A 267,544-nucleotide genomic window follows, 5' to 3' on the forward strand; every position below is an offset into this window, starting at 1 on the left:
TCATCCGCAATTACCTCAACCTGTAATGAATGTATATAATTATCCTTCATTTATATGCCTATTTCTGGTAACAAAATGAAATAAAGGAAAAAATCCAACCACCAAAATTTTGTGCCAAAAAAAAAAATTTACCTCTATTCCATCCATGACACCAAGATGTTTTAGTCTACTGATCCTTCTTTGCAGTCTATCATTGCCCCAGAATTGTATCCGAGGTTTTGCACGGATATGCAAAGGGATATATGCATCGCCATGAATGGAGAAGTGCTCCATGTAGAATAGCTGCATTTATGTAACAAGTTAGACATAAACCAAAGCTAATTTTACAATTGCAATTTAAGTGACTCCTTACCATCAAAAAGACAACACAGCCATTCACTTGCTCATCTTTCATCATTTGGGCATTTCTTATTCCAATTACCAATTCATCAAGAACGAACTTAGCCCAATTCATATGCTCTATTAGCTCTACCTCATGCAAAAAAGGAATGAAGGTCCTTTTCACCAGAATATCACTTCTAGGAGCCAGAATTTTGCCTATTACAAGAAGTGCGAACTTCACTTTGAACTCTACCCCTGAAGTTTGCATAAACAAGAGACTTTTTTTCAAGTCAGCCAAGACAACTTCTCCGTCTTTAACTGTTATATGAAGTTCTTGTTCCAATAGATCATTTGTATACCAATCTTTCTCTAAGGCTGCAATGTTGACACCATTTGCTGACAAACCCAACACATGCTCTACATCCTCTGTCATAACTTTGATGCAACACCCATGGATATCGAGAGTACGGCATTCACAATTAAAATTATTAACCAGCCAAAATAAGAACTGCCCATCTTCATGCAAAGCTTGCAAGTTTAGCAAAGAACCAAATCCCAATTTGGTCACTGCTATCCTCTGTTCACTATTCAGATTATCAATCACTTTCCTAACTGTTTCTGTTGACGTACTACTCCTCCAACTTGCCTGTGAGATTCAAGTTACATTTATTGCCATCGTTAATTAATGTCTTAAATACTTCCAGTCATATCACATTACAAGTATACTTCATACCTTTGCTGCACATGCTTGATATTTTGGCAAGCCATCTTCCGAAGCCATTGTTGTGTTTTTCTCTTCATTGCGATTGGGTCCTGGAGAGCTTGTGTGGTGAAATTTTTTTATCCCACATTCTGTTTCCTCCGCCTCTGATGATAACAAATTTACAAAGGACAAGCTTGGCCTTTCAGAACTCATTTCCCTTTGTTCAAATCAATCTAGAAGCAACATTCTGTTTTGCACCAGAATTCATTGAGACGGCGCCGCACACTCTGCTTGGTTATTGACTAAAACCCTAAATCTCTTGGTATTTATAGGGTCTTTTCCTATTATTGTTATTCCAGCATAGCATCTATAGTTTCACTAATTTATTTAACTACCCAACCCAATTTACATTAGTATTTGCTCTTAACTCCTTCAGATGATAATAGCTTTGCCGGTTACCTTCTCTCATCTGGGCCCCAAAAACATGGATAGAGATGCTTGTGCTGAGGTGTCCTTCTAGCGCTCGTTCTACCTACGGTGGGCAGGCCATCCTACTTTCCACCATAGAAGCAACCAAGATATCATCATTGTAATTACAGCAATAGACAAGAAAACTAGACCTCTGACCAAAATCCTGGGAAGTGATTTCAGAAAATCGTCTTCTGTATATCGTGATGTTTGAATCGAAAGGAACATAAGCAGAGAAGCAGCAGAGGATATCATGGACAATGCATTTGATATGGAAAACACCGTGAAAAGTTTTTTCCTCGCCAGAACTGGCATGCCCGTCTCACTATCAGGGAGAATTCTTAGTTTATGATAAAAAAATAAAGACATTCTACAATTGGGGCGGTTTGTGGGGTTGGTTCTACAAATGAGGTCTTCGCATTTCGCGAATACGAGCTCAGTGCGATCTCGAGCGCCAAAACCCCATTTCGAAAAAAAAAAAAAGAGTGAGTCAAAGAAGCAGAACGGCTGTCGAACAGCAAAACAAAGAAAACAGAGCTGGGTTCTGCACATCGAAGCATCCAAAGACCGGAGCTGGCCACCATTTGTCCTATTTTGTGCTGCCCAAACGCCGGATGGCAGAAATAGGAGGAGCGGCGCCACACGGCTGAGCGGCGCCACCATCTCTGTTGTTCTGCTCCACCGGAAGCCACGCCTCATTCTCTTTCAACCTCGCTGAAGCAAGCCCTCCAGATTGCAGCCGGTTTTCAGAGCTTCTTCAACCACCAGATTGCCGACCCATTTGCACCTTTGACCTCCCACTGCCGCCCCATTGCCGACCCAACATTTGCCAGCATTGCCGTCCCATTGCGACTCTCAAACAGCATAAATGTGAGCCTTTTCCATTTGCAATGCCTCACTTATAGCATTTTAAGTTTAATTAATACTTGAATACTTGAATCCAACGGCAAGTTCAGATTTGTTGTGAAATTTGGGTTGAAATTTGATGTGGGTTGTGCTTATTTTTGCAATTTTTGTGGTGGATTTGAGGATATACGTTACATTTTTCGAACTCTTGCAATTTTTCTGTTTCCAATTTGTTGCTGCACTATTTGCAGTTTCTGCAATTAGTTCAGAAAAAGCATGATCCGAGCCCGGATCCGACTCAACCCAGACGGATCCGACCTCAGATCCTTTGAGGATACGACCTCGGATCCATAGTTGTTCACTCAGATCCGAGGGCTCGTCTGATCATCTGTTGAGACGGATCGAAACCCTGTTGGATCCGAGGGATGCCAGAAATTATCCGGGCTCGGATCTGTTCGCGGACATAGCAGATCCTATGCTCTGTTTCTTTTCACTAACCTCGCATCTCAGTGACCTCGCATTTAAGAGATGCGAGGTAACTGACCACGCATTTCATAAATGCGAGGTCTGGTTTTGTTTTTGTTTTTTGTTTTTGGATTTCGTTGGTCGAAAATTCAAGGAGACTTCGCATTGAGCAAATACGAACTCACGGAGCTCGCATTTGCTGAATGCGAAGACCCTTTGGACGGAATCCCATACTCAAAATGCCCTATTTGTAGAATTTTTTTAAAATGCATCATAATTTTTTTAAAAAAGTCTATTTTTTTTGTGTTGAAAAAGATAAAACATAAAAAAAAGAAAAAATGGGCAAGTTCCATTTAAAATAGAAAATGGGTTCTAATTAAGGGAATTAAACATGAGATGCAAATGAGAAACGAATTTCTCTAGGGTAGCTATGGGTAAATCGTACATTAGAGTTGTGTTCGTAGAGAAGATTTTAGAAAAATAAGGGCCTTGAACTAAAATGGAAAAATAAATTTTGCTAAAATCACAATATATGTTAGCGTGACCCAAAATTTGATGCCGAGCATTGAAGTTGTTTTGGATGCATTTCCGTTGCTTTAACAGTCTTAGCATGCCATTTAATTATTTTTTATATACATTTAGACACTATTGTCGTACTTTAACAAGTGTATATAAATATATTTGACAAATACTTATTTTTCACTAATGTAGTTATCAAATCCATTTACAATAATTAGTACTTTAATACGCCCTATATAATTTGAAATGATAATAATTACAATAATTAGTACTTTAATATGTCTTGTGTAATTTAAAATGATAATAATTAATCATCTCTGACTAGTTTAATGTACAAAATAATTGTCTAAAATGCTAAGCACATAGTAGACAAAGTCTCTAATACTCAATGTGGGGGCAAGGGTTATGTACCAAATTTGGGTGGCAAGTGCCCACTTTTTAGTTTTTGTTTTTAAAATCTATTTCGCAGCTGTTATTTTTGGTCGAAACACTATCTACATTGGACATTGTATGTTTTGCAATTGGAGTTTAGAAATTTTATTGACATTATGTAGTTTATAGATTGCAGTTTTTGAATTTCATGGATATTTGGATTGTTTGACAGGGAGTTTTAGCCCATTTATAGGGGGGACTCTGTCGAATTTTTTGTAGAGTTTTTTTTGTGAGGGCAACTGACTACTACAAATACATGTCGCAACTTCTATTTTTTTTAAATGATTTTTTGTTGTAAATTATTTCTTCATATAGGTACATACAAGGTTGGTGACACAAGTTTGGGAGGTTTAGAGGCTGAGGTTGGTACCTCTAAGATCCTGACCACAGAAGTTGGCTAGATTCGAATTTGATACAAGTCATTCGGTAATATATTTTATATTACAACTTTTGGATTTTTGACTTCGAATTGAAATAGTATGTTTTGTTAAACTTCTGGATGTAGAAGAGGGCGTTAGAACACGTTAACGGATTTATTTTAAGTCAAATCGATGGATTTAAAGTTAAATCTAATCTTGTAGTCTATATTTACAATATATGCATGTTGAGGTTAGGAAAATAACAGATAATGCTGTCAAGTGGCCTTTGGATATAGCCAAAAAAATCTTATTGTGTTGTTGATGAAAATAGCATACGTATATGAATATAGATCTTGTATAGCTATATGGATGTGGAGCCCAAAAATTGATTAAATATTCTTCCAAATCGCATGTCAATCGCTCTCTTTTGCAATTCGTAGGCGGCTCATAGTTGTTAGGGTTCTAAATTATAGGGGACATATATATTATACAGTGTGGTGTTGACCGATTACAACTTAATATAGACTCTGTTTGAATCATTGGTACCATGAGTTTTAGCATACTTATAGGGGAGACCTTGTCAATTTTTTTTTTAAATATCTTTGTCAGTTTTTGAATATTTATAACAATTTTCGTAGAGGAGACCTTGCCGACATTTTTAAAAAGTTTTTGTAATCCTCGTTAACTAACTATTACTAATTGGGATGCAAATAACTTATATGAAATGGTTTTCATATTGAGCAGTTGTTGCTTCATATAGGTGCATACAAGGTTGGTGACACAAGCTTAGGAGGCGTAGAGACCTGGGTTGGGAAGTCCGTCGTCCAAACCACAGAAGTCCACCTTTCGAATTCGATACAAGTCATTCGGTATTAATTTTTAGTTTACAACTACATATTATGGACGTCGAAACAATGAAATAGTATAGTTTGTTAAACCTCTTCCAAACCACGAAGGCGTTAATGAAATTAAATGGATTTATTTGAAGGCGAATTGATGGATTTAAAGTACTTTAACACGTCTTGTGCAATTTGAAATGACAATAATTTGGATTGTTTGACAGGGAGTTTTAGCCCATTTATAAGGGAGACTGTCGAAATTTTTGCACCGAATTGTTTGTTTGTGAGGGCAACTGACTATTAGGTAATTTATTTTATATTACAACTACCATTTCTTTGTGATTGCTACATTCGGATTTGATAGAAGTCATTAGGTAATTTATTTTATATTACAACTATTGGATCTTTGCCGTCAAATTGAAATAGTATAGTTTGTTAAATTTTCTTTCAATAGAAAAGGGCGGTAGAATATGAAATACGAATTTATTTTAAGGCGAATTGATGAATTTAAAGTCAATGACCAACCTTGTAGTATTTTTTGTAATTGGAAAAATCTATAATGCTTAAAAAGTGGCAAAATCTGCTACAGGGAAAAACATTAATTTTGTAAGGTTCATTGCTAGAATATCACATCATTGTGAATGTGGATCTTGTTATGCGGTGTGAATGTGGAGCCCAAATATATATAACTTTTCGCACTTTTGTTATACTTGTACTTTGAAAATTATAGGGTCTGTTGGCAATATGTAGTGTGGCAAATGTCATTACAACTTCATATAAACCCTGTTTGGATTGGTTGGCAGGGAGTTTTAGTCAATTTTTAGGGGAGACTCTGTCCAAATTTTCTAAAAATTTCCTTGGGAGTTTTAGGCTATTCATATCGTCATTTATAGCATATTTCATACCTGTTTTCAATTTTTTCATAAACATCTGGATCGAAATTAGTCTATTTAATAGTGCCAATTTCGACCTAGAGTCCACTCTCTTTCATTTGTTTGGACTCTTGGACTACTAATTCTAATTTATTGTCCCCAAAATAGGGATTCATTTCGCAAACATGTCTGTAGAAAGACCTCTGCAGGTAAACCTATACTGGAGAGGAGAAATACATTACGAGGGTGACTTTGTTTGTTATTTGCCTCGTACTTCCGACCGGACATTCACTTTGAGGCATAGAATTGGATAGGGGAGTTGGTTGACAGGATTTACCACTATATTGGGGTCGATAAAGGGATGTTCAAGCTGAAATTGTTTCTTCGTCAACCGTTGGAGAGTTCCAAATATACTGTTTCCGCAGTGGTGGATGATGAAACTCTTGATGTAATGTACGATCTTTGGATCGAAAGAGTTTCATATATGGCGGAAATTTATATCGAGAAGGAAGAAATCGTCCAAATTCCTGTAGTTAATAGCGTATTCACTGGACCAATAGGAATGTTTGTCCAATGATGTCGCTGTACATGCATTCATGGATCCAACAAAGTTTAATTTCGGTTCTAGTTCAGTCGTTTCAGAGACTTCATCGGCAACTCACTATATGCATGATGATCGATCTATGGATTCATTAGAACCAAGACTCACATCAGGGTCCATGGGTGCCCATGAATATTTTCATGGCCTGGATTCGATTCCAAGTTTTGGAGATTCAGGGCCATCATGCCATATTTCTCCACATGGCATCGAGTCTAACCCTGGTCAAGGTTGTCGCAGTTCAGCTGAAGATGATGTATATGCTAGTGGGCATGATAGGCTCCTTGCCTCTGAAGAAGATGACCTGGAAGTTGATGCGGAAGAGGTTGTAGAGTCGGAGTCGCAAGATGTGTCCAGTAGTGACTCGGATGATAAGCATGAAGGTGGAGGTTTAAGAGTAAATCTCGATACCCAACAACCCTTTGTTGGGTATCGGGTTGCCAACACAGAATGCGAAAATATCAGACATAATAGCACAGTTGGCAGCTCTGCATATGTTTCAAGAGAAATGACATTTTTCTCCAATCTCGGGAGCATAGATGATGATGATATAGAAGAGGAGGATGGATTGGAGCGTATTGTCACATTCAGTGAAGAGAATAATAATATATTTCTCCATATGAGATTTGAGAGTAAGCAGCAGTTCAGCCGGGTTGTTAGGATGTGGTCCATCAATCACAATAGGGAGTTCAGAGTTATTGAGAGTAAGAGTAACACGTGGTTTGCTAAATGCAAATCATCAATTGAAAGAACTCCTTCCACTTCATCGTATCCACCATGCGATTGGTGTGTTAGAGCCGTAAAGAAAAAGACTCATGGAATGTGACAAATTACAAAATGGGTCAATGATCATAACTGCTTGGGCGACATGATTAGAATAACAATACAAGCCTGACGGCTTCCGTTATTTCAAGGCACATACTCCGTAGCATTGAAGATGATTCTGGATTAAAGGTCAAGAACATACTAAATTTCGTTAAAAAAAATTTGAAGGTTGATGTGTCTTACAAAAAAGCCTGGTATGCCAGACGTAAAGCAATTGAGTTTGTGTTTGGATCTTGGGAGGCGAATTTTGCCGAACTACCATAGTATCTCGATGCCCGGGTGCAATCCAATTCAGGCACCGTAGTAGAGTGGTCACATCATTCGGATAGTTTGGATCGAGTTAAGATTTTTAAGTATGTATTCTGGGTCTTTGGACCAGCTATTGAAGCATTCCACATGTGCAGGCCAGTTATATGTGTTGATGGAACTCATTTACGTGGCGAATATAAGGGCAAACTCCTTGTTGCAGTCACTCAAGATGCGAACATCAAGATTCTGCCAATTGCTTATGCCATAGTTGATGAGGAGACGATTTCCAGTTGGTCGTGGTTCATGGAACAATTAAAATAGGGTAAAAAACAAAAAAGCTCCCTGTGATAAACCTAATACACAGAAAAGCCCCCCATGATTTCAAAATATACAACACGACCCCTCATGCTTTGAACTAAATTGTAAAGGTGACGGAATCCGTTAAACTTAACGGAAATGGTCAAAATGACCAAAATACCCTGATATAATTCAACAAAAAAACAGCTCAAAAAATCATTTATTTTATTTTCTAAGTAGAGAGAATTGAGAGTTAAGGGGTAGAATAGGTATATTTGATAAAAATTAGGTATAAATTTTTTTTTTAGGTTCCAATATGTCATTTCCGTTAAGTTTAACGGATTCCGTCACCTTTACAATTTAGTTCAAAGCATGAGGGGTCGTGTTGTATATTTTGAAACCATGGGGGGCTTTTCTGTGTATTAGGTTTATCACAGGGGGCTTTTTTATTTTTAACCCATTAAAATATAATGTGGCACTTGATCAACATCCTATCTGTGTCATTTTCGATCGCCACAATGTTATCATCTATATCATGACACACTTTGACTATTGGGAGGAACCTTTGGCCTACCATAGGTTTTGCCTGCGACATGTTAGGAGCAATTTGAAGACACACTTCAAAGGTTTACACCTTAAAAGGTTGTGTTGGGCAATGAGAAGGGCAAGACAATTGCGCAAGTGGCGGATGTTCAGAAGAGAATTACGAATCATGTTTCCAGATGCTTGGAATTATTTATCTGTCATTAGTCCAGAAAAGTGGTGCCTAACACATGACGATGGCAATCGTTGGGGTATTCTAACTACCAACATATCCGAAAGTTATAATAATGTCTTGCGCGGGGCACGCCATTTGCCAATTCGTGCATGTATTGACATGACATTCCATCGGACAGTTGCGTTATTTAAGACGAGAAGGGAAGATGCTTCACATTGTCGCAATCCTTTTCCCCCAAAGATATGGCGGCGTTTTAAGAATGCTGAGTAGAAGGCAGGCGCCCACAGAGTCATTGAGTTCGATGGCCCATCAGGCGTATATAAGGTTATCACAGGTCGGCGTGTCGATGGTAAAGGAGGCAATACGCAAACCGTCAGATTTTTTGATAGGGCATGCTCATGTGGAAAGTGGCAAAATTACAGGTTTCCTTGTTCACACGCTTTGGCGGTCTCCAGGAATAGAGGTGATAATCCGGGATTGCTTATGGATCAGCAGTTTATCAAAACGAGATGGGCTATGCAGTATTCAGGAAAGTTTAACCCACTACCGCATCAAGATACTTGGCTCCATCCTAGATGGGAGCTGCAGGCAGACAGAGCAAGTTTGTTACACGTCGGGTAGGATGGGTTCGAGCTAGCAGAATTCGGAATGAGATGGATGAAAGGGATCCAGACGAACCAAAAAGATGTCAAAATTGTCATCAGACGGGTCACAATAGGATAAATTGTCCTTATTATAGGTCTTGATTTGATCGAGTCCCTAGAAATTTTGAATTCATGTCAGTGCACTCCAGTTTGCCTTAGGGTTCATCCTAGTTCATTTGTGTTTATTTCAGGATTTATTTCAAACAATTACATTAGTGACTTTCATTGTTCATTTGTCAAATGCATGCTGCGTTCTTGACTATGATAAGTATTGAATTAACCAGTTTAAACGTGATACACAAACAGTTTTATTCATTTATCGCTACATCCCCTATCCATTGATCTGTTGACATATTTGTTAAAGGAATGTTCGGATGGTGTGTTATATGTGTTAATGCTCTTGCATATGTAGGATATGGTATTTTGATGTTTGATTGACAGGGAATTATTGCCGCTTTATAGGGGAGACTCTGTCAAATTTTTTTTAAAACTTTTAAAATATGACTACAAATAGATTGCTGCAGTATATGAGTACATAGAGGGATAACAAATGTTTCAAAAAAAAAAAAAATAACTGATAGGCATGGAGTTTTAGTCGATTTATAAGGGATATATGATCAAAATTTTCTCAAAAAAAAAGTCTTGAACGCCATGTATAGGTCAAAATTGTATACACAAATTTTTGAGAAGTACTTATGCATAACTAGTGAATTTAATCGATGCAGATATTTGCTTGGGATTATGGCCTACCGACATATCCCTCCTGACCTACATCTAGGACCATAAGTGCACGACATTATATCGGCGGGAACTGCACACCGGGCACATTCCATTTTTCAAGGACATATTGAGGGCAATCAGTTAGATGTCAGACGGTGTGACAGAGGATTTTGGGAGCATACGCCTATTCCTGATCGGGTTTGTCGTTATATTGCCTTGACTGGATTTGAGGGGGTGCTTGAGAGTGGATATCAGATGGTTGATCATTCTTTGATCATAAGTTTAGTTGAGAGATGGCGGCCCGAGACGCATACATTTCATTTACAGGTTGGAGAGGCTACCGTGACATTACAGGATGTAGAGGTGTTGTGGGGGTTGCATATCGATGGTCCACCGGTTATAGGGATAGACACATACCGCAACATTCAGGAGTAGGGAGCCATTTGTGAGGAGCTCATTGGATTTTCTCCTGCAGTTGGATACTTTGATGGACAGAGGCTAAAGTTGGGATGTTTAGCAAGAGTCTTGGATACAAAATTGCTACCCGATGCTTCAGATGTCGAATGTAGGCAGCGTGCGCGCATCTAACTCTTACTGATATTAGGTGGACATTTATTGTCCGATAAGTCAGGCAACAAAGTCTCTTTGTTGTATCTTCCATTACTGCGGAACTTGAAAACTGTTGGGCAATATAGTTGGGATAGTGCGTGTTTGGCGACTCTCTATCAGTCACTTTGTGATGCCACGAATCCCGCCAAATTGGCTATTGCCGATCCATTAGTTTTGCTACAGGTATATTGCACCGAATAATGATATGTTTTGAGTTTTTTGCATTTTATCATTTTGCAATTTTAACATTGATTCTAATTTCCTAACAGCTCTGGATTTGGGAACATATACCAACCATGCGTCCGGACCGAATCGCGCCGTTGGAGCATTACCCTGGTCCATATGGAGTTAGGTGCGCGTTTCATCCTTATTTCAATCCTGTCAATGACATTTGTTATCGAAACAACTTTAATTTGTTCTAAACAGGTTCCTACTTTATTAATTTGTACATATGTCCGGACAATAGAAATATTTAAAAAGTTGTGCCAGTAGTCTTGGCATAATATTTCTTCACAACTGAAAGCATAAGTTTGTCAGATTGCATTTTGTGACCTGGAAATTGAGTTTGTTGGCAGGGAGTTAACCTCCAGTTATAGGGGAGACTCTGCCGAATTTTTTTTTAGAAATTCAAAAATTTTTTAATTGACCGGGGACTAGCACTTTTTTCATCCATTTTTCTGTGTTGAATATTGGGAAGTTTTATTATTTCTTAATAGAAAAAATGAAACAACTCTGATTTTATATTTTTTCAGTTCATATGGCAGCCATATTCGGAGGACGTTCTCGCTTCTCTTCCTGCGTATTGTACTGTAGGTCGGTACATTTGGAGGTCCGTAACGTATCTTATTTGCTGGGATGTAGTTGAGCCGCACCTCCCTCATCGGGTTATGCGGCAGTTTGGGTTTTATCAGTCCCTGCCTGATATGAGGTTGACAGATAATCAGGCAGCTCTACATTCTCTAGATCGTCATGGTAGGGCGAATCAAGACTGGAGCACCACGCATAGACAATATATTGATATTTGGACTGATCGACGTGTGCATGTACAAGATGGCACTGTAATTGAAAATACTACATATCCATCGGATGAGTATGTTCAGTGGTATCGGGAGCGGACGGTGATTTATATTTCAAATCCAAGTCGATTTCCCGCTTTTTCAGAGGGCTTTCAGGGTGATAGCTTTAGGGCACAATATCTTGTAAGTTTATTTCCAACCCACTTTTAATAATCACTTGGAGTTTGCTCGCCTTTTTTAACTATTTTTTTACCACAGTATCTGCTTCTTATTCTTATATTTGTTTCTCCCGAGCGATGCTATGTCTCGCATGTATTTCATGGCACAGGACTCTCTTGCAGTTAGTGATGAACAACACAACAGATATTTTCAAGAGTTGAGGGATTTTGCATCCACATCTTTGTATTATGTAGGAGAGTCACGCCGACTTGCATTTCGCCCTCCACACGTGCCACAAGAGATTCCACTATATGCTGATCCGTGTCGTGTTCAGCGAGCTTCTAGAAATACCCACGGAAGTCAGCATGGCGGTGGACGACGTCGTAGACTCCGATCACCAGAACCCGCCATACAAACTGGATTCCATGGAGGTTCCCAGGCTACTTAGGACCAAGCTGGCGCATCTACTTTTGTCACACCTCAGACCGAAGTCATGCATAAGAGAGGCGTATCGATTGGGCATTCTAGGTCCCCTGTGACTTTTCAGAATTTACGCCCGATAGGGACTCACATCAGCATACTTCTAAGCAATGTGAAGGAGGTGAAGGCACAAGCAGTCAAATTCAAGATGCTACACTGTTGACACATATTACTCAAGTCCATACAGTAGTGCCAAACCAACCACGTCGAAACCAAAGAATATCCAAACCAACAACATGTGGTACTCATGGAAAACTTGGGCAGCATTGATGGCACGCTACTTATATCGTTATTGTATAAATAACCTAACTTATGGATTACATACTTTTTTTTGTGACATTTTGTATATATTCTAAAATTTCACGAATATGAGTGGAACAATGCCATCACGCGTATCTTATTTCTCACTTTATATGAGTACTTTTTTAAACAAATTCAAAAAAAAAGGCTACATATGTAAACCAAAAAAGCAGTGCAACTATACTAACCTCTCCTCTAGTTCATACACGGTAAGTTAATTACATGTCGGAACTTCACAAAAAAAAAATTAAACATACTATTTATAATATATTTATAAATTGTTATTTTTTACCTTTTGTTATTCATAGTTTTCCCATTAAATATAGGGAACAAACTTTAATATTCTCATATGGGTAAGTTACAAATAAGATTCCAATTTTGTTGATGAAAATTAGGCCCTAACTTATTAACAGTTTAATTTTATTTTATATTGACCTTGAAAATAAAGAAGCAAGATGCGTAGTTATTTCGTTAGTGTAGTTGTATTATAATAAAATTATTGACTCACCACATGGTGGATTGACTCAGAAGTTTCGATCCATATTACCAATCGCTCCCAGCAGTTTACTAAAATGATTCAATGTTTTTGAGTCGAGCCAACGACTATAGACAAAAGCGCTTGTTGGGTGGCAACCCAATAATAATATTGTAGTTGTGTTTTTATGTATTACTTTGCATTTTGGTGTGATTTAATTGACTAATTAGACATATTTCACTTGTTTGCAGGCGGTACCGGAGTTTCATCATTATTTTGGAGGTACAATTGAGGAACAAGTGTAAAAAGGAAGGTTTTCTTATCAAATTGTGCTTTAAGTGTTTAGAATTCCCAAGCATACGTACAAAGTTGCATTTTCAGTATATTCAAGTGAGTTTTGGTGATAACATGTTTATACATGCTCATGGACTCATTTGATGTGCATGTAATGCCCAAAAAGTGCCATTTTTGTGTAAAAATGCAAAAATGATCACAGAACCTCACCCCTCGATTTGCAATGTAAATGTGTTTGATGTGTTTTAAGAGATTGGATATTGTACTTTTGGTATATTACATGCGCGTGGGAGGTTAGAATTGATAAAACATTTTTCCAAAGCGTGTTTTGGAATTGGCCGAAAAAAGGAGAAAAAGTTTGAAAAAATTGCAGTTTCTGCAATTAGTGCAGAGAAATGCAGATCCGAGCTCGGATCATAAGTGCCCAGACGGATCCGACCACGGATCCAAAAATTTTCATAAATATCCGAGGTCTCGTCTGTGCTTCTGGCGGTGCGGATCCGAACCATGTCGGATACGAGGGCTTTCAGTAAGGAACCGAGCTCGGATCGGTTCGCGGATATAGCAGAACCACAGCCTCGTTTCTGCACTTTTCAAAATTTTCTTCTCTCTTTTCACCAAAGCCTAACCCTCTCTCTCTAATCTTCCATTTCATCCGTTCATTCCCTAATCTTTCACCTCAAAATCATTTTTCAACATCTTGTGATCATAAACTCTCAAAGATTTCATTTGAAAAACATCAATTTGGGGGATTTCAAGTGTTAAAACCTAAAGGAGGGCCGAACTGAAATCTTCAAATTTGGACCGAATTTGGACTGTTTTCTTCCTCATTTTTGCAACAATATCCTCTTCTATCATCACTCTACACATTTGAGGTAACAATTTGTAACTTCCTTTGAGATTTTATATTTCCTATTTTTGCATTTTTCTAGTTTTTTGGCATATTGTGATAAATGCATATTTGTTGAAATTTCTTGTTATAAATGTGCTACATTGTACTAGAATATGTTGTTACTACTATTTTTATGCTTAGTATGAAAAAAGTTGTGGATTTGGTGATATTTTTGGTATATTTTTTTTAATTTATTAGGCTTGAGCAATTTGGTTCTTTAGGCTTGTGAATGTTGGTTTCCATTGAATATATAATCTTGTTTTAAGGAGTATAAGTCACTGTTGTACCAATTAAAAATGATATGCGATTAATAGAACCAATTCCTTTAAGTAAAAGAGTGTGTTTATGATTAAGTTTAGCACATTCAATTTTTTTTTTTTCTTGAAATCTCTTATCTCTTTGAGTTCAATTGTAATTATTTTGGTAAATTTGGAGCTCATTCGTATGCACTTTATTAAGAATGGGTATAGCCAATTGTGGTGTGATTCGTGGATAAAGTTATGAATATATAGGCATGTTCATTCTTGAAATAATGGTTGAGGTTCAAATGATCGAACTCTTTGATGAGATTCTACCTGAAAATATGCATTTGAGTTTGAAATGAGTTAAGTAGGATCTTTGGTTATTTTTTTGGTACATGTTGGCAGGGAGTTTAGCCCTTTTATAAGGGGAAACTCTGCTGAAATTTTCTTAAATTCTATGTGAGTAAGTTTATATTGTTCTAATGAACGTTCATCTTGTTTTTATATAGGAACTATGGCTCGCATAAGGAGGGCTCGTATTCGTACTCCTACACCATCTTCAAGCGAGGAACGCACTCCCTCACATGAAGAGTCGCCCGAGGAAGAATCTCCTTCGCCTGAGCCACCACCTCGGTCTCGCCGGAAGACCGCATCCACTAGCCGCGACGAGACGCTTCCAGATTATGACACCACTACATTTATGTCACTTGAGAATCAACAGTGGTACGAAGCAGGCTTAGATAAGGAAATTATCATTGAAAAGCACCTGGCACCGGAGGTGGATGCGCACTCCACATCTCTACGGCATTCAAGAGACTCGGATGGGAGAACATCCTTCAATTGCCCAAGCACTACTACCCCAACCTGGTCCGGGAGTTCTACGCCAATGTAGAAAACAAACAGAGTCACAGTGGCAACCTCATCGTCTCCTGGGTTCGAGGAAAGAGAGTGGCTCTTAACCGGGATACAGTCACCAAAATCGCCAAACTCAAAGACGAAGGAGTGGATGTTACATTGACTAAAGAATTCAAGGCACGCGACCCTTGGTAGGTGGGAGAAGCGGTAGTACGTCTAAAGGGTCAATATAGGGAGCGAGGAAGTTCAAAGAAGTTCACCGTGTATGCCGACTCCTTCGAGCATAGGTACCACTTGATCTTCTATCTCTTCGCCTTCAATGTGGTACCCAAGAGGAGTGGAAGACGGGAGCTCCGCAATAGTGACATCTACTTCTTGGATAAGATGATGCATGGTGTGGGTAGGTAGTTCACTGGTATTCCTTTGCCCAGCATCATCATCAGTTACATGCGGACCACAGCTCGCATGAGGGCTGGCGAGACTTGCTTTGGATTCCCTCGACTGCTATCCCTCATTTTTTAGAAGCTCAAGGTTCCTCTTGGAAGCTGACAGGTGCCGAACCTGCACAATAATAAATACCTACTCAAGAAAATTACAAATTTTGTATATAGCGGTGAGTAGGATCGAATCCACAGGGAGCAGGTAGGAAATTATTTCTTTCCAAATCAGTAGAACAGAATTGGGGGATTTTCAATGGGAAGCACACAAATAAAATAAAACAAACAAAATTCAAAACTAACTCACAAAGCACAATTTACTGAAAATAGCAATTAACAAAAGTTCTACCCAAAGGATCAATTGCTCAGGCACGGTCCAATTAAATGCTCATCGATGCAAAGATATTTCACCCATTTATCACTAGGTTGGTTATAGCCATCAATAAGCTCTGACAACCAGCTCTTCCTTACTTTTTCGACAGTCAAGGTACGACCATTGACTGCTTCTCTAACCAGATAACAACCCTAGGTACGACCGTAGGAATTTAATTACCCAATTGCATTAAAGCTAGAAGAACCCAACCCTAACCAATAAACACGCTAAGAGGGTTTATTTAAATTAGATCTTGCGTTTCCCCATCATAAAGCCAATTATGGTGGTTACCACGGGGCGCTAACTAAATGAACAATTACGGATTCTATTTAATTAACGTGGTAGTAGGCTATTAAATTAAACCAAATACCCGGCCGTTGATATTCAATTAATAAAATACCCATAAACAATTAATTCAGGAAACACACGAATAGCAATTAATTGGAGGAAATAATGAAGATTCGGTTAGATCTCACAGATATTATGGACCGCGCCTTCGCGTCAACCTTTGGATAGAGGAGGAAATTAGCCGCTCCTCATCGTGTCAATCCCGGGTGATTTAGTTGAGTACATTCAATTGATTTCCGAAGAATTGGAAAAACACAAGAGGAATCTCACGGAATTTAGAAGAGTCAAAAGCAAACAGTGAAAAAGGGTTTCCGTTGTACAGAGCCCAGATGCAATCCGCAGAAATATTCAATGTCTGGCCGCTAGCCGCTAGCCGCAGGCGAAACGAAAGTAAAAGAAGGAAAACAGGAAAAAGCGTCCGACAAAAAAGTAGAAAAAAGAGAATTAAAAGCTCCGATCTTGATTCTTTCTGAATCCTGCTTTATAGCCGCCGCCCACAAATAAGAGTCAAAGCAGGAAACGTCTGGTGCAAAGCCTAGTGTTGTCTCCAGAGTTCTGATCCCACGTTCCGGGTTCATGTGGACCACGGTCCGTCTTTCGGTTTCGTCCGCCTTCCAAGGCGTGGCCACGCCTTGGAACGGTAAGTCTTCTGGAAATTCATCCCGCAAGATCATTTTTCATGCCTACCACCTACAATTCACACAAATATCGAATATAAGTGAAATTTCAATTCTTAGTACCGTGAATAGCCAAAATTAGGACAAGATAGTAGTACAAAATACGCCAAATAACCGTTCTATCAAATCCCCCCACACCTAGACAATGCTTGCCCTCAAGCATTTCGGAGCTCAGAAGTACAACCAAGAGAGCAGAGGTCATGTAGCAGTCTATACTAACACAAACATCTAGGGTCCCTGACAATATCACCAAAGGTAGAACACACGGGACATGTTATAATTCAAAGGATATATATGAATACTAGGATCACTCAATTCAACATCACGGAATGCCATTACCATAGGCTTGCACATTTATCACATCTCCACCACTTAAAAGTGAACTAAACACATAAATCAAAGGGACTTTAATAGGGTTGTAATGAGGCTCAGGTGAAAGGCGGGTTTAGAAAGTATAGATAGTGGGTAAAGTGTCAAGAGTATGTCCGAAACTCACCAATAACCACAGTGCTTTACCGGAGGGGTTTTGTAAACAAGGCAATTTCCACTTGCTGTACACCCTGTACAAGTGCCCCATTATTTTTGGTCGGCTCGCAAGGCGTGGGCACGCCTTGTAGCCCATAGTCCTCTGGTCACAAGGTCTCTTCATGAATTTTTTTCACTTTTTTTTTTTTTTTTCAAGAGACAGTCCTGTAAGGCGTGGGCACGCCTTGTAAGCCAAAGTCCTCTGGTCAGTGGCCTTTTTTCCCAATTTCCCCTCCTTTACACAAAGATAGCATCATATAGCTCCTAATCTATCAGCACTTTCAACCCCAAATTCGTTTGCTTTGCACAAATGATGGATTTCAGACATCCCTTGACAACACATGAATAAACGAGAAAGTTTAAAGGGGTCTTGGGTTAACAAACACGGATATCAACCAGAAACGAAGGACAGAAGCTCAAGTTGGTTCACTATTGGGATATAAAATGAGGGTTTGATTTTTTAGATAGCGGAAGAGGGTTAAATCCTAAATGCCCTTATCATTTCAAATGCACTCAGTTCATCAAAATGCGGTCTTGACATGTACAAAATAGCAAGTTCTAGAATGTTCATACTATGTGCGATACCCACTTAATCAAACAAAATAGAGCGAACAAGAATAAAATGCTCAAGTAAGGCTCAAAAGCTCCCCAAGAGTTACAAAAATGGGTAAATTCCAGCATACTCAACATTCAATGACATTGCCAAGGGAAACAAAATGCACAGCCAGCATATACGATGACATACCCACTCACTTTGATTATGTCATTCATCACAGCAACATGCCCCAACACAAACAAGCATAAAAATAACCAAAAAGGCGACTAACTACAATGTTTTTTTCATTTTTTTCCATTTCTTCTGTCTTCTTTTTTTTCTTTTTTTTTTTAAGTAACAAAGCAAAAAGAAAGAACTAATGAAAAAGAAAGTAATGGAAACCACTCCCCCCACACCTAAAACCTACATTGTCCTCAATGTAACCTAGAAAAATAAATTGCAAGGGCAGAGGGAGCGAAAACTTCCCTGACTACTGAAAAGGTGCGCCCGGAGCCTAAGGAGGCGGCGGATGCGGCGGCTGGAAGCCAATATGAGCATAGTAAGCTGCTTGATTCTCTGCCTGAATGCGGGCGAAAACCTGGAGCGCCATAAGCCGGCCATCTATCCTTGCCAGTTGGGTGTTGAGTTCATGAAGACCCACTTGGAGGTCCGGGTAACGGGGGTCTCCAGCAGGCGAAGGATGAGAGGAGGACGGACCCGCCTGGTCCGGATGGGGTGGCGAGTCAGTGGAGGGTGCAGTGGTAGGCACCCGAGGCCGCGGCCCGCCCTCACCAGGAGGCGTAAACTGATAAACATCGCCCACTTTGAAAATAACCCCCATTCGCTCCAAGCTACGCAAATCCAGGGGTTCATTTTCTCGAGCTAGAGTGTAGTTGTGCTCCTTGTCCAGATCAAGCACTCCCACTCGAATGGCCAAGTGAGTAATGAGTGATCCCAGTATCACCGGCTTATTACGCTTTTGCATGACCGTTTCCATCTGGGTGGCCACCCAACATCCAAAGTTAACCTTAACCTTGTTGCGCATGCACCAAAGAAAATAGAATTCCACCTTGGTAAGTGTGCCGGAGGTATCCTTTCGCCCCGAGAAATTGTGAGCTAAAAACCTGTGGACAACCTTCAAGACTGGATCCTTCAGATGGGAGGCCTTCGACTGACTCGGATTGTAAAGTTGACGATCCGTGGACCACTCCCTCCAAATGTCAATGTAGTCAGTAGAGAACGGTCGGGTGTAGTCACACGCACTGATTTATATGCCCCAGAAGCAATGGTGTCCTCACTAGCAAACCCCAAAGTCAGGTTAAACTCATTAATTGACATACCAAACTGAGTACCTCCCAATCTGAAATTAATGACCTCCGGCTCATCCAAAGTGATGAATTCATTTCTGTTGAACTCGAATGTGGAGAAGAGTTCACAACACAGCTCCTGAAACGTAGGATAGTTAATGGTTAGATATTGTTGCCAACCTATGGCTGAGAATAACTGTTCAACCTCCCGTGCAATTCGCAAATGGTCCAAGGTCGGGGCATGAAAGCACCTACAAGGAGTAAAAGGACGGTTTGCCAAGTTATTAAACCGCTCCACTTGTGCCTGTGTAAGATTAGTGACCGTTTCCCCCCCTCCTCCGGGAGACATAGTGCTCTTATTCAGGCCCAAACGAGACCGAATGGTGGGTTGAACCGGGGCTCGCCTCTTGCGAGGTTGGGACCCAGACGGCCCAGCAGTTGTCGCCTTCTTTGCAGGCATTCGGATGCCCAGAAATGAAATGTAAAGCAGCCCGGAGATAGCCAATCAATTACCCAAAAGAAGACACGGGACCACAGGTAACCAATAATATTCAACAATCAACAGTCCAATAGCAAAGAGGGAACACAATGTCCCCACCAAACAGCAACCGGTCAACAAACACCAACCAATGCCCCACTGCTGTTAAATAGCCGACAACAATAAAGAAGACCACTCCAACTCCCCTCAAAACAAGATATCAGTCAATAACAGGCAACTATCAACGAGCAACTGACCACTTGTTCCAAATAATAAATTCACTAGAGCCCACAGATTTCCCAAAATAGATAATGAATGCAAGGCAGATATGAGGACTCTCCCAGCCAGACAACAACCAAATGTTCCCCCGACAATACCAACAATTATAGCGACCCAAAAAGGGGCAAACATTCAGCAATTAAAATTCCCACTCGAAGTCACCAGTTTAACAAGAAAGGCAAATAGGGGTACCACTTTTTTTCTTTGTCCACGCTGAAGAAGAAATTGGCGGAGAATGAGAGCTGAGGCTGGGCGCGCGCAGAGGACTGGTCGAAAGAATAGGTCACGGGCGTTGGTGTGCGACTGGCGAGGTTGCGGGCTGAGGCGGTGCGCGGCAGGAGAAAATGCAAGGGGGCTGGCGCGCTGGAGAGTGCTCGCGCGGCTGCTGTCTGCGCGCGCGGCACCTTGGAACCCCTACTCTTCTGTCCAACACCACAAAAAACATCAAAACATTAAAATAACACTGAAAAATCATAAAGTAAGGAAAAATGATCACAACTAATATTGTACTTCTTGGGTTGCCTCCCAAGCAGCGCCTTTCTTTAACGTCTTTGGCTAGACATAGTTTTCAACGGTCTAGACTTCACCACTTGGATCATCAAGGAATAGAACCTCCACGTGCTCGCTATTAAACCCTTCATAATAAGGCTTTAAACGATGACCGTTGACTACGAACTTTTTCTCCGTCTTGAGACTTTGGATTTCCACTGCGCCATAATGAGAAATATTAGTAACAACAAATGGACCAATCCAACGGGAACGCAACTTACCAGGAAACAGCTTAAGCCTCGAGTGATAAAGTAGGACTTTTTGCCCAACGACAAACGACTTCCTTGAGACTTGTTGGTCATGAAAGACTTTGTTTTTCTCCTTATAAATTGCTGCATTCTCATAGGCTTCATTCATTAGCTCCTCCAACTCTTGTAATTGGAGCTTTCTATTTCCTCCGGCCTCCATAAGGTCCATATTACACCGCTTGAGGGCCCAAAACGCCTTATGTTCAAATTCTACCGGTAAGTGGCTCGGCTTCCCAAAAACTAACCTGTAAGGGGACATTCCAATTGGCGTTTTATACGCAGTGCGGTAAGCCCAGAGAGCATCCTCCAGTTTCACACTCCAATCCTTTCTATCAGGTCTCACCATCTTTTCCAGAATCGACTTAACCTCTCTATTCGATACTTCGGCCTGACCATTCGTTTGGGGATGGTAGGGAGTGGACACTTTGTGGAGCACACCATACTTACGAAACAAAGCAGTGATCGTCTTATTACAGAAATGGGTGCCCCTGTCACTCACTATGGCTCTCGGCATTCCAAAACGGACGAAGATGTTAGATCTTATAAAATCTGCAACCACTCGAGAATCATTAGTCCGGGTGGCTTTTGCCTCCACCCACTTGGAAACATAGTCAACAGCAAGTAAAATGTACAGGAAACCAAAAGATGAGGGGAAGGGACCCATGAAATCTATACCCCAGACATCAAAAATCTCAACAAATAATATGGGGGTTTGACTCATTTGGTCTCTACGAGAGATATTCCCCACCCTTTGACACTTATCACAAGATTTGCAGAACAAGTATGCATCCTTGAAGAGAGTAGGCCAATAAAAATCACTTTCCAACACCTTACGAGTTGTCCGCTTAGGACCAAAATGCCCTCCACATGCAAACGAATGACAAAAAGTCAAAATAGAGTGAAACTCACCTGCACTTACACACCTTCTTATTACTTGGTTTGAGCATTGCCTCCACAGGTAGGGGTCATCCCAAAGGTAATGTTTGACATCACTCTTTAGCTTATCTCTTTTAGCTTTTGACCACCCTGCAGGTAATTGATTCGTTACCAAAAAATTTACAATGTCAGCATACCAAGGTATTGACGACTCAATGGCTAATAATTGTTCCTCAGGAAATGATTCTCTTAACGGTAGATCCTCTTGATTTGTGAGCAACCGGCTCAAATGATCAGCCACCAGATTCTCGGCTCCGCTCTTATCCCTGATTTCTAGGTCGAACTCCTGCAGGAGCAAAATCCACCTGATCAACCTTGGTTTAGCATCCTTCTTCGCCAGCAAGTACCTCAAAGCTGCATGATCAGAGAAAACTATTACTTTTGCACCCAATAAATATGACCTAAATTTTTCTAGTGCAAAAATAACAGCTAATAATTCTTTCTCCGTCGTGGAGTAATTAAGTTGGGCTCCACTTAAGGCTCTCGACGCGTAATAGATCGCGTGTGGTGCTCTTCCAATTCTTTGTCCCAACACGGCCCCCACGGCATAGTCACTCGCGTCGCACATGATTTCAAACGGAAGGTTCCAATCTGGGGGTTGAATGACAGGCGGCGATGTCAATGATTCCTTCAGTTTATCAAAAGCCACCTCACATTCATTTGTGAAATCAAATAGCACGTCCTTCTGCAGTAACTTGAACAGGGGTGCTCCTATCTTTGAAAAGTCTTTGATAAACCTCCTGTAAAAACCTGCATGGCCCAAAAACGAACGCACTTCCCGTACACATACGGGGTAAGGTAGAGCAGAAATAAGGTCTATTTTAGCTTTATCTACCTCAATTCCCTTAGCTGACACGACGTGCCCTAAGACAATGCCATGATCTACCATAAAGTGACATTTTTCCCAATTAAGTACCAAATTCGTCTCTATACATCTTTTCAGAATTAATGCCAAATTCTCAAGGCACTCATCAAAACTGTCCCCGTATACACTAAAATCATCCATGAACACCTCGATTATTTTTTTCACATACTCAGAGAAAATACTCACCATACACCGTTGAAAGGTCGCTGGAGCATTGCAGAGGCCGAAAGGCATCCGGCGGTAGGCAAACGTGCCAAATGGGCATGTGAAGGTGGTCTTTTCCTGGTCTTCTGGTGCGATCGCGATCTGAAAGTAACCTGAAAAGCCGTCCAAGAAACAATAGTAAACACGACCTGCCAATCGTTCTACCATTTGATCAAAAAAAGGGAGGGGGAAGTGGTCCTTTTTAGTCACGGAATTCAGCCTCCGGTAGTCGATGCACTGACGCCAGCCAGTAGCTTTTCTGACCGGGACCATATCACCCTCCTGGTTCTCCTCCACGGTCACCCCCGCCTTCTTCGGGACCACTTGGACAGGACTCACCCACGGACTATCCGAAATAGCGAAAATGATCCCTACCTCCAGAAGCTTGAGTATCTCCTTTTTCACAACTTCCATCATCAGAGGGTTCAATCTTCGCTGTGCTTGCCTCACTGGCTTTGCATCATCCTCGAGTCTTATCCGGTGCATGCACAAGGACGGGCTGATCCCTTTTATATAGGCTATACTCCATCCAATTGCTTCCTTATGCTCCCTAAGGATTCGCACTAGTTTGTCCTCTTGACTTGGAGATAGGTGTGCAGAGATGATCACCGGGAGTGTATCCCGATCTCCTAGGAATGCGTACTTTAGATGCTTCGGGAGAGGCTTTAATTCCAACTCCGGTGCCTGCACAACTGAAGGGAGCAGCTTTGTCTGAGCCTCTGGCACAAAAAGAGAGGCAAGTTCATACCTTGGGGATACGGGTGGAATTGAGTGTAAGGCTTCAACAGCATGGAGCAAATCTCCCCTTAGGTCCACATCAGGAGTTACACCCAACTCCAGATGCTTGATTAGAGCCACTTCCAATGCGTCTTTGCCATCTAATTCAAAAGTTTCCTGCACAAAAGGCTCAATAGCGCTCACAGCAAAAACCGAGTTAGATTCCTCTGGATATTTCATCGCATCAAAAATATTAAAATTCACAGTTTCACCATCAAATTCCATTGACAAAGTACCCTCATTCACATCTATCTTAGTTCTAGCAGTGCTAAGAAATGGTCTACCTAACAAGATAGGTGAAGGATTCAGTGATTTTTCATCTCCCATGTTCAAGATATAAAAATCTGCAGGAAAGACCAATTCATTTACCTGAACCAAGACATCCTCAACTAGCCCCTCTGGATATGCATTTGTGCGATCAGCTAGTTGGATTATGATGGCTGTTTCTTTAAGTGACCCAAGATTTAGAGAAGCAAAAATGGTCTTTGGCATCACATTGATTGACGCCCCTAAATCTAACATTGCTTTCCTGATCGGTGTATTCCCTATCTTACAGGGGATCGTGAACATACCTGGATCTCCACACTTTGGTGGAAGCTTTCTTTGGAGCATTGCTGACACATTCTCTCCCACCGCTATTCTTTCGTCCCCTCTCAGTTTCCTCTTATGGGTTCACAGATCCTTGAGAAATTTAGCATATTTCGGTATCTGCTTGATTGCATCCAGTAAAAGGGATGTTAATCTCCACTTTTCGGAACACATCTAAAAGCTCTTTTTCCTTCTCTATCTTTTTTGTCTTCTCCAGCCTGCAAGGAAAAGGAGGTAAGTTAGATTTAATAGTGGGCGGAGGAGTGAAGGTTACCTTAGGATCCTTGCGAATACGCCCTTCCTCTTCAATTTCCTTCTCTATCTCCTCTTCACTTTTGCTTTTTGAATTTTCCACTTTAGGCCCTTCCAATTCCTTGCCACTCCTCAGCGTCATGGCACTTACATTCCTGGGATTTACCTCGGGTTGCGATGGCAACTTTCCATAAGAGTGGGACTCCAAGCGATTGATGGCAGTTGCCATTTGGCTTATTCGAGCCTCCATATCCTTCATGCCTGCTTTTGTGTCCTGCTGGAACTGAGTGGTGCTCATGGTTAAGGCTCTAGTTTCTTGCTGGAGTTGAGCCATATTTGTGGTCAATGACCTGGTCTCTTGCTGGAGCTGGGCGGTTGTCGTAGCCAGGTTGGTAGTAGTCGTGGCCAGGTTTTTCACTAGGTCCTCCAGAGAACTTCATGAGTTGGAGGACGAGGGTTGCGATTTTGGTTGCCATGGCTGGTGGAATCCTGGTGGACGATTTGGGAATGCATTTTGTTGCCTGTTCCCATAACTGAGATTGGGATGGTCCCTCCAGCCCGGATTGTACGTATTGGAGTATGGGTCGTACTGCCTGCGGGGCGCGGGCACGCCTCCGGCCATGTTTACCTGTTCCGCTCCGTCCTCTTGCAAAATGGGGCACGAGTCTGTGCAATGGTCCATGCTAGTGCATATTCCACACACCTTCGCTCGCGGCGCGTCTCTCATGGCTAATTGCCTAACAACTGACGTCAGTTCTGACATTTGCTGCTGTAAGGATGAAATCTCTACCTCGTTGACTCTACGGGGAGGGTTGCTCTCACGGGAGCCAAATTGTTGGGAGTTCTCTGCCATGGCTTCGATGAGCTCCCACGCTTCTCTTGGTGTCTTGTTTGCCAGTGCTCCCCCCACTTGCAGCGTCGATGATACTCCTATCGGTTGATTGGAGCCCTTCGTAGAAGTATTGGATTAACAGTTGCTCACTAATTTGATGCTGCGGGCATCTAGTGCACAACTTGTTAAACCTTTCCCAGTATTCGTACAAGGACTCACCGGGGTATTGTTTTATGCCGCAGATCTCCTTCCTCAAACTCGCAGCCCGGGATGCAGGGAAGAATTTTTCCAAGAATTTCTTTTTCAGCTGCGCCCACGTGGTAATACTACCTACTGGTAGGTAGTACAGCCAATCTTTAGCTGCATCTTTGAGAGAGAACGGGAAGGCTCTCAGTCTAATTTGCTCTTCAGTGACCCCAGGAGGTTTCATACTAGAGCAGACCACCTCGAACTCCTTTACGTGCTTGTGGGGTTCTTCGCCAGAGAGACCATGGAAAGAGGGTAAGAGTTGAATTAATCCCGACTTTAGTTCGAAAGCGGTATTCTCAGCCAAAGCGGGGAATGTGATGCATAAGGGCTGGTGAGTCAGTTCCGGGGCAGCCAGCTCCCTCAATGTTTGGTTGTTGGCCATGCTTAATTCGTCTTCCGCTGACTCGTTTTCAGCAAATAAGTGCCCTTCTTTTTGCCTCTTGGTCTCTTGCCTCCGCCTACGCGCTGCCTTCTCAACCTCAGGATCGTATACTAATTCACCTGTGCGAGAAGAACGGGGCATAAACTAGCAAAAATACCAAGAAGAATAAAATAAAGTAAAAACTGAATTTAAAAAGAAACAAATAATCCAAACGCCAGCTCCCCGGCAACGGCGCCAAAAATTGACAGGTGCCGAACCTGCACAATAATAAATACCTACTCAAGAAAATTACAAATTTTGTATATAGCGGTGAGTAGGATCGAATCCACAGGGAGCAGGTAGGAAATTATTTCTTTCCAAATCAGTAGAACAGAATTGGGGGATTTTCAATGGGAGGCACACAAATAAAATAAAACAAACAAAATTCAAAACTAACTCACAAAGCACAATTTACTGAAAATAGCAATTAATAAAAGTTCTACCCAAAGGATCAATTGCTCAGGCACGGTCCAATTAAATGCTCATCGATGCAAAGATATTTCACCCATTTATCACTAGGTTGGTTATAGCCATCAATAAGTTCTGACAACCAGCTCTTTCTTACTTTTTCGACAGTCAAGGTACGACCATTGACTGCTTCTCTAACCAGATAACAACCCTAGGTACGACCGTAGGAATTTAATTACCCAATTGCATTAAAGCTAGAAGAACCCAACCCTAACCAATAAACACGCTAAGAGGGTTTATTTAAATTAGATCTTGCGTTTCCCCATCATAAAGCCAATTATGGTGGTTACCACGGGGCGCTAACTAAATGAACAATTACGGATTCTATTTAATTAACGTGGCAGTAGGCTATTAAATTAAACCAAATACCCGGCCGTTGATATTCAATTAATCAAATACCCATAAACAATTAATTCAGGAAACGCACGAATAGCAATTAATTGGAGGAAATAATGAAGATTCAGTTAGATCTCACAGATATTATGGACCGCGCCTTCGCGTCAACCTTTGGGTAGAGGAGGAAATTAGCCGCTCCTCATCGTGTCAATCCCGCGTGATTTAGTTGAGTACATTCAATTGATTTCCGAAGAATTGGAAAAACACAAGAGGAATCTCACGGAATTTAGAAGAGTCAAAAGCAAGCAGTGAAAAAGGGTTTCCGTTGTACAGAGCCCAGATGCAATCCGCAGAAATATTCAATGTCTGGCCGCTAGCCGCTAGTCGCAGGCGAAACGAAAGTAAAAGAAGGAAAACAGGAAAAAGCGTCCGACAAAAAAGTAGAAAAAAGAGAATTAAAAGCTCCGGTCTTGATTCTTTCTGAATCCTGCTTTATAGCCGCCGCCCACAAATAAGAGTCAAAGCAGGAAACGTCTGGTGCAAAGCCTAGTGTTGTCTCCAGAGTTCTGATCCCACGTTCCGGGTTCACGTGGACCACGGTCCGTCTTTCGGTTTCGTCCGCCTTCCAAGGCGTGGCCACGCCTTGGAACGGTAAGTCTTCTGGAAATTCATCCCGCAAGATCATTTTTCATGCCTACCACCTACAATTCACACAAATATCGAATATGAGTGAAATTTCAATTCTTAGTACCGTGAATAGCCAAAATTAGGACAAGATAGTAGTGCAAAATACGCCAAATAACCGTTCTATCAGAAGCGAGCGAACCATTGTCACTAGGTCCGCCGACGAGGTCAGTGCCTCGATACTCAAATCCTTGAATATCTCTACAGATTTTGGAGCTTCTCTGGTTCGAGACACTGGAGAAGCTTCGACTTCTGCTCAGCCCCCACCTCACACTCAGTAGGAACCAGAAGCTCAAGAGACAGGGGCACAACAAACTCTTTCTCCACCCGTTTCACGCCCACCACCTCCGCTGCGATCCAAGTGGCAAGAGCTCCTCAATGCCATCTGCTGTATGGAGACACGAGTCGTCGAGCGCATTGACCAGACCGAGAGGATGATGACAGAGCGACTCGACAGACATGATCGCCGTTTTCGTGCGATCGAGGATCATTTCCATATCCGCCGGTCACCTACTCCGACGCCTCAGCAGGAGAAGGGGCATATTGGTACATCACATGGAAATGAGGAGGCAGTAGACCCCCGTTCTGATGGAAATAAGGAGGCAGTAGACCCTCGTTCTGAGCAGTCATGAAGATCTTTAGCTCATTACATCTTTTGTTGCTATATTTTTCGTGTATTGTGTTCGGTTTAAACTTTGTAGTTTTCATATTGGATTCACTTGTGCTACTCAAGGTTTTTTGTACTCTTTTGTTTCATTACCAACAGAATTTGGATGATCGTGAGGATTAATGGCTTCAAATTGAATCACCACTTATTTTGAGGGAAGTTTCAGTTTCTATTACCTTCTTCACAATGAGGACATTGTTAAATTTAAGTGTAGGGGAGGGATTACTTTATCTTATGGGGATTGTGTCTTGAAATGCATGATTTGAGTTGTCTATGGCTTAAAAATGTTGGAATTTTATTTGGAAATGTTGTATTGTGGTTAATTTTCTTGAAATTGAGGTTGTTGACAGGGAGTTTTGTCCATTTTAATGGGGAAACTCTGTAAAAAATTTTTAAAATATTTTCCAATATTTCAAGTTAATGACCAAAATGTTCAATTCTGTGAAATTGTGAGTGGATTAATGAGTGGATTAAATGAGTGGATTAATGCATTAATTTTGTGAAATTGTGAAGGATATCGATATATGAAATTCATGCACGAGCTGAAAGAAGTGTAAGGATTGTCCAGAGGATAAAGTACACAAGAAATTAGGAGCAAAAATGAAGGAAAAAGGAAAGAAGCGAAAAAACTGAAAATTTAATGGCACGGATCCGAGCTCGGATCCGTGAGAGCAAAGAGAGATCCGATCCCTCGTCTGTACTTCTGGAGGAGTGTATCCGAGGTCAGAAGATCCGACCCCGGATCCATCATGGGAAGTTTTCGGATCCTAAAGATCCGAGCTCGGATCTATATTCAATCCTCGGATCCGAGACTCGGATCTGTCTCTCTCTTCGGCAAGTGACACAGCCGTTTTCCTTTACCTTTCTCGCAACTTTTCCAGCTATTTTGAGGAACAGAAATCGGTGGCACATGCTTCTGCAACAAAAGAGAAGACTAAATGAGTTGTAGACAAAAGAAAACATCATATCTTTGGTTCAGCTACTGACTACATTAGAGATAGCACTCAGGGTTTGAGGCTTTTAGGATTCAGGGTTTTAGGGTTTTAGAGATCAAGATTTAGTGTTTTAGGAGAATAGCACTTTCGGGTTTAGGGTTGTAGGATTTTAGTTTGACAATAGTGTGCCTTGATTAGGACTTTAGATTTTTGATTAAAATAGTAATCCTATCGTGCCGCAAAAATATTTTTTAATGGATTTTAATAAACCCAACAACCTTGATTTAATGTTTTAGGGTTTACAAGGATTTGGTTTCTAAGATTTACGATTTAGTGTTTTACGGCTTTAACACTTAGGGTTTTAGGATTTTTGCATGACAATAAATTTGCCTTGATTATCGCTTTATTTTTTAATCAAAATAGTAATCCTACCAATAATTGTAAAAGGTAAAACACGCAAGATTTAATCGCTAGATATTTGATTTAATTTTTTTTCTTTTCCTTTTCAACTACCAAACAAATAACATGCACTTCATAAAAATAACTTATATAATTTTTTTAAATAACATCGCGTTATGAAATTTCTAAAATTACAGTTGAAATTGTAACAGATATTATTGACTATTAACTATTAGATTCTTATAACTAATATTCATCGGTGTCAACAAATAAATACGATTCATTAATAACAAAGGAAAATTAGAATTTGATAGAAAAAATTTATTTGATAAAAAAGGAAAAAAAGTTAGTATTTTATTTATAAAATATAGTCAACACCTTACATGTTAACAATTTCATTCTATTTTTATATTGATATATGAAATAGAAAGAACTATGCATGTGTACTTTTTCCACCATTTAAAAATAAAATAACGTATTTCCAACCGTACAATTACTAATTTTGTTTAATATAAAAGAAATATGATTTTTTTTGAGCACATATTTGATGACTTTAGGCATGTGCAAGTTTTAAAATAAAAAAAATTTATTCCTCTGGTAATTACAGATTTTTAAATAACATTTCTCTAACATTTCTCCGAAATATAAAATTTTAGTAGAGCTTTTAAAATAAGATTTTACTACCGACAGCATTTTAGTAAAGGCAAATTCTACAAAACAAACAACATTTACAGTTAATTTTACATTTTGGTGGGAGCTCGTAAATTTCATTTTAAATTTTTTTTCTAGCAAGTTTGAATTTAATTTTCTGAAAGTCATACTTATAAATGCGAAATCTAACAAAAAAATTAAATACAATTTTTGGAGGTCCAATTTATCAAATGCAAGCTATTTGAAAAATTTTATTTAGGAGCTCGCATTTAGCTCTTACTATTTTCTGGAAAAAATTCTCTAGCTCCCAAAAAAAAGCAAAAAAATTTAAATTATACTTAGTGTGGAGCTCTATTGAGCTCGCATTCCGCGAATGCGAGTTCTATTGCCCCCTGAAAAAAAAATTTTAAGGAATGCGAACGCCAATGCGAGATCTTTAAACATTTTGTTTTAATACAAAAAGATCTCTGCCTCCGAAAAAAAAAGCACAAAAATTTTACTGGCCTCTGCTGAGTTCGCATTCCTCGAATGCGAAGACCCCCCTACGGAATATCTCACCAAAATCACCCCTTTTGTAGAATTTTTTTAAAATTCACCACAAATTTGGAAATTTCTCCTCACTATCATTGCCACCGGGTGCGGTGATCATAGCAGCAAATGCAACTGTTGCGACCAGAGTAGCTACCACCATGCACGAGTTTGATAAATCCTTCGTCAATCCCTTTGCATTCTTTAGCAACTTTTCATGGGTATCAGAGAATAATTCTCGAGGAGTTTTTCCTTTGTCATTCTTTTTTATCCTTAACTCGTAATAGACTATTGCTTCCACGGCCTGCATGCAGTTAATTAGAGGATTAGCCTAGGTTTCTATATGCACTCTAATTGCTAATACTAGGTTTCTATGTGCACTGGGCAAATAATTTATAGCGAAATAACCATCATAACACAAAATGAGAAAACCAAGGACGCTACGTAACAGAAGGCTTTAGTTTTGGGTACACTATTACACTTTCTGGCATTTGTTTTTGTTACACCATATATTTTAAGGCGACACTTGCCTTTTTAGTTTATATCCAGAAGCCATTAGGGTCATGCAGGCAACTATCATACTAAAATATGGTGTAATGTAGATGTGATATGAAAAAGTACGATTAAAAGATCCAAAACGTACTATTTAGAAGTATGATATATGCCACGGCTTGGTTAAGCAAGAAACTTGCATGCAAAGGAGACTAATCCAAGGTTTTGTAAAGACGGTTTAAAATAGAATTACTACAACAAGGCATTACGTACCTTGAACCATTGGAATTCTAGCTGCATCTGAAATGCAGGACCTGGCACAGAAGCGACTTGAGATGTAGAAGCCAATTTTGCCGCCAAATGAAGGATATTATTTCCCTTATCAGCTTGTAATTCGGCAAAGGCCTTTGTATTATTTCCGATCAACTCTATTATGTGATTAAATATTTTCACTTGGCGATGCTCGACGGCCACGTGCAATAACAACCGTTTGGTGTTTCTTCCTGCATACCAAATTAGATCAGAAAAATGATTTAAACACTTCTACAAGTTCAAAAGCTCCTTGCTCTATGGCTAAGTGCAAGATTGGGGTATGATTATCAGGGATGAAGTATTCCTGAACAGAATTGATATCTTCTTCCTTTTTTAACTGCTCGCAGACAAACTCTACAATCCCAAGTGCTTGCAGGTGCCTTTCCTTTATTTTGGACACCTCCCTTATTTCTGCAACAAATAGAAAGACCAGACATGTAAGCGTCGACAAGACTTACGTTTAAATTGAAATTTAGTATATTTGGAAACCTTATTTAAGAATAACGGTGTCGTATTTTAGTGATGTACTATAGAGAGATAATATGTTGGAAAAGTAAAATTTTGGTTGGACAACAGTGTTTAAGAAATAATATAAAAGTTTTCTAAAAAATGGCCAACCCATTCACATAAATTTGTAGGAGTTTAGCTACAGTAATCTACGTACTAATAACTGAGAAAGAAATGAAAAATCGTGAATATTCCAAAAAAAATCCAGGTTTGAGTAGTCAATACCTGAAGTTGGAAATTGAAAAAAAAAATGAAGACCATGAGAATTCAAAGAATCCAAGCTTAAGAAATGCCGGAGCATTAACCACTGTACAGGACCAAACATTATTTGCAACCCAAATTAGTGGTAAAAGAACTAATATCATTAACTGATTCACTATATTCCTCAAAAACGAATTTGAGTGATAGGCTAAAATTTATCTATTTATTTTATTATTATTTTCCCCTGTTACCTGACTTGATGTGGATTAATTGCTGGATTCTACTCATTTTCCTTAATTTACATATATTTCAGGGAGTAGAACGAAAATATGATAACAGGTACCAAATTGACAGGAAAAGAATTCAGATGATAAAGCTTGTCCCAGGGGCACTTTTGGAACAGGAGATGTCACGCCCATTTTGGTAATTTTCGCAAAGGAATGACTGACGGAGGGCTTCTCTTCCTGCTGTGAGCTGCCGCAATAAAGGGAAGAAAAGGAGGATCAGATGGGGGCTGGCTTAATTCTTAGCTTTTCGTCTTTAGCTTAGCAAAGAAAATTGTTGACTTTTCCCTTGTACTTTACTTTTTGGCTTAAGACATGTACGAATGTGAGGAGGAAGCTTTTTGTCAGCTTTCTTTGACTTTTCCTTCTTGCACCTTGTGAATGATTTTGCTCTGCGGATGCTAGGAACAAGAAAGGGCTTCAATTCTTACCTGTGCCTTACATTTGCTTTCTAAGTGTTTGACGAATTGCGGCTCTTGAAATGCATACAATGGCCGTGACTTCTGCTGAAATTTCCCGCGGGCTTAGTTCATCCAATATGAGCTAATCCCCTCGTTCTAGTCAAGAAACGACGGATGCTTTGGGTCACCTGAAAACTGTGAGATCGATTTAATTTAATCTTTCCCTTTTATTTATTGGTATTCGTGTATTCTCTGATTAGTATGCTTATGGTTATTTAATTAGTTGATTGTCTTGGATCCAGATAATTAATTGATTTGGTAATCTATTGTCAATTGGGGTATTGAATCCGTAATTGTTTAATTACCTCAAAATAGTGGCAACTGACACGATTAGATTCGTGTCAGGGGGGATACGCGGGCTAATCTAAAATAACCCTGGTAGTGTGTTGTTTGGTTAGAATAGGGCTCCTCTAATACGTAAGGCAATTGGGGAATTAAATTCTACGGGCGTACCTAGGATTATTTCTCAATTAGAGCAGTGATTAACGGGCGTACCTTGATCACCGGCACAGTAAGGAGGGGTTGAGTGCCATCGCTTGTTTGGTAGTTATAACCTATTTATTGGTAAATAATTGGAATTGGCTCTGCATCGATGATCAATTAGGTGAACCATTGCTGAAGTTATTTCTTGGCTAGATCCTTAATTATTACTCATTTGATTTTAATATTTTGTTATTTAATTTTTAGTAGTTTCTTAGATTTTATTTGGACTTCTTTGAGTGTCACCTTCTACACAAAAACACCCCCCTTTTTGTCACTGTGAATTTGAAAAGAAACAATTACTCCCAGTCTCTGTGGATTCGACCCTGCTTACCGCTATCTACAGAAATTACTTTTAGTTCGAGCAGGTTTTATTATTGCACAGGCTTCGACAACCTGTCAATTTTTGGCGCCGTTGCCGGGGACTGGCGTTATTATTTGTTTCTTTTTAAATTCATTTTTTGTCCTAATCTTCTGGTTTTCTTCTAGTGTATGCCTCGATCTTCTCGTACAGGTGATTTGATTTTTGACCCTGAGGTAGAGAAGACCGCGCGTAGAACGAGAAAGGAAACCAGACAGCTCAGAGAGGAGCACTCTAGTGCTACATCTCAGAGACCTGAGTCAGGAGTCGAACCAACAGATTCATTTGGTGGCACTTCGAGTGACTTGGAGCAAGAAGAAATTCCCATGGCTAATGCACGAACATTAAGGGAGTTGGCTGCCCCTAATTTAAATCAGCAGCCTTTGTGCATTACTTTCCCGAGTTTGAGTGAAAACACTTCATTTGAGTTAAAATCTGGTCTGATTTCTCTTTTACCCTCTTTTCATGGTTTACCAGGTGAGGAGCCGTATAAGCATTTGCAGGAGTTTGATGTCGTGTGCAACAGTATGAAGCCCCCGGGCATTACAGAAGAGCAGATAAAAATGAGGGCATTTCCCTTTTCCTTGAAGGATTCTGCAAAGGACTGGCTGTACTACCTGTCACCAGGTAGCATCACCACGTGGGACCAATTGAAGAAAAAATTTTTGGATAAATATTTTCCTGCGTCCAGGGCTGCAAGTCTAAGAAAAGAAATTTGTGGGATCAAGCAGCATCCAGGGGAGTCGCTCTATGAGTATTGGGAACGGTTCAACTTCTTGTTGCACAAGTGTCCCCAGCACCAGATAAGTGAGCAGTTGCTCATTCAGTATTTTTATGAGGGGCTCCTTTTCGGGGACAGGAGCATAATTGATGCTGCAAGTGGAGGGGCACTGGTGAACAAAACCCCTCAAGAAGCACGGGAGTTGATAGAGAGGATGGCAGAGAATTCACAACAATTCGGTACGAGAGAGGATTGTCCAATACGCAGGGTGAATGAGGTAGAGACACCCTCCATGCAGCAGCAGCTAACTGAGTTGACTGCGTTTGTTAGGCAACAGGCTGTGAGAAATGCATCACAAGCCAGGGTATGCGGGATTTGCACTGGTATAGGTCACTCTGCAGATATGTGCCCAATGATTCAGGAAGAAACTGCAGAACAGGTGAACATGGCTGACCACGCGCCCGCGCCAAGGAAGCAGTACGACCCTTACTCAAGCACCTACAACCCCTGGTGGAGAGATCATCCCAACCTCAGTTATGGAGGGAATAGGCAACCCAACTTTACACCGAACAGGCAGTCTAACTTTGTGCCAAATAAGCCACCAGGGTACCAGCAGCAATACCAATCCCGACCACCTCCGCCCCCAAGTTCTGGTCCATCTTTGGAGGAGATGATGAAACAAGTGATGACAACCATGGCGCAAAATCAACAAATGATGACAACCATGGTGCAAAATCAGCAAAGGACGGACTCCGAAATGCAGGATATAAGGAATCAGATAAGTCAAATGGCCACAACAATCAACCGTTTGGATTCCCAGAACCAAGGGAAGCTGCCATCTCAACCTGAGTTGAACCCGAAGAATGTGAGCGCCATGACCCTGAGGAGCGGGAAGGAAATTCAGGGGCCTGAACCTGTGATCCCTAAGGATAAGGATGAGGAAAAGATCGAAAATGAGCTTGAAAGGGAGGACAGCAATGGTGCAGACCCAAAGGTACTTCCTGACCCAGTAATTACAGCTAAAACTAACCCGCCTCCTTTTCCTAGCAGGTTGGAAAAATCGAAGAAGCAGGATAAGGAAAAGGAGATTTTGGAGGTTTTTCGCAAGGTTGAGATAAATATCCCCCTGTTAGACGCGATCAAACAAGTACCAAAATATGCCAAATTCCTAAGGGACTTGTGTGTTAACCGAAGGAGGTTGAGGGGAGATGAGAGGGTCATTGTTGGGGAGAATGTGTCAGCGATCCTGCAGAGAAAGTTTCCACCCAAGTGCGGGGACCCAGGTATGTTTACTATCCCCTGTAGGATAGGGAACACTGTGATTAGAAGGGCCATGTTGGACTTGGGAGCATCAATTAATGTCATGCCTAAATCTATATATGCTTCTTTAAAGCTAGGTCCATTAAAAGAAACTGGAATAATCATTCAATTAGCTGACCGCACTAATGCATATCCTGATGGGTTGGTTGAAGATGTGTTGGTAAAAGTAAATGATTTGGTGTTTCCAGCTGATTTTTATGTACTTGATATGGATGATGACCACTCCACCGATCCCTCACCTTTGTTGTTAGGTAGACCCTTTATGAGCACAACACAAACAAAAATTGATGTTAATAAGGGTACCTTATCCATGGAATTTGATGGGGAAACTGTGCACTTTAATATCTTTGATACTATGAAATATCTCTCAAACTCCAACTTTAGCTCAGTTTTCTCTGTGAGTGCTATTGACCCTGCGGTGCAGGAAGTATTTGAAACTGTTGGCAGGGATGAGTTGGAGGTAGCTTTGACCAAGCACCTCGAGTTGGAGACAACTCCTGAGGTGGAGTGGAGTGAAGATCTAAAATGCACAATAGGTGCATTACACTCATTGCAGACCACCACGAAAAGGTATGAAGTCTTACCTATTTTTACTCCCGAACCTCACCAGAGGGTATTGCCATCTGTGGTGCAGGCACCTGTACTGGAGTTGAAACCTCTACCAGAGCACCTGAAATATGCATATCTGGGTGATAATGAGACACTCCCGGTGATTATCTCATCGGCACTGTCAAAAACCCAGGAGGAGAAACTGATCCGGGTCCTTAGAGAGCATAAAGAAACGATAGGTTGGACAATTGCGGACATTAAGGGGATCAGCCCGGCCATCTGTATGCACCGGATTAGACTAGATGAGGATGCCAAACCTGTACGACAGGCTCAAAGGAGGCTTAACCCCCTCATGATGGAGGTGGTGAAGAAGGAAATTTTGAAATTGTTAGATGTGGGGATTATTTTTGCAATATCAGATAGCCCTTGGGTGAGCCCGGTCCAGGTAGTCCCAAAGAAGGCAGGAGTGACGGTAGAGGCCAACCAAACGGGTGAACTCGTGCCAGTGCGGAAACCCACTGGATGGAGGCAGTGTATTGACTACCGCAGGCTGAACGCCGTCACCAAAAAGGACCATTTCCCTCTTCCTTTCATTGACCAAATGATTGAACGTTTAGCTTGTAGAGCTTACTATTGCTTTTTGGATGGATTTTCAGGATATTTTCAGATAGCAATTGCACCAGAGGATCAAGAGAAGACAACCTTCACGTGCCCGTTCGGGACCTTTGCCTATAGACGAATGCCATTCGGGTTGTGCAATGCACCTGCAACATTCCAGAGGTGTATGGTAAGTATTTTTTCTGAATATGTGGAGAAAATAATTGAAGTTTTCATGGATGATTTCAGTGTGTATGGTGATAGTTTTGATACATGTTTAGATAACCTGAAATTGATCCTGATAAGGTGTATAGAGACTAATCTTGTGCTTAATTGGGAAAAATGTCATTTTATGGTTGAGCACGGGATAGTCCTGGGTCATATTGTATCGTCTAAGGGCATCGAGGTTGACAGGGCTAAAATAGATATTATATCTGCTTTGCCTTACCCCGCTAGTGTGCGGGAGGTACGCTCTTTTCTTGGACATGCAGGTTTTTACCGGAGGTTCATCAAGGATTTTTCAAAAATTGGAGCCCCGTTGTTCCAACTCCTACAAAAGGAGGTGACCTTCGAATTCGATGCCAAATGTGAGAAAGCCTTCGACAAGTTGAAAGAGTTGTTGACCTCACCCCCAATCATCCAGCCCCCTGACTGGAGTCTACCATTTGAGATCATGTGCGATGCCAGTGATCATGCTGTAGGGGCTGTGTTGGGGCAAAGAATGGGAAAGGCAGCTCACGTTATCTATTATGCATCCCGCGCCCTGAATGGGGCCCAGTTGAATTACTCCACTACTGAGAAGGAGCTGCTTGCAGTTATTTTTGCTCTAGAAAAATTCAGGTCATATCTGTTAGGTGCTAAAGTGATTGTATTTTCTGATCATGCAGCATTAAGGTACCTGATGACCAAGAAAGATGCAAAGCCAAGGCTCATCAGGTGGATATTGCTACTACAGGAATTTGACCTGGAAATAAGGGATAAAAGGGGCTCAGAGAATTTAGTAGCTGACCATCTGAGTCGTATACCCGTTGGAGAGGATAAGGAACCATTGAGGGATGCATTCCCTGAAGAGCATTTATTTTCTTTAAATTCTCAATTGCCTTGGTATGCTGATCTGGTCAATTATTTGGTAACTGGTAATTTTCCTGCAGGTTGGCCAAAGTCGAAGAGGGATAAATTGAAGAGCGACGCCAAGTACTTCATCTGGGATGACCCGTACCTATGGAAGAGGTGTGCAGACCAAGTGATGCGGAGATGTGTAAGTGAAATGGAATTTCAATCAATTTTAGCTTTTTGTCATACTTTTGCCTGTGGAGGTCATTTTGGACCCAAGAGAACTGCTCATAAGGTTTTAGAAAGTGGATTTTATTGGCCTTCATTGTTTAAGGATGCCTATGTGTTTTGTAAGTCATGTGATCGCTGTCAAAGGGTAGGTAATATAGCCCGTAGAGATCAAATGCCCCAAGTCCCGTTGATTTTTGTTGAAATTTTTGATGTTTGGGGTATAGATTTCATGGGGCCTTTTCCTACTTCTTTTGGTTTTATATATATTTTGCTGGCAGTTGATTATGTGTCTAAATGGGTGGAGGCTAAGGCCACTCGAACTAATGACTCGAAAGTAGTTGCAGATTTTATCAGGTCTAATATTTTTGTGCGATTTGGAATGCCAAGAGCTATTGTCAGTGATAGGGGAACGCACTTCTGCAACAGAACCATAGCTGCGTTGTTTCGCAAGTATGGTGTACTCCACAGGGTCTCAACGTCATACCACCCTCAGACCAATGGTCAAGCAGAGGTGTCGAATCGGGAGATTAAGTCCATTTTAGATAAAATGGTGCGCCCTGATAGGAAAGACTGGAGCCAAAGGTTGGAGGACGCACTCTGGGCCTATCGGATGGCGTACAAGACTCCTATAGGGATGTCACCGTACAGGTTGGTATTTGGGAAGCCGTGTCACCTTCCAGTAGAGTTTGAGCACAAGGCTTTTTGGGCGATAAAGCAATGCAACATGAATCTAGAGGAGGCCGGTGCCCAACGGAAGTTGGATTTGCAAGAATTGGAGGAGATTCGGAACGAAGCCTACGAAAATGCATTAATTTATAAGGAGAGAAGCCGAACATTTCATGACCAACAAATTTCAAGGAAAACATTTGAAGTTGGTCAGAAGGTCCTCCTATACCAATCAAGGCTCAAGCTATTTCCAGGTAAGCTACGTTCCCGTTGGATTGGACCTTTTATTGTTACTCACGTTTTTCCATATGGTGCAGTTGAGATCCGAAGTGCTAAGACAGACAACAAATTTGTGGTGAATGGACACCGTCTCAAATATTATTACGAAGGATTTTCAGGTAGAGAGGTGGAGACAATGCGGCTAGACGCACCACCGTGTCCTAATCAGTGACACTTTACCATGTCTAGCCAAAGACATTAAAGAAAGGCGCTCCTTGGGAGGCAACCCAATTGTTCCTTTTAATTGTTTGTTCAATTTCGTGTGGTAGTTTAGATGTGTTCTACTTGAATTCGATTGATTTTGGGTTTCAGTTTTCGTTTTTGCTGATTTATAGGTGTCCTTCAGTCATGACGTGCCCGCGTGATGATGTGCAACTATACTCGAATCAAAAGTACATGATAAGTACTTTTGCTGATTTCGTTTTTGTACATGCTCGAATCAAAAGTACTTCAACTCATGTGACATTGTTGGGAATGATCTCTTGAGTGTTGCAGGGTTAAGTTTTGGAATTAGATTTTGCTGATAAAAAGAGTATTCCAAAAACAAAAAGAGCTTTTAATTTTGTCTGGTCACCACATAATCATGGCAGGGGATGTTCTGTTTTTTCCTTCTTTTAGTATTTTGATGTTTATGGATGAAAGGATTAGTCAGCATCTGAGATGATGAATTATTCCAACATGATGAAAGCTTTTCTTATTAGCTTAATTATCTTTTTTAATTATCTTTTGCCTACTCATTGATTTAGTACTAGATAATGAAGTAATTCCATATACACTAGGAACTTAAGAATGGGTAGGATAGATTGATTAAGGTGTAGATCTATAAAGAATTTTATTTGAATATTTTATGCGACATAGAGTTACAAAAAAAAAAAGATAATTTGGGTGTACGAAGATTAAGTTATATTGTCTCTAAACAAAATGAGGATAGTCTTCAGTATTAAAGTAATTTACTAAGCGTGGATTGAAATTTAAGAGACACAGGATAGGGCAAAAGCATAGTACTAGCTTTAGGAATTGTCTAGGAATCTGGTACGTTCATTTTTTCCAGTTCTCACCCTTTTCTTCTGAACTGGGGCCTCTGGGCAGGTCGGAAGTTTTGGTGGATTATCAATCAAGACGCCGTGACATGAGCCGCATAATATAAGAAAATTAATCTAATACTGCCAGGGGCCAAAGAGAAGGCTGGTTCACAATCGTAAGAGAAAAATTATTTTGGTTCAGAAGTTTAAATTTTTAGTTAATTTTAAGTGATGATTGTCTCTAATTTACTTAAGGAATGTCTCCTGTATTGGCGTCATTAGATAAGCCTGGAATAAAGTTTAGAAACATAGGACAAAAAAGTACATTAATTTGCTCTTTTCTGGGATTGACTGGTTTCTGCAATGCAACTTTATCACCAGCATACTACACTAGCTTTAAGAGAATCTATTGAGTGATTGCTGCATTCATTTCTCGGTTCTCACCCTTTATCTTTTGTCTGGCCATGCAAAAAACTTGGCAGATTATCAAGCAAGCCACCGGGAGCTGCAGTGATTAGTTTAAGAATACGCTGTAAGGATGAATATTCTTCCCTTGTGAACATATGGATTCCAGGCTAGCCTTGTGATAGAATACAGGCAGATAGAGTAATCAAAAACTCTCTTCAGAAATTGAGCGATGAGAGATGGTCTGCCGTTTTAGACGGGTTTTAGTAAAACCGTTTTGCCATGTTAAGTGCTGTTTTACGCTAGCAGTTAACAGGTCACTTCATGTTCAGAATATGTAACAAGTTCCATCATCAATTTGGTCAGAGTATTTGTGACTTTGGACAGAAGGTAGCTTTGGAATATATTTCCTTTGTGTTCTTGATCCTCATTCCCGGTTTACTTACAAATCGGCATTTCTTGAGGATTCTATTCCAGAATCTATGACCTCTTCCATATCAATTACTATTTTAATTCCAGTTTGTGTAAAGTCATTTTCATCATTATATAATAATTAATTTACAATGTCTTTATGCTTTTTTTTTTCATTTCTTATTTCTCCTTCACATAATTGCCATCTTTGCACGTCTAATCAACACTGCTGCTACTCAATGTCAAACCGTTGCAATTCTCGCTGCATATGAAATGCAAGACCAGGGACAGAATGGAGTCGAGGCATAGAAGCCAATTTTGCTCCCAAATGAAGGCAATTATTTGCCCCTTCAACGTTTAAATGGGCATGGGCCTTTGTGTTTTTTCCGATCAAAGCAACCATGAGATTGAATATCTCCACTCGACGACGATGCTCAATAGCTGCATGCAATAACAACCGTTCGGTATGTTTGTCTGCATACCAAATTAGATCAAGAAAACGATTTAAACACTCTTGTACAAGTTGAAAAACTCCATGCTCTATGGCTAAGTGTAAGTTAGGGGTATTGTCATTGGGGAAGAAGTATTCCTGAACAAAATTGATATCTTTCTCTTCTATCTCCTCGCAGACAAAATCTACAAGTCTAAGTTCTTTATTTCCGACAGCTCCCTTATTCGTGCGTCAAGTAGAAAGACAAGACAAGTAAGTATGCAAAAGATTTACGTTTGCATTGAAATGAAGTATAGTTGGAAACCTTACTTACAGAATAATGGTGTAGTATTTTTTTCTTGATGTACTTTAAGTGAGATAACATGTTGGAAAAGTAAAAAGTTGTTTGGAAAACCAACTTAGTGGCAAAAGAACTAATATCATTTACTGTTTCATTATTTTCCCCCAAAACAAATTAAAGTTATAAAAAAAGATAAAGCAGACACAAAACTTTAATACCTTTACTGAACTTGCTCAGAAATACGAAGAATGAAACTGCTGTGCTTTTAGCAACATCTGCAGGTGAATGGAAGTTTTTGTGTTTTGTTTCCTCCGCATCAACTTGCACCACTAAAAGCAATGGAAAATTAGAATAACATCACACAAATTGGGAACTGATAAAATAAATCAAGATCGTACTCCATAGCAGTGGAGTTTAGAACTTGAGGGGAGCTTTCTGTAATTGTCAAAAACCTCAGAGGAGGTATGTTAAATTAACCCTAAAGAAAATAAAAGAAAAAGTGGGCATTCCTTTTGTACATGCTCGAGTACTTCAACTCATGTGACATTGTTAGGCGCTCTTGAGTGTTGCAGGGTTAAGTTTTGGAATTAGATTTTGCTTCTTTTTTGCTTCTTCTTATCTCTCTCACAAGAAACACTCTCTCCGCGACAAACTATCCTCTGCAAATTATCTCGAACGCCAAAACACTTGGAGTTTTTTTTTGCCAAATCTCCCTGCAAACAAACTTTCCTTATTTTCCCATTGAAGGTATGTAATTGCATGGTAATTTTTTTTTATTTTGTGAGCAATTAGATAATGCTTTTGCTAAATGTCACCGTAAAGAAGTTTTCCATTCTTCAAGTTGTTCCCTTTTTTTCTTGAGATTTTATTGGACATTATTAGCTATTCTTGAAACTGTGTATTGTATTGTGTTGAATTGTGAGGGTTAAGTTTTAAAGTTTGCCCTAAATTGATTACATTTAGAATTAGTCCCATATGTTTGAGATTGAAATAGATGTAGTAATAGTTTATGATTTGAGTGCATTTGTTGTTCAGCTTTATTCCTCTCGGTTGTCTACTTGATTCGTGCGACTATTTTGTTACGGATTTGTTGCCCATAACCTGTTCGATAAAATGTCAAGTAGATAACCGAGAAACTGGTGAATCTTAGAAAAGTGATTACAGATAAATCTCATGTCACCAGATACTTCATGTGAAAGAGTCTTACAAGGATACATGTTGATAGGCCAGTGAAAGAGAGAACCTAGTTTATTCAATTTGAATTAATTCACTTGATTTAATAGAAGCATCATTGAGTCTCTTGCATCCGCATGACCCGATTAGAGTTTATGACCAAGCATACACCCTTCCACAGCTAGGTAGAGAGGCAGTCAGGATGGACAAACTAGGTTTTCCTTCTCTTAGACTTATTAAAGGACTGTCTGCGTGACCGGCCTATGCTCAATTTGTAGGTTTGTGTTACGGGCAATAAAATAAAAGGGGTCTTTACCTCAAAAAAAAAAACTGAAGCATCTTTGCTAACTGCTACTCGAATTGAGCACTGTTGTCTTTACAGATTTCTTCTAATTCCTGCTTAAGAGGAAAAAAAAAGTAACAACCAGTTCTTAATTGTGATATATGGTAGTGTTTGAAAGAAGTGACAGTAATGTCTTGCGGCTTTTGCCCAAAAAAAAAAAAAGATTTGCAGATATTTGATCCCTCATTTGCCGACAGACTCTTATCTTTATTTCAGTTTTATTTCATTATTCGCATGTAGATATCTAGCTGTGTCCCATCTAACTACATGGCACGGCAATTTGACATCAATGAGAGGATGAGGGGGCATTCTTATTGATTGGCTGATAGAGGTAAAGAAATAATTTCACATTACTTTGGCATTCCTACAAATTCTGAACTGTCAGAAGTAAGAAAAAGGTTGCGGCTAACACTGTAGTTCTGAATGTACAGGTGCATTACAAGTTTGAACTGATGGATGAGACCTTGTATTTAACTTTCAATCTAATAGATAGGTTCTTAAAAACAGTCTCTGTGGTACGCAAGAAACTTCAACTTGTTGGAGTGACAGCAATGCTTCTGGCTTGTAAGTATGAAGAAGTTTCTGTTCCTGTCGTTGAAGACCTCATATTGATTTCTGACAGGGCTTACTCCAGAAATGACATGCTTGAGATAGTAGGTTTGTTATGACGTCTATTGTCTATGAGTTGATCTTTGATATATGAAGGTTTCCTTTGTCATATAACTAAAATTGAACTGTGACTTGCTGCAGGAGAGCTTAATGATCAATACCTTGCAGTTTAATCTTTCAGTGCCTACTCCTTATGTCTTCATGAGGCGCTTTCTTAAAGCTGCTCAATCTAATAAAAAGGTATTGTTTCGTATTTAGTGTATGTGAATTTTTTGCACTATCTTGATCTGCCTAATAACTGACAATAATCTTCTGATGACTAGTTGGAGCTTCTGTCCTTCTTTATCGTTAAGCTGTGCCTCTTCGAGTATGAAATGCTTAGGTTCCCCCCGTCTCTCTTAGCAGCAGCAGCAATCTTTACTGCACAATGCTCTGTCAATGGGTTCAAGAAGTGGACTAAGATATGCGAGAGACATACAAACTACACTGAAGATTAGCTTTTGTAAGTGGTTCCTTATGCTTTTCACACATTAATGAATTTTTTCATAAAAGGTAATGGTGGCTTTTGTATTATGTATACTTTATAAAAAATTTATTGTGAATTTATGTTAATTTTCTTTTTCCTAATTATGTTTCAGAAAAGGTTTGTTTTGCCTATGGGACTGGAAGCTTGGACCTTAAGATCTATTGGCAAAAAATGGAGAAGTTGGAAGGCAGATTTAAAGGCTACATATTTTGATCCTACTGTGCCAAATGCTGAAGCTCGGTTTCAAAAGGATGTAAGGGTTCAGGAAGAGCAATGGATAAAACTTTGGACTTATTGGAAAAGTGAAGAAGCGAAGGTACAAATCAGCTACAACATTCTTAATAAAATTGTGTTTATTCAATGCTGTAATCTTGGTTATGATTTTGAAATTTAGAAACTAAGTGAGAGGAACAAGAAAGCTAGAGGGGAAAAGAAGATGAACCACACAACCGGAAAAAAGTCATTTGCTCATCTTCGGAACCACATTGGATGAGGTCGGGGGACAAGCTCTTGGACCAAACTAGTATGAAATACAGATACAAGTTGCAATGAGTCCAAGTGACCAATTGATTAGACCGTATGATTTGCAACAAACAATTCAAGATGCACTTGGTGCACCAATTGCTTTGGTAATATATGCACTTACTTACATTGTGGCTTTTATGGAATTTTATTGCTAGCTAGGATGATCTAATGATCCCAACAAACTTTGTGCACAGGTGAACCAGCTGAAGATTGATGGGGTATTCGTGGTTATGACTGAAGGTTCTCATTTCATTGGAAAGTTTGGAAGCTACTGCAAGTTCTTTCTACTTGTTAGGGAAGAGAATCTTTTAGTTTGTGCACAAGAGAATCTTTCAAGTTTGTCCTTGTTAGGGATTTGCTATGTTAGTACTTGTTCCTGACTTTTAGTTCAACAAAGTATATTTGAGCATTGACTTTTGCTTTTAGATTCCTATATGCATGCTGTTCTTTGGGATAATTTTACTAGTCTATTGGGTTTCTGATTGACGGAATGTATGGTAGGGAGCACTACCTGCAGGTTGTTTCTCTATCAAAGAAAAAAAATATTCCTGGCAATTAAAAGTGTCAGCATAGAATTCGATATCCTAATGTTGTACTATAGCTATCCTGACACTTTCGATTATCAAGAAAAGAAATTTTTGTTGGCAAATGGGATGCTATAACAGCATAGCTTTCCTGACACATTTAGATGTTACGAGCCTATCCCCACATTGGAAGGGACGACACTCGTCCGAGGTGTGAGGAAAGGTAAAGTGTCAGGTTAGATTATTTATACGAACACTTTTAAATGCCGTTAAAAGTTATTTTGTTGTAGTGATGTCACATTAGTAAACTCGTCCTAAAAGTCCCAATCTAAGCCAATACCAGTTTGGACACTCAAATTAACAAAAAAAAAGGCCTTCATTATGATGATGATGCTCAATTGAACATTTCCATTGGATCAAAATCCAATAGTTAAGTTCATCATATCCACGTTTCATAGCCAAGTGTTGCAGTCAAATAATTCAATCTGGATAACTCAAACATGTGAAACTCAATTGAACATTTCTAGTAGTGGTCGAGGCATTTGCAGCTTTGTAGCAGTTAAAATTTTCCAGAAGAAGCTAGAGCCACCATCAAAGCTTTCAAACAAAACCTAAAGTCACATGCAACAAATGATATGGTACGTACAAGACTGTCGCAATACCTTAGCAACACTATGGACCAACATAAAAGCAAATTCTCGTGAAAGAATTGACATCAGACATTGTCATTTTGGATCAACTTACAAACCAAAATCTATGGTGAGCAAATAGCATCATCATCATAATGAAGGCTTTTTCTTTTCTTTTTTTTTTAAAAAAAAACATTTGAGCGTCCAAACTGGTATTGGCTTAGACTGGGACTTTGTAAGTAGGTTAAATCATGATAAAGTGGTCTTTGTCAAAACAAGTTTTCTAGAGAAAAGTAGAAATACGAAAACGTATGCTTGATGAGAAGAGCAGCAGCTTGCTTGACTGCCTTAGACGTTGCTCTAAAATAAATGGAAAAAAAAAATCTAATGATCCCCAAAATAACCATTATGACTACATTATTGCAAAGTTAAGGAAGCCAAAAAGGGAATCCTATTTTGATCATTATGGTTTTGTCATAAAAGTAGCAATCTTTGGTTTTGGTGTATGATTCCTCTATATCATTTTGTGTACCTATTGTACGAACCAAAATTTTAGGATTCTAATAAGAATAATCAATGCGTGTAGAGTTATAAAATTGAAGGGATAAAACAATCGCTTGAAATATATGTGAAAAAAAGAAAACAATCAACTTAGAATATTATTGAAATCTCAAACACTTAAAAAAATTACACCACAATAGAAAACTTGACAAACTCTTCCAAAATCTTTCTACAAAGCATCCAAAATAATGTTTTATTTATACTCTACCAAACTTGTTGGAAAAGAAATCACTTACATAAGAAATTAAACACAAATTCCTAAATCACACAACTACTAAAAATCTAACTCCAATAAAACTAATAAATAAATACTTCTATGCTTGGTTTTGTTTGCCAACATATATGTCATTCTTGTTTCAGGCCTTTCAACGGAGGGTCCCAGAAGGGTAAGGTCCCCAATCTGGTGGCGTTATCATAGTCCTGAGGACCATGATCTGGTAATCCAGGAATGACCAATCCTATCAACCTAGAAATGATCACAGACGACCCTTCTCTATACTCCATTCCTCTCGTGAAAGGGATAATGAAGCTCCTAATCAGCTCGTAAACGGCATTCAAATGCTTGGGTATAAACGACAGCAGTGAAAAGTAGTTCTTGTTTGGTTCTTCGTCTAGAATCTGTTTCGGTTTTAGTTCCAAAATAAGAGAAAAAGAATTATAAGATCACTCCCATAAAATAATACAAGGAAAAAAAATACTGGGGAATAGATAAAGAAAGGAATAAAGTTTTTTTTTTACCTGCCCTCGGTAGCGGCTGTTGAAGTATAAACAAAGGCCAAAGTGCTTGAACATGAGGGTTTTGTCATCAAACGGTACTCTTGGAACTATATCATTGTTGTAGACATATCTGCAATAGTTTACACCATAAAATCTAAGCTTGTCCTTCATAAACTCCCCAAATTGCTCATCTCCAACTCTAGGCTGCCCGAAAGTGTACACTCCTTCCATTCTTTCCAATAGCTCATTTTCTTCATGTAAAATCAGTATGGCAGGAAACAAAATTGCCAACGCCCCTCCTAAGCTGTGTCCAGTTACCACGAATTTTGCATTCTGATTTTCCCTCAATCTATTTCTCAAAATTTCCCTTATTGTGTAATAGGCATAGTCTTTTCCACCTGAGCCTTGCTCAATTTTCTTTGGCCAACCCTTTCGTTTTTGTAAGCCTAAGGCTTTCATAAATCCAGCATGAATCTTACCCACTCCTTGGATATCATACCACGAAATATCCAAATCCGTACGCCAATCATCAGCTTCAAACGGTTGTGTCCCTCGAAATGCCACCTCAATCAGGTTAGAATCAGCACTAGTTATCTTGTCTTCGAAAATGATGGCTTGTGTTGTGTATGATTCCTCATAATCTGAATGGAATGGGTAGACAAGTTGTAAATTGTAAATCAAACTTCAGAATTGCATTACTTTGCTAAAAGAGTTATTCGTTTACTTTCAATAATTTCTCAACTCTTGACTAACAATATTGTCCTGAATATTTTGGCTTTCCATGAAAACGTAAATGCATGCATCAGCTTAAAACCAGGAAAAACCTTGGAACTTTCACTAAAAAATTCCAAGTTCAGGGAACAAAAGACTGAGTAGAGAATTTGAAGTCCAACTTGTCTAAATTCATTAGTTTCCTTCATATATAGTCAGCTTTTGCATTTTTCTTATATCAAACAAAATATATAGGTTGTATTTTCCGATAACCAGGAAACTTGTTAATGTGCATTTTGACATGTTAAAGTATGGCCATCATTCATGTTAATTTGCAACTTAATTATACGCATTATCACCACTACACTAAGAGACCAAAATGGTCAGCAACAATGAGTGGCAAGAAATGGTTGTCTTTTGACAAGAAAAAGAAATGAGTAAAATTTCACATAAAGAGGAGAACGGAGCCACTGACCATTCCAAAAGTTGAAGGAGCCCAAGAATTCCATCTGCAAGAGTAGAATTGGAAAAAAGAAAAAAAAAAGACTTGAAACTTGTTCCAGGCAATATAACATGAAACTTGCATTGCACGTCCTGAAATTACATATAAATTACCTGCCAGTGATCTGTGACCACAGTTCTGGCGAAGGCTTCATTTTCATAGGCTAATTTAGCGGCCATTATAGACAAGGCCGCACCATACCTCTCGTCATTAGCTTTGATCCTTCCGTCTAAATCCACTCGCGTGTCCACATTCGCAACTAGCGACCTAAAATTTGCAGCCGACCTGTCTGGCTTTACTACATTTCCTGCAATTAAAGCATACACAAGGCCATACAGTTACCGTATTATTTGGCTCGTTGCATGAAATAAACAACGATCTCCATGAAACATATACAAGATTTCAATGGCCGCTATGATCATTCTTTTCTCTAGCTAATCAAAAGTTGCCTTCCACATTTTATTGATCTATGTCAAATAGACTACGATTTGACACCAAAAATTGGTGCCTAATCCAGTTTCCCTGTGTTGCATAATAATATGCTTTTGCATGCATGCATGCAGCAATGAATTTACGCCTATGATTTTTCCGGCGAGGTAATGTATATGAATTAATGGAACATCCAACATAAATAAAACAGAAATTCAAACAAACCCGTAAGAAAATGCAGTAAAAGTCCGCCAAAGCCACCATTGCTGGATGGATAATTCAGCAACAGCTCCAGAGTAGATCCTAGGCCAGCCAAAGGTTTTTTCAACTGAAGGAGGAGCATCTGAGCCACGACAGACACAAAAACTACCCATCGGCGGCGGAGGCCTCTTAGGCTGTCTGCCTCCGGGGCATCAAAGAAGTCTCTTTTATATAATTCGCGTGAATAGAAGATGCGAAGGAGGTCGCTAAAACCAGCTTCTTTTGGATTGAGCAGCAAATAATCTTTACAGAAATCTTCTTCGGAGGCCATATCTAGCTTAGAAGCAATGGTACTCATTGGGTAGATAGATATGTTGTTGCGTCAAAGTCTCAAGGGTCAACTGATTTATAGTTCAAACTATAGCTATGTGATAAAATTTCTATTGCTGGGTAGATGGTTAAACGATGTGGTGTTTTCTTGAATGAGAACCATTGCCCTGCATATATATGTATTTATAGCCGAGTAAGATCATTAGCAGTCGTCGCAGTTTGAATTTGTCAAAAAGATGGGATTCCACAGATGGGTTAAAAATGATGTAGATGAAAAGGGGAGAAGGGCAATGTAACTGAAGAAAAATAGTGCTTAGATTGGGGTATAGGGAAGACGACATCTTCAGAGAGGAGACAAATCGTCACAATCACGGTCAACTGATTGTTCAAAGTGTAAAGAAGAAAAATAAACCTTAACCCTAAGCCCAAAACAATATGAACAAGTCAGAATTTGCGATCGCCTAAACGATGTTTCTTCGTAATCACTTATTTGGTCATGCGCATAACCCAGGTTGAACAATCTGATAACGACTAGTCAGCAGGCTTTTGCTATAATCCTTTTGCTGCTTAGCCAACCGTTTTTTTTTTTTTTTTTTTAAGGAATTGACTGAAATAGTACTTATTAGGAAAGGACCAACTTTGACTTGTTTATCTCACACGTAGAAAAATATCGAAAACTTGAATAAACTTTTTCTTTTAAATTCAAAATTGCGAAAATCTACAGTCATGAGAAAAAAAAATTCAAACTTGAATGAAAAAAAATTTTCACAAAATTTGTACTTTTATTAATCATGAGAAAATCAACTTTACAAAGGGAATCTTCCCCTGTTAAATCAACAGTCATCTCTAATGATCTAAAGAATCATTTTACACATCCTAAGATGCACAGCAATACAAAAAGAATTTCTGTAAAGTAACTCAACCACACAGCCAATCCGGATGTAATCCCCATTCCAACATCAGCTGCCAATTTTCTTGAGTTCATGGAACCTTTGGCCAAGATATGACAGATAGCTGAATAGCCTTGACCATGTGTACTTGTTGAACACCCAATTCTTTGGGCTAAGTAGAAAAAAAAAAATCTTCGGGCTGGGTGAAATTGCTTGCTAAGCTTTAGATACAGGGGGAAATGAAATGTATGGTTTCACGAACTTTCTTGGGCAAAATTTTTGGGCAAAAAATTTCTCAAGCAACTTTTTGTACATTAACTCAACATCAGCTGCCAATTTTCCTGAGTTCGTGATAAATACATCTATTTTTCCTATAGCATTAAAAAAACTGCACTTACCCCCATGACGAGTAATGATTTTCATAAAGTAATCTACTTTTATATGCTAAAATACAAGTCTTCTCATATCTAGTTGATGTCTAAGTTTTTTAGCATCCCTTTTTCTTGAATTCTCGTATTTCATCTGCTAATGGACGTAATTAGCAGATTTGTGCTCAATTGAGAAAAGTAATCATTTGCGTAGTTTAATTATTTTGGACCCATATTTCCTTCATTTGTTAGTTGCTAGTGGGCCTAATATGTTGTAGCCCTTCTAAATCCAGACAAATTTTGTTTATGTTACTTTCTTTTTTTAAAAATCAAAAGCAGAATAAAGGAAAAAACAAACATTTTAGCTACCATTCTTGTGAAAGAAGTTTTTTTTCCTTTTCTTTTTCTGTAAAGTCTTAAGACGGGAGATTGATTAGTTTTTCTTTTCCCTTTTCTGCAGTAATCTTATGACGGAAGCTTGATTAATCAAAAGCGTAAGGACTAGACTATCACAGATTTCTTTGAGTAAAACAATAGAGATAAATATATACATATATATATATATATATATATATATATTCTAAACTCGGTATCCCCGAAATAGACCTCTGTTTGATTTTGCATTGTGTTGCAGTTGATATCAATCAACCAATGACCTCCTATTGTGTCTTGCAGCAAAGCTAAGGGAGACTATTGACTGAAATCTAACGATATAACAAAAAACGAAATTTTTTGGGGCAAATTTGATACATAATCTATAGTATTTTTCAGCAGCATCAATCTTTTTTTGAATCTGGTAGCAGAGGAGAATAGGCTAAGGAAGCTAAAGTCCCCAGTCGGGTTAGATTAACATAATCTTGAGGACCATGGTTTGATAATCCAGGATTTATCAAACCTACAGCCCGGAAAAATATGCCAAACCACCCTTCTCAAAACTGTAAACTCCTTCCATTCTATCCAACAGCCATTCCAACTCATGCAAACCCGTGAGCCAATCATCTGCATCAAATGGACTCGTCACTCGAAATGCAACCACAATGAGATCCGGATCAACTTTCTTGTCTTGGAACATGATGGCCTGTGTTGTGTAAAATTCCTCGTAGTCTGAGTAAAAAAGTAGGGAAAAGTTAGGAATGGAAAATAAAAATAAAAATAAAAATCTAGGGAGCAATTTATTTTCCTAAAACATGTTGTTTGGTTAAATAAGAAACATGACCTAAGAATTTTGCATTTGATTTCTTTAATTCCTGGGTCAAGCGCTTACCAACTTATAGAATGACTAAGTAATCAGCTCACCCTCATTTCATTGTCCGTGGTATATGGTAATTTTAAAGTTTATATAAAGTTCTTTTCAAAAAAAGTTTAATTTTCGTAAAGAAACTAATGAATAATAATTGTCATTTTCATGGGACAATACATAGCATTTCTCAAGGTGAGATGACTCACCCGGCCCCCACCCCTAAGCCCTCCAAAGGAATTGGATAATCATTTAGAAATCAAGGTGATCTACTGCCATCAACCTCCACCCTCTAAGCCACCTACTGTTTGCTGATAATTATATATATAGTAGGACAATTTTGCGGCCATTACAGATAAGGCTGCACCATACCTCTCGTCATTTGCTCCAATTCTGCTGTCTAAGTCCCATCTTGTGTGCAGACAACTTGTCTGGCCTCACCACCTTTCCAGCAAGCAATTAGAATACATTTTGATTATCTCACATCAATTTTAACTAAACTAAGCAATTCCTTCAATTAGGCATACTGTGTCATATAATCTTTCAAATAGGACCATCGTATTCCCCTTAAGCTGACTGTTTCTTTCAATCTTCTTATTGTCTAAATCTTTAATTGTTTCAAACGTGATACAGACCTATCCACTGAATAGAAGATAGCTACTAATCAAAGGAAGTGGATGAATACCATCGTTTACAAGATATGACATAGTTTATTTCAACAAGACTTCTAACTCATGAACCGACGAAATTGTCCCCCCTATTCGCATAGCGAAATTGGTAGTTGTCCGAATTTGAATTTGCATAAAAAACTCGTAGTCTATTTGACCCAATAAATAATTGTTCTCCAAATTGTTCACATGGGGTATGGGTTATATAATATTAGAAGAGATTAAGTTTGGATTAATTAATCTTCTCAACCGTGACCGGGCACGATATGGATTGTGGATCTTGTCTGAACACGATTAACCTAATTTCTGGGATATTATTTATTTTGGACATGTTAAGTAGGATCTGTTTAATACGTACAAGTTTGAATCTGCCATGAGAGACACAAAATCTTTTTTCATTTTTTTTTAACAAAAATCCTCTTTTGTTTTCTGGTGTAGTGTCCTTGCAGTTCTTAGTTGTCCAGGGATATGTATGTCAACAACAATGTGCTGCAGGCTAGTGGGGGTTTTGTCTTCTTTTGATTATGTGGAATACTTAATTGAATTATCAAACTATGACAAATACCCGAAGCTTGTTTCTCAAAAGGGGATTTTTTTTTTTGAAAATTCAATAGATTAACTTCACCAAATGGAAACGAACTTTAATACACTTGAGGTAATGTCCAATTTCCAGGAATTTCTAGGCTTTACGTGCCCACACGGAAGGAAAAGATCAAGAATATAATTAAGGGCTTGCCCCACTTGCACCTCTGGATGAATGTTGGGCTTGTTTTCTTGTTTTCTATACTTATTATGGATTCTAAGCAAAATAATTGAGGGGTTGAGCTGCATTGGTGTCATTTCAATTATTCTGGAATCCAAACAAGTTTATTGTAATAAGCGACAATTGAGATACTCTTTAAAATTAACTTTTGCTAAATATTAATGGCATTCCAGTGATCTTTTAACCATGTAAATTAGGTTTAGAAACACACGTACACACACACACATATATATATGTGTGTGTGTGTGTGTGTGTGTGAATTTACAACCATATATCCTTTCTATAAATTGTAAGATAACAAAAAAAGAGTAAAAAACTTTGGGAGTTCTTGAACTATAATCGTTGTCCACTTTTGGTCCTGATCTATTTTTTTATCTCCAACTGGCCCCTGAATAATTAAAAGTGCATAGTTTAAGAACTTCTTGCCATTTATACATAAATCCAAACGGAATTGAAGGATATTTTTTTCCAACATTAATCAAAAGCATCAAGAAATTAATCAAAAGTATTGAGGGTAGGAGTAGAAGTTCTAAGAAAAGAAAACCTTTCGTTTTCCTTGAACACTTCATAAATTTCTCTATAAAATTTCCAAATTCATTGATTTCATACTTGAGAGGGACATAAAAGATCTAATGAAATTTTGGCCACTCGGGTATGAAATCAATAAATTTAGGATTTTTGTAGAGAAATTCAATGAAGAGTTCAAGGAAAATTAAGGGTTTTCTCTTTTCAAGACTTCTACTCCTACTCTCGATACATTTTTTTATCAAGTTTTCAATACTTTAGATTATGGTCGGACAAAAATGCCGAAGAATTTTGGCAGAATTTATGTTTAAAATGGCCAAATTCCTTAAACTATACACTTTTAATTGTTCAAGAGATAGTCGGGGATAAAAAAATAGATCGAGAGTTAAAAAATGGACAACCATGACAGCTTAAGAGATCTTCAAGTTTTTTACTCTAAAAAAAAAGGTGATTGGAAGGGATGAGTTGAGTCGTATTAATGGAGGAAATGTAAATGAGAGATTTCTAATTTATAACCTCCAGTTTACACTAAAAAAAAGGTATGGACTTTTTTATCCTTTTTATTAGTAAATAAAGGTCCCGAGAAATGTTATAAAGAGTTTGATGTTGTTATAAGTCTGGAAACAAATGAAAGTAGGTCCTTTGTCGTGTTATCATAATACATAAACATAATAGAAAACCAGAGCCTCTCTATCTGTCAGATCAAATGGATTTAATCCTAATAAGTTTCTCCGCGTCATCTATAATTGGGACATCCTTAAATCATGTGTGCAACAATGGACGACATCTCAAGAAATCCTTCAAAGTATGGCATAAAAAATTCATCACCATAATTATCATGCTTTTATAGTGCTTAGGTGGCCAAGGTCGTGACCATCCCTTGACTTTGATTTTTCCGAATCCAACTGCTTTCAATAGTTTTAGTGCCAAGGTTGCCAAGGTCCTGTTGTCTACAACGCAGGTTTCTCGCCAATTTCCTTCGCGTAATTTCCACGAACAAAAATTAAGCTTAGACTATGAATGTGTGCATTAGCCATTTTAATTGTGCCAGTCAACAATATTTATCAACAAAATTATCACGCTTTTACAGTGGCGCTTTTTCTTTCGCCTAAGACTAGAAAAGATTTAACCAATAGGGCTGTTGGCCACCACCATAACCTTTAAGGTTGGATGGAGTGGGGCGTTAAGAGTTCAAATTTTACCTTCCACCATTTATCACTATATGTGGCTTACCACTTTAAGTGGTTTTAATCCATATAGGTACGTGGTGCACTCGTCTGATTCGATGATGGTTCAGTCACTGTCGATTCCTCATTGGGCCCAGTTGGGCCCTCCTCCTTAAAATAGACTAAAGTAGGAGCAGGTATAAAATAAACAAACATCGATTGATTAAAAACAAAGACTAGAAAAGATTTTGTGCTACTCAATCCTTTTCTTTTTTTTTTTTTGACAAGGGAATCCGGAACTGCTTCTTAGAGTGTACACTGGAGAAACCCCGCCTCGTGCAATAGCCCGCCAATCATATGGAGGGATAAGACGTACTAAACAAGTTCTATGTGAAGGGTAAATGTCCCAAAAGAGGTTCAAATCCAAATTGGCAGGAAAACATGATATCAATTCTATTATCTAGACCAACTAAAGAGACAATGCCACTCAATCCTTGCTCTTATATATTTCTTTTGGGCGAAAAACCTTAGCGGCTACTAAATTATTGGTCGGATAATGTTTTGGCCATCAAACTATTTTTCGTCACTAATTAGCCGCTAAACAACTTAGTTAGTAAATCCGTGATCATTTAGTGAATAATTGCTCTTAATCTATAAAATTAGCACTACCCGTGGCAAAGTGCAAAGGCAATTTTGTCTAACAACTATGTCACTCTATTTTACAAATTAACTGCTAATTTCACATATTAAGAGCAATGATCGATCAAATGGTCACGGATTTACTAATCATGTTGTTTAGTGGCCAATTGCTGGCGAAAAATAGTTTGACGATTAAGGGTCCGTTTGTTTCGGGTGAAAATGTTTTCCAGGAAAACATTTTCCTAATTTCCCGTGTTTGGTTGCACAAAAGTTACTGAAAACATTTTCCTATGTAAAATATTTTCACTCATCTTATGGAAAACAACTTCCCTTCCAAACTTACTGAAGTTGTTTTCTGAAATACATGCATCCCGCCTGTAGTATGTTCCAAACTTACTAAAAACATCTTGTAGTATGTTCTTTTTTTTTTTAGTGTAAACAGGAGGACTCGAATCCAATACCTCTTCCTTACACTCCCCCCCCCCGGTACTACCCAACCCTCCCCCTAGTATATTCAAAATTAAAAAAAAAACCTCATCATGTTCATCCTATGCTAGTAATTAGTTATGTATAATAGGGACATTCTTTTCTAGAAAAACTTTCAGCAGTGAGAGTGCAAGATATATGTCACAATAAGCATTGCATGTGATTGATATTTGATACTAAATGGCCAACAATTTGTTTATTGCTTAAGGAGATATTTTTTATTCATATATACATTTCTCCAAGATTTTTTAAAGTTAAACAATGAGATAAATTTTCTTATTTTGCATGGGAAGAAGTATGTAGTTATAATGTGTAGAAAGTAAAGATAGAGATAAAAGTGAAAATATTTCAAAAGTTAAACAAACACCAGAAAAATGAAGTAAGAAAATATTTTCAATAAGCTAACCAAACACCTGAAAATGATGAAAGGGAAATGATTTTCATGGAAAATTACTTCCACGGAAAATATTTTCCCAAGGAAAACATTTTACTTCCAACCAAACAGACCCTAAAACATGATCCAACCAATAGTTTAGTGGTCGTTAAGGTTTTTTACCCATTCCTTTTTGTTAGAAATGAGAAATGAGTTCGGGCTTTAACTCGCATTTTATCATCTTTATTGTGTTGATAAAGGGCTAAGATCATTTGTCCCAAAAATAATTAAGAAAGAAAAATAGGAGAGGCTTGAAGTTCCTAATTTACCTTCAATCAATATTACCTCCAATTCAAACTTGGTTGCTGATTGCCTAAATAACTACAAGGCGAATGGAAAAGGAAACAAGAAAACACAACCTTGATCTCTACGGCTCAATTACCTGCAAAAGGTGGGAAAATAATACGTTGGTATTAAACAGTAAAGACTGCATGTGAAAAGTGAAAAGCTCTTTTAACTCCTCTTGTATAGTACTTTGTTTTCTAAACCATTACCAAACCAAAAAATTTAGTGCGGAAAAATCTCCCTGCTCAATTTTCATCTTCAACTGTGAGATCCAAAATTTGAAACCTAAACTTTCAATAAGAACCTTCCCCCTGTTAATTAGGCAACCTGAACGGTTAAGTTGAACTTTATTCTTCATTCTTGTTATTTATATATATATATATATATATATATGGAAAAGTCTGAAGTAACGATCGTTATGATAACAAAACTGTTTTTATCTGATATAATAGGTAAAAATACTTTTAGTGACCATTTGATTACCTGTTGTACTAGTCATCTAAAAAAAATAGTACCTAAAATTTTGGTTTGTAAGTTTTACATAAAAAATAGTAAGTTAACTCAATAAATTAGTAACTTTTATGTCTCAAAAAGTAAATTTGAATAAATATGGAACTTACTTTTTTTTTGAAGTAAATTACTACTCTATATCTGAAACTTAGTTTTTGAGAGTAAGTTTAGTTCAAGTAATAGTAAGTTTTATAGATTAATAGTAAATATTGTTGATAGAATAGTAAATTTGGTTAATCATCAAAACTTACTAGTTTGTGGTCTAAATTTACTATTTTACTTAAAGAAACTTATATGAAACAAGTATTAGGAAGTTTATTTGAAATAATGCTAAGATTTTTTAATTAATAATTGAAGCTTAGTATTATAATTAGTAATTACTCGTAATGTAAATGTATGATACACAATTGTACGTATCATTTATAAATGTTATATGTTTTAAGCATTTTAAATATTCTATGAAAACCTTTTTTTTTTTGCATATGACCTTATAAAATATGTAAGAATAATTTGTCATATTATAAATTTTGAATTATTTTTGAATTTGTGAAATGTTAGAAAGTTTGGATAACAGTAACAACAAATCTTTCGAGTTATATATAGAATTACACTTATCTGGACATCACCATATTTTCTATAAATGAATTTTATGTAACCTGTTAAAATTATGAATTCACAAACGACTAAATCTGACTACTTAATGGCATATATTAGTCTAAATGACTAAAAAATTACTGTAATCATGTGTACGTTGATTGTTGAATTGAAATTTCCTTTATTACTAGTACAAGTTCTTCTAATCAAAGCAAAATAAAATCAAATATCTTTTCCTTTTGTATGCAGTAGTTATGCTTAATAGAAAATTATTAAATCATTTTTACAATACATAATTTCTCCTAAGATTAGTAACATTTTCCATGACCTCTAACCTTGTCAATAATACTAACCACCGACATGTAGATAATCTTAAAAGCAAAAGTCATCAATATGACAAAAAAATAATGTTTTCATGCTGAACGAAAAAATTGTGATTCTATATAGAATCGAAGAAATTCATCATGAAACATGCTGAACGAAAAAAATTGCTATTCTATGTAGAAGCTAAGAAATTCATCATGAACAAGAATGAATTGCAAAGTTATCACATTTCTAATTTCATATGCATCCAGAATTTCATGCAGCATTAGTTTAGAAAAACTTTCTTTTTTCACACTAAGGAACCAATTCCAGTCTCTACGTCTCTATTATTTTTTCTTTAACAATTAAATGGGATCAAAGTTGGTAGCAGTAAAATACTAAATAAATTTAATTCCATTTCAAACTCTAGTTAATTGTATACTAATATTTTACACCACAATCAATTGAGCACCAATTTTCCTTTTTTTAAGTAGCTATTATTTATTTTATTACTTAGGTTAAATATTTACATATAAAATAATTGCAATAAAATGCCAATCCTCAGATCAATGGAACTTCAATTATTGTTAATAAAACTAATTTTGCACTGATAAAAATTAGTCTACAGAATCAAAAGTCAATGGCAACAATTGCTAAAATATAGCAATTTTTAATAATGGGAAAATAAACAACTAAGTTCCCAAAATATTTCACTTTTATTGTTTAAAATATCTCAACTTGTTGACTAAATTCAAAATAATTCTATTGTCAAAAATATTTTTTCTCAAATTAACTTTCATGATTAGATGTGAGATACAAATTGATTTGATAACTGACTTGTTCATACTTGAAATTTATACTTGTGTTTGACTCTAAGTCGATTGAAGAGCTATCTCATCGACTTATACTTGTACTCGTGGGGATGCCCAAAACTCATTGACTAACCTTGCGACTCGAGCCGGCATGGGCTTGGTCGAGAAATTTGGCAAACCATGAGAAAACCATAAAGGTTGATCTTTTAAGATCTTACTTGGCATACTCGAGTAATTTTGCCTTTTCTATTCAACATACGGGGCCGGTAGGGGGTGTAACAGTGGACGGAATTTTGATGAAATTGGAGTCTACGGGGGAGAGTCAACGTGTGATATTTTGGATCAAGACCTTGGCAAAGCTGTGTAGAATTAGCTCTTGAGAGTTTCCGTATCCTTATTGATTGTGTTTTACTTTTCCTTAGGGTTTAGGGTATGATACAACGTTATTTTAACAACAACAAAAATTTTTTACTAATTATTTTAGGTACCATTTTATACATGAACTAAATTTAATTTAAATTATACAATAGATTATATATGCATGTGATTTTCATTTATAATTATTGGATCCTATTCTTATGAACAATTTCCAAAGGAAAAAATCCAGATCATACGAATTTTCTTATATTAATTGTTATACTAATTTTGTCATTTTTATTATTATATTATTTCTCATTTTGTTTAGGCTTTTACTCTTATTATTTCTTGTGTCTCAAATGTAAATTTATTAAAACTTGATCATCTTATTATATTCATAGGTGTTAAATTATAAAAATTTTGATATATAAACAAGTAATATTCTATATATAACTAGGAAGATTTGTTGTTATTGTTATCCAAACTTTCAAACTTTTCAAAAATTGAAAATGATTAAAAACTTATAATACGACAAAATTTTATTACATATTTTACAAGATTATGTGAAAAGTCAAACTATTTTTCATAGTATTTTAAAATATATAAATAATTTTTTTTAAATTATACCTATAATCATGTATTATACAGATATATTATGAGTACTTACTAACTAAGGTACTAAAAATTAATCTGTAAGGATCGAAGACAACCAATCGAAAAGCTAATCGATAAGCAATTAGAAGATCGCAATATAACAATAAGTAAATAAAAGGGAAAGAGTTGCAAACCAATTAACTACACAGCTCCTCTTGAGCTTGTAGATTAATTCAAATAAGCTTCTTCAAATTGATGAATTACAATCACTCTTGCGTACAAAGGAAGGTTCACCTCCTCCTTACCCCGAACACCACTCGGTCAAGCCAGGACGTTTTACTATCCCTCAGGACAACCCTCACAGAGCTACACTCATGAAAGATTCACTCACAAATGAAAAGCTTATAATGAACCTCACACCACTAAGACTACAAATCTTCTTTGATGAGTATTTTCTCACTAAAATCACTCTAGATCTTTTGTATCTTCAGTGTGCAAAAGTTGTTTGAAGTATCTGACCAACCACTATTTATATAGGATCAAGAAAGTGCCTCATTAGTGCTTCCAACGGATAGAAAGTAGCTGAAGAGTCAACTAGCCGTTGGAGTGTCGGACGTCCGATGCTTGCGTCCGACAGCAGGCAGTGAGTTTGAAAAATTTTCTTCAATTCTATCGGACGTCCGATAGGCTGGTTTTCTGCGTCCGAAGGTATGATGTAAAATTGAGAATTTTTCTTCAATTCCTTAGGACGTCCGGTAGGCTGGTTTTCTGCGTCCGAAGATACTCAATGGTTGTCGGACGTCCGATGCAGTCTTTTTGAGCGTCCGACAGCTTTCAGCAACCTTTGTCTTCTTTCAATTGCACTTGCTCATGGAATCAAATAACTTCATAACTGAAAGTATATCTTGAAGAGATATTAGTATCATCCATTTGTTTTGTAAACATCAAAAGATAGGAATCAAGATCAACATAATCATTAATGAAACATCTTATCGTTATTTCGAATAAATTTCCTAATACTAGTTTGAAAAATGTTTTAAAGTAAAATAGTACATGCATCTCATAAATCAGTAAGTTTTGATTATTAATCAATTTTACCATGTTATCAGTAAGAATTACTATTTATGTATAAAAACTTACTATTACTTGAATTAAACTTAGTTTCTAAAAAGTAAGTTTGGGATATAAAATAGTAATTTATTTATTTAAAAAGTAAGTTTAATATTTATTCCAATTTACCTTTTGAAGTATAAAAGTTACTATACCCTAAGAATTTGTGGGGATTTCTTCTACAAGATCATTTGCAGAGAAGATGAAAAATAAAAGTATTCATAGTTGGGAAAATTATAATTTATCTTTGCTATTTCTAGCTGAATTGAGGCCAGTGGAATTCAGGCCCGAGAAAGTGTATCGGACCGAAAGTGTATCCTCATTTGGCCGAAAAGTGTATCCCCAAGATGTAGTTCAGTAATAAGCCATTACCTACGCTACATATGAGATTGAAAGACTGAAAATATACATTTTTTTCAGTTATTTTTGGAGAATCAAGGACCAAGTAAATGATAACCTTCAGCAGAGGCAACCAACTTTGGAGAGGTAAAACCGTTTTAGAAATTGGTGATTTTTTACTTAAATATGGAAATTTTTTACTTTTAGTATTAGTAAGTTTAATTTAAACAAAAGTAAATTTTGTCAAATAATAAGTAAATTAAATTACTCAAAGTGTAAATTTCTATTTCTGACTAAAACATATCTTTTAGGCATACACTTACTAGTTTTAATTAATGATAGGTTGTAATTTTACTATTTATTTTATTATTAATTTTCCCTATTACCTGACTTGATGTGGATTAATTGCTGGATTCTACTCATTTTCCGTAGTTTGCATTGATTTCAGGAAGTAGATAAAAAATACCACAACTAATGCCACTTTGGCAGTCATCGGAAGAGAAATTAAAATAGAAGGTTTGGAAGGGCATTTTTGGAAGACAAGGCACACAAGCCCCTTTGCGGTCATTTTGGGCTGAAGTGCTCTTTTCCCTGGATGGGCCGCACAATGCGAAGAGGGGGAGATCATCGGATACAAAAGCTCTGTTTTGAAACTCGGACCGGACCGGCCGGTCGAACCGGGAACCGGCCAGGTAGCCGGTCCGAGTCACATTAAATAACCGGAAATTTAAAACCCGGTCAAAGCCGGTCAAAAACCGGGTTTTACCGGATTTGACCGGGTAAAAATCGGTTTTTCCGGTTCAACAGTAATTTTTTTAAAAAAAAATTCAAACTTTTTAATATTATGTTTTGACCCCCTAAATTGTTAAAACTTATTGATATACCTCAAATATTTGATACTTTATAAATATTATCCTAAAATTTGATGTTATTTTTCAATTAAATTCATAATTTTAATTCTAAACTTGTTAATATTTATTAAATAATATAAATTGCTACTTGATTGTTCTAATTTCTTTGTATTTTTTTGTTAAATATATTTGAAACATCAAATATATATGAATATACCTTTATTAATATCAATATATTATCAGATATTATATATATATAATATTTTAATTTTTAAATAATTTTTATTTATGACGTCATCCGGTTCGACCCCTATCGACCCCCGGTCGAACCCATTGACCCCTGACCCCTGACCTCGGCCGAGTCACTATCCGGTCCGGTTCTGAAAACATAGTACAAAAGAGGCATTGCAGAGGATGGAGGGGGGGTCACTTTTCTTGGAGTTTTGTAGCCGCACTTTTTGACTTTTCTTTTGAGCCTTTATAGGCAATCTCCACGGTTGAAATGGGGACAAGGAGTACTAGCTTAGCAATTCATTAGCTCTTCCTGGAGAATTCCTTTTCGGCTTGCTCTCACGCATGCCAGGAGAAGTGGAGCTAGCCACTTTGACTTTTCCTCCTTGTACCTTTTGAGTGGCTTCACTCTACGGATGCTAGAAACAATTAAGAGACTCAATTGTTACCTGTAAACTTTCATTTGCCTTTCAATTGTTCGACGAATTGCGGCTCCTGAAATGCAGTCAATGGCCGTGACTTTTGCTGGAATTTCCCGCGGACTTAGTTCATCAAATATGAACTAATTTTCTCATTCTAGTCAAGAAATAACGGATGCTTTGAATCACCTAAAAATTGTGAGATCGTTTTAATTTAATCTTTCCCTTTTATTTATTGGTATTCGCATATTCCTTGTTTGCTATGCTTATGATTATTTAATTAATTGATTGTCTTGGATCCAGAAAATTAATTGATTTGGTAACCTATTGTCAATTAGGACCTTGAATCCGTAATTGTTTAATTGTCCTGAAATAGTGACAGCTGGCACGATTAGATTCGTGTCAAGGGGATACGCGGGCTAATCTAAAATAACCCTGGTAGTGTGTTATTTGGTTAGAATAGGGCTCCTCTAATACGTAAGGCAATTGGGGAATTAAATTCTACGGGCGTACCTAGGATTATTTCTCAATTAGAGCAGTGATTAACGGGTGTATCTTAATCGCCGACACAGTAAGAAGGGGTTGACTGCCATCGCTTGTTTGGTAGTTATAACCTATTTATTGATGAATAATTGGAATTGCCTTTGCTTCAATGATCAATTAGGTGAACCATTGCTAAAGTTATTTCTTGGCTGGACTTTTAATTAATATTACCTTAATTTGAGTGAATTGCCATTTTGACTTTTAGTTGCCTACTTTATCTTATTTTTGAGTGTTTTCTTGTTTTAATTGATTTGGGCTTTAATTATTATTACTCTGAGTTCAGTGAATCATTGTTTAATTCCTAGTCAGTTATTTATTTTTATTTTTATTTTCATTTTCTTATTTGAATTTATTTGATTGGCATCATTCCTACAAAATCACCCCCTGTGTTACTTTGAATTTCTTAAGAAACAAATATACCCAATCCCTGTGGATACGACCCTACTTGCCCTGTCTACTAGTTCATAATTATTTGTGAAAAGAAATAACCATTCCATTCGAGTATATCGGATTAAGCAAACTCTTCGGGAACAGGGTGAATCAAGTAACCCATTGCACACCTAGAGTCCCTGCTCCAGTACTTGAAATTGGGTTTTGGTCATTTTAACTGGCAATTAGGTTTAATTTTATTATTGCACAGGCTTCGACACCCTGTCAATTTTTGGCGCCGTTGCCGGGGACTGGCGTTATTATTTGTTTCTTTTTAAATTCATTTTTTTGTCCTAATTTTCTGGTTTTCTTCTAGTGTATGCCTCGATTTTCTCGTACAGGTGATTTGATTTTTGACCCTGAGGTAGAGAAGACCGCGCGTAGAACGGGAAAGGAAACCAAACAGCTTAGAGAGGAGCACTCCAGTGCTGCATCTCAGAGACCTGAGCCAAGAGTTGATCCAACAGATTCGTTTGGTGACACTTCAAGTGACTCTGACCAGGAGGAAGGAACCATGGCTAATGCACGAACATTAAGGGAGTTGGCTGCCCCTAATTTAAATCAGCAGCCTCTATGCATTACCTTCCCCACCTTAAATGATAACACTCCATTTGAACTAAAATCTGGTCTGATTCAACTTTTACCCTCTTTTCATGATTTACCAGGTGAAGAGCCGTATAAGCATCTGCAGGAATTTGATGTCGTGTGCAACAGTATGAAACCCCCGGGAATCTCAGAAGAGCAAATAAAAATGTGGGCATTCCCTTTCTCATTGAAAGACTCTGCAAAGGACTGGTTATACTACCTGCCACCAGGTAGCATTACCACGTGGGATCAGTTGCAGAGAAAATTTCTAGAGAAATACTTTCCTGCATCCAGGGCTGCAAGTCTAAGGAAAGAAATTTGCGGGGTTAAGCAGCACCCAGGGGAGTCACTCTATGAGTACTGGGAGCGGTTCAAGAAGTTGTGCCATAAGTGCCCCCAGCACCAGATAAGCGAGCAGCTGCTCATACAGTAGTTTTATGAGGGGCTCCTTTCCAGAGACAGGAGCATAATTGATGCTGCAAGTGGAGGGGCACTGGTGAACAAAACCCCTCAGGAAACACGGGAGTTAATAGAGGGGATGGCAGAGAATTCACAACAATTCGGTACAAGAGAGGATGTCCCAATACGTAAGGTGAATGAGGTAGAGACACCCTCTATGCAGCAGCAGCTAACTGAGTTGACCGCGTTTGTTAGGCAACTGGCTGTGAGAAATGCATCACAAGCCATGGTATGCGGGATTTGCACTGGTATAGGTCACTCTGCAGACATGTGCCCAATGATTCAGGAAGAAACTGCAGAACAGGTGAACATGGCTGACCACGCGCCCGCGCCAAGAAAGCAGTACGACCCTTACTCAAGCACCTACAACCCCGGGTGGAGAGATCATCCCAACCTCAGTTATGGAGGAAATAGGCAGCCCAACTATGCACCGAACATGCAGTCTAATTTCATGCCAAATAAGCAACCGGGGTACCAGCAGCAATACCAACCCCGACCACCTCCGCCCCCGAGCTCTGGTCCATCTTTGGAGGAGATGATGAAACAAATGATGGCAACCATTATGCAAAATCAGCAAAGGACGGAGGCAACCATTATGCAAAATCAGCAAAGGACGGACTCCGAAATGCAGGACATAAGGAATCAGATAAGTCAAATGGCCACAACAATCAACCGCTTGGATTCCCAGAACCAAGGTAAATTGCCGTCTCAACCTGAATTAAATCCGAAGAACGTGAGCGCAATGACCCTAAGGAGCGGGAAGGAAATTCAAGGGCCTGAACCTGTGATCCCTAAGGACAAGGATGAGGAGAAGATCGAAAATGAACTTGAGAGGGAGGACAGCAATGGTGCAGATCCAAAGGTACTTCCAGACCCAATAATTACAATTAAAACTAACCCGCCTCCTTTTCCTAGCAGGTTGGAAAAATCGAAGAAGCAGGATAAGGAGAAGGAGATTTTGGAGGTGTTTCGCAAGGTGGAGATAAATATCCCCCTCTTACACGCCATCAAACAAGTACCAAAATATGCTAAGTTCCTAAGGGACTTGTGTGTCAATCGAAGGCGATTGAGGGGAGATGAAAGGGTTATTGTTGGGGAGAATGTGTCAGCGGTCCTGCAGAGAAAGTTTCCACCCAAGTGCGGGGACTCAGGTATGTTTACTATCCCCTATAGGATAGGTAATACTGTGATTAGAAGGGCCATGTTGGATCTGGGAGCATCAATTAATGTCATGCCTAAATCTATCTATACTTCTCTGAAATTAGGTCCATTAAAAGAAACTGGAATAATCATTCAATTAGCTGACCGAACTAATGCATATCCTGATGGGTTGGTTGAAGATGTGTTGGTAAAAGTAAATGATTTGGTGTTTCCAGCTGATTTTTATGTACTTGATATGGATGATGACCACTCCCCTGATCCCTCACCTTTGTTGTTAGGTAGACCCTTTATAAGCACAGCACAAACAAAAATTGATGTTAATAAGGGTACCTTATCCATGGAATTTGATGGTGAAACTGTGCATTTTAATATCTTTGATACTATGAAATACCCCTCAAATTCTAACTTTAGCTCAATTTTCTCTGTGAGTGCTATTGACCCTACAGTGCAGGAAGTGTTTGAAACTGTTGGCAGGGATGAGCTGGAGGTGACTTTAACCAAGCACCTCGAGTTGGAGACAACTCCTAAGGTGGAGTGGAGTGAGGATCTAAAATGCACAAAAGGTGCATTACACTCATTGCCGACCACCTCAAAAAGGTATGAAGTCTTGCCTATTTTTATTCCCGAGCCTCACCAGAAGGTATTGCCATCTGTGGTGCAGGCACCTGTAGTGGAGTTGAAACCTCTACCAGAGCACCTGAAGTATGCGTATTTGGGTGACAACGAGACACTCCCGGTAATTATCTCATCTGCACTCTCAAAAACGCAGGAGGAGAAGTTGATCCGAGTCCTTAGAAAGCATAAAGAGGCGATAGGATGGACCATCACAGACATCAAGGGGATCAGCCCGGCCGTCTGTATGCATCGGATTAGATTGGAAGAGGATGCTAAACCTGTTCGGCATGCTCAAAGGAGGTTCAACCCCCTCATGATGGAAGTTGTAAAAAAGGAGATTTTGAAATTGCTAGATGTGGGGATTATTTTTGCAATATCAGATAGCCCCTGGGTGAGCCCGGTCCAGGTAGTCCCAAAGAAGGCAGGAGTGACGGTAGAGGCTAACCAAACCGGTGAACTTGTGCCAGTGCGTAAGCCCACTGGATGGAGGCAATGTATAGACTACCGTAGGCTAAACGCCGTCACCAAAAAGGACCATTTCCCTCTCCCATTCATTGACCAAATGGTTGAACGTTTGTCTTGTAGGGCTTACTATTATTTTTTGGATGGATTTTCAGGATACTTTCAGATAGCAATTGCCCCAGAGGATCAAGAGAAGACAACCTTCACGTGCCCGTTCGGGACCTTTGCTTATAGACGAATGCCATTTGGGTTGTGCAATGCACCTGCAACATTCCAGAGGCGTATGGTAAGTATTTTTTCTGAATATGTGGAGAAAATTATTGAAGTTTTTATGAATGATTTCAGTGTGTATGGTGATAGTTTTGATACATGTCTAGACAACCTGAAATTGATCCTGATAAGGTGTATAGAGACTAATCTCGTGCTTAATTGGAAAAAATGTCATTTTATGGTTGAGCACGGGATAGTGATAGGGTATAATTTGTTAGTAATTTTATTATTAATTTTCCTTTTCATCCATGATAAATATTGTGTTAATTGCTGATATCTACTCATATTTGGTATCTGGACTTAATTTCAGGAATGAAACAGAAAACTACCAGAAAGGAGGGATTTTATGAAGAATATGGAGACTTCTAAGGGCTTCAATTCTTGGGCCCTTGGATTGGTGGGGACCACAAAGCTATAAGTCATTTGGGCTCTTCAAAGAAAGCTACGTAAAAGAGACTTGGAACAAGAAGTACTTTGGAGGCTTTGTCCACATGTGTGGGGACCACCTATATAGCTTTAGTCTATCTTTCTTTTGTTTCTTAAATAGGGAGAACGTAGGGAAAGAAGACATCTCTAGCTTTAGTTTATCTTTTAGTTTAGTTTTTAGCCTAGTCTTTAGTTTTTCTTTTCTTCTCCTGACTGGCCTCTGACACACGCCAGGTGTTCGACAATATTCCCCAACGGGAAAAACACCTTTTATTCCTTGCTTCCTAATAGAAAACGCAATGCCTTTGCAATTTATTAATTCGTGTGGTGATTTCATTATGCGGCGTGGCTAAGCCTTCCATCTAGTCAAGGGTCAACTCGACGGCGCAGTCCCGAAAATCTGTGAGATCTACTTAGTTTTCACGCGTTCCTTAATTTATTAATATTTGCACGTTGTCTGCTTGAATTTTCATGGGATTATTTTATTAATTGGATGTCAAGGGCCCGATGTTCAATGTGATTTATTAATCTCGTGCCAATTTAGTCAATTAAATCCGTAATTGTTTGATTGATTAATATTAGTGGCAACTGGTGTGTTTATACATTAGGGGAACGTGCGATCTAATTTAAATAACCCTCGTAGCGTGTTATTGATTAGGGCTAGGTTTTTCTAGTTATTAATGCAATTGGAAAATTACTTCCTATGGTCGTACCTAGGAGTATTTGCTGATTAGGGGTAATCAACGGTCGTACCTTGGTTATCAATAATTTAAGGAAAAATTGGTCGTCAGACTATAACTAGCCTATTAATACATTAAGTGAACATCTCTTGCATCAATGATCGGATGATTGGACTGTGCCAGAGTAGTTGCGTCCTTGGCTAGAATTTATTTATACTTGATTTAATTCCTGCTAAACTTGTGCTAGTTAATTATTTGTTTTTAGTTGGATTGTTTAATTATTTTTAGTTGTCTATCCACAAAAACACCCCTCTTTGTCACTGTGAGTTTGAAAAGAAACAATTACTCCCAGTCCCTGTGGATTCGACCCTGCTTACCGCTGTCTACAGAAATTACTTTTAGTTTGAGCAGGTTTTATTATTGCACAGGCTGACAACCTGTCAATTTTTGGCGCCGTTGCCGGGGACTGGCGTTATTATTTGTTTCTTTTCAAATTCATTTTTTGTCCTAATTTTCTGGTTTTCTTCTAGTGTATGCCTCGATCTTTTCGTACAGGTGATTTGATTTTTGACCCTGAAGTAGAGAAGATCGCGCGTAGAACGAGGAAGGAAACCAGACAGCTCAGAGAGGAGCACTCCAGTGCTACATCTCAGAGACCTGAGTCAGGAGTTGAACCAACAGATTCATTTGGTGACACTTCGAGTGACTCGGAGCAAGAAGAAATTCCCATGGCTAATGCACGAACATTAAGGGAGTTGGCTGCCCCTAATTTAAATCAGCAGCCTTTGTGCATTACTTTCCCGAGTTTGAGTGAAAACACTTCATTTGAGTTAAAATCTGGTTTGATTTCTCTTTTACCCTCTTTCCATGGTTTACCAGGTGAGGAGCCGTATAAGCATCTGCAGGAGTTTGATGTCGTGTGCAACAGCATGAAGCCCCCGGGCATTACAGAAGAGCAGATAAAAATGAGGGCATTTCCCTTCTCCTTGAAAGATTCTGCGAAGGACTGGCTGTACTACCTGTCACCAGGTAGCATCACCACTTGGGACCAATTGAAGAAAAAAATTTTGGATAAATATTTTCCTGCGTCCAGGGCTGCAAGTCTGAGGAAAGAAATTTGTGGGATCAAGCAGCACCCAGGGGAGTCACTCTATGAGTATTGGGAACGGTTCAACTTCTTGTTGCACAAGTGTCCCCAGCACCAGATAAGTGAGCAGTTGCTCATTCAGTATTTTTATGAGGGGCTCCTTTTTGGGGACAGGAGCATAATTGATGCTGCAAGTGGAGGGGCACTGGTGAACAAAACCCCTCAAGAAGCACGGGAGTTGATTGAGAGGATGGCAGAGAATTCACAACAATTCGGTACGCGAGAGGATTGTCCAATACGCAGGGTGAATGAGGTAGAGACACCCTCCATGCAGCAGCAGCTAACTGAGTTGACCGCGTTTGTTAGGCAACAGGCTGTGAGAAATGCATCACAAGCCAGGGCATGCGGGATTTGCACTGGTATAGGTCACTCTGCAGACATGTGCCCAATGATTCAGGAAGAAACTGCAGAACAGGTGAACATGGCTGACCACGCGCCGCGCCGAGGAAGCAGTACGACCCTTACTCAAGCACCTACAACCCCGGGTGGAGAGATCATCCCAACCTCAGTTATTGAGGGAATAGGCAACCCAACTTTACACCGAACAGGCAGTCTAACTTTGTGCCAAATAAGCCACCAGGGTACCAGCAGCAATACCAATCCCGACCACCTCCGCCCCCAAGCTCTGGTCCATCTTTGGAGGAGATGATGAAACAAATGATGACAAACCATGGCGCAAAATCAACAAATGATGACAACCATGGTGCAAAGTCAGCAAAGGACGGACTCCGAAATGTAGGATATAAGGAATCAGATAAGTCAAATGGCCACAACAATCAACCATTTGGATTCCCAGAACCAAGGGAAGCTGCCATCTCAACCTGAGTTGAACCCGAAGAATGTGAGCGCCATGACTCTGAGGAGCGGGAAGGAAATTCAGGGGCCTGAACCTGTGATCCCTAAGGATAAGGATGAGGAAAAGATCGAAAATGAGCTTGAAAGGGAGGACAGCAATGGTGCAGACCCAAAGGTACTTCCTGACCCAGTAATTACAGCTAAAACTAACCTGCCTCCTTTCCCTAGCAGGTTGAAAAAATCGAAGAAGCAGGATAAGGAAAAGGAGATTTTGGAGGTTTTTCGCAAGGTTGAGATAAACATCCCCCTCTTAGACGCAATCAAACAAGTACCAAAATATGCCAAATTCCTAAGGGACTTGTGTGTCAACCGAAGGCGATTGAGGGGAGATGAACGGGTTATTGTTGGGGAGAATGTGTCAGCGGTCCTGCAGAGAAAGTTTCCACCCAAGTGCGGGGACCCAGGTATGTTTACTATCCCCTGTAGGATAGGGAACACTGTGATTAGAAGGGCCATGTTGGACTTGGGAGCATCAATTAATGTCATGCCTAAATCTATATATGCTTCTCTAAAGCTAGGTCCATTAAAAGAAACTGGAATAATCATTCAATTAGCTGACCGCACTAATGCATATCCTGATGGGTTGGTTGAAGATGTGTTGGTGAAAGTTAATGATTTGGTGTTTCCAGCTGATTTTTATGTACTTGATATGGATGATGATCACTCCCCTGATCCCTCACCGTTGTTATTGGGTAGACCCTTTATGAGCACAGCACAGACAAAAATTGATGTTAATAAGGGTACCTTATCCATGGAATTTGATGGGAAAATTGTGCACTTTAATATCTTTGATACTATGAAATATCCCTCAAACTCCAACTTTAGCTCAGTTTTTTCTGTGAGTGCTATTGACCCTGCGGTGCAGGAAGTATTTGAAACTGTTGGCAGGGATGAGTTGGAGGTAGCTTTGACCAAGCACCTCGAGTTGGAAACAACTCCTGAGGTGGAGTGGAGTGAAGATCTAAAATGCACAATAGGTGCATTACACTCATTGCAGACCACCACGAAAAGATATGAAGTCTTACCTATATTTACTCCCTAACCTCACCAGAGGGTATTGCCATCTGTGGTGCAGGCACCTGTACTGGAGTTGAAACCTCTACCAGAGCACCTGAAATATGCATATCTGGGTGATAATGAGACACTCCCGGTGATTATCTCATCGGCACTGTCAAAAACCCAGGAGGAGAAACTGATCCGGGTCCTTAGAGAGCATAAAGAGGCGATAGGTTGGACAATTGCTGACATTAAGGGAATCAGCCCGGCCATCTGTATGCACCGGATTAGACTAGAAGAGGATGTCAAACCTGTTAGGCAGGCTCAAAGGAGGCTTAATCCCCTCATGATGGAAGTTGTAAAGAAAGAGATTTTAAAATTGCTAGATGTGGGGATCATCTTTGCAATATCTGATAGCCCTTGGGTGAGTCCGGTCCAAGTAGTCCCAAAGAAGGCAGGAGTAACGGTAGAAGCCAACCAAACGGGTGAGCTCGTACCAGTACGCAAGCCCACTGGATGGAGGCAGTGTATAGACTACCGTAGGCTAAATGCCGTCACTAAAAAAGACCATTTCCCTCTCCCTTTCATTGATCAGATGGTTGAACGTCTAGCTTGTAGGGCTTACTATTGCTTTTTGGATGGATTTTCAGGATATTTTCAGATAGCAATTGCACCAGAGGATCAAGAGAAGACAACCTTCACATGGCCGTTCGGGACCTTTGCCTATAGACGAATGCCATTTGGATTATGCAATGCACCTGCAACGTTCCAGAGATGTATGGTAAGCATCTTTTCTGAGTATGTTGAGAAAATAATAGAGGTTTTCATGGATGATTTCAGTGTGTATGGTGATAGTTTTGATACGTGTCTAGATAACCTGAAATTGATCCTGATAAGGTGTATAGAGACTAATCTCGTGCTTAATTGGGAAAAATGTCATTTTATGGTTGAGCACGGGATAGTCCTGGGTCATATTGTATCATCTAAGGGCATCGAGGTTGACAAGGCTAAAATAGACGTTATTTCTGCATTACCTTACCCCGCAAATGTGCGGGAGGTGCGTTCTTTTCTTGGGCATGCAGGTTTTTATCGAAAGTTCATCAAGGATTTTTCAAAAATTGGGGCCCCATTGTTCCAACTCTTGCAAAAGGATGTAGCCTTCGAGTTTAATGACAAGTGTGAGAGAGCCTTTGACAAGCTGAAGGAATTGTTGACTTCACCCCCAATCATCCAGCCCCCCGATTGGAGTTTGCCATTTGAAATCATGTGCGATGCCAGTGATCATGCTGTTAGGGCTGTACTGGGGCAAAGAGTAGGAAAGGCGGCTCATGTCATCTATTACGCATCCCGGGCCTTGAATGGAGCCCAGTTGAATTATTCCACCACTGAGAAGGAGCTTCTTGCGGTTATTTTTGCTTTAGAAAAATTCAGGTCATATTTGTTAGGAGCTAAAGTAATTGTATTTTCTGATCATGCAGCGTTAAGGTACCTAATGACCAAGAAGGATGCCAAACCGAGACTCATCAGGTGGATATTGCTACTACAGGAATTTGACCTTGAGATAAGGGACAAAAAAGGCTCAGAAAATCTAGTAGCAGACCATTTGAGTCGCATACCAGTTGGGGAGGACAATGAGCCATTGAAGGATGCATTCCCTGAAGAGCATTTATTTTCCTTGCATTCTCAATTGCCTTGGTATGCTGACCTGGTCAATTATTTGGTAACTGGTAATTTTCCTGCAGGTTGGCCAAAATCGAAGAGGGATAAATTGAAGAGCGACGCCAAGTATTTTATCTGGGATGACCCGTACCTGTGGAAGAGGTGTGCAGATCAGGTAATGAGGAGATGTGTAAGTGAAATGGAATTCCAATCGATTCTAGCTTTTTGTCATACTTTTGCCTGTGGAGGTCATTTTGGACCCAAGAGGACTGCTCATAAGATTTTAGAAAGTGGATTTTATTGGCTTTCATTGTTTAAGGATGCCTATGTATTTTGTAAGTCATGTGATCGCTGTCAAAGGGTAGGTAATATAACCCGTAGGGATCATATGCCCCAAGTCCCGATGATTTTTGTAGAAATTTTTGATGTCTGGGGTATAGATTTCATGGGGCCTTTTCCTACTTCATTTGGTTTTCTGTATATTTTGCTGGCAGTTGATTATGTGTCCAAATGGGTGGAGGCTAAGGCCACTCGGACTAATGACTCGAAGGTAGTTGCAGATTTTATTAGGTCTAATATTTTTGTACGATTTGGAATGCCAAAAGCCATTGTCAGTGATAGGGGGACGCACTTCTGCAACAAAACCATAGCTGCGTTGTTTCGCAAGTATGGTGTACTCCACAGGGTCTCGACATCGTACCACCCTCAGACCAATGGTCAAGCGGAGGTATCAAACCGGGAGATTAAGTCCATTCTGGAGAAAATGGTGCGCCCCGATAGGAAAGATTGGAGTTCAAGGTTGGAAGATGCTTTGTGGGCATATAGGACCGCTTACAAGACGCCTATAGGGATGTCTCCCTATAGGTTAGTATTTGGTAAGCCTTGCTATCTTCCAGTGGAGTTCGAGCACAAGGCTTTTTGGGCGATAAAGCAATGCAACATGAACCTAGAAGAGGCCGGTGCCCGACGGAAATTGGATTTACAGGAGTTGGAGGAGATTCGCAATGAGGCCTATGAGAATGCGGTAATTTATAAGGAGAAAAATAAGATTTTTCATGACCAACAGATCTCGAGGAGGACATTCGAGTGTGGGCAAAAAGTTCTCCTGTACCACTCCAAATTGAAGTTATTTCCAAGTAAGTTACGTTCTCGTTGGATTGGTCCTTTTGTTGTGACTAATGTCTTTCATTATGGTGCAGTAGAGATCCAAAGTTTGAAGACTGAGAAGAAATTTGTAGTGAATGGTCATCGTCTCAAGCCGTATTATGAAGGGGTTCCAATTGAACGGGTGGAGATGGTGCACTTGGAAGACTCGATTTGCTTAGTTTAAGCAAAGTTTTGGACGATGTCTAGCCAAAGACATTAAAGAAAGGCGCTCATTGGGAGGCAACCCAATTGTTCCTTTTCATTGTTTGTTCAATTTCGTGTGATAGTTTAGATTGTGCTCCCTGAATTAGACTGATTTTGGGTTTCAATTTGCGTTTTTGCTGATCTATAGGTGCCCTTCACTCATGAGGCGCCCGCGTGGTGATGTGCAGGAAGCTCACGATCAGAAACTTCTGAAACTTCTGGGAGCTCTCTTGCCCTCATGACGCGCCCGCGTGGTGATGTGCAGGAAGCTCACGATCAGAAACTTCTGAAACTTCTGAAACTTCTGGGAGCTCTCTTGCCCTCATGACGTGCCCGCGTCACGTTCGCGGGAAAGGTAGGGATTCAAAAAAAAAAAAATTTTTGAATAAACATTTCTTATCACCGTAGCTTTAGTTTCCAAATTTAAAAAAAAATTTATTTCCGTGGCTCAAAGAGCCTCATAATTGGAAGGAAAAGAAAAGAAACACGTAGCTTTAAAATGTCATTTTATGGTTGAGCACGGGATAGTCTTGGGTAATGTGGTGTCGTCTAAAGGTATCAAGGTTGACAGGGCGAAAATAGATATTATATCTGCATTACCTTACCCCGCGAGTGTGCGGGAGGTACGTTCTTTTCTTGGACATGCAGGTTTTTATCGAAGGTTCATCAAGGATTTTTCAAAAATTGGGGCCCCGCTGTTCCAACTTCTACAAAAGGATGTAGCCTTCGACTTTGATGACAAGTGTGGGAGAGCCTTCGACAAGTTGAAGGAATTGTTGATCTCACCTCCAATCATCCAGCCCCCTGACTGGAATTTACCATTTGAGATTATGTGTGATGCCAGTGACCATGCTGTAGGGGCTGTGCTAGGGCAAAGAGTGGGAAAGGCACCTCACGTCATCTACTATGCGTCCCGAGCGTTAAATGGAGTCCAATTGAATTACTCCACCACTGAGAAGGAGCTTCTTGCAGTTATTTTTGCTTTAGAAAAATTCAGGTAATATCTGTTAGGTGCCAAAGTAATTGTATTTTCTGATCATGCAGCATTAAGGTACCTAATGACCAAGAAGGATGCCAAATCGAGGCTCATCAGGTGGATATTGCTACTACAGGAATTTGACCTGGAAATAAGGGACAAAAAAGGCTCAGAAAATCTAGTAGCAGACCATTTGAGTCGCATACCGGTTGGGGAGGATAATGAGCCATTGAAGGATGCATTCCCTGAAGAGCATTTATTTGCCTTAAATTCTCAATTGCCTTGATATGCTGATTTAGTCAATTATTTGGTAACTGGTAACTTTCCTGCAGGTTGGCCAAAATCGAAAAGGGATAAATTGAAGAGCGACGCCAAGTATTTTATCTGGGATGACCCATACTTATGGAAGAGATGTGCAGATCAAGTGATGAGGAGATGTGTAAGTGAAGTGGAATTTCAATCGATTTTGACTTTTTGTCATACTTTTGCCTGTGGAGGTCATTTTGGACCCAGGAGAACTGCTCATAAGGTATTAGAAAGTGGATTTTATTGGCCTTCATTATTTAAGGATGCTTATGTGTTTTGCAAGTCATGTGATCGCTGCCAAAGGGTAGGTAATATAACCCGTAGGGATCATATGCCCCAGGTCCCGTTGATTTTTGTTGAAATTTTTGATGTCTGGGGTATAGATTTCATGGGGCCTTTTCCTACTTCATTTGATTTTCTATATATTTTGTTGTCAGTTGATTATGTGTCTAAGTGGGTGGAGGCTAAGGCCACTCGGACTAAAGACTCGAAAGTAGTTGCAGATTTTATCAGGTCTAATATTTTTGTGCGATTTGGAATGCCAAGAGCTATTGTCAGTGATAGGGGAACGCACTTCTGCAACAAAACCATAGCTGCGTTGTTTCGCAAGTATGGTGTACTCCACAGGGTCTCGACGTCGTACCACCCTCAGACCAATGGTCAAGCGGAGGTGTCGAACCGGGAAATCAAATCCATCTTGGAGAAAATGGTGCGTCCCGATAGGAAAGATTGGAGTCATCGGTTGGAGGACGCACTCTGGGCCTATCGGACGGCGTACAAGGCGCCTATAGGGATGTCGCCGTACATGTTGGTATTTGGGAAGCCGTGCCACCTACCAGTGGAGTTTGAGCACAAGGCTTTCTGGGCGATAAAGCAATGCAACATGAACCTAGAGGAGGCCGGTGCCCAACGGAAGTTGGATTTGCAAGAATTGGAGGAGATCCGGAACGAAGCCTACGAAAATGCACTAATTTATAAGGAGAGAAGCCGGACATTTCATGATCAACAAATTTCAAGAAAAACCTTTGAAATTGGACAGAAGGTCCTCCTGTACCAATCCAGGCTCAAGCTATTCCCAGGTAAGCTACGTTCCCGTTGGTTTGGACCTTTTATTGTTACTCACGTGTTTCCATATGGTGCAGTTGAAATCCGGAGTGCTAAGACAGATGTCAAATTTGTGGTGAACGGACACCGCCTCAAACATTATTACGAAGGTTTTCCAAGTGGAGAAGTGGAGACAATAAGCCTAGACGCACCACTGTGTCATAATTAGTGGCACTTTACCATGTCTGGTCCAAAACGTTAAAGAAAGGCGCTCATTGGGAGGCAGCCCAATTGTTTTTTTTCATTGTTTGTTTGATTTTGTTTGATAGTTTAAATATGTTTTCCTTGAATTTGACAGATTTTTGGGTTTTAATTTTCATTTTTTTTCTGATTTGTAGGCGTTCTTCTGTCATGACGCGCCCGCGTGATGGCGTATGGAGCGCTCACGGCCAGAGAGCTCTCTTGCTCTTATGACGTGCCCCCGTCATGACGACCAGGAAGCTCACGGCCAGAGAGCTCTCTTACTCTTATGACGTGCCCGCGTCATGACGACTAGGAAGCTCACGGCCAGAGAGCTCTCTTGCTCTCATGGCGTGCCCGTGTCACGTTCGCGGGAAAGGTAAAGATTCAAAAAATAAAAAAATAAAAAATAAAATTTTTTTTTTTTAATAATAAATAAAATAATAATAAACAAGAAAATAATAATAATAAATCAAAAAAAAAAACTTTTCTCTTCACCGTAGCTATTTCTTTTCTGTTAAAAAAAAAAAAAAACTCTTTTCTTTTCCTTCTTTTCTTTCTTTCTCTCTTCTTCTTTCTTTCTCTTTTCTTTCTTCCTTCTCCCCTGCTCCCTCTCTGTTGTCCGAAACCCCTTTGCACGCCGCCTCCTATTCCAGCTCCTCCTCGCCATCGACCAGCGGCACCAGCCGCCAACCGCAGCTTGCGCTGCCGTTCCTCTTTGGCCGAGACCCAGAGAACCTCGCGCGCAGGCCAGCTTCTCAGCCGCGCAGCTTGCCCGGCAGCCGGCCACCCGCGGCCTCCGCAATCCACTTCGCAGGCCGCAGCAGCTGCTGAAGCTCTCACTGCGCGCCGCCACCGCAACCCCCTCCAGCCCGCTCTCACCTCTGCAGCAGCCCGCAGCGCCCCCACTGTCCCGCGCACCGTCGACGTCCTGCCTCGCGCCGCCAGCAGCGCCTCTGTCTTCGCTCGCCGCTGCTGCTCTACCTCTGTTCACGCCGCAAGCCGCGGCTATTTTTCCTCCACCACTCCGCCTCTCCTACCAATAGCTCTCTCTTCACCCACCTCATCCGCCACCAGCGAGCAGCCCGTTGCTCACTCCATCGCACGCCGCCGTAGCGGCTGAAGTTCCCACAGTCGGGCTGCCGCCTGTTCTAGTGCGCCGCGCGCGCTCTGATCCAGCTCGTCCAAGGCCAGCCCACGGACACCGCCGCAACCCCTCACGCGATTCCGGCACACCTGACACCCACCACTGTCCCATTTCGTCTGGCTACCATCTACGGTGGAGGTAATTCACAGTTGCCGCCCAATTTCTTAATATTTATTGGTACTGCCTGGGTCGTTCCATAGTTGATATTGTTGACGGTTGGAATTTACTTTCTCAATTGGTGATTTTCCACCAGTGGTACTGGTTGGATTATTCTTGCTAGGAATTGCTATTTCTTTTGGGTTGGGTTAAATTGTGCAATTCATTGGCCAACTGGAGCCATTTGTTGGGACTTTGGGTGAGCTGATTGCTGTGACTGTTTGTTAACTTTGGAGGACACTTTGGACCTCACGTTGCTTGTGGACATTGGTTGACTCGTTGTGAATTGCTGGGCATTATTTTGCTTGAATTGCTAGGTAACTCGCTGAGGTTTCTTTTGGGATTTTGGTTGAGTTATTTCTGAAATTGCTTGTGAATTAGAGAGGCTGGCCGCATATTCGGTTTAATTACTTATAAAATTGCTGATTGGGAGGGGCCTTACTATATCGGGCTACTCAGTGACTGCTGTGGACTGGCATACTTTCTGGGGTTACTTTAATTGCTATAGTCACTGAGCTCACCGCAGTTTGGTCGCCATCTGTGGGGCATTGGGCATTTTTACTTGCTGAAATTCTTTTGTTTGTTATTGATTGGGTTATTACTGGGAAATTCTTGCTTTGTTCTGCTGAGTTTCCTTTGCTAGTTGCATTTGCTGGTTTCCATACCTGTTGGAGCTTCTGTAGCTTTGAGCTGACTGTTGGGTGATATGGTGAGACCAAAATCCTCCTCTAGGTCTAGGGCCTCTCGTTCTCAGCCCCCTCCACAGGCATCTATTCCTGTGAATACACCTACCAACCTACCCTACTCTTCTAATGTCCGAACCCGTTTGGGTAGGGGTAGGGGTGCTCAGGTAGATACCCCAGCTCACTTTGGAGGGCACCTGACCTTCACTAGACCTGCCGATCAGCAGAGATATGCTAAAGTCTGTGAGCGGCGTATCATACCTTGTAAGACTAGTGACAAATTATCTATGATGGGCCTAGGCATACGAGAGGAGGTCGAGCAGATGTTTACAGCCATCGGGTGGCGCCCATATCTCGATATCTTTTGCCCCGCCTTTGTCGAGCTGACTCGGGAGTTTTATTCTACCTTTGAGTTTGAGTTGCCCTCGAGGTTCACCGTTGCGACACCTAATGTCATTCGCTTCCGTCTGATGGGTCGGGAATTTAATTTTTCGATTACCCAATTTAATCTGGCATTTGGGTTCATTACTCGAGAGTATGCTAAGACGAGGGAGTATGTTGAGAGTGCCTGCAATTACATAGAGCCTTTTCTTTCCCGCTACCGCACTGTGTGGGAAGAAATGTCCACCGATCCGCAGCGCTACGACCCTTCTAGGTCTAGGAGCTCCTTTCTTAGGGACCCTAGCGCCCGATACGTCCAGCGATTCTTAGCCTACAGCTACTCCGGTCGCAAGGACAGCTCCGGCATTCTCTCTCGACCCGAGTTTTTCTTCATTTGGAGTATGCAGAATAACATCAAGGTCAACTTGGGGTGTTGGTTGGCAGCACAGTTCAAGACCGTCTTGGCCAAAAAAAACAAACCCCTTATCCTTGGGTCCTTTATCACCCACTTGGCGACAGAGCTGGGGGTTCTTAACCTGGAGGACCACGACCTGCATTTGGCGTTCGAGATGGAGCTCTTGGATGTGGATTGCTTAGAGAGGATGGGAGTCATCGAGCGCCTGCCCGATGGTTCCTACCAGTTTACCCCTCCGGGACCACCTCGAGCTCCGGGTGCACACCCTTCGCCCCGAGCAGGGCCCTCTTCATTTCATGAGTCAGCCGAGGACACAGCTGGGCCGTCATCTTCTGCGCCACCTCCACCACGTGGGAATTCTGAATGGCAGCAACTCCGGGAGCAGGTTCAGACTTTGGAGGCTCGAATGGTCAACGTTGACGCCAATATCGCCGGCATAGCGCAGAATTTGGCGCAGTTTTTGCTTCATACAGGCTTTGCACCTCCATTTCCACCTCGCCCTCCACTTTGACCCAGTTTCAGGGAAGTTTAGTTGCTTTCTCTCTCACTTTTGCTTTTTCTTTGGCACATTGAGGACAATGTGCCCTATAGGTGTGGGGGGGTCTATAGTCTTTTTAGTTTTTGGTAGTTGATAGTTTTATTTCTAGTTGCTTACTTTCTTTTCTTAGTGCTTATCCCTCATATGAAAAAAAAAAAAAAGAAAAAAAGGCGAAAAAAATGGGTGTTGGTTTATTGCCTCTAATTCTGCTTTTGCCAAGTTTTTAAAATATAATAAACAGGTATCGGGTTAATGTGGTTGAGTCCAAGATATTTCCTTGGTGAATATCGGACTGCTTGGCTCTTTTGATTTCCTTGTTAACTTTTCTAGGCATAAGAAATGACTGTTGGCATTTTAATGTGAACTGGTCCAATATTGACTCCAGTTCTCCATGTTTGGTAATAATGAGGCGAGCTGCTCCTATGCGTGGTTATTAGTGTGTTATTTTGCAGCTTTGCATTGTTTGGCTGTGAGTAAACTTGACTGTACTCCGCTATTAGTTGCTACTGAGTAACCGGGAGTCTGCACCTAAAAGTGTCGATTCTCGCGTCAAAAGGTGGTACTTTCTATGAGTACGTGGTCGTATAGCGGTAGGAGCTGAGTAACCGGGCTCCTTCATCTAAAAATGTTGGAGTTCGCGTCAAAAGGCCCAGACGGCTAAAGACTAAGTCTTTTTTTTGTGTTAATTATTATTGCTATAAAAAAAAAACCAGAAAACGAAAAAAAAGAAGGAAAAAAGAGAGAGTAAATAATAGGAAAAGCTTGCCGGTGTATGGACTTAATATGGAGACTTGTGTGAATGTTTGGACCATTAGCTGATAAATGTTGTGTGCCATTCCTTTTTCTTAGAGTAGTTAATTTGGAAATTGAAGGAGTTTGCAGTTTAGAGGATAACGGGGGGGATGCTTTTTAGATTTTGATCACTAGTGCTCGATATATGGTTTTTCTTGATATCTTGGCAAGTTGGTAGAATAGAGCGATGACCATTATCAAATCTTGGTGTCTATGTACTTTTCTTATGCTTGAGGGCAAGCATGGTTTAGGTGTGGGGGGAATTGATAGGTTGTAATTTTACTATTTATTTTATTATTAATTTTTCCTATTACCTGACTTGATGTGGATTAATTGCTGGATTCTACTCATTTTCCGTAGTTTGCATTGATTTCAGGAAGTAGATAAAAAATACCACAACTAATGTCACTTTGGCAGTCATCGGAAGAGAAATTAAAATAGAAGGTTTGGAAGGGCATTTTTGGAAGACAAGGCACACAAGCCCCTTTGCGGTCATTTTGGGCTGAAGTGCTCTTTTCCCTGGATGGGCCGCACAATGCGAAGAGGGGGAGATCATCGGATACAAAAGAGGCATTGCAGAGGATGGAAGGGGGGGGGCACTTTTCTTGGAGTTTTGTAGCCGCACTTTTTGACTTTTCTTTTGAGCCTTTATAGGCAATCTCCACGGTTGGAATGGGGACAAGGAGTACTAGCTTAGCAATTCATTAGCTCTTCCTGGAGAATTCCTTTTCGGCTTGCTCTCACGCATGCCAGGAGAAGTGGAGCTAGCCACTTTGACTTTTCCTCCTTGTACCTTTTGAGTGGCTTCACTCTACGGATGCTGGAAACAATTAAGAGACTCAATTGTTACCTATAACTTTCATTTGCCTTTCAATTGTTCGACGAATTGCGGCTCCTGAAATGCAGTCAATGGCCGTGACTTTTGCTGGAATTTCCCGCGGACTTAGTTCATCAAATATGAACTAATTTCCTCATTCTAGTCAAGAAATAACGGATGCTTTGAATCACCTAAAAATTATGAGATCGTTTTAATTTAATCTTTCCCTTTTATTTATTGGTATTCGCATATTCCTTGTTTGCTATGCTTATGGTTATTTAATTAATTGATTGTCTTGGATCCAGATAATTAATTGATTTGGTAACCTATTGTCAATTAGGACCTTGAATCCGTAATTATTTAATTGTCCTGAAATAGTGACAGCTGGCACGATTAGATTCGTATCAAGGGGATACGCGGCTAATCTAAAATAACCCTGATAGTGTGTTATTTGGTTAGAATAGGGCTCCTCTAATACGTAAGGCAATTGGGGAATTAAATTCTACGGGCGTACCTAGGATTATTTCTCAATTAGAGCAGTGATTAACTGGCGTACCTTAATCGCCGACACAGTAAGGAGGGGTTGACTGCCATCGCTTGTTTGGTAGTTATAACCTATTTATTGATGAATAATTGGAATTGCCTTTGCTTCAATGATCAATTAGGTGAACCATTGCTGAAATTATTTCTTGGCTGGACTTTTAATTAATATTACCTTAATTTGAGTGAATTGCCATTTTGACTTTTAGTTGCCTACTTTATCTTATTTTTGAGTGTTTTCTTGTTTTAATTGATTTGGGCCTTTAATTATTGTTACTCTGAGTTCAGTGAATCATTGTTTAATTCCTAGTCAGTTATTTATTTTTATTTTTATTTTCATTTTCTTATTTGAATTTATTTGATTGGCATCATTCCTACAAAATCACCCCCTGTGTTACTTTGAATTTCTTAAGAAACAAATATACCCAATCCCTGTGGATACGACCCTACTTGCCCTGTCTACTAGTTCATAATTATTTGTGAAAAGAAATAACCATTCCATTCGGGTATATCGGATTAAGCAAACTCTTCGGGAACAAGGTGAATCAAGTAACCCATTGCACACCTAGAGTCCCTGCTCCAGTACTTGAAATTGGGTTTTGGTCATTTTAACTGGCAATTAGGTTTAATTTTATTATTGCACAGGCTTCGACACCCTGTCAATTAAAAACTTACTAAAGTTAATATTAATTAGTTTAATATAATATTTAAAAAGTCGCTAAAAAACTTGATCTGTCACTAAAGGTAATAGAAATTTATAATAATAGATTTCCCTAATATGGTTGCCATAACTATGGCACTGTAGCATTGTCCTATATATATATATATATATATTGTGCTTCATTGCTGCCTGCTGTTGTGGGCCCAAAAGGTAACAAACCAGCCATGCAAATTGCCTTTTGAGGGCTTTCGCTCAAATAGGTCCATCAGTCATTGATCTGGTAAGTATATAAAACCAAACCACCGGCTATATACACACCATGCACGACTCCCAATTTCTTTTGTCTTGAGATGGACAGAATACATTAACTGTTCAGGTTGCATCCCTAACATTTTCCCTTTTGGGCCTTTGCCCAATACTCTGTAAACCAACACCACCTAGTAGGCGAAGTGAATTCAAATCCAAGTCCAAGTTGGATATGAGAAGAGACGAATCAAAAAGAAGTCCCTAGATGAAGATTTCATACAGGAGCATTGAGTTTTTAAATCCACATAATCTGCAACTTCGTGGTAAATCTTGATATTATCCATATTATCCCCTCATAAGAGGATGCCTAAAAAATATCCTCTGGTCAATAGTACAATATCTTTCTATGTTTACAAGTATGAAATAAGAAAAGATGGCCAAATGTGTTAGTAAAACTTAACAGAGGTTCAAGTTAGTAGAATATAAGCTGTAATCTGAAGTTCATCCTGAATACCTGATTAAGGTACAACTAGCCAATTTGCCATCACTGACAAGCTGGGTTTGGAGGACTCAAGAGTTGCGTGATTAGGGCTTTTAGTTTGACCGCTGTTATCGAAGTTGCACGTAATTTACGGTAATTTCTATAGATTACAGCGGTAAACTACTAAATGGTGGAAGATTCAAGTTGTCATAATACAGATACACGTACAATTGGTGCTCAAGCTAAAATCTTAAAAAAAAAAAAAATTTCTTTACACAGTAATTCGATAAATTTGACCGAGGTAACACTTGTCATGTCTCTAATTAGAGGAAAACAAATTTATGCATAGCATAGAAGAAGAAGATCTTCATCGCTAAAAACAGAAGGTAGACAAAATCGGTGACAGGTGCTTGCAATAGAATACGTCCCTTCTAGCATATAGGACGAACTAACAAAATAAGCCTTGATTCAAGCGACAGTCCAATTGCCTTCAGAAAATGTTGGTCTGTATTTCGCGAGGTTTGCATCGAAAGGAACATAAGCAGAGAAATTGCAGAGCATATCATGGCCAATGCGTTTGCTATGAAAAATGCCGCAAAAAGTCTTTTCCTCGCCAAGACTGGCATGCCCGTCTCACTCTCATTGCCACCGGGTACGGTGATCATAGCAGCAGCCGCAATTGTTGCGACCAGAGCAGTTACAACTTACAACCATGCACGAGTTGGATGTATCCTTCATCCATATATTTTTGCATCCTTTAATAAGTCTTTATGCTTCTCCAAGAATAATTCTCAAGGAGTTTGTCCTTCCGAGTTCTTTCTTGTCCTTAAGTCAAACTAGACTATTGCTTCCACGGCCTGCATGCAGTTAATTACGAGATTAATCTAGGTTTATGCATGCACTTCATTTGCAGTTAATTATCCTTTTAGTCTATGTTGTAGTATTTTAATAAAATAATGAATTCTCAATTAAATGTGCATGTTACAAGGGAAATAAATTTTCTAAAATTTGTAGGTGTTTGAATGGTTTTTACTAAATATTTATTGTATGAAGTTATGGCCTTTCAATTACATTGAAGCTTTGTAACTTACAATTCAAATTTGGATTTGAATGGGTATTATTCAAAGATCATTATGTGAAATTATGATTTTTTAATTACAATAAGTTTTTTGTAACCTATAACTTTGAATGTGTTTTGAATGGCCAATAATTTCAGAATTTATTTGGTGTCTTATTAGTAACATAAGTTATATTTGTCTAACTTTTCTTCACCTATATATATGCAGAGTTGAGATAGAAAAGTTCCACCACACCAACTTATGTCTTTTTAGTACAAATTCACTATCTTCTATCTCATAGCAAGGCAAGAAACAAAAGGTGTTTATAGAGCTTTACTCTCCTAGTTGTGCAATTTAGAGAGAGTGTTAGCAAGTGTGGCTGGGCTGTTATATTCTGGGAGTGACAAGCTAGAGAACCTGTTGCACCGGAGTTAATTCTTCCGCAGAGGCTTGAATCACCTTAAAGAGAGCGAGATACCCGTGCCTCAAAACTCTCCACACTTGAGTACTAATATATTGTTATTATCTATTTTTTTTTTGTATATCTGTTTTTATTTTTTTTTTGTTCCAGGTGAACAACAATTTGACTCATATCAAATGGAGACCAACTCGCAAGTTCATATCAAAGAGTCAAGTGATTTGAACAAGCCATTCCGTTTTAATGGAGTCCATTTCAAACCATGGAAGGGAAAAGTTGTCTTCTATCTTAGTTTGATAAAAGTGGCTTACATTCTAACGGAGAAAAATCCCAAAAGAATTTCAACAATTGAGATGAGTGATGAGGACAAGAAAGTTCTTGAAGAAAAAAATCAAGAAATGGGAAGACGATGAATTTCATTGCAAGAATTACTTGTTAAATTGTCTTTCTGATGAATTTTATGATTTTTATGAGAATTCATATCCTACAGCTAAAAAGATTTGGAGAGCTTTGCAGAAAAAATATGACACTGAAGAAGCAGGCGCAAAGAAATATGCCGCAAGCCGCTACTTCAAATTTCAAATGGTGGATGGAAAATCTGTGGTGGCCCAAACTCATGAACTTCAAATGATTGTACATGAGTTAAGATCCGAAGGAATTCAGATTGATGAACAACTTCAAGTTGCTGCGATAGTGGATAAACTTCCACCATCTTGGAAGGAATTCCAAAAGAGTTTGTGACACAAGCAAAAGGAGTTTTCATTAGAAAGTCTCATCACTCATCTAAGGATTGAAGAAGAAGCAATAAATCAATATGCCAAAAGTGGACAAAATGGTAATGAAAATGGTGCTACCAAGGTAAATTTCATTACTTCCAATGACAACATGTCCAATGAGAAGAATTCAAAAAATAATGCCCACCTGAAACCAAAGAAAAAGAACATCAAGCATGGGCATAAGCATCAACACTCAAACCAGTATAGAAATAACTTCCATCAGAAAGGCAAAAATCAAAAGCCCCCTTTTAAATCAGTCTCTTTTCTAAATGATGGTTGTTATGTGTGTGGAAAGCAAGGACATTTTGCTAGAACATGCAAATACCGGAAACGTGGGTCTGTACCACAGGCCAATGTTACTGAAGAAGCTTATGTGGCTATGATCATGGAGGTTAACATGCTTGGGGGTTTTGATGGTTGGTGGATAGACACGGGTGCTTCAAAACATGTATGCTTTGATCGCACTTGCTTCAAAAACTACACACCCGTCGAGAAAGATAAGCAAGTGATGCTTGGTGACTCTCATACTATCAAAGTTTTGGGTTTTGGTAAGGTTGAACTAAACTTTACTTCTGGTCGAACACTTCTTCTTAAAGATGTGCTTCATACGCCTGAGATGAGGAAAAATTTAGTTTTGGGATTTCTTCTCAATATGACTGGCTTCAAACAAATTATTGAGTCTGATAGCTATGTGATTATGAAGAATGGTGCTTTTGTTGGTAAAGGATATGCATGTGATGGCATGTTCAAGTTGAATGTTATCAATAAGGCTTCTCCTAGTTCTGTCTATATGCTTTCCTCTATGAATATTTGGCATGCACGATTATGTCATATAAATAGTAAGTATGTGAAAAATCTAAGCAGTCTTGGTTTGATTCCAAGATTAAACAATGATTTTGAAAAATGTGAATCTTGTAGCAAGACAAAAATCACAAAGCAACCTTCTAAAAGTGTTGAAAGAAATTCTCAACTTCTGGAGTTAATTCATACAGACTTGTGTGAATTTGAAGGAATTTTAACTCATGGTGGTAAAAGGTACTTTGTGACTTTTATATAAGCATAGCAAATAAGAGAATTTCATTAAAATATTTAAGGGTAAAATTGTCATTTTAAATGACAAGGGAGGTATGTGTAACTTTTCAAACTTCAGGGGAAATTAGTGAAATTGTTAGAAATCGCAGGGGAGGTTTCTGAAATTATCCCTTACAAAAAAGATAATTTGGGTGTACGAAGATTAAGTTAGATTGTCTCTAAACAAATTGAGGATAGTATCCAGTATTAAAGTAATTTACTAAGCGTGGATTGAAATTTAAAAGACACAGGATAGGACAAAAGCGTAGTACTAGCTTTAGGAATTGTCTAGGAATCTGGTACAGTCATTTTTCCAGTTCTCACCCTTTTCTTCTGAACTGGGGCCTCTGGGCAGGTAGGAAGTTTTGGTGGATTATCAATCAAGATACCATGACATGAGCCGCATAATATAAGAAAATTAATCTAATACTGCCAAGGAGCAAAGAGAAGCCTGGTTCACAATCGTAAAAGAAAAATTATTTTGGTTACAGAAGATTAAATTTGTAGTTAATTTAAGTGATGATTGTCTCTAATTTACTTAAGGAACGTCTCCTGTATTGGCGTCATTAGATAAGCCTGGAATAAAGTTTAGAAACATAGGACAAAAAAGTACATTAATTTGCTCTTTTCTGGGATTGACTGGTTTCCGCAATGCAACTTTATCACCAGCATACTACACTAGCTTTAAGAGAATCTATTGAGTGATTCATTTCTCAGTTCTCACCCTTTATCTTTTGTCTGGCCACGCAAAAAACTTGGTGGATTATCAAGCAAGACACCAGGAGCCGCATTAATAAGTTTAAGAAAAATACTGTAATCTAATACTGCAAAGGGGAAAGGTGAAAATCACCTGATCCGAACATTGGAAATAGGCACAAAACTTTAATAACGCATACTTTTCTGCTGGCCTGTAAATCACGCTAATCATTACAAATAACGCACGGCTAGTCTATGGACAATGTTACGTACTCTTTAAGTGCAAAATTTTAATGACAATTAATGGCTCTTTTTAGGATAATGTTACTCTATGCACAATGTTTTGTAGTCTTTTTTTTTCCCTCCTTGGAGCTTTAATTGTAAGTTTTAGTAATTCGGTAGCTTATAGTTTGAGAATTTAGGAAGGATTTGCTGTATATATTTTTATAGTAGTTCTTGTGGAAATGCCTCCCGGAAATGGCTGAACCTGATTACTTGGTGATATTTGATTGTGATGGCACCCGTCGACAGAGGAAAAGGTGCGACTGTAAGCAGCAGATTTAAGGACGCTGCAAGGATGAATATTCTTCCCTTGTCGAACATAGAATTTCAAGTATAGGTGACAAACAAACTTATTTAATTAAATTTATTTATACCCGTCCATGAATAGATAGGTATGACTATCTTAAATTTTTGTATATGAGTATAAATGGGTTATCTAATAATACCCATTTATTACATGAGATAATAATACCCATTTATTAAATGGGTTATCCAATAAATGGGTAATCCATCAAACCCAATTAACCCATTTAGAATTGTCTTCCCCCAAGCCTCCTCTCTTCCTCCACCCATTTTTTTTTAAAATTTTTCATTTTGTCATGATGTTAACTATTTTTGTTGTATTATTATTATTTGTTGGTTTTATCTTATCATTTTATTTTCTTTTAATTTGTTAACTTACTCATGTTTTAGTATTACTAATTTATGACAAGTTTTAGCCTCTTTCCTACCTTTCCAAAATGAAATTTTAAATTTACATACGAAAAAAATGTTAAGGGTTCAAAATTTTTGGATTAAGTTTTTATGTTAACTTTTATCGTAGTTAGTTCAAATTTTTATATTATTATTGTTCAATTATTAAATAATATATAATTTTGCGACATTGAGTACGGATGGAAAAAAAATTGGTAATTAGGCTTATTGAACATTATCATTAAATATTTAAAACTAATGATGGGTGCAAAGGGTGGTATAAATTGATAACTTAGTTTGTAAAAATAAATTTAAATGAGTTTACAAAAAATTAAAATAAATGGGTTATAAATGGCAATTGGATTACCCAATTCATTTTTTAACTTACCCATTTATACCCATCTAATTAAATGGGTATAAATATGTTGACTCACTCAGACTCATTACCCATTTTAACCAAAAACTCTCTTCAGAAATTAAGAGATGAGAGATAGTCTTGAACATGAATGAAAGGGAAATCAGTTATGTGTTGAAATTCCATTTTCTTTGATACTGTAGTCACGATAGTACTTTAGAACTCTGTTTAGGTGAAGGATGACCTTTTATTGTTCTCAAGCATTGTGACTTCGTTAAATAATATTTTCTATTACTGTGTAAAATTTCTTGCACATATATGATGAAAGGTTATATCCATAATTTACTTATACTCAACCGGGCATAAATAATGGTTTTACCAACTCACAAAGGGTCTACACTTTACACCCCTCAAACTTTTTTTTTGGGTAAGTTAAAATTTACTCCCTAGCAACAAAATGTACGTTACACCTCGAACTATATTTTTTTTTGATATGTTATATGCATTGAACTTTTCGAGAAGCTAAGTGTTTTTGCCAATTATCTGAATCAAATACAAGTTATAATTGTGGGACTTGTTATGAAGTTATGAGATATATGACCTTGTCAAATTTTCTGCCGTTTTAGACGGGTTTTAGTAAAACCGTTTTACCATGTTAAGTGCTGTTTTACGCTAGCACTTAACATGGTCACTTCATGTTCAGACTATTTGGTCAGAGTATTTTGTGAATTTGGACAGAAGGTAGCTTTGGAATATATTTCCTTTGTGCTTTTGGCCCTCATTCCCGGTATACATACAAATTGACATTTCTTGAGGATTCTATTCCAGAATCTATCACCTCTTCCATATCAATTACTATTGTAATTCCAGTTTGTGTAAAGTCATTTTCATCTTTATATAATAATTAATTTACTATGTCTTTACGTTTTTTTTTTTCATTTCTTATTTGTCCTTCACATAATTGCCATCTTTTCAGCTCTAATCAACCCTGCTGCATACTTAAGGTCAAAAGTACATATAGCTCTATGGTTTACATTTTAAGTGGTCATGCACAATGTTTTTTCTACCGCACAATGCGCGGTTTAAGCCTCCTAATTTACAGAGAAAGGCCACATGTTGTGCATGTGGTGGTGGTTTGACCAAAAGATTTAAAGAAATGGAAGAAGCTAGAAAACCACAAATGTGTTATAAATTTACTACTAAATAGTTGACCAATTGCCATGGAAATACATAAAGGTTGTTAACAATTGTGAAGGTCTTTTTCTTTGTGAAGCTTGAACTCGATCGAAGCCGCCCTTTCTCTTGATTGCTTGGGCCAATCAAGCTCGGACTATCCCAACCTCGTTAACTATAGTAGCTGGCCTAAAGAAAATCCTGAACATTTTTTTTCACCATATTGATAATTGCGAGTGTACGTTTGGTGCTTGACAAATGTATATATTCGATGACATATTTTTTGTGCTGAACAAATGCATATATTCAAGAACGGAGGATGTGATTTTGATTTTTTTGGGTTCTTATAAGTTTAAAAGGAAGAGAGAAATACTCTATCCCAAAGTTAAACAAGACTGGAACCCAACCTTTGTCTTACGAAATGTGGTAACCTCGGTTGACTTCAATTACAAAGTGGGAAACCAACTTTAAAGAGCATTAGTTTGTAATATTCTAAAAAAGCATGAAAAGATCAATTCTTACCAGCCTTGATATTATACTGCGTGTAGGCATCTCTGAGTGCTCACCACCTCATCACCTGCAATATTTTTTTTTTCCCTTCGAGTGATAAGCATCTTGCTTCGCTCACCATCTTTCAGACCAAGAATAGGTGCGGTTGAAATTTTAGTGTAATTGTTCGTTTATGATATCTTTTATATAATATGGTGTAATATTATATAATTTTGTTGTAATCACATATTTTACTCATGTGTTTTTAGTCCACAAATAGAATCACGTTTGTAAGAATGCACCAAACTATAGACGAAGTATAACAACCGTATTTAATTACACCAAACTCAACTATACCTGTTCCATTTCCCTATCTTTCCCGCCTCCATATTTATTCCTAGGGTTAATTTCACATACCTCCCCTGAGGTTTTTGATAATTGCAGAAAGCTCCCCTCAAGTTCTAAAAATTACACCTACCTTCCCTATTTTCACTATTTAAGTAACATTCTAAGCCCAAAACGCTATACTTTTTCTCAAAATTTCTATAATGCCCTTGAGTTATAATTCACAACAAAAATGTAAAGGAAAAAAAATGTTTTACAGTCTCTATTTCATTTATCTTTGCTTACTATCACTATTATCTACTCATCAACATCTAAAACGCTATTAAATAAACAATTATCTTTATTCCAATGTTTCTCTTCTACCTAAAAAATTCTGATGCAGACCATTTTATCAACTATAAATGCTACATCAGATACCCAAAAACTTACCTACAATCTCATATCAATATCAGATTTTACTTAATACACAAGAATATTCATCAATATCCCTAAATTTCAATTCCATGGTTGCCATGTTTTTAATACAAAATAATCTAAGCCATCACTACTAACATCAATATCCAATATACTCCATTGGCACATAGTTCAAAAATCAATCAAATTCTCTCTATAGGAATAACATCAATAATTGTAAATCAAAAATAAAAATATAATGCAGTTATAAATATATACCGAGAACACTTTTTTCATGGCAACCATAATAGTATAACTTATATTTAGTTCCTATTCCACTTCCTATCATTATTTTTTTTTTACCATGATCACTATCGGCATCTCCATCTAGTTTGATAATAAAATTAGCACTCAATTTGTCATTTGACAATTTTAATTTGCTAATATATATCAAAAATTGGAAACAAAAATGGGCGTAAGGAAACTATTCAATAATAATGGGAAATCGAGAATTGGGAATAGATACCAAGACATGTAAGTATTGGCGATTTGGTGTATATGGTAATTTTATTAGTTGCAACAGTATATATTTGGTTGATAATAAAAGAGTTTGAAAGGAAAATAAAAGTAGGAGAAACAGAATAAATAGTTAAATGAAAAACATTGTAGTTAGAATTATTGGTTGACAATAGATGAGGGAGGTTTAATATTTGATAGAGTTTTTCAATGAATTGACAATTAATAAAAGGAATTGTTATCTTTTTATCACATGAAGAAATATCTCTATAATTATGTAAATCTCAAGGGAGTTGAGTGAACTTGTCGAAAACCTTAAGCGAGGTTTCTGAAATTATCCCTTATTCCTATCAGGCTAATAAGCCTCTCTGTCTTGCTTGCCAATTTACCATATTATACTCCACTACAGTAGTAGGCATCTCAATTTCATTTTCCATCTAGATATATCAAATTGTTTTTTCTTTCTAGCCTTTCTTGTGTTTTATATGATGATTGATATTCATGTTTGCGCAAATTTATAGTTTTTTTTTAATTAAAAGGGTACTTTATAAAACTGAGATAAACTGAGTACAAAAACCGGACGAAGGCCGCCGCCTTACCTCCGGAACGAAAAGCGAAAGCTACAAAAACTCTGCATATCTAGAGCCAATAACCCTCGAGTACGGCCCGGTAGTTGAGCTACCATAGTGAAAGTTTCAAAGAAACCCCGCGCATTGGCATAAGATGCTAGTGAATCCGCCACAGAATTTCCCTCGCTATAACAGTGAGACAATCGATGACCCACAGGGGCAATCCCCTGAATAGCCCGAACGATAGGTCGAATGACATCAGGGACACCCCAGGACCTCTGTAAACAACTGATTAAGACAAGGCAGTCAGACTCAACAACTAACCGGGAGATCCCCCTTTGCCGCCCCAACTGAAGACCCAGTAAAAGAGCACGCACCTCCGCTTGCAAGGCATTCATAGGACCAAAGACATCAGCAAACGCCATAATAAGCCTACCACATAAGTCCCTAATCACCCTGCACCGCTCCCCCCACGAGATGTGGCACAACCATCCATATTTAACTTAAAAAACCCATCCTCCGGACATACCCAACACACCACCATCGAGGTAAGTGGCCTCTGCACCGCAGACATAGAGTCAAGGAGCTCCGTCCAAGAACGTGACCATCGCGACCTGGTTGGGAAATGTACTTGAACCAGCAACCGTACCTCCTAAATGACCCATCCCCAAACCTGTCCAGTCGACATACTCCGACCCTCAAAATGGGCCATGTTCCTGGCCTGCCATAGAAATCATACAATAAGTAAGGGCAGCGTGCAGTAAAGCCAATGCAGTGCCCTCCCTCGGACTGGTGTGAACCACCATCTAAAGCACCGTGACCTAACATTAAACATAGAGGATGAAGAGATGCCGAGCGACTGTTCAAAAAAAACCCCAAAGTTCGTCTGCCAAGTCACCAGTAGCGAAGACATGCTGCAACGTTTCTGATTGAGACCGCGAGCAGCAATGGCACTTAGACGGGCCATGGACCTGAAACTTCGCCAAAACTGCATCCACGGGCAGCCGCCCCTGAAGCAATCGCCACATGAAGAAAGACAACTTTGGAGGAATTGCAGAGTGCCAGATATACGCAAATGACCACACCCGGGCTCTGGCTGGGCGAACTAACTGATAGGCCGGCTTTATAGAGAAACCTCCCAAGGGTTCTAAAGTCCAAATAGGCTTATCCGGACCTGTACCAAAACAAAAGAAGGATTCAGCCGCCATCGCTGCAATTTTCGAAGAAAGGGATGCCAGGCCCAAAATGTCCCATTGATGCTCCCTCCAAAACCCATTGACCTTCGCGTCAGACGCTAACTCTAGGAACCTCCATGCCAGCGGACCACCAGAAAGAAGACTCCCCCCCAGACAGATCCCACTGCAACCATATCTCCATGGAACACCGAACCCTAAATATCTGAGCACAACTAGCAGAGAAATTAGACGAAATAGCCACCTGATTAGGATGTAAACCACCGACATACCTGCCCCACATAAACTTAGCCCAGAGTGACTGGCCATCCCTAAACAACCACCAGAGCTTACAAGAAAAAGCATCAATAATCGCTTGTAAAGACCGGAAGCCTACCCCTCCTTCCTCCACAGGGCGGCACAACTGCGACCACCGTCCAATGCCTTTTAAGTCTGAATTCTGACTCCCCCCAAAAAAACCTAGCAAACATCCGCTCCAACTCAGCAACTACCCCTCTCGGAGGCACCAGCACTACCAAGAGATGAATCGGGATAGAGGCCAAAACATGCTTAATGAGTAGAGCCCGGACACTCATAGATAACCACCGATCTCGCCAAGCTGTCAACCGCTGTGAGACTTTATCCAGTAAGCCATTGAACAACCCTTTCAACCATCTCCCAACATACAAGGGGCAACCCAAATAGGTGACTGGCAAATCCTTGGCGAAAAAACCCGTAACTCGCGAGATCACCCTGCGACGTGCAAGAGACACTTTGTTGCCCACCAGGAAACAACTCTTAGAAGCGTTCACCAGTTGCCCTGAGGTCCTCTAGTATTTATCTAGAATTTATAGCTTAAAATAGCAAGAACTCCTCGTCTTACACGTCCAAAGTACTTCAATTGCAACATGGTTAACGAATGATCTCATGAGTATTGTAGGGTTAAGTTTTAAAGCATTAAATTTTGAGTTAATCTTATATATACTAATAATGTATATATATACTATCACCGTAGATGTCTAACATATATGTGAAATTTTGATTTCAAAGTCATAATTAAATTAATTTCTCATACATTCAACAGTAATAATGTATACAAAATTAATTCTTGAATTTTACAAATAAAAGCATCCCAAAAATCAAAAGTACTTTCCAATCTTGATGAATATTGAAGTACCGTGCTTTTAATTTTGTCGTGTCCCTATAAATTCACGATAGGGCAGCCTTTATCTTTCTTTCTTTCATTCTTTGTCCTTTCTTTTTTACTAGTTTGATGTTAATGGATTTTTTGTTTGGTGGAAGTTTGATGTCAATGGATGAAAGTAGAGCTGAACATCTTAGATGATGAGCTATTGTAAGATGATGTTCAGGAACCATATTTATTTTCAAGGAATCACAAACATGAGTTTAGATAGGCAGGAAGGAAGGTTCAGAAAAGCATTGTTCGCGCATTGTCTAGTCTGCTCGTCTTCGCTTTCAGAAAGCGACCGCACTTGAGGCAGGGAAAGAAGCTTTGCAAAATCATCTGACAGGACTCGACTTGGTAGTAAAAAAATTGGACTAGGTTTGCTTATTGACGCTGAACAAGAAATATGCACGTAAACAAGAAACTCGCATGGTGAAATTAAAATTTCAAGCTTAAAAGGAAAAAAAATCTCATGCAAACAATCCTTGAAAAAGTCATGCTATGGTAAATTAAGTAGGAGTATATTGTGGGAGGAGGTCAAGCCATGTCTTCTGCCAGTAGACGATAGCCAATTTTCTTGAGACACCAAAGCTTGCCATTCCTTTGTTCTCCAAAAATGCCTGGCCCATAGCGGAATAATACTGTTCGTGAAAGCAAAGGAAGATGCAAACATATGAAGATGATGGCAGGGAAACAGGCCACGATGGTGATGGGAATGTAAGCCCAGTTAAGCCTTGATTCAAGTGACAGTCCAATTGCCATGCCGAACGATATCATCATTGTGACTACAGCAATAGATAAGAAAATTAGACCATTGACCAAAGTCTTGGGAAGTGCCTCCAGAAAATCTTCTACTGTATTTCGCGAGGTTTGAATCGAAAGGAACCTAAGCGGAGAAACTGCAGAGCATGTCATGGACAATGCGTTTGCTATGAAAAATGCAGCGAAAAGTTTTTTCCTTGCTAGAACTAGTATGCCCGTCGCACTATCATTGCCTCCGGGTACGGTGATCATAGCAGCAAATGCAACTATTGCAACCAGAGTAGTTACAACCATGCACGAGTTTGATATATCCTTCATCCATTCCTTTGCATCCTTTAATAAGTCTTTATGCTTCTCCATGAATAATTCTCGAGGAGTTTGTCCTTCCGAGTTCTTTCTTGTCCTTAAGTCAAAATAGACTATTGCTTCCATGGCCTGCATGCAGTTAATTACGGGATTAATCTAGGTTTATGCATGCACTTCATTTGCTAATACTAGGGCAACTACTTTATAGCGAAACAGCCATCATAACGCAAAATGAGAAAATTAAGGACCTACAAAAGGCTTTAATTTGGGTACACTGTTACACGATCTGTTGTTCATTTCTATTCCACTATATATATTTGAAGTGATAATTCTCTATTTAATTTATACTTAGTAGTCCTCATTTGGATAGCTATCATCCTAAAATATGGTGTAATATTAGCCGTAACACCAAAAATAGAATAAAGAAAAATCCAAAAGTACCGTTTAGAAGCATGATGTGTGCTTCAAAGGACCGGCCTTGTTTAAGTAAACAACTTACGTGGATGGGATAGTAATCCACGATGTTGCAAAGACAGTTTAAACAGAATTACTACAACATTGCATTGTGTACCTCAAACCATTGCAATTCTCGCTGCATCTGAATGCAGGACCGGGGACAGAATGGAGTTGAGGCATAGGAGCCAATTTTGCTGCCAAATGAAGGCAATTATTTGCCCCTTCATCGTTTAAATGGGCATAGGCCTTTGTGTTTCCGATCAAAATAACCATGAGATTGAATATCTCCACTCGACGATGCTCAATAGCTTCATGCAATAACAACCGTTTGGTACTTTGGTCTGCATACCAAATTAGATCAGGAAAACGATTTAGACACTCTTGTACAAGTTGGAAAACTCAATGCTCTGTGGCTAAGTGTAAGATTGGGGTATTGTCATTGGGGAAGAAGTATTCCTGAACAGAATTGTATTTTTTCTCTTCTATCTCCTCGCAGACAAAATCTACAAGTCTAAGTGCATACAGGTCCCCTTTCTTTATTTTGGACAGCTCCCTTATTCCTGCGACAAGTAGAAGGACAAGACAAGTAAGTAGTATCCACAAGATTTAGTTAAAAAAAAAAATATCCACAAGATTTAAGTTTGCATTGAAATGAAGTATATTTGGAAACCCTACTTATAGAATAATGGTGTAGTATTTTTTCTTGATGTACTTTAAGTGAGATAACGTGTTGAAAAAGTAAAAAGTTGTTTGGAAAACCAACTTAGTGGTAAAAGAACTAATATCATTTACTGTTTCATTATTTTCCCCCAAAACAAATTAAAGTTATAAACCAAGATAAAGCAGACACAAAACTTTAATACCTTCACTGAACTTGCTCAGAAATATGAAGAATGAAACTGCTGTGCTTTTAGCAACATCTGCTGGTGAATGGAAGTTTTTGTGTTTTGTTTCCTCCACATCAACTTGTACCACTGAAAGCAATGGAAAAATAGACTAACATCACACAAATTGGGAACTAATAAAATAAATCAAGATCGTACTCCATAGCAATACAGTTGATAGTCAGTACTGATAAAACTTTATGTAAGACACCGTACCTCCGAAAAATTACAGCAATCGTCTTGTTACAAAAATGACTACCCCGATCACTTACAATTGCTCGCGGCATCCCAAAGCAGACAAAAATGTTTGACTTGACGAATTCTGCAACCACTTTGGAATCATTAGTACGGGTGGCCTTTGCTTCCACCCACTTCGAGACATAATCTACTGCAAGCAATATATACAAAAAACCAAAGAACGAAGGAAAAGGACCCATAAAGTCAATACCCCAAACGTCAAAAATTTCAACAAAAATCATTGGGGTTTGGGTCATATGATCCATACGAGAAATATTACTTACTCGTTGACACTTATCACAGGACTTACAAAATAAGTAGGCATCTTTAAAGATGGTCAGCCAATAGAACCCGCTCTCTAGCAACTTACGAGCCGTTCTCTTTGGTCCAAAGTGACCTCCACATGCAAAAGAGTGACAATAGGTTAGAATAGATTGGAATTTAACCTCACTTACACATTTTCGAATGATTTGGTCAACACCACGCTTCCAGAGGTAAGGATCATCCCAAAGGTAGGATTTCGCATCACTTTTTAATTTGTCTCTCTTTGCCTTAGACCATCCTTTAGGGAACTTGTCAGTGACTAGAAAATTAACAATATCCGCATATCAAGATAAGGATAAACTAACAGAAAATAAATACTCTTTGGAGAAAGTTTCTCTCAACGGGAGGTCGTCTTCGACGACTTGTACTCAACTCAAGTGATCTGCTGCCAGATTTTCTGCCCCTTTCTTATCTCTGATCTCCAGGTCAAACTCTTGTAGTAATAATATCCACCTTATCAGTCACAGTTTTGCCTCTTTCTTGGTCAACAGATACCGCAATGCTGCATGGTCAAAAAAGATAATTACTTTAGCACCTAGTAAATAAGACCTGAATTTCTCTAAAGCAAAAATAATCACCAAAAGCTCCTTTTCGGTGGTGAAATAGTTCAATTGAGCTCCGTTCAAGGCTCGAGATGTGTAGTAGATAGCATAGACTGCCTTTCCTACTCTTTGACCCAGCACCGCGCCTACGGCATAATCGCTGGTATCGCACATGATCTCGAATGGTAGGTTCCAATCAGGAGGTTGGATAATAGGTGAGGAGATCAACAGCTCATTCAACCTATCAAACGCCCCCTTACATGCTTCATCGAACTCAAAGGGCACATCCTTTTGTAAAAGTTGGAACAAGGGTGCTCCAATTTTTAAAAAATCTTTGATAAATCTTCTATAGAAACCTACATGACCTAAGAAAGAATGCACTTCCCGCACACTCGTGGGGTAAGGTAAAGTAGATATAACATCTATTTTTGTTTTATTAACCTCAATACCCCTAGACGACACTACATGACCCAAACTATCCCGTGTTCGACCATAAAATGACATTTTTCTCAATTAAGTACGAGATTAGTTTCTATACACCTTGCTAAGATTAATTTCAAATTATCTAGACAGTTATCAAAGCTGTCACCATACACACTGAAATCGTCCATAAAAACCACAATAATCTTTTCAACATACTCTGAAAAAATGCTTACCATGCATTTTTGGAAGGTAGCAGGTGCATTGCACAATCCAAACAGCATCCTTCGGTATGCGAATGTTCCAAACGGGCACGTGAAGGTGGTCTTCTCCTGGTTCTCGAAGGCGATAGCAATCTGGAAATAACCTGAAAATTCATCCAAAAATTAATAGTAAACTCGACCTGCTAATCGCTCTACCATTTGATCAATGAAAGGAAGAGAAAAATGATCCTTTTTGGTGACGGCGTTCAACTTCCTATAGTCGATACACTGCCGCCACCCGGTGGGCTTTCGAATTGGTACGAGCTCACCCTCTTGATTTGACTCCACTGTCACCCCTGCCTTCTTCGGGACCACCTGTACTGGACTCACCCAAGGGCTATCTGATATTGCAAAGATTATCCCTACATCCAGTAGTTTCAAGATCTTTCTTCACTACCTCCATCATGAGGGGATTCAGTCTCCTTTGAGTCTGCCTAATAGGATTAGCACCCTCCTCGAGTCAAATTCGATGCATACACACTGCGGGGCTAATTCCCTTGATATCGGCGATGGTCCTTCCTATCGCCTGCTTATGTTCCCGAAGGACTTGAAATAGTTTGTCTTCCTAAACCTTTGATAAACTCGCGGAGATGATCACTGGGAGTGTCTCCCCTTCACCCAAATACGCATACTTCAGGTATTTCGACAACGGTTTCAGTTCCAAGATAGGTGCCTGCACCACAGATGGAAGTAACCATTGGTGAGGTTCGGATGTAAAAATGGGTGCGAGATCATACCTTATTTTTGTGGTTGGCAACGTTTGCAATGCTCCAATCACACATTTGAACTCCTCACTCAACTCTACCCCAGAGATCATCTTTGACTCGAAATGCCCGGTCAAGACAACTTCTAACTCATCCCTACTTTCAATTTAAAAAATCTTCTGTACCGCGGGGTCAATAACATTTACAGAGAAAACAGAGCTAACATTTGAATCTGAAGGATATTTCATGGTTTCAAAAATGTTAAAATGAACAATCTCGCTATCAAATTTCATAGACAAAGTACCTTTATTTACATCAATTTTGGTTTGGACTGTGCTCAAGAAGGGTCTACCTAATAGTAACGGAGATGGGTCACGGGAGTGTTCATTATTCATATCAAGCACATAAAAATCAGCGGGAAAACAATTCATTAATTTTTACTAAAACATCTTCAATCAACCCGTCAGGGTATGCATTGGTTCGGTCAGCCAGATGGATTATTATCCCAGTCTCTTTTAAAGGGTTTAAATTCAAAGAAGCATATATGGACTTTGACATGACATTTATCGAAACTCCTAGGTCTAACATGGCCTTCCCAATCAAGGTATTACCTATCCTACAGGGAATTGTGAACATACTTGAGTCCCTGCATTTCGGTAGAAACTTCTTTTGTAAGATTGCTGACACGTTCTCCCCCACTATAACTCGTTCATCTCCTTTCAACCGCTTTCGGTTGACACACAAGTCCCTAAAAAACTTGGCATATCTGGGCACTTGTTTAATCGCGTCCAGTAGGGGAATGTTGATCTCCACCTTGCAAAATATCTCCAGGACCTCTTTCTCCTTGTCCTGCTTATTTGGTTTCTCTAGCCTGCTAGGAAAAGGAGGTGGATTAGTCTTAACTTTAGGGATTAGGTCTGGAAGTACCTTTTGATCTTTGTTATCTCTGCCTTCCTCTTCCAACTCTTTTTCAATTCGTTTCTCGTCCTTGTCTTTAGGAATCACCGGTTCGGGTCCTCGGACTTTTTTGTCACTCCTCAAGGTCATTGCACTCACATTCTTCGGATTCGACTCAGGTTGAGATGGCAACTTCCCTTGCACTTGGGACTCCAAATGGTTGATTGTGATGGCCATTTGATTCATTTGATTTTGCATGAACTGCATCTGTCTCAGTTGATTTCTCATACTTTGTAGATCCGAATCTGTCTTTTATTGATTTGCAATTAATTGCTTCATCATCTCTTTCAAGGATGGACTTGAGTTCGAAAGGGGTGGTGGTGGGCAAGACTGGTACTGCTGTTGATGCCCTTGCTGTCTGTTTGGTGTAAAATTGGGCTGCCTATTTCCTCCATAACTGAAGTTGGGGTAATCCCTCCAACCAAGATTGTAGGTATTTGAATATGGGTCGTACTGCTTTCTTGGCGCAGGTGCGTGGCCGGCCATGTTCATTGTTCTGCATTTTCTTCTTGAACTAGTGGACACATCTCCGTAGAATGACCCAAAGCAGCGCATATCCCATATACTTTATCTTGTAAGGCACTTCCCACGGCTAGTTGTCGCATGAAGGAAGTCAATTCAGAGATTTGTTGTTGGATGGAGGATGTTTCTACCTCATTCACCCTACGCGTCAGGATGTCCTCTCTTGAACCGAACTGTTGTGAATTCTCAGCCATCCCTTCAATCAACTCCCAAGCTTTTCGAGGAGTCTTATTCACCAACGCTCCTTCACTTACAGCAACGATTATACTTCTGTCCCTGAAGAGTAGCCCCTCATAGAAATATTGGATGAGCAGCTGCTCACTTATCTGATACTGAGGGCATTTGATGCACAACATTTTGAATCTTTCCCAGTACTCATGGAGGGACTCGCCAAAGTGTTGTTTGATGCCGCATATCTCTTTCCTTAAGCTGGCCGCTTGAGATGTCGAAAAATATTTGTCTAAGAATTTCTTCTTCAGCCGGTCCCACGTGGTGATACTACCTAGTGGTAGGTAGTACAACCAATCTTTCGCGGAGTCCTTCAAAGAGAAGGAGAAGGCACTCATTTTTATCTGCTCTTCTGTGATTCTCGGGGGTTTCATACTAGTGCAAACGACGTCGAACTCTTGCAAGTGCTTGTAGGGCTCCTCACCTGGTAAACCATGAAAATATGGTAAGAGATGAATTAGACCAGATTTTAGTTCAAAGGGAGTGTTATCATTCAAACTTGGGAAAGTAATGCATAAAGGTTGCTGATTTAAATTAGGAGCAACCAACTCCCTTAGTGTTTGTGCATTTGTCATGGTGACTTCCTCTTGATCCGAGTCACTCGAAATGTCAACAAACGAATGTGCTGGTTCAACTTCTGGCTCACGTCTCTGAAATGCAGCACTGGAGTGCTCTTCTCTGAGTTGTCTGGTTTCTTTCTTCGTTTTACGCGTGGTCTTCTCTGCTTCAGGGTCGAAAATTAATTCGCCTGTACGAGAAGAACGAGGCATAAACTAGAAAAAATACCGAAAAATTAGAACAAAATTGAACTTAAAAAGAAACAAATAATAATGCTAGTCCCCGGCAACGGTGCCAAAAATTGACAGGTGTCGAGCCTGTACAATAATAAAAATATAACTTAACTACCACTAAAAGCAGTCAATAATTAATCTTAGGTACTGTAGCATGGACTCTAGGTGTGCAATGGGTTTCTTGATTCACCCTGTTCCCGAAGAGTTTGCTTAATCTGATATATCAGAATTAATTAGTTGACAAAATTTACTAAATAGTAGACAGTGATAAGCAGGATCGTCTCCTCAGGGACTAGAGATATTTGTCTCTTTAAGATTCCAATTGGTAAGGGGAGATTTTATCGGAATGAAACTAAAAATAATTAAATAATTCGACTAAAAATAAATAATTAACTAGCACGAATATAGGTAGGAATTAAATCAAGAATAGAATAATTCTATCCAAGGATACAACTATTCAGATACAGTCCACTTACCCGATCATTGATACAAGGGAGGTTCACTTAATTTATTAATATGCTAGTTATAGTCGCCGACGAACTCTAACGACCAATTTTTCTTTAATTTATTGATAACCAATGTACGACCATTTTGATTACCCCTAACCAGAAAATACTCCTAAGTATGACCGTTGGAATTAATTTTCCAATTGCATGAAGAACTAGAAAAACCTAACCCCAATCAATAACACGCTACGAGGGTTATTTAAATTAGATTGCACGGTTCCCTAGTGTATAAACACGCCAGTTGCCACTAATATTAATCAATCAAACAATTACAGATTTAATTGACTAATTTGGCAGAAGATTAATAAGTCGCATTGAACATCGGGCCCTTGACATCCAATTAACAAAATAATCCCATGGAAATTCAAGTAGACAACGCGAAAATATTAACAAATTAAGGAGCGTGTGAAAACTAATTAGATCTCACAGATATTCGGGACTTCGCCGTCGAGTTGATCCTTGACTAGATGAAAGGTTTAGCCACGCCTCATGAGAAAATCTCCACGCAATTTAATTGATTCACGAGGTATCATGTAATTCACTAAAAGCAAGCAGTAAAACCGTCTTTTTCTAAAGGGAATAATGTCGAACACCAGGAATGCATAAAAAGCCAAAGAAAGAAAAACTATCCTATTGCTAAAAACTATCACCCTAGCCTCTGTACGTTTTTCTCTAAACAATCACTAATGCCCCAGTGGTCCCCACCGAATTGAAAGTAAAGGGTCCAAGGAGTGGAGCTCTACCGAAGTCCTTGTTTTTCGTTTCCTCTTCATAGGAAGACTCCTAGTCAGCAACTCTTCTAATCAGCCAAAGGAAATGCAATCCGTCTATAACATCGTGTGGACCAGGTTTGTGAAGCCTTTTGGAGTCTCCCACATGTGGAGCAATTTTCTTCAACAAGTCCCCTTTTTTAGCACTTTTCAGTTCCCCTTCCTGTAGATAGGTCCAAATACCAAATATAAGTATATATTAACAATTTAAAACAACATTTGGTAAGGACAAAAGGGAAAATTAATAACAAAATAACCACCAATTAACACCCTATCAGCCATCTGAGAGGTGGAAGTCCTATATTTGATAGATGGGTAAACATCTTTATTTTGTGTTTCCCATTAGGCATCCCACTTGGGGGAGAAATTTTTTTACTTAATTAATAATAGTTTTCAAGCAAACAAAAATAAAATTGGACCTAAAGTCCATAACTTGGCACCGTTATTGAAGAGTTGCTAATTAGTAGCAAGATATCAGTAAGGTATTGATTTTCCACTTCACATTTATACATTTGCTAAATTTCATTACCTTGGAATCTAGAGAGGCAAAGGTAATTCTTTTTCCATCTTCGAAATACTTATTACATTTCAAATAGAATGCCTAATTACTTTAACTAAACGCAGATTCAAGTAGATATTGTTTGTCAAAGTCAAATAAAGAAAAACAATTTCTAGAACATATCATATACAAACCAGGAAATCTCAGGAAGAGGCTGTAAGAGAGTTTATCTTCTTTTTTTTTTCCTCTTGAGAGAGTACTTACACCTATAGATCAATGATTTCCATAAAGAGACTTTATGTCCATACCGAAATGCTAAGGCTGCATTGCAAGTACACGAAGTATGGACATACTTTCATTATTTGTTTCAAGAGCTAATGCAGGATATCTCTTGAGCGTACGCAAAGCTGTATCTGCAAAAGAAACCTATTATTTTAGAGGCAAGGAAGGAAGTGGGGATATTGAGGGCAACCACCCCTAAACCCAAGTTTTAGAAATTTATGTTTTTTCCCTCTTCAAATTTGAAAGTTTTTAAGAAATTTGTCCATGAATTTACGTCTTTGTTCCTCACATAAGCTTCTTACTAATATTTTGCGATGATTTCATCAGCTTCATGTCCTGTTGTTGCTCCTTTATTTATTTATTTTGTTCAGTAAATTGTAATTATATATAGACCTTTTTTTTAGATCTAAAGAAAAGTAAAGAAAATGTTCGATGGAATGAAATTTATCCTATATTGGCTTACCATAAGACCCCGAAGAAATGATTGCCACAATGAGATCAACAGATGAATAACCCGTAAAGCGATAACAAGGTTCTTTGTCCTCAGTAACTTGGTGGAGATTATCCACCATTTTCTTGCCGTCTGATGGATGTCGCCATTTAGAAGCAAATGGTTATAGGGGTCCCCAAGGTGAGGCAAATTTGAGTTCTTCTCCACCATTGCTTTGGCTAAGGCCACGTGATGAAGAGCAGTGCAGCCATGTGTGTCTCTGTCTTCAAGCTGCTTCTTAGTTAGTTTCTTGACCATTTCCACCACAAACTCTGACTGGCCACGTACAGCTCGCCGCCACATGAAGGGGAGTCATGCCAAGGTTGGAGATTTTTCTTGTCTTGGCCTTTCTGTCATTTTCAAAGATGGCTTTAGTGTCTTTCCAATTCCCTTCCATTGTAGCTCTATATAGTTTAGGCTGATTGGTTGACTCAGCTTTGTCCTTTTGCTGATCATATAATTCTACCATTTTGGCTGCTAGCAGATTTGGAGGAATTCAGAAGGGACTCATAATTGGAAAAAAAAAATATAGTGATCATATCAAATTACATATTATCAATACATTCTCTTATCAGACAGTTTCCATCAATAATAGTACTAATAAAGTCCAAAATAGTTTGTTATTCTTATTATTGTCATTTTTTTAAACTTTCATAACATTGCATAACTTCTAAGTTTAACCATCAGATTTCTAATTATACTAGCATTCATTAAGAATTTGTTGCAAATACAAGAAGCCCTAAATTTCTCCACGCATATGAAACTCCCTAAAAAGTAATGTAAATATTTGCACACTATTTTATTACTCTTAAAAACTTATACAAAAATAAGGTTTGAATACTTATAACTAAAATGATTGGTAGGCCGGCTTAATCAGGGCTGAGTCCATATTTCTCCAAAGCTAGATGCTCAGAGATTTGTGTAGTTTCAATTTTCTAAATTGAGTGCACAGGTCGAGTTCGGATTGATCTATCCTAATTTGTTGACTATAGAGTTAGCTGGTCTAAAGAAGATTTTTAAAAATTTTTATTTTATTCACCACACTAATAATGCACAAGATTTATGTGATACATACATACATATATAGCCTAGGAAGTGAAGAGTTCTATTTTGTTTACTTTTTTTTTTCTTTTTGGGTACTGAAAAGTGTAGGAGGGAAAGATTACTACAATGTCAGAGCTGACAATTAGCTTCTAATCTGTAATTTTTAAAACCATGTTTGAAAAGCATCGGCTACAATATGATTTAGTACGAGAAACTAAGATCACAGGGTTATGAATCCAGTGCAGCGAAGATTCAAACCAAAACTTTCCAATCCACCCAAATCAACTACGAAAGAGAACATTAACATAAAGCTATACAAAGTAATATAAATTAATATACCAGAAAAGCACAAATTGATTAATTCTTACCACTGTCCATATTTTTTCTGCTTCTCAGAATTCTAAGCACATCTTCCTTGGTCACAGTCTCCACATGCGTCTCTACCTTGCTCACTATCTCACTTCCTGACAGGGTGTCGAGCCTATACAATAATAATTACCTACTCAAGAAAAATACAAATTTTGTATATAGTGGTGAGTAGGGTCGAATCCACAGGGATTGGGGATAATTCATTTCTTCTAGAATTCAGCGCATGGGGGATTTTTGGAAAATATAAAATGACTAATTAACTAACTAATGAAACAACTAATAGAAATAAACAAGAATTAATCAATAACCAATACGACTCTAGCCAAAGGTGCAACTTTTCAGACACGGTCCATTCAACTGATCATTGATGCAAAGATAATTCAATTATTCATTACTAGATTGGTTATAGTTGTCATACACGCGATAAACAACCAACCTTTCCTTAATTTCTCGATAGTTAAGGTACGACCGTTAACTATTTCTCTAACCAAGAAATAACCCTAGGTACGACCATAGGATTTAATTACTCAATTGCATTAATAATTAGAAAAATCCAACCCTAACCAACAAACATGCTACGAGGGTTTGTTTAACTTAGATCATACGTTTCCCTAACATGAAATCAATCACGCTAGTCGCCACTGGTATTAATCGATTGAACAATTACGGATTCAATCAATTAATTTGGCATTAGATCATTAGATTAATTCAAATATCGGGCCCTTGACATTCAAATAACATAACAAGCATAAGCAATTAAATCAGGAAACGTACAAATACCAATAAATAAAAGAAATAAGTAAAATAATTAGATCTCACAGATGTTCGAAACCGAGTCCTCAAATTGACCTTCGACTAGAAAAAATGAATTAGTTCATCTTCATGGAGGAAATCCCATGCAAAATTGCAGAAGTAATTCTGGCCATTGTCACTGAAATTGAGACAAGGAAAAACTATAAAGTAAGAACAACGGGAAAAACTCCCAATTCCCCAAAGATGACTAATTGGTTCCTACCTAAGTGTCTCATATACGATGGAAAAGGAAAGCCACCAAAAGAGTGCAAAAGTCAGTAGCCTAGTAGGAGTCAAAATTGACGGCTACTTTTTCTCCCTAATTTCCTATATAATCTCTACTCCTATTGGGCTAGCAATGAGGAGAAAAAGAAAAACTCCCAATCTCCCTTGACTTCTTCCGTGGCTAGCTCTCCAAAAGCTACCAAAAAGATAGAAGTCTTAATCCCAATTTGACTCCTTTCTTTTCACTTCCAAATGAGAGTCGGTGTTGTGCATTTTTTTTCGAACCTCTGGACATGTTAAAATCTGGGTTGATGCGACCACGCCAAGCGGTATTTGCAGTACAATATTCGCACTCTTTTATCACATTTTGCTCCAACTCCCTGTAATAAGCACAAATACCAAAAGTAAATAGAATCCGCCAATTAATGCATATTTGTTAAGACAATAGGAGGGAATTAATTGTAAAATAAATGACAAAATTACACCATATCAATTCCCCCAACACCTAAATCATGTTTGTCCTCAAGTATGAGAACAACAAACAAACACCAATTCTTGACAATAGCTATTGTTCCATCTACCTTATTGCCAAGATATCATGAAAACACATATGAAGCATCAATTGTCAAAATTCAAGAGACATCTCCTCGGTTAGTTTCCAAACCGCAGACTCTTCTAATTTATGGCTAACTAGTCTAAGAAAAATAAATGGTCGATCAACATTTATCAGCAAATGGTCCAACTATTAACTAAAATCTCAACATAAAACCCATAGATCAGACGGCTAACTTTAGACACACACTTACACAACCTTCACCTTTTTTATCACGCTTTTCTATTTTTCTCTTTTTTTTTTCAGAATAGCAAAAGACTTAATCTCTAGCCATTAGAGCCTTTTGACGCGAACTCCAACATTTGCCAGATGGAGGAGCCCGGTTACTCAACTCCGATCGCTATGCGACCACGCACTCATAGCAATTATTATCTTTTGACGCGAGAATCGACACTTTAGGTGAAAATCTCCGGTTACTCAGTAGTAATAACTAGCGGAGTACAGTCAACTCTTATTTACAATAACATAACACAATAACTAAAAATATCACAAAAGTAACAGCAGCCAGTTTCAAATTTCCAAACATGGAGAACTAAAATTAATAATTGGACCAATTCACATGAAAAATGCCAACAATCATTCCCTATGTCTAGAAAAGTTAACCAAAAATTGAAAAAGTTAAGCAATTGCTAATATTCACCAAAGAGATGTTCATGAATTCAACCACATTAATTTGATACACTTTTATTATTAAAACTTGACAATAGTAGAATTAGAGTCAACAATCCAACATCAAATCTTGGTAGTCATAGAAGAGCTGACCACTAATAAAAGAAAAGAAAAGAAAATAAACGAAAATAGAACAAATAACAAAAATAAAAGAAAACATGTAAAACTAAAAATTAGAAATACTAGCTGTACCACAGCTGTCCCCCCCACACCTAAGTCCGACATTGCCCTCGATGGAGGTAATATAGCAATTAAAGCGAAGAGAAAAATGAAACTTCCTTCTCGAGCGGCTATGGGATAGGCGGGAACGGGGGAGTGAAGTAGATATGGTGGAAGTACGCGGCCAGGTTCTTAGACATTGGAGCCATCTGGTTGGTGATATGCGTTACTTTCTCATCCACGTGGTGAACCTCCACCGGAGAGAGAGAGGGTGAGAGAGAGAGAGTACCGCCGGCGGCATTCGAGTGTCGACAGTCGCGTGAGGTTGGAGGCAGCAGCGAGTGGTGGGTTGCGTGGAAAGAGATAGGAGAGATAGAAGGTCGTGCGAGGTTGCAGCCGCTGGTGGAGGGCGGCTGGTCAGTGGCGGTTGCGGGCTGGTAGTGTTCGCGCAAGGAGGGTGGCCGCGGGTTGTGGAAGAGAAATGAGCGGCGGCTGGTGGAGTGACGCGCGCGATGATAGTGGGCGATGTGGAGGAGAGAGACGGGCGACGTACAGGGTGGTTGAGCGGCGTACAGTGACGACGTGCGTAGAAGGAGTGGAGGCTGAAAGAAGAAAAGAAGGAAAAGGGAAACAGGGGCAGCGAGGAAGAAGAGGAAGAAAAGGGAAAGAAAGAAAGGGAAACAAGAAAGAAAAGAAGAAGAAAGAAAAAGAAAAAGAAATTTTTTTTTTTTTTAGAATTGAATTGAGATTGGAAAATTCGATTTTTGAATACCAAAACTGAAAATGAAAAAGGATATTACTTTTATTTTAAAATTTTAAATTTTTTTTATTTTTTTGAAAGTGAAAAATTATTTCCTTTGTTTTTGGGTCGTCAAACATAGCGTGGTCACGCTAAGATTATAAAACGTCCACTGACCTTAGGAGTCACAAACACCGCGTAGGCACACCAAAATTGGTAAACATTCACTAATCTCAGGAAACACAAACACCGCGTGGGCACGTCAAGATTGCACTTCTTGATCACTGTGGAGGAAAATATTAATACTGATACTACACCCAACGGGGAAACGACAAAACGAAAGAAATGAACAACTAAAAATAATAAAACCAATATTTGGGTTGCCTCCCAAAAGAGCGCCTTTCTTTAATGTGTTTGGCTAGACATTGTCATGTTTGTTCAAGGAGGATAAAATCTTGTGGCTTGTTTCAGTGCTTCATCCTCTATATAATCCTATAGCCCTCGTAAATAGAGTAATCTTTAGGCACACGAGTTACGAGCTTCCATGAACTAGTAAATGGCGCCAAACAAGTCAACGATAATTTGCATTCTCCATTCACTCCCCCCCACGTGCATTTATTGGTCCAAGATATCTTGCCATCGCTACTCTTAATTTATTTCTGTAATGAAATTCAAAATTTTCTGGTATAATAAAGTCAATTTCATTAACAGGAATTGAAGAATAAGAGTCAGGAAAATATTGATTAAGGAATGGAGGAGATGTCACCGCATTTGGAGATTGTTCACTGGATTCATTCACTTGAACGAGTTGATATTGGGGTCTCATTTCTTGCACTTCAACTTCCTTTTCAACTGCATCTTTAGATCTGTTTTCTTGAAACTCTTGCAATTCCATGTCATTTGGCCGGATAATTGCACTCTCATCTTCCTCAAGGTTGATGTTGGTCTGTGAGGGCAATTCTTCACACATCTGAGAAGTTATTCTAGATGTCAATAGTTACACTTGACTCGTCATTGCTTGTGTCTCCTGTTGAAATCGATATGTATTAGCAGCTAATAATTCAATCATTTCTTCAAGAGACATACCTGACATGGATGATGGTTGTTGAGACTCTTGCTGTTGAAAATTCATTGGACCGGTCGCATAATTGGAATTATCCCACTATCCTTGATCATACCTGTTTGAGTAAGGGTCATACCACGTTTGAAATCGAGGTGAAAAATCTCCAAAATTATCAATCGGAGCACTTAGATTATCTTGAAATGCGGGGCATGTGTCAGTTGAATAATCTGAGGTAAAATAAGTTCCACAATTTGCAATAGTCCATTGATCATTAGGAAAAACACGAGTCTCATAACCCCATTCAGGAATAAAGTCCAGTCTATCATTAAAATACGGAATGTTAGCAGCCATAAACTATATAAAAAAATAAGAGAAAAATAAATAAAAAATAAAAATAAGATGAACTAAAAAAGAAATAAATTAATCTGACACCAGTCCCCGGCAACGGCGCCAAAAATTGACAGGGTGTCGAGCCTGTGCAATAATAATTACCTACTCAAGAAAAATACAAAGTTTGTATATAGCGGTGAGTAGGGTCGAATCCACAGGAATTGGGGATAATTCATTTCTTCTAGAATTCAGCGCATGGGGGATTTTTGAAAAATATAAAATGACTAATTAACTAACTAATGAAACAACTAATAGAAATAAACAAGAATTAATTAATAACCAATACGACTCTAGCCAAAGGTACAACTTTTCAGACACGGTCCATCCAACTGATCATCGATGCAAAGATAATTCAATTATTCATTACTAGATTGGTTATAGTTGTCATACACGCGATGAACAACCAGCCTTTCCTTAATTTCTCGATAGTTAAGGTACGACCGTTAACTATTTTTCTAACCAAGAAATAACTCTAGGTACGACCATAGGATTTAATTACTCAATTGCATTAATAATTAGAAAAATCCAATCCTAACCAACAAACACGCTACGAGGGTTTGTTTAAATTAGATCATATGATTCCCTAACATGAAACCAATCACGCTAGTCGCCACTGGTATTAATCGATTGAACAATTACGGATTCAATTAGTTAATTTGGCATTAGATCATTAGATTAATTCGAATATCGGGCCCTTGACATTCAAATAACATAACAAACATAAACAATTAAATCAGGAAACGTACAAATACCAATAAATAAAAAAAAATAAGTAAAATAATTAGATCTCACAGATGTTCGGAACCGAGTTCTCAAATTGACTTTGGACTAGAAAAAATGAATTAGTTCATCTTCATGGAGGAAATCCCATGCATAATTGCAGAAGTAATTCCGGCCATTGTCACCGAAATTGAGACAAGGAAAAACGATAAAGTAAGAACAACGGGAAAAACTCCCAATTCCCCAAAGATGACTAATTGGTTCCTACCTAAGTGTCTCATATACGATGGAAAAGGAAAGCCACCAAAAGAGTGCAAAAGTCAGTAGCCTAGTAGGAGTCAAAATTGACGGCTACTTTTTCTCCCTAATTTCCTATATAATCTCTACTCCTATTGGGCTAGCAATGAGGAGAAAAAGAAAAACTCCCAATCTCCCTTGACTTCTTCCGTGGCTAGCTCTCCAAAAGCTACCAAAAAGATAGAAGTCTTAATCCCAATTTGACTCCTTTCTTTTCACTTCCAAATGAGAGTCGGTGTTGTGCATTTTTTTTCGAACCTCTGGACATGTTAAAATCTGGGTTGATGCGACCACGCCAAGCGGTATTTGCAGTACAATATTCGCACTCTTTTATCACATTTTGCTCCAACTCCCTGTAATAAGCACAAATACCAAAAGTAAATAGAATCCGCCAATTAATGCATATTTGTTAAGACAATAGGAGGGAATTAATTGTAAAATAAATGACAAAATTACACCATATCAATTCCCCCAACACCTAAATCATGTTTGTCCTCAAGTATGAGAACAACAAACAAACACCAATTCTTGACAATAGCTATTGTTCCATCTACCTTATTGCCAAGATATCATGAAAACACATATGAAGCATCAATTGTCAAAATTCAAGAGACATCTCCTCGGTTAGTTTCCAAACCGCAGACTCTTCTAATTTATGGCTAACTAGTCTAAGAAAAATAAATGGTCGATCAACATTTATCAGCAAATGGTCCAACTATTAACTAAAATCTCAACATAAAACCCATAGATCAGACGGCTAACTTTAGACACACACTTACACAACCTTCACCTTTTTTATCACGCTTTTCTATTTTTCTCTTTTTTTTTTCAGAATAGCAAAAGACTTAATCTCTAGCCATTAGAGCCTTTTGACGCGAACTCCAACATTTGCCAGATGGAGGAGCCCGGTTACTCAACTCCGATCGCTATGCGACCACGCACTCATAGCAATTATTATCTTTTGACGCGAGAATCGACACTTTAGGTGAAAATCTCCGGTTACTCAGTAGTAATAACTAGCGGAGTACAGTCAACTCTTATTTACAATAACATAACACAATAACTAAAAATATCACAAAAGTAACAGCAGCCAGTTTCAAATTTCCAAACATGGAGAACTAAAATTAATAATTGGACCAATTCACATGAAAAATGCCAACAATCATTCCCTATGTCTAGAAAAGTTAACCAAAAATTGAAAAAGTTAAGCAATTGCTAATATTCACCAAAGAGATGTTCATGAATTCAACCACATTAATTTGATACACTTTTATTATTAAAACTTGACAATAGTAGAATTAGAGTCAACAATCCAACATCAAATCTTGGTAGTCATAGAAGAGCTGACCACTAATAAAAGAAAAGAAAAGAAAATAAACGAAAATAGAACAAATAACAAAAATAAAAGAAAACATGTAAAACTAAAAATTAGAAATACTAGCTGTACCACAGCTGTCCCCCCCACACCTAAGTCCGACATTGCCCTCGATGGAGGTAATATAGCAATTAAAGCGAAGAGAAAAATGAAACTTCCTTCTCGAGCGGCTATGGGATAGGCGGGAACGGGGGAGTGAAGTAGATATGGTGGAAGTACGCGGCCAGGTTCTTAGACATTGGAGCCATCTGGTTGGTGATATGCGTTACTTTCTCATCCACGTGGTGAACCTCCACCGGAGAGAGAGAGGGTGAGAGAGAGAGAGTACCGCCGGCGGCATTCGAGTGTCGACAGTCGCGTGAGGTTGGAGGCAGCAGCGAGTGGTGGGTTGCGTGGAAAGAGATAGGAGAGATAGAAGGTCGTGCGAGGTTGCAGCCGCTGGTGGAGGGCGGCTGGTCAGTGGCGGTTGCGGGCTGGTAGTGTTCGCGCAAGGAGGGTGGCCGCGGGTTGTGGAAGAGAAATGAGCGGCGGCTGGTGGAGTGACGCGCGCGATGATAGTGGGCGATGTGGAGGAGAGAGACGGGCGACGTACAGGGTGGTTGAGCGGCGTACAGTGACGACGTGCGTAGAAGGAGTGGAGGCTGAAAGAAGAAAAGAAGGAAAAGGGAAACAGGGGCAGCGAGGAAGAAGAGGAAGAAAAGGGAAAGAAAGAAAGGGAAACAAGAAAGAAAAGAAGAAGAAAGAAAAAGAAAAAGAAATTTTTTTTTTTTTTAGAATTGAATTGAGATTGGAAAATTCGATTTTTGAATACCAAAACTGAAAATGAAAAAGGATATTACTTTTATTTTAAAATTTTAAATTTTTTTTATTTTTTTGAAAGTGAAAAATTATTTCCTTTGTTTTTGGGTCGTCAAACATAGCGTGGTCACGCTAAGATTATAAAACGTCCACTGACCTTAGGAGTCACAAACACCGCGTAGGCACACCAAAATTGGTAAACATTCACTAATCTCAGGAAACACAAACACCGCGTGGGCACGTCAAGATTGCACTTCTTGATCACTGTGGAGGAAAATATTAATACTGATACTACACCCAACGGGGAAACGACAAAACGAAAGAAATGAACAACTAAAAATAATAAAACCAATATTTGGGTTGCCTCCCAAAAGAGCGCCTTTCTTTAATGTGTTTGGCTAGACATTGTCATGTTTGTTCAAGGAGGATAAAATCTTGTGGCTTGTTTCAGTGCTTCATCCTCTATATAATCCTATAGCCCTCGTAAATAGAGTAATCTTTAGGCACACGAGTTACGAGCTTCCATGAACTAGTAAATGGCGCCAAACAAGTCAACGATAATTTGCATTCTCCATTCACTCCCCCCCACGTGCATTTATTGGTCCAAGATATCTTGCCATCGCTACTCTTAATTTATTTCTGTAATGAAATTCAAAATTTTCTGGTATAATAAAGTCAATTTCATTAACAGGAATTGAAGAATAAGAGTCAGGAAAATATTGATTAAGGAATGGAGGAGATGTCACCGCATTTGGAGATTGTTCACTGGATTCATTCACTTGAACGAGTTGATATTGGGGTCTCATTTCTTGCACTTCAACTTCCTTTTCAACTGCATCTTTAGATCTGTTTTCTTGAAACTCTTGCAATTCCATGTCATTTGGCCGGATAATTGCACTCTCATCTTCCTCAAGGTTGATGTTGGTCTGTGAGGGCAATTCTTCACACATCTGAGAAGTTATTCTAGATGTCAATAGTTACACTTGACTCGTCATTGCTTGTGTCTCCTGTTGAAATCGATATGTATTAGCAGCTAATAATTCAATCATTTCTTCAAGAGACATACCTGACATGGATGATGGTTGTTGAGACTCTTGCTGTTGAAAATTCATTGGACCGGTCGCATAATTGGAATTATCCCACTATCCTTGATCATACCTGTTTGAGTAAGGGTCATACCACGTTTGAAATCGAGGTGAAAAATCTCCAAAATTATCAATCGGAGCACTTAGATTATCTTGAAATGCGGGGCATGTGTCAGTTGAATAATCTGAGGTAAAATAAGTTCCACAATTTGCAATAGTCCATTGATCATTAGGAAAAACACGAGTCTCATAACCCCATTCAGGAATAAAGTCCAGTCTATCATTAAAATACGGAATGTTAGCAGCCATAAACTATATAAAAAAATAAGAGAAAAATAAATAAAAAATAAAAATAAGATGAACTAAAAAAGAAATAAATTAATCTGACACCAGTCCCCGGCAACGGCGCCAAAAATTGACAGGGTGTCGAGCCTGTGCAATAATAATTACCTACTCAAGAAAAATACAAAGTTTGTATATAGCGGTGAGTAGGGTCGAATCCACAGGAATTGGGGATAATTCATTTCTTCTAGAATTCAGCGCATGGGGGATTTTTGAAAAATATAAAATGACTAATTAACTAACTAATGAAACAACTAATAGAAATAAACAAGAATTAATTAATAACCAATACGACTCTAGCCAAAGGTACAACTTTTCAGACACGGTCCATCCAACTGATCATCGATGCAAAGATAATTCAATTATTCATTACTAGATTGGTTATAGTTGTCATACACGCGATGAACAACCAGCCTTTCCTTAATTTCTCGATAGTTAAGGTACGACCGTTAACTATTTTTCTAACCAAGAAATAACTCTAGGTACGACCATAGGATTTAATTACTCAATTGCATTAATAATTAGAAAAATCCAATCCTAACCAACAAACACGCTACGAGGGTTTGTTTAAATTAGATCATATGATTCCCTAACATGAAACCAATCACGCTAGTCGCCACTGGTATTAATCGATTGAACAATTACGGATTCAATTAGTTAATTTGGCATTAGATCATTAGATTAATTCGAATATCGGGCCCTTGACATTCAAATAACATAACAAACATAAACAATTAAATCAGGAAACGTACAAATACCAATAAATAAAAAAAAATAAGTAAAATAATTAGATCTCACAGATGTTCGGAACCGAGTTCTCAAATTGACTTTGGACTAGAAAAAATGAATTAGTTCATCTTCATGGAGGAAATCCCATGCATAATTGCAGAAGTAATTCCGGCCATTGTCACCGAAATTGAGACAAGGAAAAACGATAAAGTAAGAACAACGGGAAAAACTCCCAATTCCCCAAAGATGACTAATTGGTTCCTACCTAAGTGTCTCATATACGATGGAAAAGGAAAGCCACCAAAAGTGTGCAAAAGTCAGTAGTCTAGTAGGAGTCAAAATTGACGGCTACTTTTTCTCCCTAATTTCCTATATAATCTCTACTCCTATTCGGCTAGCAATGAGGAGAAAAAGGAAGACTCCCAATCTCCCTTGACTTCTTCCGTGGCTAGCTCTCCAAAAGCTACCAAAAAGATAGAAGTCTTAATCCCAATTTGACTCCTTTCTTTGCACTTCCAAATGAGAGTCGGTGTTGTGCATTTTTTTCCGAACCTTTGGACATGTTAAAATCTAGGTTGATGCGACCACGCCAAGCGGTATTTGCAGTACAATATTCGCACTATTTTATCACATTTTGCTCCAACTCCCTGTAATAAGCACAAATACCAAAAGTAAATAGAATCCGCCAATTAATGCATATTTGTTAAGACAATAGAAGGGAATTAATTGTAAAATAAATGACAAAATTACACCATATCACTTCCTGCGATAGCTTAAAGGGAATTAGCTCTATATGCACTACAACAAAAAAGGTTTTCTTGACATGCTTATAAGGACACTTGTTGGTTTGTGTTATTATAGTATTTCTATTATGACACTTATTATCAACTCAATAATATATACTTTAATTTTTTTTATTTTATCTGATATAAGAATAATAATGTGCTTTTAGACTACTTATTATTACACTTGAGAAAATGTGAGATATACCAAAAAAAGAAGGAAAGGCACAAACCGACATCGTAGTGAATTGGCGGAAGATTCATTTGCTCAAAACTTTCATTTTGCTGGCCAAAACACTTAGTCAAATTTTGCTTCTTCTTATCTCTGTCACAAGAAACACTCTCTCCGCAACAAACTATCCTCGGCAAATTATCTCGGACACCAAAACGCTTGGAGTTTTTTTCTGCTGAATCTCCCTGCAAACAAACTTTCCTTACTTTCCCGTTGAAGGTATGTAATTGCATGGTAATTTTATTTTATTTTGTGAGCAATTAGATAATGCTTTTGCTAAATGTCACCGTAAAGAAGTTTTCCATTCTTCAAGTTGTTCCCCTTTTTTTCTTGAGATTTTATTGGACATTATTAGCTATTCTTGAAACTGTGTACTGTATTGTGTTGAATTGTGAGGGTTAAATTTTAAAGTTTGCCCTAAATTGATTACATTTGAAATTAGTCCCATCTGTTTGAGATTGAAATGGATGTAGTAATAGTTTATGATTTGGGTGCACTTGTTGTTCAGTTTTATTCCTCTCGGTTGTCTACTTGGTTCGTGCGACTATTTTGTTATGGATTTGTTGCCCATAACCTGTTCGATAAAATGTCAAGTAGATAACCGAGAAACTGGTGAATCTTAGAAAAGTGATTACAGATAAATCTCATGTGACCAGATACTTCGTGTGAAAGAGTCTTACAAGGATACATGTTGACAGGCAGGCCAGTGAAAGAGAGAAGCCTAGTTTATTCAATTTGAATTAATTCACTTGATTTAACAGAAGCATCTTTGAGTCTCTTGCATTCGCATGACCCGGTTAGGGTTTATGACCAACCATACACCCTTCCACAGCTAGCTAGAGGGGCAGTCAGGATGGACAAACTAGGTTTTCCTTCTCTTAGACTTATTAAAGGACTATCTGCGTGACTGGCCTATGCTCAGTTTGTATGTTTGTGTTACGGGCAATAAAATAAAAGGGGTATTTACCTCAAAAAAAAACTGAAGCATCTTTGCTAACTGCTACTCGAATTGAGCACTGTTGTCTTTACAGATTTCTTCTACAACCAGTTCGTAATTGTGATATATGGTAGTGTTTGAAAGAAGTGACAGTAATGTCTTGCGTCTTTTGCCCCCAAAAAAACAAAAAGATTTGCGGATATTTGATCCCCCATTTGCCGACAGACTCTTATCTTTATTTTAGTTTTATTTCATTATTCGCATGCAGATATCTAGCTGTGTCCCATCGAACTACATGGCACAACAATTTGACATCAATGAGAGGATGAGGGGCATTCTTATTGGCTGGCTGATAGAGGTAAAGAAATAATTTCACATTACTTTGGCATTCTTACAAATTCTGAACTGTCAGAATGACAGGGTGTCGGCCTGTGCAATAATAAAAACCTGCTAAACTAAAATTAATTTCTATAGATAGTGGTAAGCAGGGTCGAATCCACAAGGATTGGGTATAACTGTTTCTTTTCAAATTCACAGTAACAAAGGGGGTGTTTTTGCGCAGAAGGTGACAATCAAAGAAATTCAAATAAAATCTAAGAAACTACTAAAAATTAAATAACAAATTACTAAAATTAAATGGGTGATAATTAAGGATCTAACCAAGAAATAACTTCAGCAATGGTTCACCTAATTGATCATTGAGACAAAGGCAATTCCAATTATTTACTAATAAATAGGTTATAACTGCCAAACAAGCGATGACAATCAACCCCTCCTTACTATATCGGTGATTAAGGTACGCCCGTTAATCACTGTTCTAATTGAGAAACAATCTTAGGTACGCCTGTAAGATTTAATTCCCCAATTGCTTTACGCATTAGAGGAGCCCTATTCTAACCAAATAACACACTACCAGGGTTATTTTAGGTTAGCCCGCGTATTCCCCTGATACAAACCCAATCATGCCAGTTATCACTATTTTGAAATAATTAAATAATTACGGATTTAACGCCCCAGTTGACAGTAGATTATCAAATTAACTAATCATCCGGATCCAAGACAATCAATTAGTTAAACAATCATAAGCACTATAATCAGGGAATATGGGAATACCAATAAATAAAAGGAAAAGGTAAAATTAAATCAATCTCACAGTTTTAGGCGAGTCAAAGCATCCATTGTTCCTTAACTAGACAAAGGGATTTAACTCATCCCTTGTCTACACTTACGGAAAAAAAGAAAAGAGAAGAAACTAAAGATGATAGAAAAAGTCAAAGGCTCAATCCAGTCCTCTGACATACATAGGAGTAAAAAGCAAAAGAAAAGTCCCCAGGAAAAGTCCAAGACAAGCTAAGCTAAAAACGAAAAGTTTTCTTCTCAATTTCTATCTAAGTCTTCTTCCTACGCTGGCACTGTGCGGCGCCCCCCTTGCGGAGAGGACCTCCTCCAGCCCTTCGTTCCTTTCCTCATTTTATGTTGTCTTTCACAAATTACCAAAAAAGGTCGCGCCTTGATATTCCAAAAATACCCCCGGACGCCTGCCCTTTGAGCTCTTTCCTGATAATCATCAAATTGGTTCTTGTTATGGTATTTTCGATCTACTCCCTGAAATAAATGCAAATTACGAAAAGCGAATAGAATTTAATAATTAATCCATATCAAGTCAGGTAATAGGGAAAATTAATAATAAAATAAATGATAAAATTGCAACCTATCACAGAAGTAAGAAAAAGGTTACGGTTAACACTGTACTTCTGAATGTACAGGTGCATTACAAGTTTGAACTGATGGATGAGACCTTGTATTTAACTGTCAATCTAATAGATAGGTTCTTAATAACAGTCTCTGTGGTGCGCAAGAAACTTCAACTTGTTGGAGTGACAACAATGCTTCTGGCTTGTAAGTATGAAGAAGTTTCTGTTCCTGTCGTTGAAGACCTCATATTGATTTCTGACAGGGCTTACTCTAGAAATGACGTGCTTGAGATAGTAGGTTTGTTATGACATCTATTGTCTATGAGTTGATCTTTGATATATGAAGGTTTCCTTTGTCATATAACTAAAATTGAACTGTGACTCGCTGCAGGAGAGCTTAATGATCAATACCTTGCAGTTTAATCTTTCAGTGCCTACTCCTTATGTCTTCATGAGGCGCTTTCTTAAAGCTGCTCAATCTAATAAAAAGGTATTGTTTCGTATTTAGTGTATGTGAATTTTTTGCACTATCTTGATCTGCCTAATAACTGGCAATAATCTTCTGGTGACTAGTTGGAGCTTCTATCCTTCTTTATCGTTGAGTCGTGCCTCGTCGAGTATGAAATGCTTAGGTTCCCCCCGTCTCTCTTAGCAGCAGCAGCAATCTTTACTGCACAATGCTCTGTCAATGGGTTCAAGAAGTGGACTAAGACATGCGAGAGGCATACAAACTACACTGAAGATCAGCTTTTGTAAGTGGTTCCTTATGCTTTTCACACATTAATGAATTTTTTCATAAAAGGTAATGGTGGCTTTTGTATTATGTATATTTTATAAAAAATTTATTGTTAATTTATGTTAATTTTCTTGTTCCTAATTATGTTTCAGAAAAGGTTTGTTTTGCCTATGGGACTGGAAGCTTGGACCTTAAGATCTATTGGCAAAAAATGGAGAAGCTGGAAGGCAGATTTAAAGGCTACATATTTTGATCCTACTTTGCCAAATGCTGAAGCTCGGTTTCAAAAGGATGTAAAGGTTCGGGAAGAGCAATGGATAAAACTTTGGACTTATTGGAAAAGTGAAGAAGCGAAGGTACAAATCAGCTACAACATTCTTAATAAAATTGTGTTTATTCAATGCTGTAATCTTGGTTATGATTTTGAAATTTAGAAACTAAGTGAGAGGAACAAGAAAGCTAGAGCGGAAAAGAAGATGAACCACACAACCGGAAAAAAGTCATTTGCTCATCTTCGGAACCACATTGGATGAGGTCGGGCTACAAGCTCTTGGACCAAACTGGTATGAAATACAGATACAAGTTGCAATGAGTCCAAGTGAGCAATTGATTAGACCGTATGATTTGCAACAAACAATTCAAGATGCACTTGGTGCACCAATTGCTTGGCCTTGTCATTTGGTAATATATGCACTTACTCACATTGTGGCCTTTATGGAATTTTATTGCTAGCTAGGATGATCTAATGATCCCAACAAACTTTGTGCACAGGTGAAACCAGCTGAAGATTGATGGGGTATTCGTGGTTATAACTGAAGGCTCTCATTTCATTGGAAAGTTTGGAAGCTACTGCAAGTTCTTTCTACTTGTTAGGGAAGAGAATCTTTTAGTTTGTGCACAAGAGAATCTTTCAAGTTTGCCCTTGTTAGGGATTTGCTATGTTAGTACTTGCTACTGACTTTTAGTTCAACAAATTATATTTGAGCATTCACTTTTGCTTTTAGATTACTATATGCATTCTGTTCTTTGGGATAATTTTACAAGTCCATTGGGTTTCTGATTGACGGAATGTATAGTAGGGAGCACTACCTGCAGGTTGCTTCTATATCAAAGAAAAAAAAACTTCTGACAGTTAAAAGTATCAGCATAGAATTCGATATCCTAATGTTGTACTATAGCTATCCTGACACTTTCGATTATCAAGAAAAGAGATTTTTGTTGACAGATGGGATGCTATAACAGCATAGTTTTCCTGACACATTTAAATGTTACGAGCCTATCCCCACATTGGAAGGGACGACACTCGTCCGAGGTGTGAGGAAAGGTAAAGTGTCAGATTAGATTATTTATACTAACACTTTTAAATGCCGTTAAAGTTTATTTTGTTGTAGTGACGTCACGTTAGTAAACTCGTCCTAAAGTCCCAGTCTAAGCCAATACCAGTTTGGACACTCAAATTAACAAAAAAAAAAGGCCTTCATTATGATGATGATGCTCAATTGAACATTTCCATTGGATCAAAATCCAATAGTTAAGTTCATCATATCCACGTTTCATAGCCAAGTGTTGCAGTCAAATAAGTCAATCTGGATAACTCAAACATGTGAAACTCAATTGAACATTTCTAGTAGTGGTCGAGGCATTTGCAGCTTTGTAGCAGTTAAAATTTTCCAGAAGAAGCTAGAGCCACCATCAAAGCTTTCAAACAAAACCTAAAGTCATATGCAACAAATTATATGGTACGTATTGTCGCAATACCTTAGCAACACTATGGACCAACATAAAAGCAAATTCTCGTGAAAGAATTGACATCAGACATTGTCATTTTGGATCAACTTACAAACCAAAATCTATGGCGAGGAAGAAACATCATCATCATAATGAAGGCTTTTTCTTTTCTTTTTTTTTTTTTTTAAATTTGAGCGTCCAAACTGGTATTGGCTTAGACTGGGACTTTGTAAGTAGATTAAATAATGATAAAGTGATCTTTGTGAAAACAAGTTTTCTAGAGAAAAGTAGAAATACGAAAACGTATGCTTGATGAGAAGAGCAGCAGCTTGCTTGACTGCCTTAGACGTTCCTCTAAAATAAATGGGAAAAAAAAATTTAATGATCCCCAAAATAACCATTATGACTACTTTATTGCAAAGTTTTTTTTTTTCAAAACATTAAGTGATTTTATAGATAATAAACCTGTACAGATTCAAGTAAAGACTTGAAAGAACTTTACAATCAGTGTATTCTAACACTGAGGAATCCAAAATTCCTGGTCTTCTATGAATTCTAGCGCTTGCACGCTAATCCGGTGACTAATATGGTTACTATTCCTATTTACTAAACAAAATGAGCACATGCGAAACAAGGACTGAAGGCTATAAATATCCTCCATCAGAGTGGCCATTCGCATATCCTGAGATTTCCTTTGCTGAATGAGATTGTACGTTAGCTTGTTCTGGATTTGCACTTCAATCCTTTCCATTTTTTGGACAGTAACTTTACACATCAGTAGTTTTATGGCTGTTAATTCGTCCATGACTTGGTGACCAGAGCTTCTTTCCTGTAAAGTCCAGCCTCGTATCATGTTTTGATTGTCCTTGGAGACAGTGACGCCTATTCCAACTTGAGGCGTGTCTTTACTCTTTTCTGTAGCAAACCTTAATCTCAGTATGCCTTCCATTTCCTCCTGATGCTGGGGGGATTCCATCTGTTCTCTTGTTTCTTCTATACTCGTGCTTGAGGTCTTTGTCAATGCCTCTTCATATTCCAACCATTCCTCCTGAGCTGTCTGTATTGTTCTCATAGGGTGCTGCTGCTTGGCATTGAATTCCTTTTCATTCCTACTTTTCCAGATTTGCCAAAGGATGTTCGCTGTTAGGGAGATATGTTTGTTACCCTCACTTCTCGTGCTAGCTTCCATCATTGTAGCCCACCACCTGCTAAAACAACCATGCTGGTCTAGTATTCCTTCCCACTGAATAGGTGACATTTTCCACACTAGTTTGACTTGGTTGCAATTAAGCAAAGCATGCTCTATCGTCTCACCTTGCTCACCACAGATTCTGCATATTGGATCACCTTGTTTGGTTCTATCGTAGATGAGTTGTCTTACTGGTAACACCTGGTTTAGGCATTTCCACAAGAAAATCTTCACCTTATGCTTGATGTTCAGTTTCCAAAGATGCTTCCAACATTTCTTTCTATTCGAGCTCCAACTTGTACCAGTTACCTCCGTGGCTTCTTGCTCTCGTTCCATTTGGCCTTCAGATTGTATTCTATAAGCTGATCTCACTGTGTAATTCCCATTTGAACTATGGATCCAGTAGTTGTTGTCCTCTCTGTTGGTTAGGCTTATGGGGATGCTTAGAATGCACTCTGCCTCCTTGGAGCTAAAATTTCTGAATATCAGATTTTTGTTCCATCTATACTGGATGATCAGCTCCTCTACTTTAACCAGATTACACCCCTGTGGTTTCTGTGAGGTAACCTTTCCTTGATTGTTATCTGGCATCCAGCTATCTTCCCAAATATAGGTACTCTTTCCATTGCCTATCCTTCTCCTGGTTCCTAGCTCTATCAGTTGCCTTGCTCCCATCAGACCCTTCCAAATCCAGGATGCATTCCTAGTTACTTTGCACTTGAGAAGCGATTGTTTGGGATGGTATTTGTCCTTAGGTACTTTACTAACCAGCAGATTTGGTTGTGTGATTAGCCTCCAAACTTGCTTCCCCAATAGAGCTGTATTGAATGCCTCTAGATCTAGAAATCCCAATCCTCCATCCTTCCTGTCCAGTGACATTTTATTCCAAGATCTCCAATGCATCTTGTTCCTTCCATTTGCCTCTCCCTACCAATAGTTTGCCATCACAACATTAATCTCTTTGCATATCTTCTTTGGCATCTTGAAGCATGACATCGTGTATGTTGGCATTGCCATTGCTACTGATTTGAGCATAACCTCTTTGCCTGCCGCACTTAACAACTTGTTTTTCCATTTCTTCAATCGCTGCTGGATGTTGTCTCTAATATAGCCAAAAAGTTGTTGTTTCGATCCTGTGACCACCATTGGGAGTCCCAAGTACTTGCCTTGGTTGACCTTCTGGATATTTCCAAGTGCTTGACAGACTTCCATCTTGGCTTCCTGCTCCAGATTCGTGCTGAAAATGACTGAGGATTTTTCTAGGTTGATCAGCTGGCCAGTGCCTCTTTCGTACACCTGGAGTATCCGTCTCAGCTCTGATGCATTCTGATAGTCAGCTTTGCAAAATATCAAGGAGTCGTCTGCAAAAAACAAGTGAGTTAGTTGAGGCCCTTGTCTACTGATCCGCATGCCTTCAATTCTTCTTTCAGTTGCTGCCTTCTGTAGGAGATTAGTGAAGCCTTCAGAGCAAAGCAGGAATAGATAGGGTGACAGTGGGTCGCCCTGTCTAATTCCCCTCTGTGGTATCACATATTCCTTCACCTCTCCATTGATCATGAAAGAGTAGGAAACAGATGAAATGCATTCCATTATCCAGCTCCTCCATTTGTCATTGAATCCCATCTTCTGCATCACAGCTGCCAGGAATCTCCATTCTACCCTGTCATAAGCTTTTGACATGTCTAATTTCATAGCCATAAAACCCTCTTTCCCAAGCCTTTTGTTTTTGAGATAATGTAGAAACTCATGGGAAATCATAATGTTATCTAAAATTTGCCTACCAGGGATAAAAGCTGATTGATTTTTACTAATGCAGGAGTGAAGGACTAGTTTCAATCTATTAGCTAAGATCTTTGATATGATTTTATACACTGTAGTGCACAAGCTGATGGGCCTATAGTGCTTGAGGGATGTGGGAATCATGACTTTGGGAATGAGAGAAATAATAGTGTGATTGGCTGACTTAATGAGATGACCCGTGTGAAAGAAAGTTTGAATAGCTCCAACCAGATCCTTTTTGATTATGTGCCAGAATTTCTGAAAGAAAATTGGAGGCATTCCATCTATACCTGGGGCTTTATCTGGACTCATGGAGAAGAGGGCAGATCTGATTTCCTCCTCTCCCACAGGTTTAGTCAAATTTGCATTCACTCTCTCAGAAATCGTGTGTGGTATTCCATCCAGAACTTCTTCCATTTCCCTTGGTTCTGATGTTGTGAAGAGTTGCCTATAGTAGTCAGCAATTTCCGCACCTAACTCTTCCTCACTTTTAGTCCAAGTGCCATCCTCTCTTTGTATTTCCAGCATTCTATTCCTTCTCCTTCTCCCCTCCACACTAGCATGAAAGAAACTGGTGTTCTTATCACCTGCTTTTAACCAATGCAGCCTAGCTTTCTGACTCCAGTAGACTTCCTCTTCTCTGTAGGCCTCTTTCAATTTCTTTTTTAGACCATTTCTGATATCCTTCTTGTTCTCCAAATCCCTTGTTTTCAGCTCCTGCAATTGATTCTTGAGCACTTCAATATTCGTCCTCGCATTGCCTTGTATTTTGTTTTTCCATTGCAACAGTTTCACCCTACACCTTTTCACTTTCTTGATTACTTTAAACATCCGTGTACCTTCATCTTCTTGTTCCCAAGCCTGTTTGACAATATCATTGATCTCCGCATTTTGGAGCCACCTTTTATCAAAATAAAACCTTTTCTTCCTCCTACTTGGACATGGCTTGGTATCAAAGATTAGCATACTATGGTCAGAAGCAAATGTGTCCTGGTGTTTATTGCAAAGTTAAGGAAGCCAAAAAGGGAATCCTATTTTGATCATTATGGCTTTGTCATAAAAGTAGCAATCTTTGGTTTTGGTGTATGATTCCTCTATATCATTTTGTGTACCTATTGTACGAAACCAAAATTTTAGGATTCTAATAAGAATAATCAATGCGTGTAGAGTTATAGAATTGAAGGGATAAAACAATCGCTCGAAATATATGTGAAAAAAAAGAAAATAATCAACTTAGAATATTATTGAAATCTCAAACACTTAAAAAAGTTACACCACAATAGAAAACTTGACAAACTCTTCCAAAATCTTTCTACAAAACATCCAAAATATTGTTTTATTTATACTCTACCAAACTTGTTAGGAAAGAAATCACTTACATAAGAAATTATTTAACAAAACACAAATTCCTAAATCACACAACTACTAAAAATCTAACTCCAATAAAACTAATAAATAAATAAATAAATACTTCTATGCTTGGTTTTGTTTGACAACATATATGTCATTCTTGTTTCAGGCCTTTCAACGGAGGGTCCCAGAAGGGTAAGGTCCCCAATCTGGTGGCGTTATCATAGTCCTGAGGACCATGATCTGGTAATCCAGGAATGACCAATCCTATCAACCTAGAAATGATCACAGACGACCCTTCTCTATACTCCATTCCTCTCGTGAAAGGGATAATGAAGCTCCTAATCAGCTCGTAAACGGCATTCAAATGCTTGGGTATAACCGACAGCAGTGAAAAGTAGTTCTTGTTTGGTTCTTCCTCTAGAATCTGTTTCGGTTTTAGTTCCAAAATAAGAGAAAAAGAATTATAAGATCACTCCCATAAACTAATACAAGGAAAAAAAATACTGGGGAATAGATAAAGAAAGGAATAAAGTTTTTTTTTTTACCTGCCCTCGGTAGCGGCTGTTGAAGTATAAACAAAGGCCAAAGTGCTTGAACATGAGGGTTTTGTCATCAAACGGTACTCTTGGAACTATATCATTGTTGTAGACATATCTGCAATAGTTTACACCATAAAATCTAAGCTTGTCCTTCATAAACTCCCCAAATTGCTCATCTCCAACTCTAGGCTGCCCGAAAGTGTACACTCCTTCCATTCTTTCCAATAGCTCATTTTCTTCATGTAAAATCAGTATGGCAGGAAACAAAATTGCCAACGCCCCTCCTAAGCTGTGTCCAGTTACCACGAATTTTGCATTCTGATTTTCCCTCAATCTATTTCTCAAAATTTCCCTTATTGTGTAATAGGCATAGTCTTTTCCACCTGAGCCTTGCTCAATTTTCTTAGGCCAACCCTTTCGTTTTTGTAAGCCTAAGGCTTTCATAAATCCAGCATGAATCTTACCCACACCTTCGATATCATACCACGAAATATCCAAATCCGTACGCCAATCATCAGCTTCAAACGGTTGTGTCCCTCGAAATGCCACCTCAATCAGGTTAGAATCAGCACTAGTTATCTTGTCTTCGAAAATGATGGCTTGTGTTGTGTATGATTCCTCATAATCTGAATGGAATGGGTAGACAAGTTGTAAATTGTAAATCAAACTTCAGAATTGCATTACTTTGCTAAAAGAGTTATTCGTTTACTTTCAATAATTTCTCAACTCTTGACTAACAATATTGTCCTGAATATTTTGGCTTTCCATGAAAACGTAAATGCATGCATCAGCTTAAAACCAGGAAAAACCTTGGAACTTTCACTAAAAAATTCCAAGTTCAGGGAACAAAAGACTGAGTAGAGAAATTGAAGTCCAACTTGTCTAAATTCATTAGTTTCCTTCATATATAGTCAGCTTTTGCATTTTTCTTATATCAAACAAAATATATAGGTGGTATTTTCCGGTAACCAGGAAACTTGTTAATGTGCATTTTGACATGTTAAAGTAGGGCCATCATTCATGTTAATTTGCAACTTAATTATACGCATTATCACCACTACACTAGGAGACCAAAATGGTTAGCAACAATGAGTGGCAAGAAATGGTTGTCTTTTGACACGAAAAAGAAATGAGTAAAATTTCACATAAAGAGGAGAACGGAGCCACTGACCATTCCAAAAGTTGAAGGAGCCCAAGAATTCCATCTGCAAGAGTAGAATTGGAAAAAAGAGAAAAAAAAATGACTTGAAACTTGTTCCAAGCAATATAACGTGAAACTTGCATTGCATGTCCTGAAATTATATATAAATTACCTGCCAGTGATCTGTGACCACAGTTTTGGCGAAGGCTTCATTTTCATAGGCCAATTTAGCGGCCATTATAGACAAGGCTGCACCATACCTCTCGTCATTAGCTTTGATCCTTCCGTCTAAATCCACTCGCGTGTCCACATTCGCAACTAGCGACCTAAAATTTGCTGCCGACCTGTCTGGCTTTACTACATTTCCTGCAATTAAAGCATACACAAGGCCATTCAGTTACCATATTATTTGGCTCGTTGCATGAAATAAACAACGATCTCCATGAAACATATACAAGATTTCAATGGCCGTTTTTTTCATTTTTTTTCTCTAGCTAATCAAAAGTTGCCTTCCACATTTTATTGATCTATATCAAATAGAATATGATTTGACACCAAAAATTAGTGCCTAATCCAGTTTCCCTGTGTTGCATAATAGTATGCTTTTGCATGCATGCATGCAGCAATCAATTTACGCCTATGATTTTCCGGCGAGGTAATGGATATGAATCAATGGAACATCCAACATAAATAAAACAGAAATTAAAACAAACCCGTAAGAAAATGCAGTAAAAGTCCGCCAAAGCCACCATTGCTGGACGGATAATTCAGCAACAGCTCCAGAGTAGATCCTAGGCCAGCCAAAGGTTTTTTCAACTGAAGGAGGAGCATTTGAGCCACGACAGACACAAAAACTACCCATCGGCGGCGGAGGCCCCTTAGGCTGTCCGCCTCCGGGGCATCAAAGAAGTCTCTTTTGTATAATTCGCTTGAATAGAAGATGCGAAGGAGGTCGCTAAAACCAGCTTCTTTCGGATTGAGCAGCAAATAATCTTTACAGAAATCTTCTTCGGAAGGCATATCTAGCTTAGAAGCAATGGTACTCATTGGGTAGATAGATGTGTTGTTGCCTCAAAGTCTCAAGGGTCAACTGATTTCTAGTTCAAACTATAGCTATCCGATAAAATTTCTATTGCAGGGTAGATGGTTAAACAATGTGGTATTTTCTTGAATGAGAACCATTGCCCTACATATGTATGTATTTATAGCCGGGTAAGATCATTAGCAGTCGTCGTCGCAGTTTGAATTTGTCAAAAACCAAATTAATGGTTCTCACGTGCAGTATAGATGAATTAAAAACCATTGATGAATTAGTGTTATGAGTAATGACACAGCATGATGTGAGTTGTCTATCTTTGCAACTAAGATGGGTTAAAAATGATGTAGATGAAAAGGGGAGAAGGGGAATGTAACTGAAATAAAATAGTGAAGAAGACATCTTCAAAGAGGAGACAAATCGTCACAATCACGGTCAACTGATTGTTCAAAGTGTAAAGAAGAAAAATAAACCTTAACCCTAAGACCAAAACAATATGAACAAGTCAGAATTTGCGATCGCCATCGCCAAAACGATGTTTCTTCGTAATCACTTATTTGGTCATGCGCATAACCCAGGTTGAACAATCTGATAACGAGTAGTCAGCAGCTTAGCCAACCGTTCTGCTAGTGGTAGTTCTTTTTTCTTTTTAGGAGTTGACTGAAATAGTACTTATTAGGAAAGGACAAACTTTGACTTGTTTATCTCACACGTAGAAAAATATCGAAAACTTGAATAAACTTTTTCTTTTAAATTCAAAATTGCGAAAATCTACAGTCATGAGAAAAAAAAATTCAAACTTGAATGAAAAAATTTTTTCGCAAAATTTGTACTTTTATTAATCATGAGAAAATCAACTTTACAAAGGGAATCTTCCCCTGTTAAATCAACAGTCATCTCTAATGATCTAAAGAATCATTTTACACATCCTAAGATGCACAGCAATACAAAAAGAATTTCTGTAAAGTAACTCAACCACACAGCCAATCCGGATGTAATCCCCATTCCAACATCAGCTGCCAATTTTCTTGAGTTCATGGAGCCTTTGGCCAAGATATGACAGATAGCTGAATAACCTTGACCATGTGTACTTGTTGAACACCCAATTCTTTGGGCTAAGTAGAAAAAAAACATCTTCGGGCTAGGTGAAATTGCTTGCTAAGCTTTACATACAAGGGGAAAAGAAATGTTTGGTTTCACGAACTTTCTTGGGCAAAATTTTGGGGCAAAAAATTTCTCAAGCAATTTTTTGTACATTAACTCAACATCATGAGCTGCCAATTTGCCTGAGTTCGTGATAAATACAGCTATTTTTCTTAATGCATTAAAAAAATTGCACTTACCCCCCATGACGAGTAATGATTTTCATAAAGTAATCTACTTTTATATGCTAAAATGCTAAAATACAAGTCTTCTTATATCTAGTTGATGTCTAAGCTTTTTAGCATCCCTTTTTCTTGAATTCTCGTATTTCATCTGCTAATGGACGTAATTAGCAGATTTGTGCTCAATTGAGAAAAGTAATCATTTGCGTAGTTTAATTATTTTGGACCCATATTTCCTTCACTTGTTAGTTGCTAGTGGGCCTAATATGTTGTAGCCCTTCTAAATCCAGACAAATTTTGTTTATGTTACTTTCTTTTTCTTTTTCTTTTTTAAATCAAAAGCAGAAAAAAGGAAAAAAAAAACATTTTAGCTACCATTCTTGTGAAAGAAGTTTTTTTTCCTTTTCTTTTTCTGTAAAGTCTTACGACGGGAGATTGATTAGTTTTTCTTTTCCCTCTTCTGCAGTAATCTTATGACGGAAGCTTGATTAATCAAAAGCGCAAGGACTAGACTATCACAGATTTCTTTGAGTAAAACAATAGAGATAAATATATATATATATATATATATATATATATATTCTAAACTCGGTATCCCGGAAATAGACCTCTGTTTGATTTTGCATTGTGTTGTAGTTGATATCAATCGACCAATGACCTCCTCTTGTGTCTTGCAGCAAAACTAAGGGAGACTATTGACTGAAATCTAATGATATAACAAAAAATGAAATTTTTTGGGGCCAAATTTGATACATAATCTATAATATTTTTCAGCAGCATCAATATTTTTTTGAATCTGGTAGCAGAGGAGAATTAGCTAAGGAAGCTAAAGTCCCCAGTCGGGTTAGATTAACATAATCTTGAGGACCATGGTTTGATAATCCAGGAATTATCAAAACTACAGCCTGGAAAAATATCTCAAACCACCCTTCTCTCAATCCACCCTTCTCAAAACTGTAAACTCCTTCCATTCTATCCAACAGCCATTCCAACTCATGCAAACTTGGTATAGCTGCAAATAAGATTGCCAATGCAGCTCCTAAGCTGTGCCCAGTGACCATGAACTTTGCTATCCTATTTTCAATCAATGATTTTCTCAAATTTTCCCATATTGTATAATAAGCATATTCTTTAGTGCCAGAGCCTTGATAAATTTGCTTAGGCCAACCCTTTTCCTTTTGCAGGTCCAGCATGAAGCTTAGGTACACCTTGAAGATCATACCACGAAAAGTCCAAATCCGTGAGCCAATCATCTGCATCAAATGGATTCGTCCCTCGAAATGCAACCACAATGAGATCCGGATCAACTTTCCTGTCTTGGAACATGATGGCCTGTGTTGTGTAAAATTCCTCGTAGTCAAAAGTTAGGAATGGAAAATAAAAATAAAAATAAAAATAAAAATCTAGGGAGCAATTTATTTTCCTAAACATATGTTGTTTGGTTAAATAAGAAACATGACCTAAGAGTTTTGCATTTGATTTCTTTGATTCCTGGGTCAAGCGCTTACCAACTTATAGAATGACTAAGTAATCAGCTCATCCTCATTTCATTGTATATGGAAATTTTAAAGTTTATATAAAGTTTTTTTTAAAAAAAATGATTAATTTTCGTAAAGAAACTAATGAATAATAATTGTCATTTTCATGGGACAATACATAGCATTTCTCAAGGTGAGATGACTCACCCGGCCCCCACCCCTAAGCCCTCCAAAGGAATTGGATAATCATTTAGAAATCAAGGTGATCTACTGCCATCAACCTCCACCCTCTAAGCCACCTACTGTTTGCTGATAATTATATGTATAGTAGGACAATTTTGCGGCCACCATACCTCTCGTCATTTGCTCCAATTCTGCTGTCTAAGTCCCATCTTGTGTGCAGACAACTTGTCTGGCCTCACCACCTTTCCAGCAAGCAATTAGAATGCATTTTGATTATCTCACGTCAATTTTAACTAAACTAAGAAATTCTTTCAGTTAGGCATACTGTGTCATATAATCTTTCAAATAGGACCATCGTAATCCCCTTAAGCTGACTTTTCTTTCAATCTTCTTATGGTCTAAATCTTAATTGTTTCAAAAGTGATACAGACCTATCCACTAAATTGAAGATAGCTACTAATCAAAGGAAGTGGATGAATACCATCGTTTACAAGATATGACATAGTATATTTCAACAAGACTTCTAACTCTTTTTTTTTTTTGTCGACACAGGGGTGTCCGGGTCAATTCTTACGGGGCCCGACTAATCCCCTGCGGCCCGGGAGAGGAGGCCCCACTCCACACCCAACACGTTAACAGCGGGACTCGAACCCTGGACAAGTCAGGAAGGTCGCCATACCCTAAGGAGGGGGAGCGGACCGCTCGAGTTACCCCGCGGGGGCAAAGACCAATCACGTAGAGTGACAAGTTGTGGGAGGCAGGGGTTGAACACCTGACCTCCAGCATCCCCAAAGAAGGGGATGACCACTGGACCAAATGGCCAGTGGCAACAAGACTTCTAACTCATGAACCAACGAAATTGTCTCCCCTATTCGCATAGCGAAATTGGTAGTTGTCCGAATTTGAATTTGCATAAAAAACTCGTAGTCTATTTGACCCAAATAATAATTGTTCTCCAAATTGTTCACATGGGGTATGGGCTATATAATATTAGAAGAGATTAAGTTTGGATTAATTAATCTTCTCAACCGTGAACGGGCACGATATGGATTGTGGATCTTGTCTGAACACGATTAACCTAATTTCTGGGATATTATTTATTTTGGACATGTTAAGTAGGATCTGTTTAATACGTACAAGTTTGAATCTGCCATGAGAGACACAAAATCTTTTTTCATTTTTTTTAACAAAAATCCTCTTTTGTTTTCTGGTGTAGTGTCCTTGCAGTTCTTAGTTGTCCAGGGATATGTATATCAACAACAATGTGCTGCAGGCTAGTGGGGGTTTTGTCTTCTTTTTTTTTTTTTTTTTCATAAAATTTTATTATTTTATAAAAATTTCGGCAGAATTTCCCCTTATAAAAGGACGAAACTCCCTGCCATCAAACCACAATTTGACAATAAATATACAATATAGCGAAGGATTAAGCACTGAAAATCTGATACTAAGATTAAATCTTCCGTTGTCCATATTAGGATGTCTTCCAGTGAATCTGAATGTTGATCCTTGAAGCTCAGCGGTTAATCTTGTCACTTTCACCTGCATTGGTCTTTTTTGCTTCTTATTCCCATTCATGCCAGACACCGTGTACGAAACGTAGGAAGTCCCAATCGATCTAATCTAATAGCCCCCCTGACCAATAGTGGTAAATCTGAAAATGTATTAAACACATGACCTGCGCAAGCATCAGCACCAAAATTTGCCAGATGATCTGCCGGTGTGTTTGCTTCTCTGTAGCAGTGTGTGATGGATTGGAAAGACTGCTTGAATATCATCAACTCATCCAGATCTCTCTGTAGACGCCAAGGACACGCACTAGTCCCTTGAACAATCTGAACCAGGGTGAAAGAATCTGCCTCTAAGTGTAACTCCAAGTACCCTCGAATCACACAATGTCTAACTCCCCATAACAACGCTCGAAGTTCTGCTTGCATGCTAGTTATCACTCCGAAGGGCTCCGCGTATCCAAATACAAAATTTCCTCGACTGTCTCGCACAAGTCCACCCCCCCCCACTCCTTCCTGGGTTTCCCTGAGAGCATCCATCTGAGTTCAACTTATAACCTCCACACGGAGTTACCCAATAAACTGGCTTAATAATCATCCGCCTTTGATGACTACCCAACTCGAGAAGTAACCCTTCCCATGTAGGAGCAGAACACTGCACCCCCGGGAACCGTGATTGAAGAAAATCATGAAGAAGCTGAACAATCCGAGTCACCGTATCCCTTATCCTCATCTTCCGATCTTCAAACACCCCTTCATTCCTTATTTTCCACAAAACCCAGCATACTACCGAAGGAAGTATATTTTGTAAAAATTTTACACGGTCATTAGTTCCCCTCCTTACCCAACAAGACCACACCATGTGACGTGTTGTATGCACCCCACTAAATTCACCAGCAGTACTCTCGAAGTGACGCCAGACCGATCGTGCCCCTTCTCCTGAGCAAAATACATGATTCAAGGCCTCTTCCTGAGGGTTCTGACAACAGAAGCATTTAGATGGGCCATAGACCCCAAACCTCTTTAGTCGATCCATAAGAGGGAGCCTCCCCTGTAGTAGTCGTAACATAAAAAAAGAAATCTTGACTGGAAGGCCTTGCTGCCATATACGGGCAAAAAGCCAAGAGGTGTCATTGGAATGACTGATCAATGAGTAAGCCGATGCAGTGGAAAAAACACCCGAGTTCGTTAATGTCCACACCATTCTGTCATTGCCCCTACCTGAAGGAGGATCAAGCTCCAGAACCTGCCTAACCAGTTCTCCATCTAAGAATTGATGGAGCATGCCCACATTCCAGACCCGTCGATCTACAAAATCAACCACGGAATGATCATGGAAGACATCCACCTTGTTGCAAAGCGCTCCTGACCCCATCCAATTGTCATGCCAAAAATCCAAAGCACCCTCACGAACTATCCAAGTAATATTCTCCTCCCCAAAACGCTGCATTGTGACCATCCTCCTCCAAGCCTGGGATCCCCGATGACCAATATCAGCAAGACAAGGGTGCTGCCCTGCACAATACTTTTGGAGCATAAACTTTGCCCATAATGATTGCTGTTGCCGGAATTTCCACCAGAGTTTAATGGAAAATGAGTCGTAGACCTGCATCAACCCCCGCAGGCCTACACCCCCTTCATCCTTCGGCCGACACAGATCTGCCCAACTGATCCAATGGTACTTGTTCCCCAAATTCAAGGATCCCCACAAGAACTTGGCAAACAATTTCTCTAGGGCCATCAACATCCCTTTTGGAGGGGACGCGGCTGCCAGCAAATGAATTGGCATAGAGGCTAACACGCTCTGAATCAATACCACCTTGCCCCCTGACGATAAAATCTGGTTCTTCCAAGACAAAATGCGATTCGCCACCGCATTATATGTATCCGTATAGTAAATCGTCTTACTCCTTCCGTCATATAAGGGACAACCAAGGTACCGTATCGGAAATACTCTTCTATTATATCCCAATACCTGGTTAACAACCGCTGTCCTCTGAGCTGGTGAGCGTGGATGAGTAAGGAAACAACTCTTCTGAGGGTTGAGCCGCTGACCTGATACCTCACTATAATCTTCCAGAACTCGTTTAATCAAATGTAGGGATGACCTGCTGCCACTAGAAAAGATAATCACGTCATCGGCGAATGCCAAATGCGTAATTATAGGACAATGAGGAGGCACTTTAAACGGAGTAAATCCTCTCTGTGTGGGTAGCTTGTTGAGGGCTCGAGACAACAACTCAGCTCCAATAACGAATAAGGCTGGTGAAATGGGATCTCCTTGCCGTAAACCCCGTGAAGATTTGAAAAAGCCGTGTGAACCGCCATTTACAAGCACCGAAAACCAAATATTCGATATTAAGCGCCATATCATGTCTATCCAAGTTTCACTGAACCCGAAATACCGTAACACCTGTAGTAGAAAGGGCCATGAGACTCTATCATAAGCCTTCATCATATCTAACTTGATGACCACGTTGCCACCCCGATTTGATTTTTTAATATCCGCTACTAACTCTTGGGCTAACAAGAAATTATCTGTAATCTGCCTCCCTTGGACAAACCCACTTTGCTGTGGAGATATAATCCGGGGTAATATTATCGCCAATCTTGTCGATAATAGTTTGGAAATGATTTTGTTAGTGAAGTTACATAGACTGATTGGCCGAAATTGCTTGAAATCTTGGGGGTTCTCCACTTTGGGTAACAACACAATTGAAGTAGCCGTGATACTCCTAGGTAGTTCAGCGCCGCAGAAAAAGCTGATAACCGCACGGTATATATCCAAAGCCACTACCTCCCAAGCAAAGGTAAAGAATTTCCCTGTAAACCCGTCCGGCCCTGCTGTGCTCTCTCCGTCCATAGCAAAGACTATGTCTTTAACTTCTGTAAGAGATGGAATGTCCGTTAACCGTGAGTTTTCTTGGTCCGTTATCAATTTCGGTATGATCTGCAGACCAGTAAGGCAAGGAAGGCCCCCCTCTGCTGTGAAAAGCTCCTTAAAGAAACCCACTGCTGCTTCCCCAATCTGGCATTCCTCATCGATCCACTCTCCAGCGGTATCTTTGATCCGATGAATTACTGCCCTATGCCTCCTTTCCGTGACCAAGGAATGAAAATATTTGGTGTTCCTATCTCCGTCCGAGAGCCACCTTACCCGCGCCTTTTGTTTCCAAAAACCCTCCTCAACTATAAGCGCTCTGCGTAACCGAGCCCGAGCATGATGTAACTCGCTCCGCCGTTGCTCAGCAGGATCCAGGTCGTATGCTGTTTCAGCCTCTGTTACCATACGTTCGGCATCACGTGCTCCCTGAAAAATATCCCCAAATGTCGTTCTAGACCATTGCTTGAGGGCATTTTTAACATTCCTCAACTTCAAGGCCAATACTTGCAAAGGAGAACCATTGACTGGTTGAGCCCAACAATCCTTGATAACCCCCAGTAAACCAGGATGAGTAGTCCAGATGTTTAAGAAACGGAACGGCTTGGGTTTGTTATCTAGTTTCGTATCCACCGACAACAATAATGGAGCATGATCCGACGGGTCACGTCCTAAATGTTGCACCATGATTTGGTATGGAAGCTCTAAAGCACGCCCGCATAGAAGTAAGCGGTCCAGACGTTTCCATATCCGCGCCGTTCCCGAACGGTTATTACACCAGGTATATCTTGAACCAGAGAATCCCGCATCACAGACACCGGCCATCGTCATGAAATTCAAAAATTCTGATCCCTCCGACGGTCTAAATGGCAATCCACCCCTCTTCTCCTCGGTATTTATGACCACATTGAAATCTCCTATCAAAAACCAAGGGTTGAAGTCGGGTTTATCCCCCAAAAGTGCATTCCACAGGTTTTCTCTTTCCTGCTCCGTACACTTCGCATGTATACAAGATAAAGTAATGAAGTCTTGAAAAAAATGAGATTTAACTCTAATAGTTAGATGTTGGGGAGACTCCCCTGTAATCTGACACGTAAACAACGACCGGTAGAAAATCCAAACAGAACCCCAAAGATTGAACAAGCAACAATCCATCCCCAATTTAATTCTAATATTAGTGATTGACTCCACCCTCAATTTAGGTTCAACAACAACCACCAATTGAAGATCATACATTTTAATAAGTTTCCTTAATCGTCTTAAATTAGGAGCACGAGCTACCCCTCTTATATTCCAAAAAAGAAACTTAATCATCAGAAAGGACAGAAAAAGAATTTGATGAAGAACTAACCATGGAGCGTAGTGTTCTATCTGACGGGAGACCAGCTCGGAGACCACGTGACACCGTCTCCAAATGCCCGGTCTGTAGTGATGACTTCTCCTGTCGGACAAGGTCCTTGCCCCTAGGGGAGAGGGTACCTACCCTCCTTTGAGAATCCTGTATGTCATCAATATGTCCCTCAGCAGAACACACGACCACCCTCGCGGGCAGCGCACTCCCTGCAATCTCAGAACCTTCCTCTCCTTTCTCATGTCCCAGTACCACCTCGATACCTTCGACAGCCACCGCCCCACATTCCTCCTCCGTTTTCCTCTCATGCTGTGCTGCTATAGTATCAGAGGACTGCTGCACCTGGTCCTCTTGCTCAGGCTCGTGAGATGTACCACCTGGTGACTGATCATGAGCAACTAACTCTTTGCTAGCCACAACTCTATTAACTTCTCCCTTTGCCCCATCAATCACTGCATCATCTTGTATCAACCTTGCTGGGTTTTTTGTATTATCCTCCGAAGGCCCATCAGGCCCAGTAGTCTTGGCATGTTGACCAGAGGTTCCTCTCAATTCGGGCTTTAAAACATGACAAATCTCCACATCGTGACCTTGGCGGAAACAATGTGAGCAGTACCTTGGAAGGTTCTCAACCACCAGCTCTTGCCAAAAACCAGTATGATTTCCATTGCCAATCCAAACCCGCGACGGAGTCGACCGCAACAAATCCATCTCAACACACACCCGTGCCACACTTGGTCGTGACACCGCAAGGGTAGCCGCATCAACCAACGGTTTTGTCTTCTTTTGATTATGTGGAATACTTAATTGAATTATCAAACTTTGACAAATACCCGAAGCATGTTTCTCAAAAGGGGATTTTTTTTTTTTTTTGAAAATTCAATAGATTAACTTCACCAAATGGAAACGAGCTTTAATACACTTGAGGTAATGTCCAATTCCCAGGAATTTCTAGGCTTTACGTGCGCACACGGAAGGAAAAGATCAAGAATATAATTAAGGGCTTGCCCCACTTGCACCTCTGGATGAATGTTGGGCTTGTTTTCTTGTTTTCTATACTTATTATGGATTCTAAGCAAAATAATTGAGGGGTTGAGCTGTATTGGTGTCATTTCAATTATTCTGGAATCCAAACAAGTTTATTGTAATAAGCGACAATTGAGATACTCCTTAAAATTAACTTTTGCTAAACATTAATGGCATTCCAGTGATCTTTTAACCATGTAAATTAGGTTAGAAACTTACGTACACACATACATGTGTGTGTGTGTGAATTTACAACCATCTTTTCTATAAATTGTAAGATAACAAAAAAAAAGTAAAAAACTTTGGGAGTTCTTAAATTATAATCGTTGTCCACTTTTGGTCCTGATCTATTTTTTATCTCCAACTGGCCCCTGAACAATTAAAAATGCATAGTTTAAGGACTTCTGACCATTTATACATAAATCCAAACGGAATCGAAGGACATTTTTTCCAACATTAATCAAAAGCATCAAGAACTTAATCAAAAGTATTGAGGGTAGAAGTAGAAGTTCTAAGAAAAGAAAAACCTTCATTTTCCTTGAACACTTCATAAAATTTCCAAATTCATTGATTTCATACTAGAGAGGAACATAAAAAATCTAATGAAATTTTGGCCACTCGGGCATGAAATCAATAAATTTAGGATATTTGTAGAGAAATTCGATGAAGAGTTCAAGGAAAATTAAGGGTTTTCTCTTTTCAAGGTTTCTACTCCTACTCTTGATACTTTTTATTAAGTTTTCAATATTTTTTATTATGGTCGGACAAAAATGCCCAAGAATTTCGGCAGAATTTATGTTTAAAATGGCCAAAATTTCTTAAACTATACACTTTTAATTGTTCAAGAGATAGTCGGGGATAAAAAAATAGATCGAGAGTTAAAAAATGGACAACCATGATAGTTTAGGAGATCTTCAAGTTTTTTACTCTAAAAAAAAGGTGATTGGAAGGGATGAGTTGAGTCGTATTAATGGAGGAAATGTATATGAGAGATTTCGAATTTGAAACCTCCAGTTTACACTAAAAAAAGGTATGGACATTTTTATCCTTTTTATTAGTAAAAAAAGGTCCCGAGAAGTGTTATAAAGAGTTTGGTGTTATTATAAGTCTGGAAACAAATGAAAGTAGGTCCTTTGTCGTGTTATCATAATACATAAACAGCCTCTCTATCTGTCAGATCAAACGGATTTAATCCTAATAAGTTTCTCCGGGGTCATCTATAATTTGGACATCCTTAAATCATGTGTGCAACAATGGACGACATCTCAAGGAATCCTTCAAAGTATGGCATAAAAAATTCATCACCATAATTATCATGCTTTTATAGTGCTTAGGTGGCCAAGGTCGTGACTATCCCTTGACTTTGATTTTTCCGAATCCGACTGCTTTCAACAATTTTAGTGCTTAGGTTGCCAAGGTCCTGTTGTCTACAACGCAGGTTTCTCGCCAATTTCCTTAACGTAATTTCCACGAACAAAAATTAAGCTTAGACTATGAATGTGTGCATTAGCCATTTTAATTGTGCCAGTCAACAATATTCATCAACAAAATTATCACGCTTTTACAGTGGCGCTTTTTCTTTCGCCTAAGACTAGAAAAGATTTAACCAATAGGGCTGTTGGCCATCACCATAACCTTTAAGGTTGGGTGGGGTGGGAGGTCAAAAGTTCAAACCTTACCTCCCACCACTTGCCACTATATGTGGCTTACCACTTTAAGTGGTTTTAATCCATACAGGTACGTAGTGTACTCGTCTGATTCGATGGTGGTTCAGTCATTGTCGATTGCTCATTGGGCCTAGTTGGGCCCTTCTCCTTAAAATAGACTAGAGTAGGAGTAGATATAGAGTAAACAAGCATCGATTAATTAAAAAAAAGACTAGAAAAGATTTTGTGCCACTCAAGCCTTTTTTTTTTTTGACAAGGGAATCCGCAACTGCTACTCAGAGTATACACTGGATAAACCCCGCCCCGTGCAATAGTCCGCCAATCATATGGAGGGATAAGACGCACTAAGCAAGTCCTGTGTGAAGGGTTAATGTCCCAAAAGAGGTTCGAATCCAGATTGGTAGGAAAACATGATACCAATTCTATTATCTCGACCAACTAAAGAGACAATGCCACTCAATCCTTGCTCTTATATATTTCTTTTGGGCAAAAAACCTCAATGGCCACTTGGTTGGATAATGTTTTGACTATCAAACTATTTTTCGTCAGTAATTGGCCACTAAACAACTTAGTTAGTAAACCCGTGATCATTTAGCCGATAATTGCTCTTAATCTGTGAAATTAGCACTACACGTGGCAAAGTATGAGGGCAATTTTGTCTAACAGTTATGTGACCCTATTTCACAAATTAACTGCTAATTTCACATATTAAGAGCAATCATGGACCAAATGGTCATGGATTTACTGATCATGTTGTTTAGTGGCCAATTGCTAGCAAAAAATAGTTTGATGGTTAAAACATAATCCGACTAATAGTTTAATGGTCGTTGAGATTTTTTATCCATTCCTTTTTATTGGAAATGAGAAACGAGTTCGGGTTTTAACTCGCATTTTCTCTTCTTTATTGTGTTGATAAAGGGCTAAGATCATATGTCCCTAAAATAATTAAGAAAGAAAAATACGAGAGGCTTGAAGTTCCTAAGTTACCTTCAATCAATATTACCTCCAATTCAAACTTGGTTGCTGATTGCCTAAATAACTACAAGGCGAATGGAAAAGGAAAAAATAAAACACAACCTTGATCTCTACGGCTCAATTACCTGCGAAAGGTGGGAAAATAATACGTTGGTATTAAACAGTAAAGACTGCATGTGAAAAGTGAAAAGCTCTTTTAACTCCCCTTGTATAGTACTTTGTTTTCTAAACCATTACCAAACCAAAAAATTTAGTGTGGAAAAATCTCCCTGCACACTTTTCATCTTCAACTGTGAGGTCCAAAATTTGAAACCTAAACTTTCAATGAGAACCTTCCCCCTGTTAATTAGGCAACCTGAACGGTTAAGTTGAACTTTATTCTTCATTCTTGTTATATATATATATATATACATATATATATATATATATATATATATATATATATATAAATTGTGCTTCATTGCTGCCTGCTGTTGTGGGCCCAAAAGGTGACAAACCAGCCATTCAAATTGCCTTTTGAGTGCTTTCGCTCAAATAGGTCCATCAGTCATTAGTCTGGCACGTATATAAAACCAAACCACTGGACACACCATGCACGACTCTCAATTTCTTTCGTCTTGAGATGGACAGAATACATTAACTGTTCAGGTTGCATCCCTAACATTTTCCCTTTTGGGCCTCTGCCCAATACTCTCTAAACCAACACCACCTAGTAGGCGAAGTGAATTCAAATCCAAGTCCAAGTTGGATATGAGAAGAGATGAATCAAAAAGAAGTCCCTAGATGAAGATTTCATACACGAGCATTGAGTTTTTAAATCTACATAATCTGCAACTTCGTGGTAAATCTTGATATTATCCCCGCATAAGAGGATGCCTAAAAAAACATCCTCTGGTCAATAGTACACCAATATCTTTCCATGTTTACAAGTATGAAATAAGAAAAGATGGCCAAATGTGTTAGTAAAACTTAACAGAGGTTCAAGTTAGTAGAATATAAGCTGTAATCTGAAGTTCATCCTGAATACCTGATTAAAGTACAATTAGCCAATTTGCCATCACTGACAAGCTGGGTTTGGAGGACTCAAGAGTTGCATGATTAGGGCTTTTAGTTTGACCGCTGTTATCGAAGTTGCACTTAATTTACGGTAATTTCTACAGATTACATCGGTAAACTACTAAATGGTGAAAGATTCAAGTTGTCATAATACAGATACACGTACAATTGGTGCTCAAGCTAAAATCTTAAAAAAAAAAAAAAAATCTTTACACAGTAATTCGATAAATTTGACCGAGGTAACACTTGTCATGTCTCTAATTAGAGGAAGAAAAATTTATGCATAGCATAGAAGAAGAAGATCTTCATCGCTAAAAACAGAAGGTAGACAAAATCGGTGACAGGTGCTTGCAATGGAATACGTCCCTTCTAGCATATACACTACAACAAAAAAGGGATTTGGCAAGGAACAAAAGTTCTCGCCAAATGTTTTGACTTCCTCGCTAATGAATTTCAGCGAGGAAAATGCTTCCTCGCCAAGGTTGTCGCTAGATGCTCGTCGCTAAAAGTTATTAGCGAGAATGCTGCTGCCTTTCACACTGATGGAGCAAATCAATAGCAAGGGCAGACCTCCTCGCTAAAAGTTATTAGCGAGAATTCTGCTGCCTTTCTCACTAATGGAGCAAATCAATAGCAAGGGCAGACCTCCTCGCTAATTACTGGAATGCTATGGCGAGAAAAACTTTCCTCTCCACTAAAATAGAAAACTCCCCACAAAAAGCAGTGGTTCCTTGCAAATAGTCAAGGTGTTTTGTGAGGAAATTAGTGCGTCCTCACCAATAACATAGAATTGGCAAGGAACTTTTTGACAATTCTGCAATCCCCCATATATATACCAGTAAAACGTTTTTGGCCAGGAAAGTTTCCTCTCTAATGTTCCCCTCTAATGCTGTTGTGAACATTTCTTAATCCCATTTTAATATGCTAATCTTAATTCCTTGAGCCAATTATATATGGAGTGGTTTTGTTAGAAAATTTAGCTGCAAATAGCTTTTTTGTTTTTTTTGGGGAGAAAAGCTTTTGGTTTATTTGTTGTCTCATCAAAATCTGAAACCATCAGTTTCTACCATTATTGACAGAGTAATACATGGTATATTTATAAATAGAGAAACAAACATGTTGTATAAATTGATACAGAGAAGCATATGATGCAGAACGGTACAGACATAATTGACGCCCTCAAAATCATTCTAGAATATCTAAAATGCTATTGACTTTTGGGATCCAAGCCGCCTCTTTCTCAGTCGCTCAGCCATGATAAATGCAAGTTCAAGTGATTGAGAAGCATTAAGCCTAGGATCACAGTGTGTGTGGTAGCGCGAGCTTAGTTCATCAAAGGGTCACAGTACGCAATCCACCAATGCATTCTGTCACATTTTGGCCAGGCATCTGTAGATGGACTCCTCCCAGGGTGGCTGCCTTCCTGCTTATGGACATCAAAGAATGCTGTTACTTCCGCCCTGTAGCATCAAAAGGCAGAGTCTTTAGACCACAAGGAGCTTTGATGGTGTTTCAACATGAGAACCATCGAACCAAAGGAAATGGGCTTAACAATCGCAGTACAAGCCAGATGTGGAATCCAATTTAGTAATAGACCATTGATACGGTAGAAGCAAGCACCGTTGATATGGTCAATTGGAAGTCCAGCAGCAGTCATAAATCCAAGAGTCTCGTCTACATGGTGAGCTAGATCACGGTATCTATCACCTTGTTTGCTGTGCTCTGTGAAATCCAGGTTCAACTGTGTAACCCTCTACATAGCAGCATATCCTCCAGTTGCAAATGCCATCAACAGATTCAGAGTAGCTGAGCTGCACAAAAAGGGAAGATTAGATTAGATGGAGAAATTTACTGATTGCATATGAAAACAGGGGCTTGAACCAACTAGGAAAAGCAGAGAAGTTAACCTCAACCAACCAGGAAACAAGATGAAAATCATAGGTTGTTAGCTTAAACCTCAACCAATCGAAAACTACAATCTTTGATGTTAAGCACAAACCCACATAATTTACCTTCACAGAGTCTAGAGAATGGTTGGAACTCAATTTTCCTAAAATTGTGAGGAAAATAATGTAATCTTAGAAATCTGACACAAATAATGGTCATAAGAATGCACAAGAAGGATATGCAGACTCACAAAATGGCACCAAAATATAGATCTAACAGTATTTGAAGCAAATGGATGAAGTATTGAAGTTGCTCTGAGGTTTTCTTACAGCAATAAAACCTAAGCCCCTTCACGTTTTGCAATTCTTGGGAGATAGACAGGAGGTGGGCCTTCATTTTTTAGCAATTCCTCAGAGGTCTCCTTCACGTTTAGCAATTCCCGCATCTGTTCTTCAATTTTTGGACTAAAAACCACCAATCTTGGCCTTTGAGAGAAGAACATATGAGTGCTCGATCAATTGAGAGAGATAAGTGAGGGCCGGCCTTTCTATGTATATATATAATAGTATTATCCCTCAGCTGTAATGAGCCTTCAAATTTTGCCGGAAGGACGTTGCGGGAAAAATAAAATTCTTGGAGGGAATAAAGCGCGCGTGTCCTAAATTCTGAAACATTTATGATGGTTTAAGTGTTGTAGTTAAAAGTTTCTAAGAATTGGAAAATTGGAGTATATTATATAGAATGAATATTGAGTGTTAGAAGTATATAAAAATTGAAAGAGATCATGTATGAGAAAATGAAACTAATCAAAATATTCTCAATATATAGCAAATCAAATTAACTAAGTTTGATAAATTTGCATTTAACTTTCAAATAGAGGTTTGTTGTATGATATGTAATTGCCATTTCTTGAAATTATTCCTCACTCTTATATTTTTGCTAAACTTCAAAGAACTTAACTACGCATAAAATAGCATGAGAGGAATGCCTGCAAGTGTGCTAGTCAATAAATATTTATATTATATTTGTGCTAATACATGTCCATATGCATAATTCAAAAATTCTTATGTATTTCATATATGAGTATTCTTTTCAAGTAACTGTATAAAACACTTATAAATGTTAATAATTAGATGATTTAATTTAATTGTTCTAAAGTTTTAAATACGAGGATAAAGAATAAAATTGATATGGATGTACTATAATCTATGAAATTATAGTAAATTACTTGTAATTCCAGTTCCTCAACTTTTAAATCTATTTGTATTGTGACTTTGAACTATGTGTTATTTTGCTAAACTCATATTTCTATGATGAACTTTTGATCATAATTTATAAAAAAGAATTTCGTGTAACAAGCGCTTTATGTTGCCTATCCATTTTTTTGAATTGTTATAAAAGTATGTAATTCTTTTATTAAGAAAAAAAAGTCTTCTGTAATAGGCTTAACCTCTCCTCAATTAAAAAATTGATTGAGATAATGTACTTTAGAAGTTTAATTGAGTATTAATAAGGGATAATTGCAGAAACCTCCCCTGAGGTTTCTGACATTTGCACTGACCTCCCCTGTGGTTTGAAAAATTACATTGACCTCCCCTGAGGTTACTAATCCTTTGCAAATTCAGTCCAAACGATTAAAATATTGTTTTAGGGAGTGAAATTAGAATTTTTTACCAAATTTGTCATTTGTACTACATGTCCAATGAATGACAAAATACTACAAATTAATTAACAATTAATAAACTTTAAGGAATATAGTTTATAGGCAAATACGCATTACCTATTTAAAGTACCGACTCTTTATGGGTATTTTACTTTCAAACATTTAATTTAACACAAATATTTACGCTCAAATACATATTTGTATTTACTTTCAAATATTTAATTTTTGTTAAATACAAAAACTACCAAACTCTCTTCCGTAAAAATATTAATATAAAATTTTTTCAATTTTAGTTACAAACATTTATGTATTTAACATAAATTAAATGATTCAAAATAAAATACCCATAAAGAGCCAATACTTTACTCATGTAATGGATGAAAGCCATAAAGAATTAATACTTTATGGGCCATTTCTTTTTTAAAAAAAATATTTAATTTATATTAAATAAATAACCTACCGATTTCCTTTTTGCAAGAATATTACTATAACACTTTTTGAATTTTACTTACAAACATTGATATATTTATCATAAATTAAATGTTTGAAAGTAAAATATCTGTAAAAAGCCGGTACTTTAAACGAATAATACGTGTTTGCCTATAAAGAGCCGGTAACTATTTAAAGTACCGGCTCTTTAAGGGTATTTTACTTTTAAATATTTAATTTAATACAAATATTTATGCTCAAATACAGATTTGTATTTACTTTCAAATATTTAATTTTTGTTAAATATAAAACCTACCAATCTCTCTTCCGTAAAAATATTAATATAACACTTTTTCAATTTTAGTTACAAACATTTATGTATTTAACATAAATTAAATGATTCAGAATAAAATGCACATAAAGAGCGAATACTTTACTCGTGTAATAGATGAAAGCCATAAAAAATTAATACTTTATGAGCCATTTTTTTAAAAAAAATTAATTTATATTAAATAAATAACCTATCGATTTCCTTTTTGCAAGAATATTATTATAACAATTTTTGAATTTTACTTACAAATATTGATATATTTATCATAAATTAAATATTTGAAAGTAAAATACCCGTAAAGAGGTGGTACTTTAAATGAGTAATGCGTGTTTGCCCGTAAATTATACTTTTTAAAGTTTATTAATTGTTAATTGATTTATAGTACTTTGTCGTTCATTGGATATGTAGCACAAATGGCAAATCTTGCACAAAATTCTAATTTCACTCTCTAAAATAATATTTTAATCGTTTGGACTAAATTTGCAAAGGATTAGTAACCTCAAGGGAGGTCAGTGTAATTTTTCAAACCACAAGGGAGGTCAGTGCAAATGTCAGAAACCTCGGGGGAGGTTTTTGTAATTATCCCTATTAATAATTGTAAACCACTCCATTTTTATTATTCTAATGCCAACATAACAAATGTGACTTTGAACTATATGTGTTATTTTGCTAAACTCATATTTCTATGATGAAATTTTAATTGTAGTTTATAAAAAGAATTTCATGTAACAAGTGCTTCACAATGCCTATCCATTTATTCTTGAATTGTTACAAAAGTATGTAATGCATTAATTAATAAAAAAGTCTTGTGTAATAGGTTTAATATCTCATCAATTACAAAATTGATCGAAATAATGTACTTTGGAAGTTTCATTGAGTATTAATAATTGTAAACCGCTCCATTTTTTTTATTCTAATACAAACATAACAAATGTGACTTTAAACTATATGTGTTATTTTGCTAAACTCATATTTCTATGATGAAATTTTAATCGTAGTTTATAAAAAAGAATTTTGTGTAACAAGTGCTTCACAATGCCTATCCATTTATTCTTGAATTGTTACAAAAGTATGTAATTCATTTATTAAGAAAAAAGTCTAGTGTAATGGGTTTAATCTCTAGTCAAATACAAAATTGATTGAAATAATGTACTTTGGAAGTTTCATTGAGTATTAATAATTGTAAACTGCTCCATTTTTATTATTCTAATACCAACATATCAAATGTGACTTTAAATTATATGTGTTATTCTTCTAAACTCATATTTTTATGATGACATTTTAATCATAGTTTATAAAAAGAATTTCGTGTAACAAGCGCTTCACAGTGCCTATCAATTGATTCTTGAATTGTTACGAAAGTATGTAATTTATTTATTAAGAAAAAAGTCTTGTGTAATAGGCTTAATCTCTCCTTAATTACAAAATTGATTGAAATAAAGTACTTTAGAAGTTTCATTGAGTATTAATCATTGTAACCAACTCCATTTTTATTGTTTTGAGACCAAAATAATAAATGTGACTTTGAACTATATTCCAATTTTGTCAAATACCAATGCATATATAGATTAATTAATTTTTCAATATTATTTGTGATATCATTTCCCCTTGTTTCCATGTTAAGTGACAAGATTCTAAAGTACTCCCTCAATCTTAATATTAGAGTCATTTTTTGGGAATCCAAATTTATATGGAAATATGATAATCATTATGTTTAGATGAGGTGGCATTGATGAATTACATATCTATCCTTTGAATTCAAAATATTGTTTTAATAGAAGTGTATCAAAATTAAAAAAAAAAAAAATGTTTTCAAATGGCAAAATTAAAAAGTATGTATTTAATTTGAAATAGCGACTCTTATTTTGGAACATCAATAAAGTAAAAATATGATAACAACTACAGACAAAGGAAGTACATAACAACCGTTTCATGAAATTTGAAGTTCTTTGACAGAGTTGTGAAAGATAATGAGCCATGTGTAACACTTTTTCCATGCCTGCATTGTTTGGCTGGTAGATATAAAATTCAAAACCCATAAATATGCTTGATTTAAAGTATTTGGTCTATATGATTCTCCAAGTTCCAAAAATCTTGGGCAATTGTATTACATATTGTTAGACTTTCCCACTTTCATTACACGGATTAATAAAAAATAATAAAATGCAAAATTGAAACTAAAAAAGCAATAAGCATAAACTAGGATGGAAAAAGGGACGTGTGACATTTAATCATAATTCAGCACCTATGCATGACCAAAAGTTGAAGTCATTACTTCAAAAATACATGAACAGCAATTGTGCCTTTCCAAAATAACCACCGTTTAAAACAAACTTGAGCTTCCAAAAGGTCTTGTCACCTATTACATCCCAAACAAGCCACCTAAACATTTTAAACACTTTCACGGTGCCTTCCAGATTGCAACCTATTTCCAAATTCGCAATGTTAACCTGCACCAGAAAAATCACATATTAACAAGCCAAATTCAAGCAAAAAATTAAATGCAAGCATTTTTAGAATTGAATTACAGGACTTTTGTCAAGAAGACAAATTGCCACATAGAGCAAGGAAAACACATACCATTACTCCTTTTAAACAAAAATAAGCCTAGCTTCAAAAATATTTTATCATCTACCACATCCAAAACTAGCCAAACTACAACAACAATTCAAGCTCAAGTGGCTCCTTCTAGATTGCACAGCCTATTTCCATCCAAAATCTCCAAAATAAACCTGCAAAACAAAAATTTAATGTAAGAGATTTTCCACATAATGAAATTTTTTACTAAAACCATTGTGCCTCAACTGCATTTCTCAGCACTAAAACTTCCCATGTATTTGGCTACCCATATATTGCTTTCCAAAATCACATATAACTTGCATCACATCCATTAATCATTTTGTCATAGTGTATTACTAGAAATAACAGAGAACTGACTCTATGCATTCATATTAATTGAGATTCGTACTAACATCATCACACAGAAGCACAAATTGGTGACATCACCAATAAATTGTTTGAAAGAATGATGATACAACGATGGAAAGTCATTATTATTGCTGAAAGATGTCATGCATGCTCATGCACTTGTCCACCTACCAAGCTGCATGCATACATGCAGGAGTTTTTTTTTTTTTTGGGGGTGGGGGGCGAGGGGTGTTTGGATTTTGGGGCTTTGGATTGTGAGAAGAGAAGCTACATCTGCAACTAGTCATGGAAACGGCTGACAGAAACACAAGCTGTAAAAACTGGAGAGTTCCAAAGAAGTTGGAAACACGGCTAGAAACAGAGGAAAAACAGAGCAGCGATATCACTTCAAGAAAGCAGTGCTATTATGGCACCATACCAATTCCTCACCCAGCTCAGTGGTGAAACAGCTAAAGAAATGTTCTAATTAAGTCGAGAGAGAGAGAGAAAAAAGAAGTCCTGTTTTTCACACAAGATAATGCTAATTAAAATGCCACAACTGATTCATTGAAAGGACTAGCAGCATTTGTCCATTGCTCTAACACTGAAGACGTTGAAGCTGTTGGCTCCCCCATTTGATCAATTACACTCCCTATCTTTTAAAGAGTGAACATGGAATCATGGCCAAGAAAACTCAGCAAGATTGCTCTGGGATTAACTTGGCATCAATCTATTACTATAAAATTCAAGACCCTCATGGACATTGATTATTGTAAGAAAGCCTTTTACGTTCCCCTTCTGTCGCTTCCCCAACCAACCGCCCATTCAGAGGAGAAAGAGCGGAAGCAGTGGCGGCGCCGGAGGCAAGAAAAATGGCGGACAAGGTGGTGACTATTCGTACTAGGAAGTTCATGACCAATCGTCTTCTTTCCAGAAAACAATTCGTCATTGATGTTCTGCATCCTCGAAGGCCTAATGTTTCCAAGGCTGAGTTGAAGGAGAAATTGGCTAGGATGTATGATGTCAAGGACCCAAATGCCATCTTTGTTTTCAAGTCCAGGACGCATTTCGGAGGTGGCAAATCAACCAGGTTTGGATAGATGTATGGTTCTGTAGAGAATGCTAAGAAATCCTGAGAGTTCTAGGCCTTGTCAAATTTTTATAGAGAAAAACAAAAATGTTTTTGCAGCAGAGTTATTTTCTCATTTGTTACTTTGAATTGTGTCTTTGTTCCTTTGAAACTAAGCCTTGAGATTAATGTCGTTGTGTAAAGTACTGATAGTCAAATTCGTCATGCCTTCTGCATCTAAGTTCAGCCAACTTGAAGGACCACAAACATACACAGATTGACAAAAGATCCTATAATCAACAAGGTATGCACCAGAACAAATGCAATTTCAATCCAAATACTGGTTGGCAATGAATTACTGGGTGAATGTAATCAACTAGAAAATCTACATATCTTCTCATTTTTCATGTTCCGATTAGTGCTATTCAATACTCATTTTATTAGTGCGCTATTCTAAATCTTGAAGATATCATTGGATGTTACTAGTAAAACAAAACTACTATTACTCAAAATGACATCTCTGAGGACTGGAATTTTTTATTTCTATGCTTTCAGTAGTTGAAGAATAATGGCCTTTACTAACGATAAGGCCAAACCTATAAATTGTCCAAAAGGACAATAGTTAATGATACGAAAGTATTGTTATCTTCTATGATATAGCAGACCATAATTTAACCACTTATCAACAAAAGCATACCATGTTAAAGACACAACTCCTATACAAGTTAAGAAGGATTAGGGATATAAAATCATACAAGCAAAAAAAGGTTACAAAGGTAATGAACATGGTTCTACCATAAAGCTATGTTTTCAGAACCGGACCGGATAGCGACTCGGCCAAGGTCAGGGGTCAGGGGTCAATGGGTTCGACCGGGGGTCGATAGGGGTCGAACCGGATGACGTCATAAATAAAAATTATTTAAAAATTAAAATATTATATATATCATATCTAATAATATATTGATATTAATAAAGGTATATTCATACATATTTGATGTTTCAAATATATTTAACAAGAAAATACAAAGAAATTAGAACAATCAAGTAGCAATTTATATTATTTAATAAATATTAACAAGTTTAGAATTAAAATTATGAATTTAATTGAAAAATAACATCAAATTGTAGGACAATATTTATAAAGTATCAAATATTTGAGGTATACGAATAAGTTTTAACAATTTAGGGGGCCAAAACATAATATTATAAAGTTTGAATTTTTTTTTTAAAAAATTACTGTTGAACCGGAAAAACCGGGTTTTTCCCGGTCAAACCCGGTCAAACCCGGATTTTGACCGGCTTTGACCGAGTTTTAAAATTTCCGGTTTTCTAAGTTGACTCGGACCGGCTACCTGGCCGGTTCCCGGTTCGACCGGTTCGACCGGCCGGTCCGGTCCGAGTTTGAAAACAGAGCCATAAAGAAGCACAAAACAAGAATCCTGACTTGTTGAACATGCCAAATGTGTTAAAAGAAGTGAATAACTCAAATATTATAAACATGAACACGGAGGATGATAGGTAGCAAAGAAAACTCAATCAGATTCGCATGGTAGCAATCGATTATTAAATTCAAGAGGACCACATAGACACAATTAGTAACCGCAATAAAAATAACAAGTAAAGTTTTACATATCTAACCTTGATCTTAAAATAGAAGAAGAAAAAGCGCACCTGATTACAAATTGTTAGAGAGAGAATTCGGAGAAATTAAAAGGGAAAGAGAATGAAATCAACGAACTTGGTGGCATTTATCTTCCCGCATCTGCACTTTACTCTTCTGTTTCTTCTTTTTCTTTTCCTTTTTCAAAGGCCTCTTAACTCTTAAAACTACAACGTTTGGTTGTATTTTTATTTTAGCAAGAATAGAACCACTTCTTGCTATTGGTCAAGTACAGATCGGCGAGAACCTGTCCTCACCAAGTGCGGTACATCAGCGTGGAACTGCATGAATTCTCACGAGTACCAAAAAGCCTTGGCGCCACTATGACTACAATTTGGAGGGAAGCTTCCCGCCTTTCTTTTTGGCAAGGATGTTAAGCGAGGAAAGTCATAGTGCTAGCAAAAGTCAAGCTGTCTCCAACATTTGGTGAGGATATGCTCTGTTCCTCGTCATCCACACATTAATAGCGTTGACTTGTCTGCTCCTCGTAAAAAATTTTGTAGCCAATTCCCTTCTTTGTTGTAGTGAGCGTTACTCTTCAGGTGCAAACTGCAAAATTGGGATGAACTAGAACGACAGATATCTCTTTCTTAGGGAGAAAGGCACACATGTTGTGCATGTCGTTGTGATTTTGAGCAAATGATATGAAGAAAAAGAAGAAATTACAGAACCAAAAAATGTATTTTTTTTCGAAACAATGAATTTTAATTAATTATCACATTCTGTATATTACGCCAATATTCTTCTAACTTTTTCCTATGTGCAACAAAATGTACCCGATAAGTACCTAATCCTTTTTTTGGGGGGGGGGGGGGGCGTGAATTTGCCTTGTGGGCCAAGAGAAGAGAATTCTACAGCAAGGCAAAGGGCTGCCAAATGTGGAGAGAGAGGATTTTTATCAGGTTCCAAGATGGTTTTATTACAGTTTGCCCAAAGACACCAGCAAATGAAAGCAAAGAGTGTTCCCCAGGGGATGGAAAAGAAAGGGGATTTTTGTACCAAGGAGCATCCCACCCGAAGCTACTCCTGGAAGTTAACATCAACATTAATGTGGGGCTTAAACTTTAAAGTACTCCCCACAAAACATGGCAATAGGGCAAAGTCTTAAAGCATAGGCCAAAATCTTCAGATTTAAGCAACGATGGCAAAAGTCGTCCTGAGTAATCCTTCTCTTGGAAAGATTGGATTCGGTAGATATGCTGCTTAAGGAAACCAGCCAAATAAAGTGTTTGACTCTTGAGGGGGCAGGCACTAATGTTCCCAATCCATTTGTAAGAAGAAGGGCAAACTCCATGGGTGGGATTGAACTGATCCGTATTCTCTACCTGGCTAGCCTGATTATAGACTGATTTTTTGCAAAAAAATCCATTGCTGGAGAGAGTCCATCTGAGTGAATCAGAAGAGGGCTGATGGTTTTGTCTAGGAGTAGCAAAAATTGCATGAGTAATAATAATCTCTGGTAGCACAAAGGAGAAAATTTTTCTGAAATCCAAGTACCTTGAGGCCCAAACAAATCTTTACCTAAGAGATTTTCTTCCTTTTGTAGAAGAGGTCCTTGGATCATTGATTTTTGAACGTCAACTACCTGTATCTAAAATTTAGTTAAGTAATACTAAACAACCATCTACAAGCATCCATAACGAAACTATCATATTAGTAGCAAACATATATAATAGCTGTACTATTATAAACACAAATGGATTACCGAGGAATCAATTACATTAAAAAGAAATATATGGAGCACACTTTATTCCTTATTATATGTGCAGCTAATTAATACCAACCATAGGTATTTTATTACAAGACATGAACACTTAAACAAGAAACTCGCAAGGTGAAATTAAAGTTTTGAGAGTAAAAGAAATTCAATATACTCATGCAGACAACTCTTGAGAAAGCCATCTATATAATGGTAAACAAATTAGCAGCAAATTGTGGAATGAGGTCAAACCCTGTCATTTGCCAATAATAGACGGTAGCCAATTTTCCTGAGACGCAAAGACTTGCGATCCCATTGTCCCTGAAAAATGCCAGGTCCAGATTTGAATAGGAGCGCTTGCAAAAGCAAAGGAAGCTGCAACCAGGTGAAAATGATAACAGGGAAACAAGCAACGACAGTGATGGGAATGTAAGCCCAGTTAAGCCTTGTCTGAAGTGACAATCCTATTGCTGTACCAAAAGATATCATCATTGTGGCTACAGCGACACCCAAGGAAATTAGACCTCTCAGCAAAACCTTGGGAAGTAAGTCCAGAAAATCGTCTTCTGTATATCTCGATGTTTGCATCGAGAGGAACATGAGCAGAGGAATGGCGGAGAATATCATGGAAAACGCGTTTGATATGGAAAATGCCAGGAAAAGTTTTTGCCTGGCCAGAATAGGGAGGCCCGTGTTGCCATTGTTGCCACCCGGTACGGTGATCATAGCAGCAAATGCAACTGTTGCGACCAGAGTAGCTACGACCATGCACGAGTTTGATGTATCCTTCATCCATTCCTTTGCATCCTTTAGCAAATCTTTGTGCTCATTGAAGAATAATTCTCGAGGTGTTTCGTCGGCTAAGTTCTTTTCCGTCTTTAACTCATCATAAACTAATTCTTCCACAGCCTGCATGCAGTTAATCAAAGGACTTGTCTAGGTTGATGCACTTCATTTGCTAATACTAGGGAATTAATTTTTTAGAAAAACTACCATCATAAACCAGAACACAAAAATTCTGACTATGATATTAACTTAAAGTTTTGGGTCAGCTATCATGCTTTTTGATGCCACATTTTATTTTGAGGAAACACTACTTGTCCTATTATTTCAAAAGTCAGTGGGTTCATCGAGACAATTATCATTCTAAAACATGGAACAAAATAGGTGTATTACTAAAAGCGTGACCCAAAAAAAAAAATCTAAAACTGTTTAGAAATGTGATGGGTGCCTAAAAGTTAAAGGGGAATATCTACGTACACATGCATCTTATATGGAAAGCAAAGAGTATTTGACAAACGGTTTTGAGATAGAATTACAAAAAAAATTACATTACTTACCTTAAACCATTGTAATTCTCGCTGCATCTGAAATGCAGGACCTGGGACAGATTGGAGTTGAGGTGTAGGAGCCAAATTTGCTGCCAAATGAAGAGAATTGTTATTCCCTTCAATTTTTAAATCGGCATACGCCTTAGTATTTTTTCCAATGTAAGTAATCAAGTAATTAAATATCTCCACTCGGCGATGCTCAATAGCTACATGCAACAACAAACGTTCGGTGCCGGTGGCTGTGTCTGCATATTGACCTTCATGCCACTTCCAATGTCCAGAGGTTGTCTCTGTATATTCAGGCGGATTCGAACTTGCGGTGGCTGTGTCTGCATGTTGAGTGGCATCATTCCACACCAAACTTCCTTTGACTGTGCTTGTATAATGAGCATGACGCCACGGCACACTTTTGCGGGGTTTGTCTGCATACCAAATTAGATCAGGAAAAACTTTTAGACACTGTTCTACAAGTTCAAATACTCCATGCTCCACCGCTAAGTGCAGGATTGCAGTGCTATTCTCAGGGATGAAGAAATCCTGAACAAAGTCCATATCTTTCTCTTTCTCTTTCCCTTTCTCTCGCTCTTCCTCAGGGATGAAGAAAAACTGAACAAAGTCCATTTCTTTCTCTTTTTCTTTCTCTTTCTCTTTCTCTTTCCCTTTCCCTTTCTCTTTCTCTTTCTCTGGCTCTTTCGCTTTCTCTTTCTCTTGCTCCTTCTCTTTTCTCTGGCTCCTTCTCTGGCTCTTTCTCTTGCTCCTTCTCTTTCTCCCGCTCTTTCTCTTTCTCTTTCTCTTCTTTCTCAAAGTCCATTTCTTTCTCTTTCTCTTTCTCTTTCTCTTTCTTTTTCTCTTCCTCTTCCTCTTTTTCTTTCTTATGTAATTCATCACATACAAACTTTACAAGTCTAACCGCACGCACGTGGCTTTGCTTTATTTCAGACATCTCTCTTATTCCTGCGACAAATAGAAAAGACAAGATAAGTAACGTAAGCACGCACAAGTTTTACATTTGTATTGAAGATTATTTGGAAAAAAAGATTTTAAGAATAATGGTCTAATACTCAAATTTTTTGTGATATAGCCCGTCCAAACATGAGATTTGATCTAGGACTGTTCGATCGGCTTCATTCAACTAAGTATTCATTAACTGTAAAATAAAAATCAAAATCGAGAATATTCAAAAAAAGAAAAATTACAGACTTGAGTATTCAATGCACGAAGTTAAAAATTTTAAAATGGTGTTAAAATCGGGTAAATCTCCTGTTTCTCACCGCCAGTACAACCACTGTATCGCCGTCTCGACTTTTTTGTTTCCTTTTTTTTTTCACTTCTTCCTTTTCATTCTTTAATTTGTTTTTCTTTTTCTTCTGCATTTCTATTTCATTTATTTGTTCTGTTTCCACTTTCCTCTATTTTCCAATAAAGCTTCAAGTGGAATGATGGCAGCGATAACAGTGGTATGGCGGCTTCTGCCACCGCTGGCTATCACCATCCGGTGGTAGAATTTCACCAAAAATCATTTGAATGCTAATTTTGTGTAGTCTGCTATTCTACTGCAGAATTTGGCCAAAAAAGGCTGGGAAATGATAATTTCGTGCATGATAATAAAATTTAGCTAACAGAATTTGGTTATATGATTTTCTATCCATAACATAATATTCAATATAATTCTAGATAAGTGTCTTTGTTAGACCTTTAATGTAGATTTAAATGATTGGCTTTGAACAGAAACCTTAAAATTTAATGCTTAAATGAGGATTTAAAATTAATTAATTCTTTCTTTTCAAAAACTGGAGTTTGATTATTTGTACAATGACATGGAAAAGGGCATTTATGTAAAAATTTGGATTTAAAAGCAATAGTTAATTCTCTCTTTTCAAAACTAGAGTTTGATTATTTGCACATTAACATGGAAAAAGGGCTTTTTGTAAAAATCTAACAGTGATGACTAAAGAAACTACACCGAAGAGCAAAAAAGTATTGTTTCTGATGCCATATGATTAGAAATTTCATTAAATTAATTGCAATCTATAGAGAGACAAAAGAATGGTCGGAAAAAGAAAAGATTGAGCAAATTTTTCTTACACTGTCAATGTAAGACGTTTTTACATTGATGGCTCATTGCACCACCTCATTAATGAGAGTGGATAACCTGTTTTATCCATTTCTATTAAACAAAAGGTGGAGATTGATATTAAATAAAACAATAAGCTAATTAACTTTCAATTTAATATCATCTGGAACTCTCCTAATCAATGGTGTAAGCGATTGATGAAGCTTTCTTCAAGAAAGACCTCTGACTCTCTCTATCCTTCTTGTTCTCTTCTTCTTGCTTGGAAACCAAATCATTTCTACCAATTTGAACACTACATAATCACCAAATTTTTTCTTTTTTCACATCTAATTACAATATTCTAATCTCCTCCAGATTTCATAAAAATAGGGGGAAAGTTAACTCTCCTAAAGGAATCAGAAATGGCTATTTACATAGATGGATGTCTATTGACCCTGATTGGCAGACCTATCAAATTTCTTTACATCGATGGATTGTTATATATTAAGTTGGGAAGAATTGGGAGGAGGGTTGGGTTAGGTGATAAAGTGAAAGGAATTCTAAATAGAAGGTCATGAAATCAAAACCTCTCACTTAAAAAAAAGTTGGGAAAAATTTCAGGAACCTTAGCATTTCAATTTTGTTTTTTTAGATCCACCTATTAGGTTTCTTTACACCCAAATTCTTTGGAATATATTTTACATAGCTTGAAAACAAAATCACTTTTTCCAATCCAAACCTCAAATCCATGTTGACATAAAGGAAAATTTTCTTTCTTTACATCCAATTCAAAACTCCAATTTAGTCCAAACTTAATGGGAGGTTTTATTGGACATATTTTGATTGCAAAAGGACATTGCTTCAAGCCTATTGGGTGTCTAGGAAGGGCCAAAAAAGTAGTGGTAGTGAGATGGTTGAGACAAAAAAGTGAAGGAGGAGAAGAAATTGTTTGAGATATCATGAAATTCTATTTTTTGTTTAAGGATTATTTTATTCAATTAAATAATTTTGATAAGATAGTCAACTGGTTATAAGGGATTACCAACTTCTATTGCTAAGGTGGCACAATATCATGGACCACTAGTGTAAAACAAGTTTATATTGACGGACAATGCTTTAGTAACGATAGTTATGGTAACGAAATAGTTTTTACCTAATATAACAGGTTATTGCACTTTTAGCGACTATTTGATTTCTTGTTAGACCTATCCACCTAAATAGAATAACACCTAAAAATATGGAAGTAAGTTTTCCATCTAAAATAGTAAGTTAAGCTTAATAGATTAGTAACTTTTATACCTCAAAAGGTAAATTGGAATAAATAATAAACTTACTTTTTAAATAAATAAATTACTACTTTATATCCCAAACTTACTTTTTAGAGAGTAAGTTTAGTTCAAATAACAGTAAGTTTTTATACATAAATAGTAATTCTTACTAATAACATGGTAAATTTGATTAAGGATCAAAATTTACTGTTTTTTGGAATACATGTACAATTTACATTAAAACCTTATCTCAAACTAGTATTAGGAAGTTTATTTGAAATAATGATAAGATGTTTTATTAATGATTAAAACTTAGTACCTTAGTCAGTAAGTACTCATAATATACCTGTATAATAAATGATTATAGGTATAATTTAAATTTTTTTTGTATTTATATATTTTAAAATACTATGAAAAGTAGTTTCACTTTTCAGATAACCTTGTAAAATATGTAATAAAATTTTGTCATATTATAAGTTTTTAATCATTTTCAATTTTTGAAAAGTTTGAAAGTTTGGATAACAATAACAACAAATCTTCCTAGTTATATATAGAATATCACTTGTTTCTACATCACAATTTTTATAATTTAACACCTATGAATATAATAAGATAATAAAGTTTTAATAAATTTACATCTAGGACACAAGAATTAACAAGAGTTAAAGCCCAAACAAAATGAGAAATAGTATAACAATAAAAATGACAAAATTAGTATAACGGTTAATTTAAGAAAATCAGTATGATCTGGACTTTTTTCCTTGGGAGATTGTTCATAAAAATGAGATCCTACAATTAAATGAAAATCACTTGCACATATAATCTATTGTATAATTTAAATTAAATTCAATTCACGTATAAAATGGTCCTAAAATAATTAGCACACTATGATACAATGTTATTTTAATAACAAATTTTTTTTACTGAAAGCCTCAAATATCCATGCTATACAAATGAGGGATATTTTACCATATTTGTGTCTAACTATAAGCACAAATTTCGTTGCCAAAAATAAAAGACCTGAAAACTTGCACAAATACCAAATTTATTAAATCAAATAATAAGAGAGTTACAATCTCTAAAAATTCTTTTTTCTTTTGATAATTACAATCTCTAAAAATTCTTGAATCAAATAAATTAATCCCCTAATTCTTCTCTTCAAAAGCACTCCTAATTAAAGCATAATAAAATCAAGTTTTTTAACCTTTTAATGTAGTAGTTATGTTTACTAAAAAAATTAGTAAACCATTCCCACAATGCATTGCTTCTCTTAAAAGTACTAATATTTTGTAAATAAATTGAAATAATTTTGTAAAAGATTTTATCCATTTTCTCTAATATAATCAAGAGAATTTTGCACCTTTAAAATATAAATAGAAAGAAAGGAGAATAGTATGAGTATAAAGGTGACCAACTGCAATATATATCACATCAGGTGTTTAGATATGATTTGTTAAGTAATCAATAATTTAGTCCTGGACAATATATGATGCATATTGATTTCTTATAAATAAAAATATAATTTAGCAATTATGCATTAACAGAATTCGTAGTTTGAATGCAATCAATTGAGCACCTATTTCCCTTTTTTAAGTAGCTAATATTTATTTTATTACTTAGGTTATATATTTACATTTAAAATAACAACAATAGCTTGCCAATCCTCGGACCAATAGAACATCAATTATTGTTAACTAAACTAATTTTACATTGATCAAAATTAGACTAGAAAATGAAATGTTAATAGCAACAATTGGTAAAAAATAGCAATCTTTTAATTTTGGGAAAATAAAAAATAAGTTCCCAAAATATTTCACTTTTATTTTTAAAAAAATCTCAACTTGTTAATTAAATTCAAAATGATTTTATTATAAAAAATATTCTTCCTCAAATTAACATCAATGATTAGACATGAGATACAAATATGGGAAAAAAAGAGATAAAAATATGGTAAAATATCTCTCATACATGTGTCATGGATATATGGAGACTTTTGGCAAAAAAAATTTTTGTTGTTAAAATAATATGGTATTGCAGTGTGCTAATTATTTTAGGATCATTTTGTACATAAACTAAATTTAATTTAAATTATACAATAGATTATATATGCATGCGATTTTTGTTTAGTGGTTGGATCTTATATTCGTGAACAATATCTAGAGAAAAAAAGTTTCAGACTATACTAATTTTGTTATTTTTATTGTTGTATTAATTGTTACACTATGTCTCTCATTTTGTTAGGTCTATATTAATACAAGTTTAATTCTTATTATTTCTTGTATCCCAGACAATAAATATATTAAAACTTTATCATCTTAACTACGAAGATGTGCTGTTATTATTATCCAAACTTTTCAACCTTTCAAAAACTATTCAAAATTATAATACGATAAAATTTTATTATTTTATAAGGTTATGTGAAAGGTCAAAATTTTTTTCACATAATATTTTAAAATATATAAATATAAAAAATTTTAAATTATACATATAATCATGTATTATACAAGTGTATTATGAGTACTTACTAACTAAGGTACTAAGTTTTAATCATTAATAAAACGTTTTATTGTTATTTCAAATAAACTTCCTAGTATTGGTTTGGTATAAGTTTTTTAAGCAAAATAGCACATTTGTGCCATAAATTAGTAAGTTTTGGTCATTAATAAAATTTACTATGTTATAAGTAAGAATTACTATTTATGTATAAAAACTTACTATTACTTGAACTAAACTTACTCTCTCAAAAGTATGTTTGGGATATAAAATAGTAATTTATCTCTTTAAAAAGTAAGTTTCATATTTATTTCAATTTACCTTTTGAGACACAAAAGTTACTAATTATTACGGTTAACTTACTATTTTAGATGAGAAACATACTTCCTTATTTTTAGGCATTATCCTATTTATGTGGATATGTCCAACAAGTAATTAAATGGTGGCTAAAAGTATAATAACCTGTTATATCAGGTAAAAATTATTTAGTTACCATAACGATAGTTACTACAGCATTTTCCTATATTGACAATGTAGAAAAGATTTACTCTTATTTAATAGAAGTTATTCATTTTAAAGTTTTGAACTAATTTGGATAAATTATGAGGTTCGTTTTATCCATTGGACAAATATTAGGGGAGGTAAACATAATTTGGATAGACCTTAAGGAAGGTAATTGTAATTAAATCAATTTATAAAAGAGTATTTTGGCGCTTTCAGATTTGCATTTGTACTGATCCAAGCATTATTTTTAATGGTAATTAACGTGAAGGGGGCATTTGGTAAATGTTTTGTCATTTAAGGGGTTTGACTGTAATATGGTCAAGTCATAGGATAGATTTCATAATTTTGTTAAACCTCACAGGATGTAGATGTAATTAACCCTAAAGAAACATTTTTAACCACCCAAAGTAGGAGTATAATGAACTAATATTCGTTATTGTTTCATTTCCCCCAATGTCAAATTAGATTAATAAACGGAGATAAAGTAGACACAAAATTTCCAAACCTTTAATGAACATGCCCATATATTCAGTGAATGAAGCTGCTGAGCATCGATTTGTTGAATCCTGGTCGTCAACTGGTACCACTAAAGATTAACGGAGAATTAGAATAAAATCACAAAAATTGGAACTAATAAACTGAAGAACTACCTATCGCATATCAATGCACTTTTTTTTTACAAGAAAGATAGAAATCCTCCACTACAGTAATGAGCTGGAAATGAAAGAAATAACTTTTACGTCGCAAATTTTACTTAAAAAAGCATATACTTAAGAGTTAAAGATTGTGTGTGTAAATATATAAATGTATATGTATATTGTATATATAGACACGCTGTCTAAGCAAAATGAAATATCATATGCAGAATATACCTTAAGCGAACAAGAAATTCTAAGGATGAAGATTCGAAACGAAGTACTTACAATCATAGATCCAGATCTCAATGGAGAAAGTTCATTTCCTCTCCGGAATGCTTTAGGCTTCATTGCAAGTACATGAAGTATGGACGTTCCTTTGTCATTTTTTTTAAGAGCTAACTCCGGATATCTCTCAAGGATACGCAAAGCAGCATCTGTAAAAGAAATCTATTTTAGATTCTTTGGTTTTTTACAGAGGCATTTGAGTGTTTACAAAATGTTTTCGTTATCTTAGAGGCAAGGATGGAAATTGGGGCAGGGAGCGCCACCACCCCATGTCCTGGAAATTAACCTATATTTTCTCCTCTAATTAAAAATTGAAAGATTTTTTTTTTAAAAAATTGTTATTTATGAATTAGAAACTTTGCACAATAACTTCATAAGATTTATTTGTTGATTTCAAAATCCATGTGTATGAAATTAGCTCTTCAAAGTAAATATTCTCGATCCATAATGATCATGCTGTGACACACTTGAGTTTTGGTGAATGGACTTTGTTGGCCAAATTATGAAGTTGTAGCTTATCTGTACGGCGGCCAGGCTCACCATATGACCCCGAAGCAGTGATTGCTGAAAAGATAACATAACCGATGCTCTGTCTCCTAGATTTCTGGTAGTTAGTTCTGCTTAGAATTAGTCTCCGATAGGTATATCTGTTGTAACAGAACACATCCTCTAGGCTGTATTTTGTGTTTAAATACTAAGGCAATCGCTAGGAAAGGGGTAGGGGAAAACATTATATGCAAGCCTCTCTTCTTCCTCACCTCTCTTCTACATGGTATCAGAGCCTATCTCATACGAGATTAGGTTCTGATCTGCAACATCCATGGCAACTGGAAATACTCAGGTTGTTCTCCCAAATACTCATGACCCAAACAGTCCTCTAACCTTGATCACCATCCACAACTCCATCAAACTTACCTCCACAAATTATCTCTCTTGGAAAACTCAGATCGAAGCCATCCTCATAGGTTATGACCTGCACAAATTCATTGACGGTTCGCATCCGTCTCCTTCTGCCACCATCACTGCCAACAATGCAGCTTTCCCCAATCCGGCATATCAGACATGGCTGAGACAAGACAAGCTTTTGTTTGGCGCGCTGGTGGGCACGATGTCACCCAACCTTGTTCCGCTCATTGCTCAGTCAAAAACATCTCATGATGCTTGGAAAGCCCTCGCCAACACCTATGCTCGTCCCTCTCGTGGACATATCAAACAAATCAAGGACAACCTGAAGAACATCTCCAAAGGATCACAATCTGTTACCGATTACATGCAAGCCATCAAGACCAAAGCTGATGAACTTGCCACCCTTGGAAAACCACTTGATCATGAAGACTTAATTGAGAAAGTCTTGGACGGCCTTGATGACACATTCCAATCTGTCATTGATGCAGTCAACAGCCGCGACACGGTCATCACCTTTGATGAACTCCATGAAAAACTCATCAACAAAGAGCTGTCCTTGCGCAATTCCTCACCAGGTTTTCCAGCCTCTGCCCACCTCACACACACACAACGCTCAAATCAGCGGTCACCGGGCAATCACCCACCATGGCCTGCTCGTCCTCGAACGTTGCAGTCCGCTCCCAACCACTACAACCGACCAATGCGTCCATTTCTGGGCAAATGCCAGTGGTGCCGTGGTCAAGGTCATGTGGTCCCTCAGTGCACTCTCTTCCGCCAACAATTTCCTCATGCTTCACCACCATCACGCGCTGTCAGTTCACCGCCACTTCGTGCACCCCCTCCTTGGCAAGCTCAAGCTCATGTTGCTACCTCAAACTCCCCATCACATGATCCTTGGCTATTGGACAGTGGTGCTACGCATCACATTACAACTGACCTTCAAAACCTCTCCTTTCACAACCCCTATACTGGTCCAGATGAAATCATGATTGGAGATGGCTCTGGCATTCCTATCACACACACGGGTTCAACTTCTCTGCCTACTTCTTCTCACTCTTTCACTCTTTCTAATGTCCTTTGTGCTCCAACCATGAAACGTAATTTAATTTCCATTTCTCAGTTCTGCAAGTCAAATAATGCCTCTATTGAATTCTTACCATCATCTTTCTTTGTGAAGGACCTTCAATCGAAAGCCATGCTCTTCCAAGGCCAAACTAAAAATGGTGTCTATGAGTGGCCCATCTCCTCGGCTTCATCACCATTGCTTGCTTTCTCCACAACAAAGACCACATACCCTGCCTGGCATCACCGACTTGGTCACCCATCACTACCGACACTCAAACACATGGTCTCATCATTCAATCTGGATGTCTCAAATTCTTCCTCTCTCAACTCTCATTGCAATTCTTGTCATTGTAATAAGAGTCACAAATTACCTTTCTCTGTGTCTACCTTGTTCACTTCTTCTCCACTTGAAATTGTCTTCACGGATGTTTGGACTTCACCTGTGTACTCCATTGACAACTTTAAATACTATATTCTCTTTGTTGATCATTTCACAAAATATATGTGGCTGTATCCGCTGAAACGCAAATCTGATGCTCGTAATGTTTTCATTTCCTTCAAGGCCTTGGTTGAAAAATTCTTCAACTGTGAAATCAAAACGCTTTACTCTGATAATGGTGGCGAATATCAGGCCCTCTCTTCCTTCCTAACAATCAATGGCATCTCTCATCTCACCTCTCCTCCTCATACTCCTGAACACAATGGCTATTCTGAACGTCGCCATCGTCATATTGTTGAAACTGGACTTTCTCTCCTTTCTCACGCATCTATGCCTCTGGCCTATTGGTCCTTTGCCTTTTCCACAGCCGTATATCTTATAAATCGTCTCTCGACACCTACTCTCAACAATGAGTCTCCATTCCTTAAACTTTTTGGCACTGTCCCTAACTACAATAAACTTCGAAGTTTTGGCTGCCTCTGCTATCCCTGGCTCCGTCCTTACACCTCTCACAAACTTGAACCCAAATCAACTCCTTGTCTCTTGGTTGGATATTCCTCTACTCAAAGTGCTTATCTCTGTCTTGATATATCCTCCAACCGATTGTACACCTCTCGTCATGTCCGTTTTGTTGAGTCTGTGTTTCCCTTTGCCAACTCTAATCTCACCCTCCCTCGGGTCACCTCCTCCACCACATCCGAATGGTGTTCTATGACTTTACCTGTCATTCCTTCTGTGTCCTCCTCCGTCCCAACAACCTCTCAACCCCAAGGACAACCTTTATCGTCGCAACCCGCATCCAGTTCTGGATTACCACCCATCTCCTCCCCTCCTACTCCAGCTGCAACTATATCCACAACCACCAACCCGACGCCCTCATCTCCTCAAGGCATAATTACTCGGTCCAAACACAACATTCACAAACCCATTCAAAAACTCAACCTCAATGCTGAACTCCACCATCCCACCCTTGTGCCCACCACCGTCAATCAAGCATTGAAAGATCCTCAATGGCGGCAAGCCATGTCCACAGAATTTGATGCTCTTCTTTGTAATGGCACGTGGGAACTTGTTCCATCTCATCCTACCCAAAATTTGGTAGGGTGTAAATGGATTTTTCGCATCAAGTACTTACCTGATGGCTCTGTTGACAGGTACAAAGCGCGTCTGGTGGCCAAAGGTTTTCATCAACGCCCAGGGGTTGATTTCACCGAGACCTTCAGTCCTGTCATCAAACCAACCACTGTGCGTCTGGTTCTTAGCCTTGCGATAAGTCAAGGCTGGTCACTTCGCCAACTGGATGTCAACAATGCCTTTCTTCAAGGCACACTTTCAGAAGTGGTGTTTATGTCTCAACCTCCAGGCTTCATTGACCGTGATCATCCTCACCATGTCTGCAGGCTTCGCAAGGCCATCTACGGCCTCAAACAGGCTCCACGCGCCTGGTATCATGAATTACGCCAATTTCTGCTCACTTCAGGCTTTCATAACTCCACGGCAGATACCTCTCTATTCATATTCAACACTCAAGGAGTTATTCTTTATCTTCTTGTTTACGTTGATGATATCATTGTTACTGGAAACACAGCTCAAGCTGTACATCAGTTTCTTCAGCAACTCTCTATGCGCTTCTCCTTAAAGGATCTTGGGGACTTACACTACTTCCTGGGTGTTGAAACGCTTCCCCATGACGATGGTCTGTTTCTTAGTCAACGAAGGTATATTGTTGATCTTCTTCAAAAAACTCGGATGACTGAGGCAAAACCAGCCACTACACCTCTAGCAACAAGTCCGCCTCTTACCTTGCATGCTGGTACTCCCTTATCTAATCCTACAGAGTATCGCACCATTGTTGGAAGTCTTCAGTACCTCTCCTTGACCCGTCCAGACATCACTTACACCGTCAATAAACTTTCTCAATTCATGCATCAACCAACGAATGAACATTGGACGGCTGTCAAACGCTTACTTCGCTATCTCTGTGGCACGTTAGATCATGGCATAACACTTCGTCGTAAGTCATCTCTTACTCTTCATGCTTTCTCCGATGCTGACTGGGCCGGCAACAAGGATGATTTTACTTCCACCAGTGCTTACATTGTTTATCTCGGCCATAATCCTGTATCTTGGAGCTCCAAGAAACAAAGAACTGTTGCCCGCTCTTCAACCGAAGCTGAGTATCGATCAGTTGCTGCCACGGCCGCTGAACTCCGATGGATTTGTTCTCTCCTCACTGAACTTGGCATTTCTATTCCCCATCAACCGGTGATTTATTGTGACAATGTTGGAGCCACAAACCTCTGTGCCAATCCAGTTTTTCACTCGCGTATGAAGCATGTTGCCTTAGACTATCATTTCATTCGTGAACAAGTACAAAACGGTCTCCTCAGAGTCTCTTATGTCTCAGCTTCTGATCAGCTGGCCGATGTCCTCACCAAGCCCCTGTCTCGCCAACAATTCACCATGGTTTTGAACAAGATTGGACTCACTCCACCACCGTCCATCTTGCGGGGGGATGAAAAGATAACATAACCGATGCTCTGTCTCCTAGATTTCTGGTAGTTAGTTCTGCTTAGAATTAGTCTCCGATAGGTATATCTGTTGTAACAGAACACATCCTCTAGGCTGTATTTTGTGTTTAAATACTAAGGCAATCGCTAGGAAAGGGGTAGGGGAAAACATTATATGCAAGCCTCTCTTCTTCCTCACCTCTCTTCTACAATTGCCACAATGAGATCGGGAGCTGAATCATCTGTGAAGGCATTGCAAACATCTCTTCTCTGAAGGTCACGAGGCAAATTTTCTTCCCGACTAACTCCGTAGAGATATTCCACCATTTTCTTGCTTTCTGACGGTTTCCGCCATTTAGCAGCATAGAAGAGGGCAGTATGTTTGTTCACATCCCCAAGGTAAGGCAAAATTGGGTTCTTGTTCACCATTGCTTTGGCAGCGTCCACATCTGCAGCTAAGGCCACGTGATGAAGAGCAGTTCGGCCAAGTTGGTCTCCGGCTTCAAGCTGCTCCTCATCTAACTCTCCCACAAGCTTCTGCACAAACACTGACTGGCCACAGCTAGCTGCCACATGAAGGGCTGTCATGCCAAGGTTGGAGATTTTTGCTGTCTCTGCATTTTGATTGGAACGAAATTGGCAACGAGCTTCTTTCCAATTTCCTTCCATTGCAGCTCTGTAGAGTTCTGGGAGCTTTGTTGTAACAGCTTTATCAAGTTGCTGACCCCCCAATTTCTTGAATTGCTCTTCACCTACCAATATGCAAGAATAGGCTGAGCTAAAAAGCGAAAAAGAAAAGAGGGGGGAAAAAAAGGCCAAGCTTCGGTCAAGCGTGGTACATGGCCAATTGTCCATCCTCAAAATTTCCAAAAGTCTGCTTGCACCCTATGGAATTCGTTTCATAAGGAATAACAGCCAAGCATATTGTCCTCTCCTAGGAAACTATGCTTAGTCAAAATTACCAAAATGCAACGCAAGAAAGACAACCAAAATTAGGAAATAATGTATTTTTTTTTTTTTGAGTTAACAAAAAGTTGTCATATTGCAAGAACGATAAAGAAAGCAAAGGCAATAATTGTTCATCTCCACCCAAGGAATAAAAAGAAAAAAGAACTGAAATAAAACTCAAAATAGGGAATGAGACAAAATTATTGGTATTTCTAAAATTGTGCTCAAAATAATTAGCCTATAGTTGTGAGTTAGGACATATATCTTTTGTCACACAAAAGTAATCCAAATATACGTCATGTGGCGTTAGAGTACAGTACCATCTCACGAGTGACTATATTCTAAAACTTGAACCTCAGAACAAGGTTGTAAAATTAGTCCTGATGAGGGCCTTAATACGTTTGACTTAAGGTCAAATTGAGCTCTAAAACTCCCATAATTCTGCCAAGGTCATCCTCATTAGAGTTACACAATCAAAGCACAAGCTCACCTCATATATATATATATCAAGGTGGGGCCTAGGTTTCTATTCCATTTCTCACTCCAAAGTCTGAAAAAAATATAAGAGCACAAGGTTATGATCGGATGTGGTATAGACTCGAAACGAAAATTTATAATCACCTAATTAGCAATCAAAACTTTGACGGGTAAGCGGAATGAATAAATCCATGAAGCTTTCATTTCTAATACTCTGACAAAGCACCCAAAAAAAATTCTTACCTTGTTTCATCTTCTCAAGAAATCTTTCGCCCCCGAGCATACCCATCATGCTTTCGTCCATCATAGCACTATGCATGTTGGTCAGCCTTTCTTTAATTCACTTGTGATAATAGACGTTCATGTTTTAGACTAATTTATATCTGAAAAAAGTGGGCATTCCTTGTGTTACATGCTGGAATCAAAAGTACTTCCAACTCCTGTGGCATTGTTAAGAATGATCTCTTGAGTGTTGCAGGGTTAAGTTTTGGCATTAGATTTTACTGATAAAAAGAGTATTCCAAAAACTAAAAGTACTCTGCAATGGGCAATAATGTCGAATTAATGTTGAAGTACACAAGTGCCTTTAATTTTGTCTGGTCACTACATAATCAGGGCAGGGTATCTTCTTTATCTTCCTTTTTGACTTTTTTCTTTTTAGTATTCTTGAGTTTATGGATGAAAGGATTGGTGAACATCCAAGATGATGAATTATTCCAACATAATCAAAACTGTTCTTATTATCTTAATTACGTTTGCCTACTTAGATAATGAATTAATGTCCCATATACTAGGAACCCAAAAAATGGGTAGGATATATAGATTGATTAAGGCGTAGATCTATGAAGAATGTTACTGATTTGAATATTGTGCGACATAAGTTGAAATTTCTCAAAGTGACAAAAAGATTATTTGGGTGTACAAAGATTAAATTTATGTGATCATTGTCTCTAAACTAATTGAGAATAGACTGCAGTATTGACGTCTTTACTAAGTGTGCATTGAAATTTAGAGACAACGGACAGAATAAAAGCACATTTGCTCCTTTTTTTTTTTTTTTGAATTGACTGCTTGCAATTTTATTACCAGAATGATTGGTACATTCGCTTTTCCAGTTCTCACCCTTTCATTTGATTGGGGCCTCTGGGCAGGTAAAGAAGCTTTGGTGGATTATCAAGCAAGACGCCATAAAGCCGCATAAGTTAAGAAAATTGGACCCATTTGGATGGCTAATTTTTGGAATTTTTGTAGAAACGTGTACTGTAATAATTTGATACATGTGAGATAAAAAAATAATTGAAAAACGTATTCACGAAAAATATAAAAAATTTTTGGAGAAAAATGTCATCCCAAACAAGGCGGGTGAAGAGGCAAAGATCAAACACTTCCCAACTTTGGGGATAAACATTAAATTTAAAAATATACACTTTTCCATCCTCTGGTGGTGGTTTGAGCAAAAGATGTAAAGAAATGGAAGAAAGTATAAAACCAATAAAAAATGTTAAAAAAATTAAACAATATATAGTTGACCAATTGCAATGGGAAATGTATAAGGTTGGTTTACAACATTTGTGCAATGTAATTTGGATTTTTTTCAACAACGAAAGTTTAATTAATATCATGTATTATATTATTTTTGATGCAATGTATAAGGTTGTTTTGATGCCAACGAAAGTTTTTTTCAAACACATGTTGTGCATGTCGTTGTGATTTTGAGCAAATGATATGAAGAAAAGAAGAAATTACAGAACCAAAAATGTATTTTTTTTAGAAACAATGAATTTTAATTAATTATCACATTCTGTATATTACGCCAATATTCTTCTAACTTTTTCCTATGTGCAACAAAATGTAACCGATAAGTACCTAATCCTATTTTTTTTTTGGTGGTGGGGGGGGGGGGGGGGGCGTGAGAGGCACAACTAAAATTAAAACAACATTAAGTACAACTTATCTGGGGAAACTAATTCCCCGCAAATCATCAACTACAAAAGATGAAACCAATGGGGGACAATTAGCAAAAGTACAAAAAGAAGAAAAGCATAGTTCTTTCAACCCCATCTAATTATCCCAAAAAATAGTTGCCAGCAAATTAGCTTTTGAACTTGTAAGAGGAGGACAAAATTTGCCTTGTGGGCCAAGAGAAGAGAATTCTACAGCAAGGCAAAGGGCAGCCAAATGTGGAGAGAGAGGATTTTTATCAGGTTCCAAGATGGTTTTATTACAGTTTGCCCAAAGACACCAGCAAATGAAAGCAAAGAGTGTTCCCCAGGGGATGGAAAAGAAAGGGGATTTTTGTACCAAGGAGCATCCCACCCGAAGCTACTCCTGGAAGTTAACATCAACATTAATGTGGGGCTTAAACTTTAAAGTACTCCCCACAAAACATGGCAATAGGGCAAAGTCTTAAAGCATAGGCCAAAATCTTCAGATTTAAGCAACGATGGCAAAAGTCGTCCTGAGTAATCCTTCTCTTGGAAAGATTGGATTCGGTAGATATGCTGCTTAAGGAAACCAGCCAAATAAAGTGTTTGACTCTTGAGGGGGCAGGCACTAATGTTCCCAATCCATTTGTAAGAAGAAGGGCAAACTCCATGGGTGGGATTGAACTGATCCATATTCTCTACCTGGCTAGCCTGATTATAGACTGATTTTTTGCAAAAAAATCCATTGCTGGAGAGAGTCCATCTGAGTGAATCAGAAGAGGGCTGATGGTTTTGTCTAGGAGTAGCAAAAATTGCATGAGTAATAATAATCTCTGGTAGCACAAAGGAGAAATTTTTTCTGAAATCCAAGTACCTTGAGGCCCAAACAAATCTTTACCTAAGAGATTTTCTTCCTTTCGTATAAGAGGTCCTTGGATCATTGATCTGGGAGAGGAATTTGAAAATGTTAGGATCCAAACGCGAAATAAACAACATTGAAATATCAAATGCACAACAATTTAATAGCAAATAAGCCACAAGCATGAATGATAAATGACACACAATATTTAACGTGGTTCGACTCCACCATTGAGCCTACGTCCACGGAGAGAAACATGTTCTTTATTATGAGAGAAAAACCCTATACAAGAATACAACTTGAACCCAAGGCCAACTCTTGTATACCATCTCTCATCTCTCAAGAACCCTCTCTCACACCCCATGTATAAGGCTACATGATGCCCTTTGTGTCTCCTTGTGTGTCTTAGTATCTCTTGTGTAATATGCCAACCAACCTATTTATAGGGAACATTACTGCCAAAAAAACCAAATAACAATTGGAAATCAATATTATTTCCTAAACTCATATAGAGTAGGAAATAGCATCTAAATCCTGCTAAATAGGGTTTTACTTGACTACTACTTCAAGTAACTAAATTCAATTAGAAAACTAGCTACTTTCCACACCAAATAAAAAATCTACCTAAAAGAATTTAAGCCAATTTCCTAACAGAAAACCACTTGTTTTCCCATACACAAGCACATTCTCCATCACTAACTTGCTACGTGGTTCACATATTAAAAAGATCTACCCCCTTCCTTAAGCAGTTCAGATCTAAAGACCCCTTTTTCTTGTTTGAGTTCCAGTCTACCCAAGAGAGTAGATTTATTTCTGCTAACACATTTATTTGAGCGAATTCTAGCCCATGGTTTATGCTTGTCATTCGAAAGTTGCCAGCGCATCCTAAGAACATAAAAGTGCGAATGAGGAAATTAACAGTGAATTTGATCCGTCATTGGCACCATGATTGTGTGGGCAGCATCGTAATTTCACATCAATGATCAATTCCATGTAGCGGTGCCTTTGGTGCATTGTATGGCCGGAATTTATTTCTCAATTGTGTTTTGTTTGCTCTTAAATTTAGTATAAAAAATTATCCTTCACTTTTACCGTCATTTAGTACCAGTTAGTTAATTTGTTCATAAATTTAATATCATGACAATCACTTAGTGTTCATTCTAATCATTATCCAAAGTTAATAATCTTGATTCTATTATTACTTGCACTTGATTATTATTTCATATAATCATTGTGAAGTAAATATTCCTTATGAATGAATATAAATATATGAATGTGAAGTAAATATTCCTTATATGAAGTAAATATTTCTTTTATATGAATGTGAATATTCCATATCTATGAATCTAAATCTGAGCATCGTCGCTGCTCGCGCATGGCGCAAATCCACCTGCTACAACAGGCTACTAGCCTACTTAAATGTCTCTACTAGGAGTCATAAAGCTCCATCAGTACAAGTATTAGTGTGAAAGTATCTATAGGAAGACTCTTATGTATGTAAATATAATAGTTTATTATTAACCTAGATAATTTCTATTTTTTTAATTTTAATGTATTCAACTGCAATAATACTGTGTTTTTAATTTATCATTACTCTTTTGAGCACATACCAATTGTCATATCTGGGCAGCCTCCCGCCTCTCGTGCGAGGCCCAAATTAACTAGTTTTTGTCAAGGCAGCTTGGTGGATTAGGGAGGTTTGTTTATCCCTTGTCCTCCTTTTTTTCCTTGGTCCTGGTGACATTTGACCAATTCACAAGATGTAACTTCCTATTTCCATCCGCAGCACCCCAAAGAAGGTTTCTCTGGTTTCTATCAATAGAGTCGTAAAATTTTCCCTGGACAATGATAGTAATGAACCACTGAACTTGGCTCAGTGGCAGCCCCCACCTGCAGTAAAAAAAAGGGATAATTTCAGAAACCTTCCTTGAGGTTTCTAACAATTGCAAAGATCTTCCCTGAGGTTTATTAAATTACACCTACCTCCCTTGCTTTTACTATTTATATAACAACATAGATTCAAAAGGCTATATTTTTTCTTAAAAATCCTAAACTACCTTTTTGTACAAAAATTATTTTGCCAATTGCTTTCTTTCATATTTCAACCAAACTCATTGTACTAACAAACTAGCCTAACAAATAGTCTAATTCCAAATTATAAATCTAAGCAATTCCATTATCATAGTCATAAAATTGCTTCTCCCAAAGCATGTATTCAATTTTGAAGATTTATTCCATTATCCAAAAATATTCTCACCATATAGTTTCATGGAATAGTCAAACTCACAATCAACGACCTTTATATTTGCATAATCTTCAATATAGGATGCCATGGTTTAGCTCCATATAGGTGGCCTAACTCCTACTACATGAGCCACATTATGGCCTTGAAAAAAATTCTTAGGGGAGATTTAGACATGGATGGGATTAATCAAATTTAAGAAAAGAAAAGGTATCATTATGACTATAGAGATGTTCAAGAAATTCATTTTGCCAAAAACAAAATTCTGTTTACAATTAATCGCACCCAAACTTCAAACCCAATGCCTACACCTTCTCAAAACAAAATAATCTAGCTTACCATTAAATTTCCAAACATGTTAACGTCTTAAATACAGAGAAAAAACTATTTCCTTAGCGAAACCACAACCAACAATTGTCAAACATAAAAAGAAATATAAATGTACTTATTAATATCTTAAAATGTTTTTTGGATGAATGATAAACAAATTAGCAAATTTATCAATTTCAGTCCCTCTTCCTTTTTTGGCCAATGATTGCATTATTTGTTCCATTATTATTGTGTGCCTCTTCATTTCCTTTGAATTTGACCATGAAATTGGATTTTACTTCAATCATCAAATCTACTCCCTCAACTAAACTTGTGATTTGGCAATTCCAAAGAGAAGAAATGAGGAATAGGAATATCTAGTAGAGTTTAAGGGATCACTTGTGATGTGATTGGCTACAATTATAAGCAATGGTTGGTGGTAATTTGAGAGCAAGTTATAGAAGGAAGGGGTTGGTGGTAAGTGAAAGAGAATCGTCGTTGGTTATAACTTGTAAACATGATAGCCGAAAATGTTAGGTTTTTTTTTCTTTTTTTAATCTCATTTCATTATACTATGAATTATTTATTAAGTGAAGGTTGTTATAGTCATTTTATTTTGACAAGGGAGGTTAGTGTAATTTATAAAATTTGAGGGGAGCCAAGTGAAATTGTTATAAATCTCAGGAGAGGTTTGTGAAATTATCCCTAAAAAAATCCAAAAGTGGTGCCACAATACTTCCTTGGTCGTCAAGTTTGCAGACCTACTAGCGCCTATCACACAAACCTTGTTAGGCTCCCCTCCCCTCTAAATTAGAATAGAATGGATTTATACAATAAATTTGCCTTCCACCTTCTAAGCTTTCCTAGGACTTTATCAAGCATAAAGTTAAATTTCTTCTCAGAGGCACGACGAAAGGAAAGAGGAAATCCAAATTAAGAACCCGAGTCATTAGTTTCTTTTTGCTTACTTTGAAAATAATTTCTTTTGCATGCTTCAACAGCTAATAATAATAAAGGCAGAATGTACACTAATAACATCATACATATAAATTTAAAAAAATGAACGCTTGGAGAGACAAAAAGATGGAGAGAGTACACATGCCATAAATAATGAAACTCTGACAGCCTGCATGCAATAGCAAAATGAACAAGGCAAAGAACCACATATAAAAAAAATTATAATAATTCCATTAGTCAATAGAGTTGTTGAACTACATAGAGGACGCCTTAATCTGATGGTAAAAATTGGTATCACAAGATTTAGAAATTTTAGATTCAAATCTTTTTTTTTCCTTTCATACTTTTTAAATCCCACCCCTTTCCTGTATGAAAAAAGTTAAAAAAAAAGCTCGTATACTACACATGAGATATGGTCTCACTAGTATGTCCCATTAGAGTAGCTATATTTTTAAATCCTTCATTCAAATACGTTTCTTTTGCTGATTGGCTAAACAGCAAACATTCACCTGTAGCAATTAAATAAAGGAAGGGAGATACTTGGCTATTACACCTTAGTCAAATTATCTGCAAGTCGGACATTTTCAAACAATGCACGAGCAAGAATTCTGGAGCAAGTGAATACCTCTAGCATGTAGAACTATAAATAATTTTCAGGTGGCATTAAATTTAGATTTTCAAATTCCACGACCTACTCGAAAAATGAAGCATAAACAATCTATTGCGCTTACCTTTTATCTTTTCTCATGTATATTTTATTATCTAAAATATCCATTGCTTTGGTGCTGCAGAAGTGGGAATTGTTCTCATATCGTGTTGACTCACTTTCCAATTCATAAACATTGAACAGACCCTTGATTCTTTTTCAAGTTTAGTATATAAATAACAACCGACCTTCGGCTGGGTCTTCCTGTAATTAATTTTTTGAGTTTTTCCACTTCCAAAAAAAAAATTCTAATGTTCAGCCACATTTCACAATTATATCTCCACAGCAGAAGGCAACGTCAAAATAGTAGAGAGAGAGAGAGTCTGCCCCTTTTTATTTTTTTCTTATGGGATGTGTCTGGTTTAAACCAATTAATTAGTGAAGCTTTGATATATCAATAGAATAGGCTTTTCTGTTGAAAATAGTAGAAAAAGGAAGCTCCATTTCCGATGATACATTTCCTTTAATTTGTGTTGTATTGCTTCATCAATAGCCAAGCTTATAATCATGTCAATATATAAAAATTATTCAGCTAAAAGTAATTATATTTCCTTAAATTAGCCAAACTAAACTTAAGAGGAATGGGTGTCAGTGTCGCATAGACTTTCATGGCATGTGATACATTAATACTAATCATCGACCACCAAATAATATGTTTGGTGACATAATATTATAATGTATTACTCGTATCCACATACTACACACATTGTGTATTTAACACTTTTTTGAACGTCATCTACCTGTATCTAAAATTTAGTTAATCAATACTAAACAACCATCTACAAGCATCCATAACGAAACTATCATATTAAATGGATTACCAGGAATCAATTACATTAATAGCTAATACCAACCATAGGTATCTTATTACAAGATATGAACACGTAAACAAGAAACTCGCAAGGAGAAATTAAAGTTTTAAGAGTAAAAGATATTCAATATACTCATGTGAAAGCCATCTATACAATGGTAAACAAATTAGCAGCAAATTGTGGAATGAGATCAAACCCTGTCATTTGCCAACAATAGACGGTGGCCAATTTTCCTGAGACGCCAAGACTTGCGATCCCTTTGTCCCTGAAAAATGCCAGGTCCAGATTTGAATAGGAGCGCTTGCAAAAGCAAAGGAAGCTGCAACCAGGTGAAAATGATAACAGGGAAACAAGCAACGACAGTGATGGGAATGTAAGCCCAGTTAAGCCTTGTCTGAAGTGACAATCCAATTGCTGTACCAAAAGATATCATCATTGTGGCTACAGCGACACCCAAGGAAATTAGACCTCTCAGCAAAACCTTGGGAAGTAAGTCCAGAAAATCGTCTTCTGTATATCTCGATGTTTGCATCGAGAGGAACATGAGCAGAGAAATGGCGGAGAATATCATGGAAAACGCGTTTGATATGGAAAATGCCAGGAAAAGTTTTTTCCTGGCCAGAATCGGGACGCCCGTGTTGCCATTGTTGCCACCGGGTACAGTTATCATAGCAGCAAATGCAACTGTTGCGACCAGAGTAGCTACGACCATGCACGAATTTGACATATCCTTCATCCATTCCTTTGCATTAGTTAGCAAATCTTTATGCTCATCAAAGAATAATTCTCGAGGTGTTTTTCCACCCGAGTTCTTTTCTGTCCTTAACTCAAAATAGACTAATGCTTCCACGGCCTGCATGCAGTTACTTAGAGGATTAATCGATGTTTATGCACTTAATTTGCTAATACTAGTGCAATTAATTTATAGCAAAACTACAAAATTTATGGGTATGAAGTTAAATAAAGTTTTGGGTCAGCTATTATACTTTTGGGAGAATTGCAGTTTTGGTCCCCAATGTTTGTGGTCTTTATTATTCCAACCACAGCAAATATGGTCCCCAAAGTTTCCGATTTTAGGTAGATCTACGACAACTAATGAAAAATTACAATGTATAATGGTCAAATTTAAATTGGAGTTAATCAAAAATTTTAATTTTGCATTTTTGGTCCCTAATTTTTGAAATTTTGATCAATATGGTCCTTTATGTTTCAAATAGTTATATTTAAGTTTTTCCAATGAAATAAAATGTGAACTAAATTTAAATACATAACAAATGTGTTCTGAAATCTTTATAAAAATTCCTAAAATCACTTCACGTTAACTCAATGCTGTCTTTTAGCCTAAAAACATATCTATTTGTTAAATTAATTATAATTGAATAACAATGTATGGATGATATTTTACAAATTCATGAAAAATGGAGAATCCTAATTAGTATATAACTTTATTGTAATACTATTATATAAATTGTCATGTGATTTGTAGAGATAGGCTTCAATTAGTTTTGGTTAGGAATCTTGACTACATTAATAAGTAAAGGTAATTACCAAATGACGTACTCTTATAAATTTTTTAAAATACTTCTTTTTTTTTTCTTGTCTTTCCTTCTAAATTAAATATTTTAATAATAAAATTTTAATGTACTCATATATATGTTCACTTGCATTCATAATTCTATCAAGAATTTAAACAATTATATAAAATGATTGTTTATTTGAAACCTAATTGACAGCTAATTGAAATGCCAAAAAAATATAATAGGAAAAATTATTTTCAATCAACTTAATTACATATAGTTGTTTACTTTTTAAAGGGATATCAAATTGAGTGCTTAGTTATTAGTATAAGTAAAAAATGATAAAATTCATTATCAATTATTTATTGATATAATTACATGTAATTTGCCAAATTGGAGACCAACTATGCAAAAGAGAAGAAATATATTAGAAATTAGTAGCATGATTAATGAAATAAAGAAAAAAATGAAGAAGAAAGGTTTGTTTAGTTTTTTCATATTTTTTGATACTAGATTTTTTTAGTACGAATAATACAATTTCAACCCAATTTATATTTAGTTTCACTATAAAACCGCCAATATTACTATTCAAAACTTAAGAGACTATAATGATTCATATTCCAAACTTTGGGGACTAAAAATGTAAAGTCAAAATAGTTGACTAACAGAAATTTGATTTTGACCGTTAGGAAAGATTGAATTTCCGTTAATTGTCCTAAATTTATCTAAAATTAGAAACTTTGAAAACCACATTTGCTTTGATCAAAACATTAAGAACTAGATCACCACATTGACCAAATATTGGGAATCAAAACTACAATTCTCCCTATACTTTTTGGTGTTACACTTTTGTGACACAATACATTTTATTTTGGGGTAACACTATTTGTCCCTTTCTTGCAAAATTCAGTAGGATTATAGGGACAACTATCATTCTAAAATGTGGCGTAGAATAGGTGGGTTACTAAAAGTGTAACAAAGAACCCAAAACCTTTTAGAAATGCAATGGGTGCCTAAAAGTATATGTTTAAATAGACATGTATCTTATATGGGAAGTAAAGAGTATTCTGTAGACGGTTTGAGATAGAATTGCCAAAACATTGCATTAGTTACCTTGAACCATTGTAATTCTCGCTGCATCTGAAATGCAGGACCTGGGACGGATTGGAGTTGAGGTGTAGGAGCCAATTTTGCTGCCAGATGAAGGGAATTATTTTTCCCCTCAAGTTGTAAGTCGGCATACGCCTTTGTATTTTTTCCAATCAAATTAATCAAGTAATTAAATATCTCCACTCGGCGATGCTCAATAGCTACATGCAACAACAAACGTCCGGTAGGTATGTTCGCATATTGACCGTCATCCAACGTGAAATGTCCGGTGGATGTGTCTGTATATTGATCATCATGCAACAGCAAACGGCCAGTGGCCGTGTATGTGTATTGAACACCTGTGGCATCACGCGACGACACACCTCCTGTGGCTGTTTCTGCATACCAAATTAGATCAGGAAAATGTTTTAAACATTCTTGTACAAGTTCATATACTCCATGCTCCACGGCTAAGTGCAAGATTGCAGTTCTATCCTTGGGGATGAAGTAATTCTGAACAAATTCCATTTCTTGTTTTTGCAACTCTTTACAGACAAACTTTACAAGTCTAACTGCATCCAAGTTTCTTTGCATTGTTTTGAACATCTTCCATATTCCTGCGACAAATAGAAAGACAAGGCAAGTAAGCACGCACAAGTTTACGTTTGTACTGAAGATTATTCGGAAAAATATTTTAGGAATAATGGTCTAGCACTTTTTGTGATATAGTTTATGTGAGATGACTGGTAAGAAAATAAAACAGTGATTGGAAAAGTGTTTAGAGAATACTACAAAATTTTCTAGTAAGTAGCCAATCCAAGAACAGAAATTTGATCTAGGTGACTTCAGCTACATTGGGTTGAGTATCCAATAACTGTAAAATAAAATCAAAATCGTGAATATTCAAAAAATTACAGGCTTGAGTATTCAATGCATGAAGTTGAAATTTTTAAAAGGGTTAAATTCTAGTAAACCTCCTATCCCCGTGATTTAAGCGAAAGTTAGGAAACTATCTAAATCTTTAAAATTCTTTAGAGAACCTACATGTAATTTGAACAAATATGAGAAATGGATGGAGACTGTCTAAATTGACTGTATAATCTAAAATACTTATTTTGCCCTTTGTTGTTATTCTTGTTTTCAAGGGTATTTAGGGTCTTTTAGATATACATCTGTACTGATCCAAGCTTTATTTTTAACGCCAACTAACGTGGAGGGGATATTTGATAATTGTCTTGTCATTCAAGGGGTTTGACAGTAATATGGTCAAACCACAGGATAGGTTTTATAATCTGGTTAAGCCTCATGTATGTAGAAGCAATTAACCCTAAACACTATACGTCACCGAACATTTTTAGCATCCCAAACTATTGGAAGCATAAAGAACTAATAGAGTAATAAACAAAGATAAAGTAGCCATAGAACTTCCAAACCTTTATTGAACTTGCTCATAAATTTGAAGAATAAAGCTGCTGAGTCTCGATTCTTGCTGTTAGCAACACCGCTTGTTGAATCTTCGTGCTTAGTTTCCTCCTTATCAACTTGTATAGCAACCCCACTTGTTGAATCTTTGTGCTTAGTTTCCTCCTTATCAACTTGTACCACTAAAGATTAACGAGAATTAGAGTAAAATCGCACAAACTGGAACTGATAAACTGAAGAACTACTTATCGCATATCAATGTACTTGATACTGATAAATATCAAGCACAAGAAAGATAGAAATCCTATGCTAAAGTAATGAGCTGGAAAGAAATAAGTTTTACGTCGCATTTTTTTGCTTAAGAAAGTTTTATATATACACACAAGCATGTACGCCGTGCGCACACACATACATATATATATACACGGACACACACATACATACATACATACATACATATATATATATATATATATACCATAAGCGAACCAGAAACTCTAAGGATGAAGATTTGGAAAGGATTACTTACATTTATAAATCCAGGATATCCATGCAGAAATTTTATTTCCACTTGCAAATGCTTTAGGCTGCATTGCGAGTACATGAAGTATGGACATTTTGTTGTGGTTTTCTTTATAAGCCAACTCAGGATATCTCTCAAGGATACGCAAAGCAATATCTGTAAAAGAAATCTATGATCATTAGTATCTTTAGTTTAAGACATGTAAGTTTTTGTTATTGTTACTTTAGAGGCAAGGATGGAACTTGGGGCGGGCCACCACCGCATGTCCTCGAGATTAAACTATATTATCTCCTCTAATTAAAAATGGAAAGATTTTTTAAAACAAATTATTTATGAATTAGAAGATTTGGTCCCACAATAATTTCATAAAATTTTATGTTGATTTCAAAATCCTTGCGTATGGACATGAAATTACCTCTCCAAAGTAAATACTCTGGCTTCAGCAATGATCAGATGTGACACTAAAGGTTTTGACTTTTGAGGAATGGGCTTTACTGGCCATGTTATAAAATTGTAGCTAAACCAATAATTTCAAAATTCAAACACCCATGCCCCATATATATATATATATATATATAATGATGTATAAGGAACTTAATTAGGGGAGGGATTGGTTGAATGGTATAAGGGAAATGAACGTAAGTGAGACACCATGAGTTCGATACCTCTTACTTGTAAAAAAAATAATAATAATAAGGAGCTTATCTGTACGGGCTGGCTCACCATATGATCCCGTAGCAGTGATTGCCACAATTAAGTCGGGAGCTGAATCATCCGTGAAGGCATTGCAAACTCTGCCCTCAAGAAGAACAGGCACATTTTCGTCCTCAGTAATTACTTGGCAGAGATACTCCACCATTTTCTTGCTTTGTGATGGATGTCGCCATTTAGCAGCATAGAAGAGGGGGGTAAGTCTATTCACATCCCCAAGGTAAGGCAAATTTGGGTTCTTAGCCACCACTGCTTTGGCAGCGTCCACATCTGCAGCTAAGGCCACGTGATGGAGAGCAGTTCGGCCAAGTTGATCTATGGCCTCAAGCTGCTCCCGAGATAGAATCTTCACTAACTGCTCCACAAACCCTGACCGGCCGCAGCTAGCCGCCACATGAAGGGCTGTCATGCCAAGGTTGGAGATTTTTCTTTTCACTGCATCTGGATCTTGATCAAAGATGACTTTAGCCTTTTTCCATCTCCCTTTCATTGCAGCTCTGTATAGTTCTGGGTGATTGGCTGAATCAGCTTGAGCCTCTTGCTCACCCCCTTCCCCCGTATCCATGAGTCGTTTCAAATCCCCGGCTGCACCGGCAGATTCAAGACAATTTAGAAGGGGCCAGGCTTACAATAGTAGTAGTAATAATGATGATGATGATGACGTCGTTTTTTAGGCAATGACATTATTAGTAATAATGTTATTATTATCATTATTAATGTCATTGTTATTAATATTGTTATTTTTAATTTTTATCAAAAGATTAATCTTTTAACATTGTACAAATTAGCAGGTATGGACCAACTAATGCACACACTTTTAGTATAAAGAAACTTAATCCCTTTCTAAATATTACAACATAACTCGTAATTAAGATTTGTACCATTCCAAAACTTACATCTCAATAACTCCAATTATAGAGAGAGGAACGTATTACAATATAATGCCAATATTGTAAACTAGGGTTGAGATCGTTAGTGAAAGTAATCCATATGCATGTATGACATGATCATGCATAAAGCTCGATAGTCATCACACATTTTTGCAAACATAAGAAACTCTAAATTTAGCACTGACACGAGACTCCTGGAAAGATACACAAATTTGTGCCCACTGTTTCATTATTGTTTAATTATCTATACAATATTAATGTACGAATATCCAAAATTATTTGTTGGTTGGCTTAAGTAAGACTGAGCCTATCTTTCTTCAAAGCTTGGCGCATAATTTTGTGGAGTTTGAACTGAACTGAAGCTCACCTCTTTTCTTAATTGGCTGGACCGGTCGAGTTCAGATTTACTCAACCTCAAGAAATTTAAACCCTTTTTTCCCTCATCATACTGACAGGCATAATATATTATTGTGCGTTGAGAAAGTGTATACAATCGAGATATGTGTGAAATACATCAAAAGATTTTGGAAACTAAAACTTCAGTAAAAATTTGACATAATTGGCGACCAAGCTACAGCTCAAGAAAGGGGAAACCTAGGTTTCTATTCTATTTCTCACACCAATGTCTAAAGAGCCAGGGCTACAAGTCAGTAAGAAAAAAAAAAAAGGGGGAAGACCACAAGCTCATGATCTGAAGCGGTACAGACTCAAACCGGAACTTTACAGATCACCTAAATTGAGAATTAAAACTTTGACACGTAAGTTAAATGAATAAATTTACTAAGCTTGGATTTAAAATATTCCAAAACAACCACAAAACAATCAATTCTTACCACGTCTCATCAGTTCAATGGCTTCATTTGATGTCTCATTGCCGTGCTCCATCTCAAAAATTTTTGATCGTTCTCTCTTTGATCAGCCTTTCTTAGATTTATCTACAATAATAAGCAAGGTTCATGTTTACACTTATTTATAGATAAAAAATAGCAGGCATTCCTCGCACTACATTCTCGAAAATACTTCAATTGTAACATGGTTAAGGAATGATCTCTTGAGTGTTGCAGGGTAAAGCTTTGCAGTAGGTTTTACTGTAAGAGAGTTCCAAAAACAAAAAGTACTCTCAGACGGTGACGAATGTTGAAGTACATCACATCTTTTTTCTCTCATTTTTTTTTCCCTTTTTGGAATTTTGATGTTAATGATTGAAAAAGACTGCTGAACCCATGAGGAGATGAATTATTGTAACAGGAGGAGAACCGTTCTTATCAGCTCAATTATCTTTCACTGCTTGTAAGTGAGCTTTATTGTGACAATTGGTACAAGAGGGAGACTGACTTGGGACTTAGTATTATATAATGAAGTAATCTCTTATATATATGTATATTAGAACTTAAAAATGGAATAAATGTAAAAGAAGAATTATTATTTCAAGTTTTGTTTAAAAATTATTCGACGTTTCCTGACAAGTTTTCGAGCAAAAAAAAAAAAATCAGTGTACAAAGATCAATTTTTTTTTTAATTTGGTTGGTGATAGTCTCTAATTTAGTTGAGGATTGTCTCCAATATCAAACTTAGTTGGTAAGCGTGGAATAAACTTTAGAGAAATAGAGCAAAAGTGTATTTGCTCTTTTGTAGGATCGGCCGATTTCGGCAATGCAACTTTATAACCAGCAGTGTACTACTAGCTTCCTTGAGTGCATGTGAAGGATTGATACATTCATTAATTTCTAAGTGCTCACCCTTTCTTGTGTTGTGTAGGTAAGAAGCGGTGGATTATCAAGCAAGACGTGGGGAGCCGCATTTAAGATCGGACACATTTGAAGCAGATATATCCAATGGATTACTGCCTCGCAAATTCTCATTTAAATCAGTTGAGGCCAAATGCCCATTTTATTTACATCACAATCCTATTTGTTTATACTTTATCTAGATTCATTTACACCATACATCTACTTATTTACAACTGAGGGGCAAACTGATTTGAACTGAAACTTGTGAAGCCCCTAATTGGATATGCAATAAGCAATTGAGGGACATTTGGGGGGACAAATATGCAATATGCAATTGGGGGACAGTTACATATTCTTTTCCCTTTTATTTTTCATGTCCCAGCCGTTAGATTACTTTTATGATACATATATAGCAGTTACTTAGATTAGACTAATTATTAATATAAGTTGTTAGAACTTAAAATTAAAATATTGCTTTAACATCGCGGTTCCACCATTCTTCTCCTCTTCCATACTCTGGCAGTTCATCAGCCCAGACTTCTTGCCAAGTTAGCCAAGAACCTGCCTATTTCTTTGTTTTTTTTTTCTTCTCATTTCTACTTTGATATGTTGATGTAACATTTTTCAAATTATTCAACAGTCTTTCATACCCTTGATTTCCCATAACTTTTCATCCTCCTCTTTCTTCCCATTTATTTTAATATTTTATTGTCTATCAATTATTTCATAATTACACCCAAGCAAAGAATCTTTTGCGTTACAACTTTTCCTGTTACACTTTTAGTACATTAGCTAATTTAATTGACACTTGTTAATTGAAGAAGTTGTATAACATCCTTATTTTTATTATATCATATAAGAACGAGTTCTGCCAAACTCAAATTTTGAATTTTGATAATATGATTTGAGGGTTTTTTTGTCATTATACACTGTATCTCGTACGGTACATTTTCATCTTTAAGTGCAAGCTTCATAGAGTACTGTTGAAATGACTGTTAAGTCCTTATTTTGGTTTGACAGTGCAAGGCTGCTCGTGATGGGCTGAATTTTGGCAATCGTGTATCTGCCATTACGTCGGACGGATGATTCTCCCAACAAGGGAAATATTCTGATGCTTCTTCTTCCAAACAATTACTTTCACATCATTTTATTAACCGTTACTTCTTCTTCTTTTCCCTTACAAAATTTATTTGTCATAACATGCTTTAGGTTGCGGGTTTTAGTTGTGAGATATGATATATTCCAACTTCTTTTTTTTTTGCTACGTTTTAAAATTTCTTAGATTGGATATTTGTACACAATTCATTACATGAATTTCAGAGGAAATTTCCTGTCACGCAATTTCGTTTGTTTGTCCTGATGGCTTTCTTTATATGATTTGCAGGTCATAGATCACTCTGTGGTACAGAACAATTTGAGCATGATCAAGCATTCTACCAAGTGGAACTGAAATATCCTACTTAGAAGAAGGCTGTTATTTGACTATTTGTGTCATCCACTTGGTAAATACTTCCACCAAAGTCGTGGGATTTACATGGTAAATACTTCCACCAAATTACGATCAGAAAAAAAAAATTTCTTTTCCCAAATTGAATATTCCTAATTTCGTGCCAAATAATTTTCTTCAGACCTGCAAATTGAACTTCTTGCATATCTAACAAGTGTGGTATATATGAAAGATAGTTTCCATCTTTCAGTGTTAACTATGACCCCATGCATCCTCTTTTACTGAACATCTTGTTTAACATTTTGCACAATTCATGTCCGAGAAGCTGCTACTGAAGATTGATAAAGGATAGACTCCACAACTGCTAGTGAAGATTGATAGACCACCACAACTGTCCCGTATGCTATGCAGTACACACCATTTACAATTATAAAAGACAAAATTAACAAAGAAATAATTTGATACCTCCTATATATATATATAGTGTGCACACTCTATTGAATATTTTATGGGGAGTGAATACCAATCGTAGGTATTTTATTACAAGACATATGAACGTAGACAAGAAACTCGCAAAAACTAAAATTTAAAGAATAAAAGAAATACAATGTAATCATGCAGACAACTCTTGGGAAAGCCATCTAATGGTGAACTAATTAGCAGCAAATTGTGGAATGAGGTCAAACCCTGTCATATGCCAAAAGATGGCCGCCAATTTTCTTGATGCACCAAAGCTTGCGATCCCTTTGTCCCTGAAAAATGCCAGGTCCAGATTCGACTATGATCGCTTGCAAAAGCAAAGGAAGCTGCAACCAGGTGAAAATGATAACAGGGACACAAGCAATGATTGTGATGGGAATGTAACTCCAGTTGAGCCTCGTCTGAAGTGACAATCCAATTGCTGTACCGAAAGATATCATCATTGTGGCTATAGCAATGAACAAGGAAAGTAGACCTCGAAGCAATTTCTTGGGAAGTGAATCCAGAAAATCCCCTTCTGTATATCTAGATGTTTGAATTGAGAGGAACATGAGCAGAGAAACAGCGGAGGATACCATGGACAATGCGTTTGATACGGAAAATGCTACGAAAAGTTTTTTCGTGGCCAGAATAGGGAGGCCCGTGTTACTATTATTGCCACCCGGTACGGTGATCATAGCAGCAAATGCAACTGTTGCTACCAGAGTAGCTACCACCATGCACGAGTTTGATGTATCCTTCATCCATTCCTTTGCATCCTTTAGCAAATCTTTGTGCTCATTGAAGAATAATTCTCGAGGTGTTTTGTCGTCTAAGTTCTTTTCCGTCTTTAACTCATCATAAACTAATTCTTCCACAGCCTGCATGCAGTTAATCAAAGGACTTGTCTAGGTTGATGCACTTCATTTGCTAAAACTAGGGAATTAATTTTGTAGAAAAACTACCACCGTGAGTATTTGTGTGACAAAATAATGTATTTTCATTTATTTTATTTGAGTATTTTGTTGGCTTTGGACTTTCATGACACCGTGACTCTCAGGCCAGAATATTGCAAAACCCATTCTGGCTACGTATCCTTCTCAAATGTCTCAAATGGCCCTGCTTCTGATCATTCCGTTGTGAAGATATCAAGTAGGAGTCATGTGTTTGTGCATGACTATCAGAGGCCTACTTACAAATCCTGGGGTGACGTGACTCAATACTATAAGAGAAGAAAGGAAGCTTATCATGCTGAACGGACTTCTAGTTTGCCTAGTTTGACAGATGGAAGTGATCACAAATTTAGACAACAAAGCACTGATAATGACTTATCTTGTCCATCTACTAGTAATTCACCTCTCTCGTTCAGAAATGTTCATGATTCAGCTTGTTCTTCAGGAAACCTTAGCCTACCGAATATCGTAAGTGTGAATACAATTGCACCAGATCGTGAGATGAAGGACAACTTTTCAAGTAGCAGACAGTCTTATACATCAAATAGCCAACAAGCAGATATACACTGGAAAATCTCTCCGAGGACAATGCAGTTACCTCCAAAGTCTTCCCAACCTAAAATTTCCCTGCCAAAATTATTCGAAGAACAGAAAGAAAAGTATCCCTCAATTGATAAAGGCAGTGCTCATAATGTAACAAAAAGGGAGGCTGCTGCTGAAAAGTCTGTTGGTGTTGACAAAATAAATGGAACCCCCACAGGAAAAGGATCTGTGGAACCAGAAGCTATTATCCAGTCAAATCTTCGTGAGAGGCTTGGTTGCATTTATGACAAGGTTCTTGTGGTTGATACTGTCTCTGCTGCAAAGGAAGTGGTTGGTATGCTCACAAATCAATACAGGCATATGGTCCATGCATGTGACACGGAAGTATGTTTTTCATTTGACTTGCTTTTAGACTATTTTACATTTGCATACAACCAGTTGAATCCTGTACTTTAATTATCTTATTCGCTTAATATTCATGCTCTCTCCAGTAGCATTCAATTTTTTTTTGGGAGCTCATTTTACTGGTTTCTGCTAATGTCTAGGTATCAAAGATTGATGTTAAGCAGGAAACACCAGTTGATCATGGAGAAATTGTATGCTGCAGTATTTATTGTGGACCGGAAGCGAATTTTGGAAATGGCAAGTCTTGTATCTGGGTAGATCTTCTTGATGAGGACGGGAGGAATCTTTTGGCTGAATTTGCTCCTTTTTTTGAAGACCCGTCAATTAAAAAGGTAAAGATTTTTTGTATGTAATTCTGTGTGGGGCTCTTTGTTGCTCATCAGTTCTTCGAATGATTATATGCCATGTGGGGAACTGCACTGGCTTGTTTTTCTGTAGGTGTGGCACAACTATAGCTTTGATAACCATGTTATAGGGAATTATGGACTTAAACTTGCTGGTTTCCATGCTGATACAATGCACATGGCCCGATTGTGGAATTCATCAAGAAGATTAGAAGGTGGGTATTCTCTGGAAGCCCTTACCGTGATTCTTCTGTCATGTCCGATGCTAGGTTATGCCTTGGTGAAGAGTTGATTGGTAAGGTGTCAATGCAAAACCATCTTTGGGAAGAAAAAAATTTCTGTTCACTTGAAGCTCCTGAATCTGTGCAGAGCAATGGGTGGTGTAGAAAGGTTGAAATTGAATGGGGAAACCATGCCCTATCCAACAGAGTTCAGGAAGCTGTCCAGGCAATGTTAAACTTTGTCAAAAGAGAGGGCCCCAAGGGATGGGATGACCCATGGAGTTAAATATCAACTTTTTTTTCCTTTTTTTTTGAATTGTTATGTCATTGAATTCAGGCAATGGCGGTCCTCCTTTTAGTTGTTTGATTTTTTTATAGGTACGGAATGGCATCTATAGCGAAGTTAGTATATTAGTATAGTTTCTTTTCTTCTGAAAGAACTTAGAGTTTCAATGGAAAGTTCAAAGACTTGTATATCTGACATAATTGTGGCATGAATGAAGTGAAGGATTATTTGTTGTTCTACATTGGATCTCGGTGTTATTATATGGTGTGATTAATTTCTCTTTACCTATGTATTCCTAGCAATTAAAAGTGTTAGCATAGCGTAGCTTCTAAAGCAATATTCTAATGTGGTAGAATAGCTATCTTGACACTTTCAATTATCAAGAAAAATATTTTTGTTGGTAGATGAGATGCTATAACAACATAGTTTTCCTGACACATTTTAATGCTACGAGGCTATCCCCACATTGGAAGGGACAACACTCGTCCCAGGTGTAAGGAAAAGTAAAATGTCAGCTTAAATTATCTATACTGACACCTTTAAATGCCGCTAAAGGGCATTTTTGTTGTAGTGTACCATCATAAACCAGAATGCAAAAATTATGACTATGATGTTAATTAACATAAAGTTTTGGGTCAGCTATCATGCTTTTTGATGCCACATTTTATTTTGAGGAAACACTACTTGTCCTATTATTTCAAATTCATCGAGACATGTATCCTTCTAAAACATGGACCAAAATAGGTGTATTACTAAAAGCGTGACCCAAAAAAAAAATCTAAAACTGTTTAGAAATGTGACGGGTGCCTAAAAGTTAAAGGGGTATATCTACGTACACATGCATCTTATATGGAAAGTAAAGAGTATTTGACAAACGGTTTTGAGATAGAATTACAAAAAAAAAAATTTGCATTACTTACCTTAAACCATTGTAATTCTCGCTGCATCTGAAATGCAGGACCTGGGACAGACTGGAGTTGAGGTGTAGGAGCCAAATTTGCAGCCAAATGAAGAGAATTGTTATTCCCTTCAAGTTTTAAATCGGCATACGCCTTAGTATTTTTTCCAATGTAATCGATCAAGTGATTAAATATCTTCACTCGGCGATGCTCAATAGCTACATGCAACAACAAACGTCCGGTGCCGGTGGCTGTGTCTGCATATTGACCCTCATGCCACTTCCAATGTCCAGAGGTTGTGTCTGTATATTCAGGCGGATTCGAACTTGCGGTGGCTGTGTCTGCATGTTGAGTGGCATCATTCCACACCAAACTTCCTTTGACTGTGCTCGTATAATGAGCATGACGCCACGGCACACTTCTGGGGGCTTTGTCTGCATACCAAATTAGATCAGGAAAAGCTTTTAGACACTTTTCTACAAGCTCAAATACTCCATGCTCCACCGCTAAGTGCAAGATTGCAGTGCTATTCTCAGGGATGAAGAAATCCTGAACAAAGTCCATTTCTTTCTCTTCCTCTTTCCCTTTCTCTCGCTCTTCCTCAGGGATGACGAAATGCAGAAGAAAGTCCATTTCTTTCTCCTTCTCTTTCTCTTTCCCTTTCTCTTTCTCTGGCTCTTTCGCTATCTCTTTCTCTGGCTCTTTCTCTGGCTCTTCCACTTGCTCCTTCTCTGGCTCTTTCTCTTGCTCCTTCTCTTTCTCCCGCTCTTTCTCTTTCTCTTCTTTCTCTTTCTCTTTCTTTTTCTCTTCCTCTTCCTCTTTTTCTTTCTTATGTAACTCATCACATACAAACTTTACAAGTCTAACCGCAAGCACGTGGCTTTGCTTTACTTCTGACATCTCTCTTATTCCTGAGACAAATAGAAAAGACAAGTAACGTAAGCACGCACAAGTTTTACATTTATATTGAAGATTATTCGGAAAAATATTTTAAGAATAATGGTCCAGTGCTTAATTTTTTGTGATATACCTCATCAAAACATGAGATTTGATCTAGGAGTGTTCGGCTTCATTGAACTAAGTGTTCATTAACTGTAAAATAATCGAGAATATTCAAAAAAAAATTACAGGCTTGAGGATTCAGCGCATGAAGTTAAAGTTTAAAAATGGTGTTAAAATCGAGTAAATCTCCCGTTTCTCGCAGCCAGTTACAACCACCGCATTGCCGCCGTTCCTTTTCTGTTTCTCTTTTTTTTTTCACTTCTTGCTTTTTATTCTTTAATTTCTTTTTCTTCTTCCTTTCTCTGCATTTCTATTTCATTTATTTTATCTGTTTCCACTTTCCTTTATTTTCCAATAAAGCTTCGAGTGGAATGATGCTAGCGATAACAGTGGTATGGCGGCTTCTGCCACCGGTGGTAGAATTTCACCAAAAATCATTTGAGATGCTGATTTTGTGTAGTCTGCTATTCTACTGCAGAATTTGGCCAAAAAAGGCTGGGAAATGATAATTTGGTGCATGATAATAAAATTTAGCTATGTTATATGATTTTCTATCCATAACATAATATTCAATATAATTCTAGATAAGTGTCTTTGTTAGACCTTTAATGTAGATTTAAATGATTGGCTTTGTATAGAAACCTTAAAATTTAATGCTTAAATGTGGATTTAAATTTAACTAATTCTTTCTTTTCAAAAACTAGAGTTTGATTATTTGCACAATGACATGGAAAAGGGCATTTATGTAAAAATGTGGATTTAAAAGCAATAGTTGATTCTCTCTTTTCAAAACTAGAGTTTGATTATTTGCACAATAACATGGAAAAGGGCTTTTATGTAAAAATCTAACAGTGATGACTAAAGAAACTACACCGAAGAGCAAAAAAGTATTGTTTCTGATGCCATATGATTAGAATTTTCATTAAATTAATTGCAATCTATAGAGAGACAAAAGAATGTTGGAAAAAAAAGATTGAGCAAATTTTTCTTACACCGTCAATGTAAGACGTTTTTACACTGATGGCTCACTAATATTGTACCACCTCATGAATGAGAGTGGATAACCTGTTTTATCCATTTCTATTAAACAAAAAGTGGAGATTGATATTAAATAAAACAATAAGCTAATTAACTTTCAATTTAATATCATCTGGAACTCTCTAATCAATGGTGTAGGTGATTGATGAAGCTTTCTTCAAGAAAGACCTCTAACTCTCTCTATCCTTCTTGTTCTTTTCTTCTTGCTTGGTAACCAAATCATTTCTACCAATTTGAACACTACATAATCACCAAATTTTTTCTTTTTTCACATCTAATTACAATATCCTAATCTCCTCCAAATTTCATAAAAATAGGGGGCAGGTTAACTCTCCTAAAGGAATCAGAAATGGCTATTGACATAGATGGATGTCTATTGACCCTGATTGGCAGACCTATCAAATTTCTTTACATCGATGGATTGTTATATATTAAGTTGGGAAGAATTGGGAGGAGGGTTGGGTTACGTGGTAAAATGAAAGGGATTCTAAGTAGAAGGTCCTGAATTCAAGACCTCTCACTTAAAAAAAAGGTTGGGAAGAATTTCAGGAACCTTAGCATTTCAATTTTGATTTTTTAGATCCACCTATTAGGTTTCTTTACACCCAAATTCTTTGGAATATATTTTACATAACTTGAAAACAAAATCACATTTTCCAATCCAAACCTCAAATCCATGTTGACATAAAGGAAAATTTTCTTTCTTTACATCCAATTCAAAACTCCAATTTAGTCCAAACTTAATGGGAGGTTTTATTGGGCATATTTTGATTGCAAAAGGACATTGCTTCAAGCCTATTGGGTGTCTGGGAAGGGCAAAAAAAGTAGTGGTAGTGAGATGGTTGAGACAAAAAAGTGAAGGAGGAGAAGAAATTGTTTGAGATATCATGAAATTCTATTTTTTGTTTAAGGATTATTTTATTCAATTAAATAATTTTGATAAGATAGTCAACTGATTATAAGGGATTACCAACTTCTATTGCTGAGGTGGCACAATATCATGGATCACTAGTGTAAAACAAGTTTACACTAACAATGTAGAAAAGATGTACTCTTATTTAATAGAAGTTATTCATTTTAAAGTTTTGAACTAATTTGGATAAATTATGAGGTTCATTTTTTCCATTGGACAAATATTAGGGGAGGTAAACATAATTTGGATAGACCTTAAGGAAGGTAATTGTAATTAACTCAATTTATAAAAGAGTATTTTGGGGCTTTCAGATTTGCATTTGTACTGATCCAAGCATTATTTTTAACGGTAATTGAGGGGGGCATTTGGTAAATGTTTTGTCATAGGATAGATTTCATAATTTTGTTAAACCTCACAGGATGTAGATGTAATTAATCCTAAAGAAACATTTTTAACCACCCAAATTAGGAGTATAATGAACTAATATTCGTTATTGTTTCATTTCCCCCAACGTCAAATTAGATTAATAAACGGAGATAAAGTAGACACAAAATTTCCAAACCTTTAATGAACTTGCTCATAAATTTAAAGAATGAAGCTGCTGAGCATCGATTCTTGCTGTTAGCACCATCACTTGTCGAATCTTCGTGTTTTGTTTCCTCGTCGTCAACTGGTACCACTAAAGATTAACGGAGAATTAGAATAAAATCACAAAAATTGGAACTAATAAACTGAAGAACTACCTATCGCATATCAATGTACTTTTTTTTTTTACAAAAAAGATAGAAATCCTATACTACAGTAATGAGTTGGAAATGAAAGAAATAACTTTTACGTCGCAAATTTTACTTATGAAAGCATATAATTAAGAGTGTGTGTAAATATATAAATGTATATGTATCTTGTATATATAGACACATTGTCCAAGCAAAATGAAATATCATATGTGGAATATACCTTAAGCGAACCAGAAATTCTAAGGGTGAAGATTCGAAAATGAGTACTTACAATCATACATCCAGGATATCAATGGAGAAAGTTTATTTCCACTCAGAAATGCTTTAGACTTCATTGCAAGTACATGAAGTATGGACGTTCCTTTGTCATTTTTTTTAAGAGTTAACTTCGGATATCTCTTAAGGATACGCAATGCAGTATCTGTAAAAGAAATCTATGATCATTTTAGATTCTTTGGTTGAAAAGAATTTTATAGATGCAATTGAGCTTTTTCAAAGAGTTTTTGTTATCTTAGAGGCAAGGATGGAAATTGGGGCAGGGAGCGCCACCACCCCATGTCCTGGAAATTAACCTTTATTTTCTCCTCTAATTAAAAATTGAAGGATTTTTTTTTCAAAAAAATATTATTATGAATCAGAAATTTTGCACAATAACTTCATAAGATTGCCACACATATATGTATAGAGCTTATCTGTACGGTGGCCAGGCTCACCATATGACCCCGAAGCAGTGATTGCCACAATGAGATCGGGGCCTGAATTATCCGTGAAGGCATTGCAAACATCTCTTCTCTCACTCTCAAGGTCACGAGGCAAATTCTCTTCCCGACTAACTCCGTAGAGATATTCCACCATATTCTTGCTTTCTGACGGTTTTCGCCATTTAGCAGCATAGAAGAGGGGAGTATGTTTGTTCACATCCCCAAGGTAAGGCAAATTTGGGTTCTTGTTCACCATTGCTTTGGCAGCGTCCACACCTGCAGCTAAGGCCACGTGATGAAGAGCAGTTCGGCCGAGTTGGTCTCTGGCTTCAACCTCCTTCTCAGATAACCTCCCCACAAGCTTCTGCACAAACTCCGACTGGCCACAGCTAGCTGCCACATGAAGGGCTGTCATGCCAAGGTTGGAGATTTTTGCTGTCTCTGCATTTTGATTGGAACGAAATTCGCTACAAGCGTCTTTCCAATTTCCTTCCATTGCTGCTCTGTAGAGTTCTGGGAGCTTGGTTGTAACAGCTTTAGCAATTTGTTGATCCTCCAATTCCTTGAATTGCTTTTTACCTACCAATATGCAAGAATAGGCTGAGCTAAAAAGCAAAAAAGAAAAGAGGGGGAAAAAAAAGGCCAAGCTTCGGTCAAGCATGGTACGTTGGCCAATTGTCCATCCTCAAAATTTCCAAAAGTCTGCTTGCACCCTATGGAATTCGTTTCATAAGGAATAACAGCCAAGCATATTGTCCTCTCCTAGGAAGCTACTAGTTTATGCTAAGTCAAAATTACCAACATGCAACGCAAGAAAGATACAACCAAATTTAGGAAATAATGTATATTTATTTTTTTGAGTTAACAAATAGTTGTCAAATTAGAAGAACGATAAAGAAAACAAAGGCAATAATTGTTCATCTCCACCCAAGGAATACCAAGAATAAAAAGAAAAAATAATTGAAATAAAACTCAAAATAGGGAATGAGACAAAATTATTGGTATTTATAAAATTGTGCTCAAAGTAATTACCCTATAGTTGTGAGTTAGGACATATATCTTTTGTCACACAAAAGTAATCCAAATATATGTCATGTGGCGTTAGAGTACAGTACCATCTCACGAAGGAGTTAGAACTCGGATATAAGTTTTAAATTTTATGCATTGACATGAAACTGCTAGAAAGATGCACAAATTTCTGTGTACTAATTCATTACTCATTATAATAATATCTTATGCAAGATTAACTTGCGAACGCTAATACCTAAAATAATTTGTATTCCGGCCTAAAAAGTAGGGCTGAGCCTATCTTTCTTCAGAAGTTTTGTGGAGTTTGAACTCAATTAAGGTCTCGTTTGGGGTTGCGGTGTTTTTGGTGAAAAAAAACAGTTTTATGTGTTAAAAGTACTTTTAAAATGTTTGGTGAATATCATCCCATAAAATTAGGAATAGAGCTTTTGGTATTAAAAACATTTTTAGCAAAAACTCAAATTTGGTACTTTTAAAATACCTTTTGTGATTTCAAAAATAAAACATCCAATGTAATCATTTTATCTTATATTATGAACCAAATAAAGAGATAAACACTTTTAAAAAATTTTAAATTATATATTATCCAATACAATATGTACTTATTGAATTATATCTCTAAATAATATATTTAAAAGCACTTAAGTAGTTAATAAGTATTTTAATTAAAAACCCTATTAGAGAATTACTTTTCAATAAGTTATGCAACCTCAAATGGGTCCTAAATAGGATTGGCCAATAGGGTTCCTGTTCCATTTCTCACTCCAAAGTCTGAAAAAAATATAAGAGCACAAGGTTATGATCGGATATGGTATAAACTCAAAACGAAAATTTACAGTCGCCTAATTAGCAATCAAGACTTTGACGGGTAAGCGGAATGAATAAATCTATGAAGCTTTCATTTATAATCCTCTGACAAAGCACCCAAAAAAAAAAAATTCTTACCTTGTTTCATCTTCTCAAGAAATTTCAAGTCGCGCACACCGATCATGCTGTCGTCCATCGCACCACGCATGCTGGCTACCATCCCACTATGCGTGTTGCCCTTCATCTCAAAAAATTATATTTTTCTTCTCTTTGGTCTTAATTTGCTTGTGATAATCGAGGCTCAAGTTTTAGACTAATTTATATCTAAAAAAAGCGGGCATTCAGTGTGTTACATGCTGGTATCAAAAGTACTTCCAGCTCCTGTGACACTGTTAGGAATGATCTCTTGAGTGTTGCAGGGTTAAGTTTTGGCATTAGATTTTACTGATAAAAAGAGTCTTCCAAACACAAAAAGTACTCTGCAATGGGCAATGATGACGAATTAATGTTGAAGTACACTAGTGCTTTTAATTTTGTCTGGTCCCTACGTAATCAGGGCAGGGCATCTTCTTTATATCTTTCTCTTTTTCTTTTTGTCTTTTTAGTGTTCTTGATGTTTATGGATGAAAGGATTGGTGAACATCCAAGATGATGAATTATTCCAACATAATCAGAACAGTTCTTATTATCTTAATTATCGTTTGCCTACTTGTTAGTGAGCTTTCTTGTGAAAATGGTACCGATTGAGGAAATCACATATGATTTAGTTTTAGATAATGAATTAATGTCCCATCCATGAAGAATGTTACTCATTTGAATATTGTGCGACATAAGTTGAAATTTCTCAAAGTGACAAAAAGATTATTTGGGTGTACAAAGATTAAATTTTTGTGATCATTTTCTCTAAACTAATTGAGGATAGACTGCAGTATTGACGTCTTTACTAAGTGTGCATTGAAATTTAGAGACAACCGACAGAATAAAAGCACATTTGCTCTTTTTTTTTTTTTTTTGAATTGACTGCTTGCAATTTTATTACCAGAATGATTGGTACATTCGCTTTTCCAGTTCTCGCCCTTTCATTTGATTGGGGCCTCTGGTCAGGTAAAGAAGCTTTGGTGGATTATCAAGAAAGACGCCATAAAGCCGCATAAGTTAAGAAAATTGGACCCATTTGGACGGCTAATTTTTGGAATTTTTGTAGAAACATATACTATAATAATTTGATATATGTGAGGTAAAAAAATAATTGAAAAATGTATTCATAAAAAATATAAAATTTTTTTGAAAAAAAATGGCATCCCAAACACAGCGGTTGAAGAGGCAAAGATCAAACACTTCCCAACTTTGGGGATAAACGCTAAATTTAAAAATATACACTTTTCCATCCTCTGGTGGTGGTTTGAGCAAAAGATGTAAAGAAATGGAAGAAACTATAAAACCAATAAAACAATGTTAAAAAAAATTAAATAATATATAGTTGACCAATTGCAATGGAAAATGTATAAGGTTGGTTTACAACATTTGTGCAATGTAATTTGGACTTTTTTCAAACAATGAAAGTTTAATTAATATCATGTATTATATTATTTTTGATGCCAACATCCTTCTAACTTTTGCTTATGCCGAATAAAATTTATTCCTTTTCTCTCCGGTAAGTTCTTCCTGTATATTTAGGTGCATATGACTTCAAATAGACGCATCAGGAAATGATTTGAAAGAAAAGAGAAAGAAACTGTTTAATTTGATCTTTCTTCTAATCGCGTCATACTGCCCCTTGTGTACCTTTTTATTTTAGACGCTTCAAAATTCATCCAGCGACCACCTTCCCTTGCTGGTTGGAGTCCTTGCAATTTGGTGACTGGCAAATTCACATATTAAAATTCAGGAGGGTTCCTAATAATAATGACAAAAACAATGGTAATAATAATTTCTAATGGTGACTAGTGAGCATTTGTCAATATATTTAAATTACATATAACTTGTCATGTAAATGCACAGACTTATATTCATTGTATTCATACATTAGATATTTTCTGTTAATTAATTATTGGCAAAAAAAAAAACACTCATAATGAGTGCTAACACTGTTTTCGAAACTCTTATTATTAGTATCACTGCTTTCTAAGATTTTATATTCCTTTCAATTTTGTTTTCAAAGCTTAGATCTCAATAACTCAAACAAAAGAGAATGGAATGGGTCCAACAACAACAATGTTGTATCACCAACTAGGGTTGATACCATTTGTTAAAGTAGTTTTGGTGTCGATGATTACACCTGGAATTGGTTAATGAGACGATCTAATATCTAAACTTTATTTCGTGCCAATTTAGTTCAATTAACAGAAAACTGAAATGGCAAAAGAAAAAGTTTAGCCTAGCTGCTGAAGTGACAAAAGAAAAAGGAAAAGTAAAAAGGGAGAGAGATAGAGAACTGAACTTTGGCTTCTCACTTGTAGTGTGACATTCATTAAAGTTTAAGGTGTCTTCTTCTCGTGGGTCATTTATGGCATGTGGAAGGATTTGAGCATTACAACAAGATTTGAAAAAGGAATTGATCGTGATTTGAACCTGTCCTTTCAACGATCCCTCTTAATTGAGATAATGAGATAATAGAGGAGATCTAATGTTTTAAATAGAATTCTTTTGGAAAAATGGTCATTTTCGTCTCTAAACTTTTTTTGCCCGTTGATTTAGTCCCTAACTTTTATTTTTGACCAATTTAATACATGAACTTAATTTTCGGGTCCAATTAAGGCCTTCTACGGCAGCGCCACCACCTAAAAATAATTTAGCTCCTAATTTAACATTAAACAAGGGCATTTTGGGAACTTCAGGCCAAGATAATTTGTACTCCATGCCTTGACAAGTATCCAAAGTCAAATGCTTTGGGCTGTTGAGGCCAAAATGCTACCATGTTTTTCCAGCTTGTTCCTTTTCAAATTTTCAGCGTTCATTTGTTTTTTTTTTTTTTTTTTGCAATGAATCTCTCTGAAGTTGCTGCGATTTCTTTTTGCAGAATATGCTTACACGCTGCAAGTCGATGAGAAGAGTGATATTTATAGCTACGGCGTGGTGTTATTGGAAATCTTGACCGGGAAAAGATCTGTGGATGCAGAATTTGGGGATGGGAATAGTATAGTAGATTGGGTGAGGTCTAAGATTAAGAGTAAAAATGGTTTTCTTGATACTCTCGACAAAAATGCTGGTGCGTTGTGTGCCTCCGTGAGGGAGGAAATGATGCTAGTGCTAAGAATTGCATTGATCTGCACCAGTCGAAATCCGGCTGACCGTCCAACTATGAGGGATGTAGTATCAATGCTGCAAGAGGCCAAGCCGAAGAGGAAACTGCCAGGAGGCGGCGTAACTGGAGGCGGCGGCGGCGAAGAAAATGGCACCGCTTGCGATGCTGTTCCTTTGGCACGAAAGCCGCCACCTATAATTGAATGTTAATAGGATTGCGATTTTTTTTTTGGGGTTTGTTTCTTCACTTTTCTAATTTTGATTGTGGGGATTGGTATAGGAAAGTCGATTTTTTTTTTAATTTACTCAGTTTGATTACAATTCATACCTGAAGTTCCCAAAATGCCCTTGTTTAATGTTAAATTAGGAGCTAAATTACTTTTAGGTGGTGGCGCCGCCGTAGAAGGCCTTAATTGGACCCGAAAATTAAGTTCATGTATTAAATTGGCCAAAAATAAAAGTTGGGGACTAAATCGACGGGCCAAAAAAGTTTAGGGACGAAAATGGCCATTTTTCCAATTCTTTTTGTTTCTTTATCCATTTTGGGACCAGGTCATACTTAAAATAAAAAAATTGTATTCTTTTTTTTTCAACTCATTTACATAATCTATTTTTGGCTCGGTGGGATAGGCGAGCCATTCCCCTTTCTTTTTTATTTATGATACCAGTCCGAGAAAACCAATAAAGAAACATTGTGAAAATTAGGAGGAGGGTGCTACAAGAATTAGTTCTTATAAGGGGATTAATGGGTAGTATATTAAAGCACAAGCTCAAACCACATTAATATTACGACATTGCTCGAGTTTGGTCTAACCCATTTTAAAAAGAAAATAAATTAAATCCCCACATTTGATGTTTCCAAATTGGTATTTTATAATTACGTAACCAGAGTAGAAACCCCAAATTTATGCATTGACATGAAGCTCTTAGATAAATACACAAAAATTTTGCGCATTATGTCATTACTTTTATAAACTCAGACAATATTAATTCATGAATACTTCTATGAAAAAAAACGGGTTTAAGTAGAGCTGGGTATCTTTCTCCAAAACTCGATACATAATTTTGTGGAGCTTGAACTCAACTGAAGCTTGCCCTTTTCTTAATTAATTGGAGGGGTTGAACTCGGATTAACTAAAGCTTTGCAATAACCTAATTAACAAATTAATTCATTTTCAAGTAATCTGAATGAAAAAATTTAATGAGCTTTGATTTTAATATATTCCAAAAAAGCACAAAACACTACTAATTCTTACCACCTTTGATCTTCATAAGCATCTCTGGGTTGCGGAACATCCAAATGTCATACTCCATCTCGATAAATTATGGTTTTATTTTTTCTTTGATCACCCTTTCTTCTCTACATTCATGATAATAGAGTTCATGTCTACACAAATTTATAGTTAAAAAATAAAAGTGAATATTCTTTGTGTTACATGCTAGAAAGTACTACGTCCATTACAACGTGATCAAGAATGATCTCTTGATTGTTGCAGGGTTAAGTTTTAAAGCATCAGTACTTTTAAATGATCTCTTGAGTGTTGAATCACAGTAGTTTTAATTTTTTCCAGTCACTCCATGATCACGGCAGGGCATCTTTTCTTCTCTCTTGAATTTGGATGATAATGGATGCAAAAGATTGATGAACATCTCTACTTCTCAGTCAGCTTTATTGTGACAATTGGTACGAAAGAGAGAATCACATGGGACTTAATATTAGATAATGGATTAGTTTCTTATATTCCAGGAACTTAAAAATGGTGGAATAATATATTAAGATGTCACGAATTATTATTTCATGTTTTATTTGAAAATTATGCATCATAAGTCAAAAAGTTCTTGAGTAAAAGAATTTGTTTTGCTGTACAAACCATTGAATTTGTAGTAAATGTAAGTGATGATTGTCTATAATTTAGTTGAGATTGTCTACAATATTGATCTTATTTGACAAGCGTGGAATAAATTTAGAGACTTTGAACAAAAGTAAATTTGCTCTTTTTTTTTTTGTAGTATTGACTGGTTTCAGCAATGCAGCTCCCTTTCTTGGTGCTCTCCCTTTCTTTTGTCTGGACAAGTAGGAACTAGAATTGGTGGATTGTGAAGCAAGACAAGGGAGCTGCATTTATAAGATAACTAGTTTTTGGCTGCCACGCATTGGCGCAACAATGCCCAGTTTTAAGTTTAACATACATAATTTTCGGTTTCTATATATAATGCAATACACATAATTTTCTAATATGGAAATTCATGTACAAATGGCGCAAATATGCATCTATAATGGTGATAGATCTGTCATTGAATCCAGAAAGTCTAAATTCCATTATATGTTTAGCTAAGTCTTACCACAATTTACTTGAATAAATATAATTACACAAGAGCATAATTAATTGAATTAGGTCTCTTATATCTTAACATAAAAAAACAAAAATTACCAAGTTTAAATATACCATGCTTTGCATCCCTAAGTTATCAATAGGTCAACATGTAGGGTGATCGAAGACGAAACTGATAAAAACAACTGAAAAGCTACCATGATGATAGGTAGGAACTATAGCGGTGTGATTTCCATTCGTAAAACTAACATTGTTGAGGACACCGGGCTAGACTATGGAGGAATTAACATCGTTTGACAGCATTTTGCTCATTGGCTAGCGTAGGTTAAATGTAATCTGTGACAGCCCCACCTTCCCCTAAGGCAAACCAAAGAGGTTAGCGGACTGTCTGCCCAACTCTCGTCAGGACTAACGGTGCAGTTAAACACGATCTAAAACGTTCCGAGAGAATAAAAGCGCGTTCAAACAAGTCAAAATCGCAAAATAGCCAAACGAAAATCAAAACCGTCGATGAATAGTGGGTGACATATCATACAACTCGGAAAAACATTTCCAAACCAAATAAGACACATAAACAGGGTTAAACAGTGCTATACACATACGTTTGTAATTTACAAAACAAAAGGGAGATAATTGGATCAAAATACATTTAGGGTTTTTCCAACTATCGAGGAGCTTTACAAAATATATTAAAACTAGCCCAACTCGTGCTTCAAAACATCATAGTCCCCAAAAGTGGTTCCCTGTAAGGAAAACAAAGGCAACAGAAAGGGGTGAGTTTACGCTCAATGAGGCATCAAACATATAGGGGTAAAATCATGGCCTTTCACGTTTAATCAATCAGATACATATACCAGATATAAATGAAAGCATTTAGACACAGTGACTCAAAAGGAAGGATACAGATGGCTCTCAGGAACCAGATTTTCATCTGCAGTATTTGATCCGAACCCGTTGACTCTCCGTCAACGTACATAGAACTTTACACCAATTTTCGTCCACCAAACATATCCCTACCGGGCCCGAATGCAGAACAGAACAGAAGTGGGAATACTCGAGTATACCGGAATTAAGGGTCTCAATATCCAAAGATTCCTGAAACAGACTACCGTGGTTCGTTATCTAATCGATCAGGCCCTTGCTAGCCTGACTTGAGTAACTAGCCACAGGTGTTGAGCTCAGAGGTCACAGAAAGGTCGTTGGATACCAGTCTCCAAACGACGTCCGAACAGACTCAGATACAGATAACAGATTCAGATACAGATAACAGATTACATGTAGTCAAGAGGCATACAGACAGACAAGAGAACGAGTGTGATAAAGTACACCCTCGTCTCAAACAGATTAAATAGATAGTACAATCATTCAGATCACAGATTGCAAGTGCAGAAATCAAGTTAAGCAACAAGTGAGGGGAGTGGTACACTCACCGGTTCAAGTACAGATACTTCAAAAGTTTTCACTTCAGATTGGCTTTAATCGTCAAGAAACCCTAAAATCATCAAAGTAAACCAATTGAAGGTTTCATATCCAAAATCGAGTAAACGGAATGCACAAGTGAGGCTCGACTACATGTCGTACGCCTTTCCATGTTAAGTACTAGTACAAGTACTAGTACAAAGGAATAAAATATGACTTTTGAGCAAAAAGAATAACAGTTGGTCCTAGGGTTACAAACAACTCCTAAAACCCATCATTTTTACCAAGATCAACTCAACTTGAAAGAATCGCATAGCGCTAAAATTTTGGGCAGCATGCCCTCTGTATTTACCTATTTTCCCAACCACTTATGGCTTCATTATTTTCCTCAATCAACCCCAAAGTCATACGTAATATAAATTCATCACAACGGCCGTTCAATAGGATCAAAGTCATTCAAGTACAAAATTTAGCTAGGAAAATGACTGGAAATGAAAGTTAATCCCTAAAACCCAAAAATAGTTTTGATGTTGTTTAGCGTATTGGACACAACTGGCACTACAATTATAGGATGGAGGTACAATATACACCGTTTCGAAGCTAACAGAAAGGGCTACAATATTGAAGAAGGCCACTCAGTCCAGTTTGTAGTGCAACTAAGTCAAAATTGCAATGTACCAAATCGGAACCGCATAAACATGTTAGCAAATTGCATTCTGGTTAAACAACCATAATTCAGGCTACCAAAGTCCAATTCAAGTGATTCTAAAGCCATCCGAAAGCTAAGATACCAGGCTATATTTCTTAAGAAGACATCGACAACCAAATCAGTAGTATTCCTAGTCAAAACAACTAATTACAGAAGCTGATTAGCATGTTCGGGTAGAAACAGGGCAGCAGGGGTATTTCAGTCTTTTCACAAGTTACATTGCTCCGATTGGCCTGAAATTTTGTAGGCATCTATAAAATATCATTCCCTACAACTTTTATGTTTTAATCCAAGGCTAATTCAGCCTCTACCTATGAGGAACAGTACCGGGCAGAATGGTTGAATTGAAACCCTAATTTCCAGAATTTCCTTTCAATGTGGAAATTTTCCGCAATTAACCACAACTTACACCCTCTAACTTCATTCTAGATCATTTCCAACCATCATACATGGGCACACAATAGTAATCATCTTAAAACAGAAAAATCATGAATAAATAGAAAAATGTCATCAATCTCACTAACATCATGAAATAACCCACAAAAACACCTCTTAGGCTACCACAAGCCATTAATTAAACATCATCAAGAACAAAAGAGGAGTTCCTTAGATACTCACCTTAAAATGCAAGAAAGGAAGCAACTAACCACCTTACCCTTCTAAACAACTTCACAACCAACCTTAATATCACCAAACTAAGAGGTTTTATGGAGTAATTTGAAGATTAAACGGTTGAATTGAAAGATTGGGCAAGATTGGAGACTAGAAAATTGAGAGCTTTTCCTTTCTTTTCCCTTGAGGATATTCGGCCATGAAACTTGAAAATGAAGAGTAATTTTAGTCAATTTTGATTTATTTGGTAAAGTCATGAATAGTGGTCAACAAGTAAGAATTAATCTTCAAGTGACACTTGTCACTTTCATTAAATGTTAAGCTATCCTTTTGTTTCCTCAACACTCATCCAAATGATATCCTCTAATTATCTCTTAACACCTGTTAAAATAAACCCGATATCCAACACTTAACCTAATTGGCCGAATTTTACCGAACTTTTCACACTAGCGGGTCCTACATCCGATATACGCTCTTAATTTTTCAAAAACTAACCGATACTAGAAAAATCATTTTAAAACTATATTTACTCATCAAATTTATTTTTAAATTTTTTTGAATAAAGAAAATATGGAAAAACGTGCAATTAAAAGAAAATAAAACCTAGAAATTAAGAAAAGTACGGGTCCTCACACTCTCTCCCCCTTAAAGAAATTTCGTTCTCGAAATTTTCTTATCAACGGAATCTATCAAAATCTAAGGTACCCAACGGACCATACCTTCTACGTCCTCAGACGAGTCAGGACCCTGATGGTATTCTAAAGAGTACACCTGAACCGGTACCTTGGATCCAGTCCCTTCTTTTTCCGACTGTCCAGGGTTAGTCTTAATGGGTTGCGAGGTCCCTTTTCCTTTTCGTAATCGAACTGGGCAGTCAGCAATCCGATGATCGGCACTTCCGCAGTGCAAACATTTTCCCCTCTTTTTTCCAACAATTTGCCTCCGTATGATTTGGCCCTCCGCAATATCCATAGGGACCACGAGTAGCAGAGACCGGTCCCTCCTGAGAGACATCACGCGATATCTCTGGTTGTCGTACTCCCCCGTTTCCCTTTCCAATCTTAGGGGGCGTACTTGTACCTTCTTGCTCAGAACTACTCCCAGGAAAGCCCCTTTTCTTGGCTTGAAAGTTTTTCACCTGCAGTCTAAATTTTTTCTACTCGTTGCGCCTTCTCTACGGCCTCGCTAAAAGCATTAATTTGGGCCATCGCAAGGTCCTTCTGAATTTCTACGTTCAAACCCTGGATAAAACGCCTTATTCGCCGCTGCTCGGTCATGATCAGCTCAGGAGCAAATTTGGACAGGCGGGTGAACTGACTCTCGTATTCCGCTACAGACTGGGCCCCTTGGCGAAGTCGGATAAACTCATCTTCCTTCCGTTCCTGGACTAGAGGAGGGAAAAATTTAGCAGTGAACTCTCGCATGAAGTTCACCCAGGTCCGGGGCGTCTGCTCCCGTTCCCACTTCTGTCGAATGACGTTCCACCAGAAACGGGCCGCCCCTTCTAGCTGGAAGACGGCAAAGGTTACCTGCCTCTCCTCGGTATAGTGCAAGGCAGCAAAAATATCTACCATTTTCTCGAACCACCTTTCGGCGACATCCGGGTCGGGCCCCCCAATGAACTTCGGTGGGGCGAACTTCTGGAATCTGTCGAGAGCCCTGTCTTCGCTCTCCACATGGTTGCCAGGGTTCCCAGGGTTAGGGTTAGGATTTTGTTGACCCTGTTGCTGTACCACTTGTACCAGTAAGTTGGTCATTTGCTGCATAGCAGCGGCTATTTGAACGTTGGGGTCAATTCTAGGGTCAGGGTTAGGTCCAGATGAGGTTTCCCTAGCGCCCCTGTCCGACGTGGGTTGTCTAATTCCACGCCCACGGCCTCGTCCACTACGAGTGCCCTCCATTGATCTAAGTCAATCTAAGGTCGAGGCACAAAGATCATATTAAAGATACATAATACACAGATCAAAAGCATATATACATAACACAGCTGTACCGAACTAGTCACACAGTAACAATCAATTAGATACAAATATGAGAAATCCATGAAAGTAGCGGGTCATCCAAAAGTACTACAGACAAACTAGATCACAAGTACAAAATAACTAACGAAAAGTTATTTCCCTTCTAGGCCTCCATCCCTAATCGACGAGAATGCTCCAATTTATATCTTAATCCAGGTTAATCATGCTTACTAACACCCGAACAAACCACACGAAATTCCATAGAATCACATTTCTAGTTCGCCCAAGTCCTTTCTAACCTAGACTCTCATCTCTTCCGTATCCGGGCGCAAGAATCTCATCTAAGATAATTCACAACTCGAGCCGGCCGGTCCCAAGAGTAAATCATCCCCATTAAAGATTCCTTCCCGACAAACATATCTATCTTCCTCAAGTCTCCTGATAAAGAGTTTTACACTTATCACATGCACGGTTCATAGTTTACGCTCAAAAGAGCACTTAATCCCTTAGACACATGCACAAATGTAGGACCATAACACCACTTGGCCCCAATCTCACTCCGCGCAGAGACCAAGCGAAATGGCTCTGATACCACCTGTGACAGCTCCACCTTCCCCTGAGGCGAACCAAAGAGGTTAGCGGACTGCCTGCCCAACTCTCACCAGGACTAACGGTGCAGTTAAACACGATCTAAAACGTTCCGGGAGAATAAAAGTGCGCTCAAACAAGTCAAAATCGCAAAATAGCCAAACGAAAATCAAAACCGTCGATGAATAGTGGGTGCCATGTCATACAACTCGGAAAAACATTTCCAAACCAAATAGGACACATAAACAGGGTAAACAGTGTTATACACATACGTTTGTAATTTACAAAACAAAAGGGAGATAATTGGATCAAAACACATTTAGAGTTTTTCCAACTATTGAGGACCTTTACAAAATATATTAAAACTAACTCAACTCGTGCTTCAAAACATCATAGTCCCCAAAAGTGGTTCCCTGTAAGGAAAACAAAAACAACAGAAAGGGGTGAGCTTACGCTTAATGAGGCACCAAACATATAGGGGTAAAATCATGGCCTTTCACGTTTAATCAATCAGATACATATACCAGATATAAAGGAAAGCATTTAGACACAGTGATTCAAAAGGAAGGATACAGATGGCTCTCAGGAGCCAGATTTCCATCTGCAGTACTTGATCCGAACCCGTTGACTCTCCGTCAACGTACATAGAACCAACATATCCGTAGACCCCATTTTACACCAATTTTCGTCCACCAAACATACCCCTACCGGGCCCGAATGCAGAACAGAACAGAAGTGGTAATACTCGAGTATAACGGAATTAAGGGTCTCAATACCCAAAAATTCCTGAAACAGACTACCATGGTTCGTTATCTAATCGACCAGGCCCTTGCCGGCCCGACTTGAGTAACTAGTCACAGGTGTTGAGCTCAGAGGTCACAGAAAGGTTGTTGGATACCAGTCTCCAAACGACGTCTGAACAGACTCAAATACAGATAACAGATTCAAATACAGATAACAGATTACATATAGTCAAGAGGCATACAGACAGACAAGAGAACGAGTGTGATAAAGTATACCCTCGTCTCAAACAGATTAAACAGATAGTACAATCATTCAGATCACAGATTGCAAGTGCAGACATCAAGTTAAGCAACAAGTGAGGGGAGTGGTACACTCACCAATTCAAGTACAAATACTTCAAAAGTTTTTACTTCAGATTGGCTTTAATCGCCAAGAAACCCTAAAATCATCAAAGTAAACCAATTGAAGGTTTCACATCCAAAATCGAGTAAACGGAATGCACAAGTGAGACTCGACTACATGTCGTACGCCTTTCCATGTTAAGTACTAGTACAAGTACTAGTACAAAAGAATAAAATATGACTTTTGAGCAAAAAGGATAACAGTTGGTCCTAGGGTTACAAACAACTCCCAAAACCCATCATTTTTACCAAGATCAACTCAATTTGAAAGAATCGCGTAGCGCTAAAACTTTGGGCAGCATGCCATCTGTATTTACCTATTTTCTTAGCCACTTATGGCTTCATTATTTTCCTCAATCAACCCCAAAGTCATACATAATATAAATTCATCACAACAGCCGTTCAATAGGCTCAAAGTCATTCAAGTACAAAATTTAGTTAGGAAAATGACCGGAAATGAAAGTTAAGACCTAAAATCCAAAAACAGTTTTGACGTCGTTTAACGTATTGGACACAACTGGCACTATAATTATCAGATGGAGGTGCAATATACACCGTTTCGAAGTTAACAGAAAGGGCTACAATATTGAAGAAGGCCACTCAGTCCAGTTTGTAGTGCAACTAAGTCAAAATTGCAATGTACCAAATCGGAACCGCATAAACATGTTAGCAAATTGCATTCTGGTTAAACAACCATAATTCAGGCTACCAAAGTCCAATTCAAGTGATTCTAAAGCCATCCGAAATCTAAGATACCAGGCTATATTTCTTAAGAAGACATCGACGACCAAATCAGTAGTATTCCTGGTCAAAACAACTAATTACAGAAGCTGATTAGCATGTTCAGGTAGAAAACAGGGCAGCAGGGGTATTTCAGTCTTTTCATAGGCTACGTTGCTCCGATTGGCCTGAAATTTTGTAGACATCTATAAAATATCATTCCCTACAACTTTTATGTTTTAATCCAAGGCTAATTCGGCCTCTACCTATGAGGAACAGTACCAGACAGAATGGTTGAATTGAAACCCTAATTTCCAGAATTTCCTTTCAATGTGGAAATTTTCCGCAATTAACCACAACTTACACCCTCTAATTTCATTCTAGATCATTTCCAACCATCATACATGGCCACACAATAGTAATCATCTTAAAACAGAAAAATCATGAATAAATAGAAAAATGTCATCAATCTCACTAACATCATGAAATAACCCACAAAAACACCTCTTAGGCTACCACAAGCCATTAATTAAACATCATCAAGAACAAAAGAGGAGTTCCTTAGATACTCACCTTAAAATGCAAGAAAGGAAGCAACTAACCACCTTAGCCTTCTAAACAACTTCACAACCAACCTTAATATCACCAAACTAAGAGGTTTTATGGAGTAATTTGAAGATTAAACGGTTGAATTGAAAGATTGGGCAAGATTGGAGACTAGAAAATTGAGAGCTTTTCCTTTCTTTTCCCTTGAGGATATTCGGCCATGAAACTTGAAAATGAAGAGTAATTTTAGTCAATTTTGATTTATTTGGTAAAATCATGAATAGTGGTCAACAAGTAAGAATTAATCTTTAAGTGACACTTGTCACTTTCATTAAATGCTAAACTATCCTTTTGTTTCCTCAACACTCATCCAAATGATATCCTCTAATTATCTCTTAACACCTGCTAAAATAAATTCGGTATCCAGCACTTAACCTAATTGATCGAATTTTACCGAACTTTCCGCACTAGTGGGTCCTACATCCGATATACGCTCTTAATTTCTCAAAAACTAACCGATACTAGAAAAATCATTTTAAAACTATATTTACTCATCAAATTTATTTTTAAAATTTTTCGAATAAAGAAAATGTGAAAAAACGTGCAATTAAAAGAAAATAAAATCTAAAAATTAAGAAAAGTACGGGTCCTCACACAATCACGGCCATAGTACATAAACTTGGAATTGTTCCGGTACCGTGATTTGCATTTGAAGCAGCTCGCTGCTTGCACCCTTTTCTATTCCTCTCTGCATGGTCCTCTTCTAGGCTTGCATATTTTCGCTACTATATAAATTAGATTAGAACAGAATGCCCATCATACATCCATATATCAACAAACAATCAATTACCCAACATAAAGATTAGCCAAAACACTTGGAGATTTGGATATACAAAGGTAAAGAAATCGAAAATGCATACAAAGCTCACCTTTTGGTTCAGAGAAATAAGTCCAACTGCTTCTCGTGCACCTAAATGCAATTATAGTTCAGTCAACTTACATCCAAAAATAGTGACCCAACTACCAAAGAAAAATAGGGAAAAAAGATGAAACTTCAAGTGATTCTGTAGTTATCTCAGTTAAACTATCAACTTTTCAATGTTACCATTTATATTTTTTGTGCCACCTATTACATCCACAATTCCCTCTTATATAGAGCAAGCTTCATGTGGTGTAAAAGATGTTTGGATGTAATTCTTAACACAATGTTTTCTCCCAATAGGTGCTCAAATTTCTATCTGAATAGCTCGATAACATGTATTACATTAACTTCAAGCTTTAACCCAACTGGAACTTAGTAAATGATATTTTAAGTAAAATGTTAGAAAATAGGCCATACATTAAAAATTTTAGCTGGAAACAAAATGCTCACTAATAAGTCAAAAGTAGAGAATGACTCAGTCTTTTCGTAAACAAAAAAAAAAAGAATAAGGTTTCTCTTCAAAATCACCTATATGAATTCAAACTGAACTTTTCTATGTCTAAATGATCTAAAGCAGATAAAAGATCCACTATTAGCTATATTTCTACACAATGCACGAGCTGCTAATTTCACTCGGAATTGTGTTTATCCATACTCGCCCATGAATAGATGGGTATGAGTATCTTAAGTTTTTGCATATGGGTATAAATGGGTTACCCAATAATACCCATTTAATAAATGGATATTATTGGTTAACCCATCAAATCTAATTAACCCATTTAGAATTGTTTTCCCCCAAATCTCCTCTCTTCCCCCATCCGTTTTTTTTTTTCAGATTTTGCATTTTGTTATGATGTTAACTACTTTTATTTCATTATTATTATTATTTGTTGATTTTATTTTATCATTTTTTTCTCTTAATTTGTTAACTTATTCATTTTTTAGCATTACCAATTTATGATAAGTTTTAGTCTCTTTTCCTACCTTTCCAAAATGAAAATTTAAATTTATACATGAAAATAATATTAGGGGTTCAAAATTTTTGAATTAAGTTTTTATGTTAATTTTTATAGTACTTAATTCAAAATTTTATATTTTTATTATTCAATTATTAAATAGTATGTAATTTTGTGACATAAAGTATGGATAGGAAAAAAAATTGATAATTAGTCTTATTGAACATTATAAGTAAATATTTAAAACTAATGATGGGTGCAAAGAGTGGTATAAATTGATAACTTAGTTTGCAAAAATAAATTTAAATGAGTTTACAAAAAGTTAAAATAAATGGGTTATAAATGGATAATTGGGTTACCCAATTCATTTTTTGACTTACCCATTTATACCCATCTAATTAAATGAGTATAAATGGGTTGACTTACTTATACTCATTACCCATTTCACTCAACCCAAACCCGTCAAAGTGGCCCATTTTCACACCTCTAGTTGCATCTAACCTGTGAGCTTAAATTTTGTTCTCTTTATTCATGTTCTACTGTTATGAAAGAGCAAGTCTTACAAAACAGGGTAGATTTATCAAATTGTAAGATATTATCTATACTGACCAATTATTTTTCAATGAAATCAATCTCTAAACGGATATTTCAAATCTGTCCATCTGATCCATATTAAGGCATTCAAGAACTATTGACTTACAAGATTGCAATTTCTAGTCTACATTCTTTCCAGATGGGCAGATCATATTCCAAGAACCCAGATGCTAAAAGTAGTAAATAAAACAAAATACTTAACAAATCAACATGGGTAATCTGCTACCAACAAGTAAAAAGCAATGTTTTGAGGGAGACACAACGCTGATTTGGGCTGCAAATGAAGCATGCACTAATGGAATTACATTTAACCAATCAAAAACATCAAGCAACTTCTCTATTCGAGCTTTACTATAAACACAGATTTGTGAAGTGTGAATGTAATCAATCATACATGTAAATTCAAACATGCAAATAAACAAAACTCACGGCAGAAGGTGAAGCAAAAATCAAGAGTAACATTCTCACCACAAATGTCGAATGTCCGCAAAAATCTCCAGAAGCTGTAGTTCGCCCAAAAATTCTTTCGCCTAGCTAATCTGATGAGCAAGCTGTCTCAATAAATCCACGTAAAGATTGACAACATTCAAATTATGAGATTATTAATTTATTTATAATTTTGTCAATAAATCAAGCAAAAACTTATATAGGAATGCAACAAGAAAATGATGGTTTCTGATTTGAATGCTTTGTGGAGAACTGGAAGGCAGGATTGAACTTAATCAGAAGGGTGCCTGAAGTAGCAGACCAAGTAAGGAGGAGGGTTGCAGGTACTGGGAGAGTGAAGTGGAAGTAGAAGTGAAAGTGAAGCTGAGGTAGAGACTCAGCACACGATCAACGGCTGTAATTCAATCCATCAACATGCAAGCGCTAGAAAAGCAACAACTCAGCACCTACTAACTATGACCAGATTCAATAAAGCCCCCAAATTCATCCAAATTACAACGTAACCGGTTCACTCAACATTAGTCGTTGGCGGCATAAAACACACAAACACACAGAAGACTAAAGAAAGCCTACAGCAATTGCCACTGAAATTGTAAAAAATTACAACATAACTGGTCCTATCCTGACCAAATACCCCTCAAATTGATCAATATTACTACAATAACCAGACCAAAATCAATCCCAATTCTTACAGTACCCGAGTTTCATGCTTTTATATGTAGATAAAAAAAATTAATCTATTGTGTAGTTTGGAAATTTTTCTTTCTGAAGCAAAAGTTTTATTAGTGCTCTTGTTTAAGCTTACATAAATTAATGTGGCCAAATTGCATGTGTTTGAGCTATTTACACATTATATATCGATTATTAGAATCCTACATGCTTGTTATGTTTAAATTCTTTATTTGCAGTGATCGAAATATTTTTTTGAATGCTTATAATGGTTCAAGTCACACATTTCAACTTACATCATATTTTGTATAGTTTTTCATGTCAATAATTTCAACGTAATTTTCGCACTTATATTCCTGTTTCTTTACCTAAATTTTCTTAAGCCATACTTTTTGAGCGTTTAAAATACTTAATAAAAAGAAAATTAATTGCTCATAAAACAAGAAAAAGTATTGTTTTCTTGCATCTATTCAAGTAATAGAATCACTCACAGTCAAGAAAAATAATCACAACAAAGAAATATCTTTCCATTGATACTGAAGTACAAACGCCCTTAAGTTGGAGGGCAAAAATGTATATTTATAAATATTATGGCACCATTCCTGCGAATAACCCGCCTAGGGGTGAGCAAATGGTACAAAATCGGTAATTCAGTTATATGATTCGGTAAATTCAGTTATTAGACTTATAAAAATTTAAACTGCTTTCAAATTCGAATTGGAGATATACGAATTCATTTCATTTCCGAATTTGAATTCGAAAACGGTAATGAATTCGGTATTCATTAAAAAGAAAAATCTACTAAATCCTTTAATTGCAGTTTCCATTCTTATATAGCTTTTTTGGAAAAATTTGCAAATCACTTAATTGCTTTTAATAGTGAAAGCTAATACACTAATACATTGATTTGCAATTCATATGCATTCACTTAAACTACTTAGTTGTCTTGTCTATACTTAAAACCTTAAGATTAGTGAATAGAGAATATGAATTTTTATATTAAATATGTAATGTAATTTTAGCACACACTAATACTTGAAAGTTACAAGTTATGCATTCAAATATTCAATAATTCAAACATGAATGATGTACCAAATTACCAATATCTAAATTCTAATTACTAATTATGTTTATTGTTTAATATTAGTATTATATCTATACTTATTAATTATTATCTAATTCTAGTCATGTATAAAATAATAAGTATTATAGTTATGTTATGTGTTATTGTATATTTATGTTATTATAGTCATATAACAATTAACAAATACTAAAATAGTATATTGTACATCATTATATGTTATTATTATCATAAGTACATGATAATACCATATACTAACTATTATTAATAGCATTTATCTATATAATATACTAATATATTAGTAGTATATACTAATACTAAATAGTATTTATCTATATATTATATAATTTTATAAACTAATTTAGTATTCGAATGCTATAATATGGTATTCTATTTCATTTTACTGAATTTGAAATGCAAAATCGGTTATTACCAAATTCATAATCTCATTATCTATTTCATGCCATATTAAAATTCGTGAATTCGATAAATATCACTTTTGTACCAAATTACCAAATTTTAAATTATCAAATTGAATTTCAATTTGAGTATGAATTCGGTACGTTCTCACCCCTAAACCCGCGAGCTTAACCCGTTAACCCGCATAAGCAATCGGTGACACATTTTGCCGATAACGACCAACGGAGTAGGACAAGGAGCTCGAACAGTCCTCAAAATTTTCTGCTCCGACCCAACAGTCAACGCTCGGCTGCCTGAGACTCCCGCCGACCTCCGACTGCCAATCACACTCCTTCCGCTGACGCGGTTACTGAGATTTTCAGGTTTGCATCTCTGTTTCTTATCTCTCACAAGCGAAATTCATACTGTTAGTGCTCCTATTACTTTTATCTCAGTTTCTTCCTTCTGTTTTGCACGATTTAAGGCCACGCCCTAGATTGATTCGATATTAGTAACCTTTTTTTCTGTTTCTATTTGTTAAAATTTGCTAAATGAATTATGTTCTCTTGGATACGATTAGTATAAATTGTTAATTAAAATATTTGTGGGCTGTATTCTATTTTATTTACTTTTGCCGGTTTTTGTTTGTTTGCAAGAAATTAGGGGTTTTAATTGTGTTCTGATTTCCATATATGAATTAAAATTTGGTAGAATTTTGAGCAACGGTCTTTTATGTAGTCTAGTTTTAGTAATTCGTTGTTGTTAATCTGAAAGCTATTGTGATTTGGTATGGTTCAAAGCCCAAATTTTGAGCTACTTGATTTTAATTTTCAGGCTGTACATCCTCGATATTTCTTGGAAACTTGAATGTTTCTGAAATTTTATTGGACAATGTTCTTTTAACTTCTGTCATTGTACTCTTAGATTTTTTTTTTCTGCTTCTTTTTCTTTTTTCCCCCCTTTTTTCCCAGCAAAGATACCAACCATTACATTATAAGCTATTACTGGTTGATAGAACCTGCAATTAGGTTTCTTGGGATATATCCGCATTAAAGCTTACAAAAGTCTCTGTTTCGGGGAAGTTTTCACCTTGTAGATACAATGGAGGAGATCATAATGATTCTAGCATGCAGAAAACATGCAAATTGACTGAGACACAATGATTATCATTACTTTCAAATGTTAAGATATTTTTCCTTGGAATTTTTTAATTTAGGCATTTTGAAGTTAGTGTTCATTTGGCCCATTCTATCTGCACTCACATTGATGTATGTGGCTACTTTTTTGCATTTGTCCAGGATGTCATCAGGAGCTAGTCAACCAAAGAACATTTCCAAGGTATGTCTGGCATGTAATACGCTGATAATTATGATATTACTTAAGTTCCATATTCTGGTCTTATTTCTTTGGTAAAGAAACTATTAATGCCACAAATCATGAATATCCAATTCGGAAGGAGCAATTGATGCATAATTGAAAGTCAGTTGACAAGTATAAGGCTCAATATGTTGGAATGCTATATAAGTTTAGTACAAGATCTGTTATTTGTTTTCCCTTAAGTTTTCATGGTGTATCAGTGCTTGATACAGTTAATTGTAGCATTTCCACTTTCTCCATGTGTGGTTGTGAAGTATGTCAAGAGTTGTGTGTGATGTTTTTGTTCCATTGTTTTAATGTTTGTGTACCATATACTGTGTATTCATGGTTCATTTGTAGCTATTAGAAGCTTTTAACCGTGACTCTTTTCTTATAGTCTGAATCTTTGCTCTGTATCTAATCACTTTTAACTGATGCATTGTTGATTGGTTCCTTTCAGGTCCGTCTACAACCGGACCCATTTCTTAATGAACTCACCGACATGCTTGAGCGAAGCACAGAAAAGGGTTCTGTCTGGGTGACACTTAAATACTGTATGTCTTTTTTATTTTTGTATCCTTTTGTTTTGCCTGATACACCTCCTTTCTTTGCCAATATCTTGATTGAGTCTTCCCTGCTCTTCTCATGTTTGGTATCGTTTATAATTGTTTTGTTGCATGCTGTTCTAATCTTTTGATGCGCATTGAATTTAGAGCGTCTGACAAGTCTAAGCTCCAGAGGAATAAGATGAAGACTGCTGGGGAGAAAAATGAGTACAAGTGTCTTATTCGAGCTACAGATGGCAAATAGACTATATCTACTATGGTAAGCACAGTTACTTTTACCTGTTTTAATTTCAGATTTTGATTTATTTGTTGATTTTTCTTGCTTTTTCTTTTTTTGTGGTTTGATTGGTGGACCTCGAGTTTCCTCCCCATAATTGCCTCAAGGAATAAGAAGGGAAAATTGAATAAGAAGACACATTCTTTTATTGAAAGCTGCTGACTTCCATAATTGAAAAGTCGGTTTTACTACGAAGTTGAAACTAGGAAGTTTGTTGCATCCAAAAATATAAAAAGTGGAAATATACAATTAGTTAAGCTAATAGCGATTTTCTGAGTTCCTCGCTCTATGGTCTCTCAAGAAAGTAATGCAACTAACTAGCACTTTGGGAAGATGATGCTTTAAGGAGAGTGAGTTAATAATCTCTTCTGGTCTTGGAATCACAATAGCAAAGGTGGATTTGTCAAGTCTGAAATGGGGTATCTTTGTTGGTAATAAAATTTACTCGAGGGTCAATTAAATAATTGCATCAGAATGCATGTTTGATGAAACATTCTGTTTGGGATTTCTTTTGGTTTAGGTTCATGCTGGAGCTTAGGTCAATGGAAAGCGAGGCAAAATTATAATAGAAACATTTTTGAAACATTTTTGGCTGCCATATAACGTTATGTTCATGCTTACTCTTTATTAGCCATCACAGTCATTCTTCGTAAGGTTTAAAAGACAAACTGAGGACAGGAAGCAGGCAAAGGTGATGTTTGAAGCAGTGGAAGATCAGGTTAAGTTGGCCAAAAGTGATAGATAAAAGGACGCAATTGGATTGGCTTTATTTGAGGAATATCTGCTTATAATGTAGTAGAGGTTTGGAGGACTTCTGAGTTTTTCCAGCTTTGGCAGCTTTATGTGAACTGTAGTGGGGCTGGCATATTTCTTTTCTACTTGAAGCGGCAGATGATTATTGTTGGGTTTCCTTTTTTCCCTTCTGAAAGGAATAGTTTAGCAGTGTATGATTAGAGAACGTAGTTGAAGAGAAAAGAAAGGGCTGACAAATCATCGTGATGCAAGCTTCAGCGTTTGAGTGGATCATGTTGTGGAGAAGCCTGATAACTCTGCATCTATGGAAATCTGAATATCCTGGCAACTCCCATAAACAAGAATAGGCATTCTGAAAGCCCGCATGACTGCATTAAAGAAGAGGGAAAGAAAGGACAAGAGAAAGGCAGCAGATTCCGGTAAGAAGCAGGGGGTTTTGAAGAAGTGATCAGCTGCTGCTTTGCTGCTTTTCCTTTTTTTTGGCTGAAGCTTCTGCACAATTTTCATTTCCATATACCGGGTTTAGAAGTTATCTTCTTTTGGATAATTGGGCTGATAAATATGCTTATACAACTCGACAGTTAGAAATTAATCACAACTCTTCTGCAGCATGGCACTAGGGAAAGAGTTTTGCTTTATTTTGTCCTCTTTTACAGTTTTTACCTGAAATTTTACTTAAGTCTAGATGATGAATTATGATGAATGTTCGTTGAAATCCAAAGAAAGTTCAATATAGTTCTGTTTTATGTTGGGAATGCTAGAGATATTATTTTGTTTACTCCAATTACTAGTAGGCCTCTCTCAGACATTGAATGATATTTTCGTATGACAGTCCTCTGGCATTATGATGAGAGATTTTGTAATGTGACAGCGTCAGTTCAGATTGATCTACAATCTAGCATCTTACGTTCTCCCTATGGTTTTGGGTCTTATGGTTGAAATGGTTTTGAACTTTTTTATGACTTTTCCAAGGGACAGTCACAAAATTACTTTTATGCTGTTTTATAATCTGAAGGACAGAATTCCTTGGTTTATTACCTAATCAAACATAATCTGCTATATTTATCTATCTAAACATGTTAAGTTTAATGAAAGTGATATATATGACACAGAATTTTAAGCGGGTGTTGTTTAGTTCCGAAAGTAATTAACGGATTTTGTGTGTTGGATTTTTGTTGTTGACATAAAGAAAAAAGTTGCCCAGTAATGTTGAGTTGCCCTCCAATGTTGCCATACTAAAATAAAAGGTACCTAAGAGTTCGTTGAAGTCATCCTCGAATTCTTATGGACTAGCCGTGTGATGAATTTGACATACCCTTCAATAATTCCTTTGCATTAGTTAGCAAATATTTATGCTCATCCAAAAATAATTTTCGAGGCATTTTCCATCTTAACTCGTTTATAGACTAATGCTTCCACGGCATGCATGCAGTTAATCAGAGTTTGTATCTAGGTTGATGCGCTTCATCAATTTGCTAATGCTAGGCAATCAATCAAATTTTAGCAAAACTATGTCACAAACCAAAATGAGAAAATATGGAAATCAAGTTAAATAAAGTTTTGGATATGCTATCATGCTTTTTGACGTTACACAATGCATTTTATTTTTAGGTAACACTATTTGTCCCTTTGTTTCAAAATTTCGGTAGGGCCGTTAGGACAACTCCCATGTGGAGTAAAATAGATGTATTACTAACAGTGTAACAAAAAGCCCAAAACTGTTTAGAAATGTGATGGGTGCCTAAAAGTATAAGGGTTATGTTAGGTAGACACGCATCTTATATGGAAAGTAAATTAAGAGTAGTCTATACGCGGTTTGAGATAGAATTACGAAAAAACATTGCATGACTTACATTTACCCATTGTAATTCTCACTGCATCTGAAATGCAGGACCTGGGACAGATTGGAGTTGAGGTGTAGGAGCCAATTTTGCTTAGGATTGCGAGATTACTTTGGGGCCGCTGGTCTGTATTTTTCTTAAAATTTACGAATTACGAATAATTGATGGCCATTGAATTTAACTGGGTTCGCTTAATGACGTTGAACAAGAAATGAGCACGTAAACAAGAAACTATTTTGGAATTAAAATTTTGAGAGTACAAGAAAAAAAAGAGGATATTCTCACGCAAACAACTATTGTGGAAGGAGGTCAAACCCTGTCATATGCCAAAAGACTGCAGCCAATTTTCTTGATGCACCAAAGCTTGCGATCCCTTTGTCCCCCAGAAATCAAGGCTGGTCCAGCGGCCGATTGGAGAAGCAAAGAAAGGTGCGACATGCCCAAAACTATTTAGAAATGTGATGGGTGCCGAAAAGGAAAAGGGTTATGTTAAATAGACATGCATCTTATATGGAAAATCACAAAAATTGGAACTAATAAACTGAAGAACTACCTATCGCATATCAATGTACTTGATACTGATGAATTGCAGCCACGATAAAGATAGAAATCCTACACTACAGTAATGAGCTGGAAATGAAAGAAATAACTTTCACGTCTCAAATTTTACTTATGAAAGCATATACTTAAGAGTGTGTGTGTGTAAATATATAAATGTATATGTATATTGCATATATGGAATAAACCTTAAGCGAACCAGAAATTCTAAGGATGAAGATTCGAAAAGGAGTACTTACAATCATACATCCAGGATATCAATAGAGAGAGCGTTTATTTTCCCTCCGGAATGCTTTAGGCTTCATTGCAAGTACATGAAGTATGGACATTCCTTTGGGATTTTTTTTAAGAGCTAACTCCGGATATCTCTTAAGGACACGCAGAGCAGTATCTGTAAAAGAAATCTATGATCATTAGATTCTTTGGTTTAAAAGAATTTTATAGAGGCATTTGAGTTTTTTCAAAAAGTTTTTGTTATCTTAGAGGCAAGGATGGGAATTGGGGCAGGGAGTGCCACCACCCCATGTCCTGGAAATTAACCTATATTTTCTCCTCTAATTAAAAATTGAAAGATTTTTAAAAAAATGTTATTTATGAATTAGAAACTTTGCACAATAACTTCATAAGATTTTTATGTTGATTTCAAAATCCATGTGTATGGAATTACCTCTTCAAAGTAAATATTCAGGGTCCATAATGATCAGCTGTGAGACACTTGAGATTTGCGGAATGGGCTTTGTTGGCTATATTATGAAGTTGTAGCTAAATCCATAATTTCAAACACACACACGCACACATGTATATATAGAGTTTATCTGTACGGCGGCCAGGCTCACCATACGACCCCGAAGCAGTGATTGCCACAATGAGATCGGGGCCTGAAGTATCCGTGAAGGCATTGCAATGAACTTTGTCCTCCGCGTGAGGTCCGTGTAATGGATTAAAGAGATTAATACCAGCTGAAATAACTATTTATCCCTGTTAATTTAACCACTAGAACTTCCAGCATTATATATATAATTAACCACATCGCCACATTTCATTTCAGAGCCATATGTTGATAAAAACAGCCCATGTCACTCAGATAGTTAGTTTGATTGTAAAGCTACACAAATTTCTGCGCACTGTTTCATTATTGTTTAATTATCTATACAATATTAATGTACGAATATCCAAAATAATATGTTGGTCGGCTTAAGTAAGACCGAGCCTTTCTTCAAAGCTTGGCGTGTAATTTTGTGGGGTTCGAATTGAACCGAAGCTCACCTGTTTTCTTAATTGGTTGGACCGGTCGAGCTCAGATTAACTCAACCTCATTGACTGTGGTGGCCGGTCTAAAGAAATTTAAACCCTTTTTTCCCCTCATCATACTGACAGGCATAATATATTATTGTGCGTCGACAAAGTGTATATATTCGAGATTTGTGTGAAATACATCAAAAGATTTTGGAAACTAAAACTTCAGGGCTTCAATGTCTTCATCTAACATCACAATGTCGTGCGCCATCTCAAAATTTGTGATCGTTTTCTCTTTGATCAGCCTTTCTTAGATTTATCTACGATAAGCAAGGTTCATAGTTACACTAATTTATTCCTCGTACTACATTCTCGAAAATACTTCAATTGTAACATGGTTAAGGAATGATCTCTTGAGTGTTGCAGGGTAAAGCTTTGCATTAGGTTTTACTGTAAGAGAATTCCAAAAACAAAAAGTACTCTCAGACGGTTATTTGGTAGAACGGTTATTTGGCGTATTTTGCACTGTTATTTTGTCCTAATTTTGGCTATTCACGGTGCTAAGAATTGGAATTTCACTCATATTCGATATTTGTGTGAATTGTAAGTGGTAGGCATGAAAAATGATCTCGCGGGGTAAATTTTCAGAAAACTTTTCGTCTCAGGGCGTGGCCACGCCTTAGAAGGTGGACGAAACCGAAAGCCGGACTGCGGTCCACGTGAACCGCGAGAAGCATGGGATAAAAACTCCAAAAGGCTAGCTTTTGTTGGAGGGAATTGGGCCAGACGTCTGGAGAGCTCCTGCGGCGGCTATAAAGAAAGGAAAAAGCGAGATTCAAGACATCACTACTTTTAGCTTTAGTTTCTTTTTCTACTTTTTGGTCAGACGCCGTCTTTTGCTTTTTCTTCGTTTTTCCTACTTCAGCAGCAATTACATTAGAAATTAGGAGGACATTTAGCTTTCGTCTTGTCTCTTTTCTGTCAGACGTTTTTGGGCTTCTCTTTTCTCTCTAGCCGCAATTAGGGAAAAAGATTCCCCTTGTGCGCGCGGCTCCATTGTGGACGCAAAATACGAAGAAACTGTTCCTTCATTGTTTCACCCTTCCAACTCTCCGACAATTAATTGAATGAACTCGATTAAATCACGCGGGATTGACATGATGAGGAGCGGCTAACTTTCTCCTCTACCCAAAGGTTGACGCGAAGGCGCGGTCCATAATATCTGTGAGATCTAATCGAATTTTCATTATTTCTCTCAATTTATTGCTATTCATGCATTTCCTGAATTAATTGTTCATGGGTATTTCATTAATTGAATATCAACGGCCGGGTATTTGATTTAATTTAATAGCCTACTGCCACGTTAATTGAATAGAATCCGTAATTGTTCATTTAGTTAACACATCGTGGCAACCACCATAATTGGTTTTATGATGGGGAAACGCAAGATCTAGCTTAAATAAACCCTCTTAGCGTGTTTATTGGTTAGGGTTGGGTTCTTCTAGTTTTAATGCAATTGGATAATTAAATTCCTACGGTCGTACCTAAGGTTGTTATCTGATTAGGGAAGCAGTCAATGGTCGTATCTTGACTGTCGGAAAGGTAAGGAAGACTGGTTTTCAGAGTTTATTGATAACTATAACCAACCTAGTGATGAATTGATGAAATATCTTTGCATCGATGATCATTTAATTGGACCGTGCCTGAGCAGTTAATCCTTTTGGTAGAATTTTATTAATTGCTATTTTTAGTGAATTGTGTTTTGTGAGTTAGTTTTGAATTTTGTTTGTTTTATTTTTATTTTTATTTTTATTTGCCTCCCATTGAAAGTCCCCTAATTTCGTTCTGCTAATTTGGAAAGAAATAATTTCCTACCCGCTCCCTGTGGAATCGACCCTACTTGCCATTGTAAGCAAAATTAATATTTTTATAGACAAATCTGGTATATCGGATCAAGCAAACTCTTCGGGAACAGGGTGAATCAAGTAACCCATTGCACACCTAGGGTCCCTGCTCCAGTACTTGGATTTGTTCCATAATTATTTAATTGAGGTGGTAATTAGGACTTTTTAGTAATTATTATTGCATAGGTTCAGCACCTGTCAATTTTTGGCGCCGTTGCCGGGGAGCTGGCGTTTGGATTATTTGGTTCTTTTCACATTCAGTTCTTATTTTATTTTTATTTTATTCTATTTTTCTTGGTATTTTTCCTAGTTTATGCCCCGTTCTTCTCGCACATGTGAATTGGTATACGATCCTGAGGTTGAGAAGGCAGCCCGTAGGCAGAGGCAAGAGACCAAGAGGCGAAAAGAAGGGCACTTATTTGCTGCAAACGAGTCCGCGGAAGTCGAAGTAAGCATGGCCAACACCCAGACATTAAGGGAGCTGGCTGCCCCGGAGTTGACTCACCAGCCCTTATGCATCACATTTCCCACTCTGGCTGAGAATACTGTTTTCGAATTGAAGTCGGGGTTAATTCATCTCCTACCTTCTTTCCATGGTCTCTCTGGCGAAGAACCTCACAAGCACGTCAAGGAGTTCGAGGTGGTTTGCTCTAGTATGAAACCTCCTGGGGTCACTGAAGAGCAAATTAGACTGAGAGCCTTTCCGTTCTCTCTCAAGGATGCAGCTAAAGATTGGCTGTACTACCTACCAGCAGGTAGTATTACCACATGGGCGCAGCTGAAAAAGAAATTCTTGGAAAAATTCTTCCCTGCATCCCGGGTTGCGAGTTTGAGGAAGGAGATCTGCGGCATTAAACAATATCCCGGTGAGTCCTTGTATGAATACTGGGAAAGGTTTAACAAATTGTGCACTAGATGCCCGCAGCATCAAATTAGTGAACAACTATTAATCCAATACTTCTATGAAGGGCTCCAATCAACCGATAGAAGTATTATTGATGCTGCGAGTGGGGGAGCACTTGCAAACAAGACACCGAGGGAAGCGTGGGAGCTCATCGAAGCCATGGCAGAGAACTTCTAGCAATTTGGCTTACGTGAGAGCAACCCTCCCCGTAGAGTCAACGAGGTAGAGACTTCATCCATACAGCAGCAACTATCAGAATTGACGTCTGTTGTTAGGCAATTAGCCATGAGAGACACGCCGCGAACAAAGGTGTGTGGAATCTGTACTAGCATGGACCACTGCACGGACACGTGCCCCATTTTGCAAGAGGACGGGGCGGAACAGGTAAACATGGCCGGAGGCGTGCCCGCGCCCCGCAGGCAGTACGACCCGTACTCCAATACGTACAATCCGTGCTGGAGGAACCGTCCCAATCTCAGTTATGGGAACAGGTAACAAAATTCATTTCCGAATCGTCCACCAGGATTTCAGCAACCATGGCAACCGAAACCGCAACCCTCATCCTCCAACACAGGGAGTTCCTTAGAGGATATTGTCAAGAGTCTGGCTACAACTACCGCCCAGATCCAGCAAGAGACTAGACAGCTCCAACAGGAGACCAGGTCAGTGACCACAAATATGGCTCAACTCCAGCAAGAAACTAGAGCCTTAACCATGAGCACCACTCAGTTCCAGCAGGACACAAAAGCAGGCATGAAGGATATGGAGGCTCGAATAAGCCAAATGGCAACTGCCATCAATCGCTTGGAGTCCCACGCTTATGGAAAGTTACCCTCACAACCCGAAGTAAATCCCAGGAATGTAAGTGCCATGACACTGAGGAGTGGCAAGATACTGGAAGGGCCTAAAGAAGGAAATTCAAAAAGCAAGAGTGAAGAGGAGATAGAGAAGGAAATTGAAGAGGAAGGGCGTATTCGCAAGGATTCTAAGGTAACCTTCACTTCTCCGTCCACTATTAAATCTAACTTACCTCCTTTTTCTTGCAGGCTGGAGAAGACAAAAAAGGTAGAGAAGGAAAAAGAGCTTTTAGATGTGTTCCGAAAAGTGGAGATTAACATCCCTTTACTGGATGCAATCAAGCAGATACCGAAATATGCTAAATTTCTCAAGGATCTATGCACCCATAAGAGAAAACTGAGAGGGGACGAAAGAGTAGCGGTGGGAGAGAATGTGTCAGCAATGCTCCAAAGAAAGCTTCCACCCAAGTGTGGAGATCCAGGTATATTCACGATCCCCTGTAAGATAGGGAATACACCGATCAGGAAAGCAATGTTAGATTTAGGGGCGTCAATCAATGTGATGCCAAAGACCATTTTTGCTTCTCTAAATCTTGGGCCACTTAAAGAAACAGCCATCATAATCCAACTAGCTGATCGCACAAATGCATATCCAGAGGGGCTAGTTGAGGATGTCTTGGTTCAGGTAAATGAGTTAGTCTTTCCTGCAGATTTTTATATCTTGGACATGGGAGATGAAAAATCATTAAACCCGTCACCTATCTTGTTAGGTAGACCATTTCTTAGCACTGCCAGGACTAAGATAGATGTGAATGAGGGTACTTTGTCAATGGAATTTGATGTTGAAACTGTGAATTTCAATATTTTTGAGGCGATGAAGTATCCAGAAGAATCTAACTCGGTCTTTGCTTTGAGCATTATTGAGCCTTTTGTTCAGGAAACTTTCGAATTAGATGGAAAAGATGCATTGGAAGTGGCTCTAATCAAGCATCTGGAGTTGGGTGTAACTCTTGATGTGGACCTCGGGGAAGATTTGTTCCATGCTGTTGAAGCCTTACACTCACTTCCACCCGTATCCCCAAGGTATGAGCTTACTTCTCTTTTTGTGCCAGAGGCTCAGACAAAGTTGCTCCCTTCAGTTGTGCAGGCACCGGAGTTAGAACTAAAGCCCCTCCCGAAGCATCTAAAGTACGCATTCCTAGGAGATCGGGAGACACTTCCGGTGATCATCTCTGCACACCTATCTCCAAGTCAAGAGGACAGACTGGTGCGAATCCTTAGGGAGTATAAGGAGGCAATCGGGTGGAGCATAGCCGATATTAAGGGGATTAGCCCGTCCTTGTGTATGCACCGGATAAGACTCGAGGATGATGCAAAGCCGGTGAGGCAAGCACAGCGAAGATTGAACCCTCTGATGATGGAAGCTGTGAAAAAGGAGATACTCAAGCTTCTGGAGGTAGGGATCATTTTCGCTATTTCGGATAGTCCGTGGGTGAGTCCTGTCCAAGTGGTTGCGAAGAAGGCGGGAGTGACCGTGGAGGAGAACCAGGAGGGTGATATGGTCCCGGTCAGGAAAGCTACTGGCTGGCGTCAGTGCATCGACTATTGGAGGCTAAATTCTGTGACTAAAAAGGACCATTTCCCCCTCCCTTTTATTGATCAGATGGTAGAACGATTGGCAGGTCGTGTTTACTATTGTTTCTTGGATGGCTTTTCAGGTTACTTTCAGATCGCGATCGCACCAGAAGACCAGGAAAAGACTACCTTCACATGCCCATTTGGCACGTTTGCCTACCGCCGGATGCCTTTCGGCCTCTGCAATGCTCCAGCAACCTTTCAACGGTGTATGGTAAGTATTTTCTCTGAATATGTGAAAAGAATAATTGAGGTGTTCATGGATGATTTTAGTGTATACGGGGACAGTTTTGATGAATGCCTTGAGAATCTGGCTCTAATTCTGAAAAGATGCATAGAGACGAATTTGGTGCTTAATTGGGAAAAATGTCACTTTATGGTAGATCATGGCATTGTCTTAGGGCACGTTGTGTCGGTTAAGGGAATAGAGGTAGATAAAGCTAAAATAGACCTTATTTCTGCTCTACCTTACCCCGTATGTGTACGGAAAGTGCGTTCGTTTTTGGGTCATGCAGGATTTTACAGGAGATTTATCAAAGATTTCTCAAAGATAGGAGCACCCCTGTTCAAGTTACTGCAAAAGGACGTGCCATTTGATTTCACGAATGAATGTAAGGTGGCTTTTGATAAATTGAAGGAGTCGTTGACATCGCCGCCTGTCATTCAACCACCAGATTGGAGCGTTCCGTTTGAAATCATGTGCGACGCGAGTGACTATGTCGTGGGGGCCGTTTTGGGGCAAAGAATTGGAAGAGTGCCACACGTGATTTACTACGCGTCGAGAGCATTAAGTGGAGCCCAACTTAATTACTCCACGACGGAGAAAGAATTACTAGCTGTTGTTTTTGCACTAGAAAAATTTAGGTCATATTTGTTGGGTGCAAAAGTAATTGTTTTCTCTGATCATGCAGCCTTGAGGTACTTGCTGGCGAAGAAGGATGCAAAATCGAGGCTGATTAGGTGGATCTTGCTCCTGCAGGAATTCGATCTAGAGATCAAGCACAAGAGCGGAGTCGAAAATTTGGTGGCTTTCCATTTGAGCCGGTTGCTCACAAATCAAGAAGATCTACCGTTGAGAGAATCATTTCCCGAGGAGCAACTTTTAGCCATTAATTCGTCGGCACCATGGTATGCTGATATTGTCAATTTTTTGGTAGCAAACCAATTACCTGCAGGTTGGCCAAAGGCTAGAAGAGATAAATTAAAAAGTGACGCCAAGCACTATATTTGGGATGACCCCTACCTGTGGAGGCAATGCTCGGACCAAGTGATAAGAAGGTGTGTAAGTGCAGGTGAGTTTCATTCTATTTTGACTTTCTGTCATTCATTTGCATGTGGAGGGTATTTTGGTCCAAAGCAGACAGCTCGTAAAGTGTTAGAAAGTGGTTTTTATTGGCCTACTCTCTTTAAGGATGCATATTTGTTCTGCAAATCTTGTGATAAGTGTCAAAGGGTGGGGAATATTTCTCGAAGAGACCAAATGAGTCAAACCCTCATATTATTTGTTGAGATTTTTGATGTCTGGGGTATAGATTCCATGGGTCCCTTCCCCTCATCTTTTGGTTTCTTGTACATTATACTTGCTGTTGACTATGTTTCCAAATGGGTGGAGGCAAAAGCCACCCGGACTAATGATTCTAGAGTGGTCGCAGATTTTATAAGATCTAACATTTTTGTCCGTTTTGGAATGCCGAGAGCTATAGTGAGTGACAGGGGCACCCATTTCTGCAATAAAACATTCACTGCATTGTTTCGTAAGTATGGTGTGCTCCATAAAGTGTCCACTCCATATCATCCACAGACGAATGGGCAGGCCTAAGTGTCGAATAGGGAGGTCAAGTCAATTTTAGAGAAGATGGTGCGGCCTGATAGGAAAGACTGGAGTCTGAAATTGGAAGATGCTCTCTGGGCCTACCGCACGGCATATAAAACACCAATTGGGATGTCCCCATACAGGTTAGTTTTTGGGAAGCCCTGCCACCTCCCGGTGGAATTTGAACACAGAGCATTCTGGGCGCTTAAGCGGTGTAACATGGACCTTATAGAGGCCGGGGGACACAGAAAGCTCCAATTACAAGAGTTGGAGGAGCTAAGGAATGAAGCCTATGAGAACGCTGCAATATATAAGGAGAAGAGCAAAGTTTTTCATGACCAACAGGTTTCGAGAAAGTCATTTGTCGTTGGGCAAAAAGTCCTACTTTATCACTCGAGACTTAAGCTTTTTCCTGGTAAGTTGCGTTCCCGTTGGATTGGTCCATTTGTTGTTACTAATATTTCTCATTATGGTGCAGTGGAAATCCAAAGTTTTAAGACGGAGAAAAAGTTCGTAGTCAATGGTCATCGTTTAAAACCTTATTATGAAGGGTTTAATAGTGAGCAAGTGGAGGTTCTATTCCTTGATAATCCAAGTGGTGAAGTCTAAACAGTTGAAGGTCATGTCTAGCCAAAGACGTTAAAGAAAGGCGCTGCTTGGGAGGCAACCCAAGGATTACAATATTAGTAGTGATCGTTCTTCATTACTCTGCAATTTTTCAGTTTCCTTTTAATGTTTTGATTGTTTTTGTGGTGTTGGACAGAAGAATAGGGGTTCCAAGGCGTGCCCACGCCTTGGAAAGGTTGCGACAGGTGCCCTGGGCGAATTGGAGACTAGCGGTTCCAAGGCGTGCCCACGCCTTCCAACCCCTCCGATAGCGAAAGTCAAAAAAAAAAAAAAAATGTTTGACCAAGACCCTACTCCTTCCACTTTCCCTTCTTCTTTGACTGGTCTGGGTCTCTTTCCTCCAAATTTCTTTTGGCTACGCTGCACTTCTTCTCCCTGTTCTGGTCAGTCCGCCGCCGCCGCCGCCGTCCGCAGTCCGCCATAGCCGCTGCCGTCCGCAAGGCCTCGTCCGGCGTAGCAGATCCACAGCGCCTCGTCGGCAGCGCACGCCTCCTGCGCAAGCACCAGTACACCTGCGCCCAAGCCAGAGAGGCACGCTACCTGCGCGCCTCCTTCTCCCTCTCACCGCAGAAGCCCGCATGCGCTGCCGCCCGCGATAGCCCGCGCCCAGCGACCGTGCAGAGCCTGCTCGCGCCAGAACTCCTGCCGCGCGCGACGCTTGCCCCACTCAGCGCGCGACCTCAGCGCGCTACCACCAAATCTGCGCGCAGCCACCTTCCCACGCCACAACCTCAGCTTCCGCGCGGGTTTTCTCCCCTGTGCAACTCAGCGCAAGACAGCCTCTGCGCGTCAGCACCTCCATCGCGCACGAAGCAGCAGCCGCGCGCCGCCTCAGCACCGCGAACGTTGGGTTGACATAATTGCTTGTTTTTTGGGGGACCATTTAATTGTTGTCTGCAAGTGTGAGTCCACGTATCTGCCTGGGATTGATTATATACTTGAGACATCTGTGGGCTCAGGTAAATTTATTATTTGTTACACGTGGTCGGTAGGTCGCTGATTGTTGCCTTTTCTTGACTGATATCTTGATTCGAGGGGAGTTAATTCGGTCTTCTTTATTGTTGTCGGCTAATTAACAGCAGTGGGGCATTGGTTGGTGTTTGTTGACCGGTTGTTGTTTGGTGGGGAAATTGTGTTCCCCCTTTGCTATTGGACTGTTGATTATTGAATATTATTTGTTACCTGTGGTCCCGTGTCTTCTTTTGGGTAATTGGTTGGCTGTCTCCTGGGTGATTTACATTTCATTTCTGGGCATCCGAATGCCTCCAAAAAAGGCGACAACTGCTGGGCCATCTGGGTCCCAGCCTCGCAAGAGGCGAGCCCCGATTCAACCCACTATTCGATCTCGTTTGGGCCTGAATAAGAGCACTATGTCTCCTGGGGGAGGGGGGAGACGGTCACTAATCTTACACCGGCACAAGTGGAGCGGTTTAATAACTTGGCACACCGTCCTTTTACTCCTTGTAAGTGCTTCCATGCCCCAACCTTGGACCATTTGCGAATTGCACGGGAAGTTGAACAGTTATTCTCGGCCATAGGTTGGTAAAAATATCTAATCATTAACTACCCTACGTTTGAGGAGCTGTGTTGTGAATTCTTCTCCACATTCGAGTTCAACAGAAATGAATTCATCACTTTGGATGAGCCGGAGGTCATTAATTTCAGATTGGGAGGTACTCAATCTGGTATGTCCATTAATGAGTTTAATCTGACTTTGGGGTTTGTTAGTGAGGACACCATTGCCTCCGGAGCATATATAAATAGCACGTGTGACTACACCAGACCGTTCTCTACTGACTACATTGACATTTGGAGGGAGTGGTCCACGGATCGTCAGATCTATAATCCGAGTCAGTCGAAGGCTTCCCATTTGAAGGATCCGGTCTTGAAGGTTGTCAACAGGTTCTTAGCTCACAATTTCTCGGGGCGAAAGGATACCTCCGGCACGCTTACCAAAGTGAAATTTTATTTTCTTTGGTGCATGCGCAACAGGGTTCAGGTTAACTTTGGATGTTGGGTGGCCACCCAGATAGAAACGGTCATGCAAAAGCATAATAAGCCGGTGATTCTTGGTTCACTCATTACTCACTTGGCCATTCGAGTGGGAGTGCTTGATCTGGACAAGGGGCACAATTACGCTCTAGCTCGAAAAATTGAACCCTTGGATTTGCGTAGCTTGGAGCGAATGGGGGTAATTTTCAAAGTTGGCGATATCTATCAGTTTACACCTCCTGGCGAGGGCGGGGCACAGCCCCGGGTTCCTCCGACTGCCCCATCCACTGAGCCTCCACCGCGCCCGTCCTCCTCTCATGCTCCCCCTGACTGGGAGCCCCAATTTCACTCTCTCCAGGAGTCTATCCATGCACTAGAAGGGCGAGTTCAGGGAATAGAGGGTCGGCTTCAAGCACTACAAGTCTTCGCCCGTATTCAGACAGAGAATCAAGCGGCTTTCTATGCTCATATTGGCTTCCAGCCGCCGCATCCGCCGCCTCCTTAGGCTCCAGCCGCACCTTTTCAGTAGTCAGGGAAGTTTTCGCTCCCTCTGCCCTTGCAAATTATTTTTTTTGGGTTACATTGAGGACAATGTAGGTTTTAGGTGTGGGGGGATTAAAGTGGCTTCCATTAGTTCTTTTTCATTAGTTCTTTTTTGCTTTGTTACTAAAAAAAAAAAAAAAAAAAGAGAAAAAAGGGGAAATGAAAAACGTTGTAGTTAGTCGGTTTTTTGGTTTATTTCTATGCTTTTTAGTGCTGGGGCATGTTGCTGTGATGAATGACACAATCAAAGTGAGTGGTTATGTGGTCAAATATGCGAGCCATGCATTTTGTTTCCCTTGGTAATGTCGTTGAATGTTGAATATGCTGGAATTGACCCATTCTTGTAGCTTTTGGGGAGCTTTTGAGCCTTGCTTGAGCATATTATTCTTGTTTGCTCTATTTTGTTTGATTGAGTGGGTGTCGCACATGGTATGAACATTCTAGAACTTGCTATTTTGTACATGTCAAGACCGCATTTTGTTGAATTGGATGCAGTTGAAATGATAAGGGCATTTAGGATTTAACCCTCTTCAGCTATCTAAAAAATCAAGCCCTCATCTTATCTCCCAATAGTGAACCAATTTGAGCTTTTGTCCTTCGTTTCTGGTTGATATCCGTGTTTGTTAACTCAAGACCTCTTTAAACTTTCTTGTTTATCCCTATGTTGTCAAGGGATGCCTGAATTCCATCATTTGTGCAAAGCAAACAAAATTGGGGTTGCAAGTGCTGTTAGATTAGGAGCTATATGATGCTATCCTTGTATAAAGGAGGGGAAATTGGAAAAAGGCCACTGACCAGAGGACTTTGGCTTACAGGGCGTGCCCACGCCTTACAGGACTTTCTCCTTAAAAAAAAAAAAATTCCTGAAGAGACCTCGTGACCAGAGGACTATGGGCTACAAGGCGTGCCCACGCCTTGCGAGCAATATTCAAAAAAAAAAAAAAAAAAAGAGAGAGAAAGAAAAAAATTTTGGGGCACTTGTACAGGGTGTACAGCAAATGGAAACTGCCTTGTTAGTGAAACTCCTCCGGTAAAGCACTGTGGTTATTGGTGAGTTTCGGACATTCTCTTGACACTTTACCCCCTATCCATACCCTCTTAACCCGCCTTTCACCTGAACCCCATTACAACCCTATTAAAATCCCTTTGATTTATGTGTTTAGTTCACTTTTAAGGGGTGGAGATGTGATAAATGTGCAAGCCTATGGTAATGGCATTCCGTGATGTTGAATTGAGCGTTCCTAGTATTCATATATATTCTTTGAATTACAACATGTCCGGTGTATTCTACCTTTGGTGATATTGTCAGGGACCCTAGATGCTTGTGTTAGTATAGACTACTACATGACCTCTGCTCTCTTGGTTGTACTTCTGAGCTCCGAAATGCTTGAGGGCAAGCATTGTCTAGGTGTGGGGGGATTTGATAGAACGGTTATTTGGCGTATTTTGCACTGTTATTTTATCCTAATTTTGGCTATTCACGGTGCTAAGAATTGGAATTTCACTCATATTCGATATTTGTGTGAATTGTAGGTGGTAGGCATGAAAAATGATCTCGCGGGGTAAATTTCCAGAAGACTTTTCGTCTCAGGGCGTGGCCACGCCTTAGAAGGTGGACGAAACCGAAAGCCGGACTGCGGTCCACGTGAACCGCGAGAAGCATGGGATAAAAACTCCAAAAGGCTAGCTTTTGTTGGAGGGAATTGGGCCAGACGTCTGGAGAGCTCCTGCGGCGGCTATAAAAAAAGGAAAAAGCGAGATTCAAGACATCACTACTTTTAACTTTAGTTTCTTTTTCTACTTTTTGGTCAGACGCCGTCTTTTGCTTTTTCTTCGTTTTTCCTACTTCGGCAGCAATTACATTAGAAATTAGGAGGACATTTAGCTTTCGTCTTGTCTCTTTTCTGTCAGACGTTTTTGGGCTTTTCTTTTCTCTCTAGCCGCACTTAGGGAAAAAGATTCCCCTTGTGCGCGCGGCTCCATTGTGGACGCAAAATAAGAAGAAACTGTTCCTTCATTGTTTCACCCTTCCAACTCTCCGACAATTAATTGAATGAACTCGATTAAATCACGCGGGATTGACATGATGAGGAGCGGTTAACTTTCTCCTCTACCCAAAGGTTGACGCGAAGGCGCAGTCCATAATATCTGTGAGATCTAATCGAATCTTCATTATTTCTCTCAATTTATTGCTATTCATGCGTTTCCTGAATTAATTGTTCATGGGTATTTCATTAATTGAATATTAACGGCCGGGTATTTGATTTAATTTAATAGCCTACTGCCACGTTAATTGAATAGAATCCGTAATTGTTCATTTAGTTAATACCTCGTGGCAACCACCATAATTGGTTTTATGATGGGGAAACGCAAGATCTAGCTTAAATAAACCCTCTTAGCGTGTTTATTGGTTAGGGTTGGGTTCTTCTAGTTTTAATGCAATTGGGTAATTAAATTCCTACGGTCGTACCTAGGGTTGTTATCTGATTAGGGAAGCAGTCAATGGTCGTATCTTGACTGTCGGAAAGGTAAGGAAGAACTGATTTTCAGAGCTTATTGATAACTATAACCAACCTAGTGATGAATTGATGAAATATCTTTGCATCGATGATCATTTAATTGGACCGTGCCTGAGCAGTTAATCCTTTGGGTAGAATTTTATTAATTGCTATTTTTAGTGAATTGTGCTTTGTGAGTTAGTTTTGAATTTTGTTTGTTTTATTTTTATTTTTATTTTTATTTGCCTCCCATTGAAAATCCCCCAATTTCGTTCTGCTAATTTGGAAAGAAATAATTTCCTACCCGCTCCCTGTGGAATCGACCTTACTTGCCATTGTATGCAAAATTAATATTTTTATAGACAAATCTGGTATATCGGATCAAGCAAACTTTTCGGGAACAGGGTGAATCAAGTAACCCATTGCACACCTAGGGTCCCTGCTCCAGTACTTGGATTTGTTCCATAATTATTTAATTGAGGTGGTAATTAAAACTTTTTAGTAATTATTATTGCACAGGTTCGGTACCTGTCACAGGGTAAAGCTTTGCATTAGGTTTTACTGTAAGAGAATTCCAAAAACAAAAAGTACTCTCAGACGGTGACGAATGTTGAACTACAGGACATCTTTTTTCTCTACTTTTTTCTCCCTTAATGGATGAAAATGACTGCTGAACCCATGAGATGATGAATTATTGTAACAGGAGGAGAACCGTTCTTGTCAGCTCAATTATCTTTGACTACTTGGAAGTGAGCTTTATTGTGACAATTGGTACAAGGAGACTGACATGGGACTTAGTATAATAGTAATAGATAATGAAGTAATCTCTTGTATATATATTAGAACTTAAAAATGGAATAAATGTAAAAGAAGAATTATTATTTCAAGTTTTGTTTAAAAATTATTCGATGTTTGCTAATAAGTTTTCGAGCCAAAAAAAAAATCAGTGTACAAAGATCAAATTTTTTGTTTATTTGGTTGGTGATCATCTCTAATTTAGTTGAGGATTGTCTCCAATATCAAACTTAGTTGGTAAGTGTGGAGTAAACTATACAGAAATAGAGCAAAAGTGTATTTGCTCTTTTGTAGGATCGACCGATTTCGGAAAGGCAACTTTATAATTTCTTGAGTGCATGTGAAGGATTGGTACATTCATTAATTTCTAAGTGCTCACCCTTTCTTGTGTCTGGGCAGGTAAGAAGTGGTGGATTATCATTTATCAAGCAAGTCGGGCGGAGCCGCATTTAACTATTTAACAATTACTCCTTCCGTCTCATTTTGATAATTTTATTTTTTTTTCATTCGTTTTAAATTATGGTCCATCTTTCAATTGAGAAATATAGTTAACTTTTAACATCTCTAAGATATTTTTATTTTATATACTTTGTTATCTATAAATATAACCTATATTATTTAAGATAGTCAACTTTTCTACCAATAATTGCTTTGATATATGTCTTGAATGGTGCAATATATCATCATTAATATTGTTGTAATTAATGTAAAGGTACAGTGATTATGATACGCCTAATATTAATGTAAGAGTATTTTTAAAAATATATTAGACTGGATTTATTTTTCCAACAAAATTAACTAATTTTTCTTAAATTGTGTGAGAAAAAACCAATACTATCAAAATGGGACGATGTGAGTGTATAAAAACATAGCACCTAGCTTCACCAATAAGTGCCATGGGGACAGCTTAAGCTTAGGTGGTATTTTTATATTAATTATTCTTTGTGCATTTAAGACTGGACATATTTGAAGCAGAGATATCATATAGATAGCGCAACGGCCTCACAAATATTTGCACATTTCTTAAAACACTCCACATGCAGAACTCAAATAGGAAAATAGCAAAGTCTTCCACAGGATATATATATATATATATATATCCTAATAAGCTGTTTAATTATGAACAAACATTTTTGTTTGAATGATTTATAAAGACATATGAAACAGTTTTATCAAAATATTATTATTGTTAACGAATTGAAGGATCCATAATCCTTAAGATTCATAAGGGAAACTACAAAAATATGTCCAAATCATGGAGCACAACAAGGCTTGGTATTCGATAAACATCCTTTTCTTCTAGCAAGTGCCAAAACAGAAATTTTGACATGCACCCGAGTCAATGAACCCGACCTAATATTTAGCCAAAAAATCCCCATGGGAAATTGATTTTAACCCAACTGATAGTAACACATTATTATTATGTCTTTATTCTATGAGTAAATCTTTTCTACACTGACAGTGTATACACTATCATCGTTGAATTGATGACATGTGTGCACAAATTGAATTTCAAATTCAAATTTTGCATAGTTATCATTCATCCAATGCTGATAGTGTATACACTGTCAGTGTAGGAAAAATTAATCCTTATTCTATTGCATGTGCGCTCTTGTCTCAATTTTTCTTTGTATTTATCTTTTTCTTCTTTTTGTGTTTTTTTTTTTTTTGCTTTCTTTTTTTTGTAGATACTACGGCTATTTGTTTTCCCCAGCCGTCTATACGTAAATTAATCAAGTGTATAAATTAATTTCCTTTCAAGTAAATTTGCCTCAGAGGAAATTCATAGATTTTATAATGAGGGAAAATTATTTGAATGATGGATGTAAATTCATTTGGCTTCGTAACATGAAAATAATTTCTGGAGGATATACTCTTCCTATTTCAGAGAATAATTTAGGAGATCTATGAATTCAGCATTCAAAATGCTGGTCCATTACTTGAGCTTTATAACTGAATTTCTCTTGTGTTGGTTGAATCAGCTCAACTTATTCATGAGGTATGATTTTTCTTCTTCTAATTTTTTGAGAAGTTGCCGATGCAGTAGGATAGAATAACAAGAATTCGACTTGTCTTGATATCATATAGTTGAGGCCAAATGGCCATTTTATTTACATCACAATCCTATTTGTTTGATTTGAACTGAAACTTGTGAAGCCCCTAATTCGATACGCAATAAGCAATTGAGGGACATTTGGGGGACACATATGCAATATGCAATTGGGGGATAGTTATACTTTCTTTTCCTTTTCTTTTCATTGTTCCAGTGTATAATGCTTAACCTTAATGATTATATGAATTATGAATTATTTGTCTCTCCTCATGTCCCAACCGTTAGATTACTTTTATGATATATAATTAGCAGTTACGTAGATTAGACTAATAATTAATATAAGTTGTTATAACTTAAAATTAAAATATGATGTAACATTTTTCAAGTTATTCAACAGTCTTTTCATGCCCTTGATTTCCCATAACTTTTCATCCTCCTCTTTCTTCCAATTTATTTTAATATTCTATTGTCTATCAATTATTTTATCATTACAACCAAGTAGGGTGGACCTTTCGGCAAAGAATCTTTTGTATTACAACTTTTCCTATTACATTTTTAGTACACTATCTAATTTAATTGGCACTTGTTAATTGAAGAAGTTGTATAACATTCTTATATATTTTTGATTATATAAAAACGAGTTCTGGTCAAACTCATATTTTGAATTTTGATGATATGATTTGGGGATTTTTTTGGTCATTATACACTGTATCTCATACACTACATTTTTTTTTTAATCTTCAAGCACTAGGTGCATAGAGTATTGTTGAAATGACTGTTATGTCCTTATTTTGGTTTGAGACATTTACTTCGCACAGATGATTCTCCCTACATGGGAAATACTCTGTTGCTTCTTCTCACAAACAATTAGGAGAAGGTTGTTGTTTGACTATTTGTGAAACCACTTGTTAGATCAACAAAAAAAAAAAAAAGATGCCAAAGTCGTGGGATTTGCAAACAGAAAAAATATTCTTTTCTCAAATTGAATATTCCTCATTTCGTTGCCAAATAATTTTCTTCAGATAATGGGAGGCAAATTGAACTTCTTGCATATCTAATAAATGTGGTATATATGAAAGATAGTTTCAATCTTTAGTGTTAACTAAGACCCCATTCATCCTCTTTTACTGAACATCTTTTTTAACATTTTGCACAATTCATGTCCGAGAAGCTGCTGCTGGAGATTGATATAGGATAGACTCCATTCTTTTGAAAGGTCAATCCACCACAACTGTCCCGTCTACTATGCGCGGTACACACCATTTACAATTATAAATGACAAAATTAACAAAGAAATAATTTGATACCTCCTATATAGTTTTGAACGTGAACCAATTGAATAACAGATGTGAGGGAATAGACATGCTTCAAATATTTATGGAGCAGCTCGTGGAATTGGTCAAATTTGATAATTTGGTGTTTATAGTATAATCTTTTATAATTTGTTACTTTATTAAATCTAATGATTTTTATTTGTGACATGTTCTATATATTTCCAGCCCTTGGTGCAGTTTTTTTTTTTTGTCAATCAAATCGTACTGAATGATTTCCAACTAATTTATTAATAATATTGGCTTCTATTTTATCCAAAAAAAAAATAAAAATAAACAAATGTCTGCGTGCAAGTTACAGTATCTATTGGATACACGGAAGGATAATAGAGTATTAGCTAACTGACTGCTGGAGGCAAGGCATCACAACAGGTAAGAAAGTTTCGAACAAGTTCTACGCTTAACAAAAGTCTAATTCCTTAATTTCATCTTCGTTTCATGAGCACATCATACAATGATCCTTGGATGCGTATTTCATTCGTGTTTTTCTGTTTGTTCTTCTTTCGTAGTTAAATTTTCGAGTTTTTCCACTTCAAATATATATATTCTAATGCTCAGACACAATGTCACAATTATATCTCCACTAAAATTGCAGAAGATAATGTCATAATGGTAGAGCAAGGAAGCCCCATTTCCGATGATACCTTTCTTTTAATTTGTGTTGTATTGTTTCATCAAAAGCCAAGCCTATAATCATGTCAATTATAAAACTGATTCAGTGAGAAAAATAATTATTTCCTCAAATTAGCCAAATTGACCTACGAAGAGCGTGCGGCAGGAGGTGTTGCATAGGCTTTGACGCCATGTGCTATATCGATTCTATTTATTGACCACCAAATAATAGTGGTATAAACTCTACCACAAGTTTAGTGTGCATTGCTAGACATAATATTATAATATGGGAAGATTTTATAGTTTTTTTTTAGATATCACAAGTAAAATTCACCGTTAAATTGTGAAGAAAGTGTTACCGATCCTTAAGTTAGATATTGTTAAAGTATTTAAAATTCAAACTATCATCTTTAGTAAGAAATAATAAACGTTGAGGAAATGGTATCCAAAATGAATCATAAAATTTTTCTATAATATACTACTTTTAATTAACCAGGTACTACACATCGTGTATCTAACATTTTTTTGAATGTCAAGTACCTATATCTAAAATTTATTAAACAACCACCTAAAAGGATACATATTGAAACTATCATATTAGTGGCAAACATATATAATAGTTGTACTATGTTTAAGCACACATGGATTACCTAGGAATCAATTACATTAAATATATATATATGGCGCACACTCTATTGCATATTTTACGGGGAGTGAATACCAATCGTAGGTATTTTATTACAAGACATGTGCACGTAAACAAGAAACTCGCAAAGTGAAACTAAATTTTAAAAGGTAAAAGAAATACAATGTAATCATGCAGACAACTCTGTGGAATGAGGTCATACCCTGTCACATGCCAATGGACGGCAGCCAATTTTCTTGAGGCGCCAAAGCTTGCGATCCCTTTGTCCCTGAAAAATGCCAGGTCCACACTCGACTCTGATCGCTCGCAAAAGCAAAGGAAGCTGCAACCAGAAGAAAAGGATAACAGGGACACAAGCAATGATTGTGATGGAAATGTAACTCCACTTGATAATCTTCTGAAGTGACAATTCAATTGCTGAACCAAAAGATATCATCATTGTGGCTATAGCAATGGACAAGGAAAGTAGACCTCGAAGCAATTTCTTGGGAAGTGAATCCAGAAAATCCCCTTCTGTATGTCTAGATGTTTGAATTGAGATAAACATGACCAGAGAAACAGCGGAGGATACCATGGACAATGCGTTTGATACGGAAAATGCCACGAAAAGTTTTTTCCCTGCCAGCACAGGGAAGCCCGTTTTATTATTAGTGCCACCCGGTACCTGGATCATAGCAGCAAATGCAACTGTTGCGACCAGAGCAGCTACCACCATGCACGAATGTGATGTGTCCTTCATCCATTCCTTTGCATCCTTTAGCAAATCTTTGTGCTCATTGAAGAATAATTCTCGAGGTGTTTTGTCGTTTGAGTTCTTTTCCGTCTTTAACTCATCATAAACTAATTCTTCCACAGCCTGCACGCAGTTAATCAAAGGACTTATCTAGGTTGATACACTTCATTTGCTAATACTAGGGAATTAATTTTGTGGAAAAACTACCATCATAAACCAGAATGCAAAAATCATGACTATGATGTTAACATAAAGTTTTGGGTCATCATGCTTTTTGATGCCACATTTTATTTTGAGGAAACACTAATTGTCCTATTATTTCAAAATTCAGTGGGTTCATCGAGACAAGTATGATTCTAAAACATGGACCAAAATGAGTGTATTACTAAAAGCGTGACCCCCCAAAAAAAATCTAAAACTGTTTAGAAATGTGATCGGTGCCTAAAAGTTAAAGGAGAATATCTAAGTACACATACATCTTATATGGAAAGTAAAGAGTATTTGACAAACGGTTTTGAGATAGAATTACAAAAACGTTGCATTACTTACCTTAAACCATTGTAATTCTCGCTGCATCTGAAATGCGGGACCTTGGACAGATTGGAGTTGAGGTGTAGGAGCCAAATTTGCTGCCAAATGAAGAGAATTGTTATTCCCTTCAAGTTTTAAATCAGCATACGCCTTAGTATTTTTTCCAATCAAAGTAATCAAGTAATTAAATATCTCCACTCGGCGATGCTCAATAGCTACATGCAACAACAAACGTCCGGTGCGGGTGGCTGTGTCGGCACATTGACCCTCATGCCACTCCCAATGTCCAGAGGTTGTGTTTGCATATTCAGTACCATGATGATACATTTTTGCGGTGGATGTGCTTGCATGTTCATGTTGAGTAGTATCATTCCACAACAAACGTCCTACGACTTCGCTTGTATAATGAGCATGACGCGACGGCACACTTTTGGGGGGTTTGTCTGCATACCAAATTAGATCAGGAAAAGCTTTTAGACACTTTTCTACAAGTTCAAATACTCCATGCTCTACCGCTAAGTGCAAGATTGCAGTGCTATCCTTAGGGATGAAGAAATCCGTAACAAAGTCCATTTCTTTCTCTTCGTCTTTCCATTCCTCTTTCCCTTTCTCTTGCTCGTTCTCTTTCCCTTTCTCTTGCGCTTTCTCTTTCCCTTTCCCTTTCGCTTGCGCTTCTTCTTTCTCTCCCTCTTTCCCTTCCATTTTCCCTTTCCCTTTCTCTTGCGCTTTTTCTTTCTCTCCCTCATTCCCTTCCATTTTCCCTTTCCCATTCTCTTTCCCTTCCTCTTTCTGTTTCCGTCTCTCTTGTAACTTTGCTTGTAACTTTTTAAATCCAGACTTTACATGTAACTTTTTAAATACATACTCTACAAGAGTAACTGCACCCCCGTGGCTTTGCTCCTTCTCTTTCTTCGGCTCATTCTCTTCTTTCTCATTCTGTTTCTTTTCTTTCTCTCGCTCCTTCTCCCGCTCTTTCCCTTTCTCTTCTTCCTCTTTCTCCCATGCTTTCCCTTTCTCTGGCTCCTCTTTCTCTCGCTCTTTCTCTGGCTCTTTCGCTTTCTCTTTCTCTTTCTCTTCCTCTTCCTCTTTTTCTTTCTTTTGTAACTCATCACATACAAACTCTACAAGTCTAACAGCACGCCCGTGGCTTTGCTTCATTTCAGACATCTCTCTTATTCCTGCGACAAATAGAAAAGACAAGACAAGTAACGTAAGCACGCACAAATATTAATTTTTTGTGATATAGCCCATCCAAACATGAGATTTGATCTAAGAGTGTTCGATCGGCTTCATTGAACTAAGTAGTCATTAACTGTAAAATAAAAATTAAACCCGAGAATATTCAAAAAAAATTACAGGCTTGAGTATTCAATGCATGAAGTTAAAAATTTTAAAAAGCTGTTAAAATAGAGTAAATCTCCTGTTTCTCGCCGCCAGTACAACCACTGCATCGCCCCCGCAACTTTTCTGTTTCCTCTTTTTTTGTTCACTTCTTCCTTTATATTCTTTAATTACTTAATATGATAGAAAAAATAATGCCCAAATTAAAAGAAAACATTCGGTTACTAACTACTAAGAAACCAACATTTGAAAAAAAAAAAGTTGAGAACATTTTTGCCTATGGCTTATTTCAGCAGTTACAACAGCCTCCAACCACTTTTCTTATACAAAAATCATCCATTTTATTTAAACATATAATTTGGTGCATGATAATAAAATTTAGCTATGTTATATAATTTTCTACCCATAACGTAAAATTCAATAAAATTCTCGATAAGTGTCTTTGTTAGACCTTTAATGTAGGTTTAAATGATTGGCTTTGTATAGAACCTTAAAATTTAATGCTTAAATATGGATTTAAAATTAATTAATTTTCTTTTTTCAAAAACTAGAGTTTGATTATTTGCACAATGACATGGGAAAAGGGCTTTTATGTAAAAATCTAACAGTGATGACTAAAGAAACTATGCCAAAGAGCAAAAAGGTATTGTTTCTGATGCCATATGATCAGAATTTTCTTTACATTAATTGCAATCTGTAGAGAGACAAAAGAATGTGTAGAAGAAAAAAGATTGAGCAAATCTTTCTTACATTGTCAATATAAAACATTTTTACACTGATAGCTCACTAACATTGCGCCACCTCATTAATAAGAATGGATAACCTGTTTTATCCAATTCTATCAAACAAAAAGTGGAGATTGATATTAAATAAAACAATTAGCTAATTAACTTTCAATTTTATATCATCTAGAACTCTCCTAATCAATCGTGTGGGCGATTGATGAAGCATTCTTCAAGAAAGACCTCTGACTCTCTCTATCCTTCTTGTTCTCTTCTTCTTGCTTGGAAACCAAATCATTTCTACCAATTTGAACACTACGTAATCACCAAATTTTTTTCTTTTTCACATCCAATTACAAAATCCTAATCTCCTCCAAATTTCAGAAAAATAGGGGGCAAGTTAAGTCTCCTAAAGCAATCGAAAATGGCTATTTACGTAGATGGATGTCTATTGACCATGATTGGCAGGCCTATCAAATTTCTTTACATCGATGGATTGTTATATATTAAGTTGGGAAGAATTGGGAGGAGGGTTGGATTAGGTGATAAGGTGAAAGGAATTATAAGTAGAAGGTTTTGAATTTAAGACCTTTCACTTAAAAAAAAAAGGGGGTTGGGAAGTATTTCAAGAACCTTAGCATTTCAATTTTGATTTTTTAGATCCATCTATTAGGTTTCTTTACTCCCAAATTCTTTGGAATATATTTTACATAGCTTGAAATCAAAATCACATTTTCCAATCCAAACCTCAAATCCATATCGACATAAAGGAAAATTTTCTTTCTTTACATCCAATTTGATACTCCAATTTAGTCCAAATTTAAAGGGAGGTTTTATTGGGCATATTTTGATTGCAAAAGGACATTGGTTCAAGCCTATTGGGTGTTTGGGAAGGGCAAGAAAGTAGTGGTAGTGAGATGGTTGAGACAAAAAAGTGAAGGAGGAGAAGGAATTGTTTGAGATATCATGGAATTCTATTTTTTGTTTAAGGATTATGTTATTCAATTAAATAATTTTGATAAGATAGTCAACTAGTTATAAGGGAGTACAAACTTCTATTGGTGAGGTGGCACAATATCATGGATAACTAGTGTAAAACAAATTTAAACTGACAATGTAGAAAAGATTTACTCTTATTTAATAGAAGTTATTCATTTTAAAGTTTTGGACTAATTTGGACAAATTATGAGGTTTGTTTTATCCATTGGACAAATATTAGGGGAGGTAAACGTAATTTGGATAGACCTTAAGGAAGGTAAATGTAATTAACTCAATTTATAAAAGAGTATTTTGGGGCTTTCAGATATGCATTTGTACTAATCCAAGCATTGTTTTTTACTGTAATTAACGTGAAGGGGGCACTTGGTAAATGTTTTGTCATTTAAGCGGTTTGACTGTAATATGGGCAATTCATAGGATAGATTTCACAATTTGGTTAAACCTCACAGGATGCAGATGTAATTAACCCTAAACAAACATTTTAGCCATCCAAATTAGGAGTATAATGAACTAATATTCGTTATTGTTTCATTTTCCCCAATGTCGAATTAGATTAATAAACAAAGATAAAGTAGACACAAAATTTCCAAACCTTTAATGAACTTGCCCAAATATTTAAAGAACGAAGCTGCTGAGCATCGATTCTTGCTGTTAGCACCATCACTTGTTGAATCTTCGTGTTGTGTTTCCTCGTCGTCAACTGGTACCACTAAAGATTAACGGAGGATTAGAATAAAACCACATAAATTGGAACTAATAAACTGAAGAACTGTCTATCGCATATCAATGTACTTGATAATGATGAATTTCAGCTACAAGGAAATCTACACTACAGTAATGAGTTGGAAATGAAAGAAATAACTTTCACGTAGCAATTTTACTTAAGAAAGCATATACTTAAGAGTTAAGAGTGTGTGCGTAAATATATAAATGTATATGTATATTGTATATATAGACACACTGTCTAAGCAAAATGAAATATCATATGCAGAATATACCTTAAGCGAACCAGAAATTCTAAGGATGAAGATTCGAAAAGGAGTACTTACAATCATAGATCCAAGATCTCAATGGAGAAAGTTCATTTCCACTCCGGAATACCTTAGGTTTCATTGAAAGTACATGAAGTATGGACGTTCCTTCGGGATTTTTTTTAAGAGCTAACTCCGGATATCTCTTAAGGATACGCAAAGCAGTATCTGTAATAGAAATCTACGATCATTTTAGATTCTTTGGTTTAAAAGAATTTTATAGAGGCAATTGAGCTTTTTCAAAAAGTTTTTATTATCTTAGAGGCAAGGATGGAAATGGGGGCAGGAAGCGCCACCACCCCATGTCCGGAAACTAACCTACATTTTCTCCTCTAATAAAAAATCGAAGGATTTTTAATAAAAAAATTATTATGAATTAGAAATTTTGCACAATAACTTCATAAGATGGCCACACATATATGTATAGAGCTTATCTGTACGGCGGCCAGGCTCACCATATGACCCCGAAGCAGTGATTGCCACAATGAGATCGGGAGCTGAATCATCCGTGAAGGCATTGCAAACATCTCTGCCGACATGGTCACGAGGCAAATCTTCTTCAAGACTAACTCCGTACAGATATTCCACCATTTTCTTGCTTTCTGATGGATGTCGCCATTTAGCAGCATAGAAGAGGGGGGTAAGTCTATTCACATCCCCGAGGTAAGGCAAAATTGGGTTCTTGGTCACCATTGCTTTGGCAGCGTCCACATCTGCTGCTAAGGCCACGTGATGAAGAACAGTTCGGCCAAGTTGGTCTCTGGCTTCAAGCTGCAACTTTGCCAGCTGCTCCTCAGCTAACTCCTCCACAAGCTTCTGCACAAACTCTGACTGGCCACAACTTGCTGCCACATGAAGGGCTGTCATGCCGAGGTTGGAGATTTTTGCTGTCTTTGCATCTTGATTGTGACGAAACTGGTGACCAGCAACTTCCCAATCTCCTTCCATTGCTGCTCTGTAGAGTTTCGGGAGCTTGGTTATAGCAGCTTCAACAATTTGCTGACCCCCAAATTTCTTGAGTTCCTTTTCACCTACCAAAATGCAAGAATATGCTGAGCTAAAAAGCAAAAAAGAAAAGAGGGGGAAAAAAAGGTCAAGCTTCGGTCAAGCATGGTACGTTGGCCAATTGTCCATCCTCAAATATGGCCAATTTCCATATATATATATATATATATATATGGAAATTTGGTCCAGTTTGGCGCATCCCCTCCTGAATAAATCTCCAAATTTGCTGTTTAAAATAGAACTCCTAGAAACTCCTATAAATTTTATGCATTGACATGAAACTCCTAGAAAGATGCACGAATTTCTGTGTAATAATTCATTACTCTTTAGAATAATATCTTATGCAAGAATAATTAACGAACGCTAATACCTAAAATGATTTGTATTCCGGCCTAAAAGGTATGGCTGAGCCCATCTTTCTCCAGAAGTTTTGTGAACTCAATTAAATAGGATTGGCCAACAAGCCACAATTAAAGAAAGGCGGGGCCTAGGTTTCTATTCCATTTCTCACTCCAAAGTCTGAAGAAAATATAAGAGCGCAAGGTTATGATCGGATGCGGTCTAGACTAACGAAAATTTACGAACACCTGATTAGCAGTCAAAACTTAGACAGGTAAGCTGAATGAATGAATTTATGAAGCTTTCATTTATAATACTCTCTAACAGAGCGCCAAAAAAGAAAAAAAAAATTACTTCTTACCTTGTTTCAACTTGTCACGAAATCCTTCGTCGCGGAGAATATCGATTATGCTGTCGTCCGCCGCACTACGCATGCTGTCCTCCATGTCGATAAATTATATTTTTCTTCTCTTTGGTCAGCCTTTCTTTAATTCACTTGTGATAATAGAGGTTCAAGTTTTATATCCAAAAAAAGTGGGCATTCCTTGTGTGACATGCTGTGACATTAAAGAGAGTCTTCCAAAGACAAAAAGTACTCTCCATCGCACCTGTGACATAATCTTCTTTATCTTTCTCTTTTTCCTTTTTCCTTTTAGTATTCTTGACGTCTATGGTGAACATCCAAGATGATGAATTATTCCAACATAATCAAAACTGTCCTTATTATCTTAATACCACCTAAGTGTGCGTTGAACTTTAGAGACAACCGACAGAATAAAAGCCCTTTTTTTTTTTTTTGGAATTGACTGCTTGCAATTTTATTACCAGAATGATTGGTACATTCGCTTTTCCAGTTCTCACCCTTTCATTTGACTTGGTAAAGAAGCTTTGGTGGATTATCAAGCCGCACGAGTTAAGAAAATTAATCTAACACAGCGAAGAGGCAAAGAGCAAACACCTCCCAACTTTGGGGATAGACACAATATTTAAAAATGTACACTTTCCCATCATCTGGCGGTGGTTTGAGCAAAAGATGTAAAGAAATGGAAGAAACCGATAAATTTTTTTTTTAAAGTTAAAATATTAAATATTATATAGTTGACCAGTTGCGATGGAAAATAAATAAGTAAGGTTGGTTTACAGCATTTGTGCATTGTAATTTGTTATTTTTTTTTTAACAACCAAAGTTTAATTTCTTTTCTCTCCAGTAAGTTCCTAGACGCATCAGGAAATGATTCAGGCCATTCCATAGACAGCATTCAATTCGAAAGAAAAGAGAAACTGTGTAATAATACTGCCCCTAGTGTACTTTTTTTTTTTTTTTTTTTTTTTTTTGGTTCAGATGCTTCAAATTCATCCAGTGACCCCCTTCCTCCCTTGCTGGTTGGAGTCCTTCCAATTTGGCGGCTGGCAAATTCACATATTATAATTGAGGAGGGTTCCTAATACTAATGACCAAAACAATGGTAATAATAATAATTTCTAATGGTCAGTAGCGAGCATTTATCAATATATTTAAATTACATATAACTTGTCATGTAAACGCACATACTTATATTCATTATATCCTTACATTAGATATTTTCTCTTAATTAATTATTGGCAAAAAAAAAACACTCTTAAGGTGTGCTCACATAGTTTGCCAAACTCTTATTATTAGTATCACTGTTGCACTGTTATTTTCTTCTAGAAAAACCCAACACAGCTTTCTAAGATTTTATATTCCTTTCAATTTTTTTTTTTTTTGCAAAGCTTATATCTCAATAACTTAGACAAAAGAGAATGGAATGGGTCCAACAACAATGTTCAGTCTATATCACCAACTAGGGTTGATACCATTTGTTAAAGTGGTTTGACGTCGATGATTGCACCTGGAATTGGTTAATGAGACGATATAATATATGAACTTTATTTCGTGCCAATTTAGTTCAATTAACAGAAAACTGAAATGGCAAGAGAAAAACTTTAGCCTAGCTATTGAAGTGAGAAAAGGAAAAGAAAAAGTAAAAAGCGAGAGAAATAAAGGACAGAGCTTTGGCTTCTCACTTCTAGTGTGACATTCCTAAAGTTTAAGGTGTCTTCTCCTTCGTGGGTCATTTATGGCATGTGGGAAGGATTTGAGCATTACAACAAGATTTGAAAAAGGAATTGATCGTAATTTGAACCTGTCCTTTCAACGATCCCTCTTAATTGAGATAATAGAGGAGATCTAATGCTTTAAATAGAAATTTTTTTGTTTCTTTATCCATCTTGGGATCAGGTCATGTTTAAAATAAAAAAATAGTATTCTTTTTTTTTTTAACTCATTTACATAATCTATTTTTGGTTCGGTGGGATGGGCGAACCATTCCCCTTTCTTTTTTATTTATGATGCCAGTCTGAGAAAACCAATAAAAAACATTGTGAAAATTAGGAGGAGGGTGCTACAAGAATTAGTTCTTATAAGGGGATTAATGGGTAGTATATTAAAGCACAAGCTCAAACCACAATAATATTACGACATTGCTCGAGTTTGGTCCAACCCACTTTAAAAAGAAAATAAATTAAATCCCCACATTGATGTTTCCAAAATGGTATTTTATAATTATGTAAACAGAGTAGAACTCAATATAAATTATCATGATCGCGAGAAACCCCAAATTTATGCATTGACATGAAGCTCTTAGATAAATGCACAAAAATTTTGCGCATTATGTCATTACTTTTATAAACTCAGACAATATTAATTCATGAATACTTCTATGAAAAAAAAAACGGGTTTAAGTAGAGCTGGGTATCTTTCTCCAAAACTCAATACATAATTTTGTGGAGCTTGAACTCAACTGAAGCTTGCCCTTTTCTTAATTAATTGGACGGGTTGAACTCGGATTACCTAAAGCTTTGCAATAACCTAATTAACAAATTAATTCATTTACAAGTAATCTGAATGAATAAATTTAATAAGCTTTGATTTTAATATATTCCAAAAAAGTTCAAAACACTGCTAATTCTAACCACGTTCGATCTTCATAAGCATCTCTGGGTTGCGGAGCATCCAAATGTCTTACTCCATCTCGATAAATTATGGTTTTATTTTTTCTTTGATCGCCCTTTCTTATCCACATTCATGATAATGGAGTTCATGTCTAGACAAATTTACAGCTCAAGAATAAAGTGATTATTCTTTGTGTTACATGCTAGAAAGTACTACATCCATTACAATGTGATCAAGAATGATCTCTTGAGTGTTGCAGAGTTAAGTTTTAAAGCATCAGTGCTTCTAAATGATCTCGAGTGTTGAATGACAATACTTTTACTTTTTTCCGGTCACTCCAATAATCAGTGACGGAGCCAGGATTTTTTCTTTGGGGGGGTCAAAATTTTTTCGAACAAAATTATTTTAATATGTTATGTTCAAAATAATTTTCATCTATTTAAATATATGGCATCTTAAACTATCAAATATTAACTTTAATTATAAAGATATGTCTATTTCATAAATATGTAGCATAGTCATAACTAAAATTAAGACAAGAAATAACCTTTGATTAAATATCTTATAACATCACAAACCACCTAAGTTGCACATTATGAGAAGATGCTCCAATATGTCACTTGTGCAAAAACAAAAATATAACTATACAATATAAATATAACTATTTTCAATTAAAAAGAGATAAAAATTATGTTAACATGTCTTGAAATTTCATCCTCTTTTATTAAACGTAAATTGAGCTTTACGTTCTTTCATAGAACTAAATTCATCTCTAATTGAATCAATGGTAAATTTTCGAACAACTTCCTTTTTTTATGTACATTGTTAGACAATCATTCAAGAAATTATCTTTTATCTTGTTTTGGAGTTTTGTTTTGATTATCTTCATAATTGAAAATGTCCATTCTATAGACTATAGAACAAAGCTAGGATTTTTTCCTTGGGAGGGGGGCCAAAATTTTTTTGAACAAAATTATCTTAATATGTTATATTCAAAATAAATTTCATCGATTTAAATATATGACATCTTAAAATATCAAATATTAAATTTAATTATAAAGGTATGTCTATTTCATAAATATGCAGCATAGTCATAACAAAAATTAGAACAAGAAATAACCTTTGATTAAATATCTTATAACAGTACAAACTATCCAAATTGTACATTATGAGAAGATGATCCAATACGTCACTTGTGCAAAAACAAAAATATAACTATGCAATATAAATATAACTATTTTCAATTTTAGAAAAAGATAAAAGTTATGTTCGCACACCTTGAAATTTCAACCTCTTTTCTTAAAAGTAAATTGAGCTTTACATTATTTCATATAACTAAATTCATCTATAATTGAATCAGTGCTAAATTTTTGAACAACTTCCCTTTTTTATGTATATTGTTAGACAATCATTCAAGAAATTATCTTTTATCTTGTTTTGCAGTTTTGTTTTGATTATATTTATAATTAAAAATGTCTGTTCTACAGTTGTAGTTGATACATGAAGAGTGAAAACAAATATAATCAATCTGTCAACAACATGATAGATCACTCAATTTCTTGTCTTCACCAAGCCTTTAAGTAATTATTTGTATATTTGTATATGGGTCAACAAGAGGATAGATCACTAATTTTAAATTTTTTTATCAATTAGGCTAAGTTGTATATTTGTATATGGACCAATAAAGTAATTATTTTTATTTTAGCCCATTCATAATTATGAATTGAGTCTTTTATTATAATATATCAAATTGGGTCAATTTACTATGGATCATGAAATTATATGTTTAATTTTTTGAATGTTAAATAATTAGCACAATTAAAAATAAATAACTTTTTTTCAAGAAAAAATTAAATCAAAGATGACTAATTCATACACACACACACATATATATATATAAACTCTCATAATATAAACTAAAATTGTAAAAAATTAGGGGGGGCCAACTTTGTCTTATACGTAAATAACTTTGTCTTATACATATATTTACATACTATGAATTAAAAATTTTAAAACTTAGGGGGGGCCATGGCCCCCCTCAGCCCCCCCTTGGCTCCATCATGGAGTCTCCATGATCACCAAAGCTTGCGATCCCTTTGTCCCTGAAAAATGCCAGGTCCAGGTTCGACTCTTATCGCTTGCAAAAGCAAAGGAAGCTGCAACCAGAAGAAAAGGATAACAGGGACACAAGCAATGATTGTGATAGGAATGTAACTCCAGTTGAACCACAATACTTTTACATTTTTCCAGTCACTCCATGATCACGGCAGGGCATCTTTTTTTCTTTCTTGAATTTGGATGATAATGGATGCAAAAGATTGATGAACATCTCCACTTCTCAGTCAGCTTTATTGTGACAATTGGTACGAAAGAGAGAATCACATGGGACTTAATATTATTAGATAATGGATTAGTTTCTTATATTCTAGGAACTTAAAAATGGGTGGAATAATATATTAAGATGTCAAGAATTATTATTTCACGTTTTATTTGAAAATTATGCATCAGAAGTAAAAAAGTTCTCGAGTAAAAGAATTTGTTTTGGCGTACAAACCGTTGAATTTGTAGTAAATGAAAGTGATGATTGTCTATAATTTAGTTGAGATTGTCTACAATATTGATCTTATTTGACAAACGTGGAATAAATTTGGAGACGGGACTGATAGAAACAACTGAAAAGCTGCCATGATAATAGCCAGAAATTGTAGAGGTGTGATTTCCATTGGGCTAGTCTATGGAGGAATTAACATTGGTTGACTGCACTTTGCTCATTGGCTAGCGTACGTTAAATGCAATCACGGCCATAGTACATTCGAAGCAGCTCGCTACTCACACCATTTTCTATTCCTCTCCGTATAGTCCTCTTCTAGGCATGCATATTTTCACTACTATATAAATCAGATTTGAACAGAATGTCCATCATACATCCATATATCAAAAAACAATCAATTACCCAATGTAAAGATTAGCCAAAACACTTGGAGATTTGGATATGCAAAGTAAAGAAATAGAAAATGCATGCAAATTAAAGCTCACCTTCTGGTTCAGAGAAATAAGTCCAACTGCTTCTCTTGCACCTAAATGCAATTATAGTTCAGTCAACTTATATCCAAAAATAGTGATCCAACTACCCAAGAAAAATAGGTAATAAAAAAAAAAGATGAAACTTCAAGCAATTCTGTAGTTATCTCAATTAAATTATCAACTTTTCAATGTCACCATTTATATTTTTTGTGCCACCCATTACATCCACAATTCCCTCTTATATAGAGCAAGCTTCGTGTGGTGTAAAAGATGCTTGGATGTAATTTTTAACACAATGTTTTCTCCCAATAGGTGCTCAAATTTCTATCTGAATAGCTCGATAACATGTATTACATTAACTTCAAGCTTTAACCCAACTTGAACTTAGTAAATGATATTTTAAGTAAAATGTTAGAAAAGAGGCCATACATTAAAAATTTTAGCTGGAAACAAAGTGCTCACTAATAAGTCAAAAGTAGAGAATGACTCAGTCTTTTCGCAAAAACAAAAAAAGAATAAGGTTTCTCTTCAAAATCACCTATATGAATTCAAACGGAACTTTTCTACATGCTAAATGATCCACTATTAGCTGTATTTCTACACAATGCAAAAGCTCCTAATTTAACTCGGAATTGTGTTGTTGCATCTAACCTGGGAGCTTAAATTTTGTTCTCTTTATTCATGTTCTACTGTTATGAAAGAGCAAGCCTTACAAAACAAGGTAGATTTATCAAACTGTAAAATATTATCTATACTGACCAATTATTATTAGATGAAATCAATCTCTAAACGGATATTTCAAATCTATCCATCCGATCCATATTAAGGCATTCAAGAACTATTGACTGACAAGATTGCAATTTCCAGTCTACATTCTTTACAGATGGGTAGATCATATTCAAAAAACCCAGATGCTAAAAGTAGTTTGGAATTAATCTATTGTGTAGTTTGGAATATTTTTCTTTCTGATGGAAAAGTTTTATTAGTGCTCTTGTTTAAGCTTACATAAATTAATGTAGCCAAATTGCATGTGTTTGAGCTATTTACAAATTATATATCGATTATTAAGTCCTACATACTTGTTATGTTTAAAGCCATTATTTGCAGGTATCAAAATATTTTCTTGAATGCTTACAATGGTTCTACAACATCTTTAAATTATAGTCACACATTTCAACTTACATCATATTTTGTATAGTTTTTCATGTCAACAATTTCGATTTGATTTTCACCCTTATATTCCTATTTCTTTACCTAAATTTTCTTAAGCCATACTTTTTGAGCGTTTAAAATACTTAATAAAAAGAAAAGTAATTGCACATTAAACAAGAAAAAGTACTGTTTTCTTGTATCCATTCAAGTTAGAATCACACACAATCAAGAGAAATAATCACAACAAAGAAATATCTTTTCATTGATGCGGAAGTACAAAAGCCCTTGAGTTGGAGGGCAAAAATATACATTTATAAAGATTACGGCACTATTCCTGCGAATAACCCGCCAGCCTAACCCGTTAACCCGCCCAATCAATCGGCAACCCATTTTGCCAATTACCGACCTACGGAGGAGGACAAGGGGCTCGAACAGTCACTCTTAACTCTCAAAATTTTCTGCTCCGACCGACCAGTCACTCAACGCTCGGCTGCCTGAGACTCCTACCGACCTCCGACTGCCAATCACACTCCTTCCGCTGCCGCGGCTACTGAGATTTTCAGGTTTCCATCTCTGTTTCTTATCTCTCACAAGCGAAATTCATGCTGTTAGTGCTCCTATTACTTTTATCTCAGTTTCTTCCTTCTGTTTTGCACGATTTAAGGCCACCCCTAGATTGATTCGATCTCAGTAACCTTTTTTCTGTTTCTATTTGTTAAAATTTGCTAACTGAATTATGTTCTCTTGGATACGATTAGTATAAATTGTTAATTAAAATATTTGTGGGGTGTATTCTATTTTATTTACTTCTGCCGGTTTTTGTTTGTTTGTAAGAAATTAGGGGTTTTAATTGTGTTCTGATTTCCGTATATGAATTAAAATTTGGTAGAATTTTTAGCAATGGTCTTTTATGTAGTCTAGTTTTTAGTAATTCTTTGTTGTTAATGTGAAAGCTATTGTGATTTTGGTATGGTTCAAAGCCCAAATTTTGAGCTACTTGATTTTAATTTGCATGCTGTGCATCCTCGATATTTCTTGGAAGAATTTATTGGACAATGTTCTTTTAACTTCTGTCATTGTACTCTTAGATTTTTTTTTCTGCTTCTTTTTCTTTTTTCCCCCCCTTTTTTCCCAGCAAAGATACCAACCATTACATTATAAGCTATTACTGGTTGATGGAACCTGCAATTAGGTTTCTTGGGATATATCCGCATTAAAACTTACAAAAGTATCTGTTCCAAGGAAGTTTTCACCTTATAGTAACAATGGACGAGATCATAATGATTCTAGCATGCAGAAAACTTGCAAATTGACTGAGACACAATGATTATCATTGCTTTCAAATGTTAAGATATTTTTCCTTGGAATTTTTTAATTTAGGCATTTTGAAGTTAGTGTTCATTTGGCCCATTCTATCTGCACTCACATTGATGTATGTGGCTACTTTTTGCATTTGTCCAGGATGTCATCAGGAGCTAGTCAACCAATTAACATTTCCAAGGTATGTCTGGCATGTAATAGGCTGATAATTATGATATTAATTACGTTCCATATTCTAGTCTTATTTCTTTGATAAAGAAACTATTAATGCCACAAATCATGAATATGCAATTCGGAAGGAGCAATTGATGCATAATTGAAAGTCAGTTGACAAGTATAAGGCTCAATATGTTGGAATGCTATATAAGTTTAGTACAAGATCTGTTTTTCATTTCCCTTAAGTTTTCATGGTGTATCAGTGCTTGATACAGTTAATTGTAGCATTTCCACTCTCTCCATGTGTGGCTGTGAAGTATGTCAAGAGTTGTGTATGTGATGTTTTTGTTTCATTGTTTTAATATTTGTGTACCATATACTGTGTGTAGACAAAGAAATTTTATTTAACTTATTTAGTCGAGATTTATTAAATCGATCTTGACTAAATTAAGTTAAATTATAGAAGTCCATTATGTTTTGGACCGTCAAGTTGGGCTAATATTATATGGGCTATTAAATCAAATCAAATCTATAAAGTCCATTTGAATTGGAGTGAATTAATTAATTTATTAGTTCACAGTGGACTATTTAGATGGGCCCATTATTTAAGTCCAACTTAAATGGATTTCTTGAGGGACAAGTGATCCAAAATACAGGGAGGTTCTAAGGATCTTTCTTGAAGACCTAGCCTACATATTTTGGCTATAAATAAAGGTCTTCACTCAAGGCAAAGAGATAGAAAAATCCCTAGCATTCGGAGAAACTCTGTCAAATTCCCTCAAGAGCTTTCTTCCTCAAATCCAAGTCCAAATCAAGTCAAACAAATCCTCCTGCTATCGGTGTTGAAGACTTGAAGTTCCAAGTGTTTGACGCCATCATCAAATCAATCGTTTTCTACGCCGAAATTGTAGGAAACACCCTTTCGATTGGAGAACAAGTCTTTTTGGCCCTTCAATTGAAGCTATTTGAAGAAAAGAATCAAGGGATTAATTTCTTTGATTCAAGAATTTTCAGAGATTGTAACCCGCTTATTATTTGATTTAATAAATTTGATATTTGTGCAAGTTTTCTTGTCTTTCATTTTAGGCAACAAAATTTGTGTTTACAAATTTCTGACACGCCCAGTGGGACAATCTCTGCCTCTCATCTCTTTTCTTCCAACAACTTACCAGTTTCAAAATTTGATGGAGTTCAAGAAGGTGAACTTTTCTCTTGAAGGCTTAGTTGTTGATGTCTCAACCACTCAAGGGACGCAGTATACTGCACCTCTGACAAGGAGTAAGGCCAAGAAATTAGCAGAGAAGGCTAAGACGAACGTTGTGACTGAAGAAGTAAATCTTGAGATGCTTCCTAACAAGAAAGGAGCCCATGATGAATCCATTGATAACCCAAGTGATTCGGCTGCCTCTGTGGTGATGCCCGTCATGATGACCAATACCACAACTGTGGAAGATCAGATCTCGAATCTAGCCAAAATTGTTAAAGGGCTAGTAGTGCATGCGCAAAGTCAGGATGCCAAGATAGTCAAATTAATGGATATGGTGGAAAATATAGGCGAAAATAGCCTTAGTATGTCCAAACAGAAATTCAAAGTGCAAGATGAAGGAGACTCGTCATCAAGGGAGAAGGAGAAAGAGGATGCGAAGTCACAAGCCGCGAAGGAATTTTCAATCTCCCCTGATGGCACCATTCATGTTGACAATCTGAAGAAATTTATCGAAGGTACAATCAAGGATAAGATGGGTGGAAGCGCCAAGTCATATAGCGGTTACACTAAACCTTACACTGCTAGAGTGGAAGGTTTGAAGATGACTGTGGGATATCAACCTCCAAAATTTCAACAATTTGATGGCAAGGGTAACCCTAAGCAACATATTGCACACTTTGTGGAAACCTGCAACAATGCGGGCACTGATGGTGACTTGCTCGTTAAGCAATTTGTTCGCTCTTTGAAGGGTAATGCCTTTGATTGGTATACAGATCTGGAGTCTGGAACCATTGACAGTTGGGAGCAGTTAGAGCATGAATTTCTTAGTCGCTTATATAGCACAAAGAGAACTGTCAGCATGACTGAACTCTCTAATACACGTCAATGAAAGAGTGATCCTGTCATTGATTTTGTCGACCGTTGGAGGAATCTGAGCTTAAATTGCAAAGATCGAATTTCTGAATTTTTCGCGATCGAGATGTGTATTCAAGGTATGCACTGGGGAGTCAAATACATCTTACAAGGTGTACAGCCAGAAACGTTTGATGAATTGTCCACAAAAGCTCATAAGTTGAAAATTAATCTTGATGGACAAGAACCGTCAGTTCCTGACCCTCACAAGGCTAAGGAGAGACAAGAAGCGAGGAAAGGGGGCAAGCCACCAATCAAAAATGAAAGGAAGGAGGCTATGGCCACAAGTATAACACCTTTTAAGGTTGTTCCCAAAACTGCTAGGGGAGAAGACAGGAAGAGCAATGCACATCAAGAGCAAGAAAAGAGGAAACCGACTCTCAAGGAGATGCAAGACAAAGAGTACCCTTTTCTTGATTCTGATGCCCCTGGTATGTTTGACGATCTGTTAAATATAAACTTGATCACGCTTCCTGAGATGAAGCGACCTGATGAGGCCAGGAACACTGACGATCCAAACTACTGTAAGTATCACCGATTGGTTGGGCATCCCATTCAAAAATGCTTTGTCTTCAAAGACAAAGTAATGGAGTTGGCAAGACAAGGGAAAATTCTCCTTGAAGAAGACAAGGCGAGTGTGAATCAAACGTCCATTGGTTCCCTGCAGTCCATGGAGGATAAAAGGGTCATGGTACCTGTATTGCCGACAATTCAATTTGGATCACTTGACCCTATAGAAATCAAACAAGAAGGTGCTCCTTCAACTCTTCGGGAACATGTATATGAAGATGAAAAGACGCTACAGCCTGATGTGGATGATGAAGGGTAGACTCTAGTCACGCGAAGAAGGAGGCGAAAGTCTTGTCCATCTAGTAAGACGAGCAAGGTCTTAACAAGAAGTATGGTGATCTGGAAGGAAAAAGAGAAGGACGTAAAGAAAACTAATGACTGTCGTAATTTTCAAGGAGGTCGAATCTTCAAGCAAAAGTCACGAACTCCTATCACTTTAAAAGAATTTTTGCCAAAAGAATTCTTTGATGTTGATGTGGTCGCAAGTTACACAACGCGAGTAGATCATATCGAGGAACAAAAAGATAATACTCGCGAATCTTTCTGTGAGATAGACCGTGCGTCCACCGGCAATGAAGAAGGTCGTGTGCCTACCAGCAATGAAGAGGTGAACGTCACAAATATCACTTTTACTAGTGAAGACTTGTTGCTTGGGTCAACACCGCATAACCGTCCTTTATTTGTGACTGGTTATGTAAAAGAGCAAAAAGTGAATAGAATGTTGATAGATGGAGGTTCCGCAGTCAATATTCTCCCTTTAAAAACTCTGAAGGAGTTTGGTATCCCGGTTGATGAACTCTCCAAAAGGCTACTGATGATTCAAGGCTTCAATCAAGGAGGGCAAAGAGCTCTTGGATCACTAAATTTGGAGATAGTCATTGATGACATGACGTCCAGAGCACTGTTGTATGTGATAGATGCTAAAACAACATACAATGTACTGTTGGGAAGGCCCTGGATTCATGAAAATGGAGTTGTACCTTCAACCCTTCATCAATATTTCAAATACTGCCAAAATGGAGTGACAAGAAGTGTGAAAGTCGATGACAATCCTTTCACTGAGACGGAAGCGTATATCGCTGATGCCAAATTTTACGTCAAGAAATACATTGCGAAGGATAAATCTGAGCAACCTCTATCTGGGGATAAAATCCAGAACCCCGAATCTCCAAATGTAAAAGGGGAGAAAGTGATGATTTCGAAATCAAAAGAGGAAGTTCATAAAGAAACTAATGTTTCATTGTCAAACAATGAATCAGTTGTCTTTCGTTGCCCTCCCAAATCAAGAATGGAACAGGGACAGTCACCTACAATTCAGCATGAAACTCTAAAAGATTTGACTCTTCCGGTAGCTCATCTTGATACAAAAAGGGCGTCATCTTCTCAACTTAAAAAGTCTAACCTTTTAAGCAAAGAATCTGAAGTTGAACAAGACACCCTACCAAAGTCAAGAACCGTTGAAGGTTTTGATCCTATCGCTTATAAGCTTCTCGCTAAGGCTGGATACGATTTCAAAGAATCTGCGGTGTTAAATGTTCCATCTCGTCAATCTACTAGTGACATGATTCATGGGTTGAATTCTACCCAAAAGATGTTGAAGGAAAAGGGATACGCCGTTGAAAATCCCAAATTTGGCCTTGGCTACTCCTCTCCTACACCAATTCGCATCAAGATCAATAGAGTTAGTAGCCAATATATTGCTGTGGAGGATGAGTCTTCTCAAATAGTTGGTAAATTTCAAGCTTTTCACGAAAAAGAGAATAAAACTCCACGGATATCTGTTTTTAAGAGATTAGAACCACAAAGAAGACAAAAGCCTCAAAACTCTCATAAGAGTAAAGGAAAAATGGCAAAGTCATTGCAAAATCTTGAAGAACTCTCTAATTATCCTCATAAATTTGGTAGCATCATTCTTTCGAAAATGAGAAGATGCACAGACATTGTAATAAAGTGTGGGACTGAATTAAGGGTCAGGGAACATACTGTGGTGTACACAAGACCAAAAGAGGATGATGAAGAGAGTGTTGTTTCATGCAATCATATAACCATAATTGACGGTGACTCGCCTGAAGAAGAAGAAGATGCTGAAGACGCTCCGCCTGAATTGGAGGAAGGTGTTAAGGCCACTGTAGATGATCTAAAGGAGATCAATCTTGGTACTTCAGAGGACCCACGTCCAATATATGTAAGTGCTTCATTGAGTCCTGACGAAGAGAAGGCATATATTGAACTATTGCGGGAGTATCAAGATATTTTTGCATGGACTTATAAAGAAATGCCGGGTTTAGATCCAAAAGTGGCCGTCCACCATTTGGCTGTTAAAAAGGGAGTTCGACCAGTGAAGCAAGCACAACGGCGATTTAGAACCGATTTGATTCCGTTGATCGAAATTGAAGTCAATAAACTTATTGAAGTCGGGTTTATTCGTGAAGTTAAATATCCCACATGGATTTCGAGTATCGTGCCCGTGCGAAAGAAGAATGGGCAAACTCGCATCTGTGTCGATTTCAGGGATCTTAACAATGCTTGTCCTAAAGATGACTTTCCTTTACCAATCACTGAACTCATGATTGATGCAACTACTGGGCATGAAGTTCTGTCGTTTATGGATGGCTCTTCTGGATATAATCAAATTCGATTGGCTCCTGAGGATGAGGAGCTCACTGCATTTCGTACTCCTAAGGGTATTTATTGTTATAAAGTAATGCCCTTTGGTCTCAAAAATGCTGGAGCCACATATCAAAGATCAATGCAAACTATCTTTGACGACATGCTTCATAAAAATATCGAGTGTTATGTGGATGATTTAGTTGTTAAATCGAAAAAAAGAAGTAATCACTTGGAGGACTTGAGACAAGTATTTGATCGGTTGAGAAGGTATCAACTCAAAATGAACCCTCTCAAGTGTGCATTTGGAGTCACGTCGGGGAAATTTCTTGGTTTTGTGGTTCGTCATCGAGGTATTGAAATTGATCAGGCCAAAATTGATGCTATATTGAGGATGCCTGAATCTCGTGACATTCATGAATTGAAAAGTCTTCAAGGGCGATTAGCTTATCTACGGAGATTTATCTCAAATTTAGCAGGAATGTGTCAACCATTTAGTCGCTTGATGAAGAAAGATGTGCCATTTCAATGGGATGAGTCATGTAGTAATGCATTCAATAGCATTAAGTCTTATCTTATGAAAGCACCTGTGTTGGCTGCACCTATTCATGGAAAGTCATTACTCCTTTATATTGCTGCCCAAGAACGGTCGGTGGGGGCATTGCTCGCTCAAGAAAATAATGAAGGAAAAGAAGTTGCCCTTTATTATTTAAGCAGAATGATGACCCCCAACGAACTAAACTATTCGCCAATTGAAAAGTTGTGTTTAGCCCTTATTTTTGCAATACAGAAGTTAAAACACTACTTTCAAGCACATAGCGTGAGACTCATTTCCAGGGCGAATCCCATAAAATATGTGATGAGCAGACCAGTACTATCCGACCGTCTAGCAAGATGGTATCTTCAACTACAGCAGTTTGAAATTAATTATGTGCCTCAAAAGGCTGTGAAATGACAAGTTCTGGCAGATTTTCTTGCTGATCACCCAATACCTGCTGAATGGGAGTTAAGTGATGACCTACCAGATGAGGATGTACTTCTTGTTGAGATTCGTCCACCATGGAAGATGTATTTTGATGGTGTGGCTCATCGTCATGGGGTTGGAGCGGGGATTATATTTGTGACTCCTGATGGAGGGATATTGTTATACTCTTTTACTCTAAGTCAACATTGTTCAAACAATGTCGCTGAGTACCAAGCTCTCATACTCGGACTTCAAATAGCTGTTGACATGGAACAATTGGACATCAAATCTATGGTGACTCTAAATTAATGGTTAACCAACTCTTGGGAAGTTATGAAGTCAAAAAGTCTGAGTTAATTCCGTATCACAAATATGCAACACGACTTATGAGGCGGCTTGGAGGTGCAAGTGTTAAACATGTTCCTAGAAGGGAAAATAAGTAAGCTGATGCATTAGCTGCGCTAGCCTCTTCATTTATCATGCCGAATCATGAGATACAAGTTCGTGTATGCCAAAAGTGGATAGTTCCATCACTAATTGATGATGAAGATATTGAAGGAGGCGATGCTCATGTGGTCTCAACCTATGAAATTGACAAAAAAAATTGGAGACAACCCCTCGTTGATTATCTCAAATATCAAAAATTACCTGAGGAGCAACGTAGGAGAACTGACATCTGTCGTCGTGCCCCTCATTTTATCTTGTACAAGGATACGCTGTACCGAAAATCATAAGCAAGCTGATGCATTAGCTGCGCTAGCCTCTTCACTTACCATGCCGAATCATGAGATACAAGTTCGTGTATGCCAAAAGTGAATAGTTTCATCACTAATTGATGATGAAAATATTGAAGGAGGCGACACTCATGTGGTCTCAACCTATGAAATTGACAAAGAAGATTGGAGACAACCCCTCGTTGATTATCTCAAGTATCAAAAATTACCTGAGGAGCAACATAGGAGAACTGACATCCGTCGTTGTGCCCCTCGTTTTATCTTATACAAGGATACGTTGTACCGAAAATCATTTGAAATTGTACTGTTGGGCTGTCTGAGCGAAGACGAGGCATATCGAGCGATGCACGAGGCACATTCTGGAATATGTGGAGCTCATTAATCTGGTCCCATGTTACATTTTCGGATTAAAAAGATGGGCTACTATTGGCCTACTATGGTCAAAGATTGCATAGAATATGCTCAAAGATGTCAAACTTGCCAGTTTCATGCAAATTACATTCATCAACCACTTGAGCCGTTACACCCGATCGTTGCTTCTTGGCCTTTTGATACTTGGGGTCTTGATGTCGTGAGGCTATTACCAAAGTCGTCCGGTCAACATTTATATATATTGGCTGTGACCGACTACTTTTCTAAATGGGCTGAAGCCATACCGCTCAAGCAAGTTAGAAAGGAAGATATGGTAAATTTTATTCGTGTGAATATTATTTACCATTATGGAGTTCCCCAGTACATTATCACTGATAATGGAAAATCCTTCTCAAATAGCTTGATGGATAAGTTGTGTGAAAAATTCCATCTCAAGCAACGCAAGTCCTCCATGTATAATGCCCCCGCCAATGGCCTTGCAGAGGCATTCAACAAAACTTTATGTAACTTGTTGAAAAAAGTGGTGGCTAAATAAAAGAAGGATTGGCACGAATGGATAGGCGAAACTCTTTGGGCTTATCGCACCACATGTTGAACTCCAACGCAGGCCACACCATATGCCTTAGTCTATGGTCTAGAAGCTGTCCTGCCCCTTGAGCAACAAATTCCTTCTTTGAGAATTGCTATCCAAGAAGGGCTCACGGAGGAAGAAAATGTTCGACTGCGCCTGGAAGAATTGGAAGCTTTAGATGAAAAGATATTAGAGGCCCAACAAAATCTGGAATGCTATCAAACCCGTCTCTCTAGAGCTTTTAATAAGAAAGTTCGGCGTCGCTCCTTTCAAGTCGGGGACATGGTACTCGCCGTTCGAAGGCCAATAGTTATGACTCATCGCATTAAAGACAAATTTATCTCTAAATGGGATTGGCCATACGTTGTTCGAGAAGTCTACACGAATGGCGCGTACAAACTGGTGGACAAAAATGGCGTAAAAGTTTGTCCTATAAATGGAAAATTCATGAAGTTATACATGCCATAGAAAAAAAATAAAATACTCCATGACGCATGAGTCTAAACTGCATGTTGCTCCAAACCCGCATGAGCTAAAACTGTGGACAACAACCACCAATAGTGTAGCACGTGGTTAAACTGCTGAAACACTCCACCAAATCTAAGGTGGTAAACAAAATGATACTCCTGACCCGCAAGAGTTTAAACTGTGAATGGTAGGAACTACGTGTGACTTGATTCCCTTTTGGGATACGTAGGCAGCTTAGAGGGCAATTTCTAAGTTCAGTTACAATCATATAAAACTAAATCCTTTGTCCGGATGATTCTTTTGTTGCAAAAAAAAAAAAGAGCGGTTATCTTTAAGATAGTTCAAATTATTTTGTGACATATACTTGAAAGTGTATTATTCTGATTACTAAATTATTTGGATAATTACCTTTTCAAGTGTGATCAAAATTATGCAAAGATGGAATTGTTTGTATTGCAGTTAATAACTTAGAATGGTGGCTATTGAAAGAATAAGAAAAAAAACGGGGACGTCTGCAAGAATGTGAAAAAGAGAGATCAAGTTTCATTATGAAATGTTTGTACTCATAGCTACACGCTTTGAGAAGGTAACAAAAGATGAAATTTGAAACAAAGTAAAAGATTGCAACTATTCCTAGAATTCAAATGACGACAGCTCCTTTCGGTTGCTTTCAAGTAATGCTTGCATCTTGTCCAAAGTTTGACTCTCCTCAGCAAGTAGGGGCGGGGAATTCTCAATCTTTCGAACTTCATTTTGTAAGTCGACCATCACACCTTGCACTCGGGTAAGTTCATCTTGCTTTTCTCGTAGCCGTGAAAGTGTCTCCTTCTTGTGAGTATCCAAGAGCTCAAGTCGCTTCCTCAACTCTACTTCCTCACAATCAATCTCCTTAAGTTTCAACATGTGCGTTGAAATCTTTTCTGCTTGTTGTTTCTCCTTACTCTGAGCATCTCTAAAATGTTGGGTGGCCGTAGAAAGCAACTCATTATATGATTCAACTGAAATTTTATTTGCAAGAGAAGATTTCACTGCGACGTAACGAGCTGCATTTGCAAAGAAAGCCTTTAAAAGGCCTTGCAAATTTGAGATATCCGTGGCATTGAAACTTTGCATTTCCTCCGTGATTTCGCTTGCTTTCATTTCAAGAGCAGGTATGCGCTCCAAGGCTGTTTGAGATATCATTACCCTCAAGTTATTCCACAACATCTGGATATAGTCTCTACGGCATGTTGAGATCACACTTTGGGTGCAAATTTCAGACACTTGAGGTGCCCTCGGCCACGATGGTGGATCAAAAATTTTGAGTTTCTTTTTGGCCGATGGAGTCATATGTTCCGCCTTTTGTGGCGTGATTTGCTGAATCACATTTTCATCCTCTACTGCCTTTTTGGAATTCTCACTAGCACCCATTTGTTGAGTAGTACTGACCACTTGGTTGGCCAAAAGTTCAAATGCAGTAGGTCCTTCAATTGATGCTTGGCTTGGTTCTCCATCATCAATGAAGATCAAGTCTTGATCATCCAACTGTAGGGAAAACGTTATGGGACAAATCATGAATATGGAATTGACAAGTAAATTTCAAATGCTAAATTAAAGAAGGCAAGGGGGGTCCTTACAATATTGGCACGGCTTATACCAGGCACAGATATATCCGGAATGTCTTTAAAGAGTTCTTTAGGATCTAAACCAGTATCATCCAAAGGAAAAGTCATTACCTTGGACTTCTTACGCTTCCAATGCTGGTCCGTGCTAGTGGATTGCTCATCCTCCTCATCAAAAGGCTCGCTCATCTTCTTCTCATGTGAATTGCAAGAATCATGATCAATGACTTTCACAATTTTTGAAGGAAGATGAAATGAAGTACCCTTCGGAGATTGTTCATTAGGAGTAAGGTTCTCAAGGGTAGCAACCTTGTTGTTTGAACTCTTCAAAATTTCCTTCTCGTTTCTCACAGTCTTTTGTTCATCTCAAGACTGTTACCAACTTTGGAGAGATTGTTCAAGTTTGCAAGTTCCTTCCCTTTTGACCTCTTCTGCTCCCCATTTGATTGGACACTCTTAATCAAAGTATCACGCCCTTTGAGGAGGTAATCATCATGCACCGTAGACTACCATGTTTGAAAGCCTGAAGATGTGTGCTTGCTAGCATTCAGGAGATAGTTAGGAAAAAGTATTTTTGACTCTGTTTTACTGCGAATGGCAGTGCGCCAGAGTATTCGACTCAAGTCATAATTTGTGGAACGCACATCTGCTCCGAGTTCCTGTGGAGGAACTTGATAAAACCCGAATTGCCGCGCGAATCTATATGGACTATATGGCTCAACAAGAAAATCCCCTTCAGCATGCAAAACTAAGTAATTGAGCAGGCGCTTACAAAATAACTTAGTTCGAGATTTGCTAGTTTGTCATCGTCAATAAAAAGTTCATTGCGATTCTTCACAAGAGAAGTGATTTCCCAAGTTGCTTTGTCTCCCTGATGAATGAGGTCGCGAGCACTGTTTTCATCAAAGTATCGTGCGTCACCCTCTCCAGAATAGTTGGTCATTGTAGGCCCAGACATGGTATTTGGAGTCAAATAATGGGTAGAGAAATAACTCGCTAACCAAGCATATACATAGTGCACCGGAAAAGCCGCACGCGCACACCCCGGGGTAGTTGAGTTGGAAATTTTATTGAGCCCTCGGTATATGTTTAGCAGGACAGGAACAGCGAGACAAGTCTTACGACCTGCAGCTATCATACTAGCCATTTTGAAAGTAGATGGTCTAATATAATGGAGGTCCTCATCTGGTAAAACAAAGACACAAAGCCAGCAAGATATAAATGCTGCAAGATAGTTCTCTTTCCGCAAGTGAAGTTTAACTCCGATGGTATTAAATACGCCATTGTCTTTACTTGAAAATTTGCGCGGTTGTCCAATTTCACCATCCGGATTTTGGGTTGCTTGAGCACGAGATGCCCTCTTTATCCTTCTCTGCTTTGGCTTTGAGTACCTGGTTTTGCCTTTAAACCAGAAGTTAATCCATTGGTCAGCAGAAACTCCAGCTTTGTTGGATTCCCCATGTTGAAGATGATGTAAGGTTGCGAACAGATACTCACAACTTTGTGGAATATGCCTTAATTTCTTTTCATTAACCCCAGTTAGCTCTTCCGCGCATGGGATTACCTCTTCATAGATACCCCCGATGATTGGAAGTCCTCCTAATTTGTGCAAGTCCCAAAGTGAGAGAGACAATTCTCCAACAGATGTATGCAAGGTATTAGTGTCCGGACACCACGCCTCGCAGAATGCTCTAAGTACATGGGGGT

General features: G+C 37.6%; 13 protein-coding genes, 4 long non-coding RNA genes and 1 other non-coding gene across 26 annotated transcripts; 7 read left to right on the plus strand and 11 right to left on the minus strand.

Annotated features, from left to right (window-relative positions):
* Nucleotides 1–30,809: 30,809 nt before the first annotated feature.
* On the minus strand, nt 30,810–32,676 carry LOC140015076 (uncharacterized). Its single transcript, XM_072066951.1, has 3 exons — nt 32,601–32,676; nt 31,511–31,740; nt 30,810–31,049 (listed from the first exon to the last, which is right to left on the minus strand). Exons 1-3 carry the CDS (start codon nt 32,674–32,676, stop codon nt 30,810–30,812), a joined length of 546 nt encoding a protein of 181 aa, XP_071923052.1.
* A 1,298-nt stretch (nt 32,677–33,974) lies between these two features.
* Nucleotides 33,975–229,413, plus strand: LOC113711208 (uncharacterized). The gene is made up of 6 exons (XM_072066952.1): nt 33,975–35,961; nt 36,136–36,797; nt 36,891–38,301; nt 38,437–39,189; nt 72,428–73,160; nt 227,664–229,413. The coding sequence occupies exons 1-6, from the start codon at nt 33,975–33,977 to the stop codon at nt 229,411–229,413; spliced, it is 7,296 nt and encodes a 2,431-aa protein (XP_071923053.1).
* LOC113711209 (cyclin-B2-2-like) lies at nt 42,077–45,504 on the plus strand. 3 transcript variants are annotated; one of them, XR_011821804.1, is made up of 8 exons: nt 42,077–42,575; nt 43,585–43,675; nt 43,776–44,001; nt 44,095–44,193; nt 44,277–44,455; nt 44,592–44,795; nt 44,874–45,108; nt 45,199–45,504. XR_011821804.1 is itself a non-coding variant. In XM_072066867.1 (7 exons), the coding sequence occupies exons 3-5, from the start codon at nt 43,797–43,799 to the stop codon at nt 44,448–44,450; spliced, it is 474 nt and encodes a 157-aa protein (XP_071922968.1). In that variant the 5' UTR covers nt 42,077–42,575; nt 43,585–43,675; nt 43,776–43,796; the 3' UTR covers nt 44,451–44,455; nt 44,592–44,795; nt 44,874–45,010. The 3 variants fall into 3 exon arrangements, 2 of the variants coding, with proteins under 2 accessions (XP_071922968.1, XP_071922969.1); XM_072066867.1 differs by lacking the exon at nt 45,199–45,504 and having other exon boundaries at nt 43,776–43,997; nt 44,874–45,010; XM_072066868.1 differs by lacking the exon at nt 45,199–45,504 and having other exon boundaries at nt 42,077–43,997; nt 44,874–45,010.
* Nucleotides 46,956–49,651, minus strand: LOC113711210 (triacylglycerol lipase OBL1-like). The gene is made up of 5 exons (XM_027234388.2): nt 49,303–49,651; nt 48,762–48,955; nt 48,622–48,655; nt 47,457–48,076; nt 46,956–47,336 (listed from the first exon to the last, which is right to left on the minus strand). Exons 1-5 carry the CDS (start codon nt 49,634–49,636, stop codon nt 47,064–47,066), a joined length of 1,455 nt encoding a protein of 484 aa, XP_027090189.1. The 5' UTR covers nt 49,637–49,651; the 3' UTR covers nt 46,956–47,063.
* Nucleotides 70,729–72,419, plus strand: LOC113711211 (uncharacterized). The gene is made up of 4 exons (XM_072067438.1): nt 70,729–71,333; nt 71,508–71,721; nt 71,872–72,301; nt 72,412–72,419. The coding sequence occupies exons 1-4, from the start codon at nt 70,729–70,731 to the stop codon at nt 72,417–72,419; spliced, it is 1,257 nt and encodes a 418-aa protein (XP_071923539.1).
* Nucleotides 75,335–78,514, plus strand: LOC140015425 (uncharacterized). Its single transcript, XM_072067998.1, has 4 exons — nt 75,335–75,743; nt 76,125–76,249; nt 76,391–77,321; nt 78,048–78,514. Exons 1-4 carry the CDS (start codon nt 75,335–75,337, stop codon nt 78,512–78,514), a joined length of 1,932 nt encoding a protein of 643 aa, XP_071924099.1.
* LOC113711094 (cyclin-B2-2-like) lies at nt 116,925–121,193 on the plus strand. The gene is made up of 5 exons (XM_027234244.2): nt 116,925–117,002; nt 119,012–119,101; nt 120,510–120,731; nt 120,829–120,927; nt 121,011–121,193. The coding sequence occupies exons 1-5, from the start codon at nt 116,925–116,927 to the stop codon at nt 121,191–121,193; spliced, it is 672 nt and encodes a 223-aa protein (XP_027090045.2).
* Nucleotides 127,171–130,073, minus strand: LOC113710965 (triacylglycerol lipase OBL1-like). Its single transcript, XM_027234073.2, has 5 exons — nt 129,616–130,073; nt 129,075–129,268; nt 128,933–128,966; nt 127,768–128,387; nt 127,171–127,646 (listed from the first exon to the last, which is right to left on the minus strand). Exons 1-5 carry the CDS (start codon nt 129,947–129,949, stop codon nt 127,374–127,376), a joined length of 1,455 nt encoding a protein of 484 aa, XP_027089874.1. The 5' UTR covers nt 129,950–130,073; the 3' UTR covers nt 127,171–127,373.
* Nucleotides 144,455–145,817, minus strand: LOC113712010 (uncharacterized). Its single transcript, XR_003453203.2, has 2 exons — nt 145,602–145,817; nt 144,455–145,196 (listed from the first exon to the last, which is right to left on the minus strand). It is a non-coding gene; the product is annotated as an uncharacterized lncRNA (long non-coding RNA).
* Nucleotides 149,896–153,816, minus strand: LOC113711932 (uncharacterized). 2 transcript variants are annotated; one of them, XR_003453182.2, is made up of 3 exons: nt 153,410–153,816; nt 150,276–150,427; nt 149,896–150,145 (listed from the first exon to the last, which is right to left on the minus strand). It is a non-coding gene; the product is annotated as an uncharacterized lncRNA (long non-coding RNA). The 2 variants fall into 2 exon arrangements; XR_003453181.2 differs by having other exon boundaries at nt 153,343–153,773.
* LOC113712012 (uncharacterized) lies at nt 154,265–157,280 on the minus strand. Of its 2 annotated transcripts, XM_072066798.1 has the most exons (4): nt 156,371–157,280; nt 155,283–155,939; nt 154,853–154,916; nt 154,266–154,750 (listed from the first exon to the last, which is right to left on the minus strand). In XM_072066798.1, the coding sequence occupies exons 1-4, from the start codon at nt 157,244–157,246 to the stop codon at nt 154,653–154,655; spliced, it is 1,695 nt and encodes a 564-aa protein (XP_071922899.1). In that variant the 5' UTR covers nt 157,247–157,280; the 3' UTR covers nt 154,266–154,652. The 2 variants fall into 2 exon arrangements, with proteins under 2 accessions (XP_027091091.2, XP_071922899.1); XM_027235290.2 differs by having other exon boundaries at nt 154,265–154,916.
* LOC113712718 (uncharacterized) lies at nt 177,726–184,841 on the minus strand. Its single transcript, XM_027236254.2, has 6 exons — nt 184,743–184,841; nt 183,032–183,604; nt 182,315–182,464; nt 181,797–181,967; nt 180,388–180,980; nt 177,726–178,610 (listed from the first exon to the last, which is right to left on the minus strand). Exons 1-6 carry the CDS (start codon nt 184,792–184,794, stop codon nt 177,948–177,950), a joined length of 2,202 nt encoding a protein of 733 aa, XP_027092055.1. The 5' UTR covers nt 184,795–184,841; the 3' UTR covers nt 177,726–177,947.
* LOC113712717 (uncharacterized) lies at nt 187,529–197,794 on the minus strand. 3 transcript variants are annotated; one of them, XM_027236251.2, is made up of 6 exons: nt 197,562–197,794; nt 195,600–196,166; nt 195,158–195,307; nt 194,712–194,828; nt 191,218–192,107; nt 187,529–188,426 (listed from the first exon to the last, which is right to left on the minus strand). In XM_027236251.2, the coding sequence occupies exons 1-6, from the start codon at nt 197,665–197,667 to the stop codon at nt 187,767–187,769; spliced, it is 2,490 nt and encodes an 829-aa protein (XP_027092052.1). In that variant the 5' UTR covers nt 197,668–197,794; the 3' UTR covers nt 187,529–187,766. The 3 variants fall into 3 exon arrangements, with proteins under 3 accessions (XP_027092052.1, XP_027092053.1, XP_027092054.1); XM_027236253.2 differs by lacking the exon at nt 187,529–188,426 and adding an exon at nt 188,996–189,357; XM_027236252.2 differs by lacking the exon at nt 195,158–195,307.
* On the plus strand, nt 189,340–190,536 carry LOC140015500 (DNA polymerase I B, chloroplastic/mitochondrial-like). The gene is made up of 3 exons (XM_072068131.1): nt 189,340–189,414; nt 189,587–189,778; nt 189,885–190,536. Exons 1-3 carry the CDS (start codon nt 189,409–189,411, stop codon nt 190,080–190,082), a joined length of 396 nt encoding a protein of 131 aa, XP_071924232.1. The 5' UTR covers nt 189,340–189,408; the 3' UTR covers nt 190,083–190,536.
* On the plus strand, nt 215,890–219,479 carry LOC113712042 (uncharacterized). Of its 3 annotated transcripts, none has more exons than XR_003453208.2 (5): nt 215,890–216,150; nt 217,066–217,105; nt 217,584–217,677; nt 217,837–217,948; nt 218,487–219,479. It is a non-coding gene; the product is annotated as an uncharacterized lncRNA (long non-coding RNA). The 3 variants fall into 3 exon arrangements; XR_003453209.2 differs by having other exon boundaries at nt 215,995–216,150; nt 218,598–219,479; XR_011822014.1 differs by having other exon boundaries at nt 216,011–216,150; nt 218,607–218,700.
* LOC113713125 (small nucleolar RNA R71) lies at nt 225,085–225,191 on the minus strand. Its single transcript, XR_003453455.1, has one exon. It is a non-coding gene; the product is annotated as a small nucleolar RNA R71 (small nucleolar RNA).
* Nucleotides 229,414–240,530: 11,117 nt separating the features above from the next.
* LOC113712039 (uncharacterized) lies at nt 240,531–242,503 on the minus strand. The gene is made up of 2 exons (XM_027235314.2): nt 241,787–242,503; nt 240,531–241,360 (listed from the first exon to the last, which is right to left on the minus strand). Exons 1-2 carry the CDS (start codon nt 242,468–242,470, stop codon nt 240,701–240,703), a joined length of 1,344 nt encoding a protein of 447 aa, XP_027091115.1. The 5' UTR covers nt 242,471–242,503; the 3' UTR covers nt 240,531–240,700.
* Nucleotides 242,504–245,324: 2,821 nt separating this feature from the next.
* On the minus strand, nt 245,325–246,023 carry LOC140015320 (uncharacterized). The gene is made up of 2 exons (XR_011821929.1): nt 245,880–246,023; nt 245,325–245,539 (listed from the first exon to the last, which is right to left on the minus strand). It is a non-coding gene; the product is annotated as an uncharacterized lncRNA (long non-coding RNA).
* Between the last annotated feature and the right edge of the window lie 21,521 nt (nt 246,024–267,544).

Source organism: Coffea arabica, chromosome 10e (assembly GCF_036785885.1).
Source record: "Coffea arabica cultivar ET-39 chromosome 10e, Coffea Arabica ET-39 HiFi, whole genome shotgun sequence".
NCBI lineage: Eukaryota > Viridiplantae > Streptophyta > Magnoliopsida > Gentianales > Rubiaceae > Coffea > Coffea arabica.

Coding starts and splice junctions, on each gene's coding strand:
- LOC113711208 (XM_072066952.1), top strand. CDS start 33,975: ATGCCTCGATCTTCTCGTACAGGTGATTTGATTTTTGACCCTGAGGTA. Junction 36,798..36,890: donor ACCCCCTCATGATGGAGGTG/GTGAAGAAGGAA, acceptor GTAGTCCCAAAG/AAGGCAGGAGTGACGGTAGA. Junction 39,190..72,427: donor AAGGAAAACATTTGAAGTTG/GTCAGAAGGTCC, acceptor TTGAACGTCTAG/CTTGTAGGGCTTACTATTGC.
- LOC113710965 (XM_027234073.2), bottom strand. CDS start 129,949: ATGAGTACCATTGCTTCTAAGCTAGATATGCCTTCCGAAGAAGATTTC. Junction 128,967..129,074: donor TGGTCACAGATCACTGGCAG/GTAATTTATATA, acceptor CTACTCTTGCAG/ATGGAATTCTTGGGCTCCTT. Junction 127,647..127,767: donor ACAGCCGCTACCGAGGGCAG/GTAAAAAAAAAA, acceptor AAACCGAAACAG/ATTCTAGAGGAAGAACCAAA.
- LOC113711094 (XM_027234244.2), top strand. CDS start 116,925: ATGGAGGAAATCCCATGCATAATTGCAGAAGTAATTCCGGCCATTGTC. Junction 117,003..119,011: donor AGACAAGGAAAAACGATAAA/GTAAGAACAACG, acceptor ATTCGCATGCAG/ATATCTAGCTGTGTCCCATC. Junction 120,732..120,828: donor GAAATGACGTGCTTGAGATA/GTAGGTTTGTTA, acceptor GACTCGCTGCAG/GAGAGCTTAATGATCAATAC.
- LOC113712717 (XM_027236251.2), bottom strand. CDS start 197,667: ATGAAGGGCAACACGCATAGTGGGATGGTAGCCAGCATGCGTGGTGCG. Junction 195,308..195,599: donor CACTGCTTCGGGGTCATATG/GTGAGCCTGGCC, acceptor TTTCTTTTACAG/ATACTGCATTGCGTATCCTT. Junction 194,829..195,157: donor GATATCCTGGATGTATGATT/GTAAGTACTCAT, acceptor GTTAATCTTTAG/TGGTACCAGTTGACGACGAG.
- LOC113711209 (XM_072066868.1), top strand. CDS start 43,797: ATGGATGAGACCTTGTATTTAACTTTCAATCTAATAGATAGGTTCTTA. Junction 43,998..44,094: donor GAAATGACATGCTTGAGATA/GTAGGTTTGTTA, acceptor GACTTGCTGCAG/GAGAGCTTAATGATCAATAC. Junction 44,194..44,276: donor CTGCTCAATCTAATAAAAAG/GTATTGTTTCGT, acceptor TCTGATGACTAG/TTGGAGCTTCTGTCCTTCTT.
- LOC140015500 (XM_072068131.1), top strand. Junction 189,779..189,884: donor AAGACCCGTCAATTAAAAAG/GTAAAGATTTTT, acceptor GTTTTTCTGTAG/GTGTGGCACAACTATAGCTT.
- LOC113711211 (XM_072067438.1), top strand. CDS start 70,729: ATGGCCACAACAATCAACCATTTGGATTCCCAGAACCAAGGGAAGCTG. Junction 71,334..71,507: donor TCTATATATGCTTCTCTAAA/GCTAGGTCCATT, acceptor CTCACCGTTGTT/ATTGGGTAGACCCTTTATGA. Junction 71,722..71,871: donor TTGGCAGGGATGAGTTGGAG/GTAGCTTTGACC, acceptor TAACCTCACCAG/AGGGTATTGCCATCTGTGGT.
- LOC113712012 (XM_027235290.2), bottom strand. CDS start 157,246: ATGAATTACATAAGAAAGAAAAAGAGGAAGAGGAAGAGAAAAAGAAAG. Junction 155,940..156,370: donor GAGAATTACAATGGTTTAAG/GTAAGTAATGTA, acceptor AACTGCATGCAG/GCTGTGGAAGAATTAGTTTA. Junction 154,917..155,282: donor TATTATTGGCAAATGACAGG/GTTTGACCTCAT, acceptor TTTTAGATACAG/GTAGTTGACGTTCAAAAATC.
- LOC140015425 (XM_072067998.1), top strand. CDS start 75,335: ATGGTTGAGCACGGGATAGTCTTGGGTAATGTGGTGTCGTCTAAAGGT. Junction 75,744..76,124: donor CATCTACTATGCGTCCCGAG/CGTTAAATGGAG, acceptor TAACTGGTAACT/TTCCTGCAGGTTGGCCAAAA. Junction 76,250..76,390: donor TGAGGAGATGTGTAAGTGAA/GTGGAATTTCAA, acceptor GTGTTTTGCAAG/TCATGTGATCGCTGCCAAAG.
- LOC113711210 (XM_027234388.2), bottom strand. CDS start 49,636: ATGAGTACCATTGCTTCTAAGCTAGATATGGCCTCCGAAGAAGATTTC. Junction 48,656..48,761: donor TGGTCACAGATCACTGGCAG/GTAATTTATATG, acceptor CTACTCTTGCAG/ATGGAATTCTTGGGCTCCTT. Junction 48,077..48,621: donor CTCCTTCAACTTTTGGAATG/GTCAGTGGCTCC, acceptor CATTCCATTCAG/ATTATGAGGAATCATACACA.
- LOC140015076 (XM_072066951.1), bottom strand. CDS start 32,676: ATGGGCGTGACATCTCCTGTTCCAAAAGTGCCCCTGGGACAAGCTTTA. Junction 31,741..32,600: donor ATTCTTTTCCTGTCAATTTG/GTACCTGTTATC, acceptor TTTGGTATGCAG/GAAGAAACACCAAACGGTTG. Junction 31,050..31,510: donor TAGAATTCCAATGGTTCAAG/GTACGTAATGCC, acceptor AACTGCATGCAG/GCCGTGGAAGCAATAGTCTA.
- LOC113712718 (XM_027236254.2), bottom strand. CDS start 184,794: ATGGAGCACGGCAATGAGACATCAAATGAAGCCATTGAACTGATGAGA. Junction 183,605..184,742: donor CATTGAACTGATGAGACGTG/GTAAGAATTGAT, acceptor CTGCCGGTGCAG/CCGGGGATTTGAAACGACTC. Junction 178,611..180,387: donor GAGAATTACAATGGTTCAAG/GTAACTAATGCA, acceptor AACTGCATGCAG/GCCGTGGAAGCATTAGTCTA.
- LOC113712039 (XM_027235314.2), bottom strand. CDS start 242,470: ATGGAAGGGAAAGAGGGAGAGAAAGAAGAAGCGCAAGCGAAAGGGAAA. Junction 241,361..241,786: donor GAGAATTACAATGGTTTAAG/GTAAGTAATGCA, acceptor AACTGCGTGCAG/GCTGTGGAAGAATTAGTTTA.